The sequence below is a fragment of the Dama dama genome, chromosome 27 (genome assembly GCF_033118175.1).
Source record: "Dama dama isolate Ldn47 chromosome 27, ASM3311817v1, whole genome shotgun sequence".
In the NCBI taxonomy this organism is placed as follows: domain Eukaryota; kingdom Metazoa; phylum Chordata; class Mammalia; order Artiodactyla; family Cervidae; genus Dama; species Dama dama.
The window spans coordinates 46,953,634-47,220,000 of record NC_083707.1 but is presented as its reverse complement, the minus strand read 5'-3'; the positions used below and the strand labels follow the sequence as shown (position 1 = coordinate 47,220,000).

General features: G+C 40.8%; 5 protein-coding genes and 1 non-coding gene across 11 annotated transcripts in view; 5 read left to right on the top strand and 1 right to left on the bottom strand.

Moving 5' to 3' along the window:
- SKOR2 (SKI family transcriptional corepressor 2) overlaps positions 1–27,987 on the top strand; it is a 34,007-nt gene extending 6,020 nt beyond the window's left edge. The window contains exons 4-7 of the mRNA XM_061130657.1: positions 10,397–10,462; positions 10,841–10,939; positions 20,169–20,236; positions 27,925–27,987. Of these exons, the coding sequence (XP_060986640.1) occupies positions 10,397–10,462; positions 10,841–10,939; positions 20,169–20,236; positions 27,925–27,987 (296 nt within the window). The remainder of the gene's footprint in view (positions 1–10,396; positions 10,463–10,840; positions 10,940–20,168; positions 20,237–27,924) is intronic.
- Positions 27,988–65,121: 37,134 nt separating this feature from the next.
- On the top strand, positions 65,122–80,761 carry IER3IP1 (immediate early response 3 interacting protein 1). The gene is made up of 3 exons (XM_061130945.1): positions 65,122–65,308; positions 78,225–78,326; positions 79,564–80,761. The coding sequence occupies exons 1-3, from the start codon at positions 65,218–65,220 to the stop codon at positions 79,617–79,619; spliced, it is 249 nt and encodes an 82-aa protein (XP_060986928.1). The 5' UTR covers positions 65,122–65,217; the 3' UTR covers positions 79,620–80,761.
- A 6,694-nt stretch (positions 80,762–87,455) lies between these two features.
- HDHD2 (haloacid dehalogenase like hydrolase domain containing 2) lies at positions 87,456–131,714 on the top strand. 6 transcript variants are annotated; one of them, XM_061130939.1, is made up of 8 exons: positions 87,456–87,593; positions 95,950–96,024; positions 98,667–98,777; positions 103,215–103,423; positions 108,811–108,895; positions 120,401–120,617; positions 124,110–124,173; positions 128,429–131,714. In XM_061130939.1, the coding sequence occupies exons 3-8, from the start codon at positions 98,677–98,679 to the stop codon at positions 128,530–128,532; spliced, it is 780 nt and encodes a 259-aa protein (XP_060986922.1). In that variant the 5' UTR covers positions 87,456–87,593; positions 95,950–96,024; positions 98,667–98,676; the 3' UTR covers positions 128,533–131,714. The 6 variants fall into 6 exon arrangements, with proteins under 6 accessions (XP_060986922.1, XP_060986921.1, XP_060986923.1 ...); XM_061130941.1 differs by lacking the exon at positions 87,456–87,593 and adding an exon at positions 87,829–87,961; XM_061130942.1 differs by lacking the exon at positions 87,456–87,593 and adding an exon at positions 94,862–94,880.
- A 4,074-nt stretch (positions 131,715–135,788) lies between these two features.
- KATNAL2 (katanin catalytic subunit A1 like 2) lies at positions 135,789–235,479 on the bottom strand. The gene is made up of 16 exons (XM_061130665.1): positions 235,358–235,479; positions 191,848–191,918; positions 182,541–182,707; positions 180,960–181,002; positions 179,042–179,159; positions 177,912–178,010; positions 175,663–175,761; positions 175,376–175,453; positions 171,154–171,252; positions 167,750–167,813; positions 167,433–167,551; positions 159,719–159,810; positions 157,543–157,653; positions 137,790–137,952; positions 136,869–136,971; positions 135,789–136,358 (listed from the first exon to the last, which is right to left on the bottom strand). Exons 1-16 carry the CDS (start codon positions 235,406–235,408, stop codon positions 136,219–136,221), a joined length of 1,617 nt encoding a protein of 538 aa, XP_060986648.1. The 5' UTR covers positions 235,409–235,479; the 3' UTR covers positions 135,789–136,218.
- LOC133047433 (elongin-A-like) lies at positions 219,198–221,138 on the top strand. Its single transcript, XM_061130636.1, has one exon. It carries the CDS (start codon positions 219,198–219,200, stop codon positions 221,136–221,138), a length of 1,941 nt encoding a protein of 646 aa, XP_060986619.1.
- Positions 235,480–247,831: 12,352 nt separating the features above from the next.
- On the top strand, positions 247,832–247,938 carry LOC133047846 (U6 spliceosomal RNA). The gene has a single exon (XR_009690858.1). It is a non-coding gene; the product is annotated as a U6 spliceosomal RNA (small nuclear RNA).
- The last annotated feature ends 18,429 nt before the right edge of the window (positions 247,939–266,367 follow it).

The window sequence follows — 266,367 nt, the reverse complement described above, 5'->3', positions numbered from 1 at the left end:
TATTTTTAAAATAATGTATAACCCACTCAGAGACAGGATGGGGATCCCACTTTTCATTTACTTAAGACAAGTTTTAATTTCATGTTGCTTGTTAAAATTAGTACTTTGTAATGTATATGCTTAATTTTAATGTTGTTTTTCCTAAGTTTGGAGGTTTTTATTTTGGCTATTGGTGATATTAAAGTTCAAATTATACTATATATGTATTTAATATAAAATAACACATTTAGGGAATAATTCACATGAGACTTCATTTCGCTAAAGCATAACTCATTAGAAGTCTCTCTGCATCTAAGCTCTAACTCTGGGTGCAAGTTTTAAAGAAAATAAAAATAAAATTTTATAAATATTCTATAAAAGATTTAAAATGTACATAGTTTTTAAAGAGGTATCAATAATTTGTACAAAATTGTGGTATAATTTGATGTTTAAACTGTTAAAATAGTTTTCGTAGATTTAATGAGAAGATCCAAGTTTCACAATCTGAAATCATCTTTTTGGAACTTTAATTTCCTACCTTGTCCTTAATAGCCAGTATTCATAATTCTTATAAAAATTTTAAGTCAACATTTCAACAAATGTGTATACCCATTAGAAATCTAAATGTATTAGAACATATTGATTTCTTTACTGAATTACCTCTTCTTGATTCTGTATACATGAATAGTCTCTGTAGATTTGTTAAAAACTGAATTTCTCTTCTTTGTCTTCCTCCAATTTTCATAACTGGGCTGGTTCCATTTGAATATGAGTTCCTCCTGGCCTTGGAAGGGGTGAACCAAGGGTGATAGCAAGAGTGGATCAAAACCACAGACTAGACTGCTGTTTGATGTTCAGATGGAAATACGAATGCCAAAAGGAAGGAAGTAAAAGTACAGTCAGGATCTGTGTTCACATAAAAATTCCTCAGTGCCTGGAACTCAGGGTGGTAGAGTCAATAGTTATGTTGGTAATAACACCTCGTCATACTATTGATCTGTTACTAGTCCCTCCCTCACAATAATTAATTTGATACAGATTCCCAGAGAAACTTGTTTGACATTGATTTTCCATATTACAATTTCATCCTCACATTATTCAGGGAAGCATGTAGGTAGTAGGTTATATCATATTATTATTATCCTGTATTGAATGGGAGACAGGTGGGACGTGAAAGGGATGAAAATATATTATTGAAATGAACAAATGTTTGAGTGAAGAATATATTTTTTAAAATTTATCTTGGAATCTTGGGGTCACAAGAATTTCATCCTCATGGTTCCTTTGCCGAGCCTGTAGAAATGATGTTTTAAACACCAGAAAGTGTTAGGGAGTTTGGGCTTTTGTAGGACTTGCTCTACTTTTGGCTGTACATGCTTGTAGGGAAGATCAATTCATGGTCTTCACAATGCAATGCACATTGGAGAAAATCCAAAAATGGTCACTCAATTGACCTATGCGTGCATGCTCATTCGCTCAGTCATGTCCAACTCTGCAACCCCATGGACTGCAGCTCACCATGCTCCTCTGACCATAAAATTTTTCAGGCAAGATATACTGGAGCGGGTTGCCATTTCCTCCTCCAAGGGATCTTCCTGACCCAGGGATCAAGCCTGCGTCTCTTGCATCTCCTGCATTGGCAGGCAGATTCTTTACCACTGAGCCACTTGGGAGGCCCCAGTTGGTCTGTTTTGGTATTAAGGTACTTGCTTAAGATCAAACTCCAAGAATCCATTCATTTAGCAAAGTGTCAAAAATCCAGATGAACCAAAAAAATTATGAAGCCTTGTGATGAAGTGCTTTGGAGTGGTAGCAATAGACTGCTTTATCCAGAACACCTTGCTGGTGAGTGGAGTTATTTTTCCCCATGTAACAACTGTTAACTTCCACATGTACATGATAGCATTCATTTGTTTATTTACTCAATTACTCCACAAATATTTCAGAACACGCTCAGTCGTATCTGACTTTTGTGACCCCCATGGACTGCAGCACGCCAGGCTTCCCTGTCCATCACCAACTCCCGGAGCTTACTCAAACTCAGGTGCATTGAGTCAGTGATGCCATCCAACCATCTCATCCTCTGTCATCCCCTTCTCTTCCCAACTTCAGTCTTTGCCAGCATCAAAGTCTTTTCAGAGGAGACAGTTCTTCGCATCAGGTGGCCAATGTATTGGAGTTTCAGCTTCAATATCAGTCCTTCCAATGAATATTCAGGACTGATTTCCTTTAGGATGGACTGGTTGGATCTCCTTGCAGTCCAAGGGACTCTGAGGAGTCTTCTCCAATACCACAGTTCAAAAGCATCAATTCTTCGATGCTCAGTTTTCTTTATAGTCCAACTCTCACATCCATACGTGACTGCCAGAAATACCATAGCTTTGACTAGACGAACTTTTGTTGGAAAAACAATGTCTCTGCTTTTTAATAAGCTGTCTGGGTTGGTCATAACTTTTCTTCCAAGGAGCAAGTGTCCTTTAACACCTACTGTATGCTAGCTACTTCTCCAGGCTCTAGAGATTCAGAGGTAGAATCAATACCAGTCCCTGTTCTCAAGTTACTTTCAATAAAAAAGAGGAAATGTATGAGCTATAAGACAGTATGAATACTGTAGTAATCTAAAACAATACAACATCCAATAAGATTTATATAGCCATATGTCTCTTTAGCCAGTGTTTAATTCAATCATCATTATTGGATAATATCAGTATTTTATTTCTGTGCATATACAGTATAATATAGAATAAGGAAATGTCTTTATAAACTACCTAATAAGTCGGTATGCAGTTTTTTATTTTTACATGAATTTTTCACTCCCATGACAATCATAATTATAGTTTATCAGGAGATTTCTGACCTTTTTCTAAACATAAAGATAAAGCCTTGCTTCAATTTGTCCCTAATACAGATTTAGCAACAGTATTTAGTTCCAGTTCATTTTTTTAGTTCACTATTTTAATTAAGTTTGGCCTTTGCTCCACCTTTCAGCCCTGTTGGTAACTGTTGAGTGAAAGTGAGTGTCAGTTGCTCAGTTGTGTCCTATTCTTTGCGATCCCATGGACTGTAGCCCACCAGGCTTCTCTGTCCATGGAATTCTCCAGGCAAGAATACTGGAGTGGGTTACCATTCCCTTCTCCAGGGGATCTTCCCAACCAAGGGATCAAACCTTGGTCTCCTGCATTGCAGGTGGATTCTTTACCAGCTGAGCCACCAGGGAAGCCCCTAGTAACTGTTATGTTTCAGCAATTTCAAAGAAATTACATTTTTAAATGATTTTTTAAAATCCTTCCTATTAGTGGTCATTAACCTTACTCATAGCAGATATTATACTTCTTTGTAATTAGAGGGACCAAACAAAGTTTTAAGCAGCCAAAATCACCCAGAATCCAGAACCTTTCTCTATAGGTCTCTTTAAAATAAGACCCATGGCTTTAAAGCCAAATAATATACGATTAGGGGAATGCCAGTTTGGTCAAAATATTACCTACTCAAAAGTTTAAATGACAGCATTTTGCTTGCAATCCCAGAGTCAAGTTTTGCATATCCTTTTTGAATAACTTCAGTGAAGTTAAGTGATTTGAAATTGAATGCAGCGGGGTAAGCCAGTGAGACAGCTGAAAGCTATTGCAGGTCAAGGAAATCACGTGAAGTAGAGTCATCCTCGATTTCAATCCCTTTCATTGTGTAGAAACGCGAGCACAATTGGACTCTCAATGTGGCTGCATCTTGTTATATGTATAGAAGTTTTAAAATCAATTTGATTTTCATTGGTATGATTCTCTAGTGTACTTAATATGCTATGGACGGATTCCTGAGAATAGAAAGAAGCAGTTACACTTCTCATGAATATATAGCAGATGAGGCACTCGGATTTATTATTCCATTCTATTTTAAAACACACTTATGAATTTTTTTTTAAATAAAAGAAGAAAAAAATGTCTAAAAAGCATAGACTGGTAGATCTGAGTTTTAATTTTCTCACCTACTAGGTGACTTTGACTGCTTTGGGTCTCATTATACACCTCTAAATTACTACCAACGTTTTTATGAACAATGACTTGATGTATTTAAATATATGTATTTGAAGTGAACCAATCCTCATATTTCAGATATAAATTTCTTTTTATTTATGGAAACATTTTCTTTTTGTGGCTTTTAATAAGGTATATGAACTCAAGGAGACAGAGAAGGACAATTTAAAACTCTCCAGAAAAAAAAATTAAAAATAGCATTAATTGACAAGTTCTAGAACTCAAGAGAATTCTAAATAAATTCACAATTCACTAATCAAAAAAATTTCATATGCTGATTCAAGAAGCAATGTGTATGCAGCTCACGATAAATTTTGATCACAAACTATAAACCCACCGATATTAATCTTGCTCTTGTTCATTCTTTTTGGTTAATGGAGTTAATATTTAGTTAGCTCATTTTGTAGCATACCCTCTCCAGTGGTATTGATTTTCTTTTCTCTTCTGTTCTGTGACCTCACTACAGTGCCAAAAGTCACAGGGGAGGAGTTTAATGTAGACTTTAACACCAAGAAATTAACACAAGTCCACGTCCCACTGATAGAGGAGAAAATTACTTAACCTAGCTTTCTGTGTAATTGATTTTTTAATGCCTTAATGCAAAATGTTCTTAAAAACCTCTCTAAACCATACATTGGGCTAAATCTTGATTATTGTTCAAAGTACCAGTTATATAAATTGTAGATTAACTTTGACCCCATCCAAATTGTACCTCTAAGGTAGATTGTTAGGGGAACAAAAAATTAACTTCCAGAAGTCTTAACGTCAGATTATAAAACTAAGATTAATTATGAAAATTCAGTTTTCTTCACAAGTAAAACATACATAAGAGTCTCTCAATCAACAGATGCCAGGCCTGCCTGTGCTGGGGCTGCTGGGAGGCAGAGTGCAGGACCTCAGCCCAGCCCGGAGGGCGTGACAGGACCCCGGGAACTGTGTGCAGACAAGAAGCTTTGCGTACACATCTTGCCTTCTCTTCTAGGGTCCACTCCTCTGCACCAAAACACCTATGGTAGCACATGAGTCCCCATGAATGACAAAAACATGTGGATGAAATTTTTTATTCCTCATCCAAATGTTAGAATGCATGTGTATCTCATGTATAGACACAGCCCCAAACCACAATAGTTTCATTGACTAAATTTACCCTTCAGTGTGCATTTTCTGAAATGTATTTTCTCCAAATGTTTTTCATCAATTGTTGTCAACAACCATCCTGGGGGAACAGAAGGACCTTTCAAAGACAAGCAACTTGCTAACCCCTGGGGCTGCTGGCTGGGGCAAAGCCATAGAGTGCTTGTTGCAGGCTCAGAGGAGACTTTAAAAAGGAGACAGCCAAGATAAGGAGTAGGAAGCAGAGTGGGATTGAAAGGAGAAGGAAGGAGGATGTATTTCCATAGGAGGGCTAGGCAAATGCCAACAATTTTACTCTTCATCCAAATGTCAGGCATTTTATATTGTACCCTCTGTACTTAGATGCCCTGTATACATACAGGATACAGGACTTAAATGAGCTTATTTATTGAATTTAAGTTTAGCTTGAGAACATAATATCTATTTAATCAACTTTTCCTCCCATCTCACAGCCACCAACAAACAGAACAGGTTATCTGACCTACTCATTTGGCTCTTCAAATTAAATGAGCTCTAAAAAATGTAAGATTTTTTTTTTGCAGTTGGAGGCCACAGCAGACGTGTATGTGAATTAGCATTTTCATGTCTTGGTTAACATTCAGTGCTATAGTTTTGTTTGTCCCTGGAAGAAATTTTCCAAATGTCAGATAGAAACAAAAATTGAAATAATCACAAACTTCTCCAGTAAACTGAAAATATAGAGTAAATCTTAGACTGTACAATGGATCAAAGTATGCTTTTTTGGTCTGTAGGAATGAGTTAGTACTTGAAAAACATTATGATAATTGGAGTTTCACAATAACATTAATTTGTATTTCTTTCGCAAAGCAGATTGGATTAAATGAAGTACAAGCATTTGTGGAATGTATCTGTACCCTTCCCTAGAGCAGAGGCATTGGGGGTTACCTGTAGAGCAGGATTCCTCTGCCTTCAGAAAGCAGATTTTCTAGCTGAGGAAGACCAAACTAGTGTAGGGAATAGTCAGTGGCACTTGGGGGACTTCTGGTTTTGGATGGACTAGTGGGGGTGCAACTTAGGGAAGAGAAACCACCTAAAACAGAGCCAGCAGATGTCTGCCTTGGGGAAAGGGTTTTTGCTTAGTGACAGAGAAATTCAGGTTGGTGGAGCTGGATGGGACAGGGTTACTGGAGAACCTGGAGTGGATCATGCAGTGTAGACCACAGGGGACCACTGCAGGGTCTCGAGCAGAGGTGTGCCATGACGTTTAACAGAAAGTCATTACCATTGTGCCTTGAAATGTAGCACTGGTCAATCTATTGGCTTTTTTAAGGTTTTTTCCCCCCTTTGGATATTCCAGTTTCACCCTTCATCTGCTATTTACTGCTCGTGCCTGCTTTGGCGTGGCGAATGCTCACATCTGTCTCTCTTGTACTTCCAGTCTCTAATGACTGTGTGCGTGAGGGCAGAACCAGGGGTCGGGTGGAGATGTGGGACTGCCTGGTCCCAGAGGACCCTGGAGAGACCAGGGAAGCAGGAACCATGTGGCTCCAGGCTCTCTGGGCTCCGCTGCACTCAGCAGAAGTGTAGTTTCTCTGATGTGCGATCGTGCTGTCTCTACCCTCTTGGGGCGAGCAGGCTTCACAAGCAACGCCACGAATGTGCATTTGTGTAGACTCATCCCGAGCTGTGGCTCTTTTATGCATTTTATGCCCAAATTATCCATCATTCTCCAAGTTTAAGCTATTTCAACCATTTTCTTTATCATTAAGATCTTATGCCCCCCTCCACCCTGGCCTTTGTGTAACTTTTTTTTTTTTTTTAAGGGAGAATATAATGGGAAGATAGTAAGCATTTTCATTTTGGGATGTCTCCAAACCCATTCATTAATTTTGGAAAAGTAAAATGCATTTAACCTGATGGAATATTTATAAAAATGGGAAGTTCATTGTCAACTAAATCTCATTTATTTAATCTACTATTAGACTGCTTTCTTTCCTTTTAGCCAGATGGAAAACATTAGCAGTAGTAGTGAACAAACATATCCAGGCTCCCAGAGGTCATTTTTAACCACCATTAACAATCTGGTTTTCACAGATTAGTAATATACAAAAGGCAACGGTCCAGTAAAGGATATACAAAAGGCAACTGAAGCTTCTATGCTCCTTATTTACCTAACATTGACCCAATTTTTAAAACCCTTTGTAAGTGAGACCTCTGAACCTTCTGAACTCAAAATTGGCAGATTTTCCTGAGAAGCTGTAGCAAAATATCTGTTTAAAATAGACGCTGATGTAAAATATTATTAAAACCTCTACAAAGTAGATGAAAACTTTGTTATGTTACCAGTAGATTTGCCTGTTATTTATATAGTTTTCATTTACTCCCTATTTGTTTAATGCTTCATAGATATGTAAACTTACTAACTGTGAAGTGGAAAAGATATGCATTTTTACATATCATATATTAATTTTTGAAATTAATTATCTAGTTGAAATGTAATATAAGGTAAATAGTCCACAAAATACATTAATAGATCAAAAAGAAACTGGTCTATAATGTGATAAGTAAATGGCTTCTAGAGTTGCTTATTCAGAAACTGTCTCATTTAAATCATGTGTTGAGTGGTTGGGGAAGTTGTAGAATGATGAAATCTCACTATGCTCTGTAGATAGGTACAGAAATGTGTGCATGCTCATTTCATATCTTGTTCAGCCTCAACATGTAGATATGAAACATCTATGAGTTTAACTGGTTAGTTGACTCTAAAGTAAACAAAGGCAAAGCTGCACATAATATGAATTTACCTTCATTTTTAAATACCATTTTTCTTGGTTTATGGGGCTTCCCAGGTGGCACTAGTGGCCAATACAGGAAATGTAAGAGACGTGGGTTCGATCCCAGGGTGGGGAAGTTCCCCTGGAGGAGAACATTGCAACTCACTCCAGTATTCTTGCCTGGAGATCTCCATGGACAGAGGAGCCTGGTAAGCAACAGTCCATAGGTTACAAAGAGTCAGACATGACTGAAGCAACTTAGCACACACGCACGCATTCCTGATTTATGTATGTATGATTTGTGGTCAACCTTCAGGTTACTCTTCTTTTAGTGTTAGTGCTTGGTTATGTCCGACTCTTTGTGACCTGGTGGACTGTAGCCCACCAGGCTTCCTCTATCCATGGAATTCTCCAGGCAAGAATACTGGAGTGGATTGCCATTTCCTTCTCCACGGGATCTTCCTGACTCAGGGATCAAACCTGGGTCTCCTGCACTGCAGACAGATTCTTTACCACTTGAGCCACCAGGGAAGCCTTTCTTTTAGATAATAGTAATTTATAGGAATTACATTGAGATCTGTATGTAAAATGTTTTGCAGATATTTTCTCATTATTTTACTATATGGAGAAGAAAGCCAAAGTATTAATATTCAAAGGTCTGTAGAGAGAGGCAATGTCCCAGATGAGAGTGAGAATGAGTTTGTGCAAATATGATCTAGATGGTACAGAAAATGGCTGCCATTAAAGAATTCAGGTATGCCCTGGATATTATTAACAATGGGGAGCCAGGGGAAGCGCCTTCCCATAACTCTGCACATACTTGTGAATATTTGTGTATTTGTATTTACATCTGCACACATATGCACACATGCTCATCTGTACACACATACTCCTGACAGTCATCAGGTAAGCTACAGAATCGCTGTTTATAATATCATGTGGAAGATTTCTCTGTCTGTCCTTGATACCATAGGCTGCTGCTTTGGGAAGAAATTCTTCTTTCCTCTTTGCAGAAATTTTTACCTTCACGGTAAAGTTTTCCAGTATTCCTGCAGGTGCCCAGGACCACTTCCATTCTGTTTCTTGCTGAGGAAGGAAAATTAAAACACAATGAAAAGAGAACTGAAATGATCTATCTGATCTGTGTTGTAATTTAGAATTCATGACTGCCCAGGTCCCTTTCAGTGACAGTTGGAAAGACTTTATTGAATACCTAGCATGTGTCTAGCACTGTAATAGGCACTGGCCATACAGAAAAGACAGAGCACCTGCTTCCAAATAGTACGCTGCCTCCTAGGTGCCGAAGGCTGCGCGGGAACAGCACCAGGGACACAGAAGAGCTAACCCGAGGGAGAGAGGAGGGGCATTCAGGAAACCTCCTCAGAGCACACTTGCTGGACGACCACATCGCTTTAGATGAAAATGGAAAGCTTAATTAAATGATTTGGATAATTGCAGATAGCAAGTTGAGATTTTAAAAATTCTGATAGTTGAATGATTACATTTCTTTGCTTATGTTTTCTGGATTATATAGACTGAATTTATGACTTAGCTATACACTTTCTTGGCTTGCTGTCATTCTAGTTAGCACCTGCAAAATAGTTAAGAACAACAATCTAAGCTCTATGCATAATATGGTTTGTATGGTTGAAGACGAGTAATTAAGAAATTATCATAGTTAAGAAATTATCATCAGTAAGCATGTGATTGTTACAAAGTTACATGACTTATTTCACACCGCTCACTTAGGTTGATTTCTTCTTAAACAACCTATCAATTATTAGGAAACCACTTCCCTGGTGGCTCAGAGGGTAAAGAATCTGCCTGCAATTTGCTTTGATCCCTGGGTTGGGAAGATCCCCTGGAGGAGGGCATGGCAACCCACTCCAGTATTCTTGCCTGGAGAACCCCATGGACAGAGTAGCCTAGTGGGCTACAGTCCATGGGGTCACACAGAGTCGGACACGACTGAATCGACTTAGCACGCACACACACACACAGCAGTCTCATATATTCTCTCCCAGGGACAGCTAAAGCCTCCTCCCACTTCTTCTTCACTGCCCATTTTGGTGACCCAAGAAGACTGAAGGCTTCTTCTTCTGGTCCTGGGGGCCTTCTAATTAACAGCAGGCTTCTTCGCTTCTAGAAACAGAGGGACTCTGATCAGACTTCTACCAGAAATGTCGACTGTTCAACCTCCTCTTTTGCTGTTCTAACAGTTAGCATCGTGGTAAAGACTGGGTGGTGATGGGGGCTGGGATGCAGTGACATCGAGAGTGTGCTTTCGTGGAGCCACCATCGTGGTGTAGGTGGACTCTGACCTCAGTTCTGTCCCTCCAGTCCCGCCCCGCCGTGGTTTAGGGGAAGGATACAGGAGCAAATGAGGACAACATCTGGCTCTGAGGACTTCCACTTTGAAGTTATATTAAATGCACTCTTTTGTAGATAGAAAGTGAAAGTAAAAACTTGCAGAAAATAGTCTACACAAAACTAATATTTTTTCCTCCTTTTTACAAGGTGAACACACACAGGAGACGAATTCGCCTCATTCACTCAAAAAGGATGTAGAAAATATGGGGAAAGGTAAAGAAAAGTTTTAATTCTGTGGAACTTCTCTTAGCTTTAAAAGACTAAAGAGATAATAGGAGGATATTTTTGCTCTACACCATATTTTAAGCTTGACAAGCAACATATGAATAATATATGGACCATTGGGTGGATATAATTGAGATTAATGCATACATATCAATCAATACATGACACTGTAATATAATACTTTAAAATAATATATTACATTGATTTATATTCATGGATTTCTGCACAAAATCTATCCTATGTCTATGCAACACTTTTTAAACTAGTAAAATATTTTGTCTTATAATAATAAATTGCCATATATAACAGTTCTCTGGAGAGTTATTTGTAAAGATTAGTAAAATGACTCTTTTTTTTCTTTATTAGAAGAACTTCAGAAGGTTTTATTTGAACAAATAGATTTACGGAGACGACTCGAACAAGAATTCCAAGTGTTAAAAGGAAATACATCTTTCCCAGTATTCAGTAAGAAATCACTTTTATTTCATTGCATTATGATATTTGATAACATGTTTATTAGTCAGTGTAAGTACATGATCTTCCTGTGATCTCTTTAGTATTTGGAAATTTTAGCCTGTTATTTTATCAGCTCACAGATAAAATTTCTTATAAGAACCTTTTGGTATTAATTGTATTGGTAGATATGTGTTTGTGCATATATATATTGTGTACATTTAAAACATGTATGCAAATATACCTTTAAATATATAGATACATTTAAATAAATATATTAATATTTTTAAAACAAAAGAACTACTCAAGTATTTTTTTCTCTAAGGTAGGAAAAACAAAAGAATAGTTAATTCCTTTTCTCAGATAGTGCTAGAGAGCTGCCTGGTACTTGAAATATGAAGATTTAAAATTTAACAATTCAATATACCTATATTTTATTAATTAAAATGTGTATAATTTTAGTAGTTTGAGGTTCTCCATCCATATTTAGCATTAAAATTTCATTCCAGATTTATTGGCAAAAGAAATTATGGCATAAAAACTGTTGGTTCTGCTTGCAGAGTCCTAGAATTTCAGAAAGACCTATGATAGGTGTCCAGATTTCTTAAATTCTCCAGTCATGTTCTGAATCACTCTTAGATAAGTACTGGGTTGACCAAAAAGTTCATCCATGACCAAGTAAATCACAGTAGTGTTTTTCAAACTTTTTGAAGTTTCATTTAGTCATATTCCTTTCTCCAGAGAGAGGAAAGTGGGAAATAAAATAATATGTAAATATATTTAATTTTTTTCTGGGACACTTTGAGCATGTCAGTACCCTTTGTTTATTAAACCAGAAATCAGAAAACTCATGTTGATAATTCCTGGGCAAGAGTCACAGGCAAATATCTGGAAAAAGACTTTTCAGTAATTGTGGCAATTTTAATAGTAGGAACACAAAGATCTGCCAGAGCTTCTCAAATGTAATCGTCTGCACAACTGAAAGACTTGCCCTCTTGGGTAGCAGTTTTGAACAGTACTGGGTTCCTGGTAACATGTCAGACTAATTTGCACCAGAATGTTTAGCAGGGATAAAAATGAAGAGGACTCATGATGGAAGAGAGTTCTAGTCACAAGAAACAACAGAGTTGGCCAAGTTTGGGCTCTGTCAGTATCCACATGGGAGGTTTGGAGCTCATGATGATACTTGAGTATTTTGAATTTGGAGAATGCTTGCTGTGGCTTAGAATAAGATCAAAGGGAAGAGAATGACCAACAGCTCTAGATAGTGTGTTAGGATCATGATATTTGTAGTGCTAAGAAAAAGAGGAACATAGTAAAAATATCTTTGAGACCTTAAAAAACAGGTGCTTCCAAAGAATCCAGGATCCTCCAGTTTCTAAAAAAAATGTACCTTAAAAACGACTGTACAGATCCTTGCAGCAGTGAGTAGACACTGAGTGATTTGTGTCCCCTCTAAGCTGATGTTTATCTAATTGTTGAGTTTGCGGATCCAGCAGACTGGATCCAGACCCCAGTGAGTCCCCAGAGTGTCTGCCTAACTCCCTGTGAAGCCAGGATAGCCATAATTTTTCCCACTAATAAAAGTTGATCAACTGTTTTAAGGAATTGAGACTCCCCTGGCAGCACAGTGGTTAAGACTCTGTGCTTCCACTGCATGGGGCATGAGTTCAATCCCTGGTCAGGGAACTAAGACCCTACATGCCATGGCACAGCCAAGAAAAAACAAAGTCATTTTAAGAAATTAAGTAATGTACACATTTCTTACTAATTATCATAAAACATATAGATGTTTCTGTTTTTTCAAAAGTTGGGATCCCAGTTTCCATTCAGACCCATCACTCATCCTTTTGTTGTGAATTAAGATGACTCCTCTGTGTTGCCATGTATATGAAACACTTCGATTAAACAACAACAGAAAAGTTTTACTCTTTTTTATCTGCAGTGTACTCCACTGACCAAGGAAGTGGTGTGGGTACCCAAGTTTGAATAATGCGTGGTTTAGACCCACCACAAAGAGGCAGTTAATTTCACACCAGTGAAAATAGCAAATGCCCATTATGTGCTTGTTAACTAAACGTGAGAGTTTGTGAGGCTGGCGGACAGATTTAGATTCGCTCAGGTGGAGAGGGGAGGACGGAACTTTGTAAAGCCACATCAGAAGGAAGCAGAGAGGAAACCCAGCCAGAGCATTTCACCAGGAGGTGGATTCAGTCAGGACAGTTCAAATCTAATTCCCTTAGAACACTGGGGACATAGGCTATTATCACCTGTGACTTAATGATTCCAGGCTCAAAATCCCCTGAGCTACTTTGTGGCTCTGCCACCTCCGGTTATAGGACCTCGGAAACTGTAACATGGGCCAGATAATCCCAGTCTCATAGAAAGATGAGGACTATATGAGAGGATCCACATGAAAGTCCGAGAACATCCCTAGCATAGGATAAGTGCTTGATCGCATCAGCAGTGACAGTGATGGTGATGAAGAAGCAGGAGGAGGAAGAGGAGATTATTCATTAGCATTGAGTTCTTGAAAAGCATTTGTAGAATACAGAGCATGGTGGTTAGTAGCTGGTCTCCAGGTTTGGACCCCGACTTCCCCACAGAGTGACCTTAGACAGATTTTTTACCTGACCTCCTTTTCAACTGTGGAACAATACTAGCACCCACTTTGTGGCATTGCAGAGAGGATTAAAATGTATAAAGTGTTTAGCATAGTGACTGATCCATAGTAATGTGAGTCGTTACTATCACCATTTTAAGTGTAATACTTATGTTCCTAAAAGGGCTTTATGGTAAAGCAGCTGATATTAGAAAGCAGAACTTCTAGAGCTTTATCGGGCTGTAGTTATAGAGGATGGGACAGGCAGCGAACCTGGTTTTGATAGAAGACAATTCCATTTAGTTGTCCAACTGAGCAGACAAGCAAAGAGAAGTCAGGAGGGGATCCTCAGGAAAGGTGGGAGAAATGTAATCTAGAATTGGGTAGAAATAAGAGTTGGAGGAAATGGATGAGGAGGAGCTTCACCTCTGTCAAGGTCATTGAGGTGATAGTGGCACAGCTGGTCCCACGTCCTGCAGTGACATCCTGTGTTTAATTGGACAGGAGTAAATGGTCAGAGGCCCTGCCACCAGCATGCCACGAGGCTTTCCCACTGAGGACCGGTCTGATCATTGTTGCAGCTGCAAATCCAGTCATCATTTTGTCATGACACTGTATCTGCTTTTCCTAGTGAATCTCTCCTTCCTCCCTTCTCCAGCACCTGGCACCTTCCTTTATGACAGCATTCAGGCCTTTGCTGTAGCTTTTCAGTCATTTTACTGTCTTGCCACTAGCCATCAGTGTAACCTCAGAGCCTAGCCCTGACCTGGGACCTGCCAAAAGGTTGCTGGATGAGGTCACCAGTGGAGAAGGCCCTCACCCCCGCTCCCCTCTCTCTCATGTCACTGCTGCAGGGGGTAACCCTAGGTCCTCACCTCTCTTCCCCACTCCAGCTCTTTCTGCTTGCTGCCATTAGCCCAGCCTTCCTAAAATTCTACTTTGGTGCCACATCTTCCACCCTCTATAGTGATTCTCTGTTGCTGATCATATTGCAACTAATCTGACTCCTGACTCGCTTTTAAAACCCTCCATAATCACCCCATCCACCCTGCTTATTTCCACTTCTCCCCCTGTTCAGCTCCTTACCCCATGGACAGCCCTCATCCCTCATTTTCCACCTCTGCACCTCTTGTTTCTCTAGTCCAAAAACCTCCCTCGTCTAGGTGCTCCTCATCACTTGGAACATTGCTCAAGTTCCGCCACCTCCAAGAAGCCTTCTCGCTCTTGCAGTATGCACTGTTTGCTGAAGTCCTAGTTCCACTGGTGATATGTGTTAGCTTCTCACTGATTTTTTCACCCTCCGCCTGACAGTATTGTAAATAAGTTGAGGAAAGAGTCTTTGTTGCTGTCCACCTAGCAAATTGTGGGCATATAGTGTACTCTCAATCAATGGTTGATATAAGTTTTGGTGTCATATTCAAAGAGATTAAAGCTCATAATGAAGATGAGATTGGATCACTGATAAAGGAGACTAGTGAGGACTCATGAATTGAGTCCTTGGATTTGCAGATATGATAACAAATTCATGGCACTGAGAGAACCAAGTAGAAAGGCCAGTAGTTTACAACAAGGAAGCGCTAATGACTGAGGCTTTGTGAAAAACTTAGCTGGTAGGTGTTAATCATGTCATCGTTTTAGATTTTTATTTAAAAATCTGTTTCCCGAGTTCCTTTTAAGATTACTTCTTAGAAGACCCAACTACATTTCATCTATCCAAATATGGTCATCCCATCTTTCACCTGTGACTGTTACTAAATTCATTCTAAGATCAGTAGAATCATAGAATTCTTCTTTGCTCACTCTTTGTATAGTGCCCTCTGGAGAAGGAGGGAAGGGAGTTTCTAAAGCATGGTACGGATCAAAAGTCTCTATTATCCTTTAAAAGCAGTGACAACAAAATGAAGGCTGTGTAAATGAAATAAGCCCCCAAGCTTATTGCTTCATAAGTAGGCTCTACTGGGGGAATTAGATCTACCGTATGAGTCCTCTTATTTCTGGTGCCAGGAAGGTAGGCTGGGTACTTCTTGTTGCTATTTGAAAGATTGTTTGGCTTTTCAGACTGTCCGTGTTTGCAGAACACAGGTGTTGCCTCTGTGTTTGGCTGGCAGACTGCCTTTGGTGCTTTTTCTGCCACCTCCTTTTATGCTGTCATCTTCCCAAAATAGTTGGGCTTTAAGTAAATCTCATTAGAGAAATCAGCTTACTGCTTTTTCCATCTCCAGTTAAATTGTGCCTTCATTGCCTTAGAACATAGCAAACTTTTTAGTTTTTTTCTTTTGCCAGTTAGCAATCTTCATATCTCCCAAGTTATGCTTGTTGTAGAAGAGTTTAAGTATGCAGAAATATAAAAGAAAGAAAGTAAAAAATCACCCATAATCTTGTCACCTAGAGAAAACCAATGTCAACATTTTGGAGTTTCAGCCTTTCTAATGCATATTAAATCATTTTTTAAACAAAATAAAATATTACACACACTATTTTTTTAACCTTCCTTTTTTCCGCTTAATGTGAACTTCTTTTCTTGACTTCCCAGCAGTCTATAAATGTAGTCTTATATTGGACATTAAAGTTTATCCAAGTTTTAGACATCATTGTTACTAAATCTTTGCACAAATCCATGATCATTTTCTTAGGATAAACTCCTAAAAGAATTGCTGTGTCAAAGATATGATCTTTTCAAAGCTCTTGCAAAATTTTATGTTGCTTTCTCAAAAGGTTGTACTAATTCATATTCCCATCCTTGAAACACCACATATCATCTTTTCTTTAGATCTTTGGTAACTTAAGTGGAAAAAGTGGTCCCTCATATTATTTCCTTTTCTTTCATTGCTGAGGATATTGAACACTTTGCCTGTATCTGCCATCCCTTTGTACATGTTGTGAATGCCCATTATATTCTTTTCTCATATTTCTTTTGATGTGTTCATTTTCTTATGGTTTGTGTGAACTCTTTACATACTAAAGTATTAATTCTGTATCATGTTGCAAATTTTTTTTTGCTTCAATTCATTTTAAAATGTTGACTTTGGTGTTTTATGTTCACATTTGTCACATCAAAGCTTTAAATTTTTTTCTAATCAAATCTATCAGTCTTTCTGGCTTGCTTTTTGTCTTTGACACCCTTCCTCACTCCAATTTTATAAAAATATTCACCGTTTTTCTATCACTTTAATGGCCGTTTTTTTTTTTTTTTCATTTTAATTTAAAGAATTGTACTGTATGCCATCAGAGAGCCATGAGCGTGAATTAAGTAAGGGCTAGTTACCATCATTCCACTCTAAATTGCCCTTAGCTCTTTCCTCCTCCAAAATCAAACTCTCCTGGGATTCCAGGGAGGTGGCACAGCCAGCTTCAGGCACGCTTCATTCCCACCCACCTCAGTTCCCACACTGATCAGAGGCACTGCGGAGCTCAAGAGGGACAGAGGAAGCTGCCAAGGCTCAGAGGGCAGGTCTCGTCTTCACAGATGGATGCCTGCTTGGGATGACTCTGGCCTCTGGAAAGCACATTGATCTTCTGAAGGTGTCTGGCCCAGGCTTGGGGCCACGGATGCTGGTGGAATGCTGGTTCCTATTGCCTTGTGCCCAGTCTGTGGGCTTTGACCCACCTCCAGAGCATCCTGAGGTGGCGGGTGGATGTCAGCCCCTCATACAGTCCCTGACTCCTAATTGTTATCAATGCAAGTCAGAATTACCCACTCCCCATCTACCAGCACAGGAAAGAGAACTGGGTGTCTGAAGCCCAACCAAGTCAACTCACCTTGTCATCAAATCTTAAAGCACTAGAGCAGGAAAGGGCCTTACAGAGCACATGGTTCTGTACCCTTGTTTGTTCGGATAAGGGTCTGAGCCTGCAGAGCCGGGTAACTGTCATTCAAGGCAGATCCAGACCTTCTGGTGGATATTTCAGTGCTCTTTTCATTCCTCATTCATTAACCAGCCCCTGCCATGTGTCAAGCACTGTGGTGGGGCTTTGGAAGTTTTAGAAGTGTCTAAAATATATCTGCCTGCCCTCACTGTTTCACTCAGAGACACGTGTATAACAGCTAATCATAGTATAAACTGTGGATGCATTAACAAAGGTATGTGTAGAGTACTGGAGGAGTAGAAGAGAAGAATGACCGATTCTGGCAGGAGAGGGCAGGAGAATCGGAGAACACTGTGGGAGATATAACATTCACGCTTAAAGAAACGGGAGAGGTTTGCTGGAAGGGCAAGGCCACACCAGCGGCGATCACACGGTGGCTGGGAGTACAGTGCATGTGTGAAGACGAGCGTGGTTCGGCGGGTGACGGGACGCAAGGAGCTTCCTCCACCCCCTTTGCTGTAGTCAGCTGTTCCCCACTGTTCCCCACTCAGCCTCCACGTTTTAGCGGAGTGCTGATCACATCTCCGCCCCCTTCCCTCGCCCTTCACCCTCCATGGGAATCAGGCCTCCTCCTTTAACCAACCCTTGCACAGTACTACAGACTTACCTCTACTAGAGCAACTTTCCCATCAAGTTCTGAGATGAGAATAGGAAATGGGTCTTTTAAAAAATATATGTTATAAAAGGCAAGACTGTGGAGACGATAGAAAGATCAGGTCTGCAAGAGATGGAGTGGAGGGAAACAGTGAATAAGTAGAGCATGGAGGATTTCAGGGCAGTGAGAATATTCTGCCCAATATTGTGAGGACAGAGACACGTCACTATATACTTGTCCAAACACATAGACTGTACAACACCAAGAGTGAATCCTAGGATAAACTATGGACTTCAGGTGATAATGGCATGTCAGTGTAGGTTCATTCTTGGTGGTCGGTTCTGATGAGTGATGTTGGTCATGGGGGAGTATGTATAGGAAATCTCTGTAGCTTCTTCTTAATTTTCTTGGGAACCTAAAACTGCTCTGTTGTTTTTAAAGTCTCTTAAAATTAAAATAATTAAATTTAAATGTCTTAAAAATTATTAAAAATACATGCTTGAGGTTGGGAAATGAATTCAAATATTATAGAAAGATTTGTTGTTCAGTTGCTCAGTCCTGCGTGACTCTTTGCAAGCCCATGGACTGCAGCATGCTAGGCTTCACTGTCCTTCACTATCTCCCAGAGTTTGTTCAAACTCATGTCCATTGAATCGATGATGCCAACCCTCTCTCCTCTGTCACACACTTCTCTTCCTGCCTTCAGTCTTTGCCAGTATCAGGGTCTTTCCCAGTGAGTCGGCTCTTCGCATCAGGTGGCCAAAGTATTGGAGTTTCACCTTCAGCATGAGTACTTCCAATGAATATTTAGGACTGATTTCCTTTAGGATTGATTGGTTTTATCTCCTTGCAGTCCAAGGGACTCTCAAGAGTCTTCTCCAGTACCATAGTTCAAAAGCATCAGTTCTTCGGTGCTCAGCCTTCTTTATAGTCCAACTCTCATATCCGTACATGAATCCTGGAAAAACCATAGCTTTGACTAGATGGACCTTTGTCAGCAAAGTGATATCTCTGCTTTTTAATATGTTGTCTAGGTTTATCATAGCTTTTCTTTCTTCCAAGGAGTAAGTATCCTTGATAGAAGTCAAAAAATAAAAAGAACAGTGTTTTTAGTTTCTAAGTATCTAGAATCTCATGAATGGTAAAGGGTTTATCACCTTGAAAGTGATGGGAAACCATCACGGACTTTTAAGCAGGAGAGTGAAAGGGATTTGAAGAGGAAGGAGGTGGAGGCCAGATGGTTGGTTGGGAAATTTTTCAGGGAAGAGGTGTCTGCATTTGGGAGGTAACAATGACAAAGACAGGAGAGGATGGAGGTGGAATATACAGGACTCAACACCAGCTGGGTGCCGAGATGAAAGGAAGAGAAGAAAAGATGATGACAAAGTTTCTGGTTTCTTCAAGGCCCTTCCCTGGCCATCCACCACAGATTCATATGAGATCAGGTCAATTTCTCAATTAAAGCTGGAAAAGCTGAAGTTAGCCAAGTCCCCATTTTAAAAAGATCACATGGAAAAGATGAAACAGCAAGATACACATTAAGAAGTCATTCCTTTCTGGAAATATGATAAAAATGTCAATATGTAGAATGGCAAAGATATTTTGCACAATACCTCTTAAAGATCCTTCCTTCCTTCTCTGATTGAGGCATATGTGTATGCATGGTAAGTCGCTTCAGTCATGTCCAACTCTTTGCAACTCTCTGGACTGTAGCCCACCAGTCCCACCAGAATCCCATGGACAAAAGAGCCTGGGAGGCTAGATGGGGTCACAAAGAATGGGACGTGACTGAGTGACTAATACGCTCTCAGAATTTACTATTTATTCTGATTAAACCACAGTCTTGGAGAAAATATGTCTTCAAATAACCATGGCACAGAGAGCTCACCCAGGTGCTCCGTGATGACCTAGACGGGTGGGCTGGTGGGGAGTAGGGTTTGGAGGGAGGGTCAAGAGGAAAGGGATAAATATATATTCTTATGGCTGATTCACATTGTTGTACGGCAGAAATCAACATATTGTAAAGCAATTATCCTCCAATTAAAAAATTTTTTTAAAAAAGGGAGAGTGTTTCTATGGGACTGTCAGTAGTGTACTATACCATCAATATGCTAAATATACCAAAAGTAGATTTTGCACTTTAATTAATTTCTTTCTCTGTTTCTCGCTCCTTCCAGATAATTTCCAGGATCAAATGAAAAGGGAACTAGCCTACAGAGAAGAAATGGTGCAACAGTTACAAATTGTAAGATGCATTTCTACTTAAAAAAATAAATGCAAGGTGATGGGTTTGTTTTCACAACCACCTGATGTGTATGAAGCTGCTCTTGTATTTTGCCTTGAAATCCTTTGGTCCACTTACCTCTCCGCTGGTTTAGATGCTAATTGCCAAGAGATTTACTTAGATGCAGGATAAACAGATGTGTCAGTATGTTTCCTCTAACTGTAACTACCTACCATGTGTTAATAGACAGATGTGTACATCGTCTCTGAGAGTGAACCAGAGGTACCTGCATCATCTTCCACTGTGCAAACCTCCAAACATAGTGCTGGGCTGCGCCAGAGGCCCAGGGAAGGGCCATTGTCTTTGTCTTCCCCCTCCTTCCACCACCCAGACCTGAGCCAGGCCCACCACTGTCAATAGAACTTAGTATAAACACAATTCATCAATTAAATTCCCTTGAAGGATGATGAAAAGAAACGAATTATTTCCAAATGAAGTATGTTACTCACTCTATCCTAATCGTGTCTGAAAGTGGACACTGACTAAGATCTATTGATACAGAATCAGGAAAACAGGAAAACATCTACTAATTAATGGTGTGAGTTTTTTGTTTTTGTTTTTCTTTTTAGAGTTGTTTTTTTTCTTTTTTCTGTTTTCCTCACCCTTTTTCCGCATGCAGACACATCTGGTATTATTTATTAGTGCTTTGAAAGCCATCTCCCAAGCTTCCTCATTTTCATGAGTACAATGGGGAAATAATTTCTGCTCAGTTTTTGTAAGATATTTTTAATCACTTGGGTAAAGACATAACACTGATTCTTAATGTTATTCACAGCATGGTTGTTATAATTTGGGTTGTTTGGCATTTCTGAGCTGGTCCCCACTATCCTTCTACCATGAAATGTTTGTCTACACAGACTCGCCTCTCTTGTCTAGAGAGCCAGGCATCTAGCTCTCTGTCAAGATTATTTAAGAAAGATGGTTATTGATGTTTCCTTTCTGCGTGGGAGAAAATCGTGCTTGCTTTAATGGAGATTGCCGAGAGTCATTTTGAAAGCATCCTTGTATTTCACGATGTTTTCCCCCATTCTGAGGGCTCTATTAAAAGTGCTGCTAACTCTAACCCTCCTTCTGAGGTTTTCCTGGATCTCAAGTGCTGGTTAACAACTCTCAGTTCTGAAAACCACCTCAACCTAAGATCCTCTTAAACAGGATCTTTCTTCTTGTTTGGGTTTTGGTCGTGTTAGTTTCACTGGGGAACAGAAGCATTTTCTTAATCAATTGACCACTAAACCCCCCCCCCAACAAAAGTTTAAAAAAGAAAAATATCTACTGTTCTTAGCTTTTGATACCTAGATAATAAGAGCTGCTCATTAGTTGCTGTGAATTTATGTATTGCTTAATTTGCCCAAAGAAAGACTATAAAAATAGACTCAGAGGTTCAAGGATATAAAATTTTAAGACTTTACTTATTTTACATAGGATACAGTTTTCAGACTCTTAAAACAAAACTTGCCATACATGCAATCAAAAATCTGTGACTCCTGGGTGGTGATGAACATAGCAAAATGGGTATTAGGAAAGGAAACGAAATAATTATTTTAGTGCTAGTTATTAAGGCCAGTTATGCAACTTTAGTGTCTTAATTTTCTTTGACATTTGGTTTCACTGGTAAAAGAGGACGTGATATTGCATCCATGTAATAAGCAGACAATATTAATAAAGGAAAAAATGTCTCATGTCTTTTGAGATATTTGGTATGTGGGATGGTACAAACTGGTATTACAAAATATCTTTATTATATTGTATTATGAAATATTCTATCATCATGTAGTCATTTATCTAGATAAGTGTTATTAATTCATGTTTCTCTAGATAGTAAATTTTCCTGATTGCACATTAAATTCTTTGGGAGGAGCTGGAATGTTTCCCCCCGACCCTTGTAGGTCCCATGTAATTCCTGAAATCCACAAAAGCACATCTACACTGCCAACATGAAAACTGGTGAAATAGGCATGATTTGTTCCTTCTGCTCTTTCCCCTCCTTTTGTGTCCCCTATCCTGAAATGTCCAGGTCTTAATGTTGCCTTCAACACCAAGCATGGTGTCTAATATCAAATAGCTATCAGTAGACACTGCTGAATTAATCACCACCCATGGATGCCCCTGACCCTGATAATCTTATGTGGCCATCCTCTTAATTCTTTTCCAGATTTTCCTGACTTGGTCCTGATTTCCCCAAATATTTTTTTGTGCTGGGTAACTACTACCAAAACTATTAAAAGAAGGTTTACTAGAGAATTGTGCATGCGTGCTCAGTCATATTCGACTCTGGACGGTAGCCCACCAGGCTGCTCTGTTCATGGAATTTTCCAGCAAAATACTGGAGCGGGTTGCCGTTTCCTACTCAAGGGGATGTTCCCCACCCAGGGATCAAACCTGAGTCTCTTGCATCTCCTGCACTGGCAGCGGATTCTTTACCACTGCACCACCTGGGAAGCCCCACTAGTGAGCTTATGTATTTACTGCACTGTCCTTGTGACTAAGAGATACAAGCTTTAAGGTCTGCAAACTCGAGTTCGAGATTCATCCTCTATAGTTCATTGTATCAGTTTCTAAACCAAAGAGACCTCCTGAAGGGCCAGCCTAGTATCTTGATAGGTATATGATAAGGCACAAGTGCTTTAATAAGCATGAAATGCAGCTGTAAATCATAAAATGCTATGCCAGTATGAATAATCAATTTAATGGCATGCTCTTTCCCAAAGTAGTACCTCTGTTAGTGGAACTATTGGCTAAAAATACATTTGTGCAAGAAGGACTTGTGTTCACACTATACCATCTGCTTTAGAATTGAGGCAGTGGACTCGAGATTTCTTGAATGGAAACTTATCCTGTCCCTTATTCAGCTTGTATTTGCTAGAGTACCTGGAGAAAAATGTCTTTAGAATTATATCTAAATCAAGAAGTTGCCAGGTATCACAATTATTGACTTTCTCAATATTTTTAGTGTAGTGCTCTAATTCATTACTAAATGTGGATACATACTTTGTTCCTTGAGAACAGAACAATTCACCAAAATTATTTTATTCATTTATGCTTAAATTATTTTATATTTAAAGTGTATAGAGCATATGTTACAGAATAGTCATTTACCTGCAAAATAGGCTTCTTTTCCTTTAAATGAGATGAAAACCTACTGTATCCTGCAGTCATAGAAAATTCAAATATATTAAAACCATCATATTTTGTAACAATTCCCATAGACCCACAATGCATTTATCCTATGCTGTTACACAGTGTTCTTATTCAAGATTATATTGAAAGCATCTTGGGTATCATTGCCATAGAAAGAAAACTTATGAATTTCTTTGGTGCCTGCATTTTTAGATTCTCTGCTGACTGTAATTTCTATACCATTGCTTCCTTTTCCAGTTCGTTAAATGCAAAGTTGTGGTGACTATAGATTCAAATGATTGGTTCTCTTTGTACATTTTTTTAAAATTTTTTCCTCTTTGTACATTTATAAATGAATATGCATTATTTCAATGTGAGATTTAAAGCATATGCAGTTTATTTAACATACCTGGGCCACAAGCTAATTTTTTTTTTTACAAGTAGCTTAAAATTAGAGTTTTACAGTTCTTAACACAGTTTATGTTATAGTCCCCCACCTCTGCCTTGGGTTTTCAAATGCTTAAAATGTTTTCGTTACCAAACTAGATTTATTCATACAAACAAAGAAATATGTTCCTCTCGGTATGAATCAAAAATGTTTTTAGAATTAGCAAGTTCATGAAGATGTTTATTACATTAAATATAATAAAGAGCAAAAGATTTCTCATTCACAGGTGAATTATGATTCTAGGGAAAAAGTATTCAATTTGTAAACCAAAACCATCATCCTTTAGGATTAAGAAGAAAGTGAAAAAACCATTACAATGTTATATGTAGTTTTTTTAAAAATTTAAAGAAGGAAATGAAGGTATTTTACTAAGCGTATGACATTGTTTTAAAGATTTTTACTAGTGTATGGTTGATTTACAATATTGTATTATTTTCAGCTGTATGGCAAAGTAAATCAGTTATACATATACATATAGCCACTCCTTCTTAGATTCTTCTCCAATATAGCCCATTACAGAGTACTAAGTAGACTTCCCTGTGCTATACAATAGGATAAAAGCATTTTTAGTTATCCCTATTAGTTACCTATTTTATATATAGTAGTGTGTATATATCAATCTCAATCTCCCAATTTATCCCTCCCCATTTTTAACCCCTGGTAAGCATAAGTTTCTTTCTACATCTATAACAGTTTATAACCTTTTGATTAAAGTTTTTCCAAGTACTAGAATATAATATAATTTACAACATGAGCCGAATTACTATGTCTTGATAACCTTTTTTTTTTTTTTTTATTGCTAATTTGGAAACATGTTTTTTTAAGCAAGTACATATATGTAGAGACTACTACCCTTAGGTTTGTTCAAGGCATGTCATAGTTGAAGGCATAGTTGTTGAAGACATTAGTCATAGTTCTTGAAGTACATTGTGAAGCTGCAACAGAAAACACACAATAAATGGCTAGACTCAGATTCACATCCTTTGAACTTGCTGGATCGCTACTAAGAGGCGCATAGATTAAGGAAAGAAAAAAAAAAAATTTAAAATATGCTGGTCTTTAGGTGCCCTCTACTGTTTCTCCAGAATGCTACAGTCACACACACAGCCAAGGGGAACCGGTCTCAAAGATCTTCATTCAAAGCCTCAATTAATGTCATGTTAGTCCACTAGATTTAGTACTAATGTTTCGTTCACTGTGGACTTGTAAAAAAGCAGTTTACAACTCTCTGATGGTGTGAGTGCCTTGCTTCCTTGCAGGGAAAGGAGCAGTGACAGGTCTTTATCGTTGCTCTAGGAGTGTTCCCTCTTTGGCAAGGACACAGCTCTTCAGAGCTATATACGGTCTTTCCTTGGAGGTGCTCCAGGATTGACTAGGATGGGAACTTGCCGAGATTTCTACTCTCTGAACCTGCAGAGTTTTTTAAAATATGTTTTACATATTTTTAAAAGGTAGACCAAACACTTTATTTTTAGAAAATATCTCTGGGTCCCTAGAGGATTTTGATTTTGTGACTACATGTGTAACACATCAGAGGACTTGAGCTAAGTCTGAACGTCTGTGGAAGAAGATTCTCCAGGAGATAGGCTTTGACTAAAGTGGGTCCTCTTCCAATTATTGATCTATTGCCTTGCATCTTGACAATGCAGTCACTTATTTCTAAGTTATAAATCCTTTTTCACCTCTTTCTCTTTTTGAGATGTAGATCCACTTTAATGTCTGAGCTCAGGCTAACTCTCTCTTGGCACAAAGTAGGAAATTATCCTTTTTGGCAAAATCTTGATACTTTTGATATGCTAGAACCAACTAGGTAATTTAGAAGTCACATAATAACTTTCAGAGGATTTTGTCCATGCCAATCTTGGTGATTTCCAAGCTGATCAAGATGAAACGAAAGCTTTTATGAATTCTAATATGTGAGGTTTACATGGCCTAATTATCTTAAATGGAGCCTCTAAGGTCATGAGCTTCCCAAGTTGGGGAATACAGAACCTGATGCACCACCAATCATAAAAATGCCCATTATTTGATGTATCATAAGAAAGGAAAGCTTCTAGCTATTATTCTAAGATGCCATCAATTATAGTACAGCCAATTTCAGAAATGTTAAAATGTGAGGGAGAGAAGTGTATCTTAGAATCAATGAAATAGGGTAGTTTCCATGAGCAATTGGGCTGTGTGCTAAATATATTCTTTATTTATCATTCATGATTGGAATTAATAATTCTCAGCTCACAACGTAGGATTAACAATTCTTCACACAGATCTAAATTTCAGTCTGGAGATTTGAGGATCAAATGTTATTTGAAAATATCGTTTTTTATCCTGAGTCCTCTTAAAGAATTTCCTTATCAGCTTCCCGTCTTAATGAAATGCTGCATTGCTGTTTCTGAAAAAAAGAGAAAGAGAAAGGCATTCCAACTTAGATGTGAAAGTGGTGCCCTTCAGGCAGTTTCTTTAGGTTAGGGTGAGTAGTTTACTGGCTTTGATGAGATGGCTCATGGTGATATTAACTTATCTCATGTAGTGACTGGTACAAAAGATACTTACTAAATCTTTGTGGCATCTAACCTTGATGTTGAGAATGCTTTCTAAATGCAAGAGTGACCCAAATGCATTTTATTAGGTAATTCTCTATACCCCAAGGTTTACATCTTTTCCACTTGTTATCCTAAATAATAGAATTCCATTCAAGGCTCTCTGATAGCATTCATCTAAAAAGAAAGGTGATCCATGTATTTTGGCATATTGTTTCATACACCATAGTGGAAAATCAGGGTTCAAGTATGTCTCTGTTAATAGCAGGTATAGCGTAACACAGAGTGAAAAGGAGAGGTAACTAGAGTAGGTCCCTGTGTGACTGTTCTTGTCATAGTTACCAAGCTGACCTTAGCTCTTGTCCTAAAATATGAGATTAGGACACTGAACTTTTTATGGTCCTATATGAAGCAACTTCAGTGCTGCTATTATGCCCTTTATCAGATATGTTTCTGTCGTATACACCCATGTTGTCGTTGTGTATCTAGACACTGAGACAGTTATTTTAGTTTTCTCTCTCTTTTTCATTAAAAAGACTATTTGCTTTGACAAACCGGTTATTATGGCAAACTGGTCCAGTTAATCTTAGTCACTAGCATCATTGTAGATGTGTAGCTCCTTCCCATTAATAAAGGTTCATATTTATGCACTGGTAGATCAGGAGAGCAAAACATAAATACACTGGGAATGTGAGGAATGTATAAAACAAGATACAAAATATTGCTTAATTGAGTGACTATAATTTTATTTCCTTCTCTGCTTTTACATAATATCAGCCATAGTTCATGTTATGTTCTAGAAGGCTGAGTGTTTCTTTAAATGTAAAGTAGACTTATATCACTAGATTCTAAATTTAACCTTGTAATAATGAAGGTAAGTAACATAACTAGATTTAATGGAGAGGCAAATCTAAATAATATTATACATGTAGTCCGATTTCAGTTATTTGAATTTTCTAGCATATCAAGTGTGATGGACTTTCATTCAAAGCCCCAGTATTGAAAAGTATTTTTCAAGTTTATTCAGGTAGAATTCTCAAGGGTCATATTTTCCATTCAGTGCAATTATTTCTGATGCTTCTTAGTAGTTATTTGGAAATTACCCAGAGTAATAGTTTGTATTTAGTTAGTTAATCTTATTTGTGATTTATAATGAGATATTTGATCACTCTAGTTAAATGAAAAGTTACATTGAACTAGCTTGTAATCACAGTCTTGTTTGTGACCTTGGACATAAGAATACCATATTATTAAATGCAAGTTTTTTTTAAACTTCTTAAGTCAAATGTCACATAGGTACCTCAGAGACTAGCTGTAGCAACAATCTCATGTGATCACCTGTTCTGTCCTGATATGCTTTCTAATGGGCCTTAGGAATGCTGTATCCCAGAAGCACCACACTGCTGGGGAGAATGGAGACCTTTTCTCCTCAGGGCAGATCCACTGGCATTCAAATCGCTAGGCGCAGTGAAGGGTAAGGGTCTCCATTACACATCTGTCTCCAAATTTAGCTCACCTGGAGAGTTTTGCTTGTTTTTATCTTACAGATTCCCTATGCAGCAAGCTTGATCAGGAAAGAAAAGCTCGGCGCCCATCTCAGCAAAAGCTAAAAGGTGAGCTCAGCAGAGAAAACAGACAGCTCTCTGAATTGCTCGGTTGTGTTCCTCACTGATGTACTTGAGATAACCCAGGGGCTGAGTGGTGCTGCAACCTGTGTTTAAGCCGATAACACTGTTGAACTTCATTCTGGGCCTGGGACTTCCTTAATAAAAAGCTAAGTGCATCTTACAAATTCTGTGGAAATTTTTTAAAGCTAAGGAAATTCTCAACTCAGTCTTGCACATGTGATCTTCATTACTGTTTTGAGGTTTTCTGCTCCTCCTGGTCCCTCCTAACACCCCGATTCCCGGTATGCTGAAGGAAATCAGAATGTCTAAAGCCATGCTTATTAGGTTTCCTCTTCTTTACTCTCTTCTTTGCTCAAATTCTTGTTGAAATCCAGCTTTCAGTGAGTCACTGGCAGATGGTGCCGTGAATAACTGCAGGCGACACAGACCTTCGAGAACTGCAGGTTTAGCTGTTTGTTCTTTTATAAAACAGTCCTTGTTTCTCTGCAGATGAAGCCAGATCCAACGTCACATATCTGGCAACAATTTAAAAGACAAGAATTCTGGACACCTAGGGGAAAGAAGACAGTAAAAATTCAATGACTGTATATCAGTTCAGTTCAGTTCAGTCACTCAGTCGTGTCCGACTCTTTGCAACCCCATGAACTGCAGCACGCCAGGCCTCCCTGTCCATCACCAACTCCCAGAGTCCACCCAAACTGAACGTCCATCAGGTCGGTGATGCCATCCAACCATCTCATCCTCTGTCGTCCCCTTCTCCTCCTGCCTTCAATCTTTCCCAGCATCAGGGTCTTTTCAAATGAGTCAGCTCTTCGCATCAGGTGGCCAAAGTATTGGAATTTCAGCTTCAGCATCAGTCCTTCCAGTGAACACCCAGGACTGATCTCCTTTAGGATGGACTGGTTGGATCTCCTTGCTGTCCAAGGGACTCTCAAGAGTCTTCTCCAACACCACAGTTCAAAATATTCAGAGTATATCTAAACATTTCAAAAACAACTTTTTAAGATTTAGAAGAAGATATATATAATTATTAGAATGGAAGGAATGCAAAGCTAGGACACTGTTGTTTTTGTAGCAATACATTAAGATGACCTAGCAGCTAGAACAGTTAAATCAGGGGAAAACTCAGATGTCAGAGGTGGTGTTTGTGCGTACTCATGGCCAATTAGGACTGTGGTCCTTTGTCAATTTTATTCATTCCCATCAGAATGATTCTACCCACTCCTTCCCTCTGGAACCTATTTTCAACTCAGAATTTAAGGCAAAAAAAATTCTATGCAATGCAGGTTCATGGTTCCTTTTCTTCACTTCATGTTTCTCTTCTGTCTATCTCAAGCTTCCTCTACTATGTACATATGACAGTTCTACTTCTTGCCATCATCTTATTAGTGGTGCATGCATGCATGCTAAGTGGCTTCAGTCGGGTCCAACTCTTTGTGACCTTGTGGACTGTAGCAGACCAGGCTATTCTGTCCAGGAGATTCTCCAGGCAAGAATACTGGAGTGGGTTGCCATGCACTCCTCCAGGGGATCTTCCTGACCCAGGGATCGAACCCACATCTCTTACATCTCTTGCATTGGCAGGTGGGTTCTTTACCACTAGCACCATTTGGGAAGCCCCTTATTAGTGATAATCTTCAGTATTTGTCTTAAACAATTGTATGTATGTCACATTTCATTAGGAGCTCAAAATTCTTTCCAAGACAGTCTCTCATTCATATCCTTTCCCTTAGTTTTATGCACAGGGAACCGAGATATGGTGAAGAGAGATATGATGTTTTATGTCTCTGTTGCAAAACCAGGAAGAGATTCTAGGCCTCCTGACTTTAAGTGCGGTATCTGCTTAGTCCTTATACAGTGACTTCTGTGAGCACATGTTTAGCAACAGAGTTGCTCAGTCATTCTGTTTTGAGACATTCAGATATTGTCGTTCTGTTTCCGTCTCCATGAAGTCATACACTTACACAAATGCACTTGTGAGTTTGGCTTCATTCTGTACATTCAGTTATTTTTCTTATGTCTGAAGTTGATTTGAGGTGCTTTCTTTCTCACTTTTATAGACCAGGTTTGTCCCAGCAGTGTGAAATAAATACTTTTAGGACATTAAGTCTAGTAAATCTTAATGCAGGATATCAAGGTAATCAGAGCAAGAATCATCCAAATGAATACTGATAAACCCATATGTATAAAATTTTGAAAATGTCAGATGACTTTTCTTTCAAATCAAAGAGTAAATACTGGAATGTGCTTTTTAATTAACCTTTTCATTGAAGTATAGCACATTCACCAAAGCCTATAAATCACCAAGTTATACAAGTCATGAAGTCAAGAATTCAAAACTCAGTGAACTCACTTTGGTTGTCCCATCTTGTGCCTCTTTCCAGTTACTCCCCTGGCCCCAGAAGACTGGTTTTGCTTGTTTTTGAACTTTAGTAAAGGACATTATAGAGAACATTCTCTTGTATCTGGCTTTTTTCACTCCACCTTTGTGATGCATCCATTAGACTAGACTGTACTTTGATTTATACTTAGGGACTTCAATAAACTCTTTTTACCCATCCACTTCCCCAACTCATCTTCTCTACTTGTTGCACATGAGCTGCTCTCCACCTGCAAAATGAAGACTTACCACCCAGAAACCACGCCTTTGATGGTGGCATAGTGTACAGCGAGGTGGAAAAAAAAAAAAGATTGATTTGTGTTTAGTAAGTAATGCTTCCTCCATGCTGATTTTGTTTCCATCCTTGCAGACAACAGGGATTTCTCTAAGTAGACCCTGGTGCTTTCAGAAGATTAGTGGTTACTTAAATGCTGAGCTAAATCAGCCAAGCAGAGAATCACAACCATATTGTTAGAGGCAGTATTTGATTCTCAACATGCCAAGCCTGCAAGGAATTACCCCAGGAGAGATGACAAAATAAAAATCATTACACCAAGGGAGAGAGACAAATTCTGTCTTGCTGAGTGACCACAGGTTTCCAAATTAGGGACTGATGCATTAATGTCTTATGCAAGAGTGACCCTTAAGGTAGTGAGCTGTGTTCTTGCCACCCAGTGGATTCCAGTGTGACTATTAAGAGGAGGAAGCTTTTCAAAACCACAGGCAGTCCACTTAATAAGCTGAGCAAGTACTGCCACATATCCCTGCTCTACAAATCTTGTTTGTCCTGCATTAGGACACCAGAAATTCCATGTCAAATCAAAAGAAAAGTCCACCCATACCAAGGGACCAACTGTGCCGTTCCATTAGAAGAGCCAAATTGCTGTTTTTGACAATACCAACCTCAAAACTGAGGGGTATACGCTGAATAACTCTTAATTTTCCCTTGGTAACTCCTTACAGATCCATTATCCATGGATTCATCAAAACCTTTCTTCAACCTAGGCATAGCCCCCTTTGGGGCAATGAATTCTATTTGTTTAGCTACCAGCTGTGTAAACTGTAGTTTATTTTATTTATCTTTAAACTACCTCCTAAAACAAGCCCTTGTAGATTAGACATTGCACTGTTCTGTGCATTCGCTTATCGTGAGCTCCTAAGTACAATGGAAGTGATTTGAAAAATATTGCAACATGTTGTGCATATTATCCTTTCATCTGGAACTGTTTTTAACACTGGAATTATTCCTGATGGTCTTCCTTACCTTCAGTCCTTAATGTGCCCCAGTTCCTACACAGACCTTACAGTGTAATGTGTGTGAAATCTACACCGCAAATAAAAATGTCGTGATGTTAACACCAATTTAATATTACTTTACATTCTTTTTTCCCAAACTCCCTTTAACATTATGCAAATATCATCCTTGTGAGTCAGTGAAACACTTTTGTCTTTCACAGAGAACAGGATCATTTTTTACAAGTAAAAAGTGAATCATAGGTATGGCTTATTCATAGTCATACAGAAACTTGCTGAACAAGCTGGAAATAATAATAACTGGCATTCACTGAGCACTAACCGTGCCAGATACTTGGTCAAATTCTTTGCCACATTTTCTCTTTTGATCCTTACAACTCTTTACGGTTGATCCTATTACTGTCTCCATTTCATACATGAGATCACAGAGGTTCAGTGAGGTCACTTAGCTAGAAAGTGACAAAGCCAGAATTCAGTACAGATCTGTTTGACACTACGCCCCTTCTCTGTTTTTCCAGGATCATTGGGCTGGTTTTGAAAGAGTCCGGCTTCTAAATCTGACACTGCTCCTCTATGTCATCTTAAGTAATTTCATTTACTATCTTTGAGGCTCATTCTTATCTATGAAATGTGGATGGCCAAACTTGATCAAAACTTGCATTAGTTCTAAATGTTGACTATCACTCTTAAATGTCAGTCTTCTGCCAAATTCTCTCTTCTTTCCCACAAATGAGCTGCTTTTATTAAAGTCTGTTCAAAACCCTAGACAATACCCAAGGGTATAACCCACCTACTTTTGGCTTTCTGTCTGCATTTTTCTTCATCACTGATTGCTTCTTTACTTCCTTCTAGAGAGTTTGAAAATATGATTTTTTTTCCCTATGCTAACAACATCTAGCTCTTTGGTAAACTCCTGTCATTTTTACTGCACTTCTGGGATAACTGCTATTAAAAAATGGCAAGAAAAAGGCCTTAAAAGGGTGTGGAGGAATTGTAATTGAACACTTCGTGTTTTCCTTTTGTAACAATAAAAAATAAAGGGTGGGGGCTGGGTAGCATGTCTATTTCTCTCCTCTGATGTCAAACAAAAGAGTCCCCATTGAGAATGAGAGTGTGCTACCATATTTCTCTGTGTGTGTGTGTGTGTGTGTGTGTGTGTGTGTGCGCGCGCGCGCGCACGTGCGTGCTTAGTAGCTTGGTTGTGTCTAAGTGCTTTACATCAACTGTTTTATCTTCAAAACAACCTATTGAGAGAAGTACTGCTACTCTCCTCATTCTACAGCTGAGCAGACCGACATGCAGAGATGAGTCAGTTGTGTGGTCTCACTGCTAACAAGCGGCAGGATTTGAACCAGGTTGCCCACACTTCATCCACTCTCCTCTGACTTGTAACCTGAAATCATGGCTTAATTCACATCTTCCATTATCAGTTATAAATACCTGGTTAATAAACTGATCCAGTGGCCTCATTGATGTTGAATGGCAAAATCTCCAGTCATACCTCTAGAGCTGCCCTAACACCCAGGACAAGAAAAACAGATATAACTTGGACCATCCAGCCAAAGCCAGCAGGGCACCAGTGCCTGTAACTGTCTGCCCCTTACCACAGGCTATCTGTCTTATAACAGATAGCCTGTTTTCTATCACAACAAATCACAACAAATTTGCTCACAACAAATCAGAGCCTCTGGAACCCAGCAAAATGATCTTACTGTGAAGTAAGGGTAGCAAACCGGCACGCTCTGATGTAATAGTTCTAGTTTGGCTCAGTGTCAGCAGATATGCATAATCTAAGGTAGCAGGCAAACACATGGGCAAAGGAAGATGCTTTCATGGTCACTGTTTAAACATTTTTATCTAAACTGTACTAAAAATGTCTCCTAGTAAGGATGTACTAAATATTACTTTAAATGTTTTAAAATTATCTGATTATATCACACTGAGGTTGTCAGTCTGTGCTTTTTGTCTTATTCCAGGTGCACAAAACCACTTCCTCTTGTGCTCTTGTAAGATACAGCCTGCCCCTGAGCACTTCGGACCCGCACAGAGACTGCAAATGGAAAGGGCTTGGGAATCAGATACAAAATCAGGTTCGGGAGAACCCAAGGACAAGTGACCTCAAAGCAGCGTGGACAACCATGTAAAATAGACTGTAGCGGCCATTCACTAGTGGGGGGAGGGGGGAGCCAACCAGAGCAGTCAATGCTTGTCTCATCTTTTGGTGGAACCAAAGTTCGAGTCTGTGTTTTTAAAGGCCAACCGAACCCAGAGCGTGGGAGTGCTGTTAGCCGACCAGGGTGGGAAACCCATGGACAGTCCCGGGGGATCTCAGGGCTGCACACTTGGAGAGAGCAGCTCTGCAAGACTGCCTTTTACATCTGAAAAAGTGATTCTTGGTGAAAAGACATGAGACCTGTCCTAGGAGCGGGGATCACGTTTCAACAGCTAGGATGTCATCAGCCGTATGAACCTGCTTTTCCTAGCAAACTGGACAGATTTGTGTGTGGCCCCTTCCTCTCTGGTACTTTGCCTGCTGTATGAATGAAGATTGTATTCCTCTGGAAATATTTTACAGTCTAATATTGAGTGTAATTAAGAATATAATCATGTTATCAAAAATGGTATTTAACTCTGTTGTAGTTTCTTTAACATTCATGTGGATAAAAAGTCTATAATAAAAAAACTATGAAGTAAAGGTTGTGTTCATGTAGTTAAATAAACATCTGCTTAGGGGCAACACTAATACTTTTTAGAATTATTTTGCCTTAAAATGTTTGAATACATTATTTTTGGAAATGGAATTTCTTCAGAAATGTTTATTAAAGCCTAAGTTAGCCTTTGGCCATTTTCAGCAGCTGGAGTCCTCCCCATCATGATGGTATCTTTGTATGGATAAGGAAAGGTTCTAAATTTTGGCTATGTCTTCTACAGTATTGGTGAGGGAGTCAGTAGTGTGCCTTTCTCCTTACTGTGATGTTGAATCAAAGTCCGTGAGATCATTTTATGCCTGCCTCTCAGATGAAAGAGATAGGCCAAAATGGTGACCCTCTGGAACCAAGATTTCTAAAGTAATTCTGAGTTGAATGGAAGTCTACTGTGGATGCTCTCCTGCCCTGGAATTGCTAAAGACCATCCTAACTGAAGAGGCATCTCACCAGTGGCATCCCTTGACAGATTTCAGATCAAGTTGAAAATGCATTGCCATGATATTTAATACTTATCCCCCACCGTCTTCATTATCATGAACTATCAATACAAGCTTCACAATTAGCCCACCCTTGAGATAAATTTTCTTATCCTTAGCTGCCACATTCAGAAACCAAAGGAGGGATACTCATTAGTGACTTTCTTCCCAGCCCATGAAGGATGGGAGGCTGGATCAGAGAAGGGATATAAACAAAGTCCCGAGGTCTGAGGACAGGTCCCCAGTGACACTCGCAAAAAACAACGTGAAGAGGCTGCAGCTGACCACAGAGAGGAGGATGTTCTTCCAGGAGCCGCGGCATGGGGCTCACAGAGCCTTTTGGAAATGACACATTTCTGAAACTAACACCCATGCTTGGCACGAGGAGAGAAGCTGGTCAGTCAAGTTGATGGAGAATTTTCTCCTACAGAATCTTTAGATTACACGTAGGGATGGAAGCCTAGCATCCTTAGCTTTGTACTCTAAGCCAGTAACACCGGAAGTATAGAAAATTACCAGGAAAGGCACAGACCCGGCTTCATGACCAGCCACAGGGGCAGCGGAGGTCATCTTCTGCAGAAACTACGGAACCAGATAACTGAAGGGTAAGGGCAGAAGCTCCAGAGGAGAAATAACTAAAGATTTGCAGATGAATTTAAAGTCTTTTTCTTAAGCTGCCATGTAAACAAGGCGGGCCACAGTATATAGGGTCGCAAAGAGTCGGATATGACTGAAGCGACTTAGCATGCACGCAAGCAAGCCTGAAATGTCATTTTTTTCTTTCCAATTGCAGCTTTATTTGTCTTAGAGTTATTAGTGCTAAAATATCAGCAAATGGTCTTGCAGCAAAAGAAAAATTAGAACCAGATAGCTTAAAATATGTCTGAGAGCCTAGACAAGTTATTCATGGCATAGCCCTGAATTGAGTTAATGGTCAAGCTCAGAGTGGGAGACCATTGACCTCTGCTGCTAGAGTGCTGAAACTACATTAGTGCCTTGTGGATCTCCAGTTAAATTCCAGGTTCCATGGAAACCCAGCTCTGCGTCTTTCCTTGAGGGCTGGAGACTCCTGTTTCCTTTTTCTCGTGGCCTCAGAGTTCCCCCATCTTCCAAGGGTTTTTGGGTTTTTTTAAATCAGACTGAGTCTGTTCCTCACAAACACTGGCGCTTATCAATCCTCCGTGCAACTCTGAAGTTATGCACCAAAATCTTCAAAAGGAAATCCAGCATATAATATGGAAACATTATTAACCCATTTATTTTCTCGTTGAGCAGAGTAAATGCCTCCTGTCTGTTCTAGCACTGTATCCTAGCAATGCTTGATGATTCTAAGTTGGAACAAAAAGAATTTGTCCCTAAAACTGGATGTGATTGTTATCTGAGCTGCCTTGTGGAAACAGACAGAACATCCATCTAGAACACCACATGGGGCTAAAAATAAAGCTACCCTCCAGAAGGACAAATAAAATCCTTGGCTCCATGAAATGACAGCCAAAAAACACTGTATTCTTTACTTCAACTATTTTATCATTCCAAGGTTAGCCCAGATATTAGTGAATGTAGAATATGAACATTGCAAATAAAAGTTCTGTTTTAATTCCAAATGAAATTATAAGATCAGAAAGGGCAATGGCAAATCAAAGCAGAGGTCCCAGCCCATTCTATTGGGATAGACTAGACAGCTCAGACTGATGATGCTTTTGATCCTCAGAATGCCTGAGAATTGCTCATCTATTTGCCACAGGCAAGGAGAATGGGACATCATATCCCAATTTCCTTAAATTGTGCAAGAAGTATAGCCTCAGCTCTTTGGAAAATAGACAAGAATTCTCTCCTAGCTACAGGGGATATAAATGAGCAGAGAGGAACACTTTGATTTACAGGTAAGAGTTTAAAGCAGCGTTGGTCAGCAGTAAGGAAGGTCAGAGAAGAGGAAAACCATAGCCATTCTAAGGACAGGTAACCACGTCATTCACTGGGGTGAAAGTGAAAGTGTTCGTTGCTCAGTCATGTCCGACTTTTTGCGATCCCATGGGTTGCAGCCTTCCAGGCTCCTCTGTTCATGGAATTCCCCAGGCAGGAATACTGGAGTAGGTAGTCATGCTCTTCTCCAGGGGATCTTCCCCACCTAGGGATCAAACCTGGGTCTCCCGCACTCCAGGTACTTCCAGCCAATTTCAGGCCTGATGAAGAGAGCTCCTTTGTCTCGCTCTACAAAGTTGAGTGCACAAAGCTCAAGTGTGACCATCTTACAAGATTCCCCATACACAACTTACATCACAGTTTGCAATTATACACTCTTTCTGGGGAGGTATACACTGCAAACTATATAAGGGCAAGGAAGGTTTGTTTCAGCTCACTACCATCTCCCTAGTACTGAGAATAGTCTCTGGCATGCAGTAGCGACACAAAACATTCTTTGCTGAACAAGTTGAGTGAATCTCATTTATTTTATTTGGGCCACTCATAAGAGCCACTCATTTTACTGTTACTACTTTAAACTCAAAGAATTTTGACATTTTATTTGGTTTCAGGTGCCTCTATGTGGCAAACTGCCAGTTGCTCTCCAACAGACTATTCTCAGATGGCAATACACCTCGATAAAAGAATACCTTTCCCAACTTACATGCTGTCAGATGTGGCCAAGACGATGGAGATAGAAATATGTGGAACTTTCAGGAGGGTCCCTTCCAAAGAGTTTGATTAGTTAGGCAGTGTTTCTCTTTCCTGATGTATGTAATATGGAGGAAGCCTCGGAAGTCTTCTTGGACCATGAAGGTGATTTTTGAGACAGAAGCTATATGCCAATGTGGCACGGAAGGATAATAGAAGCTTGGGTCCCTAACAACTACTGAGCCCCCATTCCAACTTCCAAGATTCTTTTGTATTGGAGAGAAATGAGGTTCTATCTTGTTTAACCACTGCTATTTTAGATGTTCTGTTAACTCTAACTGATTACAAAACCCTTTTCACTATTTGGGCGCTCTGATCAGCCAACAGTAACACAACTTCCTGTTTGTGTGACAACTTTCCAATACATATTTATTCTGGTTATATCATTTTACCTTCTCATTAGCCCGTTGATTTAGCTAAAGGAAGACACAGGGTTTTGAAGTCCAATTAGTTGCTGTCTCAAACCCAGTTCCATGGACAGCTTTTCCTACTCAATCTCTTGGCTCCATCATCACAGCTGAGCAGGTTTACAACCTGTCTGGTATCTCTGACTGCAATATAGACAGGTAAAGATTAGAGGGCCCTGATGCTGGGAAAGACTGAAAGCAAAAGGAGAAGGGAGCAGCAGAGGGTGAGATGGCTGGATAGCATCACTGACTCAATGGACATGAATGTGAGCAAACTCAAATTGATAGTGAAGGACAGAGGAGCCTGGTGTGCTGCAGTCCATGGGGTCACAGAGTCAGACATGACTTAGTGACTGAACAACAACAAAGATGGGGGAAGGGGCTGGACCTGAACCTGATCTGCTCCCCAGAGTAGCAGCGAAACTGGGTTGGGAAGGTACACTGTCGGAAAGGCAAGTAAAGCCGTGGCCAGGTATGTAGCCGGGACCCCACAAGGGAATAGAGCTCCACAGCACAGGCGTCTCTGAAGCAGGAGGCTACTGATCATCATTACCCGTGATCGCAGGCCCCTGCTGCTGACTTGGCCTTCGTGGGCAGATTTCAGCCTCAGGGAAACACACCACTGAGAACAAACAGCATGGTGAGGAGCAAGCTTACTCCTTGGCTCTGGGATGTGCCAGGCGGAGAGGGATTTGGTTCAGGGACCCATACGGACACTGGTTCTCCTACTCAGAGGGCAGCGAGGTAAGCTTGGGATCAGATGGTAGCCCTGGGACTCCAGAATTGGGCCACCACACAAGACTAGAAGAGAGCTAAAGCTTTCCAAGTGCCTCTTGACTCCAGGCTCTGAAGCAGTATTACGGCTTTGGGAGGGGGCATAGAAAGAGGGCTGGTTTGGAGTTGAGAAGGGATGGGAAGAACAACAAGAGCTGAAAATATTTTCTGCAAATTTCCAGACCAGGCCTAGTATACATGTAATTTAGAGGTAATAAACTCAAGTTACCTAAAGTAAATAATCATTCTGAAAATTCATAACTCGGTCCTAAATTAAGAACTTCCCTGAAAGCGTTGGTAATAGCTGGAGTTTTCAAATAATAAAATTCATTCTTCTCATCCAACTTTTATATCATCTCACTATTAAGGACAGTGGCTTCCTGGATGATTGTTAATGATGGCTTTCTTTATTATATTTTAGACCATTTAGCAAAGTTTATTGATTTATACTTCCTTGTAATTAGTTGTAGTGATTAAAATAGCTTTTATGGCCCTCTAGAGATTGACTTTATAAAGAATCAACATTTCCCCCAAATCATGTGCTTTAAAAACATGGTTAAATACTCTTTGAATTCAATACTAAACCATCATTGGTGAAACTGTGATTTTATATGTAGTTGCTTTCTCATCCTCTACTTATATGGCACTATCGCCCAATTACTTGGCAGCCAGTAATAATAAAAGCAGCCAACTTTCAAGGAGTGATGACAATAAGCGGAACATTGTACTAAGTGTCTTAAAGCATTATTTCATTTAATCTTCTCAACAACCCTCTGAGGCAGAGACTACAGTTCTTAACTATTTAATTGAAACTGGAAGGAGTTAAGTCACTCAGCTGATAAGTGGAAAATCGGAAATTTGAACCTTTCACCACTGTGACATTAACCTCTGCTTTTAACCACTAAACTCCCCTCCTTGCTGCCGAGCAAGCCAAGCAAGACGCCCTGTGCACGTGAGTAAATTGGGAGTCCCCTGACTGACATAATCTGAAGGGTGCTAGAGACCTCTCATAAACAAAAATATCTCCCCTCACCAACTTCACTTGAAGCTCAAATTCCACCAGTGAGCATGATTCTTTTGACTTAGGTATTATACGTTCCTAGAAAGATAAATACTCTAAGACCATGCTACTTGAAGTACAGTCTGTCACAGAGCTAGAACAATAAAAATGAAAATACAGAAATAAATCCTAGTGACCTTGGGTTAGGCAATGGCTCCTTAATTATAATACTTAAAGCAGAAGAGACAAAAGAAAAATAGGTAAATTGGACTTCATCAAAATTACAAACTTTGGTGATACAGACGATACCATCAAAAAAGCAAAAAGAGCTTAGAGAAAACGTTTGCAAAACATGTACCTGACAAGGGATTATCCAGAACATGTAACGAACTCTTGGGAACTCCCTGGCGGTCCAATGGTTAGGTGCTTTCACTGCCGAGGCCCAGGTTCAATCCCTGGTCAGGGAAATAAGGTCCCACAAGTCTCACGGAGCAGAAAAAAAAAACTCTTACAACTAGATAATAAAAAGATAAATAACCCAAATAAGAAGTGAGAAAAAGATTTGAACAGACATTTCTCCAGAAAAGATATACAGACACCCAATAAACACACGAAAAGACACACAGCATCATGAGTCACCAGGCAAAGGCAAATCAAAACCACAATGAACTCACTTCAACTCATTTCACCTCAAAATTCATTTCACATACAGTCACTGTGAAAACAGCTTGGCAGTTCCTCAAAAAATTAAACATAGAATTACCATATCACTCAGCAATTCCACTTATAGGTGTAAACCCAAAGGTATTGAAAACAACTATTTAAATATTTGTATACAAGTGTGGTAAATAGCAGCACTATTTACAATAGTCAAACTGTAGGAACAACCCAAATGCCCATCAACATATGAATGGATAAACAAAATGGGGTGTATACATACAATGAAATATTATTCAGCTGTAAGAAGAAATGAAATACTGACACGTGCAACAACATGGATGAGCCTTGAAACCATGCAAAATGAAAGAAACCAGGCATTAAAGGTCACAGAAAGCCAGATTCCATTTATATGAAATACCTGAAATAGGCAAATCCATAGCAACAAAAATTGGATTGGTGTTTCCCAGAGCCATAGGGAAGGGAGAATTGGTAGAGACTGCTTAATAGATACAGGGTTTTCTTTTGAGCCATGAAAGTGGGAACCAAATAGAAAGTGTCTGTTCACAAAATTGTGAGAGTAACGAAATATCACCAAAATGTCACTTTAAAACAGTCAATTTCACATTAAGTGAATTTCACTTCATATGAAAAAAACTTAAGAATAACTGTATCAAAAGATATGCAAAATCTTCACACTGAAAACCTCAAAACATTGCTGAGAAAAATTTTAAGAATTTAAAATGCTTTGAAAATATACTACGTATGTGGTTTGGAAGATTCATTATTATTAAGATGTCAATTCTCCCCCAAAGAATTTATAAACTCAATATGATTTCAATCAAATTCCCAGAAGGACTTTTGGGAGAAACTGGCAAGATGACTCTATAAATAAATACAAATGTAAAAGACCTAGGATGCCCAAGCAATTATGAAAAAGAAAAGCAAGATTTCAGGAATTTATATTATCTAATTTCAAAACTTACTTTACTATAGCAGTCATAACAATGTATGGCAGAACTGGCAAAAACACCAGTGTAACTGAATAGAGATCTCAAAAACAGGCCACACTTACATGATCTTTGGATTTTTGACAAAGGTATCAACACAATGGGGGGAAATGTCTTTTCAACAAAATAGTACTAGAACAATTATGTATCTGGAAATGAAAAAAAAGGAGAACTTTGACCCCTACTTTATACCATATGCAAAATATAATATGAGACAGGTGATTGACCTAAATGTAAAACCTGAAATCATAAGCATTTCAGAGCAAAACAGGAGTATATCTTTATTAATATGAGCCAGGCAAATATTTCTTAGACATAGGAAGCCGCAGACACCAAAAGACCAAATAACAACAACAACAACAAAAAAAAAAAACAACCCTGATAAATTGGACTTCATCAAAATTTAAAACTTATGCCCATCATAACACCAATAAGAAGATGAACATGCAAGCCACAGAGAAAATATTTGCAAACATATATCTAACAAAGAACTTAGATTAAGGGTAAATAAATAATTCCTTCAACTTAATAAAAATGAAAAGCAACCAAATTCAGTTAAGCAAAGGAACTGAATGGACATCTCGCAAAAGAAATATACTAATCATTAATAAACATATGAAGAAGTGACCAACACCATTAACCATCAAGATATGCAAATTAAAATGACAAGATACCACTACGCATTCATCAGAATGACTAAAATTTTAAAAGACTGACAACATCAAATGTTAATAAAGTTGTGGAGCAGCTAGAACTCTCATATATTGTCGATATGAATATGAAATGATATAAGCTCTTTAGGAAAAGATGTGGCAGTTTTTCTTATATTTATTTATTCATTTACTTATTTTTCTTTGCCTGTGCTGGGTCTTCATTGCTGGGCTTTTTCTAGTTGCAGTGAGGGGAGCTATTCTTTGTTTCCATGTGAAGGTTTCTCATTGCCATGACTTCTTTTGTTTCACAGCACAAGCTCTAGGCTGACAGGCTTCAGTAGCTGTTGTGCTGGGGCTTAGTCACCCTACAGTGTGTAGGATCTTCAGGACCAGGGATCAAATCCACATGTCTCTCATTGGCCAGTGGATTCTTAACTGCTGATCACCAGGGAAGTCCTCTGGAAGTTTCTTATAAGACTACTCTATGACATAGCACTTCCACTCATAGGTATTCATCCAAAAGAAATGAAAATATATGTACACAAAGACTGGTACGAGAGTGTTCATAGCAACTTGATTCTTAATAACCAAGAACTGAAAACAGCCAAAGTATCCATCAATAAGAAAATGAATTTTTAAATTGTGGTGTATTCATATGATGAAATATTAGAGTTATAAAGGAGTGAATTAATGGTATATGCAATAACATGGGTAAATTTCAAAAGCATTTTGCTGAGTGAAAGAAGTCCTACATAATAAGCTCTGTTCAGTTCAGTCTCTCAGTTGTGTCCAACTCTTTGCGACCCCATGAACTGCAGCACACCAGGCGTCCCTGTCCATCACCAACTCCCAGAGTTTACCCAAACTCACGTGCATTGAGTTGGTGATGCCATCCAACCATCTCATCCTCTGTCATCCCCTTCTCCTCCTGCCCTCAATCTTTCCCAGCATCAGGGTTTTTTCCAATGAGTCAGCTCTTCACATTAGGTGGCCAAAGTATTGGAGTTTCAGCTTCAACATCAGTCCTTCCAATGAACACCCAGGACTGATCTTCTTTAGGCTGGACTGGTTGGCTCTGCTTGCAGTCCAAGGGACTCTCAAGAGTCTTCTCCAACACCACAGTTCAAAAACATCAATTCTTCAGCACTCAGTTTTCTTTATAGTCCAACTCTCACATCCATACATGACTACTGGAAAAACCATAGCCTTGACTAGACCGAGGTTTGTTGACAAACTAATGCCTCTGCTTTTAAATATGCTGTCTAGGTTGATTATAACTTTCCTTCCAAGGTTCAGCTCAGTTCAGTTCAGTCACTCAGTCATGTCTGACTCTTTGCGACCCAATGAACCCCAGCACGCCAGGCCTCCCTTTCTATCACCAACTCCCGGAGTCCACCCAAACCCATGTCCATCAAGTCGGTGATGCCATCAAACCATCTCATCCTCTGTCATCCTCTTCTCCTCCTGCCCTCAATCTTTCCCAGCATCAGGGTCTTTTCAAATGAGTCAGCTCTTCGCATCAGGTGGCCGAAGTGCTCCTCCCAAAGAGCAAGCGTCTTTTAATTTCATGGCTGCAGTCACCATCTGCAGTGATTTTGGAGCCCAAAAAAACAAAGGCAGCCACTGTTTCCACAGTTTCCCCATCTATTTTCCATGAAGTGATGGGACCAGATGCCATGATCTTAGTTTTCTGAATGTTGAGCTTTAAGCCAACTTTTTCACTCTCTTCTTTCACTTTCATCAAAGCTCTTTAGTTCTTCACCTTCTGCCATAAGGGTGGTGTCATCTGCATATCTAAGTTATTGATATTCCTCCTGGCAATCTTGATTCCAGCTTGTGCTAGTATAATCCTTTCAACCAATCATGTGTAAAAATCACAACAGTGGTCATCTCTGAGAGAGTGGAGGTAAGGATTAATTGGGAAAAGACAAGAGAGAACTTCTGGGATGATGGCAATGACCCATATCTTATTTGGGTTACATTTATTTGTAGTCCTCTTGATGCTTATTTTTAGCTGTATGCCCAGGTCAGTGGCTCCAAATATTCACCACACATTGGAATCACCTGGGAAGTTTTCACCACCAGAGACTAACTTGATTAGCCTGGAGTGCAGCCTGGGCATCAGAATTGCTCTAAGCTCCCTAGGGGTTTTTTCGGTGCTGCTGCAGTTGAGAACAAATACTCAGATCTTCTCCAGGCCCATCATCCCCTTCTAAAGGTGCACCAATGTAAGAGCAGACAATATCTCAGTTGCAGACACACAATCACATCATTTGCACATCATTTTGCAGTACCCTTCTCAAAAATGCCCAGCATCTAGCCAACTAGTCAATTTTTCTCCCCCCGCTGCCTCCTTTGCCTTTCTCCTTCCTCTTTGTCCCCCAACTCCAGTTCTTTCTCTTCTTCACCTGAAAGATTGAGGCTAATCCATTCAGGAAAGAGACATTCTGCTTCTCAATTCATCTTCTCATTTCATAAAGGATAACTAAGAGCCCCTCATCCTATCAGCTCAGTCCTTGTACCTTTCTACCTCACAGATGACCTCACGGTGATGGCTTCTCCCTCTGAGGGTACAGGTTGTCCTGCCTTTCACTGCATTTCATCTCCATTTCCCTACATTCCCCCATGGTAACATCATGTGACGTGGGCTGTTAGAACCAGCAAAAGCAAACTGGTTAAGCTGTCCATTTTTCTAGCTGTGAGAGCCCAGAATGGAACACCTGTAGAGAATAGTTATTGAGCTGCAGAGAGGAAGCCCTTCCCCAAAACAGGAAGAAGAAATCCAGGTAAATGTCTCTAAAAAAATCACCTCTTCAACCAATGACAAATTCAGGCTTGTTATTATTCATGCATTAGGAAGGACTTCCCATGAGATGGATTCTGAAACTTAGCCATCTTGCCAAGAATCCTCTCAGATGCTTAAGACAGCTCTGCAGGATGGCATGAATGTGGTTCTGCTCAGAGCCATGGTGCAGGGAAAGAACAATCAGCCAAGATGGCAGTGGTCAGGCTCTCTCCTCCCACGTTCTGTAAACAATGACTTTGCATGGTCATGTAACAGCTGAGATCATTTATAACACTGCACATGCGCATCATGCCTATACAAGCAGCAGCATCAACCACTAGAGAATAAAGCAGGTCTGCAGCTTGCTGTGGCAAAAAGACTCCCTGAAGTTCCTATGGCTCCTTGCGTCTTCTTCCAGCGTCTTCTTATCTGCTTCCTAGCTGATGCCTTGTCTACCCTGGGTTCAGCGAACAGCAAGACACATGGAATAGACAGGTCTCCCCCTAAATTCTTCTAGGAAGACAGTTGAATCTAGCCAGCCCTTCACTTATTTTTTCATTGTTCAGTTCAGTCACTCAGTCATGTCTGACTCTTTGCAACCCCGTGGACTAGCACGCCAGTCTTCCCTGTCCATCACCAACTCCCTGAGCTTGCTCAGACTCATGTCCTTCTAATCGGTTCATTACTAATAATAACCATGTTTTACTAAGAACTGCCGTGTGCCAAGTACTAAGTGCTTTATCATAAAGTACAACAACCCTTATGAGGTAGGGGTTCTTGGGATCATTTCACAGATTCAGGAAACTGGCTCTTAGAGGGTTTATGGGCTATGTCTAGCTAGTAGATAACCCAGCTGGGATTTGAACCCAAGACTCTGATTCCCAAAACCCATGCTCTGAACTACTAAACCAGACATCTGGTAAGTGCTATGGGAGTGAGAAATCAGTATGGGGTGACAAGACTTTGTGGAGGAGGTGAGATTTAAGCTGCACCATCAAGACATAGATGAGCAAGGAGAAGGGGAAAGGCATTGATGAGCAATCATCTCTATATGAAAACACTCTATATGAGTGTTTTCTTGGGTATGATTAGTGTGGTTATGTTCATGTTATATTATCAACAGAGTTAGTTCTCTGTAAGTGAAGAAGCAGGGTTTCATTTGAAGGATAAAATATTATTTCATCCCTTCAACAAATACATGAATGTTTCAGACACAGTGCAAGGCACTGGGGGGTAGGATATCCCTGCTCTCAAAATACTGCAGTTCAGTGAAGGATACAGACATTTATGGTCTTCCCAAGTGGCTCAGTGGTAAAGAATCCACCAGTCAATGCTGGAGCCACAGGCGATTTGAGTTTGATCCCTGGATCAGGAAGAACGCCTAGAGGAGGAAATGGCAACCCATTCCAGTATTCTTGCTGGGATAATCCCATGACAGAGGAGCCTGGAGAGCTGCAGTCCATGGGGTCGCAACGAGTTGGACACGACTGAACACACACACAGAGACATATATAATGGGGGTAGAAGGGCTATGGTGGGCACACACAGGATATCTTGAGAACATAAAGAACATCTGACTTAGACTATTTGAGGCTGAGAAGTCACTTCTAATGTCTCACTTGCATCCTTATTGATACAGTTTGGTAGGAGGAGATGACACTGAACTGAGCCTTAAAAAATAAGAAGTTGGCCAAATGAAGAATGACTGCAAGGGAGTGGAATGCAAGGATGGAGGAAGAATGTTCTAGGCAGAGGAAGTAATACCCCACTATGGCACCCCTGGAGAGTATCATTTAGCCATTGCTAAAATAAATCAGTCTAAAACTTAGTGGCTTAAAATAATGATTTATCATATCCTGTGAGTCTGTAGGCTGATTGACCAGTTCAGCTACTGTTCTCCCCTGGGCTCACTCCTGTGGCTGCAGACAGGTACAAGAGGTAAGGATGGGCTGAGACAGCTGGGCTCTCAGGACCTTTCATTCTCTCATCCTGGGCTTTTTCATGCCATTACAGTCCTAAGGCAAGTGTTCCAAGAAGGAAAAGGCAGACACCGTTAGGCCTATTGTGGCCTAGGTTCCAGAACTTGCACTATATCACTTCTACATTCTACTGATCAAAGTTAAGTCCAAAGGCCAGCTCAGATTCAGAGTGGAAAGAGGAGCAGCAAAGAAGTCGTGACCAGAGTTAATCGACAGCATGTGCCACACTATTGGCATCACCTCTGGAATCTGGTTCTTATCATTCAAATGTCCTACTCTGTAACCTCAACCACCCCTTCTTTCTTTCCAAATTTGTATCAGCTTCTTCAAGACTTCTAGTCCCTGACTTCCCAACTTCTCAGCCTCTTCCTAACCCTTTCTTCTCTCTCAGCCCAAGAGGTTCATCTCCTGAGCTCTCCTCTCACCTGCCCCCAACATTTCTACTCAGAGGGTGGAGGGGTTGGGCAAGGCAGAAATCATGCAATCAAGAAGAAATCATACAACCCAGAGGCATTGGCCGATTTGACTTGCCTACTCTCAGAATCTCAGCTCTCAGCTTCACTCCTCAATGTTTTCACTTGTATCTGCCCTGTTCCTCTCCCATCACTCCCTAAAGCTAGTCCAGCTCTCCACTGCTTTATAAGCTCTTGATGCAAACCCTCTTCCTCACTCTCAGCAGACAGTGATCATACTCCAGTAAGGAGACATAAGTTATCAGATATGACCTCTCTCAACTTCTTGTTCTCGCCTACTGAAGTATCTACCTCACCTTTTCCCTTCAGTCTCAAAGGATGATGTTTCCCCTCATCCAATTCAAATCTCAACTTCTCAGACTTCCCTCGTGGTCCAGTGGTTAAGAATCCACCTGCCAATGCAAGGGACATGGGTTCAATCCCTGGTCCGGGAAGATTCCACATGCTGTGTCCTGCAACTACTGAGCCTGCATGCCTAGAGCCCATGCTCTGCAACAGAAGAAGCCACCACAATGAGAAGCCCACACACCCCCAGGAAGAGTCGCTTCCATTTGCTGCAACTAGAGAAAGACCAGGTGCAGCAACGAAGACCCAGGGCAACTACAAATAAATCAGATCTCAACTTCTGCCTGTGCCCTTGACCCTGGACTTGCATTTGGCTTCACAGAATCCAAATTGAAGGCATACAGAGTGAGTGGCTCGTGGCAAGGGACAGAAGTCAAAATACTTAACAGAGAGAAAAAAAAATCAATAAGCAGAAGTCATGGAGCAGTAAGAGTAATTAATAAGCAGCAGCTAAGAGGAAGCAGAGGCTTTGAGTAATCAGAAGCAATAAGGCAAAGAAAAAACAGAGTTGAGAGGAGGTTGCTGTGAGAGGCGGGAGCAGCAGAGGCAGCAAAAACCAAAGTCAATTCATTTTTTTTAAAAAATAATTTTATTTATTTATTTTTGGCTGTGCTAGGTCTTCATTGCTAGGTGGGCTTTTCTCTAGTTGCAGTTATCAGGCTTCTCACTGCAGTGATTTCTCTTATTGAGGAGCACGGGCTCTAGGGTGCACGGGCTTTAGTAGTTGTGATTCCCTGACTCTAGAGCACAGGCTTAATAGTTGTGGCACGTGGGCTTAGTTGCTCTGAAACATGTGAGATCTTCCTGGATCAGGGATTGAACCCGTGTCTCCTGCATTGGCAAACAGATTCTCTACCACTAAGCCAAAAGGGAAGCTCCTAGTGTCAACCTTATAGTAATTAAATGAGGAGGCAAGTAGACTGGTGTGGCTCTGATAGCTTGGTAGCCTATGTAATCAAGCCAAACCTAAGCCAGAGTCAATGCACTTGAGCCCAACAGTGTGAAACTTAAGAACAGCCAATCACAAACAGCCAACTAGGCTTCCTGCAAATAAGGCTTAAACTATAGCCAGTCAAATAATTGCTTTGCTCTGCTTCAGTATCTTCTCTGTAAAAAACCTGGGCCCTGTCTGGAGTGCTCCTCACCATCTAACTTTGACACTGCTGCTGAGCTGCTTCAGTCGTGTCCGACTCTGTGCGACCCCATAGACGGCAGCCCACCAGGCTCCTCTGCCCCTGGGATTCTCCAGGCAAGAATACAGGAGTGGATTGCCATTTCCTTCCCCAAGGCATGCATGCATGCTAAGTCGCTTCAGTCGTGTCTGACTCTGTGCGACCCCATGGACTGTGGCCCACCAGGCTCCTCTGTCCACAGGATTCTCTAGGCAAGAATATTGGAGTGGGTTGCCGTTTCCTTCTCTGAGCTTTGACACTGCCCTATTCAAATCAATGTCTGATCAAATAAACTCTTGAAACAACAAATTTTAATCTGCCTCAGTTTACCTTTTAACAACATAACAGCCAATCATGAAAAGAGGGAACTACAGACCCTGTCCTGGGCTTGAACGTCAGTATCCAGATCACTTCCCAAGTTCCATCCCTGTCTTTGTGAACTCAGTTGTATGGCACTCCTGGGTCCTTGTGAGGCCTGGATGCACAGTCAAGAGTCCCGTTTTCAGAAATATACTGGGTTGGCCAAAAAGTTCGTTTGAGTTTTCCATGACAGTGTATGGAAAACCTGAATGAACTTTTTGGCCAACCCAATAGATGTTTTCAGAAAAGTCCAATTGCATGAAGTTACTTGAATAGACCTCTACAGGTAAAACACACAAACAAGTTCTAAACCCAGTATCTGTGTTGCTTTATCATAGTCCTCATTTTATCTACATTTATGTCTAAAGATGTAAGAGGAAAGACATTTTCTGTGTTCCGCACTCAAGGAAAGTATGTTGGCAGTAAACCATGTGGTTTTCCTATTACTTAGAAAAAGGAAAAATATTCCATTGTGTAACAGGTTTTCAGAGCCCTCACAGCCCCCAAATTGTTTCTAACATCTGCAGGCATCCTTCTTGATATACTTCAGTTTCCCTTCCCCCAATTCCATCTTTCCTGAGTGTATGAGATTGATTTAACAAAGATTAATAAGGTAATCTTTGGAAAGAGAGCTCTTTTCTTTAATAAGCTATGTAAATAACAACAGACATAGGAAAATCCCTTGGGAGATATTAATTAATCCTCAGAACTCCTAAGAGGTTTCCTTCCCTTTAACATTAAGTAACAAAGAAGGAAAAATCCTGGCAACAACAGATGGGTGTTCCATCTTCTGGAACAGAATTTTTTATTCTTAACTCTCAACAAGCCTAGGCTAATTGATCCTTGTAGCTACTCCAGAACCAAAATGATTTGATATCATGGTCTCAGATATCTGAAGACTTAAAAACTAATCATTTTGAGGTGCCACAAACATGCAGTATAAGAAGGCAAACTAAATAGATGAATGTTGCGAGTCTTCTGACTGCTCCTCTGACTAGTCATTCTCCCAACTCTCTCCCTCTCCTTGGGCCTTTCTATTCCCTGAGACACAGCAACATTGAAATGAAGCCAATTAATAAGTCTATAATGGCCTCTAAGTATTGACATAAAAGAAAGAGTTGCACATCTCTCATTTTCAAATCAAAAGCCAGCGATGAAGTTTATTGAAGAAGGCATGCGAAAGTGGAGATAGGCTGGAAGTTAGGCCTCTTGTGCCAGACAGTTAGCTACACTGTAAATACAAAGGAAAAGTTCTTGAAGGAAATTCAAAGTGCCACTCCAGTGAACACATGTATTATAAGAAACCAAAACAGGCTTATTGCTGATATGGAGAAAGTTTTAGTGGTCTGAATAGAACATCAAGCCAACCACAACATTCCCTTAAGCCAAAACTTGATCTACAGCAAGCTCCTAACTCTCTTCAATTCTATGAAGCCTGAAAGAGAAGAGGCTTCAGAAGAAAAGTTTGAAGATAGCAAAGGTTGGTTTGAAGTTTAAGGAAAGAAATTGTCTTTATAACATCAAAGAGCAATGTGAAACCACAACTGCTGATGTAGAAGCTGAAGCAAATTATCTAAAAGATCTAGCTAAGATAACTAATGCAAAAGTCTGCACTGAACAGCAGACACTCACTGTAGATGAAACAGTCTTCTACTGAAAGAAGATGCCATCTAGGGCTTTCAAAGCTAGAGAGAAGTCAATTCCTGGCTTCAGAGCTTCAAAGGACGGGCTGAATCTCTGGTGAGGCGCTACTGAAGCTGGTGACTTGAAGTCAAGGCATGTGTGCGTGCTAAGTAGCATCAGTCTTGTCTGACTCTTTGCAACCCTGTGAACTGTTGGACAGGCTCCTCTGTCCATGGGATTCTCCAGGCAAGAATACTGAAGTGGACTGCCATGCACTCCTCCAGGGGATCTTCCTGACCCAGGGATTGAAACCAGGTCTCTTAAATCTCCTGCATTGGCAGGCAGGTTCTTTACCACTAGTGCCACCTGGGAAGCCCTGTTGAAGCCAATGCTTATCTACTGTTCTGAAAATCCTAGGGCTCTTAAGAATTATGTTAAATCTACTCTACCTGTGCTCTATAAATGGAACAACAAAGCCTGGATGACAGCATATAGCTTCACAACATGGTTTACTGACTATTTGAACTGTATCACTGTTGAGATCTACTGAAAAAAAAAATTCAAAATATTACTGGTCATTGTCAATCACCTGATCATCCAAGAGTTCTGATGGAGATGTATAAAATTAATATTGTTTTCATGCCTGCTAATACAAAATCCATTCTGGGGCCTACAGATCAAAAAGTCATTTCCACTTTCAAATCTTTTTATTATATTTCATAAGGCTATAGGTCCCATGGATCATGGTTCCTCCAATGGATCTGGGCAAAGTAAATTGAAAAACTCTGGAAAGGACTCGCCATTCTAAATGTCATTAAGAAAATTTGTATTTTCGAGAAAGAAATATTTCTTCTTTCTTCTTCTTTCAGGAAAGAATATTTCAGAAATATTCACCAATATTCACAGGAGTTTAGAATAAATTGACTCCAACCCTTATGAATGACTTTGAGGGGTTCAAGATTTCAATGCAGGAACTAACTGCAGATGTGGTAGAAATAGCAAGAGAACTAGAGTTAGAAGTAGAGCCTGAGGATGTCACTGAATGGCTGGCATCTCATGATAAGGCTTTCACAGATGAGAAGCTGCTTCTTATGGATGAGGAAAGAAAGTGGTTCCTTGAGATAGAAACTACTTCTGGTGAAGATGCTGTATAAGATTGCTGAAATGACAAGAAAGGATTTAGAATATGACATAAACCTGGTTGATAAATCAGCAGTAGGATCTGAAGGATTGACTCCAATTTTGAAAAAAGTTATACTATGGGTAAATTGCATGCTACAGAGAAATCATTCATGAAAGGAAGAAAATCAGTATGGCAAACTTCACTGCTGTCTTATTTTGAGAAATTGCAGTACCCTTCCCAACCTTCAGCAGCCACCACCCTGAACAGTTAGGAGTCATCAACACTAATGCAAAACCCTCTACCAGAAAAAAGGTTCTGATTTGCTGAAGACTCAAATGATGGCTGGCATTTTTAAGCACTGGAGCATTTTTTAATTAAGGTATATCCCATGGACAGAGAAGCCTGGCAGGGTACAGTCCATAGTGTAATAAAAGAGTTGGGCATGACTTAGGGACTAAGCAACAACAAATATACATTTTTTAGACATAATGCTATTGCATACTTAATAGACCACAGTATGGTATAAGCATAACTTTTGTATGCACTAAAACCAAAAAACTTTGTGTTTATTACAGTGATCTGGAACCAAACCCACAATATCTCTGAGCTATGACTGTAATTTGGACTCAACCTACATTTGCCATCTTGTAGCCAGACTCTTTTCCTACACTGGTCGCCAGTTTCAACCTTATTGCCTTTGCTGACACCATTTCTCCACTTGAAAAACCCTTCTTCCTTCCTTTCTTCTTGTCTAAACTCTGTCTAATCCATAAGATTCAGCAGCTTAAGCCCACCCCAGCTCTGGCTCTAAATCTTCAGGTTTTCTCCTTCCTCTAAAAACTTTAAGGGTAGTTAGTTTTCTGCACCAGTCACTTGGCCTTTCTTCTGTACTGCTCTGAGTTTCTTATTACTCTATCTTATGTATGCCAATGAGACTATAAACTCCTGCCCTAAAGGGGCAGGAACAAATTGTCCTGGTCCTACAATGCATTCCTCTTGGCTGGATAAACACAGCTGCTCCATAAAGTGTTTCCTAAAAGAATTGGATGTCTTAAATTATCTAAACTTGTATACAGGTTTGTAGAGAACTATCAAAACTTGTGGAAGACTCAGCACACAGAAAAGTGGCCAACCTAGCCATCTTCTCTCTGGGCCATACTCCATTCATTATTACCACTCCTTTCTCCCTCCCCACTTTTTCTCTTCACAGTCGCTATCTGTCCTTTGCTTATATTACACAGAAAAATGCTTCTTGACTTGCAAACTTCCATCTGTTACGTAGTTTTGTCCAGGTCTAAAGTAGGTAAACTCCACCAACGCCAACAAATGACTCTGGAGGTAGTTTGTTCAGTCTCATGGACTTAAGAATAAATGAACCTACCACAGTTCTTGAGGGCTTCTCTGATGGCTCAGTGGGTAAGAATCTGCCTTCAATGCCTTAGGCACAGGAGTCCCAGGTTCAATCCCTAGGTCAGGAAGCTCCCCTGGAGGAGGGCATGGCAATCCACTCCAGTATTCTTGCCTGGAGAATCCCATGGACAGAGGAGCCTGGCAGGCTACAGTCCATAGGGTTGCAAAGAGTCAGACATGACTGAGCGACTGAGCTTGCACCACAGTTCTTGAACTCTGCCTTTTCCTCAAGCTTCTGCCTGCCTTCTCCTTCCTGTCACTGCCAACTCCTTTTTAATTCATTGTAGATTTATTTGCTCCTGGGAACTCAGCTACGGTCCCCACAGATGGCCACATTCAACTTGACATTCTGAGTTTGTTGGTCTGCATTTTATTTTCCTGGGTCCTGATTATATTTCTTGGTGTGCTGCAGTCCACGGGGTCGCAAAGAGTTGGACATGACTGAGCGACTGAACTGACTGACTGACTATATTTCTCATTGAAACAAAAGGGTGCCTTTTCTTTCTTCCTTCCTTTCTTTCCTTCTTTCTTCCTTTCTCTCCCTCCTCCACTTCCTCCTCTTACTTATCTTCTTCCTTTTCCTCCTCTTCTCTTCACTATATTTTTAGTTAAGCTAGATGAAGAAATGCTGCACTAACAAATAAAACTGAAATCTCACTCAATTGGTGGGTTAATATTATAAAAGTTTATTTCTTGATCATATCACAGTCCACAGTGGATCAAGAGAAAGTTGCTGTAACTCTAACAACCCTGAGATCTTTGCAGCTCTCCACTGGTTTCACTCCATCCATCCAGCTACCAAAGGGGAATAAATATTAAACAGAAAATCCACTATTTATTAACTGCCTTGACCTGAAAATGAAATTCAGTTCCATTGGCTAGAACTCAATTACACAGTCTTACCTAACCGTAGGGAACATTGAGACATGTAGACACGTTGTATACCCGTGCTCAGTTGCCGAGTTGTGTCCGACTCTTTGCAACCTCATGGACTGCAGCCCACCAGGCTCAGACTCTGTCCATGGGACTTCCCAGTCAAGAATACTGGAGTGGGTTGCCATAGGAAGGATCAAACTGGGTGTTGCTGAACGCTAGTGATCCACACCATACCTGATCAATTCTACCTTCCAGTTGAATCTCATTTTATCTATTATTGGGGCTTCCCTGATAGCTCAGTTGGTAAAGAATCCACAAACAATGCGGGAGACCTGGGTTCGATCCTTGGGTTGGGAAGATCCCCTGGAGATGGGAAAGGCTATCCACTCCAGTATTCTGGCCTAGAGAAATCCATGGACAGTCCATGGGGTCACAAAGAGTCGGACACTACTGAACGACTTTCACTTTCACTTTTGTCTATTATATGGAATTTATTTTTAGAATTTATCAATGCTTTTTAAGACTATGGCATACTGGAGAAGAAAATGGCAACAACTCACTCCAGTATTCTTGCCTGGAAAACTCCATGGACAGAGGAGCCTGGCGGGCTACAGTACATGGTGTTGCAGAGTTGGACTTGACTGAGCACCCACGCACTTACACACATACATATATATCTTTCATCCTAGATTTTTTTCTGTTGACTGCTTGGTTTAATTTGGTCAATTCTTATAGCCTTTTGTTTTTCACCAATTATTGCCAGAGTACATCCTCAAATGACTTTCTCCAAAAGAATTCTAGAAACTTATCTATATATCAGTTTCTTGAGGAAAAAGTCTCAAAAGGTCATGTTTATCATTGTATGTCTGTTGCCTAAAATAATGCCAAAATAGATAATAAATATTTGTCAAATGACTAGGCAAAGGCTTTGAGTCTTTTGTACATTTAAAAGATTTTTGTTCAGAAAATATTAGTTTTGCCTTTGCTTTTAAACTCTTTATTTTCCCCTCACCATTAATAGATAATTTGATTGACTATAGAATATTAGACTCTAAATTATGTTCTTTCAATACCTTGAAAGAAGTACATGATTGTCTTCTACATTTAGTGCTAATCAGTTTCTTATTTCTTTATAGATAACATTCTCCCTCTCTTAAATGTTTTAGAACCTTCTTTTAATAGGATTTAAATTTTATGACTTAATAAGCTTTGAAATTTTATGATGGTTAGTCCAGGTTTGTCTTAAGCATTTAAACTATGAAGTATCCCATAAGTCTTCTCTCTTTGAATACTCATATACTTTTCATCTCTGAAAATTTTAATTTTTCTTATTGTTTCCTGTCCTGCATTTCTGTCCTTATGAAACTCACTTTTCCTATGTTTTCTTTCTTTTCCTCATATTTTCTGTCTTTATGTTTTTTCTATATTCTTGAATATTCTTTCAACTTTATCTTCCCCTTTTGGAGGACTATTATGTTTTAAATTTAAGAATTCTTTCTTTTTCTCTGATAATTCCTTTTGCATAGAAATTTCTGTGTATGTGGAGGGGGAGGCAGGGAACTCTTTAAATGCATTTTAAATCACGTTCATTATCACTAATTGGCCTTTATCCCCCTGAATTAGCTCTCTTTTCTCCTGAAGTCAGTTTTCATCTTTATCATTCCTCTCCATGTTGCTGATTTTCATCATGTGTCCTGCTTGCCTGTTTATATTTAATAATAATGAACTAGAATGACTATTTGTATAATAATGTGGGGAGAAATATCTAACTGAAAGCTCTATGTATGCTGAAAAGTATGTAATCAGCAGCTGTAGACCCAGCTAGTAGGAAATAAGTCGTCAAGTTAACAGCCTCCCCAATTTCAAAATAAGAATGTCCCTGTCTTAGAGCAGCACTGTGCACATTAGAAGACTTGGCTCTCCTCAGTTGGTTTAATTTCCTAATAGGAAAGTACTTTCAGTCTTTCCCAGGGGCAAATGCAGACTGTTCACTATACTGTCCAAGTAGTTTGGGAGTCAGGGCTGGGAAAGTTGACTATTTCATAAATAGATCATCAGTCAACCCACATGTTTTCAGCTCCAATTTTCCTTCTGGATCTCTGGTATACCTCTGAATCAAGAGCTCTCATGAAATTCTTCAAGACAATGACTTCTACTTCCATGCAACCCTTTCATGGTTCATTCTTGGCTACAGCTTTATCTATTAAGTGTTGTTCATTGCTATGCTTTCTTCGATTGTTTCGTCTTCCAGAGATTGTTTAAATTTCTTATGTTCTTCTGTATCTTTACTGTTAGCAATGTATCTCACCCTTTTATTCCTTCATAATTTAATGGAGTTTAGGAAATAGGCAGAAGAAATACATGTACATGATATGCCATCTTGAGCTAGTAGAAAAGCACATACATTTAAAAGCTCCCAGGTGATTCTGATGATCTGCTAAGTTTGGAAGACATTGTTCAAAACTATCTTTTATTCTCACTTTCTTTATTTTAAGCACTAAGCATTTAAGCATTTAATGCTTTGTAATTCCTTGCCTTCTATGGCTCATTTTTCTTACTAGTTGATAATTTTCATCAGAGCAGGATATCTGATTACTATTTGTGATTAGCCTACTGCATCTTACCCAACCCCTTGTACAATGTAAAGCACCTTGCAGAAATTCAATAAATCCTCCTTGAGAAAAAGAATGAACAAATGAGTAAGTAAGGGAAGGAAAGATATGCATTTGAGTAACTAGTTTCCCTAGTCTTTTTATTCTGCTGGTATTTACTCCAAGTTTTTTAACTGTACATAGCCATTCAGGATTAATTTCCTTTAAAAATAGATACAGTGACTTATCTCCATTTTTTAAAGTAACTTTCTATTTCCAAGAGCCCTATTTCCAGAAATGCTTCATAACGTACAAGCTTTCACCTTGCAAATGGTTTCATTTGAGTCTCATACCAGGAATAGCTTGTTTGAATCTATAAACATGAATGAGGCTCATCTTGTGGGATTTTCCTATTTTAGCCCAATGTTTACCTCAAATAGAATCCATTTGGGTGAATTTAAACCCATTTAAATTCAAGGTAGCCATTGTAAATAGCAAGATTAAAAGCAAACATACCTCAATCATCATTGATTCATATCTCAGACATAAACAATAAAATAGATATGTCTATTAAAATACATTAGGATAAAATGTTACAAACCAATAATCCATTTTTATTCTTTATGGTGACTCTAAATATTTAATAAATAACATGTCTAATCCTTATCTTAATGAGCTCTTTTTTAATGAATGCAGAAATAGAAATGCTGAAATTTAAAAATAGGCATAGAAAGAGAGCAGCTAACACATTTATTGAATTATTCTAAGATCTGACTTATGAAATCACACACCTGATATTTTTCATTGAGTTAATAAAAGGTTTTAGCCAGCTTAAATGTTAACTATTTTCTTCAATCAGTAAGTGTTTCTATTTCTCACTGGTGATTTGGGTACTGTTCATAGCATGTAAGTCATCCAGGACAATCAGCAAAACCCAGAATGTGGAAAGTTCCACAGGACAGATGACCCCATTTTCTCAACAAATAAATTGTTTTTCTTGATTGGTTTTAGAAGAAGTACTTGGACCACCCTGGGAAGAATAAACTGTAGAGAAGCAGAGGTAGAAACACAGATACTAGTTAAGAGCTATGGCACTACTCTATCCAAGAAATGATAGTGAGTTGGATCAGAGTTTTAGTGGTAGAAAAGGTAAGTAGTCAGATTTGAATATACTGTATGTTGATGTTCAAGTCAAAAGAATGTGCCAATGGACTGTTACAGAGTGTGAGAGAAAAAGCTACAAGAATGGAGTTGCCATTAGCTGAAATGTGGTGCAAAAGAAATAGGTTTTAGAGGGAAATCAGAAGTTCAGTTTGGGGTAAGTTTGAGATATGTATTAGACATCTAAGTGGTGGTCAGCTTGAAATAATGACTAAGAATTCATGGGTGAGTTCTAGGTAGGAGATACAAATTTGAGGATCTGCAGAGTATATAAATGTTTTCAAGCTATCAGAATAAGTTAGATCACCAAGGGAGTAGGTAGAGATCTCTTCCTTCAAAAATACTGTGAAATGAACAACCCCAGCATTTAGTAACTTAAAAACAATTATCATTTATTCTCATGGATCTCTAGTTGGATGAGGGTTTGCTGATCTAGGCTGGCCTTGACTAGGGTGATTTGGTTCTGCTCCAAGTGGCTCTTCTCGCAGAACTAGGGGACTAACTCAGGCATTATTTTTTCATGGCAGTGTCAGAAGCGCAAGAAGGAAAGGAGAAATATATAAGGCCTTGTGAGGTCTAGGGGCAGAGCTGGATCAGCATTACCTCCATCTCATTCTATTGGCCAAAGCAAGACATAGCTGAACTCAAAGTCAAGGACCAGCAGAATGGGAAGGCAAAGGCACTGATACACAGAAGGGTAAAGATTCGAGTTCATTAATACAGTCTCTCATGAGTCCAAGGACTGACTCCATCCTGGGTCATTTTAACTTTGAAAGAGAAGTTTGAATTCTACATCTATGTTGTTTCCCGCATCAAATTAGGGGCTAAATGTATTACCCTAGACATAATCTTAATCATTGCAGTCTCTTGCCTAAAGAAATTTTATTGAAGGCAACCATTCTTTGACATTTGTCAAAGTAATAAAAACATTAACTCCATATTACCAGTTACAAAGAAAGTCTGTAGCAAGATAATCCAAGATGCCAAAGTGTGCCATCTTACAGTCTGAAGAGAAAAAAAGCAAAGCAAATCTTGAAGAAGCAAATGTGTCTAAGCCTGGAAAAGCAGTTTCATCCTCAACAGTATTGTCCAATAAGGTATCTAACATGAATGCATGAAATGTTATATAGACATAAACCGAGCACCAAGCAGCAAGCTCTAATTTTAGATTAGCAATAGCCAGACATTATTTTTCCAGCTACTAATAGAATACTTTATGCATTTTACCCAGTTTTTCATTTGGCGATAGATTTCTCTTTTATTGAGACAACTTTTTTTTTTTTTTTGCTACAAAATCTTTATTGTTTCCATTTAGTCCAAGGCTTGGGCAAGGGTTCCAGGTTGGTTGAAAAATAAGAAAGCCTTCTTAAATGAACAATGCAAAGAAATAGAGGAAAATGATAGCATGGAAAACAATAAAGATCTCTTCAAGAAAATTGGAGATATCAAAGGAACATTTCATGCAAAGATGAGCACAATAAAAATAAGAAATAGTTAAGGACCTAACAGAAGCAGAAGAGATTAAGAAGAGGTGCCAAGAATACACAGAAGAACTATACAAAAAAGGTCTTAATGATCCAGATAACCATGATGGTGTGGTCACTCACCTAGAGCCAGATATCCTAGAGTGTGAAGTCAAGTGGTACTTAGGAAGCATTACTGGAAACAAAGGTAGTGGAGATGATAGAATTTCATAACTCCAGCTGAGCTATTTCAAATCCTAAAATATGATACTGTTAAAGTGCTGCATTCAGTATTTCAGCAAATTTGGAAAACTTAGCAGTGGCCCCAGGACTAGGAAAGGTCAGTTTTCATTCCAATCCCAAAGAAGGGCAATGCCAAAGAATGTTCAAGCTACCACACAATTTTTCTCATTTCACATGCTAGCAAGGTAATGCTCAAAATCCTTCAAGCTATGCTTCAATAGTATGTGAACCAAGAACTTCCAAATGTACAAATTGAATTTAGAAAAGGCAGGGAACCAGAGATCAAATTGCCGACATCCATTGGATCATAGAAAAAGCAAGGGAATTCCAGAAAAACATCTACTTCTGCTTCGTTGACTATGCCAAAGCCTTTGACTGTGTGAATCACAACAAACTGTGGAAAATTTTAAAGAGATGGGAATACCAAACCACCTTACTGTCTCCAGAGAAACCTGTATACAGGTCAAGAAGCACCAGTTTAAAAAAAAAAAAAAAAAAGAAGCAAGAGTTAGAACCCTACATGGAAAAACAGACTAGTTCAAAACTGGGAAAGGAGTATGTCAAGGAGGTATATCGTCACTCCGCTTATTTAACATCTCTGCAGAGTGTGCGCACTCAGTTGCTTCAGTCATGTCTGACTCTTTGCAACTCTGTGGACTGTAGCCTGCTAAGCTCTTCCATCCAGGGATTCTCCAAGCAAGAATACTGGAGCGGATTACCATGCCCTCCTCCATAAAATCTTCCTGATCTCAGAATTGAACCCACGTCTCCTGCATCTACTGCATTCCAGGCAGATTTTTTACCCACTGAGCGCCCTGGGAAGCCCTCTATGCAGAGTATATCATGCGAAATGTTGGCCTGGATGAGTCACAAGCTGGAATCAAGATTGCCAGGAGAAACATCAACTTTGGATATGCAGATGATACCACTCTAATAGCAGAAAGTTTAGAGGAACCAAACAGCCTCTTGATGAGGGTGAAAGAGGAGTGAAAAAGCTGCCTTGAAACTCAATATCAAAAAACTAAGATGGTGGCATCTGGTCCCATTACTTCATGGCAAACAGAAGCGGAAAAGTAGAAACAGTGACAGATTTTATTTTCTTGTGCTCCAAAATCACTGCAGATGGTGACTGCAGCCATGAAATTAGAAGACGCTTGCTCCTTGGAAGAAAAGCTATGACAAACCTAGACAGCATACTAAAATACAGGGACATCACTTTGCCAACAGAAGTCCATATAGTCAAAGTTATGGTTTTTCCAGTAGTCATTTACTAATGTGAGAGTTGGACCATGAAGAAGAATGTGAAGAACATTAAGTTCTTTGAATGTCAAAGAATTGATGCTTTCGAATTGTGGTGCTGGAGAAGACTCTTGAGAGTCCCTTGGACAGCAAGGAGATCAAACCAGTCAATCCTATAGGAAATCAAGCCTGAATATTCATTGGAAGGACTGATGCTGAAGCTGACACTCCACTAGTTTGGCCACCTGATGCAAAGAATTGACTTACTGGAAAAAAAAAAAAACCCTGATGCTGGGAAAGATTGAGTACAGGAGAAGAAGGGGACAACAGAGAATGAGATGGTTGGATGGCATCATCGACTCAATGGACATGAGCTTGAGCAAACTTCAGGAGATAGTGAAGGACAGGGAAGCCTGGCAGGCTGCATTTCATGGGGTTGCAAAGAGTTAGACATGACTTAGCAACTGAACAACAACAAGGGGCACAGAGAAGGGCTTCAGACAGAAGCCCTGACATTAGGGGGGTTCCTCAAAGGCCGCTGGGCTCCAGAGACTCCTAGTCATGCTTGAGGGTGAGCCTTTTGAAGAGATATTCACCCAACCCAGCCTGGGGACCAGCCAGCCTGCAGAGGGTGGTTAGGCCGTCTCCTATCTTCTAGGAAGTGTCTCTCCAGGAAGTCACAGAGATGGGCGTCTGTGAGGGCAGAACCCAGGCCATGCAGATCCAGAAGGGCTAGGTCAGGTTCTTCTCCTTGAGAGAGGTGGCTTCCATAACATCCTGGGTTTTCCTGACTCATCTTGAGATGGCTTCTGCATGTCCTAGAAAAGGGCACAGCTGCAATGCTGGCTTTGCATTTTCAAGAGACGCTGGGCCCTCTTTTGCTTCACAGAAGTGGCCCATGTCCTCCAGAGCCACATCATTGTGGTCAGTATAGAAGCCCAGGGAGAGGTAGGTGTAGGAGGCCGGCAGATGTGTGTTGACCAGGCAGATGACGGTGGCCTCCACCTCAGTGGAATAATTCTGACGATTCTGGGAGCTTATGGTTGATCAGTAATAAGAAACCACGCTCAAAAAAGGATGTTCGCTGGTCTTGGTGATTGGGGAGAGCTGAGTGGCTGATTCCAAGGGTTGTGACTGAAAAAAGATTGGAGGGTGGGGGCGGGGGGTACCTGGGTCTATTCCATCCAAACATTGTCAAAGCAAGAGATGCATTTATGGGACTGCTGAGCGCAGTGCCGAGACAACTATTTTATAAACACATTTTTAAAATCCCAGAATTTGAATGTTTTTGGAAGTAAGGAGATCAGAGGAACAGTTCTTTTTAAGGATATAATCTGCTGTTATCAGCTTAGTCTACAAGCCTGGATTTTTGAAAAGTGATGAATCAGATAAACTGGTACAAATACTTGTACAATATATTTTAAGCTGCTTTTGCTAGATCTAGAGATTTTGAGGACTGAAGGAGCCCTAGAGATCATAATCGCCTAATTTTATAGGTGATATAACAAAGGCCCAGAGAGGTTAACCTGATTCTTTTGACAATAAAAAAATCAGATCATGTGAGTTGTAACGCAGTGGTGGGGACAGAGTGAGGTGACTGTGAGATGCTTTTCTCTTCAGCCATCCCCTAATCTCCAGTCATCTCTCTTTCCCCTCTCTTCAGTAACCAATAATCTAGTAAAAAAACTGTGAGTGGTGAGCAAGTCACCACTCAACCAAAGCTTCCAGACAAGGCCCCCATGTTCCCCTCCTGCCCAGCCCAGGATAGAAAACCTGGAGTGGTCACTCTCCACTTACAAGAATGACCTTCTATCTCTATCATTAGTGTCTAGAGCTTTGTGAACTTTGAAAAACTGGGGGATTTGTTGGCATCCTGTTGTTTCTTTTATTCCCTTTACTTTATCTTCCTGTGTTTGTCCCTACCTGGTTTGCACTTAGGGCCGATTTTGGAGATAGTGCTTATGTATATCTGTGGGAAACAGTACATCTCTTCTTCCCTGTAGGCACTAACTGGTTGGCCTATTTAAGCTTAATTTCTTCTTGGGAGTTTAACTAATTATTCGTGTTTTTGGCTAGAATCTCTTCCAGCAGCTGCAACACACGGGTTTCCAAAATCCTTTCTGGGTCTAATGTGCTGCTTTTCCCTTTTTAAAGGGGAAACTGAGAAGTTCAGGAAATGAGTACTTTGCACGTGTGTGCTGTGTGCTGAGTCCCTTCAGCTGTGTCCGATTCTGGCGGTCAGTGTGAATGCTGATTGGGCCAGCTGTGTCTATTAGCCAAAATGATCAAAATTAGAATTCTTCCTTCATACAGAGACTGGGAGAGAGAGGGCCTATCGTTCCTGGTGATTGCATTTTATTTTATTTCTCATTTAATTTTATTTTTTAAAGGTCAATTTCTTATTTTTTTACCTTCAGTTAGTTTTGGCTGCACTGGGTCCTCATTTCTGGGCACAGGCTTTCTCTTTCTTTTTCTCTTTCACTTTCACAACTGAAGTGAGCAGCGGCTACTCATCACTTCCGTGTGCCGCCTTCTCACTGGGATGGCTTCGCTTGCTGTGGAGAGCGGATTCTAGGCAGAGGAGCTCAGCAGTTGTGAAGTCCAGACTTAGCTGTTGCATGGCACGTTGAATCTTCCCTGACCAGGGATGGACTGGTGTGCCCTACACTGGCAGGTGGATTCTTAACCACTGGACTACCAGGGAAGTCCTAGTGATTACATTTTAAAGGAGTGGCTTTCAGGTCCTTGAGTCAGACACCCTTGAACAGTAGGAGATACATATATATCTCAAAGGGATAGAGGAAGGACTCACAATCATAAATCCACTTTCATAAGTGCTCTAAGAAGGTATGGTCAGGGGCCTATTTTCAGGTGTGGGCTAGAACAAACAGTACATTTTGGAGGGAGCCTTGAGCTTTCTCAGGCAGACACTTAAAGGGGGGGGGGGGCAGGGACTTCCATGGTGGCTCTGCCTGCCAATGCAGGAGATGCGGGTTTGATCCCTAGTTTGAGAAGATCCCCTGAGGAAGGAAATGGCAACCACTCCAGTATTCTTGCCTGGGAAATCCCATGGACAGAGGAGCCTGGTAGGCTACAGTCCATGGGGTCACAAAAGAGTTGGACACAGCTTAGCAACTAAAGAATAACAAGGGTCTTCCTAGGGATGAATTGAGCTGTTAGAAACTAAGTCTTTTAATATGTGGCTAGGGGATTGGATGAAATCATTTGTGTTGAGAATCTATAGTTTTTATAGGCCAAGGTTGAGTCTGATCAAGAGGAGAATGTTTCTCATCCAGGAATTTTAAGACCTGTTGTAAGGTCAGACCACCCAAGATGGCTATTCTCTATCTCTCTGTAACCCTCTGCTCCACCAGGACCTGCTTCACCCACGCCCTACACTCACAACTGACCCAACCACACACTTACCCCAACCCCAGCCAGTGACTGTTCTTGTTGAAGGGACAGTGAAGGACATGCCCCTCTGCTGGTTTCCCTGGTAAGCCTGGTAACCAATCAGCCAAGGTGACAGCCGATTGCTCTGCAACTGGTAATCCCCCCATCCCCACCCACCAACCCCACCATTCCCCAGGAATGAAGATTGCTGCCATATCTTGCCCACCTTGGGGTGTCACTCCAGGGCCTTGCTTCTGACAATAAGATTCCTGCTCCTGCCCCCTCATCCATTAAATCATTATTTCTGTTGCGGACTCCTGCGTTTTCCTTTGGTCTTGAACTCGGGCAAGCACAGGCCTTGGAGGCCTGTGGGGTGCAACTCAACCCATATTATTTCAGTTAAATTTTTATAAAAACTTTTATTTGACTTTTTCATCTGTAAAATAGGAATTACCTATTAACATCTCATACAGCCCTTGGGAGCATCTAGTACAGCGCTGTCCAAGGAAGTATTGGACAAGCCCCCATATCATTATCAATAACCTCATTGCCACATTTAAAAAAAAATAGAAATAAACCATAAAAATGAATGTTTGCATTTTATTTACCTAGTATAATCAACACATTTCAACATGTAATCAATATTTTTAAACTATTGGGAGATTTTACGTTCTGTTTTCGTTCTGTGTATTTTACAACACCTCCGTTACGGCCAGGCACAATTCAAAAGTTCGGTAGTTACTTCCAAGTTGCCGCATTGGATAGCGCGGGTCTACACAGCTCAGCAGACATGCCGTGCAGAGGTGAGCGTAGGGCGGGTCTTAGCCAGACGGGGCGGAGCTTCTCAGGGCGCGTTGGGGGGGGCGGAGCGTCTGAGGGCGCGTTTTGGGCCTCGCCGGCTGCCGTAGGAAGCGCCGGACGTGGCGGCGCCACGTCCCCTGCCGCCTAGGGAGAGGAGTCAGTTGGGCCTCCGGGTGCGTGGCCATGGCCTTTACGTTGTACTCGCTGCTGCAGGCGGCCCTTCTCTGCGTTAATGCCATCGCCGTGCTTCACGAGGAGCGCTTCCTCAAGAACAGTGAGTGGGGCCGGCGGGCCGGACTGAGGGGGCGGCGGCGGAGCTCGGGGGTCGCGGACCACCGGGCAGAGACGGACGGGCGGCCGAGGGCTCGCCTCTTTGGGGGCCTTTCCTTGGGTGGGGAAGCCGAGCCACTCTCGTCTCACAGGGGAGTGAAGATTGTTCCACAGACGCTCGCTGGGTGCCAGCCCTGAGGGGTCGGGAAGCGGAGATGGGGAGTAGAGCCGGCAACGCCCTTGCCCGCGACTAGTTTAGGTTAGGAATTTAGTACACGTTTCCAGGGCTGCTTTTAATTGTCAAAAATCTGAGGTGTGGGTTTTCAGTGAAAGAGGGAGGGGCGTGGCTCATTTTGGAGCGTGGGTAGTTCGAAGAAGGAACTGATGGAGAGTCATAGGGGTTCCTGGACTTTGGAGATAAGAGGAAAGGAAGCCTGTTGGGATTATCACAACATCCAGCCACACGCATTCCAAGAAAAGTTTATGCAGCACAGTTTACCGGGTGCCTGTGATGCGCCAGCCTAGAATCTGAGCGTACAGGGAAGACAGAAGTTATGCCTATCGGGATCTCGCAATCCAGCGAGCTCCATGCCACTTGGGCAGGCTGCTTTTTTTCTGTCTGAGGCACAGTTATGGCAGGATACTGCATGATGGTACATCATTTCTCACAGCATGCGGAACATGTCAGTGTAGATCACTGAAACTCAAACCCATGAGCAAGATTGATTCGTTTCATTTATTCCTTTAGGAGAGATTTATTGAGCACAAATATGTGCCAGGCCCATGTAATAGGAGCTGAGGTTACAACAGTTATCTTACCCTTCTAATGGAAATTACTCTAAGTAAAAACTGAAGAAGTACCAATAACAAGTATGCAGACTGTTACAAAAGAGATGTGTCGGGACATACTAACTTGTGAGTCTTTGAAATCTTGGAGGAAATATATCTAACCGGAAACGTGAACTGTATCAGTAAACATTAGGTGAAGGGTCAGGAAGTGAGGAGGAAAAAGATGGTGTGAAAATTGGAAAGCAGGGCCCTAAGCAGGGCAGTGATGTGACCAGATCTGTGTTATTTGCAAGATCTTTCTGGTTACTTTATGGAGAACAGATCAGAAGTGTAGAAGAGTGGATGTGGAAAGCACCATTTCAAATAGGGCAAGTAGATATTGTGACTATAATACACGTTGAATGGGTATAATAGCAGTAATGATACCTAATGCTTAACACTGCCGTGTGCCAGGATCTGTATCCAGTGCTTTACACATGCTAACTTCTGTAACCCTTACAAGAAACCTGTGAGACAGGTACTGTTTTCATCCCTGCTTTAAACTAAGTTGGAAATGAAGAAATGGTAGCTGGAAGGGAATACGGGGGATATGTTTTGTGGTGGTTTTATTTTTAGGTGTCAGCAGCAACAGTGAGAACTAGTCAGGTTCTTTTGTTAAGTCAGTGCCATGAAAAATGTGGGGAGAAAGTGAACACTGAAGCAAATATACAAATACAAAAAAGACAGAGGAGATGTAAGGAGATATTCATATGCAGCATGTGGACCTTGGTTGACTTCTACTTAACACATCAACTGTAAAAAATCATTTTGGGGGCATTTTGAAGATTCTAGTATGGACTAGATACTGGATGATATTAAGAATCACTGTACATCTTGTTAGTGTGATAAAGATGCATACTGAAATATTTAGGAGTGAAATATTATAGTACCAGTAATTTAGTTTTAAAGAAATCAAGCAGAGAAAAAGATGAAGCACATAAGGCAAAAAAAAAAAAAAAATCAATAATTTAAAAAATTATTTATCTATTTAATTTTGGCTATGCTCGGTCTTGGTTGTTGCTCGGGCTCTCTCTAGTTGTGGTGTGCAGGCTTCTCAGTGCAGTGGCTTCTGTTGCAAAGCTCGGGTTCTAGAGGTATGGGCTTCAATAGTTATGGCTCCCAGCCTTAAGAGCACAGGTGCGGTAGTTGTGGTGCCCGGGCTTACTTGCTCCATGGCATCTGGCTGCTTTCCAAATCAGGGATTGAGCCTGTGTCTCCTGCATTGGCAGACGGATTCTTAACCACTTGGGGCAAGTCCCCCAAGTCAACAATTACTACACAACACTGTCAATCAACTATACTCCAATATAAAATAAAATGTTTAAAAAATCAGCAGTTGTTAAATCTGAGTGATAAATATGTTTTAAAACTTGCATAATTAAAGATTAGAAAAAAGAATTGCTAACAGAAAGGAAATAGTAATGAGAGAAAAATAAAAGATACAAGAGAGAAATGAGGTAATTGATAGCTCAAGGATTCTGAGAAGGTGGGTGGAGATGGGACCCAAGGTACACATGGAGGAGATGGCATAACTGGGAGGTGGGATACTTTCTTTATTGAAAAAGGAGGAAAAGTTAGCTGGAGAAGCAGGAGGTTCCTAGATTTGGTGGCAGGAAGTTTTTCTCCATTCCTTACAACAAATAGGCCAATCACTGTGAGCAGGGTGGAAAGATGTAGCAGCAAGCATGACACAGTGTCTTTGTTCTCAGAGAGGTAAAACAGATAAATAATTATACAGATAGTTGAGTCTAGGATAAAGGCTTTGAAGGAAGAGAACTAGGTAAGAACCATGGGAATATGACCTCCTGGTTGAATCAGAACAGTGTTAGTTCCTAAGGAAATAGCATTTAAAGCTAAGTCCTAGAAAAGGAATGGGAATTAGTGTATTTTTGGTTACCTTTCAGACTTCTAAGTGGAGATGTCATGTAGGCATTTGTGTATACAGTTCTGGTGCCCAAAAGGGAGGTTTGGGGAGGATTTACACATGGGGATTTTTACTGTTGGCTGGTAATTTCAAATCGTTGGAATGAAGGCTATTTCTCAGAGAGGTTCAAGGATTGAGTCCTGAAATTATTTATTCCTGTCAGGGTTCTTGGTTGCAAGCAGCAGAAGCTGATTCTGGCTAATTAAGGAGAAGGAAATTTAATAAAAGTTTGTTGGACAATAGAACAATGGAGCAGAGTGGAGAATCCAAATATAGACACATATTTATATGGACACTTAACTTAATAAAGGTAACAGCAGAATGTGATAGGAAGGTCCTTCAATAAATGATTCTGGGTTAACTGGATATTCAAAAAGAAGTAAATGAATCTTGACCCTCTGCTTCATGTTAAACACGAAAGTCAATTGCAAGAACATTGTAGATCTAAGTGGGAAAGGTAAAAATAAAGTTGGAAGAAAACAATTTTTTTTTCTGAAAGGGCCATATTAAAAATATATAGCAGGCTTTTGCAGGCCAGGAGACAGAATTGAGGTTATTAAGTGGGAATTAGTCGTTTATAAATGTAATACATCATTCTTTTTTCCCTGGCTTTGAGATTTAATTGACATATAACATTGTGTAAGTGTAAGACATATTTGTGATGATTTGGTACACATATATATTGCAGAATGCTTACCACAGTAAGGTTGGTTAACACATCCTTCACCTTACATAATTATCATTTTGTTGTAGATATTGTTTCGGTGAGAACATTTAAGATTTACTTTCAGAGCAGCTTTCAAGTAAACAGTGCAGTGTTGTTAACTATGGTCGCCATGCTGTACAATAATCCCCAAAATTTGCTCATCTAATAACTGAGAGTACCTTTTGACCAATCTCCTGATTTCCCCCACCACTTTGCTCCTGGCAACCACCATACTACTGTCTCTTTGAGTTGAATGGTTTTAGATTCCACATATAAGTGAGATAGTACAATAGTAGTCTTCCTCTGAGTTATTTCAGTTAGCACAGTGTCTTCAGGGTCCATCTTTGTTGTCACACATGTCAAGTTTTCCTTATTTGTGGCTGAATAATATTTCATTGTAACTGTACACTACATTTTCTTTATTCATTCATTTGTCAGTGGACACAGATTGTTTTCATGTCTTGGCAATTGTGAATAGTGCTGCAATGAACATAGGAGTGCAAATATCTCTTCAAGATAATGATTTCATCTCTTTTGGATAAATACCCAGAAATGGGACTACTAAATGTGTTTCTGTTTTAAATTTTTTGAGGAACCTTCATCCTATTTTCTGTATCAGCTGTACAAATTTACATTCCTGTGGACAGTGCACAAAGGTTCCCTTTTTTCTACATCCTTGCCAGCATTTATTGTCTCTCGGTTTTTTTGGTAATAGCCGTTCTAACAAGTGTGAGGTGATATTTCATTGTGGCTTTGACTTGCATTTCTCTGATGAATAGTGATGTTGAGTACATTTTCATGTACTTGTTGGCCATTTTTATGTCTTTGGAAAAATATCTATTCAAGTCCTCTGCCCATTTTTAACCAGATTATTTGGAAATACAATTATTAATGGAGAGCACTTCCAAAATGTTGGTATGAGAACCTCCACTGGAACCTCTTTTCTATGAAACCACTATAACTAGTGAATATTATTTAAAAAACAAACATTCAGAGTCACCGGGAATTGTCATAAGAGTATACAACATACAGAGAAACTTTTTTTTCTGCCAAGAAAATCTGCTAAAGCTCAGTAAGAGCAGTGAGACTCTCTTCCTTTTGAGCCACATCCAGTTCTCCCCCCTCCCCCACTGGGGGGGGCGGGAAGGAAATAATAAAGATTACAGTGAAAATTAATGAAATACAGAGCAGAAAAACAATAAAGAGAATTAACAAAACTAAAGCTAGTTCTCTCAGAAGATCAACAAAATTGGCAAACATTTACTTCGACTGAGAAAAAAGAAGACCTCAGATTACTAAAGTCAGTGATGAAAGGAGACATCACTACCTTAGAGAATGAAAAGGATTTTAAGGGAATGGTGTGAACAACTGTATGCCAACAAATTAGATGATTTAGATGAAATGGACAAATTTCTAGAAAGACCACAAACTATTGAACTGACTGATTAGACCTATAACACGTAAAGAGATTGAGTTAGTAGTTTAAAAACTTTGAACAAAGGAAAACCCAGGCTTCAATGCTGGATTCTGCCAAACATTTAAAGAAAATACCTAAATAGAGAGGAGAAAGGACATCCCAACTCATGCCTTGAGACCAGTATTAACCTGGTGTGAAAACCAGTCACAGCACAAGAAAAGAAATCCCAGACCAGTATCTCTGATGAATAGAAACACAAAAATTCTCTGCAGAACACTGGCAAACTAAACCAGGTGGGATTTACCCCAGGAGTGCAGAGTTGATTTAACCTTTTAAAATCAGTTTAATTCATCATATTAGTAAAATTAAAATCACATGATTATAATAGATGCAGAAAAAAATGTGACAAAACTCCATACCCTTTCATGATAAAACATTCAAGAAACTAGGAATAGGAAAGAAGTTTCTCAGTTTGATAAAGAACATCTATGAAAACCCCCCAGTGAGGGTTGTGTGAGCCTAAATAATAGAGAAGTTCCTAAAGGAGGTAGATCTTAAACAGTAAATCAGGAGACTCCCATGGTGGTCCAGTGGCTAAGATGCCATGCTCCCAATGCAGGGGGCCTGGGTTCAGTCCCTGGTCTAAAGATCCCATGTGCTGCAACCCAGACCCAATGCAGCTGAATAAGCAAATATTAAAAAACAAAAACAAAAAACTAGTAAGTCAGATTTGCATCAATGTACAGAGAAATGAGGGCTTCTCTGGTGGCTTAGCGGTAAAGAATCTGCCTGTAGTACAGGAGACACGGGTTCAATCCCTGGGTCAGAAAATCCCCCTGGAGAAGGAAATGGCAACCCACTCCAGTATTCTTGCCTGGGTAATCCCATGGACAGAGCAGTCTGTGAGGCTACAATGTATGGGGTCTCAAGAGTCAGACATGGCTCAGCAACTAATCCACCACCACAGAGAAATGAACAAGGTATTCCATAGGCCTTCCATATGATAGACATAGATGAGCATGGCAGTTTATAAATCATTGAAGAAACTCTATCGATATATGTTTCTATTTATATATTACTGAAAAGCATTTGTTTAATTTTGTCAAGGATTAAATGGAAATTATTGTGTTGAATTGGGAATTATATTGAACCAAGCGAGATTAGTCTAAGTATACTAGGTCTTTCACTTTAGCAGTGCTCTTTTTGATCAAGGCAATTTTTTCAAACTTATATTAGTAGAGTTCTTTGTGTGGTTTATTAGGTACTTTTACATTTATGATAGTGCTGCAAACTTGGTGACACAAAATAAAGCACATTCATTTTTCTTCATAGAAATGGAAACTGATCTCAAAGAAGCTGATGTTTGCCAGTGTCTTCAAAACTGTAGTTAATACATTTTCTTCAAAATGTATCTAGCTGAGGATTGTTGACTGAACCTGGATGGATTGCCCTTTTGTGTGTGATTTTTTGAAGTCTGGGCAGGGGAAGAACATTATGTGGTGTTTACAATTAGTAACTTTTTCTATTTAAGTTCATTCCTGAGATTGGCAGCAACAGCTGCTGGCTGGTCTTATCATTTGTTTTCTGCTGGGCCCTCCAGCTATGGACAAGAAAGCTGCAGGGTTCAGTCTTTATCCTTAAAAAAAAAAGCAAAACTCTTTAAAGCTTTGGCCAGGTTCCTTAGAAAAACAACTGACACTCTTAAGTAGCAGTTGGAGAGAAAACTATTTGTTACAGTAAAAGGTAATCCCTGGCAGATGCTCTTTCGCTGGTCAACTTTGTATTTGTCTGTGGAATATCGAGACAAATGTCTTCCTCACTCTCCCCCAAAATTCTGTTTTCTTTTTCATTCTAGACTAGAATACCATTCTATTCATAAGAATAGAGAAGCTAACATTAGCTGATAATTTACTATTTTTAAAAAATTACTTAAGTGCTGATGCTTAAATCATGGTATTTTCTACATTGTAGAGTTTTATCCTGTTTTGTTGACGAGCAAGCAGTTGGAAGATACATTTTTTTCTGGGATCACTCCTCATTATGTGCACGATCCACAAAGTACTTTAAAAAGTTCTTTTTTACCATCTAAGAGACTGTGGCCCTGAATGGAAAGGATTGATAGTTTTAGCAATGATAAATTTCTAAAAAGCAGGTAAAGGAAATGAAACCAGCAACCGTCTAAAGGCAGTTGTAAAGCAATTTAAATATTCAGAGTGACTTGTGGTTGAAGCCCCTCCACTTCTGGAACCTGTCCCTGCCCGCAGTTTGTTCATGCTCTGAATTCCAGAGGGATTTCTCCAATAGAGGAGTAGCTTTACAGGTTTTCTTTTTAAATGTCATTTTTTCTTTTTTATCAAAGCAATGTATGTGTGTGGTTTTTAAGGTCAAAAAAGCCCTTCAACCTATAAAGAAAAATGGAAGCCTCCTGCTCCATCTCTCAACCTCCTCTATTCTTCTAAAGCAATTATTTTCAACTCTTTCAAGTTTTAAGTCATTGACCTACTATTGTGGAAGGGCTTAGCACAGTTGTACCATCAGTGGCACACTCATTCTTATGTAAGCACAAATACACGTACTTCCCTTCTCCATCTCTCACGTCTCCAGCCAATTATTGGTAATAGCAGTATTCCATATTTAATATGACCATGCATGTTACAGCTGAACAGTAAAAAAAAAAAAAAAATCATAATTTTATTCTTCTAGTTGATTTGTGGTTCGGTGTAGAATTCTAGATTGGAACCACTTTTTTCTAGTTTTGAGGACATTATTCCATTTAATTTTCTCATTTCCTGTATTGATGTTAAGTCTAATGCCATTCTGATTCCTGACTCTTAGTAGGTAGAAACCCTTTAGGGTATTCTCTTATCTTTGCATGCACAGTCACTTCAGTCATGTCTGACTCTTTGCGACCCTATGTTCTGTAGCCCACCAGGCTCCTCTGTTCATGGGATTCTCCAGGCAAGAATACTGGAGTGGGTTGCTGTGCCCTCCTCCAGGGGATCTTCCCAACCCGGGAGGCGAACCCCCGTCTCTTACATCTCCTGCATTGGCAGGAGGGTTCTTTACCACTAGCATTACCTGGGAAGCCCTTTTATCTTTAGAGGTCTGAAATTTTACAATAATGTGGCAGTCTGTGGGTCTCCTTTTCATTCATTGGGCTGTACCCTGATTGGGCCCATTTGTCCTAAAGGCTCATGTCCCTCAGTTCTGGGATATCATCTCTTAATATGTGTTTGATAAGTCTTTTAAAAACTTTCACTGGAGTGTAGTTGATTTACAGCGTCTGTGTTAGTTTCGGGGGTACAGCAAAGTGAATCAGTTATATCCTTTCTTTTTTTTAGATTCCTTTCCCATATAGGCCATTACAGAGTGTTGAGTAGAGTTCCCTGTGCTATACAGCAGGTTCTTATTATCTTTTTTTTTTTAATATAGTAGTGTGTATATGTTAATCCTAATATTTCCCAGATTATCCCTCCCCCATCCCTTGGTAATGATAAATTTATTTTGTACATCCATGACTGTATTTCTGTTTTGTAAATAAGTTCATTTGTATCCTCCCCCCTTTTTTTGACTCCACATATAAGTGATATCTTAATGATATGTCTTTCTGACTTCACTCAGTATAACAAACAGTCTCTAGGTCCATCCTTGTTGCTGCAAATGGCATTATTTTGTTCTTTTTTATGGCTGAATAGTATTCCATTATATATATTCACCGTGTCATCTTTATCCATTCCTCTCTTGATGGACATTTATGTTGCTTCCATGTCCTGGCTATTGAACATTGGGGTGCATGTATCTTTTTGAATTATGTTTTTCTCTGGGTATATGCCTAAAAGTGGGATTGCTGGATCATATGGTAATTCTATTTTTAGTTTTTAAGAAACCCCCATACTGTTCTCCATAGTGGCCTAGTGACTCTATCGGTTTACATTCCCACCAATAGTGTAAGAGGGTCCCCTTTTCTTCACACCCTCTCCAGCATTTATTGTTTGTAGATTTTTTGATGATGGCCATTCTGACCGGTGTCAGTTAATCCCTTTTTGTAGTTTTGACTTCATTTTCTCTGATAATTAGTGATGTTGAATATCTTTCCATGTGCTTTTGGCCACCTCATTAGATAATTTTTTCCTGTTTTTCCTTTGCTTTCTGGAACTCCAGTTATTGTGACATGTTGATACTCCTTTTTTAACTTTTTTCTTGTCTTGTAGGTGTCTTAGTGTGTCAGCCTCTTTTGAACTTTTTATGCTGATAGAGCAAGAACAAGTGCTCCTTTTTTACGTTCCCTTTTTCATGGCATCTTGTTCTCTGAGTTTTGTAGCTACAATAGTTTTTCTCTAAGGATGTTCATTTCCTTAAAAAATGAACTTCTTGCATTCTCTTCCTCAGAGCCTTCTTTTCTGGCTTTACTCTATCCTACCATGTTCAGAATCATTCCCTCTTGACTGTCAGTTCATTCTAAAGAGTAAACCCTGAGAGGCTCTTTGGAAGCTCTGTGTATATGGTTGGGATTTACTCACCAGTGGGCATCCCAGTTGAATTTTCCGTTTCATTAAAGCCCCCTGTATGTCACTAACTGAAGTCTTCCCGGGCAGCTGGTCAATTTCCAGAGTAATTGTACAACTTCCTGTCTGCAGAATGCAAGTATTCTTATGTTCCAGACTTAACGTGATACACCAGGAGGGAAAGCGGGCAGGAGTCTGCCACTTAGGTGTGTAGACCTTAATTCAGTCCACCTTCCCTAGATGTCCCCAGGTCTGGAGCTTCCCTGCTTCAGTCTGCACTGAGAGTAAACCTGTCTCCTGAGAGGGTAAGAGAGAGCCACTGTTCCCATCAGTTCAGTCTAGGGAAGGGGAGAAGGGGATGAGCGGTGCTATCTGCTCCTGTGGGGACTTGCAGTTAGTCCTCCTGTGTTTCCAAAACTGTGGCACCCTCACTGGCATTGTGAAGTTTCTCTTGTTTTCAGGATCCTCAGCACGGTTCGCCTCTGTTTTTTGTTGTGTGCTCCCCAGAGGTGTAGGCTTCCGTTTTCTCTGCTAAGTCAGTTATTGTTCCGTCTGTCTGTTGTTGTTGTTTGGATTAACTTCTCTTGCCTGGGGACTTCTTTCTTATTACTCTTGTAAGCTCAGTGGGAAGAGGATTCACTTGCCAGTGCAGGAGACACAGAAGATGCGGGTTGGATGCCTGGGTTGGGAGAGTCCCCTGGAGTAGGAAATGGCAACCCACTCCAGTATTCTTGCCTAGAAAATTCCACGGACAGAGGAGCTACAGTCCATGGGGTCGCCAAGAGTTGGACATACACTAATGTCATTATTAGTGGATTTCGGGAGAAGTCTCAGTTAAAAGTGTGTGTCCATTGATCGGGTTCAGGACGTGCTGCCCCCAAGTAAGTCACTGTGGTGTTGGACATCGTAAGCTGAAGGAGTTAGAGAAAACACCAGAAGCAGAGCGGTCATCCCACCCTCCTCCCTCCATGCCCCTTCTTTCCTGAAAGCAGGAGATAAGTTTCTCATGTGAAAGGTGTCCTCCCCATACCAGAAGGAAGGAGACATTCTTACCACCAGAGGCAGGGAACTGAACACCAGACAGACTGTATTACTTTATTACATTACCCATAGCCCAAACCCCTTTTCTTGTTAGTTCTTCACAAATTTATTCCCTTGTCTAAAAGGTAGAAAAGTTTCCTGTTCTGCTCACGTTTTCAGGTCTTCATTTTCTCGTGAAGACTCCCAGGTACATGTAAAACCTTAATAAACTTTGTATGCTTTTCTCCTGTCAATGTCTTTGTCAGTTTAATTTTCAGACATAACCAAGGACCCTAAGCGGGTCAAGGAAACATTCTTCCTTACAGTAACTGTTATGTTTAACTGAAACCAGGCTGCTTTCTTATGACGCAGAGTTGTTAAGTAGGTTTATATGAGTAAGACTAAACTGGTTTGGAAAATAATACACCTGTGGTGGTGGCCATTTTGTGTTTTATGTCTTTTCAAGACACTATTATGAAATAATTTTCACCACATTATAAGTAGTTAAAGGCTGGTACTACACCTTTGAACTTAGATGACAAAAAGAGAATTGCCATTTAGTGGAGAATGCTGATTTTGAGCTACCTGGGAAAGCGAGACCAGATATGTGGGAGAAAGAAATTATAGTAGAACTTGTTATATAGTAAAAGTAAATGTTGGAGAAACAGCATAAATATTTTCACTTGCCAGAGATCCAGAAGTAGGAAGCAAGCAAAATGCAGGTTTGAGATTGTTTTTAACTTGGAGAGATGTGTGCATTTAATATTGGAGGATTTCTTCCTCCCTTCCTCCAAGCTACAACTGAAATGATTGGTTTGTGTTATGTTTTGTGTCTTAAAAATAAAGAAACATGGTTCTTTGGAAGTTTTATCTACGATGCTAGGGTTTACCATACCTTTCTTTATCCAAAGTTAACTCGGTTTGCTATAAATTAATCCCACAAATGTATATTAAGTACTTGCTCTGGGGTGGGGGACAAGGGAAAGGTAAAGAAAGACTAAATTTAGTTCTAGGAATTTATAATATGACTTACAATCAGTAGTTACTGTTTGGGTAAGACAAGGTTTATTATGACATAGAGGGGAATTAGGAAAGACCTTGACTTTAAAGTCAGACAGACCTGGATTCAGAAGCTGCCTTTAACATGTACAGCAGTTAGTGGGAATTGAGTGTGAATAGCAATACTTGGAGGGTTGTGGTTGATACAGGGCTAGCACGTTAATTTAAGGAGCTTCTGACTTCAGTCAGTAGACGATGGAAATCATCACACATTGTGAGTTAGAAAGATCTGGCCCTTTAAGGGAGAAAGAGGTTGAGATGAAATTGCAGAGGCATCTATTGAGAGTCTGGCCAAAGATGGTAGAGGCTGTGATATTAACCACTGTGATGGAGGTTGAGCTCTGGGAGCTCGAAACGAGTAACACTCTGTGGACTAGGAAGGCTGTGAGCACAGGTGAGCTAGGCCTCGAAGGGTGAGCGGGAGTCAAAACATACCTACTCTATTGTGAACCTGAATTTTATATTAGTTTTATACCATAGCATATCTCAGTGTTGATGTGACCAAAAAAGCAACCATTATTTAACCTTTATTTCAACCAAGTAAAAGTTGATTAAGCAATATGAAATCTTGTTACCTGATACTTGCTTCTTTGATGTATAAAATAAAAACTTCTTCTCCATCTTCAGGTTAAAGGGTTAGCGTGTCAGGAATTAATTAAGCCCTGTAGTCATAGGAGATTAAAAAATTACCTAGTCATATGAGATATGAAAAGTGGACCTGAAATAAGGACAAGAGAAGGACATTGCAGAAATGAGGGTGTGTGAGCCTCTAGAAGAATGTGTAAGGCAATTAAAAAAAAAAAGAACAAATAAAGGTAAAGAAGTAATGATTTATATTATCAGCAAAATGACAGAAGGAGATAAAAGACCCATTTACTGAAAATAAGTGGGATTAGAGTTAGATAGTAGGCTAAATTCCTCACTTCAAAATTGAGAAATGAAGAAGAATGGTCAAGTTAAAAAGATATACCTCTGTTGGCATGCTATGAAGGCCTATCCAAGCTGTGAACAGGTTTGTATTAACATTTCACCAGGTGAACACATGGTGAAACTTAGATGCAACACCTTTATACTAATAATTACAGTGGGTTTTATGAATTCTGAGTTGAACCAATTTGTTATTCAATTTGACAATATGCTTTGGTTTTCAGTTCTGACCTGAAAAATGTTTTGTTTAAAAAAGGAGAAAGAAAAGAGTTAGGTTGTCACAGCAGTCATCTTTACTGAATTCAGTGCCATGGAATAATTTACTAGGCTGTAGTTTATTTTATAAAATTAAAAGGGAAATTAAATGTGCTGCTTATCAAAAGTAAAAAATACACTCTAAAATTTTTAAATCATATGACTATATTTTATGTCTTTAACAGAGACTCCAAGTTATGTTTTAGAAGGTGACTAATGAGGGAGCAAGGCAAGTGCATAATAAATTTTAACACAGCTAATCATCTTTATATTATGCAGTTGGCTGGGGAACAGACCAGGGAATTGGAGGATTTGGAGAAGAGCCAGGAATTAAATCTCAGCTAATGAACCTTATTCGATCTGTAAGAACCGTGATGAGAGGTAAGAAGCAAAACTAGTAGAATACGCTTTCATTTTAATTTTGTGGTTTAAGTAGCAAAACTTCCAAGCAAAACTGTCACTTTTGTAGTGGGAACTTTTTTCTATTTGACTTGGCTTTACTGCTTAAAAAGTTACTGGTTTCTTTCCTCACTTGCCTTTTCTTTCTGTTTAAGTCAACTGATGCAGATGGAATGTTCAGTGATGTGATGTTTCTTTGCTACCTGTATGTCACCTCTCGGGGTTGAAAGACAATAGTGTTCTTGCCTTTTAGAAATTCTTTTTGCTTCTAAGTAGAAAATTAACTAGGGTCCTTTAAGACTTTCAAGAGAAAAATACAGGCCCCATGTCTGTTATTTTACTAGAAAATATTTTTGAACAACTCAGGAGTTCAAAACCTTTTCTTTAAAACTATTAAAATTAGGGTCTCTTGCTATTTCTACCTCTGTCTCTCTGTTAGCTGCTTTCATCACAGCTTTGGGTAGGATGATAAATAAGTTCATTCTTGGAGAAGGAAACGGCAACCCACTCCAATATTCTTGCCTGGAAAATCCCATGGACGGAGGAGCCTGGCAGGCTACAGTCCATGGAGTCGCAAGAGTCAGACACGACTTAGCGACAAAACCACCAAGAAGACATAGTACTCAGTTCCATTTATTTGGTTGGGGAGTGGTTATCTTTAAAAGTTACTCAAAGTGAAGTAATCACCTTGAGTTTTTGATCTCTGAAACCATGGTCCTTATAATAATTTAGTTCTCTGCAAACAGTATCTAGTCAACGGAGCACTGACAAAAGGTTTAAAAATGTACACATCAATAATTTAATATGAATAAAGTATGAATGCCTTACAAAAAAAAAAAAATAAGCTCATTCTTCATTTAGTGATGAAGCTACAGAATCTTCTTTGCACTGTGTTTCTAATGTCAGATGTCGCTGCCAACCATGTGGGTCTACTTCTGCCTGGGTCCAGTTTGCTTGTGTTCCCAGGGCTGCTCCAGCACTATCCCCAGATTACTTTGTATTGATCTAGTTGTGCCAGTGTGACCCTTACCTCAGTCACACAAGCCCTCTTTCAGATAAGTTTTGGATTTTATGATCCAATGCATGTTTGAATGTTGCTATGTGATAAGGATTTGCAATGTGATTCTGATGACATACTGTATTTCTACCTTCCTGATGCTAGTAACTATGACTTAGTTTTTTCCTGATTTAATAATTAAATTTGTTTTTTTCTTTGCAGTGCCATTGATAATAGTAAACTCAATTGCAATTGTATTACTTTTACTATTTGGGTGAAGATCAGTGGGGGAAATGGAGACTCCGAAGAAGAGCTGTCAGCAGAAGTTATTACTTCAGTCTTTATTGAAGTATACATATCTTAGCTGGCTGTCCTTGGACTTGACAAAAATGTAAACCTGACAATAAAACCAGAGTCTCTATTTATCTGATTATTTAAAATGTTGCACTTAACAGTTTTATTGTAAAAAGATCAGATCATCAGAGGCCATAACTATCGAGGATTGGAATACATTTGATTGCTGACTGCTGATAAAAGTTCATGCTATGGAAAAGATTGTTAAAAGGGTGCAGGAATGTCACTTCTGTGTTTTTAGAGATTTCTCTCTTTGACTTCTCAGGGATGAATTTTTTTTCAAAGTTCTTGTAACTTAGTTATGATGTGAGAACGATTATCCTCCTAGATAAAATTTAAAGGATTTTTAAAATATAAAATATTAGGTAATTTGGATTGTTTTATCTTGAACTCGTTGGTTAAGTATTTTGTCTGTATACTGTCTCAGCTATGAAAAATTCAAATACATAGTAACTATTGAGGAGCAATATTCTGATTTCTGGGAGAGTTCTAATTTTGTTAAGTCGGATAGTCACATGTTGATTGTGGTTTTGTCTTAAGTTTCATTTTAAGTTGGATTCATGCATTTGTTATTTTATTAATTGGCCTGAATGATGAGACCAGATCAGTATCTACATATATCCAAAGGTTAAAGAAAAATCTGTATAGAAAAGTCTATGCCCTTTGTAACAATGATGACTTATTTTAAAAAATCAGCATAAATAGTATCCTGCAAGAGCAATCCTAAACAATCACCATTAAACCATACTATGTAAGAAGACTTTATTGTGAAGCATTTACCTCCTCAAATTATCACGTTTCTTGGAGTAGCACATTAAGGGGTGTGATTGGTGATTCTTTGTCAGTCACTAGAGCATTCATGGTGGATAAATTGTCTTTTGTTTTGTTTTTATGTCTTAGACCACCCCATATTTGTTTACCCCATAATACTGTTTTATGCAGAAAGATTAAGACAGTGTAAATGGTTTTTCTGGAAATTATTAGTTAATAATGCTTTAAAAGGGGTGGAATGGCATCTGTGTTTAAAAGAGAACATTTGTAAATAAAATTCAATTTCCAAGTCAAACACTTGTTTTTGTACCTTAGTATATACCTGTCAGTGTTAATCTTATTTTGTGTGTAATACTCACTCTGTATGTTCTTTGCTCTAAAATCATTGAGCACAGATTTAATGAGTTTTTTTTTTCTTCAATGAATCAACAGCATTGCTGACATATATCAGGACAACTCATGAACAATTCTGATTCTGTGACTTATGGGCAGATATTAGATGCCTGTTGGCCATGCCTGAGCTGGAGATGGAAGATCTCTGAGCAGGGGGGCCTTACAGCTGAACCAAAGAAGTTTATGAGGGATCCTTAGTTGATTAGTTGGCTAATGGGAGTAACTAACATATTTTGCACTTTAAGGCAGTTTAAGAATCTGACGCATGAATTTGAGTTTAAACTGTTGAACAGGTTCAAAAGAATTAATTAATTGGGGGCACTCCTGTTTCTCCACAGGCAATGAGCCATATAGAATTTTAAAGAGAAAGAAGAGACCTTGGCCTGATAGCATTTTAATGAAGACGTTACAACACTTTTATACTCATTTAATGTTGAGATACTGTCCAAGTTCACCTTTCAGTGGAGAGCAGTCACAGCAGGGCAGGATCAGAGTATTCTGTAGCAAAGTGGTTCTGAGCAAAGTGCAACATGGGCATCAAAGTATTTCCTCTATAAGAGTTTCCCTGGTGGTCCAGTGCTTAAGAATCTGCCTTCCAATGCAAGGGACACAGGTTTGATCCCAGGTAAGGTTGCATCCTACATGCCATGGAGTAACTAAGTCTATGTGCCACAGCGACTGAGCCTGTGCTCTAGACTCCACATGCTGAAATTACAGAAGCCTGCTGGCCTAGAACCTGTTCTCCACAACAAGAGAAGCTACTGCAAAAAGAAACCAGCACACCAAAACTAGGGAATAGTCCCCACTCTCTGCAACTAGAGAAAGCCTGCTCACAGCAACGAAGACCCACCACAGCCAAATAAGAAGTCTTAAAAAGATGAAAGAAAAAAAAAGTTTTCTCCCTAAAGGCCTCTTACACAGTTCTAGCTCTACTGTGCCTGAAAAGAGGTCTGTAAACTTTCACAGGTTAACCCTGGTTTCCCCAGGAAAGCTGTGACTCATTAACGATAGCGTCTTGTTTTAGTAGACAGTAACTTAAGTGCCTACCTGCCTGCCAACCTCTTCCCACTTAGCCATTCTTAGAATTAACAATTTGTGATTATTTTGGACTCCGAATACCTGTAGTGTTAGTGGTCTTGTGTTCTGACCCTGTGTCTATATGTCTATGACCTGGGATGAAGGATCTTGACTGTAGTCTGTTCATACTCAAATTCATAGCCTATTCCTTAATCAAGTGGTTTTCAAACTTCGATTGTTAACAGCAGAACTGGATTTTCAAAAGAATAATAATTTAGAAGTGTAATCCTCTAGTGTCTCCTCTAGTATCCTAAACAGATGGCAGACTTCCCTGGTGGTCCTGTAGTTAAGAGTCTGCCTTGCAATGCAGGGGATGCAGGTTTGACCCTTGGCCGGGGAACTAAGATCCCGCAGGCTTTCAGGGCACCTAAGCCCATGCACCACAGCGAAGAGCCCACGGGCTGTACCGAACACCCAGGACAGCCAGAAATAAACAGATGGGAGCAGGTCCATTTTTGTATATCAGTTGAAGCAGGAATGGGACCCATAGGCCCACTGTTCAGTGTCCACTCTTAACAAGCTTCCTAATCCGCTTCTATCAAACCCTAAGCTTTCAAAACTATGGTTATAAAGTATTTAAAAAAAAAAAAATCCTGCTTTATGTAGAGTAGGCATGGTCATCTGTGCCCTGTAGATACTTGTAATCACTTGTGTGTATGTATGTGTGTACTCATGAAGTGACCCGAGACAAGGCAATATATTAGAGTAAAATAGGAGGCAGGGTATTGCTAGTATGCCAGCCACAACCATTTATCATATGGCTTAAATGAACTTCCTAAGACCTCAGTTTTGGTGGCTTCATCTGTAAAATTGGTCAATAATTGTTTCAGACCAGATGTCTCTTACAGATTTCATATATATATATATATATATATATATATATAGAGAGAGAGAGAGAGAGAGTCATCTTTACCAGGTCACTAACCTTTGATCCTAGATCAAAAAGATGTTCTCCTGAAATGTTTTTTTTGTGTGTGTGTGAAATAAATTACTTTCTTACTGACTTGTAACCAAAGTTATTACCAATAATAAAATTTTGATACAAAGCATAATGGAAATTTTTTGCTAAAATTTTCCTTGGCCCCTGATTGGTCATTAGATGTCAGATATTGTAAAAACATTTTGTGCCAGGACCTGGGACACATACTAGGCAATGTCCACAGACACTCATGATCAAGGTAAGTTAGACACTCATGATGAATTTAAGTTTAGGAATTCTACTCCTTTTGTTCTAGTTCTGATATTGTCTTATATACATCTCCACTCCTCTGGGATTTTGTCCCATTTTTTCTTTTGAGGTCCCATCCCATTTTTACTCATCTTGCCCTTTGGCAGGCAAAGCCATTTGAATCTTTTGTGAGGAGGAAGCCATTAGTCATGGTCTATTATTCCACATCTCAGTGAAAGACACCATACCACCCAATTGCCCAAACCCAGGAACCTAGTAATTACCTTGAAGCCTTCCTCTCCCTTTCCCTTAATCTAATTTTCCACCATTTCTGACTCTTACCTCCTAAAGATTTCTTGAATTTGTTTGCTTTGTTTTCACACAGTTTAAGCATCTCTCTTGTAGCACTGCAATAGATTCTTATCCGGTTTCACATACATTTCAGCACCTCTCCCATCTGTTCCATATTGCAGCCAGAGTAAACATTTACAAAAATACATGCCTTAATATTCAGTTCAGTTCAGTCGCTCAGTTGTGTCCGACTCTTTGCAACCCCATGAATCGCAGCACGCCAGGCCTCCCTGTCCATCACCAACTCCCAGAGTTTACTCAAACTCATGTCCATCAGTCGGTGATGCCATCCAGCCATCTCATCCTCTGTCATCCCCTTCTCCTGCCCTGAATCCCTCCCAGCATCAGGGTCTTTTCCAATGAGTCGACTCTTTGCATGAGGTGGCCAAAGTATTGGAGTTTCAGCTTCAGCATCAGTCCTTCCAATGAACACCCAGGACTGATCTCCTTTAGGATGGACTAGTTGGATCTCCTTGCAGTCCAAAAGACTCTCAAGAGTCTTCTCCAACACCACAGTTCAAAAGCATCAATTTTTCGGCACTCAGTTTTCTTCATCGTCCAACTCTCACATCCATACATGACCCCTGGAAAAACCACAGCCTTGACTAGACGGACCTTTGTTGGCAAAGTAATGTCTCTGCTTTTTAAAATGCTATCTAGGTTGGTCATAACTTTCCTTCCAAGGAGTAGGTGTCTTTTAATTTCATGGCTGCAGTCACCATCTGCAGTGATTTTGGAGCCCAAAACCTAAAGTCTGACACTGTTTCCACTGTTACCCCATCTATTTGCCATGAAGTGATGGGACCAGATGCCATGATCTTTGTTTTCTGAATGTTGAGCTTTAAACCATTTTTTTCACTCTCCTCTTTCACTTTCATCAAGAGGCTTCTTAGTTCCTCTTCACTTTCTGCCATAAGGGTGGTGTCATCTGCATATCTGAGGTTATTGATATTTCTCCCGGCAATCTTGATTTCAGCTTGTGCTTCTTCCAGCCAGCCCAGCGTTTCTCTTGATGTACTCTGCATATAAGTTAAATAAGCAGGGTGACAATATACAGCCTTGACATCCTCCTTTTCCTACTTGGAACCAGTCTGTTGGTCCATGTCCAGTTCTAACTGTTGCTTCCTGACCTGCATATAGGTTTCTCAAGAGGCAGGTCAGGTGGTCTGGTGTTCCCATCTCTTTCAAAATTTTCCACAGTTTTTTGTGATCTACACAGTCAAAGTCTTTGGCATAGTCAATAAAGCAGAAATAGATGTTTTTCTGGAACTCTTGTTTTTTCAATGATCCAACGGATGTTGGCAATTTGATCTCTGATTCCTCTGCCTTTTCTAAAACCAGCTTGAACATCTGGAAGTTCACGTATTGCTGAAGCCTGGCTTGGAGAATATTGAGCATTACTTTACTAGCGTGTGAGATGAGTGCAATTGTGTGGTAGTTTGAGCATTCTTTGGGATTGCCTTTGGGATTAGAATGAAAACTGACCTTTTCTGGTCCTGTGGCCACTGCTGAGTTTTCCAAATTTGCTGGCAGCACTTTCACAGCATCATCTTTCAGGATTTGAAATAGCTCAACTGGAATTCCATCACCTCCCCTAGCTTTGTTCATAGTGATGCTAAGGCCCACTTGACTTTACATTCCAGGATGTCTGGCTCTAGGTGAGTGATCACACCACTGTGATTACCTGGGTCGTGAAGATCTTTTTTGTACAGTTCTTCTGTGTATTCTTGCCACCTCTTCTTAATATCTTCTGCTTCTGTTAGGTCCATACCATTTCTGTCCTTTATCGAACTCATCTTTGCATGAAAATTTCCCTTGGTATCTCTAATGTTCTTGAAGCGATCTCTAGCCTTTCCCATTCTGTTGTTTTCCTCTATTTCTTTTCATTGCTCGCTGAGAAAGGCTTTCTTATCTCTCCTTGCTATTCTTTGGAACTCTGCATTCAAATGGGAATATCTTTCCCTTTCTCCTTTGCTTTTCACTTCTCTTCTTTTCACAGCTATTTGTAAGGCCTCCTCAGACAACCATTTTGCCTTTTTGCATTTCTTTTCCATGAGGATGGTATTGATCCCTGCCTCCTGTACAATGTCATGAACTTCCGTCCATAGTTCATCAGGCTCTCTGTCTATCAGATCTAGTCCCTTAAATCTATTTCTCACTTCCACTGTATAGTCATAAGGGATTTTATTTAGGTCATACCTGAGTGGTCTAGTGGTTTTCCCTACTTTCTTCACTTTAAGCCTGAATTTGGCAATAGGGAGTTCATGATCTGAGCCACAGTCAGCTCCAGGTCTTGTTTTTGCTGACTGTATAGAGCTTCTCCATCTTTGGCTGCAAAGAATATAATCAATCTGATTTTGATGTTGACCATCTGGTGGTCAACAGTATGAGAAGTATGAAAAGTACGAACAGTATGAAAAGGCCTTAATATTACCCACTCAAAATCCTTTGGTGGTGTTTTAATTTAATCAAACACACACAGCTCCTAGTTCTGAAGGGGAAACTAGGAATAGTTGACATTTCCTTCTACTGGCCCTCCAGCGGAAAACTTGTACTTAACAAACATAAGATGAATGCACCTGCAGTCCCAGTGAGGAAGAAAAGCAGAGGGTCCCTAGTCCAGGGAACAGAAAGGGTTATAGCTTACACCATGGCTGACTGCAGCAGTGGGCAGAGGGGATGTGGGTGTTCTAGCAGTAAACGAGTCCCCAGTCAAGAGTAGAGCAGCAGTTTTGTCAAGGGGTTCCATACGTGTAAGTTGATGTCAGATAGCTCTTAAAGGCTTTTCATTTAGTCATTTTCATATAGAATGCCTAGGATGACTAAATCTGCACTCAACGGGTTTAGTTAGATCAAAGGGAGTGGAGACTCCCAACGTGTATGGAAAGGGAGCAGTGAGTGAAGTGGTTCTACATATCCCAAGATATTGCTCCCCTAGGGATAACAGGCAAGACCTGTCCCATCTGTCCCATCTGTTCCTCAGAGAGGCAGGGCAGGAAAGTTGCCAGCATAAAGTTTTGGAGTAAGTTTATGCTGGAAAAGAGGGACATTTCTGTCAGTGGTAGTGGTTAATAAAAGACAGCAATGAGTGCCAGATGCTATTCAAGTAGTAAAGCAGGAAGCTGCTTCAGAGACTGGGTGTTTCAAGGGCAGTATCAAGGAGATGACTTCCGAGGTAAGTCCTTGAGAATGGGTGAGAAGTGTGACGGGAAAAAAGCTAACTCCATGTTGGATCTGTTCTTTTAATCTTTAGCCTTTGTGCTCCGTTGTCTGTCCTTGGTCATGTTGACTCTGAACCTTTGTAAAGGATTGTTGCCCACAGCCTCAAATATATAGTCCATTCTCAAAGGTTCCGCCTCCCGGGCTTGCCCTTTCAAGGTATATAGAGATGAAAGGTTGCCTAACAGAGAATAACATTTGTCTCAAACGTTGGAGGTTTACAGGAACATGACGACCTGACCGAAACAACAAAGGATTATAGCATCCCCATTCGGGGTCTCCCGAGGCACCAATAAATTCCCCCAAACCGGCCACACCCCCTCTCCTTTCAGATTAAAATAAGCCTGAATTCTAATTCTGGTAAGACAGTTCTTTGGGACACCAGTCGGCCACCTTCTCGGCCTGCTGGCATTCCAAGTAAAGTCACGACCCCTTCCCCCAACACCTCTTTTTGGCCTGTTGTGAAGGCTGTCTCACTGAGGTGGCAGAGTAAGCGACGGTGGCGCAAAGAAAGGTAATAATAACTTGGTTTGACAACACTGCTGTGGAACGAGAAATTGCCTACCGGGCAAAAGCAGTTTTTGTTTTTACTGCTGAATTCAAGCCCAGCAGGCGCGCCCCGCCCCGCCGCTTACAGGGATTAGATCTCGATAACCACTTTCTCTGTTACAGGGTAACGAGGTAGCACTAGACCTGTTAGCTAGCAAAGGAAACGAGAAAATAACCCAGGGCGGACGGGGCGGAGACATTTGCGGGGAGGCGCCACTTCCGGCGCAGCCCGGGTCCCCGTTTCCGGCGTCGTCAGGCTGCTGCCTGCACTCTGAACGCCCCCGGCCAGGACGCCGAGGAGGGGCACGGCTGTGCAGACTTCTCCGCTAGCCGAGCCTTCGCCTTTGCTGAGAACGGCTCTGCGAGCTTGGTGAGGAGCCGCTGGGGACGGGCAAGGGCCCGCCCGTCTCGGGGCTTCCTTTCATGGTGAGGAAGCGGAGGACATAAGCGGTGGCATCTCTAGGCCGCCGCCCTCCTGGCACCCGCACCAACCCGCGCGCTCACTGGGTGAGGCTCGCCCAGCCCTCTCGGCGGGGATGGCCCTCGGCGCGGCGCCGCGGCGCGTGCGCGGAGCGGACCAGCCGCGGTTCCGCCCGGCCTGCTCGCGCTGGGCTTGCGGCGGCTCATGGGGGTTGGTCGATCCTTGAAACTTGCCCCTGGACTGTATTTCGAAGCCGGCGTCCCTTCCCGTCGGTCTGGCGTTTGCCAGGCGCTGAATGAACCTCGCCCTGGCGGAGGGTGCGTGACCTGTCCTCCTCAGGAGAAGGAGGAGGGGATTGTGGTTGAGTTAATGCAGAAAGAGCCCTGTTCGTGGAATCGTTCCAGTTGTAAGAGCTAGAAATAGGAAGATGATTCCAAGCAAAGAGGGCATAAAGTTGTTGATATAGTCTAGATGAGAGATGATGATTTCAAAAGGTAAGATAGTTCGGATAACAATGAAAGGAAGTGAGTGGATTTAAGACTGTACAGCAGGTAGCAATGATATGATTTGGCCTTTGACTGATTGGGAGGAAGGCTTGAGACAGTCTGGTGGTTACATCTACGTTGATGATGCTGCCATTCACGCATAAGGGTCGCAGGATGAAGAGTAGCTTCTGGAGGATAATAAGGACTTGGATTGAGAAGTCCCAGGGATATTCAGGGGGAGATATTCTCTGAAGTATCTTGAAGAGTTCTTTTGGGGATGAGAGAGAATTTTTACCTTTCTTCTTTGCATTGAATATGTACCAGTATCAGTTGATTATGATTCTTGTAAAGTATCTCTCACATGACTTGTTCAAGCCATGGGAGGTGGTGGGACATGGATTTCATATGAAGAAACAAGGACCACCTTTGAAGCCTTTGCAGTTTTCTGGAGTGATACTAATATCTTGCAGTTTATCAAGTACTAATTTGTAGTTCGGATTTGTTGTTCAGTCGCTAAGTCGTGTGGAACTCTGTGACCCCATGAACTGTATAGCATGCCAGACTCCTCTGTCCTCCCAGTGTTTTCTGAAATTCATGTCCATTGAGTTGGTGATGCTATCTAACCATCTTATCCTCTGCCACCCGCTTCTCCTTTTGTCTTCAATCTTTCCCAGCCTAAGGGTCTTTTCCAATGATTCGGCTCTTTGCTCCAGGTGGCCAAAGTATTGGAGCTTCAGCTACAGTCCTACCAATGAATATTCAGGGTTGATTTACCATCGCCTTACCTTTAGTGATGCAGTGTATTTTAAAGAATCCTTTAACAGTCACACATCTAAATAGAGTCACTTGGAACAATCTAGTCTTTTGCCTAACAAGCTGCTTCACTTCTCAGGCAGGTTTATAGTTGGTGCTATTATTGATGTAATGCTCCCTTTCAAGATAACAATAAAGGTCAGAAATAGAATAACATAAGAGTTGGACAGGACTGAGCGACTGAACTGAACTGATGAGGACTGTTATGAAAGAAGGGATTTTGCAGTGGAATCTTGATTAATCAGAGCTCATAATATCTTTTATTACCTCTGCACTCTCCCCCTTAACCACCCCTCCCCTTGCAGATTCATTATGAAAGACAGATAGAACCAGAGGTTTATTTTAAAATCAAAATACTTGATGAGGGCTGTTATACTGATATACATTAATTGGAAAAATTTAGTTTTTTATGACTAGTAAATGTATAAGAAATGACTAAAACATAGCAAGACTAGTTTTTATTGTCAAATATGTCATCTACACAAGAGTACGCAAAACACGTCAGTTTTAAATAATTTAAAAACACTGTGTACTCACTGTCTAGGTCAAGAAGACCTTAGAGGCACCCTTGTGCTCCTCCTGATTTGCATCTCCTGCCCAGCCCCTGCAAGAGTCACTGTCTGTCGGTCACTCTTGCCTTAATCATGCCCTCCTTTTTGTACTTTTATCACGTACGTATGCTGTAATATGGCATGTATTGTTTTGTGACTTGCTCCTTTCAGTCTGTGGAAGATTTTGGAGAGTTACCTAGGATGATGTAATTGTAGTCATTCATTTCCACCTCCTTTTGCATTCTGTGTTTGAATACACCACAATTTATTTGTCCATTCTGCTATTGATAGACATTTGTATTGTTTCCAGTACCTGGTTATACAGACAGTGCTGCTTTGGACATTTCTGTTTGTATCTAAAGGTAGAGCATGAAAAAGTCTCTAGGATTTGATACCTGGGTGTGGAACTGCTGGGTCATAGAGTATGGTGAAGCCAAATGGCTTCTAAGTGAGTGTTCTGGTTTATTCTCTTACTTAGCAGTATAAGGGAGTTGCTTTTGAAAACGTTTGATGTTTTCTGACTTAAATTGTGCCAGTCTTTGTGTTGTTGCAGTGATCTCTTCTGCTTTAAATTTGCATATGTGCTCTTTTATAAAGGGTATGTTGATGATTATTCAGTTCAGTTCAGTCGCTCAGTCATGTCCGAGTCTTTGCGACCCCATGGACTGCAGCACACCAGGCCTCCCTGTCCATCACCAACTCCCAGAGTTTACTCAGACTCATGTCCATTAAGCCAGTGATGCCATCCAATCATCTCATCCTCTGTTGTCCCCTTCTCCTCCTGCCTTCAATCTTTCCCAGCTTCGGGGTCTTTTCAAATGAGTCAGTTCTTTGTGTCAGGTGGCCAAAGTATTGAAGCTTCAGCATCAGTCCTTCCATTGAATATTCAGGACGGATTTCCTTTAGGATGGACTGATTGGATCTCCTTGCAGTCCAAGGGACTCTCAAGAGCCTTCTCCAACAATATAGTTCAAAAGCATCAATTCTTCGGCGCTCATCTTTCTTTATAGTCCAACTTTCACATTCATACATGACTACTGGAAAAACCGTAGCTTTGACTAGATGGACCTTTGTTGGTAAAGTAATGTCTCTGCTTTTTAATATGCTGTCTAGGTTCATCATAACTTTGCATCCAAGGAGTAAGCGTCTTTTAATTTCATGGCTGCAATCACCATCTGCAGTGATTTTGGAGCCCAAGAAAATAAAGTCAGCCACTGTTTCCACTGTTTCCCCATCTATTTTCCATGAAGATGGCATGATCTTAGTTTTCTGAATGTTGAGTTTTAAGCCATCTTTTTCACTCTGCTCTTTCACTTTTATCAAGAGGCTCTTTAGTTCTTCGCTCTCTGCCATAAGGATGGTGTCATCTGCATATCTGAGGTTATTGATATTTCTCCCGGCAATCTTGATTCCAGCTTGTGCTTCCTCCAGCCCAATGTTTCTCATGATGTACTCTGCATATAAGTTAAATAAGCAGGGTGACAAGATACAGCCTTGACGTACTCCTTTCCCAATTTGGAACCAGTCTGTTGTTCCAAGTCCAGTTCTAACTGTTGCTTCCTGACCTGCATACAGATTTCTCAGGAGGCAGGTCAGGTGGTCTGGTATTCCCATCTGTTTAAGAGTTTTCCAGAGTTTGTTGTGGTCCACACAGTCAAAGGCTTTGGTATAGTCAGTAAAGAAGAAGTAGATGTTTTTCTGGAACTCTCTTGCTTTTTCGATGACCCAACGGATGTTGGCAATTTGATCTCTGGTTCCTCTGCCTTTTCTGAATCCAGCTTGAACATCTGGAAGTTCACGGTTCACATACTGTTGAAGCCTGGCTTGGAGAATTTTGAGCATTACTTTGCTAGCGTGTGAGATGAGTGCAGTTGTGCGGTAGTTTGAGCATTCTTTGGCATTGCCTTTGTTTGGGATCAAAATGAAAACTGACCTTTTCCAGTCCTGTGGCCACTGTTTTCCAAATTTGCTGGCATATTGAGTGCAGCACTTTCACAGCATCATCTTTTAGGATTTGAAATAGCTCTGGAATTCCATCACCTCCACTAGCTTTGTTCATAGTGATGCTTCCTAAGGCCCACTTGACTTCGCATCCCAGGATATCTGGCTCTAGGCTGGTGATCACACCATTGTGGTTATCTGGGTCATGAAGATCTCTTTTGTATTCTTGCCACCTCTTCTTAATATCTTCTGCTTCTGTTAGGTCCATACCATTTCTGTCCTTTATCGAACTCATCTTTGCATGAAAAGTTCCCTTGGTATCTCTAATTTTCTTGAAGAGATCTCTTGACTTTCCCATTCTATTGTTTTCCTCTGTTTCTTTGCATTGATTTCCTGTTTCATTTGCTGAGAAGGGCTTTCTTATCTCTCCTTGCTATTCTTTGGAACTCTGCATTCAAATGGGTATATCTTTCCTTTTCTCCTTTGCGTTTGCTTCTCTTCTATTCATAGCTATTTGTAAGGCCTCATCAGACAACCATTTTGCCTTTTTGCATTTCTTTTTCTTGGGGATGGTCTTGATCCCTGCCTTCTGTACAATGTCATGAACCTCCGTCCATAGTTCTTCGGGCACTCTGCTTATCAGATCAAATCCCTTGAATCTATTTGTCACTTCCACTGTATAATTCGTTTCAGATTTGCTGTTTTGTAAAGGGTATATTTTTTCTAGTGGTCATGTATGGATGTGAGAGTTGGTCTGTGAAGAAAGCTGAGCACTGAAGAATTGATGCTTTTGAACTGTGGTGTTGGAGAAGACTCTTGAAAGTCCTTTGAACTGCAAGCAGATCCAACCAGTCCATCCTAAAGGAGATCAGTCCTGGGTGTTCATTGGAAGGACTGATGCTGAAGCTGAAACTCCAGTACTTTGGCCACCTGATGCGAAGAGTTGACTCATTGGAAGAGACCCTGATGCTGGGAGGGATTAGGGGTAGGAGGAGAAGGGGACGACAGAGGATGAGATGGCTGGATGGCATCACCGACTCGATGGACATGAGTTTGAGTAAACTCTGGGAGTTGGTGATGGATAGGGAGGCCTGGCGTGCTGCGATTCATGGGGTCACAAAGAGTCGGACACGACTGAGTGACTGAACTGAACTGAAAGGGTATATTGAGATCTTATGCCATTTTTCTATTAAATTGTTTATCTTTTTCTTAATATTTATAGTTTATATTTCCTGGACTCTGATCCTTTCTGACATGTGTTGCGAATCTATTTTTCACTCTATATATTTCTATTCTCTTTCTCTTTTCATGGTACTGTTGAAATATCTGTCTTTTCCTTTATTCCTGTATGCTTTTTATATCTTAAGAAAGCCATTCCTACCCTCAGAGCATGAAGATACTCTCCTATCTAAAAGTTTTACAGTTTTCCCTTAAACATGTGGTTGTTTAATCTTGGGGGGGAAATGTGTCTGTAGTATGATGCGTGCATGCTCAGTTGCTAAGTTGTGTCCTACTGTTTGTGATCCCATGGGCTGTAGCCCTTCAGTCTTCTCCATGGAATTTTCCAGACAAGAATACTGAATTGGGTTGCCATTTCCTTCTTCAGGGGATCTTCCCAACCAGGGCTCAAACCCGAGTCTCTAGCAGCATCTCCTGCATTGGCAGCCGTATCCTTTACTACTGAGCCACTTGGGAGGCATGTGTAGTGTGATATGGGAGTCTGACTTCATTTTTTTTCTGCTATAGATAGTCATTTTTCTTTCTTCACTGATCTGAAACACCATCTCTGTCATATAGCAAGCTTCCACACTGGTTGGGGTTAGGACCCAAAAAGGGTCGTTTCTTGGGTTCTCTATTCTGTTCCATTGATCAGTTTGTCTCTTCATGTGCTAATACCACAACATCTTAATTAGTTACAAAACCTGATTAATTGTCTGGATATTAGGAAAAGCAAGACTCCCATCTTCTTTCTCTTCAATCTTGGCTGAAGTATCTTGGCTATTTGTACTAGTGTGTGTTTTAGAATCAGCTTATCAAGTTCCACAGAACGCTTTGTGGGGTTTTGATTGGAATTGCTTTAAATCTCCTGGTCATTAAAAAGGAAAGCTTACATAATGTTGGGTCCTTTAAAAGATCTGTCTATATATTTAAGTCTTCTTTGTGTCTTTCACTGAGGTTTTATAATTTTACCTTGGAAGTGACTTTTGTTAGACTTTCTGGTAACTGTATTTTCTGATACTACTGTAAGTGGTACCTTTTTTAAAAGTAGTTTTCTAATTGTTTGTGACATAGTGATTTTCCGATATTAATTGCTATACTTTTTCACTTTGTTTTACACTCCTGAATTTTTGTATATACAATCAAATCATCATGAATAATGTTAGTTTTGTTTCTTCTTTCCAATCCTTATACCTTTTTCTTGTACTGCATTAGCTGAGGTATCATTTGCAATGTTAAATAGAAGTGGTGGAAGTAACATCCTGTGTCTTTCCCTGTCTCATTGTTTTTAGTTTATTACTGATACATGATATCATAGTATGAAGTGTAAGTTATATACTTATAAATATATTTCTGATAAGTCTAATGTTGGCTACATATAGGCTTTTGTAGATACTCTTTTATCATCTTAAAGAAGTTCCATGGCTCAATATAGTAGGGATTTCAGTTCTTTCAATACTGCTTTATAGATCCAGTGCAGTTCTAGTCAGAATCCCAATGGGGAGATTTGGTGTTTGTTTTGATGAAAATGACAGGCATCAATGTGGATCAATTTCAGAAATACAATGTTGAGCAAAATGTGAAAGCTGCAAAATTATGATCTCATTTTTATAGAGTTAAAAGACATTAATTTAAAGCTGTGTGACAGTAAAAATATTAAGAAAAGCAAGAAAATGATATCACAAAATTCATTATGTTAATTGCTTCTGGGAGGTAGGAAGGGAATGTAACTAAAGGGGCTCATATAGAAGGCTCAGCAGTATTAGCAGTGTTCTAATCTTAAGCTAGGGGCTAGCTAAACATACAAGTTTCATTTTTATATTACGATTATTATTAAATATGAAAATATCTTTCTTGTGCCTTCAGCCCATTTTTAAAAGAGATCTTTTTAAAATTTGTTTTCTTCCAAAAATTGGAAATTTGTAAAAAATAGTGCAATGAAAGCCATATACCTTTCACCACAATTTACTAATTGTTAATATTTTGCTCTATTTGTTTTATGTCTCTCTCATGCATTGCACTTATTTGTCATGTCTCTCCACATATCTTTAATTTGAAACAGTTCCCCAGCCTCTTCTTTGTCTTTTATGATATTGATTTTTTTTTTTTTTTGAGACGTTCAAGCCAGTTTTATAGAATTTGGAATTGCCATGATTGATTTGTGTTAAACATTTTTGGCAGAAGTTCTGCAATGGCAGGACTACTACAAAAGTCTTCCCAGGAAGCAGGTAATGTTAGTTTCTCCTATTATTAAGGGTGTTAATTTAATCATTTGGTTAAGGGATTATTTGGCCATTTTCTCTACTGTAAAAGTATCTGGAAAGTATCTCGTTTTAGTTAATGGAGAACCTTAATTTGTGGGTGATTATTTGAGCCTGAGTGATTAAACATTTGATCCTTGAACAGTGTGGGTTTGAACTGTGTGGGTCCATATAATTGGATATTTTTCAGTAGTAGATATTACCATGCTAGACAGTTGGTGGTTGGTTGAATCCAAGGATGTGGTGGAACCCTGGATGTGGAGGGTGAACTGTAAGTTATACATAAATTAACCCCTGCATTGTTCAAGGGTTAACTGCTATTCCCTAACAACTTTTCACTCAGTGATTCTATTATGTGTTACTCATTTCTGTTATTTTTTTCTTTTTGGTGCTCAAACTGCCCCAGGTTTGGTCAGTTGAATCCCCTGGTTCCCTTGTCCTTTTTGTCCCCCTGTGATCTGGTAAAACATTATGTTCCAGATTTATCTTGTATTTTGGCTGCCCCAGCCCTGCTCTGTTTAGTACACATTAGCTGCGGTCATAACTATTGGAGTCTTGTTGCTTCTTGTTCCCTTTAGTGGAGAGTGCTAAGAAATATATAAATATTTTTAAATCACGAATTCATAGTGACACCTCTAATTCTAAACCACACAACAGGGTTCTTCCTGTCCATGTTTATAGCTCTTTTCTTCTATTTGAGAACCCTGATTTTTTCCTAAACATCAACAACACGTACTGATTTACTCAATTGTACAACGCACACGGAATTATTTTGGAACTCATAGCACTACCATTACCAACAACAAGCCTGCTAAATTAAGTTCAAGATTTTCTTGCAGTTCTCTGTCCTTTGAGTATATCCTGTGGCAGGGCTAGAGTCAGCAGTCTACTGTAGCTGTTGTCGGTAGTTTGTTTGCATTTCATTTTAGGGCCGGCTTAATTTAAATTTGAATACATAAACCATTAGCATGATTCAAAGTCAAAACTAAGCTTGAGCAAGTTAGTAACTTCTCAGTGTCTCAATTTCTCCCTCTAGGATCGCTGAGAACTTGCAATGATGTAGTAAAGACTACAGAGCATTTATTAGAGTGCAGATCATCTACAGCATCCGGTAAATGGGAGCTCTTCTTTCTTTCTCTGTGAATTCCTCCCACTCAGTTCTCTTGCTTCTTACTTTTCCTGGTCTGCGACCCCAGGCCATGCATGAGGTGGGGTGGGCAGGCAGGTGGGGGGAGGTGGTACCTGCTAGGCAGCGGTGAGTGGGAAGGAACAGGACACGTGGATTATGTTCCTACTCTGTGCTTATCACTGCCAGGCATTCCCCTTAACTCAGTGAACCCTCACAGCCCCGCAGGGTCTTCACAAGTGTGTTTCCCCTTACATAGATGAGGAGGCTTGAGATGATGAATGCGCTTGCCCAAGGGTAGGCAGCTACTCCCGAACCCTGGACCTACCTCACTGTTACGCCTGGCGCTGCTTTCCCTGCCTTCTGCATCTCCCTCACTTGGGACCCAAGTTCCAGCTCACTGAGGGAAGCCCTGCCCAGGTTTGGGAAGGAACAGGGCAGGCGAGGAGCCATCCTGGCTGATGGGTCCGTGGGCCCAGCCTGCACACCATCTCTGTGCCTTCCTCCCTCTGAGTCCGTCTCGGGTCCGGACACGCTGACAGCTGGCCACGTGGGAAATGCAGTGTTCTCCAGTTGGCCCGGTGGCAGTCCTCAGGGCTCCCTGAGCAGCGGCTGCCACTGACCAGCAATTGACTTCAGTTCTGGGCTCACTCGGGGGTTATTTTTATATTTATTCCTTGTGTGCAGAGATGGCTGACATGGAGTAGGAGGGGTCTGGGAAATAAGAGGAGCAAAGGAGCTAGTATCTAGAAGCTGGAGGGAATTCAGGCAGGGGTCATCTTTGCTATCCCTCTGCCTGCTGACAGCACTGCACCTAAGGGGGAGCAACATTTAAAAGGGTAACGCTGCACAGGCTGGCGCACTCCTGGCAGCGTTGGGAGACGGACCCAGCGGGGATTAGCAGGCTGGTGTTAAAGAAGAGGAAATCGGGGTAGAGGACTGCATGTGTGACACATTCATGCCTTCATCCCACATTGCCCAGCTGTAGGCAGTAAAGATTGAGGCTTCCTCTTGCCTCCCTGCCCAGAGAAGGCACGTGGCCAAGGTACACAGTGAGTTTGAGGCAGACCCAGGACCAACACCCAGGCCTGGGGACCCAAGCTCTCAAGTGCATCTCGGAGGGAGCTAGCTCGGAGAGAGAGAGGTCTGCCCCCCGTCCACCTGTGTCCCAGGGATGCAGTCAACCCCCTGAGAGCTCTTCCTTGACTACTTGTATTGTCCCCGGGTTCTTTCCCTCTTTCCCTTCTGCTTCTCACTTTAAAGAAGATGGCTCTTCCAGCTCTGCTGTCACTTTAGGGCCTGACACAGTAAGTGTTCAGTACACACTCGCTGTTTGAAGACACAAGGAACGGGCAGCTTGGCGACATCCTGTGAGGGTGAAATGAGCACACACCCTCAGACCCAGCAAGACCTCAGAGATGTTCGCACACGTGGCCACCAGGAGCCATGCACAAGGATGTTCACAGAGGCGCCCTTCACTGTATTAAGACGTGCAGAGCTGCCTCAACCTTCATGGTCAGGAGAAGAGAAGGATAAATTGTGTTTTCACACAATAGAATGATACCATGCAGCAGTGAAAATAACCTATATCCACGTGTGTTAACATGTCCTCCTCTCACAAACAATGTGGAATGGTAAAGCAAGTCATGAAGTGTACATGGAAGAACAGTGATACCAAGCTGTCAGCACTTCACAATCCGGAAAGGAGTAACCTTGGGGCAGGGAAGACGTGTAATCAGATCAGAGAGGGTACACAGAGGGCTCCCACTCCATCGATGAGGTTCTATTTCTGAAGTTGAATGATAGATAAAAGGGATTGTATTATTCTTGATACCTTTTGTATGTCTGAAATATTTTATTACAAAAACAAAAAAAAAAAATGGAAAAAAAGAGTAAGTTTAAAAAACTAAAAATACAGGCAGTCCTATCCTGTCTTTAGCTTCCATACAATTCTACCACTCCCTTATTATCTTCAAACTGTTATCTTTATACTTAAACTTTGTATTCCCATTATCTTTATACTCGACTGTCTATATGATATAACTCACAATAAACATTTTAAAGGAAATATATGCAAAAAGGAAATTGGACATTATAGCGTAAGGAAACTATTTCCTGACTTAAAATTACTATATAACTTGAAATATCCTCCTCACTGATCTACAAATACTAGTAGCTCTTTGGCCATATATGCCACTTCAGGATAAAACAGTGAAGACTGGCGATTAGAACATTTTCGTGGTACATAGCCAGAGCGGAAAAAGATTTTGCCAGTGATTTAGGGCTTCCTTCCATCCACCCATTCTTCAGAGTACATTTTCTCACACATAAAAATAGATGAATGAATTGCTCCACAAAGAATTATTTCAAGAAATCTGAAGTAAATGTAACCCCTCTTTTAACATTTCCCTTAAGACTTAAAAAAAGAAAAAGTTTTATGGGTGAAATTTGGATTTTTAAAAAACGTTTCTTTTTTTACAAGAGAAACAGCTTTTAAAAAAAAGAGAGAAGCAGCTTAACATTAAGCAGTATCTTTCTAGATGCGAGTGATATTTTGAAGTCTTACCAGGTTTTAATTGTCCATTGTTTCCTAAACTGTATTTTTAATTTCATTTGCTCTCTCCTAGGGAATGAAGGATGGCAGCACGCCGTGCATTAAAAGCTGTTTTGGTCGATCTCAGTGGCACACTTCACATTGAAGATGCAGCTGTGCCAGGCGCTCAGGAAGCTCTTAAAAGGCAAGCTCCCCTCCACGTTCAGCTGACAAATATGTTTGTGAGTGCCATTTTACCAGGGCAGATCATTAGCTGAATGGATGGCCTTAAGATGGCATTTCACCGATTTACCGCAGATACAGGAGCTGCCTTGGGCTTAGCTGGAAAATGTATGCATTGTTGTGTCTTCCAAACATTGTTCTCCAAGCCTTTTGTTAGGTTCGGCCTTTTGGTCTGTATTTCCTCTTCATGTGTGTCTTTTTTCTGAGTAATGTAAATTTGGGAATGAAAGCTCGAAATTTGAAAATGTGGAATAAGTAGCAATGGAAAAATCGCAGATGAATCCTGGAATCACAAAATGAAACACACACATACACCAAGACATAGTTCTGCCCACTCCTTCAGCTAAGATCTAGCACTGGGTGTGCAGCTGCTCAAATAAAATTTAATTAAGGGACTTGAAATTTTAGAATTATCTCCATTAACTAAATTTTTGAAGGTTGAAGATTGTTTTATATTTCTGATGCATCGCTTACCAAAAGTCTAGATTAAAAAATGTATATTATAGAAAAGTGTGTGAACTGAACTGAATGTGAATATTTGTTTCTGAGTATCCTGGAAAGAATACTCCTCAGCAGAGGAGAACTGGGACTTCCTTGGTGGCTCGGTGATAAAGAATCCATCTGCCAGTGCAGGAGACACAGGAGGTGTGGGTTTGATTCCTCTGTCGATCCCCGCGGAAAGAAATGGCAACGCACTCCAGTATTCTTGCCTGGAACCTTCCGTGGACCAAGGAGCCTGGTGGGCTGCAGTCCGTATGGTCAGACAGAGTCGGACACAGCTGAGCACGCATGCATAACAGAACTAGTAATGTTATTTAGCATCTTACCTTAAAATAATTTAGAGGAGGTTTTAAAGTCAGCAGTACTTAGCATGTAGTGCTTTAGCATTCTACACCTTCCAGCATTCATAGTCTGCTCTTGTTCAGGGAGTCTCGTGACTAGTAACAGTGCAGGTGGTGTGGCAAGAGGGCAACACCGACTTGGCATTCTCTCCACGAGGGGCATCAGCAAGTGTGAGGAGGTTTTAGACCCGGTAGGCGTCAGTGGGAAGCTGGTGATGCAGCTGGGAGTCATGATGTTCTTTTTCAGGCGGACAGCAACATGTTGTTGAAGGCTCAAATTAGATCAGTTGGAGAGTGGGCCTTTCTCTTGGCTCCTTGCCGTGGTCTCTCTCAGGCTTTCTAGGGAAAAGGATACCTGTTTATCAGTCTGCTCTCCTGTTGGACAAGTGCTGTACTGCTTCGGAGATGAGCTTTCTGCTCTGGATGGATAGAAAAGTCTTATTTCTGGTGAATAATGAATGACACTCTAAGTACATCTGTAACCTGTGAGCCTGCCATTCTGGAGGGGCCAGAGACTACAGATTGTCCTCTCACTGGCACAGGCGGGGCTCCGTCCCAGAGAGATCCTATACTGTCACTGCCAGTTCTGGTTTCTGTGGAAACGAATAGCTTAAGGGAAGTTGAGCAGCTAGCAAAAAGAAGGGTTTTTTTTTTAAGTTCTTGTTAGAAATATGATCATTTCAGTACTTACACTTGTTCATTTTTCGGATAATAGTTATAATAAGGTATTCAATTTCTTTTGAGAGATTTTAAGCACATAAAACAAATTTAATGTGTTTTTAGGCAAAGCCACCACACAGGTATTATAGAGATAATCATGATTATAATGAACTATTTAATCATATAAAGGTATTGAATGCTCTTTGAGTAAATGCTTAAGAATCTCTTTTATGTTTTATTTTCCTGCTTATTTTAAATTATGGACAGTGCTTTTATGCCTTGTATCTGTTTGGGGCAGGCATAAAATATAAGGTGTATGTGGCGGGCATGAGTGCTCAGTCGTGTCCAACTCTTTGCATCCTCGTAGACTGTAGCCCGCCAGGCTCCTCTGTCCATGGAATTTCCCAGGCAAGAATACTGGACTGAGTTTCCATTTCCTACTCCAGGGGACCTTCCCAACCCAAGGATGGGACCCACGTATCTTGCATCTCCTGCATTGGCAGATGGATTCTTTACCACTGTGCCACCTGGGAAGTCCAACAGGGTACTAATATAAAAATTTTAATTGTAGGTAAATTAAAATTAGTTTTAGATTAAAACACTGTTGTTGTTCAGTCGGTAAGTCGTCTCTGACTCTGCAAATCCCATGGACTGCAGCATACCTGTCCTTCACCATCTCCCGGAGTTTGCTCAAATTCATGTCCATTGAGTCTGTGATGCCATTCAACCATCTTATCCTCTGTGGCCCGCTTTCCCCCCCTGCCCTCAGTCTTTCCCCACATCAGTCTTTTCTAGTGAGTCAGCTCTTCACATCAGGTGGCCAAAGTATTGGAACTTCAGTTTTAGCATTAGTCCTTCAATGAATATTCAGGGTTGATTTCTTATAGGATTGGCTGGTTTGATCTCCTTGCTATCCAAGGGACTTTCAAGAGTCTTCTCTAGCACCAAAATTCAAGAACATCGATTTTTTGACATTCAGCCTTCTTTCTGGTCCAACTCTCACATCCATACATGACTACTGGAAAATACCATAGCTTTGACTCTATGGAGTCTCTGCTTTTTAATATGCTGTCTAGGTTTGTCACTGCTTTTCTCCCAAGAAGCAAGTGTCTTTTAATTTCATGGCTGCAGTCACCATCTGCAGTGATTTTGGAGCCCAAGAAAAGAAAATCTGCCACTGTTTCTGCTTTTTCCCCATCTATTTGCCATGAAGTGACAGGACCAGGTGCCATGATCTTATTTTTTCGAAAAAGCTATCTTTTTCATTTTCCTCTTTCACCCTCATAAAGCAGTTCTGTAGTTGCTCTTCACTTTCTGCCATTAGGGTGGTATCATATGCATATGTGAGATTGTTGATATTTCTCCTGGCACTCTTGATTCCAGCTTGTCATTTATCCAGCCCAGCATTTCGCATGATGTACAAATTAAATAAGCAGGGTGACAATATACAGCCTTGTTGTACTCCTTTCCCAATTTTGAACCAGTTTGTTGTTCCATGTCTGGTTCTAAATGTTGCTTCTTTTTTAAAAAAAAAAAACAAAAAAAAGGTGCTTCCTCACCTGCATACAGATTTCTCAAGAGGCAGGTCAGGTGGTCTGGTATTCCCATCTCTTTAAGAATGTTTCACAGTTTTTTGTGATCCACACATTCAAAGGCTTTAGTGTAGTCCATGAAGCTGAAGTAGATGTTTTTGCTTTCTCTATGATCCAGTGAATGTTGGCAATTTGACCCCTGGTTCCTCTGCCTTTTCTGAATATAGTTTATACATCTGGAAGTTCTCAGTTCACATACTGTTGAAGCCTAGCTTGAAGGATTTTGAGCATTATCTTGCTAGCATGTGAAATGAGCACAGTTGTGTGGTAGTTGAACTTTCTTTGGCATTGCCCTTCTTTGGGATTGGAATGAAAACTGACCTTTTCCAGTCGTGTGGCCACTGCTGAGTTTTCCAAATTTGCTGAAATACTGAATGCAGCACTTTAACAGTGTCATATTTTAGGACTTGAAATAGCTCAGCTGGAATTCCATAACCTCCACTAGCTTTGTTCATAGTGATGCTTCCTGAGGCCCACTTGACTTCACACTCCAGGATATCTGGCTCTAGGTGAGTGACCACATCATTGTGTAGGACCAAGAAAATGGTTTTTTTGAAGGAAAGCTGGACTATTATGAATACTTCCTCTGATACCTGATTGCCAGTTTAGGTTCCAAGAAGCAGATTATGAAATTTTGTATGAAATTTTACATACAGAATCCCATATGTAAGTAATTAAAGGGGAATGCACATTCCAGTCTGTAAAAATGACATGTTTCTTTCTCCAAGTAGTTTCTGTTTGTAAACTTAGTAGCACATTAGGGCTTAACCAGTGTCTAATTGGCTCAGAAGAAAGAAGAACTCTTGAGGTATCCTCTGTCTCTTAGTATAGGGGATCAGACCCTGTCCAGAATGCAGGCCAGAGTTCTTGTCTCAGCTCTATAGCTGCCCAGCTGTGTACAGCTGAGCCCAGTCATTAATCCTGTAGGCCTGAGTTTTCTCACCTTCAGAAGGTTACACTAGGTAGATAATCTCAAGGTAACTTTCACCTCATTCTGTGAGTACAGTGGTTACTCAGCTTTGGGTCTTTGTTTTCACTTCTTTGCTTAACCTGGTAGTGAAATTCAGTTAGAAGTATAGAAGGCCCTTGAAAAGGTAGCCTATAAGCCTTTGTAGGTGAAGCGGTCCACAGGATATGGGTAAGCTGTAAGCAGTTTTGGATAGGTTATAAAACCTATTGGCCATAAAAACACATACTCAGTGACTTACCTTTCATTTTTTGACCTTTGGCAAGTGCTACCAAATTAGGTTTTATGGGGCTAGAATGTAGAAGCTGCCTATTGACACCTGAATTACACTTTTCCAGGTTACGTGCTACTTCTGTAATGGTTAGGTTTGTTACCAATACGACCAAAGAGAGCAAGCAAGACCTCTTGGAAAGATTGAAAAAGCTGGAGTTCGATATCTCTGAAGATGAAATATTCACGTCTCTGACTGCAGCCAGAAACTTGGTAGAGCAGAAGCAAGTCCGACCCATGCTGCTGGTTGATGACCGGGCCCTACCTGATTTTAAAGGTAGGAGGCATGCGGAAAGATTTAAAAGTTAGGTCTTCATATCTGCTTGTAAGTCACTCTTAAAACTGGATGTTTGGAAGCATTTATTCAGATTTCCTCTTATTGAAATAGTCAACAGATACGGTGTTTCTTGAACCTGTTTTGACTGTGCCCCACAGTCAGTGAAACACATTATGTAGAAATTCAGGACATGTGTGTGTACTTGTACATGTTAAATAATACTTACTCTTATTCTGTGACATGTACTCTGTTTTCTATTTGGTTTGAAAAGTGAAAGTGTTCGTCACTCAGGACTCTGCAAGCACGTGGACTAGCCTACCAGGCTCCTCTGTCCACGAAATTCTCCAGACAAGAATACTGGAATTGGTAGCCATTCCCTTCTCCAGGGGATCTTTGCAACCCAGGGATCGAACCCAGGTCTCCTGCATTTCAGGCAAATTCTTTACCATCTGAGCCACTAGGGAAGCCCATCTTCTGCTTGGTTTACTTGTGTGATTTTCATGCTGCTTGGAGTCATCCGGATTAGTTTCACAATTTACTGATGGATCATGGCCCACGGTTTGAAAAAACACAAGTCAAGATTTCTATGAGCATTACAGTCCTCATTCTTGGAGCCACTGTATTAATTTGACTAGATAAGATAAACCAGTATCAACATGTTTAAAGATAGGTGTCATTCTGTATAGTGTGAAGCTTTTGCAATGACCATGAAATATTTTCAACCAAGGAAAAATAAAACTTTTCTCTTGGAAAAAACTTAAGAACTCTGGAAAAATATCCTAGTGTTATGAAGCTTTGCCACATTGCTTCTTTTTATAGGTGATACTCAGAGTGAAGTACACAATATTGAAAAAATGAGTATAAATTATAAATTTATCATTATAAAGCCATGTTATAGCTTTGTAAATAATAATTTGAAAGCTTTTGCATGGATAAATGCAGAACCTCAAAACTTACACTATCAGAAATATAACTGGATATCAATCAGAATTATTATTGCAAGAAACAGAAAACAGCTTTGGCTGAATTATACAGAAAATAAATTTATTAAAAGATCTGATGGGATATAAAATGGCACAACTCCTGTGGAGAGGAATTTGGCAGTGGCTCTCAAAATTGCATGTGAAGCAGTACTCCCTTTTGTAGGACTGTATCTGCAAGATGTAGTGACAAATATGTATAAGGGCTTATGAATAAGGTTGTTCATTATGACCTTATTTGGACCTCATTATGACCTTAGAAGATTAGAAACAACCCAAATGTTCATTAAAAGAAACTGATTAAAACTAGGATATGTCCACAAAATGAAAGGAATGCTTTGTAGCTGAAAGGTAAGTAATGACAGATTCTGTCTCCTGATAAGAGTGATCTTCATAGGATATAGTAAGTGAAGAAAGTAAGGTATAGAAAACCTTACACATTTTCTGTGTAAGAAGATGAGAGGGAAATGGCTATGAATGTATTTGTCTTATATTCTTTTTTTTTAATTTATTTATTTTTCATTTATTCTTATTAGTTGGAGGCTAATTACTTTACAATATTGTAGTGGTTTTTGCCATACATTTACATGAATCAGCCATGGATTTACATGAGTATGTCTTATATTTGTGAAAGGAAGCTGAAGGAAGATAAATGAAAAACTAGTAAAAATGGTTATCTAAAGGGGGAGGGCAGGAAGAGGAGACGTGATCTCTCTAAATAAAAGTACATTATTATCTAGTTTTGACATTGGAATCAGGTGAATATTTTATATATTTAAAAGACAATTAAAAAGTTAAAAACAAGCCAATCCCTAAAAAACAAAAACAGATCGAAACAAATGAACTGTATATAAAGTTGATGACAACCCACTCAAAGAATTACTTTACATGACTTTAAAATACAGTATTCTGATAGTTCATTCATAGGGGATAAATTGAAGGATAAAAGAATTGCAAAGGAACCTAAAACTGCTTTCAGTAGTCTTAGTGTTTATTAGTAGTACTGATATTATTTTATAATTATAGATACATTATAGGATAAAGTGATAGTTATACTAGTATTATTAGTACTCCAGACTTTAAGTGTAAGTGAAAAGAGGCACAAATATAAAAATCAAATAAGGTGGGTGTTAATTTTGAATTAAAAATATTATGATCAACTCCCTTGTTTTTTTCAAAAATACATACTGTCTAGATCTTTTACTCAAAAGGTGTAGAAGCAATGAAACCCTGTGGTCAAACGGTAGTGTCGACTATGGTTTCCTACTTTAGTTCTGTGAAGAAATGGGAGATTCTAGATCTGCAGGGATTGTATGAGTCTGGGATAGCTCATTTTTAGCAAGGAAATTATTGAAAACTAATAAAGTCATGCCTAAAGGACACTGAAGCCAATTTGAAGGATAATTCAAATAGAATAAAAAAGAATAATGATTGCAATAGATTGCAACACATCTTATACACAAAATGATCAAAATGATACTCAGCCCCACAAAACTCATTGGTCACTATTGGATGTTGTTAGGGCAGTAACTCATTCTGAAAATGGACAAATGAAACTAGGATTTATCCTGCCTTTCCTATTTTAACTGTATTTTAGAGTAACTAAATATTTGATGAGAGTAAGTTCTTTATAGAAGAGTTCTAACTAGTAAATGCAGAAGCAATGGCAGAATTAGAAAATCACATTTGCCAAACCCTAGTGAAATAGGCAATAGTGTCAATAGATTTTAAACACAGTAGGTGAAGAATTGATGAGGAGGTTCAGAATGCAGGGATTATGCTGACACCACTTGAACCAGCTAATCAGTCTTAGCACCACTAGACGAGGAACAGCCAGATCCCTTGTGCTTCATGATGTGGTACAATAGAAAGTTCATAGCATTGCCTGTGAAAAACCTTGCTTAGTAATTGAATGTGAACTTACGAAACCTCTAGATCGAGTTACTGGTTTATATGAAATAACAAGAGTAAAGGAATAAGTTAAATAATAATCATAAGCAGTCAGCCGAATCCAGAAAGTAGGACTTGGTTACCAAGATCTAGGTGCTTTAGTAGATAAGATTGACAGAAGACTGCTGCTGTAGAATGAGAAGTAAAGGATAACAATGAAATACCAAGTATGGACCTTTCAGGTGTCAATTACATATCAGATATAAAAAGACGTTTTTGAGACATTTGGAGAGATTCAAATGTGGACTAGGTATTGAGTGACTAATAAGAATTATGACTGGGCTTCCCTAGTAGCTCAGTGGTAAAGAATCCACCCGCCAGTGCAGGAGACACAGGTTCAATCCCTGCTCCAGGAAGATCCCACATGCCATGGAGCAACTAAGCCTGTGGGCCACAGCTGTTGAGCCTGTGCTCTAGATCCCGGGAACAGCAACTAGTGAAGCCCACGCGCCCCAGAGCCCGTGCTTCCCAACGAGAGAAGCCACCTCAATAAGAACACAGCACAACTAGAGCAGCCCCTGCTCTCTACAGCTGCAGAAAAGCCCACACACAGCAGTGAAGACCCAGTGCAGCCAAAAATAAATAAATAAAACTATCATTAACTCTGATGGTATAATAATGTTAAAGTGGGTTTTTTTTTTAGGTCTTTATCAGTTAAAGATATATACTGAAATATGAAGGGGTGAGATGATGGATATCTGGGATTTACTTTTCAAAGACTTTAGAAAATGTAGAGAATCATAGATACAATTGACAAAATGTTGGTGACAGCTAAAGCTGGGTGATAGGTACATCAGGGCTCATTATGAGCTAGTCTTTCCATTTTTTATTATCTTTTATATGTCTGCGACAAAAAAAAAAGACTGAGTAGCCTATAGAACTAACTGCCCAGTGGGGGCTGGGGGTTAGGTCTCCAGGCTTGTGCCCCAAGGAGCGGTATGCAACACCTCGCATGCAGAACTGATCGGGTATCCCGTGTGCCTCTGCATGCTGACCTCTGCAGCTGGCCTGTTGACCCCAGTGGCACTGGAGACTGGAAGTTCCAGCTTGCCCTCCTGCCTCAGAATTTCCAGTGGCATTCTCCCAGTTGCTTCAATGTTCCTAGCTTCTGTTGTAGAGCCTGGGGTAGGCGCTTTTGATTGGCAGAACCTCCGTCTCAGGCCAGTACCCACAGCTGCAGAGAGGCTGGGAATACAAGTATGCAGTGCTCACCCTCTCGAGAGGGTGAGCTCTGCTCCTCACCAGGCCTTATGAGCTAGTGGGTTCCGTGGTTATGAAAACGATATTCAGAAACTGGGCTGCCAAAAATAATGACACATACATTCTGTGATTAGTGTATTTATATTTCTGGGCCAGCTGAAGTACTGCAAAACAGTTTTTTATCCAGACCTGTTACTTTATTTGAAGAAAGATTCTGGTTGTGCAGCAGTGAGCTGGAGTTGGCACATGTAAGCAGAACCCCTGGTCTGGAAGAAATCTTTGTTATTTAGTTTAAGACTGAACTTGCAACATGGAAATACCCAGAGTTGATGGGGTTTTTAAGGGAATGGAAATATCTTGGCTAATGTTGAATATCTTAGCTAGTGGTAGATGGAGAAAATAAAAAGAATACAAAAATCTCAGCTTTTAACTATAGCCATTGATTTTATTTTCTCCCTTCAACAAGCTTCAGCCAGTTACTCAGTACTCATGTATGCTGGTGAGGCGGGAGTTGAAAATCTTGAATATCTGCTCTTTCTACTTCTCACATTTTGGTAGAATTGATAATGAGACTGCTTAAAAGCAGGCAGTAAGAGAGGCAAATAGGAATCAGCATATGAATAATACACAGACCCTTCAATCAGAGTTTTAATAACTGTGATGGTGAATACCCTGTTTTGGTTCTTGTAACTAAAGTCTCATCATCAGATACCAAGACCTTAAAACATGTTTTCATTATAGAATGATATTTGTGAAACTAATGTGGATTAGGTATCATGTAGAAAGCTATAGGACCTACAGTGCATTCCATGTTTATCATGACAGTGTGTGCCTCAGCTATGTGGCTCAGAAAGTCTAATTTTCTTTGCCTCTTAGCTTTCCAGTCCCTCATCAGTTGCTATTGATCTGATAGCTCATAGAGAACTGTGGCTGTTCTGGTTGATTTTAATCAGTAAAGCTTTTTGAAGTTACAAACTGTTAATTGTTTGAGAACATCAGGTTACACTTTAGTTCATATCTTCTAGTTACTCAGTAGCTGTAAGACTGCAAAAGTAATATACAAAAATACTAGGAGACCTTTTTTTTCTCTTTTAAATATAGCTCATATTTCCAAAGTATACTGGGCAGGATAATCTCTTAAGCTTCAGATTATTGCTACAACAAAAATGTGGATTTGGTTGACTAAAGCCGCTTTATTATAAATTGTGACATTACTGTTAATTTCATTTTTCAGTAATTTTTTCTTTTTATTTTCAGGAATACAGACAAGTGATCCTAATGCTGTGGTCATAGGATTGGCACCAGAACATTTTCATTATCAAATTCTGAATCAAGCTTTCCGGTGAGTCTCTAGCTATTTATTTTTCATGTGATCATATACTCACTTCTTCTCTTCTTCATTTTTTCTTTAAATGATTTTATTCATATATTTCTCTATTTTGGGCTGTGCTGGGTCTTCATTGCTGTGTCAGCTTTCTCTAGTTGTGGTGAGCAGGGGCTCCCCTCTGGTTCTGGTGAGAGGGCTTCATTGTGGTGGCTTCTCTCGTGGAGCACAGGCCCTGTGGCACACGGACTTCAGTCGTTGGGGCTCCTGGGCTCTGCTGCACGGGCTTAGGTGCTCCGAGGCACGTGAGATCTTCCCCGTCATGGATCGAACCTGTGTCTCCTGCATTGGAAGACAAATTCTTTACCACTGAGCCACCAGGGAAGCCCCCCTTCTTCTCAAGTCTTTGTCATGTAAGGTTACATATGTTTTACTTTCTGGCCATCTAGATTGTACATGAGAACAAATATCTTAAAGACCACTTCAAGATCAGTGTTAAACAATATTTATTACTGTCTTAGTTTTTTTTTTAATAATCAATATGTTAAAACACAGTGATCACTGTGGTTTTTCTGGTTTATAGGATCAATATTCTGGGGCAGAAAATCATAGATTGCAGCTCTTAAGCTAAGAGTTTTATTTTTTATTGTCACTCCTGTGATTCTTCACTAACTGTGATCTCTGAAGGAAAATAATATCCAGGCTGATTCACCCAAAATAGTAAATGTGATTCTCCCTCCAGCAAGAATCCAGGCTATCAAAAAAAGTTGTCAGGTTTGACCATACTTTTCAAAGAAAGTATTTGATGAGTGATAGTGGTAGTCTGATCTGGGGTTTTTGGCAGTAGGGAAGAAGAAAATTAGGTTCTGGTAGTGTCAACATGACTTGATGGACAGTTGGGTCAGGGGTGAAATAGAACAGTGAGTTGGGGAGGACGTCGAGATGTCTTAAGTGCGTGTGATGGAGAACGTGCCCTGTGTGGGCTCAGGAGGTGATATGTTTGGGGTGAGGTCCTTTGAACTGTGGGCATCTAAGTGGGGGTGTTCCAGTGGCTGTTAGTAGAAATTGGAGAACTGTAGCCTACAGGTAAACTGTTATAAATCTTCACTGTGTGTTTTACCTGTAGGAACTTCTCACTGCTGTTTCCAAAAGGCAAGCTGCACACTGGTTCTCCTACTTCCTGAAATAAATTGAATAAAAATTTATTTGCAGATCTGCCCTAGAGTGAGACTGATTTTATTTTTCCTCTTGGATTTTTCATTTTTATAGATTTTTCATTTTTATAAACTTTTCATTTTTCATCTTGCCTTTTACTTCTTGTTGGATATTAAGCAGTGTGATTTGCCGTTAAATTTATGACAAGTTAAGTAGTCCTACACATTGCATAGAGGTACTTTAACTTAAAAAAGATATCTTTAACAGCTTAGTAAATTTTTGGAATTTAACATCATTTTCTTACCAGTGCAAAGGTATTCAATAATCATTCTAACTTATACTTGATGTAGAATTCACTTCTTGATATAAATATATGTCCTAGAATCAGAATGTTAAAACTTGTTACAAGGTTCACACATCTAGGCACATTATTTGATCTTGAAGATGGCTATCCTCATGTACAATCTGTGTGGCCAGAAATACTACTACTGAATGCACTTTCAGTTACTGTGATAGTCAAGCCTTCGTTTAAATAAAAACAAATTCACTTTTTATAATTGCTCAGTAGACATTATTTCCCAGAGATCCATTGCTATGCCAGGTAACTTGAGTACTAAAATTTCCTTCCTTCACCTACTTCAGTTTTCTGTTCTAGCTTCTTTGGGGATAGAGGTACAGGGGATTATCTCACCTGCTCCTTAAATAAGGTTTGTAACTATACCAAAACCAGTTTTCATTTGAAATAGAGAATTTGCTATTATTTCTTACTTCTGAGTTTACCCCCTACTACATTTTTATTCATTTCTTGAACCACAGAATTCAAGGAGAAGGTATTGATTGATTTTAGCTGGTAATTTGGGAAGGACATATTTAATAGGAAGTTGGGAGGTCTCTGTCTTAGATAAATACTAGACTCAGGGTAATAAAAATGTATGTTGACATAATACTGACTTTGTAATTGCTCGGATGCTGTCTTAATTAGTACACTTCCCTAACCATATTGATTTTTTTAAACACTACATTTTAAGCATTATAGTGCACTTATAAGTCAACTCTAATTTCACAAATGCACTTAACAGCTGGGTGGAAAGTTAACAGAAGGATTTTAGGTCTTGCCCGTCTTTGCATATTGATGTCTCCACAGAGACTGTGCCTTCCAACCCATGACTACAGCTGTTTGGATTCTGAGTGGCAAATATAGACATCTCAAATGAACCACCAATTAGTTAAATTACTATTCAGGCTTATAATGCAAATAAACATTGGATTTTAAATCCTGTTGCATTGAATACTAGCTTTAGAGGCATATTACCTGCAGGCAAATACATCAGCCTTCCATGTTACACAAATATGTCTAAAATGTCTGAATAAAATTGAGAGCACTGAATTTTAAAGGATTAATTTTAGGGAAGGATAGGAACCACCAGTAAGAATAAAGGTGATTTGGGTTTGGATTCTATGAGACATTCAAATCCTAAAAGCCATTGCTGTCTTTTTTCCTTTTGCCTAGTACTAAAAGGTAAAAAGTATAATATAATAAATACCCGTATGTCTATCAACCAATTTAAGAAATACAAGTTATTGACATGTTTGCTATCTCATATGTATCCCTCCTCAATTTTGTTAGCCAAAGCCCAAAAGTAATCAGGATTGTGAATTTTGTGTTTGTCATTGCATTTCTTTATACTTGTAACACATACATAAGTATTTCTGGACAACATAAACACATACATAAAGTATTATCTTGCATGTTTTATACTTGATATGTTCATCAGTTTGCTTTCTTCTCTAGAAATAATGTATGATTCATCAATATGAATACCTGTAGGTCCAGTTCATTCATTTTCTCAGTTGTCTTATACCACCCTGTAGGAAGGTCTTTTTTTATCTTCTGACCTATGAGGGAAAAAAAACTTCAGCATTTTAGTAATGGACCAATTTTAATTAAATTTGATGTTATCTATTAGGAGAAACACTACCTGGGCAAGCAGATCACTTAATCTAAATGAACTTAGCGTTAACAAGCCTAAAAAGTAAGTAATACATCATTGTGGAAATTTTGAAATGCTCAAAAAAGAGTGAATAAACAAAATTACCCATGATTCTCCACCTAAAAGATCTACAGTTAATATTTTAACATATGACTAGTTTGTTTCCAGGCACATATATATAGCCAAAACTGAGAACGTTATGTATGCTATGTGGTAACTTGCCTTTTAAGTTTTTCTATATGCTTAAATATTCTTCTAAAACATACTTGATTCCCAGAGCATATTCCACTTTAAAAAGTGTCATATATTTCTGATTGTTGCTTATTTCCAGGTTTTATGAGTTGATTTTTTTAAGAAACTTCTGAACATGTTTGTTAAGCAATGGTTATGTTTCTGTAACATGTTTTCTCAGAAGTATAGTTGTGGGACCCCAGGAATTTTGGGAAAAAACTACATGGAATTGCTTAACCTAAGAAAAGTTCACAGAAAAAAATATTTTTCTAAATTAAGAGCAGCTGTTCTCCAGCTTCTTGAGGAGCTTATTAAAATGTTGTTACAACTAAAGATAAGTGACATCACAGCTTTCACATTTAAATGCAGAGGTGAAGGCTGCTTTAAAAAAAGAAAAAGTTTTATGTTTTGAACACTTTGTTAATGACTTCTTTCCTATAATTGTTACAAGGTATGAGAATCCTTCAGAAGTCTTAGAGGTATGCAGAAATCAGTTTCTCCTGTGTTTTGGGAAGAGATTCTTATCCCCATAAATGGTTTCTGTTGAATGTTGGATTGCTTTCCTATCCCCTTCTCATTAAGAAAAATAAAAAGTTTTATATTTAACATATTCAGTTCCTTAGAAAGGGAAAAAGAGAAGGGGAGGGGAGAAAACAACAGAAATCAGTTTCTGCCTTTGTACAGCAACTCCTGAATCTTGTCTTAAGAGCCCTGGCTTAAGGAATTCTAGAATAGTGTGGCAGCAGGGCTTAAATTAGAAATATTTCTATGGGCTTTTTCCATTTTGAAAGAGCTGACTGCTCTGCAGTCTTTTTAATTAAAGTCCAGACTATAAAAATAAAACACTCTGGAGATGAGAAATTGTTGAAGACTTAAGAACTTGAGTTATTTAAAGCATTCCATTAGTACATGCTGAAGAAAACTTTATATGCCAATTTGAAGATCACGGAATACAGAATTGAGTTTAATGTCGTCACTACTCATTTTTTAATTAACTGGGGAGATTCTTTTATGATCAAGGCAACTCTTGCCACTCTAAGTAAAAGGTTTAGGTGAGTACACTACATAAATACAATGTTACTGATCTTTTAAAATTTGATGTGTAATATTACTCATTGGAAGGAAAGTTATGACCAACCTAGACAGCATATTAAAAAGCAGAGACATTACTTTGCCAGCAAAGGTCTGTCTAGTCAAGGCTATGGTTTTTCCAGTGGTCATGTATGGATGCGAGAGTTGGACTATAAAGAAAGCTGAGCCCCGAAGAATTGATGCTTTTGAACTGTGGTGTTGGAGAAGACTCTTGAGAGTCCGTTGGACTGCAAGGAGATCCAAGCAGTCCATCCTAAAGGAGATCAGTCCTGGGTGTTCATTGGAAGGACTGATGTTGAAGCTGAAACTCCAAGAGTTTGGCCACCTTGATGTGAAGAGCTGACTCATTTGAAAAACCCTGATGCTGGGAAAGATTTAAGGGCAGGAGGAGAAGGGGACGACAGAGGCTGAGATGGTTGGATGGCGTCACTGACTCAATGGACATGGGTTTGGGTGGACTCTGGGAGTTGGTGATGGACAGGGAGGCCTGGTGTGCTGCAGTACATGGGGTCTCAAAGAGTCGGACACGCCTGAGCTACTGAACTGACCTGACTGAACTGATATACAGTAAAGTATACAGATTGTCAGTGTACAACTCAGTAAAAATTGACACATAGATACAGCAGCGTAACCCCCACTCTGATCAAGATACAAAACATTTCCAGCACCCTAAAAGGTTCTCTGTTCTAGTCAGTACCATACCTTCCTCAGGGAAACCATTACTCTGACTTCTGTCAGTATTGCAAGTTTTCAATCTTCATATGATTGAAATCATACAGTTGTAGCATTTTTTTTTTTTTTTTTGGTCTGCTTTTGAGATTTATCCAGGCTGTTGCATGTAGCAGTACTTTGTTTTTGCTTTGTTTGTTCTTTATTTTTGTTGTATTGTAGTCTATTGTATGGCAGTTCCACAATTTATTCAATCAGTAATGGACATTTGGATTTTTCCATTTTTGGCTCTTAAGAAAGCTGCTATGAACATTTGTCTACATGTTTTTTGGGGACATACCCATTTATTTCTTCTGGGTCTGTGTCTGGAAGTGAAATTACTGGATAATAGACAAGTGCCTGCTTAGCTTTAGTCCACATGGCTAAGTTATTTTCCACAGTGATTTTATGGAGTCATACGTTCCCACCAGCTATGAACCAGAGTTCCACCAGTCTCTCCTCAGTCTGTGTCACTGTGGCTGTTTTTTCTGGTGTGTTTAGTAGTCTCTTACTGGGTTTCAATGTGTATTTCCCTACTGAGTAGTGTTGTTGAAGCCTTTTCACATACTTACTGGCCATTGGATAACTTGTTTTGTGATCTCCCCATTCAAGTCTTTTCTCCTTTCTGAGGGTTATAGTTTCCTTAGAGGTTTGTTGGAGCCCTGTGTGTGCTATGTATACAAGTCTTTGGTTGGATATATGTCCTAGAGATAGGTTACTGTCGGTGGTTTGCATTCTTTTAACATTATGAGAACAGGACGTTTTTAATTTTGAGGGAGTCTTAATTTGTTTGTATTTTCTTCTGTTGTGTTTAAGAAACTTTCGCCCACCTCAGGGTCATGAAAATATTCTCCGTATGTTTTCTTCTGCAAGCTTTATTGTTCTACCTTTAGCAGTTAGGTCTAGGGCCTGTTTTGAATGGACTTTTATGAATTGTGTGAAGTAAATTTCACTTTTTTCCTTACAGATATCCCGTTATTTCTGCAACATTTACTGTGTTAGATCCATTCTTTAAAGAGCCTCACAGAATTGCAGTGATGCTTTAGTGCTTTGACATAAATCAAGTGACTATATAAGTGTGGCTCTGTTTCATATTTGTGCAGTTTCACACTGTCTTGAATACTATAGCTTTACAATAAATTTTAATGTCTGGTAGCATACATTCTTTAACTCAGTCCTTTTTAAGATTCTACATCCTTTCCATGTAAATTTTGGAATCAACTTCTCTGTTTCTACTGAAAAAATAGGCTCACTAGGAGTTTGATTGGTCCTTCATTAAATCTACAGATTTGGGTAGAACTTACTGAATAATAATGTGCTGCCAGTGTATGAAAATGGAATAGATCTCCATTTATTTTGGTTTTATTTTTACATTTTTCATCAGTGTTTTGCAATTTCTAGAGTATAGGTTAGTTGTTTTGTTAAGTTAATCCTTCTGTTTCCTGCTTGATGTGATTTTAAGTAGTAGTTTGTTAAATTTTGTTTTTAATTGTTCATTGCTAATATTTAGAAATATAATTGAGATTTTGTATGTTAACCTTGTGTTTACTCATTGACCTTACATTCACTTGCTAATTCTAATAATTTATTTGTAAAATCTTTTGAATTGAATTGTCTACATAGATAATTGTGTCAACCACAAATAATGATAATTTTACTTCTCCCCTACCAGTCTTTGTATTTTCATTTCTTTTTCTTTATTATACTCTCTGGGACCCCAACTACAATACCAAACAGAAGTGGTGATAGTTGGTAGCCTACTATAAGTGAGAAAATTGCTGTGTTAGTATGACATTGGAGATATTCTCGGGGTTTCAATTAAGTGTTGATGGGATTCTCTCTTGATATATTTAATGATTTGCTGTTGTTTTGATTTGAACTTTTGGTAGTTTGTGTTTGTCAGATTGATTGGTGTTCGTTTTAACTGTATTGAGCGTCCAGTTTTTTGGTGGTGGTTCTGGTTTTTTGAGGGGTGTGTGCAGGGTCTTCGTGGCCGCCTGCTGGCTTCCTCTGGTTGTGGCAAGTGGGGGCTCTCTCGCCGTGGTGCACAGGCTTCTCATTACCGTGGCTTCTCTCGTTGCAGAGCATGGGCCCAGGGCACGGGCTCTGTAGTTGCGGGGCACAGGCTTAGCTGCCTCACCGCAGGTGGAGTCTTCCCAGACCAGGGATCAAACCCGTGTCCCCTGCGTCGACAGGCAGATTTTTAACCACTGGACTACCAGGGAAGTCCATGAAGGTCAAGACTTTGGCATCCTCTAGTTGTTGTTCTCAACTCTGGACATTTTTGCTCCCAGGAGGACATTTGCCAATGTCTGGAGACACTCTTGGTTGTCACAACTGGGGGGAAAGAGTACATCTGACATCTAGTGGGTAGAGGCCATAGATGCTGCCAAACATCCAACAGGGTATAGTACAGCCTCCTCTCACAATAAAGCATTTTTCAGTAAAAAATGTCAAAGGTGTTGAGGTTGAAAGACCTAATCTGATTCAGTTCCTTCATTTGATAAGAAACCAAGACCCCCCAAAAAAAAAAAGAAAGAAACCAAGACCCAAAAATGTGAAGTGATTTGCTGTTACCTATTTTAAGTAGCACAGACACTACCCTCCCCATATTTATGAATAAAATAATTATCATTACTGTCAAATATTATGAAAAAGTTTACATATATAATCTTTATTCCCCAAAAAGGTAAGCATTATTCTCCATGTTATAGATCAGGATAAGGATACTGAGGCATACAGTGCTTCATCCATTAATGAATTTATTCAGTAAGTGTCTAGTGAAAGGTCCCAGAGTTTATTTGGGCTTTTTTTTTTTTTTTTAATAATTTTATTTATTTGTTTTATTTTTTGGCTGTGCTAGGTATTCATTGCTTTGTGTGGGCTTTTCTCTAGTGGGGGCCAGTGGGGGCTACTTTCTAGTTGTGATGTGCGGGCTTTTTATCGTGGTGGCTTCTCTTGTTGCAGAGCACAGGCTTGAGAGTGCGTGGGCTTCAGTAGCCGTGGTGTGTGTGCTCAGTAGTTGCAGTTGCTGGACTCTAGAGCCCAGACTCAGTAGTTGTGGCCTATGAGCTTAGTTGCTCCGCGGCATGTGGGATCCTCCCAACCCAGGGATTGAACTCATGTCTCCTGCATTGACAGGTGGATTCCTTACCACTGAGCCCCTGGAGAAGTGCCCCACGGCTTGATTTTTATTTTGATTTTTTTTTTTTTTTTTGAAGTAAGAAACACAGTGATGAGCAAAACTGATGGGCATAGTGGAGATTATATGCTAGCGAGGAAGACAAACCAAACTCAGCTGAGTAAGAATTATCAACTATGGAAAGTTGATAGAAAGGAAAAAAGATGAGATGGAGCTGAACTGTGAGGAGGAAGTCCACTTTGTAGGAAGATTGGCAATGGCGGCTTCTGTGTGCTGACTTCAAGCTGAGATCTGACAGGTGAGCAGAAGAAAGTCGTGTGCAAAGCATGGGGCAGTGTTTCAGGAGGAGGGAACACCGTGCGGGGGGGCTGAAGCAGGAAAGAGTTTGACCTTTTTGGTATGTAGTCAACAATAGGGAAGGTGTCTTGAGATTGGAGATATAAACGGTGGCCAGATGAAGCCAGGCCTCACCGGCTGCAGAGAGGACTTTGGATTTTATACTCTTTGCAGTAAGAGGTTATTTTCTTTAAGCTGAGCAGAGACATACATGATCTCGCCTGTACTTTTAAAACTCTTTCTATTGCCTGTACGATGGGTTGGTATAATAGGGCAACAGCAGAAAGCAGGAAGACGGGTTGACTATTGCAGAGGTTCAGCTGAGAAAGTAAGACTGGAGACGTTTTTATTTTTCTTTTGGACTTGGAAGTTATTGGATATGCTAATAAAGGGATATGGAAGGGTGAGGGAAAGTAAAAAATCAAGGATCACTGCTGGGTTTCTGGCTTGAGCAATGGGGTGGATTTACTAAGTTGAGAAAGATTGGGGGAGAGTCGTTTGGGGGAGTGGGAAGAAAAGGACTCACTAGTTTGACGTTGGGCAAATGGGAAGCTTCTGGCAGTTGCTTAAGCTGCCATGTAATTCATTCCCACATGCTCCATCTTGAGCAGAAATGGTAAAAAGTTGCTCTTGTTTTTTTTTTTTTCCCCTAGAGAAGTGGTTTTCTGGAGTTCTGGGTTCCTGCTCTCCTTGGTCTCAGCTGGCATTGCCGGATGATCTTGTAAAATGGAGTGTGCTGGACTTGGTGTTCTTTACCATCCCTTTCAATAATGTGCTCCCTGGCTAGGTCTTTTTTATAGTTTTTTCCCTTGGCCTACATGGAATTTATAGCCAAGGTTTTCTGCATGAGGCCTTCTTGATGCCTTTTTTTCTTGCTTCTTGTACCTCAATGGACTTATAGTCAAATAGAGATAGAAAATCCTCAGATTTCTTGCTGACGTGTTACTTCTGATAACAAAGAAATCAATTGCCCTGCCTAGGAAATGTACAAACACCTCTAAGTAGTATGGTGTCTATTTTCTCTTATTTTTGGAAGTGTTAACTATTTAAAAAAAAAAAAAAAAAACTTTTAATCTGTGTCCTAGAAAATAATTTACCTTTCAGTCTACCCTGAACATGCCTTGGCTCTTGCTAAGATTCAGTAAATCTCCTGCTATACAGAGAAGAATGACAGAAGCAGGAACCACTTCCCTGAGAGATGCCTGTCTTCTCCAGGCCCATGTGGAACCAGTTCCCATTTAGAGAAATGCAGAGGAACCCACAGCTTCAGCCCTTCCAGGGAAGGCTCTAAAGCACTGCCTGGGAATTAAGTACACACATCCATCAAGCTGATAAGTCTTATACCCAGTTAATACATAATAAAATATTAACAAAGCTAAATCAAGTGAGTTTTTAGTTTAGCTGTGTAAGTGAAAAGCAATTTTGAGGTCTGTTGCATAAAGAATTCCAGTTCCGTGGTAGAGTAGCAAATAAAAGGGATTGGGGGCAGGGTGACAAGAGGGGAGATAGATAAATCTCTCATTATTCTCTCGTTTCGATCAGCTGTGGTTCTTTAGGGCCAGCATAGTGGCCTTATCAGGTTTCCTAACCATTGGATTTTAAGATCTGCTTAAGAAATAAATTTGTATTAATATTAGAGAATAAATTTGAAGGATCCGTCCTGTGCTGTGAGCAATTCATAGTAACTAACAATAAGACCCTGTAATAGGCCAGTATTGGTTTTTACTTAATAAAATATTTAATCATAAATGTCTGAATCCTGCATCTCCCACAGGAAGGCATTTCCATGCCCACTGACAAGAATAATTTAGCAGTTTCATAGTTGAGCGCTTAATTACTCATAATTGTGAAGGGTAAGATGTGATGAATTCTGCCTCAATGGACATACTAAATATTTTAACTAAGTAGATGACTTAAAGTAAATTAAGCTAGTGAGATCATTTATTCCATTGGTTAAAAGCAGCTTAGGAAGACTGTCATGTCCCGTATATGACTCGATGATAATGGGTGTGTGACTCTTTGCTGTGTGACTGTGTGTAGGCTGCAGTGTTGGGATGGAAGGCAGATTATTTGTGGATGGGATTGTGGGGCTTGGGGGATTTCTTTTGTTATGTTTTGCCTGAGTCACTATCACTAATGAGGATCTTTAACTGTATGCAGTTTGGTTCTCTAACGAGAAAACTCTTCATGCCCTTTCAGTTGGTGTGAGAGTGTCCTACATCAGGAAAAAGGAAGGGACTTGACATTTCCCCTTAAGCCTTACTGCTTTGTCCTTCAGTGAAAATGGCCTGATTTTCAGAGTAACAGCAGAAGCAGTCAAAGGGTAAAATGAAGAGGGGATGATACAAGCAGAAAATATTTGTAAAATGCTCTATGAAATTTCTGAATTAGAATCTTACATTTTGGAGTAGAGAAAAGAGGGAGCCAGGTATTTTAGGAGTTAGCTAAACGTGTCACGGCACAGCAGTTGAGTCATATTATAACAGGCTCAGGAGCCTCCTGCTTACCATTAGGGAGGTTGAAACAACTTGTCTCATTAAGTTAAGCTTCTTCCCTCGAGTGTCTTATTTAGCTTTACTTCTCTTAATTCTCTTTCCCTGATGATTTGGGTAAAGTGTCTGAAACCACTAAAGGTAAAAGGTTGAAGCAATCCCAAATTTAATAATCTATCACCTTTCTTTAGTGTATCTGAGTGTAATTCCCAGCAGTCCTAGCAAATTCATTAGAAGACAGCAAGTCATTAAAAGTTAATATGAAACTATTTGTTTCTGTGAGTGAATAAAACCACTTTGTTGTAAGTCTGACATTCTTTTCCACTCATAAAAAAGCCTTGCTTTTAGCCAATTACCATTGTCTCTGTCTCTCTAGGTTACTCCTGGATGGAGCGCCTCTGATAGCAATCCACAAAGCCAGGTATTACAAGAGGAAAGATGGCTTAGCCCTGGGGCCTGGACCATTTGTAACTGCTTTAGAGTATGCCACAGATACCAAAGCCACGGTCGTGGGGAAACCAGAGAAAACGTTCTTTCTGGAGGCGTTGCGGGGCACTGGCTGTGAACCCGAGGAGACCGTGATGATTGGAGATGTAAGTAGAAAAGCCCAGGAAGTGCCCTGGGCTCACCTGTCCTGCTGGAAGGAGCCAGCTTCAGAGCACTGCTTCGAAACACAAGCAGACCCGTTACTGGTGATTGTCAGATGGTAATAAGAGGCCGCCCATAAAGCAGGCTTTCCAGTAGTTTACTGGTATTCTAAAGAACTGAAATGTTGATTATTTCTGACAATCTGCATAGTGTGATGAGATGTATACAATTCAAAAGACCATCAGATACAAGACATTTAAATGCTTTATATGTATTTTTGAAGAAAACTTAAATTTTTTTTTTGACTGTTCGTTAATGCAGAGACCACCTGTACCTAAAGAGTTCTCTCACTATTGATTTTTTTTTCCTAGTATATGCTTTATGGAAGAACTTCCCAATTTGCCACAGATAGCTAAAGATAGTGATTGCCCAGGCCTTTGAGTGGCAGGGCTGGCCCTGGTGACCAGATGTCCTAGCCAGTGACCTTTGGCTATGAGCACATTGTCAGTTTACCCTGGTAAGAAAGGCAATACCAAAGAATGTTCAAACTGCTGCACAACTGCACTCATCTCACACACTAGCAAAGTAATGCTCAAAATTCTCTAAGCCAGGCTTCAACTGTACGTGAACCGGGAACTTCCAGATGTTCAAACTGGATTTAGAAAAGGCAGAGGAACCAGTGATCAAATTGTCAACATCCATTGGATCATCAAAAAAGCAAGAGAGTTCCAGAAAAACATCTATTTCTGCTTTACTGACTATGCCAAAGCCTTTGACTGTGTGGATCACAATAAACTGTGGAAAATTCTTCAAGAGATGGGAATACCAGACCACCTGATCTGCCTCCTGAGAAATCTGTATGCAGGTCAAGAAGCAAAAGTTAGAACCGGACATGGAACAACGGACTGGTTCCAAATTGGGAAAGGAGTACGTCAAGGCTGTATATTGTCACCCTGCTTATTTAACTTATATGCAGAGTACATCATGAGAAACATTGGGCTGGAGGAAGCACAAGCTGGAATCAAGATTGCCGGGAGAAATATTAATAACCTCAGATATGCAGATGACATCACCCTTATGGCAGAAAGTGAAGAAGAACTAAAGAGCCTCTTGATGAAAGTGAAAGAGAAGAGTGAAAAAGTTGTCTTAAAGCTCAATATTCAGAAAACTAAGATAATGGCATCCGGTCCCATCACTCCGTGGCAAATAGATGGGGAAACAATGGAAACAGTGAGAGACCTTATTTTGAGGGGCTCCAAAATCACTGCAGATGGTAATTGCAGCCATGAAATTAAAAGACGCTTGCTCCTTGGAAGAAAAGCTGTGACAAACCTAGATAGCATATTAAAAAGTAGAGACATTACTTTGCCAACAAAGATCCATCTAGTCAAAGCTATGGTTTTTCTAGTAGTCATGAATGGATGTGAAAGTTGGACTGTATAGAAAGTTGAGTACTGAACATTGATGGTTTGAACTGTGGTGTTGGAGAAGACTCTTGAGAGTCCTTTGGACTGCAAGCATATCCATCCAGTCCATCCTAAAGGAAATCAGTCCTGGGTGTTCATTGGAAGGACTGATACTGAAGCTCCAATACTTTGGCCACCTGATGGGAAGAACTGACTCATTTGAAAAGACCCTGATGCTGGGAAAGATTAAAGGCAGGGGGAGAAGGGGACGACAGAGGATGAGACGGTTGGATGGCATCCCTGACCCGATGGACATGAGTTTGAGTAATCTCCGGGAGTTGGTGATGGACAGGGAAACCTGGCGTGCTGCAATCCATGGGGTCACAAAGAGTCGGAGATGACTGAGCGACTGAACTTACTGGGAAAACATTATTTTCTGTGTGTGCTGTGAGGGAAAAGCACTGGAAAGCACACTACCTTGTGGTCAGTAGGTGGCGAGGATTATGTTTCAATTTTAAATAATAATGCCTTAGGCTGGAAGGGCCCATCGAGATTGTCTGGTCCAAACCTCCTCACTTTACAAGCTGAGAAACCTTAGCCCAGAGAGGTAGGCCTCATGACGGAAGTCCCAGGGCTGCTGAGTGGCATGGCTGGAAGTAGGGCCCGAGGCCCCAGGCTCCAGAAGCAACTGTAGGTCCCCGCTGTGTTGAACTGTGCTGCTGCTCAGGGACCACAGTCCTCCTGACTGCCCCCTTCTACTGCTAGGTTCCTGCACCAACACCCACCAGATATCACTGGACTCAGTCCTGCTTTGAAAAACCATCTTTTCAGTAACAACTTGTCCCTCTGGCAGGCGTTTAGCTGACTTTTCTAGGCAAATGTGTATTCAAGAAAGTGGTTACCTTAGCCTGGAGATTTCAGAATTCTTTGTCCCTGGAGACCCTGCTATTGGCACAACATGGAAGGTAGGAAGGGCATGCGATAGCAGAATTCAGCTGCACGGAGGGTTGTTGTCTGAGAGAGGGGTAGCTTTCCCTCCCTTTTCATGTCTACATTTTCCCACCTCCTTCTTCCTTTCCCTCTCCCCCATCTTGCCTGCTTCAACAAGGCAGGTTTAGATGCAACAGAAAAGGTTTTAAGTTAGACCTTGAGTGAAGATTTTGACAGAAATTCTGAGACTCATTTCCAAGGGTGGTTGTTAAATTACATGAATGATTTTAAGGGAAAAGTTTTTCTTTGAGCATGATCTGAATAAGTTCTGCTTCTAGACATGAGACGAGGATTGATTTTATTGATGTTTCTCCCAGTTCTTGAATTTTTATTGCCTTGCGTTTATCACAATTAGCTGAGCATATTCACCCCTATCTTGAGTAAGAATTGAAAAACAAGAGCTTCCCTTTTAAACTGGTCTGTTATTCCTAAGTGTGAAGACAGTCTCAGAATCTGTTGAAGTATACGATCTGACTTGCTTCCTCCTATTACTGACAGTTGGATGAAAAGTAAGGATAATGTCTTGCGTGGGCAGCATGAGAGCTGTCTTCTGAACCTAGTTCACTCACTGCCCTGCAGTTGGATCATTTGCCTTAAGAGTTGCCAAATGATAAAATATCTTTTTTCCATGATCTGCTTTAAAAGGAGATAGATGGGAACTTCCCTGGTGGTCCAGTGGTTGAGACTCTGCTCCCAGTGCAGGAGACCCAGGTTTGATCCCTTGTCGGTGAACTAAATCCCACATGCTGCAACTAAGACCTGGTGCAAACGAGTAAATAAAAATAAAAAATATTTTAAAAAAAGAAATAAGATGGACATGTGGCAAAACATGAAGGCTTGTCAGTGCCCTTTTCATGTTTGGTTACCAGGGTTACTACTCTGTTTTCTACCTCTGCCTCCGTGATGCTTTCCTTTCCAGTTGGTGTGCTCCCTCAGACTATTACACATGGGTTTATCCTTTTTTATACCTCCCTCGCTCTCGTTTTAAGAAAAAACATGGGATTGCAGTTGGCCATCCCAGCCTAATAAATAGCTGGTAGGTTGGTTGGTTGGCGAGCTCATTGAAGACACTGGACTAAACGCTTCGTCACGCTTTTCTAGGACTGCAGAGATGATGTTGGTGGGGCTCAGAATGCCGGCATGCGGGGCATCTTAGTCAAGACGGGTACGTATCTTCTGTACAAGCTTTCTCTGAAACAGAATGGTAGAATACACCATTCTTAAAGAATAGTCTTTGAAAAAATGGCAAAGCCCACTGGGTACTTTAATTCTTTTTCTGCCACAAAGCAAAAATAAAGTGGGCGTAGGATTGCAGGGAAGAAAGATGATGTGAGCTAGGAAGATCAGATCTGAGTTCAGAGGTGTTTTCACACTTTCTCAGAGATAGTCATACACAAGACAGTTAGCCTTTATATGATTTTATGGATATACAAATCACCAGTTGACCAAAAACCCATTGATTGTGGGGCTCTGTAAAAATATCCTTTCTTTTTGCACTAGGTATAAAATGATGATGTTGACCTCTTTGGGGACTGACTAGCTAAGTGATAACTTTGTGTTAATGTTGTTTTAAAAACACATAAAAAAACTTTTTTCTTGTCTTTTCATGTACTGTTTCAGTAACAATTTCCTATATCAAAATTAAGTAAACTGGGTGTGGTCCCTCAAGTATATTTAAGGAAAGGGAAAGAACTTAATGGGGAAGCCTCAGCTGATGCAGTATCATGATGACAGCAAACCAGTTAGGTGTCTTGGGTCTAGGTCTCAGCTCTACACTGACTCTGAGATTCTGTCAGAACCCTTCATCTCTTGAGGCTATTTATAGATGATGGGCCTGGACTGCTCCCTTGTAGCTCTGTGCCATTTTCCAGTGTGGAGTGTGATGAATAAAATCCTCTCAAGGTAAGGAAAGCTGACAGCTTTCCTGACAGCTGACACTGACAGCTGTGGGTGGGCGTGTACTTTTGTGCTGAGAACGTGATCAGCCTTTCCAGATAAAGTGAACAGGTCTCCCCCACACCTGCTGCCAGAGGGTACCTACTGAGCTTAGAACTAATAGCACATGTTTGAGGATGACACAGCCAGGGGTCCGTTCCAAGAATTGTCATCAGACTCTGATCAATTAAATAGCAGATAAGGGTTTCTCTGGGCTTCCCTGGTGGCCCAGCAGTTAAGAATCTGCCTGCGGGAAAAAAAAAAGAATCTGCCTGCATATGCAGGAGATGCGGGTTCAGTCCCTGGGTTGGGAAATCCCTGGAGAAGGAAATGGCAACCCACTCCAGTATTCTCGTCTAGAAAATCCCATGGACAGAGGAGCCTGGTGGGCTGCAGTCCATGGGGAGAGTCAGAGTAGTGACTGAACAGTAACAGCAGAAGATTCCATAAATGGCTCTTTGAGTTCATATGCCTGGCTTCATACAGGTTGTCCAGAAAAGGGAGGATTTATACAGTCATAGAAGACCTGCCACCAGGAAATTTTTAGAAAAACGTATATTTACTCATGACTGTGATGTTTGTTCAAGAAAATGTGGTTGCATGAAAGCTATTTTGAATTTAAAAACAAACAAACAAACATGAGATGCTTCTATAATTGAATAAGAGGTACTTCCCAGGCCCTGTGTGTGGGGCTGGCTTCCCAGGCGGCACTAGTGGTAAAGAATCTGCTTGCCAGTGCAGGAGATGCAAGAGACTCAGGTTTGATCCTTGGTTCAGGAAGATCCCTTGGAGTAGGTAATGGCAACACACTTCAGTTTTCTTGCCTGGAGAATCCCATGGACAGAGAAGCCTGGTGGGCTGCCGTCCATGGGGTTGCAAAAGAGTCAGACACAACTGTGCAGCTGAACACACACAGTGTGAACGAAGAGGGAAACAGTCTTCTCATGCAGGAGGTGTAGGGGTGAACCAGTGGAACCTTGCAGATGGTGACTCTAGTCACTTTAGAACTAACAGTGTTTTTGCACATTTCTCATTCAAAATGATCACTGCTTTCCCTGGAACATCACTGTGCTTTGATGGAAGTGAAGAGGATGATGGGACATATCAGGGAATCAAGAAAAACAGGCGCACTCATCATCTTTCCTTGTGTGTGAATTTTCAGATTCCTGACATTCACCATTTTATGATCCGGTCATTGAGGAAATCTACAGATAACTATTTCTACTCTTGCGTTCCCGTGAACATTTCCTTTCTTAGCTCACATAATTAAGGATTTACACCAAGTATTAAAACTGCTGTTCTACCAGTGTCTTGTGGGCCCAGCTCCCCCGAGCTGGTCGCCATGGTTCTGCCTTCTTTTCTGACTGGCCGTTGGCTGTGGTCAGCCCATCACAGAGGGCTTAGAGAAGCCAGCAGCTCCACACAGTCACATCTAAAATGTCTAACTTAGTTATGTAGCTAAGTTCAGCTCATGAAAACAGGCCCATTTGTACTGTCCATCTTTGGTCAGGGGAAAAAAAAAAATCCCAAGTAAGGCCACTGTTCTGCAAGCGTACAGAGCTGCTGGTTCCACTGATGGATTTGAACTGAATGCAGTGGACAAGTGCTCGGCTTCCCAGTGTTGAAAATTACCATGGAAATTTTCACTTATTCAGTGGTCTTGAGTAATTTGTTTCTCAGTAACACAAGTTAAATGCTCAGTATACATTTGCTCCATGATTTGTTAATAAAGACTTTTGACTAGCCCTGACCAGAATCTAATTCTGTTTAGCATGTAAAACAGTGACCTAGGAGAGATAGGATCACCCTTTGTCCAATGTTGTCAACATGGCTTCCAGCGTTCTGCCTCCGTTTACATTTATTCATCCAGGAGAGTACAGACTGCCGTGCTGAGTCAGGCGTGAGTGACGGTGGCCTGCTCCACTCACTCGGCCAGCACTGTTGAGCACCTGCCACATGCCAGACACAGTGCAGGTTGCTAAAACTTGCACACATACGTAAGCCGCTGTGTCAGTTTGTACTTTGTAGAAGCCCCAGGGCCAGACCAAGCAGAAGCATGCTGCAAGCCCTTCTCTCCATGGCTAAGAACCCTGACTTTCACACATCGGTCCTTAGACAACTAGATCCAAGAAGTGGGTGGTATAGTAAAAAGTAGTCATTAACTTACCTGTGAGACCAAGCAGAAACCTTGCAAAGGATAACTCAATGGGATTTAAGCTTAAGTAGAAATGAGCAGGAGAGTTTGCTGTGTGGACCATGCTGTGGACAGGTGCCTTGAGGATGCTAGGGAAGTTTACCTTTGTGCGTTTGATGCTGGCTCCTTTCCTGTAGGAATTCACAAGTCAGCAAGGCAGGACAGGGGCAATGTCACCACCACAGTGCCACGTTGTGGGCTGGGGGTTTTCAGGCTTCGTGTTTGCTGCACAAAACCTCTTAGGTAGTTGTAGAAAACAAAAGGGACTGTATTGTAGAAAATGGTGAGCCTATTGTTTGGAAGCCTAGATTTAGGCAGAGAATACTGGAAATTGCAGAAAAATAGAGGCTCACAGAAAGGGGGATGAGAGAGCATGCAGAAAGGGCAAGTGCAGAGGCCGCAGGGCAGACGGCCTCATCCCCAGGGCCTTGATGGAAGCAGTGTTCCGCGCCCCCCCCCCCCCCCCACCGGCACCTCCATCCCTTCTTTCCTTCCTTCTTTCTTTCTTTTAACAAGTGCTACAGAATGCCTACCGTGTGAGGGGTGCTGAGTTGGGTGACTGAGGGCCTGGTAGGCAACAAGACATTTGGGGCTCCTTCTGAAGAGCACTGGGACACATTAAGGGTGTCTAAATGGGGGTCATGCACGGCCTGGCGTACATGTGTCAGATCAGCTCTGTGACCCTGTGTGAGCACTTCCTCTGCTGTGCTGGGCTGTTCATTTGTGGGTCTTGAATTCCTTAGTGCCCTGCCAGGCAGCCTGTCCGTCCGGCCAGCCTGCACGTGAGCACCGTGACCATCCGTCTCTCCCTGCCCCGGCGCGCTCATTTGCCCGTTTACAGGCTTCCTGCTGGGCAGCAGCACATGCAGTCCCAGTCACCCGTGAGCTGACGAGGCCTCTGTCCTGTGGGGTCTGGGTCTCATGTAAAAGCACTGATTTAATCACTGTCCGTATCTTTAGGGCTGGTGGGGGAGGAAAATGAATTTCACCAGGTGAGGAGATTTGAGGGCACCCTTAACTGTCAGGTGACCCAGTACCTGGGATCCGGCGTCCGTTGCTGAGAGACCAGAGGGCCTGGGAAATGCTGAACACATCCGGCTCTGGATTGCCTCGTGGCATCCTGCAGCCTGGATGGAAGGTGTTTTGGGGGCTCTGGAGCCCCCGATTCTCTCGGCACTGTCAGGGCGGCCTGTGGAGGCCCGGTTGCTCACGGGCCGTGATTACTCTGGCGTCCTGATTACTCTGGCGTCCTGACAGTAGCCTTTGTTCACGGGCTTTACTTTCATTTCAGGGAAATATCGAGCAGCAGACGAAGACAAAATTAACCCAGCTCCTTACTTAACCTGTGAGAGCTTCCCGCATGCCGTGGACCACATTCTGCAGCATCTGCTGTGAACCATCTGAAGCAACTTGAAATGCAGCTTTTCATCGACTGGAATGAATCCCTCAACACACTCAGCGCCGGCCTAGACAGACCACTCAGCGCTGCTCACCGGTTAACCCTCTTTTATTGTGCAGTAATTAGAAAGAAAGGTATTGAATTGCAGCCAGCCACTCAGCCTGGCTAATCCCTTTTATTTTGTAAAAGAAGATGAGATCCAAAGAAAGGGAAAGCTGAGATTGAGTGTTCTTTTAAAATATTCATCAGGTTAGCGGGGCTGGAGGAGAGTCTGCCGCAGGGAGCCTCGCGGTCTCTGCCCTCTCCTCACTGGTAAATTGGTGGGGTTCAGGCTGACTAAAGTTGAATGGTATCTTTTTAAGTTATAAAGTACTGTACTAAAGGGTGCATTAGGCTGTAGTTTTAACACTGAGTTCAGCTGTGAAATCTGTCAGAAGGGCCGAGTGGAGAGTACAGGCCAGAAGCAGCAAAATAAATTGTCCTCTAGCCCAAGTGATGGAGTGGATATGCTTTCACCGATGTTGAAAACTAGATTAGCTACTGTATTATTCCCAGCCTGGGTGACTTCTTTTTCTCTTCATTAACCAGAGATGACTAATTTAAATTTAGAACCTGATTTTAATTTAAAATAATATTTCCATTAATAACCTATTCATTGCAGATACCTATTATACTGTGTAACAGTTGTTTTGGAAATTTTATGTAAAATTAAAACTATCAGTATTTCACAGATGTTTTAATTAGACATTGTTATTAACAGGAACAGTGCAGAAACTAAAATCAAGCCTTTAATGTCTTACAGACCATGCATTTTTGAGGTTAGTGTCCACCCGGGCCCCATTAACTGTACGTTTGCAAGATTTCATTATTTTTGCCTCTGACACTGTGGGAAAAATCCTTCAGAAGCTATTGGGACAGATTCAAGCTTTTATGTACTTGGTTACCACAACTGTAAAATGAAATCTCGCCTTGTAACATGGATGATTCTTCTCATGTTAAACCCACCAAAATGAAGGGGACTGAGTAGGTAATGACTTCCCTTGTACATTTGCATACGCTGATGATCCTGGGCCTTTGCTGGGCTCTTGGGCCCTGGATTATCAGCATGTAATTGTCCATCATCTTGGTGCTCCCCCTACTGAAGCACACAGCGGCGTTGATGAGCTTCGGGTTTTGATGCTTGTTTAGAGATCAGCTTGGTCTTAGGTGGGAGGGGGCGAAGCTGAATGGCCACTCCCCCTCCTCCTGGCTGTCTGCTGAACGCTGTTCTTACTGTGCAGATGCCCGGACTTAGTCCTTGCACGTGCCAGAGTGCAAAAGACAGGAGTGCCGGGACACCACCTGGATGGGGAGGAGGGCTGTGGCAGGGGCACAGAGCCCGGCCAGCACTTCCAGCCCGCCCCTTCCGTGACCCTAGCCACTCCCCAGCCTCTCCTGCCTCCTCTCCCCTCTCGGTAGAGTAACCATATGGTGCCTGCCACGCAGGCGTGTTGTGAGAGTTAAACGCACAGCACACATATTAAGGGCTTTGAATAGAATCAGGCAGATGATAAGTGTCCACGTTTGCGATGATGACATGCAGATATAGGAGTGTCTGCATTTAACCATCTGGGAAAGTTTGGCAGAGTTCATCTCTATAGTCAGTTCAGTGGGGAAGGTCTTCCTGAGAATTTAAAAAAGAGACATTCTACGATGTTTGAACTCCTTCAGACCAGAGCTGCAAAGAGGGAGCCCCGCGTGCAAGCAGAGGCTGCTGGTATGTTCACCTGTGGCCTGTTCCCCAGCACCTGGGACAGCGATTTCTTGGCCCAGGCGTTCTCAAGTGTTTGCTCGCTGCTGTGTGTGAAGTGCCTGCTAGGAAATAAGTGTATAAGAGAAGGATCTGGCCTGGAGGGCCAAGGAGGATGCCCAAGGCAGTGTGAAGATCCTGTGTCCCTGTCCTGTGACATGGTCCTGCCTGCAGAATGGAGGAAGTGTCCCCTCCTTCATGCCGAGCGCTTGATTACACTTGGACCTTCACGCGTCTCCTCTCCCCACCAGACAGGACTGTGTCTGCTACAGCACGGAACAGGCACTCAGGCAGTCAGTCACCGGACCAATCAAACTTAGCTGTAAATATTACAAGAATTTAATGCTACAACGTGTCGCTGGTGGGTAGGGAGAAGAAAATAAGTTTCATTTTAGACTTGCTGTCCATAGAAGAGGCCCATTAGACACTTAAGTAATGGCTCTGACAGTCTGGGGACAGGTTAGAGCTAAAGCCACACAGTAGACATGACTGATAGGTGAGTGGCCCGAGAGGGTAAGATGCCGTGTGCACCCAGCCCCGCCAAGAGAAATGGCTGCTCCACTTTCCTCCACTCTCACGTGGCCCTGGAGGCCATTCAAACCCTAGTTTACCGTTTTATTTAACAGACGTTATAGAGGGCTTTCTAACTGACCTGTCCACAGTGTGAAGTCTGTGAGGATAAATAGAAATCTTGGTTTAGGTTGAAATTACTAGAAACATTCCCAGCTCAGCCTGTTGGTCTGTGTTGGGCCTCATGGAGGAGATTTAATAACCAAGGTATGTAAAGGACTTTATTTTCCAGCCATTACACTTCAAGGACTGTCTTTTGGTACTGACCCCAAGGATAGTGTTTGTATCAGCTTTACTGTAATCCTGTCCTAGCCCCAGAAAGGGACCAAGTGACCCCTTAGGACTAGAAGGGGCATTAGAGAACATCCACTGTCGGGAGGTGGTTATTGCACATCTGCCGTGAGCCAGGTGCGTGCTTGGTGTGATGGGCGAACTGTGATGTCTCCTGGAGGAGACAACAGTTGTGCCCACTTCACACTCACCATCCAGAATCAGCTCGTTCTGCAATGACTCTGCGTACCCACCATTCCACCCCTCCCAGAGCAGATCATGATGCCCCGAAAAAAGGGGACTTGCCCACCTCCTTCAGCAATGGCTCCATCAAACACCTATGGCTGTGGATGTCACAGACTCCCCTGGAGTGACAGTTGTCGTCCCCTAACCCTAATCCCACATTGAAAAATTACAGGAGTGAATTGTACAGGAAAGTCAGATCACACCTGTGTTGATGATGTTCAGTTGGTGTTGGATCACTGGTGGTTCATGTAGGATGAAACTCAAGTCCTTGGGTACCTATAATAAAGAATTTTTAAAACTGCACTAATGTGTTTCATTAAAACATTTGCCTTGGGTGGCAGAGTCCCTTTGTCCTGTTAGCAGTTATCTGCATGGAGCCAAGTTTGTTTTAGAGAGTTTTCTTTGACATAAATCACAAAATTCTTGCCCAGAATAAATGCACAAGGCCTTTGCTAACTTTGTGTTACACCGGCCACCTGCTACCCAAAGTATGCTGCTGTCTTTGAGAGGCGAGATGCCCAAGTACCAGAAATCATTTATCGTAATTCAAACGGCATCTATTAAAATGAAACAGATTTCAGTATCTTTTTCTAGTATTTAATGTCATACACATCTCAGTGCCTGCTTGTTTCAATGGCTCCTGTGCCTGAGGAAATCAAAGTATTTCTTAAATGCCCACTGGGAGTAAAGCACCAAGGAAGACTGAGCAGACTGTAGCTCTGACTCCTAGATACAGATCTTTTAGTTGGGAAATAAAAGCATGTGAACAGTGTACCTAAAGATCCACAGAGCTCTGGCAAGTTCAAGGTGGTGGTGTAAGTGCCCCAGAGAAGAGCTGATGTGCAGTGAGCGGAAGGCTTCGGAACAGTAACAGCGTCCAGCCTCTGAAGCACATACAGTGCTCAGTCTGTGGTCTGTGTCATTTCATCCATTCAGCAGCAGTGGCAGAAAGTACCACAGCTGTGGTCTAACATTCAGGTGGGGTAAACAATCAACCGTACACACAGCTGTGTAATGCAGGGGAGCTACTGACAAGTGATGAAGAACAGAGCCAGTAAGCATGAGGTTGCTGTTCCTTTAGATAACTAGTCCATCAGGGAAGGCCTCTGATGGCCAGAACGAGTGCTGTGGGTGAATCGGGTGAAGAACCTGAACTGCCAGTGTCTGAACTATCAGGCGATGGCAAATGCAAATCCATGGCTGGTTTTCTTGGAAAGGTCAGAAGGTCTGTATTTCCGTGTTCAGTTGGACCCGGGTCACTGCTGTGTCCTCCAGACAGTTCTGGCCTCTGCAGTTGGCCACATCCCCACCTCTACTTCCCTTACCTTACCCATGTGTTACTATGCTCAAAGTTCTATAGGCATTTCAGTTTTGACCTCTGCTTTAGAAGAAAGTATCACATGTGGAATTAAGTTAAAATTTCCATCAACAACTAACAGGTTGGTCTCCTATAACCCTATAAACTTAGATATACTTTTAGTCTACTTTTAAAAAAATAACCAGAGACTCTAAACAGATTAATCATGTATTAGTCGATATCTCAAAGCCCCACTCGAGAGGAATAAAGTTGGAATAAACCCACAAGAGTGGTAGAGGAGACATCGGTGGATGAGAGAGTACAGTAATCTAGGATCTGTGAAGAGGTTGGAGCGTTTGCTAAAATCAATGCAAAGAAAAAAAACAGAATTCATCCTGTAAGACGACCTCAAAGACTCAAGGCTTGGAGACACTGAGCAGAGAGGCAGTGAGGTGTGGGGCAAGTCTGAGAAGCAAGGAATTGGTTCAAAGCTGGGAAAGTGGCTGGAAGCCCAGAAACCCTCCCCACCCTGAGCAGCCAGATGAGCATCCTCAGCGAGGCAGGAGAGGAGGTTTACTCTGGGAGAGTGGACCTGTGAACATCAAGGCCTTGGAGACTGTGGGGCTGAGGGTGGGCGAGGGTGAGATGCAGGGCTGAAAACAGGATTAGGTAAATCTCTGCTTACGCTGCACTGGTGTTCTGGTCCCCTTCCCCTTCCCTCCAGGACCAGAATGCATGGGAATGGACTTGAAGGTTTATATGATGTATTTGGCCATTTAGAAGAGAACACTGATGAAAGTGAAAGTCGCTCAGTCATGTCCGACTCTGCTACAGTCCATGGAATTCTCCAGGCTAGAATACTGGAGTGGGTAGCACTTCCCTTATCCCAGGGACCTTCCCAACCCAGGGATGGAACCCAGGGCTCCCCCTCTTTGCAGGTATATTCTTCACCAGCTGAGCCATAAGGGAAGCCCAAGAATGCTGGAGTGGGTAGCCTATCCCTTCTCCAGTGGATCTTCCCAACCAAAGAATCAAACCGGGCTCTCCTGCATTGCAGGGTGATTCTTTACCAACTGAGCTATCAGGGAAGCCCTCAACACTGATGGGCATCTAACAAATCTCAGAATTTGCCAAGAAAACTAAGAATAAATACTTAGAAAATTAAGCAAATGAAAAAAAGGAGACAGACAAAACCCATCAAGAAAGGAAATGTAACCTGATTGATTCTTGCCTCTGGGGTGAACAATGTACAATGAACAAAGTCATAAAAATATGATTATTGAGTTAACCTAAAACTGTAATAAAACTATTTGAGGACAATAGGGAAAGACATATGTGTGTGGTATGGATGGGGCAAAGGAATGAAAAAGCTACATTTCATTTCATCCAAAGCAGGAAGTCATTAGATAATGTATAAAACTGATGAAGAAGCCACTAAAATAAAGGCCTAAGAACAGTCATGCATGATCTAAGAACAGTCATGCACGATCATTTGTAGACAAACTTTCCAAGGAATGGGGAAAGGAGAATGTGATTGAATGTAGGTGGAAGTGTTACAAAGATGAATTTAGAGTCTCAAAAGAAAAGGAGGAAGGATGTGAGGGTGGGTTTTGGAAATGGAAGGTTACATTTATTTGCGGGAAGGATGGTCAAAACCTGAACAGAGTCAGAAACCCTGGGACAGTAAGCTAAGTGGCTCAACCCTGTTGTCACAAAGCATGCTGCCCACAGGAGCCCTCCTCCGCTCCTTTGCCTGTAAGTACACGTACAGTACATGTTAAGTACCATACATCTTAAGTACGGTATATCTTAAGTACACGTACAGTACATCTGCTTTCCAAGTAGAGGTTCCATCCACTTGAGATTTTATGAAATCAGAAAGGATGGCAAAGGCCACAAGCAAATGCCCTAAAAGCTGTAAGAAATGTCAGCTGACAGCCGGACAAAGAAAAGAACCCCAAAAGCACAGAAGGCAGCTCTTGGAAATTGAGCAGGACAGCAGTGGGGCCGTTGAACCTGGAGACCTCCATATCCTGGCTGTCGGCAGCGCTGCTCAGGGCCATACCGAGTGACCATGAAGAAGTTTCACTTGTGCTTCAGCTAGGATGAAATATCTTCTAGTTTCTTTTAAACTTGTTTTATAAGGGTATATTTTCAATTTGATTACATTTTCCATGAAATGATGTTTTAAGAGGCATTTGAGAATATTCTATTCAAAATGATCAATACCCCAACGTGTTGTTTTTTTTTTAAAGGGTGAAATCCTTTGGACTATTTAGCCAAAATGTCCTATTTTCCTGGAAGTGTTTTCTGGTTGAGTCTGGCTAACAGGGATGAAGAAAATAAGGCAAGGGAGACAACAGAAGGTGACTACCATGGGAAAGTTCTAGGTGGGGGAAGCAACAGCATTACTTAGTGAAAGTCTTCAGAATGTACCAGGATCTGCACGTGGATGCCTCAGATTGTGGGTTTCTAAATGAGATGTTTCCAGCTGTTTCCAACCCCATAAGGAGACTAAGGAGGACCCTAAGAGCAAGGACGACTATTCCAGGAGCTCAGGTATCCCATCCTAAGCTTTGGATCCAACGAGGAGCCGTGGCAATGGAAAGAGAAGGGCTGAACACACAGGGTGTGAGATGTGAAGATGTTAACGGGGGCCAGAACTCAAAACACTGCAACTGGTGGGTGGGGAGAGTGGTTGCTTGTCCCCACTAATATCAGCTCATCTCCAGAGATGGGCTTCCCTGGTGGCTCAGCTGGTAAAGAATCTGCCTGCAATGTGGGAGACCTGGGTTCGATCCCTGGATTGTGAAGATCTCCTGGAGAAAGGGACGGCTACCCACTCCAGTATTCTGACCTGGAGAATCCCATGGACTGAATAGTCCATGGGGTCGCAAAGAGTCAGACACGACTGAGTGACTTTCACTCAGAGATGGGCCAGTGACATTCCTGAGTGGGGCTAGTCTGAGTTGGCTCTGCTGATAGAATGGCTGGAGTCAGAATCAGGGAGAGCTGATGAGATTCAGAATATTGTCAGAAGAAGGAAGCAAACCGCTTCCTTCCATGCTGTTACCCTTATCTGCCCTTGAACTGTCCACTGGTCAGATGGTCTGTCAAGCTTTGCTTCTGATTGGCTCCCCAACTCAGAACCACCCTGTGCATCCCAACACAACTTTCCTAACCACACCTTTTTCAAAATAAAAATGCCAGTTCACAAAGGAAGAACACTACAAGAAATTACTCATTGAAATTGTATGGGGTCTCACTGTGAGAAGTCTCCACTGCATGACCTCAGAGCATACATACCTGTAATTAGAATCTTCAGTATTTTGCTGACATTAACCATGAAAATATCTATTTCCAAAGCAGTACAGTTGTCCAAATTAATCCAATATTCAAGGTAATTTTCTGTTTTCTATTCCAATTTTCTGTTCTTCCTGTAAACTTAACACTAATCAATGAGGAGGCCTTTGTGGTTTTCTTTGCAGCCAAGTCAGGGTAAATGTGACCTCACACAGACTCGAACTCACTTTGCCAGGCTGCGTATCTCTGAGTCAGACTTTTTGCTGAAGGCTTGGTATGGGCGAGCACATCCAAAAAGTCAGCAGTGGTCACTGTATCCAGCTGGATCCCAGGTAAATTGCTGCTCTCTAGATGGAAACACAAGAATAACGGCTCAACAATCGACCTAATGGTGATCAATGCTCTTGAAACGCTAATAGACCTTCTCTCAAGACAATGCATAATGCAGCATTCTTAATGGTTAATGCAGCAACAGGCAAGGCTAAAGAAGGTTGGGGGGAAACATCTTTAATGTGCAACTCAGCCCCTGAAGCCCATACACAAAATCTGACTTAAATGTATCGTTACAAAGTATTATTTAATATTTATATAGTAACGCAAATGGATCCAGCCCCACATAGTGTACCAGAAAAATAAAAGCCTGAGCCCTAAGGAGTTTATCATCTGGGGGCAAAGTTGATCCAAAACAGAACTGAAGAGGAGAAAGGAGTTGGGTGCAGAAGGAAGATTTCCACCAAAGAACGAGTGCCAGTGTAGGCAGCCAGGAGGCACAGAGGCGAGGCGCCACCTGCTGGTGGAAGCTAAATTCTTAAACAGTTTTCTCTCCCAGAGCCCCTTGGCTGCCATCCCCACCGTACCTGACTGGTGATTTTCAAGGGCGTTGAAGATCTTCCTCACAGGCCGCATGGCTGCTTCCCTGCAGACTAGCTTAATGTCCGAGCCAGAGTAGCCTTCGGTCTCCTGAAACACCCGCAGACCAAGCCATCAGGCACCAGGCAGAACGCTGGCTGTGGTTACATCCTTACAGGTAAGACCAGGTGTCAGAGCCCGTTTGGATTCCGTGTCTGTCACCCATGGACACTATACAAAGATTCCCGGATAAACAGTGTTTGGGGGGAGGGAGGCTGCTAGTTTGGATAAGCTAAGAAACTGGGCGACGAACGGCTTCCTAATACCATCCAAACAAAGGTGGTGAGATGCTGGTGAAGGACTGGCCCGCCCAAGTCAGCCTAATGGGACCCTAGTGCCCAGATCCCAGGATGATCAAATTTGGGGGACATTTTTATTCTTGTAAATAAGATGATAACCTGTCTCTGGGGAACCTCAGAGAATACCACGTTCAAGTGTCCTTTCGAGAAAGCAATGATACCGTGGCCGTGGGGGTAACAGACAGGTGACCTAAAGCTTTACTGTCTGTGAAAGACGTGCACTTAATCATCACAGTAACCCTCTGTGGCCTGTTACCCCTTTCACAGATGAAGAAGCTGAGGCTCAGAGAGGATGTGATGTCCACAAGGGCACACAGCTAATATTAGCGGCAAGGCCAGGATCTGACCGGAGGCCCTCTGAGTCTAAGCCCTATGCTATTTCCACTTCCTCACATCCCTTTCTGCTGGAATGCTTGCAAGGGGCAAAGGGCTCACTCTTTCATGAAGGAGAGGCCTGTCGGGTTGTTGGGGGTAGTTTGGATCTTTCCTAGGTGACTCCAGCCTCCGAACAGCTCACGAGATGACCCTGCCGAGAAGAGGGTCTCGGAGCGGCCTCCCCAGGCGGCTCACCCGGCTCAGCAGGCTGTAGTCCAGGTCCGCGCGCAGCTCGAGGGCGCTGCTGCTGCTCACGGGGGGCAGCCAGTGGTGGATCATGGCCTCCCGGGCCTCCTGGCTCGGCAGGTCCACCAGAATCCTCTTCTCCAGGCGGCGCAACATGGCGCAGTCCAGCTCCCTGAATCACGTCCGAAAGAGAGGAACTGGTTTGAGGCAGTAAACTCACTTCCTAAGTGACAGCTGTATCTGGAGAACAAATTAGCAGGTGACAAGCCCGCATCCTCCCTGTGACGCTACGTCTGTGCCCGAGTGGACGACACCACCACTTCATGTTGTTTGGGAGAAAGAAATAGTTAAAAAAGAAGGAAAAAAGAGAGAAAGGGAGAGAGGAAAGGAATAAGGAAGGAGAATAAGAGAAAGAAAAAAAAAAAAGACATCCCCCAAAGAATTCATGTGAAGGAGGTAATTTTAAGTGACTTAATTTGAGGGGAAATAAAGCCAGCTAACAACAACCAACCATGTGAGCATTCCCACTGCAGTTGTAACATCAATTGTTCAATCTGATCCTGCCAGTGAGTACATTATTCCTGACAATAATGTGGGCACTCTGGGAAGGACACTAATTTTTCCAAAATTCACATACATTCTGGAGCGAATGACAATCTCACTCCATTGTGAGTGAAGGTGAATGCTCCTTCCTGGGTGCCCAGTGCAAATGTGGCCCTTTGAAACACTGACCCCTGCTCCTCTCAAAATGCTATTAGGCCAGGTTTGTGCAATTTGGCATCTGCAGGCCATTTCCTTACATTTCTTAATATATTGGTAAAAATTTCAAGCAAGTAGAAAAATAGAATAAAACAACAAATATCCACATACCCTCCATCTTGATTTAACAGTTAACATTTGCCATATCTGCTTCATATCTATGTATCTATTCTTGTTAGATTATTTCAATATAAATTCCATCATAAAATCCCACCCCCAAATGCTTCAGTGTGTATTTCCCCCAAAAAGGACTTTTTATATAACTACAATGTCATTATGACACTAACAGAATCATTACATAACATGTCTAATGGTTATTCCATATTAAAATCTCTCCAATCATCCCCCAAATATCTTTTACAGTTTTTTTCAACCAAAATTCAATCAAAGATTATGTACCACATATGACTATATCTCTTAGATCTCTTGTAATCTAAAGCGGTCTCCTTGCCTTGGCCTCTTTGAAAAGATAACGCTAGTTGTACAATGCCCTACATTCTGTATTCACCTGTTTTCCTCATGCTATCCCCTCCAAGATGGAAGTGAGATCTCAAAACTTAATCAGACTTGAGACAAACAGTTCTGTCAAGTGTATTTCATAGATGATACGTTTTCGTATTAATTACATTGGAATCCGCATGTTGGTGTATCTCACTTTAATGATGTGATGTTTAATTACTGAGATTATCTGCTGACCACAGCTCTCTGCATTGGATAAGATCTCTTGCAAGGAGTAGGTATTCTATGTAGACTACTTTGGCAACATGTGAATACCCCTTTCCCCATGCCATTTCAACTAGTGTTTTTAGCATCTGTTGATGATCTTTGAATAAATTGTTTCATGAGAGCGATGCAAAATGGTGATTTAAAAAATCTTTTCCATTCCAAATGTATTATTTGGAATTATTATGTAAAGTGGAACTTTCCCTCATTGACTGCGACTCTGGTTACCTTGAGTTCCTATCAAAAACATATCATTCTGAGTATAAGTTTGTGAACTCTTTGTATATTAAAATTTCAATCTTCTAGATGGGAAGGAAATCTCTGTTTGATTTTCCAGTGTAAGAAATTAGGAAATGCCTGTGTGTTGGTTTGGCTGAGCCACTAATAAAGAGTGACAGTGAATACATGGTCACCAAATTTTCTGCCCGAAAGATACCAACACTTTGCAAAGCATCTTCTTTCTGTTACTCTCATTCTGAATCTATGTCATGATTATTTCCTTTTAAGTTGAAAAGGAAACAAATCTGACTCTAAATTGGAGGGACCAGATTTCTTAAAAGACTATGTTTTTTCTTTACCTATTACTCCTCTGAGCTAAGAATTCAGCCCAGGGCGTTTTCCTGGCAATAACAATTAACTATTTCTTTTTCACATTTGCTTTATCAACTTCACCCTGTTGAAACTCATCTCATCAGAAACTCAGCCACTTGCACAACCACGCCCCCTCTCAGGGCCAACGTTTATATTCCAGACACAGGGTCAAGGGAACTTTGCAGGCATCTCAGTGAGAGAGTGAAAGTCGTGTCTGACTCTTTGCGACCCCATGGTCTATACAGTCCACGGAATTCTCCATAACACTGGTGTGGGTAGCCTTTCCCTTCTCCAGGGGATCTTCCCAACCCAGGGATCGAACCCAGGTCTCCCGCATTGCAGGTGGATTCTTTACCAGCTGAGCCACAAGGGAAGCCCTCTAGGAGATTATTTTTTACATTTGAAATAATAATAAAAACTAACGCTTAAATAGCACTCACCAACTGGCAGGTACTGTTTCAAGCACTTTTCAGATATTAATTTTCAGAACCACCCTATGAGGTAGGTACTACCATCTCCATTAAAGATGAGGAAACAGGTACAAAGAAGTGTAGCTTGCCTGAGGTCAAAGCGAGTGACTGGAAGCCCTAGACTTGAACCCAAACAGTGAGGCTCCGGAGCCTGTGCCTCAGTCACTGGACTGACACCAGTGCAGGAGCAGCAAAGACCACAAGTCACATTAAGGTGAGATCTCAGAACCCTGAGAACCAAGAGAGGATCGTAAATGTTTCCAGAGAGGAAAAACGGATTGTATCCAATGCATGGAGAATAAGATTTCTCATCAGCAAAGTGAGATAATAAAAAAATAGGGTGGTGCCTTCAAACTTCTGAGGGAAATAATTTCCAATGTAGAAATCAATATCTTGATCAAACCAATATGCAGAGCCTAAAAAAATATCACCTCCCATGTACCCTTGATCAGGAAAGTACTGGAGGACCCAAGGAGGAGCCGAACCAAAGGGCCATGTGGGCTCCAAGAAACAGAGGGTCTGACAGAGAGAGAGATGACGTGGGGGCCCGGGGTGCAGAGGACAGCCACTCAGTTTGGAGCTGGTAAGAAGGCTCTGGAAGGTGTGCCTCCAAGAAGACGAGACGGACTGAACACCTGGTAAGTCTGAGTGAATCATTAGCAGCAGGAGGCGGTGGGGGGGCGTGCGGTGAGGGGCGACGAAAGGAGGGGGTCAGGGAGATCTAACAGAGAAGAAAAACCATTAGACTCGCATTTGGGAATTCAGTCCAGCAATGTTCCCCTCCTGTCAAGAGTTTTGTCAACTGCAGAGTCTTCAGTACACAGAAATGAATGTGATAAACTCCCTACTTCTTGTAAATGGGCGTCCCTTGTGGCTCAGCTGGTAAAGAATCCGCCTGCAATGTGGGAGACCTGGGTTCGATCCCTGGGTTGGGAAGATCCCCTGGAGAGGGGGAAAAACTATCCACTCCATATTCTGGCCTGGTCCATGGGGTCGCAAAGAGTTGGACATGACTGAGCAACTTTCACTTTCACTTTCTAAGTAAATAATAGGCTATAATAACAGGGAGGCCTGGACCTTGGACTGAAGGAATGTTAGGCCCCATAAACTTAAAGATAAAACAAGACCTGAGCCCCTGAAAACCAAGAAGGAAGACAGAATAAGCTGGAGAAACAGCAGCGCTGGGGTGGTGGGCAGTCGCCATATTTCCCCCAAGACCTTCCCTTGGGCCAGCTGTCCCTCCGGAAAGGGCAGGGGCTGCGGAAGGCTCTTTGGTGGGAGCACCTCTGGTCTCTCCATCCCAGGGGAAGGGACTTCTTAGTGAGAGGAAGACCAGATCCCCAAATGCCCCAGGAAAATGGAGGTAGCAGAGGGAGGTGGGAAAAACAATCCTTCACGACAGATGGTCTTATTGATCAGCTAATGCCCTAAAGCAAGAGATTTACCTCAAAACTGCTTGTGGGCACAAAATAAGTGCAAGTCGCTGACAGCCGGGCCTGATGAATGCACTTTTAATGACATCAATAATAATATAATCATACAAGAGAGGAAACAAAGGACAAATGGAATGTACCCAGGAATCATTCTTTCTGCCAATATATTCATGTGAAAAAATTTAACCTGCAGCAACCAGAAAATACTCCCTTTAGCTGCTATACTTTGACTTTTAGACCTAAATTATTCTGTTTTCACATCTCCTTTATCTTGGTCATTTCATAGTTCCATCACCTCGAAGGTCAAAAGCAACCAGCAGGAGAGACTGTGACTCAGCGAAGGCTTACAGATCTCATAGCCTGACCACTGGACTGGTGCCCACTGCGAGAGACAAGGTGGCAATGTCCACTGACCATCTAGACAGTTTACATGGGCCACGAGACCTCACACCTGAGCACCTGGGCTCCTGTGCCGAACTGCCAGGGCCCTTCCTCAGCCCTTGATCTGTGTCCCCTGTTAAACCGTGTTGTTCCTGGGAAAATGATCATTCCAAAGTTAACAGAACTTGGAAATTAAACATAATTCTAGTTTGCTCATTCCATCATGAAAACGTTAACTTCAAGCCATCTCAGTGTGGCAAGAGGAAAGCAACCTTCAGTTTGTTAGGCGAAGTCTTTGCAGAATGTCCATAACCAACGTGAAATGAGAGATCATGGCAATCCTTGAAGAGCAGATTCCAGAACTGTCGTGGGCTTTGGCAGATGACAACCAACGAGCAAAGCTTTGAAGGCTACCTCGTCCACTGCACTGAGCTCTGCAGGAGCTGGCTCCTGCCTACACTTCCCACTTGAACCAAACTCCTCTGTCTGCTTTTGTCTGAATTTACCTTTTGCCATTCTAGTGGAGAGTGTATTCAGACCATTGTCTTTACTGGGAACTTCCACTTTGTCTACCGTGAGCCAGGTACATTTTATAGGCCCACTTCAAGTGCCCTCTACCCCCTTTTCTTTTAAGTACCTGTCATCAGAAATGGCCTCTTCCTTATACAATTTTATCCTGTGTGTTGTCTGTACCAGCCATATGGCTGGCTATAGCCTTACTTCCTAGTTATTTGTTTATATCTTATCCACTGTCCCATCAGACAGCCAGCCTCTGGACCATATATCTTGGGTTCCTCCTTCCATCACACAGAACACTTACAATAGGTATTCAATAGATACTACTTTGGGTAAGTAAAGAAGCTTTCAGTTCAAGGCTACTGGCTTCAAGTAAAATGATCGACTTCCTTAAAGCCCAGTCTTTATTCATGAAGGTAAATCTGCTTTGTTGAAAACTAGCACTTTATAATCATCATTAGCTAGAATTAACAGAGAAAACCAACATAGGAATAAAACATTTTGTTTTCATCTTTAGTAAAAAAAAAATAATGGAAATGATGATTGTAGAGAATGATTCATTCAACTCATTCGGCTGGGCAATGCTTTTGAAGATAAGGTGAAAGATGGAATCTCCACATGGGGTCTCTCATCTCCAGAGACTGTACTTCTCATTCTGAGGATAAGCTCACAAGCATTAGACAAGGGGATCCAGCAGGAGAGCCATCAGTTCAGTCCACGTCCTACTGATGTTGGGGTTGAGAGCATCACTCATTTATAACAAAGGATAGAAACTACTGCAAATTACTACAATCCCAACAAAGAAAATATATTCCCGTTACTCTTGCCAGAAAATATATGACCAATAATTGAGAAAAGAAATGGGACGCTTCTTTTTCCAACAAGATGATCAGCTAGATATTCAGATATCTTGTGATATAAAGTCCCTTAAAAAGCTTGCTCGGACACATTTTTTGGAATACACAACAAAAGTGTCTGCAAGGAAGTGGCACCAAAATTCTCAAGCCCTAAAAATGAAGAGGAAGCCAAAACTCAAGACTGGGCAGGTGAAATTGAAGTTGTGGTTGATTCAGGAGTGTTTACCTTAGTTACCAAAAAAGTTTGAATTTTAAAGTCCACATGTGGGATAGCATAGAAGGCCTTGGACCCATTCAAGATGGTAGGTGGAAACAAAGTCCATCACATTAAACAAACAAACAAAAACTAGATGGCACATCCTTAATCACAGGGTGGGTTAGAAAAATCTCCTCACTGGAAGTGGAAGGGAATTTGTCTGTCTTGTACTTTGGGGGAGGGGGAATCTTCACTGAAAATCTTCACTACTCACCCTCACAGGCATGGCTGAAGAAACCCTATGCTGAGAAATTGGCTTACAGTGGTCCACAGCCTGACCTAGTCAGGCATAAATTTTCTGTGGAGGCATGCGTACAAGATTCCCCTTATTAAATGGAAGCTCACCATCCAAAATTATGAAACATAAGGAACCACCAAGAATGAGAGTCTGCAGAAGAAACTGAGAACAGAACTAGACTCCAGTGACACAGACTATAAAATAACTGCGTTTAAGACTTATAAAGAGATAGGGAGTCAAATATATGAGTGAGAGGCTTTGCTTCTGGTCAAGACAGAGAAGACCGTCCCTCTCCAGTCCACGCTCTGCAACCAAATCTTGTTCAGGAGTGTTTACCTCTTATCAAAGTCCAAATCCCTGCAGCATCTAAACCTAGGAAGACTCTGGAAAGGAGGGTGAGGGGGGCTGAGGGGCACGCGGAATGACAGGGCAGTGTTCTAGGGGTTCCCTTCTTGCCTCCCATAGACCTCCCACATGGTGCGCTGGAGAAACCTGCTGACAAACTGCTGACAGGCGCAGACAAAAGCCCCAAGAAAATCTCCTCCCTAACAAAGGACTGGAAAAGTCAGGTCCATCAGGACGCAAAGCCGTTTTGATAATACCTCCGCTGCTTCAGCCAGACACCAAAGGGAAAACAGCCCCCCACCTCGAGCGTCCGTGCAGGGAGCCATGGCGGAAGGAGCTTGGTGTGATGGGCTGGTGCCATATTAAAACCCCCAAGAAGAAGAAGTGGGAGATGAATTGCTGGTGGGAAGCTGCTGTAGCACGGGAGCTCGGCTCGGTGCTCTGTGACGACCTAGAGGGGTGGGATGGGCTGGGGGAGGCCCAGGAGGGACGGGATGTGTGCATACTTACAGCTGATACATGCTGTTGTACAACAGAGGCTAACACAACGTCGTAAAGCAATTATCCTCCAATTTAAAAATTCAAGAATCAATTTAAAAAACAAATTACAGCTCACTCACACAGTGGGATTCTATACTGAAATAGGTAGAATTTTCAAAGTTGTCCACAATATATTAAGTGAAAGAAAAAAAAAAAAAAACAGGCCATAAAACAAAATAATATGTAACATTTTTGTTTCTGGGGGTGGTGGTGTCTGTGTGTACAATTATAGGGGGCTGTTCACTTTCAAGCAATACCAAAACATGTAAAATATGATTTTTATGATGAACATGTATTCTTTTTGTAAACATCTAAAATTATAAAAACGACTTCGATTTCAGGGAAATAAATTACCACAGAAGGATACACCAGCAGCAAATTATAACAAATAACCAAAACACTGCCACCATTAGGATGTATACAAAGATGATAATACTTAAATCACAGTGTTGAAATTATGAGTGAGTTTTATTTTAGCTCTCAAATTTTCTATAAAATGGTTATGTTAATTTTATATTTTTTAAAATGTGGTCTTAGAATTATAGTTCACATGTCACCCTGCACCCTAAGAAGAAAAAGTAATGCCATAGGAGGCCAGGCTGAAATCAATTTACGTCTGAGGAAACCAAACAGACTGAGAAGCTGTGGGTGGGGCAAGACCAAGGGTACTTGTAGTAACCTGCTGCCGGGTCAGTCCTGTGTCTGCCCCGCTGCACCCACCAAATCCTGCTCCTCACGCTTCCTTCCTGGTTGTGTCAGAATCACCCAACAAGTCACATGTGGAGAATCAAAAACCCAACAGGACTGCATGGGTTTGTGAAGCTCTGTATGGAGAGAAGCAACTTCAAGCAAAACAATTTGACCACTAGTAGACATGGCCATACTATTGTTAAAAAACAAAATTCAAATGAGTAAATTTAAAGATCTGACTTCTCTTGTTCAATGACTCAGGGATCCACGAGCATCTCACCTAGCAAATAGAAAGGAACGCTGAAGAGCTGCATAAAATGGGAGACTTTCGTAAGCAGTAGGAGACACAACAAGAAAGCCAAGAGCAGAGAGTGGACTGTTTTAGGGAAGGTCACCTTCCTTTGGGGAACAGCAGAGTCCACCTGGTGGATTACCTCACCAGTACTGACCAGGTAATTCCAGACTGACTGGATAAGATTACATTCCTGGAAGAGGTTGAAATTAGGTTACGTATGAACAAACTGTGGAGAATTCTTCAAGAGATGGGAATACCAGACCACCTGACCTGCCTCCTGAGAAATCTGTATGCAGGTCAAGAAGCAACAGTTAGAACCGGACATGGAACAATGAACTGGTTCCAAATTGGGAAAGGAGTACGTCTAGGCAGTATATTGTCACCCTGCTTATTTAACTTCTTCTATGCAGAGTACATCATTTGAAATGCCAGGCTGGATGAAGCACAAGCTGGAATCAAGATTGCCGGGAGAAATATCAATAACCTCAGATATGCATATGACACCACCCTTATGGCAGAAAGTGAAGAGAAATTAAACAGCCTCTTGATGAAAGAGAAGAGTGAAAAAGCTGGCTTAAAACTCAACATTCAAAAAATGAAGATCATGGCACCCAGTTCCATCACTTCATGGCAAATAGATGGGGAAACAATGGAAACAGTGACAGACTTTATTTTGGGGGGTTCCAAAATCACTGCAGATAGTGATTGCAGCCATGAAATTAAAAGACGCTTGCTCCTTAGAAGAAAAGTTATGACCAACCTAGACAGCATATTAAAAAGCAGAGATATTATTTTGCCAACAAAGTTTCATCTAAGTCAAAACTACAGTTGTTCCAGTAGTCATGTATGGATGTGAGAGTTGGACCATAAAGAAGGCTGCACACAGAAGAATTGATGCTTTTGAACCGTGGTGTTGGAAAAGACTCTTCAGAGTCCCTTGGACTGCAAGGAGACCCAACCAGTCCATCCTAAAGGAAATCAGTCCTGAATATTCATTGGAAGGACTGATGCTGAAGCTGAAACTCCAATACTTTGGCCACCTGATGCGAAGAACTGACTCATTTGAAAAGACCCTGATGCTGGGAAAGATTGAAGGCAGGAGGAGAAGGGGACGACAGAGGATGAGATGTTGGATGGCATCACTGACTCGATGGACATGAGTTTGAGCAAGCTCTGGGATTTGGTGATGGACAGCGAAGCCTGGCGTACTGCAATCCATGGGGTCACAAAGAATCAGATAACGACTCAGTAACTGAACTGAACTGATTGAGTCTTGGTCTAATGACAAGGGCTTAGAATGAGTGACTTCATTTTGGGCCTGTTGTCACTTTTTTAAAAACAAAAGATTTTAAAAGCCTACAAGCAGGATTGAATGCCATTGCAATGAAAGATGCAATTATCGGATCAGAATGAATTAATGCAAACCACTATTTGCAAAAAGTTTTCAAATAGAACAATGGTCTTATGAGATGCTCTTTAAGGTAAAGGATTCTGGGATCAAATAAATATAGAAGGCATTGCTTTCTCATAGCTTTTCTTAGAGTCAGAACACACAAGAGCATCTTGAAGGCACTTACAAGTCCTGCCATGGGGAAATCAGTTGAACTGTGTTTAACTCAGTATCTCTGAGTTAAATTAGATCCCATGAGATCCCATTTTGGGGGATCTGACCCTGTGGGAAACCATTCTTGGAGAAATGTTGATCTAGAGGGTGATGACAGTCAAGACATGAGGCTGAAAGGTAGGACCTCAGAGAGCACAGTTTCCACCTGGAGCCCAGCAGATGCATGGAGTTACTGTGGAAAAGCCCAGGGTTATGTCTGCTGACCTCTTTGATCACATGTGTACACTTCTGTAGAGATCTCATGCCAGACAGGAGAGAGCCCACATGGGAAGAAGTCAGTTTACATCGGTACATTTTTGCACATTCCCAGTGTACAAACCCATCCAAACCTTTCAGATTTTATGCTTTCTTCTACATTTTAGGATTAAAAAAAAAATCTAGAGTGTGGTCATACCAGGTGGGTGATTTTTAAGAGGAAAAGTGAAATGTCTAGCCCTTTCGCAAATACTGGATTTGCCAAAAAGTTCACTAGGGTTTAACAAAGAAAAGATGAGTTTCAACATGCTTCACACATACAATTTTTGTACCTTCTTCATGCCAACTACCATCAAGTTAAATAGACATCTAAAGATGGCATTTACTTTAATAGCCCTGTTCAGTATTTTGTTTCCCTCTGGACTCCCAGGCCTGAGTTTTTGAGTACTCAATAGTTGAGGCGGGTCAAATTAGCCCGAATTGTGTTTGTTAAACACTTCTTCCATGGCTATTACCTTAAGTAATTATATTAAAGATGCAGCATTTGTTATTCCTCTCATTGCTAATTTATACATCAAATAACACAGATGAACTGCTATTTCTTGCTTCTTTCTTGTCCTCTCTGTGATGTTATAGATCAAAGAAGGGGCTCCTTGGAGGAGAAGCGCTGAATAAACAAAGATGCTGCACGCCATCTCACTGTGAGAAGGGAGAAAATGATGGCCCTTTGAGACAGAACGGATCTGTCTAAGGAAAGTGATAAGTTAACAAGCAGCAGACGATGGCCTAGCGCTCTGCAAGATGTTGTGGATAAGAAACACCACTAATCAACCAGGAAGGATTTCTTTGGGGATTTTATGACTGGGTCTTTACATACTTTGGTGTGATTTAGTTATTCCCCCAAGAAGGGCAGACTGCTTTTACTAGATAAGTTTATTCCCTCATCTAAAGCCAAAATAAAGCTATGTCCCAATATTCTTGATAAAAATTTTTGTTGTTGTTCAGTCACTAAGTCATGTCCAATTCTTGGCAATCCAGTGGACTGCAGCATGCCAGGCTTCCCTGTTCTTCACTGTCTCAGGGAATTTGCTCAGATTTATATCCTTAAGTCGGTAATACTAGCCAACAATTTCATCCTCTGCCTCCCCCTTCTCCTTTTGCCTTCAATCTTTCCCAGCATCAGGGTCTTTTGCACAGAGTCGGCTCATCGCATCAGGTGCCAAAATATCAGAGCTTCAGCTTCAGCATCAGTTCTTCCAATGAATATTCAGGGTTGATTTCCTTTAGGATTGACAGGTTTGATTTCCTTGTAGTCCAAGAGACTCTCAAGAGTCTTCTTCAACACCACAGTTTGAAAGCATCAATTCTTTGGCACTCAGCCATCTTTATGGTCCAGTTCTTACATTCGTATCTGACTACTGGAAAAACCATAACTTTGACTAGAGAGACCTTTGTTGGCAAAGTGATGTCTCTGCTTTTTAATACACTGTCTAGCTTTGTCATAGCTTTCCTTCTAAGGAGCAAGTGTCTTTTAATTTTACGGCTGCAGTCAACATCCACAGTGATTTTGGAGCCCAAGAAAAGAAAATCTGTCACTGTTTCCACTTTTTCCCCATCTATTTTCCATGAAATGATGGGTCCAGATGCCATGATTTTAGTTTTTCAAATGTTGAGTTTCAAGCCAGCTTCTTCATTCTTCTCTTTCACCTTCATCAAGAGTCTGTTTAGTTCCTCTCCGCTTTCTGCCATTAGACTGGTATCACCTGCATATATAGTTTGTTGATATTTCTCCCAGCAATCTTGATTCTAGTTTGTGCTTCATCCAGCCCAGCATCTGACATAATGTATTCTGCATATATGTTAAATAAGCAGGGTGACAATATACAGCCTTGACACACATTCCTCTCCCAATTTTGGACCAGTTTGCTATTCCACATCCTGTTCTAACTGTTGTCTCTTGACCCACATACAAGTTTCTCAGGAGACAGGTAAAGTGGTCAGATAAAAATCCTATTTCCTAATTTAAGAACTTGGGCAACTAGTAACAAAGGACTTTTAAAAAATCTATACCCCTTGATACACCAATCCTACTTCAAGAAATCTCTCCTCAAGAAATAACTAGATTTTGGTCAAAGATTTTTATTCAAGGAAGTTCATTTCAGTGTTTTTTATAATAGAGAAAGTTGGGAGCATCATTTATGTTCAACAGGAAAGGAATGATCAACTAAATTATAGTATATTCACATGTGGGAATTTTGGGCAGTCATCACAAAATCCAATTTCCAAGGATTATTTAAAGACATTGGAAATGTTCTTACTATAATGTTAAGTAATGAAAGCAGGACACTGGTGGGAATACAAAATGCACAACCTCTATGGAGGGAAGTTTGGCAATCTCGACTATAACTTCATGCACATTAACCCTTTGACCCAGCAATTCTACTTCCAGGAACCTTCCCCAAAGAAACACTGAAAAACCCACCAAGTGATATAGGGGCCTACCATTCCTCACTGCAACATTATTTATAATAGCAAAGAGTAGGAATAGCCATCAGTAGGTGAGTGGGATAAATTATCATATGAACAAGATGGAACACATGCAGCTACAATGAGAAGAAGAACTTTCTGTACTTATTTGGAAAGATCTCCAACATTTTGTTATGGAAAAAATCAAAATACAGAACAATTTCTATAACATGCCACCTTTCATGTAAGTAAACCAAATTCAGTTATTTTACGGTTTTCTTAAAAAAAAAAAAAAAAAAAAAAAACAACTCAAGAGCTTATTTGTGGAGGACGTGACAGTTTGTGTCTATGCAATTAATGTCTGTCATCCCTTCCATTAATCCAGTGAGTCTCAACTAGAGACGACTTTGCTCCCCAGGGAACACCCGGCAAATTCTATGGACGTATTTTGGTTGTCACAACTGGGGGTGACGCTCCTAGCGTCTGGTGGGGAGAGACCAAGGATACTGCTCAGCATGGCAAAGTGCATAGGAGGCCCCAGAGCAGGGCTGTCTGGCCCCAAATGGCAAGGGCGCTGAAGATGAGAAATCTCAAATTAGCTCTTCATCTTAGTTATGTCAGGTCCATACCGTTTTCTTCATAAAAATACTACTGTTATGATAGTACTGATAATATTACTGAAAATTCTGTTATAGACACAAATATTAAATATATCTACATATTAGGATAAAGTGAATAGTAATTATACCGTTGTCAAGAACTAAAATTTTCATAGAGAAAAGACTCAGATATAAAATCAACTAATTTAACTAAAAACCTTGTAATCTTAAATTTGAATGGGAAATACTAGTACGAACTCATTATTTGCCCCCTTTGACACTAGGTATGTATTTCCTAGCTCTACCCAATCAAAAGGCTACGAATCAATGATAATCCAGTAGCAAGGAACACCCTTAACTGTGGGACTATGATCTTTAAACAGTACTTTTCAGTGAAGGGAACCAGGGCTCTGTGAATCAATTGTTGATTCCAAGTCTGTAGCAGAATATTAAAATTGAGCCTGGGTCATCTTGTGCAAATGACAAAGAAACTTGGCTTTGCCATACCTAATAGCAGGGAAGACTGAAAAACAGAATCCAGAAATTGGGGCTCTATTATTATGTTAGAAGGATGAAGTAAATATTGGGAGGCAGGTATCAATCTCTGGCACAGAGGTATGGGACTGACAAATTACCCTTGGATTTGCACTGTCCAGTATAGTAGCTACCAACCATGTGTGGCTATTGGGCACTTGAAATGTGGCTAGTCCAAACTGGAACAGGCCATAAATGTAAAGTGTACACTGGATTTCAAAGATTTAGCAAAAAACAAAAAAGAATGTAAAATATCACAATAATTTTATATTGATTATATATGGAAATATTAATATTTTAGATATACTGGGTTAAATAAAACATGTTAACAAAATTGTATTTTATCTGTTTCTTTTGCTATTTTTTAATGTGGCTACTAGACATTTTAAGTCTGTATGCCTCACACTATATTTCTATTAGACTGCCAAAAAAACAGTCATAGTGTCTTCTGAAAGACTTGGGGCTTAGGAAATGGGATAGCCATGGGAAGTTTAGCAAGGGCATGAAGAGATAGAGAGGAACAAAAAAAATTAAGAGATGGAAGGAGGCAGGGAAGGCAGACTAGTGGCCAAAGAATGGAGAAAATATCTACAAATCACATATCTGATACACGACAAAGCAAATCTTATAACTCAATAACTTAAAAATGGACAGAGGATTTGAAAATACATCTCACCAAAGAAGACATGCAATTAGCCAATGAGTACATGAAAAGATGCTCAATATAAATGTTCTCAGTCACCACGGAAAAGCGAAGCAGAGAGAGGAGACAGCACTTCTCATCACTAGGATAACTACCATCAAAATGACAAGCAATAACATGTTGATGAGGATGTGGTGAAACTGGAAGCTTAGTGCATGACTAGCAGGAGTGTAAAACGGTGCAGCCACTTTTGAAAACAGATTGGTCATTCCTCAATTAAACATGCGTGTGTGTAGTTAGTCACTCAGTCGTGTCAGCCTCTTAGCGACCCCATGGACTGTAGCCCATCAGGCTCCTCTGTCCATGGGATTCTCCGGGCAAGAATACTGGAATGGGTTGCCATGCCCTCCTCCAGGGGATCCTCTCAACCCTGGGATCGAACCCAGATCTCCTGCACTGCAAGCGGATTCTTTACCAGCTGAGCTACTCGGGAAGCCCAATTAAACATAGAGTTACCATAATAATTCCACTCATATTAGTAGGTATAAAAACAGGCAAATCTACAGAAACAGAAAATAAATTAGGTGGTTGGTTAGTGCTGGGAGTGGGAGATGGGGATGATTGCTAATGGGTATAAGTTTCTTTGGGGGTAAAGAAAAATGTTCTAAAATTGATTGCAGTGATAGTTGTACAACCATATAAATATAAATACAGCTAAAACCATTGAGTTGTACACATTAAATGGGTAAAGTGTATGGTATGTGAGTTATATATCAATAAAACTTAAAAAAAACAAACGATGCTATACCAAACAAGGCATGAGATCATAGAGAGAGAGACAGGGAGACAGGACTCATCAGTTACTTGGAGGTTGCCAGGGCACAACACATGACTCTAAATATTAAAGAGAAAGAATTCCGCTTTTTTAGGATGAACGACATTTCAGGGTAATCAAATAACCCTATTGGATAGGGGAAAGTTCTATCATAGAGAATAATTCCAGCTATCAATCAGAAGGCATGACAGAATCACACTTCTAGTGAAATAGCGATTCAGGCAAAGATATCAATGGATGCTTCAACCATTGATGGGAACTACACAGTAGAGGAACCTGGCTGACACTCCTGAACCCACGGATCAACCTTGGTATAACCAAAGGTGAGACAACAGGGCATTATATACATCTGCATACGTTGCAATGTGATAGTCATTACCTATGAAGTATGTTCACCCCAAAATTCCACTGGTCCTGAATCAAATCTAATCAGTCTAACCTTTGGTCTAGAGTAATTTTAAGGGTAAGAAGAACTAGCTAAAGAGTACTAGCTAAACAGTAACAGGATACAATGAGCCACATCCAGAAAGTTTAGGCTCTGCAGGACAACCTCTCTAGCAATCAAGTCAATAGCAAGTGGGGAAGGGGTGGGGGAAGAAAGAGTCTGTTCTAGATTAAAAGATACTTAAGAGAACAGCCAATTACAAAATGCAAATTTTGTTTGGTTACCAGTTCAGTAAACCAACTGTACAAAGATATTTTTGGAATAGTACGGGAAATCTGAATATAAACTGGGTATTAGATGATATTGAGCAATTATTGTTAATTTTGTTGGGGTTGATAATGACATTGTATTAATGTAAGACAATGTCCTTATTTTTTTAAGATGTATGCTAAAGTATACATATGTGAGCAATAACATGAGAATCTGGGATATAGTTTAAGATATTGCAGCAAAACAAGAGAGGAGGTAGGAATAGATTAAAATCAATTGGGCCAGATGCTAGTTACTGAAACTGAAAATGGTGAGTTCTTTGTACTGTCATCTTTAGTGTTTTGTCAAGAATTTTTCACATAAAAGGTTTCTTAAACCCAGCAACGTTCAAGAATGGGTAGGACAGTCCCCAGGTATTCTATAGGGTTGCAATCTGTGATGTCAAGGAATTCAAGCTTAAAAACATATGTATTTGCCATGTGACATGATGGACTTTCACCTTTTTTTTCATGATGAGAGGTAATTCTTTCAGAAAAGCCCTTCTGAGCTTCTTTATTTGTGATTGCTTGCCAGCTTTTTATTTTTCCTCTCTGTACCATTTTATCTGAGTTTACCAAAGACTGATCGCCCAAGGGAAACTGTGGCAGCACCATAACCTCCCAGAGAATTCCTAGGCTTCGCTGGGAGTGAAGGCTCTCCACTGCTTCCTGGCAGGCACAGCCCTTTCCAGAGGCGTGTACGAAGCTGTCCAGTTTTCACCCACCCTCCTCAGCGGGCTCCCACAGTCCCTCCAGGACATAAGTAAAGACATTATGATCAACCCTGTTTCAAACAGGTGAAGGAATGGAGATTCTCTCTCTAAAGGATTCTCCATGCCTAAATGATGGCTCTCTGATTTCAACTTCAACATTGTGCACAAAAACCTTTCTCCTCACAATGTAAAATGCTGATCACCTTAGCACATCAGAAAAGTCTTATAAATTTGAGGATTGGTGAAGTTGGGTTGAAACTATTAACATAGTTAAAATAACAGACTCCACATGAATGTCATTATCTTTCTCCAGTGACTTCTTTGGGAGCCTAGATGATCAGCGTGCACAAACAGAAGCATTTCATCTTTGAATGTAGAAACAGAAATGGACGAGGTAGGGGAAGGGGGAGGGTGTGGCAAGTTCAAGCTCTGTTGCAAACTGGCTGTTGACTTTGGGTGGATTGACCTCCCTTGACCTTGGCCTCCTCTGCAAATGGCAAGAGCAGCCTTTCCTTACCCGCCTGGAGTCTCACCTGTAGCTCAAAAGAAACAATGTGAACATATTCTTAGAAACTATAAAGGGATTATAATTATTTTTTAAAATATTCTAAGTCGAAATTATTTTTCTCTAGTCAACATCTCTTATTTCCCAATTCTACTTCTAGAATTGTTCTTATTTCACTCTGGGATACAGCTTGAATCACAGACTCTCTGAGTAGATTATACTTTCAATTAGAGATTATTTAGCTTCCTATTTACTGCACAATATTAAAGATTTGCCTCCTAACTCAAAAAAAGTTTAAACTTAACACTGTTAAAATCCAAACATATTATTTCTGGAATATTCTTGAGTCCTGGAGATTTTAGTATTTTATGGCTCTCTGCCAAAGCCCTGTTTAAACACAGTAAATAATTTGGCTCAGAATGTCTATTTTAAATAGTCAGTGGTACTACTATTCAACATAGTGTTGGAAGTTTTGGCCACAGCAATCAGAGCAGAAAAAGAAGTAAAAGGAATCCAGATAGGAAAAGAAGAAGTGAAACTCTCACTGTTTGCAGATGACATGATCCTCTACATAGAAAACCCTAAAGACTCTACCAGAAAATTACTAGAGCTAATCAATGAATATAGTAAAGTTGCAGGATATAAAATTAACACACAGAAATCCCTTGCATTCCTATATACTAACAATGAAAAAACAGAAAGAGAAATTAAGGAAACAATACCATTCACCACTGCAACAAAAAGAATAAAATACTTAGGAGTATATCTACCTAAAGAAACAAAAGACCTATACATAGAAAACTATAAAACACTGATGAAAGAAATCAAAGAGGACACAAACAGATGGAGAAACATACCGTGTTCATGGATTGGAAGAATCAATATTGTCAAAATGGCTATTCTACCCAAAGCAATCTATAGATTCAATGCAATCCCTATCAAGCTACCAACGGTATTTTTCACAGAACTAGAACAAATAATTTCACAATTTGTATGGAAATACAAAAAACCTCGAATAGCCAAAGTAATCTTGAGAAAGAAGAATGGAACTGGAGGAATCAACCTGCCTGACTTCAGACTCTACTACAAAGCCACAGTCATCAAGACAGTATGGTACTGGCACAAAGATAGAAATATAGATCAATGGAACAGAATAGAAAGCCCAGAGATAAATCCACGAACCTATGGACACCTTATCTTTGACAAAGGAGGCAAGGATATACAATGGAAAAAAGACAACCTCTTTAACAAGTGCTGCTGGGAAAACTGGTCAACCACTTGTAAAAGAATGAAACTAGAACACTTTCTAACACCATACACAAAAATAAACTCAAAATAGATTAAAGATCTAAATGTAAGACCAGAAACTATAAAACTCCTAGAGGAGAACATAGGCAAAACACTCTCCAACATAAATCACAGCAAGATCCTCTATGACCCACCTCCCAGAATATTGGAAATAAAAGCAAAACTAAACAAATGGGACCTAATGAAACTTAAAAGCTTTTGCACTACAAAGGAAACTATAAGTAAGGTGAAAAGACAGCCCTCAGATTGGGAGAAAATAATAGCAAATGAAGAAACAGACAAAGGATTAATCTCAAAAATATACAAGCAACTCCTGCAGCTCAATTCCAGAAAAATAAATGGCCCAATCAAAAAATGGGCCAAAGAACTAAACAGACATTTCTCCAAAGAAGACATACAGATGGCTAACAAACACATGAAAAGATGCTCAACATCACTCATTATTAGAGAAATGCAAATCAAAACCACAATGAGGTACCATTACACGCCAGTCAGGATGGCTGCTATCCAAAAGTCTACAAGCAATAAATGCTGGAGAGGGTGTGGAGAAAAGGGAACCCTCTTACACTGTTGGTGGGAATGCAAACTAGTACAGCCACTATGGAAAACAGTGTGGAGATTTCTTAAAAACCTGGAAATAGAACTGCCATATGACCCAGCACTCCCACTTCTGGGCATACACACTGAGGAAACCAGATCTGAAAGAGACACGTGCACCCCAATGTTCATCGCAGCACTGTTTATAATAGCCAGGACATGGAAGCAACCTAGATGCCCATCAGCAGATGAATGGATAAGGAAGCTGTGGTACATATACACCATGGAATATTACTCAGCCATTAAAAAGAATTCATTTGAACCAGTCCTAATGAGATGGATGAAACTGGAGCCCATTATACAGAGTGAAGTAAGCCAGAAAGATAAAGAACATTACAGCATACTAACATATATATATGGAATTTAGAAAGATGGTAATGATAACCCTATATGCAAAACAGAAAAAGAGACACAGAAATACAGAACAGACTTTTGAACTCTGTGGGAGAAGGCGAGGGTGGGATGTTTTGAAAGAACAGCATGTATATTATCTGTGGTGAAACAGATCACCAGCCCAGGTTGGATGCATGAGACAAGTGCTCGGGCCTGGTGCACTGGGAAGACCCAGAGGAATCGGGTGGAGAGGGAGGTGGGAGGGGGGATCGGGATGGGGAATACGTGTAAATCTATGGCTGATTCATATCAGTGTATGACAAAACCCACTGAAATGTTGTGAAGTAATTAGCCTCCAACTAATAAAAAAAAAAAAATAAATTAAAAATAAATAAATAAATAAATAGTCAGTGGTAGCCCTGACCAATGTTCCTTAGGTTCAGGCAAACTCTTTCACAATCCAAGTAGCAAGGATTGAGGACTTGGTCCAGGAAATCCTTCAGCTTAACCTTGCAGGGCTGGAACCAAACAAGGAGACTTTGCCTAAAGTGATCAATATGAAATCTGCATCAGCACAGTGGCTCCTGAAAATGCATTCAGAATGTACTCTCTGGATCTCTTACCATGGCAGGTTGGAGGCTGCTAAGACAAATACGAGATCCTCGGAACGAGCCAGCCCATCCATCTGCACCAGAAGCTCCGTCTTCATCCTCAGGCTGCCTTCATGCTCTCCCCTAGAGAAAGACGAGGAGGTGAGATGCTCCCAAGAGGCAGAGTCTTTGCTTCTGAGACCACAGTGACCCTCACAGTAAGCACGCGGTGACTGCAGACCGAGTTCCCCTTGGACAAGTAACCCCTGCCCTGCCACGTTCTCAGGAGATGTTCACCCCAAGGTTGGAGGAAATGAGCAACTGGAACTCTTTTCAAACAGTACCAGAAAGGAAGTAAATGAATATAATGATGATACCGAAAAGAAAACCAAAGGTTGGCAATGAACGGGAAAATAACAGAGGGGGAGACCGTGGCACTAGTAGATTTTAAAAGGCCGCCCGGCTGTACCAATCTGCAGTATCATTTACCCTTAAAAAAATGGCTTCATTGAGAATAATCGTTTTCATTTATACAGCAGGTATGAGAATATTTTACACACATTATTTTTTAGTGTAATCTATGGATATAAACTGTCCAAGAAGAGAGATGAGCTACAACACAATCTATTTCCTTCTCTTCTAATGACAGACGAGAACTAGGCTTTCCACCCACAGCAAGGAAAACGGATTAGAGGTCGTTTTCTGTGCAAATTCACCCTCCAGTTTCCCCACTGCCTGAGGCCATCCTCAGGACACCAGAGGACCTGCACAATCGAAACCTGCTCTAAGCCCCGAGCGCCTCAAGCAAGCTCTCATGTAGATCAAGTTAAAGGACAATAAAAGGCCTTTCTTGCACAACACAACACTCAGGGTCTCAACTCTGCACGTACAGGCTGGCAGCCCAAATTAGGCTTCTGGGATTTTTTTAGGAACTGTGCCCCTTTCTACCTCAGAGAAAAGTCAGTCTCACACTAGAGTTATATATTTATCTAGTATTAACACATAATTACTACTCTTTTAACATAATATGACCCCCAAAGTCTTCAGAGCACGATCCTTTGAAGCCTCCAGTTTTAGTGTTTAACTTCCAGAGGAGGAAACGGACATGCTCAAGGCTAACAGAGGAAGAGTTTCCAAATCAGCTCAGTCATGTGGGGAACTATGGGGATGGAGGCGGACAGACTGCATGTAAGCATGAGACTCCTGCAGTAAGGCAGGCTGCGTGCATGGGGCTTTGCAGAGGGAATAACACTAGGGCACTCCGGTGGGTTCCCCGCTAGGCCCCGCTGCAGCTGCCTCTCCCATCAGGCCCCTTTTGGAGGGACAGAGCACCCAGTCCAGGGCTGACTAGCACCCATTAAGTCATAGAAATAGTCACATTTCAATCAACAACATGAATCCCAAGCATCCTGGGTACATCTTGACGGCTGTTTCTCTCTGCTGGGGAAATGGTTCTTCATAAGTAAAATTTCATAAATTAAATTCTAGTTATACTTCCAACAAGATAATTATTTGCTTTTTATTACTATCAATTTTGTCTTGATGACAGACAGGAGGCCATCAATAAATGCAGCTGTGTTGAGATTTCCCTGAGACCTGTTTTTTCAAGCCAGGGATACCAAGTTTAGTAAAATGTTTCAAAGAAAAGCAACTCTTAAAACACACACAGACACACACACACCGAGGGAGAGCCTCATTATAGTCTGAGATGTGGGCTTTCTGGCTGGGGCCATTAGTGGACACTTAATCTTTAGAGATAATGTGTGCGACATGTTCACAATCGGTCAGGCTGAGCCGCAGTCTGTGTCACACACCTTATCGAGGGCCTCCTCTAGAGACTCGGCCCTGGGCAGGCCCGCTCCCCACAGGCAGCCCCTCCGGCTCCAGCAGAGGCGCTTACAGGCAGCTATTTTGAGCTAGCAGGACAGTTACGGCAGCCTGGGATCAGAGGCTGGGTGATCTTTGGGCCTGAAAACCACTCTGTGGGGAAGGGGGGAAGGGAGGAGGACATTTCCTCCGGTTATAAAAACTACTTAAATCAGCTATTCAGTTAACAGGATCTAATTTAAAGACCTTTCCGTGTGTCTGCAGAAAATTTGTGGGCTTATTAATAGGCTCATTCTGCTGGTAAATGTCGATGGGCTTCCGACCATCAAACACACTTACAGGAGGGGAAAAGTGAGGACCAAAAAAAACCCCTGTCTGTTACCCAGGAGCCGTGCCTCTTTGGCTCATCACTGACTCCAGCTCGTCCAGGAAGATGGTGGAGGGGGCGTGATAGCGGGCAAGTTCAAATAACACCTGGGTGGGAGAAAACCAACATGTTCAAATCCACACACTTAAAGTTCTCAGATGCCCACAGAGATTAAAAGATTAGGATGGCTGTAATATTAAGCATCTATGCTGCACTTTATCTCCCAACAAATTTATAATCATTAGTTATTTCTCCCTAGCACTACCCCATGGGGTTGGATGGTCCAATTATTCCCATCTATCACCTGATGAAATGAGAGCCAGAGAGAATAAGTGGTGAGCTCAAGGTTACTATTCATAAGTGGGAGAGCTTAAGATAAAACTCAGTTCCTGAACTTCCAGTTGGTTAGTTAACCCTTGAGACCCCCTGCCAATGACATGTTCTGTATGGACACAAAAGCCGTAGAAGATGTAAAATCATTTAACAATTTTTTTCACTTAACACTTAGGGACGATAAGAAGGTTATTCTCGGAAGAAAGGACTGCAGAAAAAGAATAGAGTTCCAGCTGTGAGTAACAAGGCTGAGGAATTCTGCCCTTTTCTGCTCCCCAAATTACTCCCCAGGCCCCCCAACACTGCTGTTTGGTAGGCTCAGGTACTTCGAGGCAATTCCCGATTGAGTAAAATGTTCCATTGCAGAGTAAAATATTATAGACTGAACAGGAACAGGAAAGCAACCAGCAAAAGAACAGACATATAAAAACAAACTCAAGAGCTCTAGAGGGAGATGTGGTGGTGATGAAAAGAGTATAAGAAACTATACCTTTTAAAAAAAAACAGCCCTGAAACTGATTGCTTGAGCACCGTATACAGTTTTTCCCTGGTTGCTCAGAGAAAGCATTAGAGATTTAGAAAAGAATAGATGTTCTTAAATAGGCATAGGGGATTTATTCTCCATGTCACTTAGCACTAGCAAAGCATCACAGAGTAAAGAAGAGGGGAAGGGCTCAGAAAAGGCCAGATTGTGGTTTTCGTAGCAGCAGCCAGTCATCTTTCACAGGCCTCGCTGTCACTGGATGGCAACAGCCTCCCCCTCACCCCTGCTGTGCGTGTGGTCCCTGCATGTTCACGTGTGTGCGTGCCAAGTGCTTCAGTGATGTCCAACTCTTTGCAACCCTAGGGACCAGAGCCTGCCGCACTCCTCTGTCCATGGGATTCTCCAGGAAAGAACACTGGAGTGGGCTGTCATGCCCTTCTCCAGGGGATCTTCCCAACCCAGGGATCGAACCCACGTCTCTTATGTCTCCTTCACGGGCAGGTGGGTTCTTTACCACTAGTGCCCCTTCCATGCTCATATGCAAGTGTTTTCCTTTCACAGAATCCTATTTTATGTGGCCAGAACAACTGGCTCAGCCCAAGGAGCTTACGAGAACAGTGTCAATACTGGGACACTCATCAGGAATGCTCTTTAAGATAGAGACCACCTCATTAGAAGCAGGAAATCTCTCTTCCGGTCACAAACAGAAAAGTTCAAATAGACCTGATGATAAGGATGATTAAAAATGGCACACTCGAACTCTTTCGGAACCATACACATTTTAAGGACTCCCCAAATTGCAGAGAGGCCAACAGGCTCAATAAGACCAAACAACCCGGTGGAAGGAGAACCACATCTGAAGTCCACGTCTCCACGTGGACCACTGCTCTCCCACAGCCAGAGAACATACGGAATCCTGGGTAAGCACTTGGGAATCATTCATCTAAAATTTTCAGAAGTACTTGGAGGAAGTTAAATCATGCAATTGCGGGGGGGTGGGGGGCGGTGGCAGTGAAATGTTGAAAGATGTAAGCACCAACAGGTGTGTGCATTTGCTAAAGAGACCACTCAACTACTCAATAGCATCAACTCCTAAGAGGCATGAACATTAGGAGGGGAGGAAGAAACAAAAGGGTTCCCTATAAATAACTCCTTAATTGGAGTAGAAAGAGAAGCAAATGATAGGAAAGCATCTCTGCTTTAGGTGAAGGTCTTTAAGGGCTTTCTTTATCTGAAAGCTTCACAATAAGAATCTTGAGAGCATGACCAAGATTTTCCAGGTGTGGCTCTTTCCAGAAGCTCAGAAAATAGAGTAATTTCAGAAAGCATAGAAGATAGGTTCCTTCCAGGTTGCGTGATTGTGTGCGCACCTAGTTGTTCGGTCATGTCTGACTCTGTAACCCTATGGCCTATAGCCCGCCAGGCTCCTCTGTCCAAGAAATTTTCCAGGCAAGAATACTGCAGTGTGTAGCCATTTCCTTCTCCATGATCTTCTCCACCCAGGGATCAAACCAGGGTCTCTTGCATCTCTTGCACTATAAGCTGACTCTGTTTTCCTTTTGAATTATTTTTAATATCCAAAATAAAAATGTATTTCACAGAAAGAAATATGACTATCTTATAAACCTATAAAAAGATGTTCAAATTCATTCAGAATGAAAGAAATGTAAATCTGAGCACTGAAATATGACTTTCACTATCAGACTGGCAAAGATTTTCAAATTTGGGCGCTACCTGGTATTGGCTGGGGAAACACACACACACATTGATGGGCGTGTAAGGTGGTGCAACCCTGCGGGCAGGGAATGTGTCAATCAGTTTTCCTTCCTTCTGATCCAGTGACCCTACCTCAAAGAAACTGTCCTACACTACACTATGTGCAGACAGGCGCGTAGAAAGCTTTCTTCATAATAGCAAGAGACTGGAAACAACCTAAATGTCCATTATGAAAAGACTGGTTAAACACGTTTTGTGTTTAATCATGCAATGAAATGGTATGAAGATACATGAAAACCATGTTAGTTCTGTCTGTAAAACTGCAGAACAATATCCAAGTTACATTGTTAAGTGTGAAAAAAAATCACAAGGTACAGAAGAGTATGTGCACTATGTTCCTACGTGTGTTTTAAAAGGAAGGGAAAATAGAGAGATGGTTGTTGAGGTTAATGTAAATATAAATAAATGCTCTGGAAAGCTGAACCACTAGCAACTGTTATGGTTTCCTCTGGAAAGATAGCTCGGGGTCTTTTTTGCTATTAATATTGTTTTAAAGACAATTTTTAAAATATTTGGTAAAGGAAAGGGGAGAAACTGGGGGTGGAATTGTTTCCTCATTCTCAGAAGTCATCCTGAAGCAGAGGAAAATTGGAGTTAAATAAAACGCTCCCACAGAATGGAGCATTCAAGTTAAAGGACTTTTCTGGCTGCTCAACATTGAACAAGAAAATCCATATTCATAAACATCTGAATTTCTTCTTCTGCTTAGGTGAGTCCTGGCCAAGGAATCTGATGGAATCTGTCTCTGAGCACCTTACAGTGTTTTTTGCCCACTGGTTCGAAGCTGATTCTGAGGGTACCTTTTAAGTTTTGCTGTTCCTCAGCCCAGAGAAATGCAATGTTAAAAAGAAGTCTTCAGGCTGATAAGAATTCTAGTTAGTTGGATTTAAGCTAATTGAAATCTAGCTAACTAGAATCAAATGAAACCCATAAATTTAGGAGCATTAAATTTAAATCCCATCTGGCACTGAGTTAGACTCAAGATGAAGAACAATGAAACAGAAGATGTCAATATAGATTTCCATAAATTACAATCTGATAGGGGTGATAAAAATTTATAAAAATACCCACTTTTGAAGTAACTTGAGGACAATCACAAAGCAATAAATAGGTTATTTTAGGTATTTTAGGTAAATCAATCTTTTAAAAATATTTTATGATCACTTTCAAATAATCCATAATATTTTGAAAATGAGTCTCTCCAAGGAAATGTAACTTAAGTGTAATATTTTAAAGAAATTTCTTTTCAGAAAATATATTTACATTCACTTTATATTGATTACTTACCAGTCACCTGACAGAGTGCAACAGTTTAACAGGATTTCTGAGCAGGACCCGCCTTACGTTGAGGCATAAGTCAAAACAAGTATTTTCTTAAGGTGACTGGAAGGTATAATAAAATTTTATAATATAAAATATATAATATACTATGGTAAATGGGATTGATTCCTTAATTTCTCTTTCTGATTTGTCATTGTTAGTATATAGGAATGCAAGTGATTTCTGTATATTGATTCTGTATCCTGCATCTTTACTAAATTCACTGATTACTTCTAATAATTTTCTGATAGTATTTTTAGGGTTTTTATGTATAGTATCATGTCATCAGCAAACAGAGTTTTACTTCTTCCTTTCGGTTCTGGATTCCTTTTATTTCTTTCTCGTCTCTGACTGCTATAACTGGACTTCCAAAACTATGTTGAATAATAGTGGTGACAGTGGACATCCTGACCTCAGAGGGAATGCCTTCAGTTACTCACCACTGAGAATATTTGCTGTGCATTTATTGTATATGGCCTTTATTATGTTAAGGTAGGGTCCTTTTATGCCCATTTTTTGAAGAGTTTTTACCATAAATGGGTGCTGAATTTTGTCAAAAGCTTTTTCTGCATCTATTGAGATTATCATGTGGTTTTTATTTTCCAATTTGTTAATATGATATATCACATTAATTGATTTGTGTATATTGAAGAATCCTTGCATCCCTGGGATAAACCTGACTTGATCATGGTGTATGATCTTTTTAATGTGTTGTTGAATCTGCTTGCTAGAGTTTTGCTGAAGACTTTTGCATCTGTATTCATCAGTGATATTGGCCTGTAACCTTCTTTTTTCATGATATCTTTGTCTGGTTTTGGTATCAGTGTGATGGTGGCCTCACAGAATGAGTTTAGAAGTGTCCCTTCCTCTGCAATTTTTGGGAAGACTTTCAGAAGGACAGGCATTAGCTTTTCTCTAAATGTTTGACAGAATTCCCCTGTGAAGCCACCTGGCCCTGGGTTTTTGTTTTTTGGGAGATTTCGAGCACGGTTTCGATTTCAGTGTTTCTAATCAGCTTGTTCACCCTTTCTATTTCTTCCTGGTTCAGTCTTGGAAGCTTGAACTTTTCTAAGAATCTGTCCATTTCCTCTAGGTTGTCCATTTCATTAGTATATAGTTGCTCATAATATTCTCTTACAATCCTTTGTATTTCTGTGTTGTCTGTTGTAACCTCTCCTTTTTCATTTCTAATTTTGCTCATCTGACTTTTCTCCACTTTTTTCTTGATGAGTCTGGCTAATGGTTTGTCAATTTTGTTTATCTTCTCAAAGGACCAGCTTTTAGTTTTATTAATCTTTAATACTGTTTCTTTCCCTCTCTCTCTCTCTTTTTTTTTTTTTCATTTATTTCTGCTGTGATCTTTATGATTTCTTTCCTTCTTCTGACTTTGGGATTTTTTTGTTCTTCTTTTTCCAGCTGCTTTAGATGTAGAGTTAGATTATCTATTCAATGGTTTTCTTGAGGTAGGATTGTACTACTATAAACTTCCCTCTTAGAACTGCTTTTTCTGCATCCCATTGGTTTTGGGTCATCCTGTTTTTGTTGTCATAAAGGAGGCAAGAAGATACAATGGGAAAAAGATAGTCTCTTCAATAAATGGTGCTGGAAGAACTGGACAACTATCTGCAAAAGAATTAAATTAAAATACTTCCTAACACCATACACAAACATAAACTTGAAATATATTAAAGATCTAAATGTAAGACCAGAAACTATAAAACTCTTAGATGAAAACATAAGCAGAACACTGTATGACACAAATAATAGCAAGATCATTTATGACCCACCTCCTAGAATGAAAATAAAAACAAAAATAAATAAATAATGGGACATAATTAAACTTAAAAGCTTTTACACAGCAAAAGAAACTATAAACAAGATCAAAAGACAAACCTCAGAATGGAAGAAAATAATAGCAAATGAAAGAACAGAGAATTCATTTCCAAAATATACAAGCAACTTATACAACTCAATACCAGAAAAACAAACAACTCAGTCAAAAAGTGGGCAAAAGACCTAAACAGATATTTCTCCAAAGAAGACATACAGATGGCTAATAAACATATAAAGAGATGCTCAACATCACTCATTATTAGAGAAATGCAAATCAGAACTACAATGAGATATCACTTCATCCCAGACAGAATGGCCATAATCAAAAACTTCACAAACAACAAGTGCTGGAGAGGGTGTGGAGAAAAGGGAACCCTCCCACACTGCTGGTGGGAATGTAAATTGATACAGCCACTATGGAAGACAGTATGGAGATTCCTTTAAAAACTAGGAATAAAGTCACCATATGATCCAGCAATACCACTTCTAGGCATTACCCTGAGGAAACCAAAACTGAAAAAGACACATGTAACCCAATGTTAATTGCAGCACTACTTACAATAGCCAAGACTTGGAAGTAACCTAGACATCTACCAACAGATGAATGGATAAAGAAGCTGTGGTACATATATGCAATGGAATATTACTCAGCCATAAAAAGGAACACATTTGAGTCAGTTCTAATGAGGTGGGTGAACCTAGTGCCTATTATACAGAGTGAAGTAAGTCAGAAAGAGAAAAAGAAATATCATGTATTAACGCATATATATGTCATCTAGAAGGATGGGACTGATAAATCTGTTCATAGAACAGCAATTTAGACACAGACATAGAGAAAAGACTTATGGACAAGGGTGGGGGAGAAGAGGGTGATATAAATGGAAAGAGTAGCATGGATGCATATACACTAACATATGTAAATAGATAGCCAACGGGAATTTGCTATAGGACTCAGGGAACTCAAACTGGGGCTCTGTAATAACCTAGAGGGGTGGGAATGGGTGAGAGGTGGGATGGAGATTCAAGAGGGAGGGGACATATGTACACCTATTGGCTTCCCTGATAGCTCAGTTGGTAAAGAATCTGCCTGCAATGCAGGAGACCCCGGTTCGATCCCTAGGTCAGGAAGATGCACTGGTGAAGGGATAGATTACCCACTCTAGTACTTTTGGGCTTCCCGTGTGGCTCAGCTGTAAAGAGTCTGCCTGCGATGTGGGAGACCTGGGTTTGATCCCTGGGTTGGGAAGATCCCATGGAGAAGGGAAAGGCTACCCACTACAGTATTCTGGCCTGGAGAATTCCATGGACAGAGAAGCCTGGTGGGCTACAGTCCACGGGCTTTCACTTTCATGGTTAATTCATGTAGATGTACGACAGAAATCAAACCAATATTGTAAACCAATCATCAACCAATTAAAATAAATAAATATTTTAAAATATATATACCATGTACTCTTAGCAATGATATATTATAAAGATAAAAACAATCTCCTAAGGGAATAAAAAAAAACGTCCCTACAGCCTGTGGCACTGTGGAGGAAAGCCGCTTGGAGCATCTGAAAGAGTAAGTTTTAAGTTTCTTGATTCTTCCTTAGAGTATCTGGTATAAGGACAAGCATACTGCAGTAGCCACTCAGTAAATCTTAACTGAATATACTGAACATGCTTAATAATAAATGTGTCTTGAATAAAAGAAAAATAGACCACTACAGAGACAATTTTTTATGTTTCTATTCCTATGTCACATGAATCGAAAAGGGGCTGTTGGCCAAATTCCCAAAAGAAGGGAGATCATGTTTGCTGATGGGGGCACCACTAGCAGCTACATAGTAGTCAATCGACCTCCCAGACTTTTGGTCATTAAGATCCAGGATAAATTTGAACATTTAAATCACTTAAGAACAAATAAGACCACTGTCATCATTTTGTACCACTGTCTTCTGCCAGAATTCGTTCTAAAGAAACAAAATCAAGAAACCCTACCCGAACAAGCTTTTCTGAGTCCCCTCTCCATTTGCTGACAATGGTAGATGCAGAAATATTAAAGAAGGTGGTTTTGCATTCTGTAGCCACAGCTTTGGCCAGTAAAGTCTTTCCTGTACCTGGAGACACACGGGGGTAAAACATGAGCGACCCTCAAACTGCATCCCTCTGCTGACAGACAGAGGACAGTCACACAAGCAACACAGGAGCGGGGTACACAGCGCGCGCAGCCCCAGTCCTGAAGGGAAGACAGATGGGGCAACTCATCCCCTGCACACTCGCTTCACACCAAGATCATAGCAGGAAGATTCCCTTACCTGGAGGTCCGTAGAGCAGCAGTCCTTTCCAGGGGGAAAGAATTCCTGTAAACAGCTGTGGGTACTATGGAAGCAAGGAACAGTGATGAGGTTTGGCGCCTGCTGGGCAGCCTGCACACCCTCAGCTTAGGCGAGCTCGGGGAGCCAGGGTGAGACACATGCAGCTCCGGGCCAGCCCCTCCTTTAAGACTGGCTTTCTCTCTCTGTATACACACACATACACACACACACACGAGCATCTTAATTTATCCCAATTTGACTTTCACTCTTGATGGGATACATGGCCGAATTTTTTTTGCTTTTTAAAAGAGCAGTTATTTTAAGGAGAAGAACAGCATGTATAGGTACTATCCCCTCCATTGCAGTAGTCACTTCTCACATGCTAAACGTTATCTCCCCCAGAGTTCGAGCGGTCTTTTGAATGTTGTGGAGCAGGTACACTCTTTAAGATGCCAACTTTTTAAAACCAATATAGAAAGGTGTATGTGAGTAAAGTTCAACATTATGGTGAAGCCTGATTTGGAAGTTGAGAACGTGCAATGCACAATATGTAACGAGACACTGACTCCAAACAGGACACACATGGACTTCGGTGAATCTCTCCTGTTCAAATTCAAACCATCTGGAGTTGGTAAAGGACAAGAGAGAAGGAAAAGGAACAGTAAAATTATAACTAGCTATTAGCTTCTTGCTGACACTAATTCAAAATCTTGACATCACATGGAACTTCAAATACCATGGCGACAACACATCCAGAGAGTCTCGATGAATGCTCTATCCTTTTGCACAAGAGGACTTGGACAATGGAGCCACTCAGAGGAAACAGGGAATATCTTTCTTCTTACTCTGACCACCACTGTAGTTCCTCCCCGACATGTCTGAACACAGGAAGGAAGAAAGGAAAGACAGTCCCAACTGACTGATTTTGTCTCATTCGAATAGAAGCATCCAAAAATCAGGGGCTGCAAGGGCTCAGGGCTAAGAATAAATAGGTTATTCAAGAAAGTAAATTTGTAATCCTGACTTCAGGAGATCACCAAAAATGGCCACTAATTAATTGCAGCTCCTTACATCAAGAGGCAAAGGATATTTCTCCACCACTCGAATCTGGACTTGGCCTCATGAATTTGGCCAGTGCGGCATTAGCAAGTAGAAGAAGAGACTTGAAAATATAAGGTATATGAAGAGACATGGGAAAGGCTCAGCAATTGGGCCCTTTCTTGCTTCTGTCTGGGAACTCACTGACACCACGTGAACAAGACTGGGCTCTCCTGCTGGAGGATGAGAGGCAGAGAGAGGCCTCAGGGGCCCTGGTGACCCCAGCTTTCCCAGCCTCTCCATCTTCTCTAGCCAGACTGGCTGATATCCCAGACATGTGAGTGAGCACAACCAACATCACACAGAAAAGCGCAAGCTGGCCCTGCCGAGCCCAGCCCCAAATGCCCACCCACAGAACCGCTGCAGTCAAGGAAACGACTGTGGTTCAAGGCACTAAGTGTTGGGTGTTCTGTTACACAGCAAAAGCCGTATGGTACGCTGATCTCACCGCCACTGCTGTAAACCAAACATGTAGTATTGCTTTCTATTTTTCTTCCTGTTTAGTATCAAACCAGTCAATCCCAAAGGAAATCAACCCTGAATATTCATTAGAAGGACTGATGCTGAAGCTGAAACACCCAATATTTTGGTCACCTGATGCGAAGCACCAACTCATTGGAAAAGACCCTGATGTTGGGAAAGATTGAAGGCAGGAGGAGAATGAGGAGACAGAAGATGAGATGGTTGGATGGCATCATCGACTCAGTGGACATGAGTTTGAGCAAACTCCGGGAGATAGTGAAGGACAGCGAAGCCTGGCGTGCTGCAGTCCATGGGGTCGCAAAGTCATACGTGACTTAGTGACTGGACAACAACACTGACCTCATCGCCACTGGTGTAAACCAAACACGGCGTCTCATTTTTCTATTTTTCTTCCTGTTTAGTGAAACACTCTGCACAACGATTTGTCAGGAATAAGCAAAGAGCACAATTCAATGGCTCTACCAGCTGCTGCCCTGGAAGGGGCTGTCTAGTCTTTACAACCAGCCAAAAGCAGAGCCCCCAGTGATGGGAGTACTGGGGGCTAGGTGGGGGGAAATCCATGCAAACACAGTCAGATGCTCTCTCCTATGGCAGGTATTTTTACTATAATAAGCATATTTAGGGAGGCAGGCTGATAGTAACTGACTAATCCTATATACTACGGAGTCTTAGATCTTAAATTACCTCTTAGAGAAGACACCTGCCTTCAACCAATATGTAACATGATTTCAAATGGCCTAGAATGGACAGAGCCTTGGTGCTCCTGTGTTGACAAAATATTGTGACATAGGCAAAAAGTTAATGTATGGCCAGTAAACACATGAAAAGATGCTCAACATCACTAATTATTAGAGAAATGCAAATCAAAAGTATAATGAGGTATCACCTCACACCAGGCAGAATGGCCATCATCAAAAACTCTACAAACAATAAATGCTGGACAAGATGAGGAGAAAAGGGAACTATTGGTGGGAATGTAAAATGAGAATGGATACAGCCATTATGGAGAACAGTATGGAGATTCCTTAAAAAACTAGGAATAAATCTACCATATGACCCAGCAATGCCACAACTGGGTATAAACCATCCGAAAACCATAATCGAAAAAGAGCCAGTACTCCAATGTTCACAGCAGCAGTATTTACAATAGCCAGGACAAGGAAGCAGCCTGGATGCCCTTCGGGAGATGAATGGATAAAGAAGATGTGGTATATACATACAACGGAATATTACTTAGTTGTAAAGAGAATGAATGTGAGTCAGTTCTAGTGAGGTAGATGAACCTAGAGCTTCTTATACAGAGTGAAGTAAGTCAGAAAGAGAAACACAAAACATAGGGTATTAACGCATTTATACGGAATCAAAAAATGGTACTGAAGAATCTATTTGTAGGGAAGGAATGGAGATGCAGATGTAGAGAATGGACTTGTGGACACAGTGGGGGAGGGAGAGTGGAACAAATGGAGAAAGTAGCATCAACATACATACGCTATCAGGTGCAAGATGGATAGCTGGTGAGAAGTTGCCGTGGGGCACAGGGAGCCCAGTCTCATGCTCTGTGATGACCTGGAGGGATGGGATGGGGGGAAGGAAGGGAAACTCGGGAGGGAGGGGATGTATGTGTAATTATGGCCGATTCACACTGTTGTACGGCAGAAACCAACACAACATTGTAAAAAAACATTTTAATATATTTAAATTTAAAAAAAGAAAAAAAAAGTCAACTTGTGAACAGAAAATCACCCTTTCTCTTCCTGATAGGTGAGTTTGCCCCATGAATAATGAACAGAAATTGGGCCTCCCAAGAGGCCTCCCATCCTTACCCTTATAGGATACACAACAGCTTCTTTGACTAACTGCTTGGCTGCATCAAGTCCAATAATGTCATTCCACTTTATATTTGGATTATGGAGATAAATGTCCTGCAATGCACATTTGATCATTCTGTTAAAACTAATGTTCTCCTTCACAGCTGTAATAAACACAGGAGCAGCAGAATACTTGACTTGCAATAGGACATAGAGTGCTTGTGATAAAAAAAAAACTTTTCATATTAGATACATATGTATATGTATATACATACTGCAATTTGAGGTTAGTTCACCAAAGGGATGCCATGAAAATATTTAGTGATTTTCCCTGAAGATATTCATAATATAATATTGTACTTTTAGGGTTAAAAAAATTTTTTTCCTAGGGACTTCTCTGGGGGTCTAGTGGTTAAGATTCTGGGCTTCCAAAGCAGGGGCCCAGGTTCAATCCCTGGTCAGGGAACTAGAGCCCACATGCCACAATTAAGCCCTGGCACAGCCAAATTAAATATATATGAATGTATGTATACACGTGTGTGCTACGTTGCTTCATTTGTGTCTGACTCTCTGCGGCCCTGTGGATTGTAGCCCACCAGGCTCCTCTGTCCATGGGATCTCCCGGGCAAGAATACTGGAGTAGGCTGCCATTTACTTCTCCATGGGTGTGTATATATACACATTTTTAAAAGGCTCTGTATACATACATATACATATATGGGCTTCCCAGGTGGCTCTAGCTATAAAGGCCCCATCTACCACTGAAGGAGACATAAGAGATGCAGGTTCAATCCCTGGGTCGGGAAGATCCCCTGGAGGAGGGCATGGCAACCCACTCCAGTATTCTTGCCTGGAGAATCTCATGAGCAGAGGAGTCTGGTGGAATACAGTCCTCAGGGTCACAAAGAGTCGATTTAGCATGCATGCATGCACATATACATATATATGTATACAAAATATGTATATATACAAATATTAGCTATACGTACAAAATATATATGTATGTATGTGTATATATATGTACATATATATATATATGAAAGGGAAAGTGTTAGTCACTCAGTCATATCTGACTCTTTGCAACCCCATGGACTGTAGCCTGCCAGGCTCCTCTGTCAATGGAATTCTCCAGGCAAGAACATTGGAGTGGGTTGCCATTTCCTTCTCGAAATATACACACACACACAAAATAAAGGGCTTTCCAGGTGGCTCAGTGAAGAATCCGACTGCCAATGCAGGAGATGTGGGTTCAATCCCTAAGTTTGATCCCTGAGGTCAGGAAGATCCCCTGGAGAAGGAAATGGCAACCCACTCCAGTATTCTTGCCTGGAAAATCCCATGGACAGAAGAGCCTGGCGGGCTACAGTCCATGGAGTTGCAAAAGAGTAGGACATGACTTAGCGACTAAGCAACAACAACAACACAAAGTAAAATTTACCAAAAAGAAAAAAATCTCTGAACAATGGACTATACCTGTCTTCAGTCAATAACAAACCATGCTGATTTACGACCCCAATCAAAGAAGCTACAGAACATGCCTACAAATTACATTAGCTTTTAATCCGAAATATCGTTCCTAGCTGGTGCCTGGCCTCTCTGCTGCTCCTTGATCTCAACACTTTCTAATTTGCTACATAAAAGAGATAATGCTCCTCTGAAACCAATTTCTCTTTTTTCCCTAGTGATTGCTCCCTACTTCCATCAGGAGCAATTGCTTCTACAAAATCCAAGGAAGCCACCAACCAGGTGAAAGTACAGTCTTCCCACCACAGAGTAGAGCCCCATAGCAACCACGGAGGGTAATCAATTAAGGTAGCTTTTACTGATAACTAACTTGCAGTCTCCAAACTTCAATTTCACAAGATGCTCAGAACAGTCACTCAGGGGCTTTTCTCAGTGGATGTGTACTGGGCAAACTGAATGTCTAGAGTGTTACAGCAAAAAAAAAAAAAAAAAAAAAACCACCTCCCTTCCATAGTCATTCTGAGTGACTACAGAACAATCTGGAAATTAATCTTATATTTATTTAATTTTTTAAAAAGTGATATATGCACAAGATTCAAAAACATAAAACCATGGACTTCCTTGGTGGTCTAGTGGTTAAGAATCACCCTCTCAATGCAGGGGACGTGGGTTTGATCCCTGGTCTGGGACTGAGATCCCATGTGCCAAAGGGCAACTAAGCCCAAGTACCAACTAAGCCCAAATGTCGCAACTGCTGAGCCCTCACACTGCAACAAAAGCTCCCTCATGATGCAGTGAAGATCCTGTGTGCTGCAACTGAGACCTGGTGCAACCTAATAAATAAATACATATATAATATGTAAAAGCATATTTTTTAAATGCTGGTGAGATGTTATGCCCCGGCTCGGTCCTCCATCCTCCCAGGTCCCTCCACAAGGGGTGACAACGTTTCTTAAAGAAACTCTTTACGAAGGTGTTTTGATACTGCATGACGTGTAGGATCCATTCCTGGGTGAGATGACAAAAGTCTCAGTCTTCCCAAATCTTGGGAGAACCACTCCGTCTTGAAAGGACCAGCCACTCATTCTTATTACCACACTTTCTTAGGAAAAGCTTTGCACACAATGGGCATTCATTGGAGTTCAAGGCATCCATCGGTAACAGCAGTATTTCTTGCCCCCATCAGGCACTGACACTGAATTCCACCTGGTAGTGTTTATAATTTCCCAATAGGAAGTTCCTCCTTATCTCAATCAAAAGTTATCAGAACTCAGTAGAACTGCCTCAGCAGATTGTGAGCTCCCTGTCCCTGTCGGCTTTCAAGCAGAGTCCATATGACTACCTCTTACAGTACTGTAGAAAAGAATTCCAGGTGGAATCATTTCAGGCCACTTCTACTCCACAACTTTATCATCACTAGTCATAGTATGCTTTTGCAAAGACAAAACAAGCCTTGATTTGGGGGTATAACAATATTTTCTCTGCTCTCTTACGCATCCTAGTTACCGTAGCCTGGCTCAACTCCTCATCCTCTCACTGATAATAACTTCTGAGCTGGTTTTCCGATCTCCATTTCTTTGATGGCCTTCCACACTGTCATTAGGACAAGCTGTCTAAAAGCCCATTTGATTATCCCATTCTCCTGACGGACGCCTTTCAGAGATTCTCCATCTCCTGGAGACGGAGCACCGTCTCTAGCTTCGGTTACCGTCCACAGCGCCCTTACACGCAGGAACCCTGGCCTCACTCCAGTCCCTTCCCCCACCCTTTCTCATGGTGTTTCAGCTGGTTCCCCAGAGACACTGCAGCATAAGTACTACAACTCACTTGTCTGTGCCTCCGCCCAGAACGCCTGCCCCACCCCCTGCCCTCTTCTACTCTTTCTCACGGGCTATTTCCTGTGTCTCTTCTTCCCTAAGGAGATACAGATCCTTTCCAGCTACCGTTCACCTTTGTGTTTCCAGCCGCCAGCACATGCCTGACACATCAGAGGCATGCAGGGGACACCCTGCTGGGCTAAATGGAGACCTGGGGGACCTTAATGACCTCAGAGCAGCTGTGCAATTTTTGCATCATTTTAAACATCCAGGAAAGAGCCTGCCTAGGTTTCAGTCTTTCATTAAATATGAGATCACTGGAGATTAGAAAAATCTCCTGTAACTCAGGAATCTATTCTCTTACCAAGGAACTTGCCCCAAGTCACAGAGTGAGAAGAGGAGGATCTAGAAATCAAATCCAGGTCAATCTATTCCTGAGCTTGTGTCATCAACCACTAGATTTCACTGCCTTTAGGTCCTGGGGGACCAAGCTTGAAAAAAATCAGTCGTGTGGATGGTAAGATCTCCCCTACTAATCTGTTTCTTCATGAAAATTTCCAATTATGAAACCAGACTCCCAACATCTCTATTTCTAGGCTTAGACTGTTTAAACAAAACACAAACGTGCCCTCTCCTTCTCTAAGAGGCTTTCTTTCCTTAACTCTTGGCTTAGCTCTAAAACCTTTCACCTGTCCCTTCCTTCCTAAGTCCTTTTCTCTTTGGGTTTTCTTGGCCTCTATAGTGAGATGGTGGGCTTTTTGTATTGTAATTTTATGATTCTATAATTTATTCATCATGCATTATTGTGCCTCTAAACAATATGAGTGCCTTCGCAAGTGGGGGCACTTTATAAATAAATGATCATATTTATTGTTATTAATAAAAGAAGCAGCCCACAATGCTCCTGGAGCCCCAGTCTGCCTCCGTAAATTTGTGAATTGAATATCAGATCTTACCCGGCTCACCACGGCTGCCAATTCTCGCATCTCACTGTTCATGCCAATAAATGCACTCAGAGGTTTCAACAGTCGTTCCTGATGATGATAGCAGAAAGCCTCACGTTACAATATTGCTTCATCACTTAGGAAGGAAAACAGGGCACAGAGCTCCATGACACAAATGGTGGCAGATCACTGTGACCTTTAACTGGATCTCAAGGCTCCTCTGGACTCAAAATTATATTCCAGAATTTCATCTGGGTTTTGGCAGTTTGCAAGATGAATGTCCCATCCTAGCCACTTACAGAGGGGTCTGGGTTACAGTCGAAGCTGTTCAAGCCAAGTTCACTGGTTTCTCCTTTGATGGCATCTGTGAGCAGCCCTCGGAAGTCAATGATTGGGCCCTGAAAGGGAGTAATAGTTATTGCAGTGGCCATTAAAACAGGAGGGGAGACTATCCTTAATAGCTCAGCTTCATTAAATCAAGACACATTTATGTACCATGGTCTGCAGCGCAAACTGAAAGTGAAGCTTTAAGAGGAAGCTATACTAATAATGATCAAAATGATTTCCTCAGGTTGGGGCACTCCAGGAAAAAAAAAAAACAAAACATGTTATAAATAAATTTTTCACAATGAAGTTGGCTTGAATAAAATTCCCGAGCATTTTTCAATTCCTGACACACCATCAGTTTCCTACGTGTCCACTTCCCCTGTATCATCTTCCTTTTAAAATATTCCACACATGGGAAGAACTCATTGGCACAAGAATAATGATAGTTCCTATTTACTGACTATACTGTACCTTCACTCAGGAGAGTGCCTGGCACAAATCAGGTGTGTGAGGCACCTACTGTGGATTACTGCCAATTCTTGTAACACTTCTGCTAGTCGGGAGTGGCATCCTACTTTCACAGATGTGGAGGTAAGCCTAGAGAAGCGAAATGATCTACGCAGGGTCCCACAGCTAACAAGGGACTTAAGACCAGGATTCAAACCCAGACATCTGTCTGCCATACCCAGATTCCTTCTGACGCCACTGTCCCCCCAGAGGAAGAAGGAAAAAGCAAGGATACATGTCAAAATTAAATAACAATAACAGTAGCCAACACTTACTGAGTGTTTATCATGTGTTCTCCATTCATTATGACATTGGAGGTGGACACTATGATTATTTCCATTTCACGGATGAGAGAAATGAGGCTTGGAGAGATCTAAAAACTTGCCCAAGAAGCACAGTCAGGAAGGTGAGATGTGGGATTTGAACCTAAGCAGGCTGACTTCAAAGCTGGTGCCTTGAGAACAACACACCTAGTAAATTTGCAGGGGTACTTGGGTATCATGAGCTTTGGAGGCTCTGAGATTGGGCACCTCTGAGATGGCAATGAAACACCCATTTTTGGAGATGGGCCCCTGACTATAAGCCCTTATGCAGCTCATGAAATGCTAGGGAGAAACTCCACGGTTTAACCTGAGGGCACTTCTGCTGCAAACAGAATTTATAGCCAGATTCTTTCAAAGGTTAAGTGTTGGATTAAATAACCCCTTCCTTGACCTGATCAGAAATATCCATGCATATCAACATGAGATGTTCATAAGAACAACTAATGCTGCAACACTGCTGGGCACAAAAGTGATCGGAAAATGTGATGAAGGTAGTAACGATGAGCACGGAAGTACTTTTTTGTGGGTGGCACTGATTGGAATGTGTCACCTCCAGCCATCACCCATATAATTGAGGCCCTAAAAGGAACCAGTTCCCCTTGATTTCCAGGGAGATGCTCCCCATTTTCCTCCAGACACACACACCCAGAGTTTAATTTGCCTGAGAAGAGCTGGCTAGAGGTGAGTCAGCAGTCCCATACAATCAAAGAAAGAAAGGTAACTGAACGGAATTCAGTCCTCAAAGTTACAGTCAAGAGCAACACACTGGTGTTGATGCTGCTTTTTATTTCCAAGTGACGCATTTTTACCTACCTTTAGCCTACAGCTACCCAAACTGGGTCTTTTCTGTTTCAGAGACTATTACGTACGAATCAGGACGTGAAGCTCATTAGGAAAGCAGTAGAAATAGGTATTGAGGACAACATCAGCCTTATATCAACTGAGGTTCACATGAAATTACATTCAAATCTGGAGCCGTATCTCCAAGGAGAAAGGGACACTGCTAGTCAGCTCCCACTGACAGGGCAGAAAGGAATGAATGTGAGGCCACAACTCCTTAAATAATGCAGGACGGTCTATCACTGTAATCACAGGATTTTTAAGCTGAAAGGAACCAAGCCACCTCTCCCAAACTCCGCAATTTACAAATGGGAAACTGAGCCCCTTGGAGATGGAGCCACTCATTCAAGTCCATCCATCCAGAAGGGAGACCCAGCCCAGGACCTCAGGGTTTCATCCTCAGCCCATCTCTTCCCAGTTCACCCCATAGCCAACCTTTGATCATCACATATTACCCTACCTGTTTGACAAATGTGACACTCAAAATTTTTCATTTTCAAAAAGAAAAGGGAAATTCCCCATTCAGTGTTCGGTTCATGAGTCCCACTTACTTTTTGTGGACGGACGTTTACTTCTCCGCTGCCTTTGTTGATTCCAGAGATACTTAAGCCGAAGTCAGCACTCTCCTTGTGAGTGTGATTGACAACCTCCTGGAGAAAGAGGAAGACAGTGAGAAGTCAGTGACAGAAAGCAACTTTGAGATGCTGGCTGCAGCTGCCTGTCCTGTCGTCCCAAATCCTTCTGCAAATGGGGACCTCCATGTGTGATTCCACCACTTTTGTGCAGATCCAATAAGACGAATAAATTCTGCTTGTACTGGGTGGAAGGAGCTGTCCCAGGAAGTCACGGGCTCTGAACCCCACAAACAGTGGAAGAAATGGCTGGGCCTCCAGCCATCTCCACTCACAGACCTGTCTTTTTTCCGGGGATCAGAGGTGTTTGTGGCCAGGGGTGGCTGAGTTTGGAAACGCAGCCTCCTGTGGGATGCATCTTGCCCCCTCCCGCTTTACCTAGCGTCCACCTGAGCCCGTCCACAATGGCCAAGATTACACAACCCCCTTGAAGATGAGAGATTCCCTCTGACCAACTGAGTTGTGAGATAATGACTTTCTATCCCCCCGACAGCTTTGACATGCATTCTTCCCATTCCTCTTCTCCATTTCCATTGGTTCTCTTTCCTTTAAACCTGGTTGGTATGTTGTGGTCCTGAACCAAAGGTTCTCAGCATGGGTTTCACTCACCTGCCGGGCTCTCTCTCCTCTTGCCTGCCCATCTCTCCCCCCAGAAAGCCCAGTGTGGAGGTCTGGGTTAGCGACCCATCATGTGTGCCCAGCCACACCAAGACTACCCTGACCTACACCTCGGATCCCAGGGACACCCCGTGGGACAGGAAGAGCTGGCCCCTCCAGCTTCCTCAAGGGGAAGACTGAGTCTCGTGGGAACCAGGCCCTCCTGCTCTGACTGGGCCTAGGAGTCACCCCTCAAGGCCTGTCTGTCGCCCAGCACTCAGACCAGCCGAAAGTTCGTGGGGAGGAAGGAGTCCTCCTTCCAAGTGCTGGAAGAAACTCTGTAACTGAACAAAATCAAACTGTCCTCCATGAACAAATAAATGTGACTATTTCCTTGGGGCTGTATCTCAGCCACCTGCAATGGTACAAGCGCCAAGCAAAGCCATCCTGACCTGTTTAGGAAGCTCCGTGTGGAGGGGCCTGGTGTCCCCGGGCTTTCCCATCGTGGTTCTGGATCGCGGCCTCTGCTGGTTGATCTTGGGAAGATTCTGACAACTGTCGGTCATCACCCTAGGGCAGGGAACAAAGACCTTGGAGGAAATCCTGTTAACTGAACCTAAGATCTCAAACACCTCACACAGTGCATTTATTTTATTATTATTATTTTTTTTCACACAGTGCATTGAAAGAGAGTTCTGGAAAGATCTGCAGGCACAAATCCATCTGGACCATCCTCCCACCCAGTCCAGCCTGGCCCTGTCCATCATCAGTCTACCCCCCAGGTCTAAGGCAGGGCTAGAGGGTCCACTGCCTTCTCTCATGACACAACCTCTCATTTCAATAACTACTTAGAGTATAAGACTATTCACAAATGCCATGCATCACTTTTCTAGTCATCTTCCTTGACGCCAACAATTTGCCACCCAACCTCGATGGTTGCCGTGTATAAACAGCTACCCAGAGAGGAGCTGAAGAAACCCCCGGCTGCCCCGTGCCACCCTGCTCCAGGCCTAAAGGAGCAAGGCGCTCCCAGATATTCGCTCCCAGAGCATTCTGCCAGATACGGAGTGCTGAGGAAGTTCCAGGGATGACCCTGTGGCTGAAAAGCAATCAGGTTTCCTTACGCATTCCAAAGCCGCCTCTTAAAATGCTCCGCACTGTGTCTGTTCACAAGTAGTTATCATTTATTACCGGAGTCTGACTAGCTTTATGGAAACTATAAAGGAAAGAACACTTGGGTGAAAACAAAGAGACTGTTCGGAAAGAACTGCACGAAAGCAAAGGTAGCCTCGGGCTGAGGGTCCCCGTGACTGTCATAGTGAAGTAGGCTTGGGTCTGCCGCTCTTCTTTAAACGAAGCCAAAGGTCTTCACTTATAAAAGATGAGGCAGGCGTCTTAGTCCCTTCCTTCTCAGGCTGTGGACAAGGGACTTAGATCACAGAGCAGGGAGCCCAGTGGTGCTCACAAAAGCTCTCAAGGGTCCAATGAGTTACCTACGATCACAGTCTAAGTTTTCTTCTTTTAATTGTGTCCTAAGATTTTTTTTTTTTTAATTTGCTCACAGCCTGAGTGATTGTGTGGTCTCTACTGGAAGCCCACTGCCACTTTCCCCTGAGGTCTGGGCTTTCCTGTAATAGCAAAGAGCCACAGGCCTTGATGCCCCGTAGCTATGCGGTCCTGGGCACTTTGTGAACAGGCTCTGCTGACAGGCGTGTGGCCCGGAGTAGGATGAGAGGAACGTGGGGAACACTGAGGCAAGTGAGGCTGACCCTCTTCTGTGTCAACCCAGAAGAGTCAGGAGACAGAGGGGCTCCAGTCAGATACCACAACTCCCAAATGAGACTGGGATTTGAGAAGCTGGAGAAAGAAATGTAAGGTGAGTGTGAGAAAAAGAGAGGAAGAGAAAGACCTGATTCCCTCCAGACTGTCAGGACATGTGATCTGGGGTACACAGAGAAATGACCTTTATGATTTGAAAAGGAAAAATATTTCTGGGGAGGTGCTTACTATGTTCTGGCAACTCACTATGTGTCAGACTGTTGCATCAAGCTTATAAGTGGCAGAGCCAGGAATTGAACCTGGATCTTTTGGTCTCTTAAGGTCTATACTTTTCATACCACCTAGCCTAGGAAGACAAAGCATCAGTGGATGCAAATCTTGGTGGTAAAAGCAGACAGCCGACAGACATTGGTCCACATCCTGGCCGTCTGTAACATGAGGGGAGCCCATGGCTGGACCCCCAGCGTCACAGGACCATGATTTGATATTGCTGGTCTGCCGACACGGAGCTGCACTGGGGAATCTTCCGGAAACGGATCCCACAAACTCTTAAGGATTGAGTTGGTCAAGACGAATTACCATTTACTTTACCTTCTGGTCTTCCCTCCACTTCTTTGAGGTAAATTGTTTTCTGCTGTGGCAAAACAAACATCAAAAGGAGAAGGAAATTTAAGTTTTTAAGAGAAAGTGATTTTTCAGGTATGTCTGTCCTTTTACATTGTTCTTAAAATTTGTGCTACTTGCAGAAACTGTAAGCTATTCTCATCTAGAGAGGAATGGAATTACCAGCAAAAAGAAAGAAGCCCATGCTTCCCAAGCATTTCCACACAAAGACCCCCAAAGGCCTCAGAAGATATCAAATGTATTGGGAGACCACAGACTCGGTGGCAGCTCCAGTGTGGGCTGCTTTATAGTTACCATTTCATTAAGTTTTCATGAACTTGACACTATTTCGCTGTGGTCCCTGGGACATGGCTTGGACAGTAAAGAATCTGCCTGCAGTGCAGGAGACCCGGGTTCAATCCTTGGGTTAGGAAGATCCCTGGAGAAGGGAATGGCCATCACTCCAGTATTCTTGCCTGGAGAATTCCATGGACAGAGGAGCCTGACGGGCTATACAGTCCATGGGGTCGCAAAGAATTGGACACAACTGAGCAACCAACACGTTCACTTTCACTTTCTGGGACACCAGAATGGAACACTTATCAGTCAAATCCTGCCCATTTACCTTAAACTAAAGACATTGTGTTCAATATCCCAGGAGAGTGTGGTTCCAAGCTAGAACTAGCATTAAAATCAAGTCATGTCAGTAACAATCCTGGTGGCCCAGTGGTTAGGAGTCTCTGCTTTTTTCTGCCAAAACTCAGATCCAATAACCAGTCAAGGATGTAGAGCTATGAACATGGTACTGGAACAGAGCACAGATTAAATCTCTCTCTCAGACCCCTTCCAGCTCTGTGATTCAGCCCTGGCTATTTTTAATTGACGTTCCTTTTGGTTTCCTGGTCCCTACATGAAATGTTAAAGTCTGTGGCTTAACAAGTTCCTTGTAAACAGGACAATGATCTCCCTTGGTTTATAATTACTTCCCCCACTTACAGACTTCTAAGTCAATGTCACTACAAAACACAGGGCCCTAACTTTAGATCTTTCCTCCAGCCAGCCTCCTTGACTGCTAACCTATACAGGGTCTTTGCATTATATTGATCATTATCTGGATTGATGGCTTTCAAAAGCATTTCATTATCTATACATGAGCTATTAGCCTCACCAATACTCATTTTCATGTTATTTTCAAGATAGATAATAGGTCTTCCCAACAAGAAAAAAAAGTCTTCTGTCATTTATTGTCTTCCAACAGCTCTTTCCATCTCTGAAGAAATGAAAGTAATGTTGATCTTCTAAAAAGTACCTGTGACACGCTGGAGTTTTGTTTTCATTGCCCTAAATCATATAGTCCTCAAGCAAATGCCAACATGACAAAAAGGGACATCAGTGTCCAGACGATCATGTTTAAATTGTCTGCACTGGATCTAAAAGAGGCTACAGAATCCTTCTGGTGTATTCTTTCAGTGTAGGGTGGGGGACATCCTCTATCTGGGAATAAAATGAGGAAGACACACAGAACTTAAAGATGAGATAGCGCCTTACTTCTAGAAAATAGCCATGTACCTGTGTCTGATGCCTTTTTGACAATTTTGGGGTATTTCTGAAATTTTACAAAATAATAGCTCTCATATTCCATCAAAATAGTTTCAAGATCAACGTTGTCACAAACTTGAAAGCGTCGTAACCCCATTTTAGTTTCTTGCTCCAAAGCATTGGCTGCATCAACATATCTGGCCATTTCACAAAAGAAAGAAAAAAATTAACTCTAGGTAAAAAGAATAAAGGCAAAATCCAAAGAAACTCAATACAAACAGTAAGCGTATATTAAAGAGTACATTAAACAAAAACTAGAATATACGAGGTTTGCCTATATAGTAAGGAGCTCCACCACATAGGTTAAGTATATCCAAATACTGTCTTTCAAAACATTTTGGGGACTTCCCTAGTGGTCCAGCAGCTAAGACTCTGCACTCCCAATGCAGGGGGCCTGGATTTGATCCCTGGTCGGGGAACTAGATCCCACATGCTGCAGCTAAGAGTTCACATGCCACAACTAAAGATCCCATATGCCTCAACGCAGATGGAGGATTCCAGGTGTCAAAACTAAGACGTAGCATGGCCAAGTAAATATATAAATAAAAAGTAAGAAGACATTTTGGAAGTACTTAAAAGTCAAATAAGGAAATCAACTAAGAAAATGTCTTGTAATTTACTTTTATTCATGTTTAGCCAAAGACAGTTATTTGCCCAACTTGCTTACTTCTTTATTTACTAGTATTCGTTTTAGGTAACATTTTATGACAATTGATAAAAACCCCAGTTTAACCACAACAGGTAAGGTTTACCATCATTGAAGTAACTCAAAAGAATATGTCATGTATGTGCTCTGAAGGGGATTCCAAAAATCTGTTGATCGACATCACTAAGGAAATTTAGTATAAGAAAATGGCATCAACTTGGATGTATTATTTCTGATAATTTCTTCATTGATCACAGATTACACCACCAGGTTCCTCTGTATGCATGTAGTGTGATCACCATGGGGCCCTCACTCATTGTAACCTGCTCAGTCATAAGGCTGTCTGAGTTAAGTGGTCTCAGCAATAAAAGCAAGCTCCTTGTCTCACAATCCTCCGAAAGTGGAAAAACTCTCTGGTTTTCATCTGAGTCCTCAGCCTCTTTTAAAACCAAAAACTCTCTCCTGAAAAACATGCAAATATGTACAAATTAGCATATAATTTCAGGAACTCATCCAAGGACCTCAGATTAAGGACCCCAGTTAGAGTTATTTCTCTTTGATTTCAAACCTGGGAACATATAGAGAAGAAAACTTTCTTTTTTTATTATGCTTCCTTCTGTGTTCCAGATTCAGATCAGTCAGAGGACTAAACTTTCTTAAAAGAGGTTGCCATGACTATTTCCAGTACCTTGCTTATTTTAAAGAATTTGCAAACGTCAATTGATCAGGTCGGTCAGCTTCTATTCTTATTAATGGCTCATCAGGCTTCTATCCTATGTCTTAATCTCCATTTTACATAGAAAAAAACTAAATCCATTTTTATTAATAATTTTTTGTTTAGTATGCTTTAATACACGCTCATTTAAGAAAAAATTAGAAAATATAGAAAAGCCAAAAGAAAATTGCACTACTCAGAGACAATGTTAACAGTTTCTCTCTTTCCAAACATTTTAAAATGACAAAATAAAATATACTTACAAATATGCACTCGTTTAAAAAAAAAGAAAAGATGGGAACATACATTAGAGATTGCCTATATATAAACATTGCTTTCCTGACATCACATTCTGAACACTTTCCAGGATCATAGTCTGGCTTAAAAATGATAACAATAGATGATGGCAGGCCTCATATTTCCTAAACTAATTGATCAGAGAAATAGGATTTTTTTTTTTTTTTTTTTTTTGCCATTCCATGGGGCATGTGGGATCACAGTTCCCCCACCAGGGATCGAACCTGTACCCCCTGCACTGGGAGTGCAAGGTCTTAACCACTGGACCACCAGGGAAGTCCCCAGAGCTATGTCTATGTGTTCCTATTCCACTATTTGGGCTTGAACAAGGTCTGAATTTAACAGAGTTGGTAGGAGAAGCTACTGGAAGTTCTCAACCAACAGAGTGACAGGACAGGACTTTAAAAAGAGGTGTGAGCAGTAAGGAGAAAGACACAGTAAGAAAGATGAGAGGCTGGTAAAGGCAGGCCAGCGGAGATGCACGTGCAGAGCTAGAGGAACCGCAGCCATGACCCCTCACGGCCTGCTCTCCCTAACTCTCCCTCATGCATTTGAACTCTGCTCTTTGCTTACCCACTGGTTCACTTATGCCCTGCCCCTTCTGGCTCTGTGGCCCTGTCTAAAACGTCCTTGTCCATCACAGCTGTCTATCCACATTCTATTCATCTTTCAAGACAAGCTCATATCACCTTCCCTACAAAGCTTTCTCTAACTATTTAATATACAAAAATCAATCCTCTCAGTTTTTCATTAAAGGCAGGTCTACTTTTGTGACACTAATATGTCCTTAAACATTTTTCAACTTGATAATTCATTCATTTCTCCCTTTCCCAGCAGGTCTCTGGAAATGATCAACTTTAGCATAACTTTTATCAATTACAGATGCCAGAGGCCATCTCGTGGCAGAAAGGGGAAATGCATGCTTTGTAAACAGTCAATTCTTGAGGCCGTAATAGCACCTGCAGGAAAAAGGATAGCTATGTGACTTCTGTCTTTTTGTTTTTACAGTTCTCCTTTTTGATACAGTTTCTAGAATACAAAAAAATAAATAAATAAATAAAACCTACTAATTACCTGTGTGCCTGGCTGTGTCTTTCTTTCCAATTATTTCACCCATCTACCTGCTAGTAAGTTCCTCAATGGCTGTTCGAATAACACTTATCAAGCATCTATTAATACAATGCTCATGATGTTGGGGTCTTATAAGGTGAGTTCAGGTTTCTCATGATGTTGGGGTCTTATAAAGTGAGTTCAGGTTTATAAGAGTCAGTGAATCTGTGAAGGCAGCATTTCTCAGAGTGTTCCATGAAAAACTAGTCTCTAGTTCCTTGGCCAAATTGGTTTGCAAAGCCCTGAATACTGTGACTTTAGCACAGACATTCCCAATTTATGTAAATTAGAAGACCTGAGAAGTCAGGAAATAAAGGAGCCTGTTTAACCCAGTTTAAGCCAAAGCCTTTGACTGTGTGGATCACAATACACTGTGGAAAATGAAAGAGATGGGAATACCAGACAACCTGACCTGCCTCTTAAGAAATCTGTATGCAGGTCAGGAAGCAACAGTTAAAACTGGTCATGGAACAACAGACTGATTCCAAATAGGAAAAGGAGTATGTCACGGCTGTATCTTGTCACCCTGCTTATTTAACTTAAATGCAAAGTACATCATGAGAAACGCTGGGCTGGAGGAAGCACAAGCTGGAATCAAGATTTCCGGGAGAAGTATCAATAACCTCAAATATGCAGATGACACCACCCTTATGGCAGAAAGTGAAGAAGAACTAAAGAGCCTCTTGATGAAAGTGAAAGAGGAGAGTGAAAAAGTTGGCTTAAAGCTCAACATTCAGAAAACTAAGATCATGGCATCCAGTCCCATCACTTCATGGCAAATAAACGGGGAAACAATGGAAACAGTGTGGCTGACTTTATTTTTTTGGGCTCCCAAATCACTGCAGATGGTGACTGCAGCCATGAAATTAAAAGACGCTTACTCCTTGGAAGAAAAGTTATGACCAACCTAGACAGCATATTAAAAAGCAGAGACATTACTTTGCCAACAAAGGTCCGTCTAGTCAATGCTGTGGTTTTTCCAGTGGTCATGTATGGATGTGAGAGTTGGACTCTAAAGAAAGCTGAGTGCCAAAAAATTGATGCTTTTGAACTGTGGTGTTGGAGAAGATTCTTGAGAGTCCCTTGGACTGCAAGGAGATCCAACCAGTCCATTCTAAAGGAGATCAGTCCTGGGTGTTCATTGGAAGGACTGATGTTGAAGCTGAAACTCCAGTACTTTGGGCACCTGATGCGAAGAGCTGACTCATTGGAAAAGACCCTGATGCTGGGAAAGACTGAAGGGAAGAGGAGAAGGGGATGACAGAGGATGAGATGGTTGGATGGCATCACTGACTCAATGGATATGGGTTTGGGTGGACTCCGGGAGTTGGTGATGGACAGGGAAGCCTGATGTGCTGTGGTTCATGGGGTCGCAAAGAGTCGGACACGACTGAGCGACTGAACTGAACCCAATGTTTGCCAGGCTTACTTGACCATAAAGCTCATTTGAAGTCATATCAATTAACATCCTGCAGAATGACTGCTGCAGAGTTCCAGGCACTTAGAAAACACTGTCTTAAGGTAATTTAGCTCAGAATTTTTTGAATGGAGCTGAGATTTTTATCAAAAGATAATGAAAAATGGGCCAAACCCACATTTTTAACTGCTTTAAGTCCTTCACTGAACCAGCCTGTGTATTAGAATAAAATCCAGCTCATACCTACTCCACAGTAAAAGTAAGAAAGACTCAAATATGCTCACTTGGTGTCAGGCACTACTCTAAGTATGTCATATATTTAATCCTCATAATAAAAACATGTGCCTGACACACATCATCTTCCATTACTCCATTTTACAAGCAAGGGAACTGAGGGACAAAGAAAGTAAGTAAATTGACCAAGGTCACTGATTAGCAAAGAGTAGAGTGGGCATTTGAACCAAGGCAGACTGGCTCCTCCATCAAGGCAAAGCCTCTTGATGAAAGTAAAAGAGGAGAGTAAAAAAGCTGGCTTAAAAGTCAGCATTCAAAAAACCAAGATCATGTCATCCGCTCCCATCACTTCATGGCAAATAAATGGGGAAAAAGTGGAAACAGTGGCATATTTTATTTTCTTGGGCTCCAAAATCACTGCAGATAGTAGCTAAAGTCATGAAATTTAAAAAAAAAAGCTTGCTCCTTGGAAGAAAAGCTATGACAAACCGAGACAGAGTATTAAAAAGCAAATATCGCTTTGCCAACAAAGGTCTTATAGTCAGAGCCATGGTTTTTTCAGTCGTCATGTGAGAGCTGGATCATAAAGAAGGCCGAGCACTGAAGAACTGATACTTTCGAATTGTGGTGCTGGAGAAGGTTCTTGAGAGTCCCTTGGGCAGCAAGGAGATCAAACAAGTCAATCCAGTCAATCCTAAAGGAAACATACCCTGAATATTCATTGGAAGGACTGATGCTGAAGCTGAAGCTCCAATACTCTGTCCACCTCATGCGAAGAGCTGACTCATTGGAAAAGACCCTGACGCTGGGAAAGATTGAGAGCATCAGGAGAAGGGAGTGACAGAGGATGAGATGGTTGGATAGCATCACTGACTCAGTGGACATGAGTTTGAGCAAACTCCAGAGATAGTGAAGGACAGGGAAGTCTGGCATGCTGCAGCCCATAGGTGACAAAGAGTCAGACATGACCTAGTGACTGAACAACAATAATGCTGGCTCCTGAGTCTGTGTTTCTACCCTGCAAGCCCTTCTTACCACACCAACCCGCCAACCCTGGTTTTAGAGCAGACACTTGGCACTATGCTGCTCTTGGAAGTGCTTTCCATCAATGAATGGTGAAAAGTGCAGAGCAAACCACTGCCCACATGCAGACTGCCTGGCTCGTCAGTTGCCCTTCTCCGGCTCTGGTGTTCACTCCCTTGCTACATGGGGACAGAGATTTAGTAGTTGAGCATCACCTGATTGGTCTGCCTACCAACTAGGCGTGGGGGCCAGGGATTCATTTCTCTGGCCAGAGACTGGTGATGATGTGGAAAGAATGAGCCATTTTCTCAATAAAATTTAAACCCCCAACACCAAAAAGAGAAGTGTCTGATAAAACTGTGTGTTTCAAAGTAAGTGGACTGAGAAATGTTTGTTGATGCAGTTCATCATGTTTCAGTTCAGTCGCTTAGTCGTGTCCGACTCTTTGTGACCCCATGGACCGCAGCATGCCAGGCCTCCCTGTCCATCACCAGCTCCTGGAGTTTACTCAAACTCATGTCCATCACCTAGTCAGTGATGCCATCCAACCATCTCATCCTCTGTCATCCCCTTCTCCTCCAGCCTTCAATCTTTCCCAGCATCAGGGTCTTTTCAAATGAGTTGGTTCTTCCCATCAGGTGGCCAAAGTATTGGAGTTTCAGCTTCAACATCAGTCCTTCCAATGAACACCCAGGACTGATCTCCTTTAGGATGGACTGGTTGGATCTCCTTGCAGTCCAAAGAACTCTCAAGAGTCTTCAACACCACAGTTCAAAAGCATCAATTCTTCAGCACTCAGCTTTCTTTACAGTCCAGCTCTCACATCCATACATGACTACTGGAAAACCCAAAGCTTTGACTAAGTGGATCTTTGTTGGCAAAGTAATGTCTCTGCTTTTTAATATGCTGTCTAGGTTGGTCATAATTTTCCTTCCAAGGAGTAAGCATCTTTTAATTTCATGGCTGCAGTCACCATCTGCAGTGATGTTTACCATGTTCATCCTGTTTACCATGAGAAAAAAGGCCATTTCCAAAATTGTGAAGTTAAGGTTTTATGAGAAAGGCCACATTTTGTCATTAAAGATCTAACATGGTCAATCCAGGGGAGAAATCATATTATTCAGTAACAAAGTTTGTTCAAAGTGCTGTTAAAAAGAAAAAAATTGTTGGGACTTCCCTGGTGGCACAGTGGGATAAGAATCTGCCTGCCAATGCAGGGGACTCAGGTTTGATCCCTGATCTGGGAAGATTTCACGTTCCATGGAGCAACAAAACCCATGCTCCACAACTACTGAGCCCGTGTACTGCAACAACTGAAGCCTCCTCTGCAACAAGAGAAGCCACCTTCATGAAAAGCCCAAGCACCGTAACAAAGAGTATCCCCTGCTTGCTGCAACTAGAGAAAGCCCTCCCAAAGCAATGAAGACCCAATGCAGCCAAAAGTAAATAAGTAAATAAACAAAATGAATTTTTAAATCCTGTGTTAACTTAGTGAACAAACTTATGGTTGCTAGGTGGAAGGGCGGGGAGGGATAATTTGGGACTTTGGGATGGACATGTACACACTGCTATATTTAAAATGGAAACCAACAAGGAACTACTGTATGGCACACGGAACTCCACTCAGTGTTATGTGGCAGCCTGGAGGGGAGAGGAGTTTGGGGAGATTGGAGATATGTATAACATAGGGCTGAGTCCCTTTCGATGTTCACCTAAAACTATCACAACTTTGTTAATCGGCTATACTCCAATATAAGATTAAAAGTTTTTTTAAAATGCTGTGTTATAATCCATCACCAAAAAGGATGCCTTTGAAATTTTGGCCAAAAAAAAAAAACTCCCATGATAAAAATTCAAATCTTTCAATAACAAAAGAATCCTTCAATACATTTGCAGAGATTTCATTTTCTGACTCTTAAAAGCCATTAAAAAAAAAAAACCTCAAAAAATATGCCCCACATACATTTTTATTTTCCTGAGGTAATCCTCAAACAAAAACAAGTCCTCCACACCAGAGCAGAGCAATCAGACCCTGAATGACTTTGGGGGTGAGACAGGCCTGCAAAGTGCCCCCACTTAGAGCTAGGAGACTTCCAGCAAGCTCCTAGACGCCCCTAAGCCTCAGTTTCTTCAAATGTAAAAGGGGGACCCTAATACTACTTCCCTTAGAGCTTAAAAGAAAAATCCCTGAAGGTCTCTAGAACGGTCATTCCCCTTGGGAGGGCGCTAGATTTATTTAAAACAGCTGCTGCTGGCACAGATCAGAGAAACAAGCATCAACTCTCACTTCCATCCCAGCCACCACCTACCCTCTTCAGCTTGCTTTCCTACCTCAACACTAGGGTTATGAGACTCTCAGCTACAGTAGATCTCCTATTTCACGGACAGCTATGATGTTTATCGGAGGAAGAGATGCTCATTCAGTCTTCTGGGAAAATACCAGCAGCCGGCTGGTTCTTTGTGCTCTAAGGAAAGGTTTCTCCATTGGGGCGTGATTGACATTTGCGGCTGTCCTGTGCATCTGAAGGGCGTTCAGCAGCATCCCGGCCTCTTCCCAGCGGATGTCAGTACAACACTCAGAAGGACTCCAGACGTCGTCAGATATTCTCTTAGCAGTTCTCCAGGTTGAGAACCACTGCTTAAACTCAAAAGTGTTCAGCTCTAACCCTGAAACCTGAATATTTTCTTCCAGGCTGAAAATTAAAAGGAAATGAAACTCTAAAGTGTAGCCTTCAGGGACTTCCCTGGTGGACCTGTGGTTAAGACTCCGAATTTCCAATGCAGGGGGTGAGGGTTTGACCCCTTATTGGGGAACTAATATCCCACATGCCGCGCAGTGCACCAGTCAAAATAAAAAATAAATGGAAAACGGATACTTTGTAGTCTCTCTTCCTCTCCCAACACCCAGCATATCAGCAGTCGTCATTGTAAGCGCACACACATTTTTTTTCTAGTCGCACAGTCGTGTGACCCCATGGACTGTAACCCGCCAGTCTCCTCTGTCCATGGAATTCTCCAGGCGGGAGTACTGGAGTGGGTTGCCATTTCCTTCTCCAATGCTCGCACATTTTCAAATGAGGTAAATGGCCAAACTCAAATGCTTCCCAATTACCTCAGGAAAGACAGTTGAGTACAAGTCATCCAGGTAAATGCAAAACCTTTATCTTGAGGGAAGGAAAACTGAGGAGTGAGAATGTTATCTTTGTGTGCCAGCAGTGGGACTTCAGAAATCTTATTAAAAGGCCTACACCATCTTCAAACCTGAAGGGGAAAGGGCAAGTATCCCATGAACTGGGTAGCTTGGTTAATAAACTTTTTTTAAATGCACAATGTGAAAAACATCTAGCTAAATGAGACAATAGAAGTATATGTCTAGGTTGCTGGAGGTGGGATGGGGGCATTGATGGGTAGGGCACAAGAGATTTTTAGAGCAGAGAAGCTATTCTGTACGATACTACAACGGTGGATATGTGACATCATGCCTTTGTCAAAACTCATAGAACTACACAACACAAGAGTGAACTCTGACGTAAACTACAGACTTTAATAATAATAATATATCAATATCAACTCATCAAGTGCAACAAACACACCATACCAGTGTAAGCTGTAACAGGGGACAGTAGGCAGGGTGGGGGATTGCTGATATATGGGACTTCTCGCACATATACCAGAAATTTCTGCTCAATTTTTTCAGTAAATAGAAAACTGCTCTAAAAAATAAAGTTATTAATTGCTTAAAAAATAAAGTTATTAATTGCTTTTAAAAGTGTGTATCTGGAAGAGGTCAGAAAAGAGAGGAATCATCTCTGTAAATATCTGTAATGTAACATACCCTTCTTGTGTTAAGTAATGCAAAATCAAAATCAGAAGATTTTTTCGTCGTGCTTCTGTCCTCATCTCACACTGTGAACAAAAAAGAAAATGCAGATGGGATGACAATGAAATACAATACTCCTTGTATAGCAGTAAACCCTTGAAGGTAATTGTAACCTGTCAAAAGCAAGAAGCATAACTTAAAGGCTGCAAGGCAGTTTAGGGTCTCTAAGGATATATAAAGTTGTTATTTTCTTCTCAGAGCTGCCTTCTCAATTGTAAACTGAAGGTACAATGATCTCAATTGGGATTGCACTTGACTAGTTCACTTCTTACTGCCAAACTAATTGGCATTTTATTGCTTATCACTAAAGGAACAAATACACACACATTTATTTGGACCAGGTGAAGGAAAGTGATGTTAAAAAATAAACTCTCTTGCAACCCTATGGACTGTAGTTTGCCAGGCTCCTATGTCCATGAGATTTCCCAGGCAAAAATACTGGAGTGGGTTGCTACTTCCTTCTCTAGGGGATATTTGAGACTCAGGGATCAAACCTGCATCTCCTGCATTGGCAGGCAGATTCTTTACCACTGAGCCACCAGGGAAGCCCTTAAATTCACCCAGAATCCCACCCAGACCCTTCACAAATATGGAGGTGATGTTTGGTAGAAACCAACACAATATTGTAAAGCAATTACAATCCTTCAATTAAAAATAAATAAATTTTTTTAAAATGTGGAGATAAGTTCCAACAAACCACTCAGGAGAACCCCACCCGGGCATTTAGAATATCCTCGAGTAGCAGGGACCATAAAGAGGACATCCCCAAATAACAATGTCCTTATTCAAACTGAAGGAAGCTATATTTTTATTCATAGTATTAATGTGCATTATCAGTATTAATTACATTACCTGGTATCTCACATTCTCTTAAAATGTATTCATAAAATATTTACCTTCACTAATACTTCCCTTATTTGAAAATGCTTACCTTTATCTAAAGAGAACACAGGTAAGAACTGGATAAAAGGAAGAAAGGCCTGAGTGGCCCAAATTATATCATAAAATCTAGGCACAAACATGATGATGACACATGGAAACTTTTCAGGCATTCATCCAAACTTTCTAAAAATTAATGTAATAAAATTGAAACATGCATTGTTGTTGTTCAGTTGCCCAATCATGTCTGACTCTTTGCAACGCCATGGACTGCAGCACGCCAGGCCTCACCATCTCCCAGAGTTTGCCCAAGTTCATGTTCACTGCATCAGTGATGCCGTCCAGCCATCTCATCCACCGACACTCTCTTCTCCTTCTGCCTTCAATCTTTCTAGCATCAGGTACATTCCCAGTGAGTCATTTGTTCACATCAGATGACCAAAATACTGGAGCTTCAGCTTCAGCATCAGTCCTCCCAGTGAATATTTAGCATTGATCTCCCTTAAGATTGACTGGTTTGATCCCCTTGCTGTCCAAGGGACTTTCAGGAGTCTTCTCCAGCACCACAGTTCAAAGGCATCAATTCTTTGGCATTCTCCCTTCTTTATGGTCCAGCTCTCACAACCGTACATGACCACTGGGAAGACCATGGCCTTGACTATACGGATCTTTGTTGGCAGAGTAATGTCTCTGCTTTTCAACACACTATCTAGGTTTGTCATCGCTTTCCTGCCAAGAAGCAATCGTCTTCTGATTTCATGGCTGCAGTCATCAACCCCAGTGATTTTTGGAACCCAAGAAGAGGAAATCTCTCACTACTTCCACCTTTCCACCTAGTACTTTCACTACTTCCACCTTGTATTTGCCATGCAGTAATGTGGCCAGATGTCATGATCTTAGTTTTTTAATATTTAGTCTTTAGCCAACTCTTTTGAAAAAGGAACAGAGAATAAGAACAAGCTCTTGGAAGTTAAAAATATTATCATCTAAATAAATTCTGTAGAATGGTTTAAAGACAAGGCCAAGAAAACTGCCCAGAAAATATTTTAAAAAAGAGAGAGAGAGAGACCAAAAAATGGGACACTATAGGGGAAAAAAATCTTTAAAAAATTAATCCAGGTTAAAATAAACTGGAGAAAGCATAGGGAAATAATTTATCAATGAAAGAATAAATGACATTTTATTTTAGAATGGAAGCATGAGAATGTCTGGTTTGACAACGGCAAGCACAGTGAATGGAAAAGGCTGGCATGAACAAAGTTGTGTAATTTCAGAACACCGAAGTTAAAAAGATGCTAAAAGTTCCTGGGAAGAAAAGATCTTTACCTTCAAAGGAACAAGAATAAGAAGGTTCAGTTCAGTCCAGTCGCTCAGTTGTGTCCGACTCTGCGACCCCATGAATCGCAGCACGCCAGGCCTCCCTGTCATCACCAAATCCCGGAGTTTACTCAAACTCATGTCCATCGAGTCAGTGATGCCATCCAGCCATCTCATCCTCTGTCGTCCCCTTCTCCTCCTGCCCCCAATCCCTCCCAGCATCAGGGTCTTTTCCAATGAGTCAACTCTTCACAAGAGGTGGCCAAAGTATTGGAGTTTCAGCTTCAACATCAGTCCTTCCAATGAACACCCAGGACTGATCTCCTTTAGGATGGACTGGTTGGATCTCCTTGCAGTCCAAGGGACTCTCAAGAGTCTTCTCCAACACCACAGTTCAAAAGCATCAATTCTTCGGCGCTCAGCTTTCTTCACAGTCCAACTCTCACATCCATACATGACCACTGGAAAAACCATAGCCTTGACTAGACGGACCTTTGTTAACAAAGTAATGTCTTTGCTTTTTAATATGCTGTCTAGGTTGGTTATAACTTTGCTTCTAAGAAGGTTACACCCTTTCAAACAATCACATTTTTTAAGAACAAAGACACTTTCAGCCATGCAAATTCTCAGTCACATCTTCATGTACCTATGCTTTCCTGGTGCTCCAGTGGTTAAGAATCCGCCTGCCAATGCAGGGGACATGGGCTCATCCCTTGGTCTGAGAAGATCCCACATGCCCAGGGACAACTAAACCTTTGCACCACAACTATTCAGCCTATGCTCTAGAGCCCACAACCTGAAACTACTGAAACATGTGGTCTGCAACAGCGGAGGCCACTGCAGTGAGAAGCCTACACACCTCAACAAAAAGTAGCCCCCACCTGCTGCAACTGAAGAAAGCTCACATATAGCAATGAAGACCCAGTACTGCCAAAAATAAACAAATAAATAAACCTTTAAAAAACAGTTTAAAATGGTAAAATTTATGTAATATGTATTTTATCACAATGAAAAAGAAACTTAAAAAGGGATAAAATATAGTACTATTTGATGTTTAAGTACCTGTATGCATGCAGTCCTGGGTGTTCATTGGAAGGACTGATGCTGAGGCTGAAACTCCAGTACTTTGACCACCTCTTGCGAAGAGTTGACTCATTGGAAAAGACCCTGATGCTGGGAGGGATTGGGGGCAGGAGGAGAAGGGGCCGGCAGAGGATGAGATAGCTGGATGGCATCACCGACTCGATGGACATGAGTTTGAGTAAACTCAAGGAGTTGGTGATGGACAGGGAGGCCTGGCATGCTGCGATTCATGGGGTCGCCAAGAGTCGGACACAACTGAATGACTGAACTGAACTGAACTGAATGCAGGTTTTACAAGATTTTTTTTTCCCTATGCATGTCCTGTTTTTTGGTCTCCTTTTTTTCTATTTTCTGGGCAACTTTCTTGGCCTTGTCTTTAAATCATTCTACAGAATTTATTTGGCCGATAATATTTTTAACTTCCAAGAGCTTGTTCTTATGCTCTGATCGTTCCTTTTTCAAAACATGTCATTCTTGTTCTTTGAATACACTGTTCTATTATGATTCAAAGTCAGTTATGTTCAATATTTGATGTTTATGTAGGCAAGTAAAACACTATTTTATAAAGATATCCACCTAAAATGATTCAAATCAAGTTTTGTTGCTTAAGGTGATAAGTTTTTATTCAGATTGCCAGAAAATACAGAAAATGAAGCAACTTGTATTTCTAAGACCTTGTGAAGGAATCATAGTAAGTACCACCTTTTCAACCAAAATGTGTTTTCTGCCATTCAGATAATTATTGCTTTTTAAAAAAATTAATTTGCATTTTATCACCCAGTTTATACACATTTTGTTGCTATTTAGTTAAACTTTTTTCTTTGAATTCAGGCTAAAATAAATAAAGCAAAAGTCCCCAGAAGTCTAAAAGAAAAGGAGATTAAAGGAAAATTATAATCCTTAAAGTAATAAAATATTTAACACAAAAAGTAGTGATTTAAACTGGGAGAAAATATTTACAAATGACACATCTGATAAAGATCTATATGAGGGAACACATGTAAATCCATGGCTGATTCATGTTTGGCAATGTATGGCAAAAACCACTACAATATTGTAAAGTAATTAGCTTTCAACTAATAAAAATAAATGAAAAAATAAAAAAATAAAAAGTTTTACTATTCAAAAAAAAAGATCCATATGAAAAATATACAAAGAGCTCCTAAAATTCAACAATAATAAAACAAAAAATACAATTGAAAATGGGCAAAAGAAATGAACAAACACCTCACATAAGAAGATATATGGATGGTCTAAACAAATATATGAAAAGATGCTCAACAACGTATGTCATCAAGGAGTGGCAAATTAAAACAAGATAGCACTGCACAGCTATTAAAATGGTGAAAATCCAAAACACTAACACCACCACATACTGATGAAGACGAAGAGCAATGGGAACTCTCATTCACTGATGATGGGAATGAAGAATGGTACAGCCGCTTTGGAAAACAGTTTGTTGGTTTCTTACAAAACTAAACATACTCTTACCATATGATCCAGCTGTCACGCTCCTTGGTATTTACTCCAAAGAGTTAAAAACACATCTATACACAAACTTTCACTCTGAAGTTGCTGATGAATTTTTATTCATAATTGCCAGAAACAATCAAAATACCCTTTCAGTATGTGAATCAATAAAGTGCAGCACATCTACACAATGGAATATCAGACAGTACTAAAAAAAAATCAAGCCATAAGAAGGCATGAAGGAAACATGCATATTACTAAGTGAAAGAAGCTAATCTGAAAAGGTAACAGTGGAAGAGACTTTCAAATACTGAGTTATGGAGAAGTCATTCTGACTAACACATGATTTGGCTTAGTCTAGAATAGACAGTCTGTAGCCTATCAAATATAAATTGTACATCTGCTTTAACCATTAAAGAAAAGAATCAAAATCTTTTAAAAATCAAAATGGAGTAACTGTGGTTCAAGCATCCAAAATGGAGCCTGGTGGCCATTGTGAATGTGGTTTCAGACAGGTTCTACATTACTAAGAACTTGAATTTCTAAACAGTATCAGACTCAAGGACACCACTGCTGCTGCTGCTGCTAAGTTGCTTCAGTCTAGCTATCCTCAAACCAGTATCTGCTAGCAGCTGCAACCATTTGGACCCCAACCAATCCTTATTCAACAAGCACACTTACTTCTTGCCAGCTCCAGTTATAATTCTTGATAAACAGCTCATATAACTAGTTGTAACCTTCCAGTTTTTGCCTTTAAAAGCCTGTCGCATTTTTATCCTGGAGAACATAATTCAAATGCTTCTTGAATCTGTGTCTCCCAGCCTATAGTCCTTGGTTTGGCTCAAACAAAACTTCTCTACTCTTATTATGGGACTGGCCAGGTGGCTCAGACAGTAAAGAATCTGCCTGCAATGCAGGAGACCAAGATTCGTTCCCTGAGTTGGAAAGATTCCCTGGAGAAGGAAATGGCAATCCACTCCAGTATTCTTGCCTAGAAAATCCCATGGACAGAGAAGCCTGGAGGGCTACAGTCCATGGGGTCGCAAAGAGTCGGACACGAGCAAGTGTTAGTGAGCAACTAACACTTTCATTTCATTCCTATTATAGATTGTTTATTGATTATTTATATCAACAGTTTCATACTGTATGATTTCACCTATGTGACATTCTGGGAAAAAAGCAAAACTATGAAGACAATAAGAAGATCAGTGGTGGGAAGAGAGAGGGAGGCAGAACACAGAGGATTTCAGAGCAGTGAACTATTCTACATGATATTTATAGTAGCCACATTGTCAAAATCTATAAAGTGAAGTGAAGTTGCTCAGTTGTGTCTGACTCTTTACGACCCCATGGACTGTAGCCTACCAGGAACCTCAATCCATGGGATTTTCCAGGCAAGAACACTGGAGTGAGTTGCCATTTCCTTCTCCAGGGAAAATCTATAAAGTGTGCACCAAAAGTGACTTTTAATTCAATGCAAACTATGTACTTTGAGTGATAAAGACGTGTCAATATAGATTCATCTGATGCAAGATATTGATAATACAGGAGTTGTGGACATGTGAGGTGGGAAATATATGGGAATTCTCTGAACTTTCCACTCAGTTTTGCTGTGAACCCAAAACTGCTCTTTAAAAAAAAAAAAATTTTTTAATATGAATTGATTTTTAAACAAATATATCAGATCTAATATTGGGTTGGCCAAAAAGTTCACTCTTCTTTTTTTTCTGTAAAATGAATCTAAATAGCACTCAGTTGTCTTTAACTTCATTGGAAACAATTTTGTCAGATTATGTTTTAACAGCAGTCATATCAGTGTGCAATTTTTTAAAAAAAAGCATCAAAACTGGTGAATTTTTGTGTAGTCATTTTAATATTGAAGATGGAAGAAAAAAGCAACATTTTTGACATGTTATGCTTTATTATTTTGAGAAAGGTAAAAAAACTCAACTGAAACACACAGAAAAAAGATTTTTGAAGTGTTTGGAGAAGGTGAAAAAAACATGTCAAAAGTGCTTTGTAGAGTTTTTTGCTAAACAACGCTCCACAGTCGAGTAGACCAGTTGAAGTTGATAGAGATCAAATCAAGACATTAATTGGGAACAATCAATGTTATATCACGCAGGAGACAGCTGATATACTCAAAATATCCAAATCAAGCATGGAAAATGATTTGCACCAGCTTGGTTATTTTAATCACTTTAATGACTGGGTTCCACATAAGTCAAGTGGAAAAAAATTGTCTAGACCATATTTCTGCATGTAACTCTCTACTTAAATGTAATGAAAACTGTCCATTTTAAAAAACAAACTGTGACGGGCAATGAAAAGTGGATACTGTACAATAATGTAGAACGGAAGAGATCATGGGGGAAGTGAAATGAACCACCCTCTTCCATACCAAAGGCCAATCTTCAACCAAAGAAGTGCTGTTGTGTATATGGTGGGATTGGAAGGGAGTCCTTTATTAAGAGCTCCTTGCCAAAAACCTAACAATTAACTGCAACAAGTACTGCTCCCAATTAGTCCGGCTGAAAGCAGCACTCAACAAGAAGCGTCCGGCATCAGTCAGCAGAAAACACACAATCTTCCATCAGGATAACAAAAGACCACATGTTTCTCTCATGACCAGGCAAAAACTATTACAACTTGGCTGGGAAGTTCTGATTCATCCAATGTATTCACCAGACATTGTACCTTTGGATTTCCAATTATTTTGGTCTTTACAAAATTCTCTTAATGGAAAAAAATTTAATTCCCTAGAACTGTAAAAAAAAAAAAAAAAAAAAAAACTCCTAGAAGAGTTCTTTGCTCAAAAAGAGAAAAGTTTTGGGAATATGGAATTATGAAGTTGCCTGAAAAACGGCAGAAGGTAGTGGAAGAAAACAGTGAGTACATTGTTCAATAAAGTTCCTGGTGAAAATGAAAAATACGTCTTTTATTTTTACTTTAAAATTGAAGGAAATTTTTGGGTAATTCAATATATTTAAACAGAGTCACCCTTCAAAATAGTCACCTTAATAGGTCATGCTTTTATTCCATTGCTCAAAACATTTCTGAAATTCTTCTTTTAAAATCATCTTCAATATAGATTCATCCCTGTTAGCTCAGATGGTAAAGCATCTGCCTGCAATTCAGGAGACCTGGGTTTGATCCCTGGGTCGGGAAGATCCCCTGGGGAGAAGGAAATGACAACTCACTCCAGTATTCTTGCCTGGAAAATCCCAAGGATGGAGGAACCTGGTAGGCTTCAGTCCATGGGGTCGCAAGGAGTCAGACATGACTGAGTGACTTCATTTCACTTCATTCTCCCCTAGCCCACATTTACAAAAATAATATGTGGCCCTGTAGAAAACTGGAACAATGCATAAATGCACAAGAAAAAAAATAAGATATTTTGCTTACACTCTTTCCATCTTCTTACAAAATAGGCTTCTCATGTGTTTTGATAAGCTGCGTTTTTTCCCTTAAAAATACTTTGTAAATATTTTTTCAAGTTACTAAAAGTTTTAATGACCGCACAGAAAGCGTCATGACTTGATGCTTTGGAGAGTCCTCAGCTGTTGGAGAGTCCTCTTATTTGAAGCTGGGCCTCATCAAATTTAAGAACACGCTTTATTAGCAGCTTTGACTGTTTCTAAAATCCAAATTTTCCCCCAGGGACAGATCTGATAACATTAAGAGAGTTTTAAAAGTGGATGACAGGCCATCCTTAAAAAATGACCCTGGGTACATCTCCCCCTCTGTCCTTGAAGAAATCCATAGTATCAGGGCGAGTTAAAAAACTGGAAAGCAACTTACCAAGGCGAGATAAAGAATCACGAAGGGAATTACGATAATCTTTGCTATGTTTTTACCTGTTATTATGAAATATATAATTCATATAGAAGAGTATAAAACATCCATTCCTTTTTAATAATAATAACAATAATAGGCTTCACCCTGATTGAAGCCCAGAGCACATTATGTGTCTTAGAAACCCCCCACTATTCCTTTCAGACGTTTCCCCTCCTCCCACCAGAGGTAACTTCCATCCCAATTTTTATGCTCAGTATTCCCTTTTTCTTTATGGTTTTACCAACTATGTGGAAGTGAAGGTCGCTCAGTCGTGTCTGACTCTTTGCGACCCCATGGGCTATACAGTCCATGGAATTCTCCGGGCCAGAATACTGGAGTGGGCAGCCTTTCCCTTCTCCAGGGGATCTTCCTGACCCAGGAATCGAACTGGGGTCTCCTGCATTGCAGGCGAATTCTTTACCAACTGAGCTATCAGGGAAGCCTACAATACATCCTTAAAAAAACACTGTAGATAGTTTTCACATTTTTTAACATTCAAAAATATTTACTCATGATCACATTTTAACAAACTGAAGAGTCTATTACTAAGAGAATGAATAAACATTGTGTGATACATTCTTTTTTTAACTTAACTTTTTTGTGTGTGTTAGTCCCTCAGTCCTGTCCGACTCTATGCAACCCCACGAACTAACCTGCCAGGCTTCTCTGTCCATGGAATTCTCCAGGCAAGAACACTGGAGTGGATTGCCATACCCTTTTCCAGAGGATCTTCCTGACCCAGGGATCAAACCCTGGTCTCCTGCATCGCAGGCAGATTCTTTACCATTTGAGCTACAGGGAAGTCCTTTAAATCTATACAGCCTCCCTGTCAGGGAATTGAACTCCCATCTCCCACATGACAGGTGCAGATAGATACTCACCACTATACTAACGAGGAAGGGCTTTTTTATTGGAAGATAATTGCTTTTATTGGAGGATAATTCACTTTTTTATTGGAGGAGAATTGCTTTACAATTTTGTGGAGGTTGCTGCCGTACATCAATATGAATCAGTCATAATTTTATACATACCCCCCCTCTCTAAAGCCTCTCTCTCCCCATTCCACCCCTCGAGGTCATCACAGAGCACCAGGCGGGGCTCTCTGTGTTACATAGCAGCTTCCTGCTAGTTATCTATTTCACAGATGACAGTGAATGTGTATCAATGTTACTTTCTCAATTTCTCCTAGCCTTTCCGTCCCCAGCTATGCCCACAAGTCCATTCTCTAGGTCTGCGTCTCCATTTCTTCCCTGTAGATGGGTTCATCTGTACTGTTTTTGTAGAGTATATCATATAGATATCCTATATATATATAGTATATATAAGCATTCCATATATATATATGATATTTGTTTTTCTCTTTATTTCACTCTGTATAACAGACTCTAGGTTTACATTTTCACATTTTTGAACATTACGTGAATGGAATATATATTTATTTCTTGTGACTACTTTTATTTCACAGTATGTAATTTCTCCCCCCAAAAAAGTTCGCATCAAAGTAAGAGCTTAGGTATAATCCAGCTATTTCCTAATATCATCATTCAATTATCTGCTTCCACTGCTTTCTAGTCTGTGGGCATAATTTCAGTGTCTTAGAGGGTTTCTATCTTAAGGCTCCTCAAGGTAACTCTTCTGTTTCCCAGAAAATAAAAGTATGCCTATAGTGCTAAGCATTTCCTAATTTACCAAAATTAGCCTTGGTTATCCAAGTCTCTTTTTTGGTAAATCGATTTGCCTCACCTATAGTGCCATCTAGTGTATAAGAAGGGGAAGCACTTCATGAATTTTGCTCTTTAGTCACTAAGTCGTGTTGGACTCTTCGTGAACCCACAGACTAGAGCACGCCAGGCTTCCTCGTCCTTCACTATCTTCCACTGTTCACTCAGACTTATGTCCACTAAGTCAGTGATGCTATCCAACCATTTCATCCTCTCTCCCCTCCTTCTCTTCCTGCCCTTGATCTTTCCCAGCACTGGGGTCCTTTCATGAAATTTGGGTAGTTCTGAAGGACTGTTTACATAATAAAGATGATCAGCATAAAATTCAATTCAAATCAAGCTTGCAAAATAAAAAATAAAACTGCATATTAAACAAGCAAAATTGATGTAATATGTTTCTAAATGTCCACATTCTCAAACTCACACTTGAGGGTTTGACTCAGAGCCTAGGTCTCCGGCTCCCAAGCCAATGACCTTCCCTCCATCAATTCCTCGCCTGCATTAACCCCTACTCATCAATGTCCATTCCCACCCCTGCACATTCACGAGACCAAAGGGAAGTTGCTGTTTTAATTTGTCAAAAATGGTGTGCCAAATTTGCCAAAATCAAACGTGGTTACCAGTAATTCTTAGCTGACCTCACATTAGTAACAAATGGTGTCCCTTACAGTCCTCAAACTTAATCTCACAATTTTAGTGACCATTTCAGAGCAACTACTGGCCAGGCCTCAGTTAATTAGTCACTCTGCTGCACCAGGAGAAGTGTATCTCACAGGGGATCATGCCTTTAACTCCAGAAAAGTCACAGTCCTGCTGTACCTGAAGCTCATCTGTTTCATTTGTAAGCAAAGGTTTTTGAGAACAAAAGGATCTGAATTAAAAAGCCAGGAAAGCCACGCGCATCCCCAGAGGGACTGCACTGAACACCGTCTGTGACCACTTCTACCTGGGCAGTGTTTTCTAAAACTGTGGGTGTTCTGCCAGCATCAGGGTCAGTGTTTGGTGGGCGCTCAACAGCCATTGGTTACTTTGTGCATAGAGTTCAGAGTCCCTCCACGCTACACTCTGGAAGTATGTGCTTCTTCCTAATCTAAACACGCACTCGTGTTCTCTTATGACTGAGATGCTTAGAAAAGACAGTCAGGGGTGTCTTGCTTGTGCCCCTTAGTATGACACGCACTGCGCTGGCTTTGGCTGGGAGCCCTGAGTTTCCCCTTAAAGGTGCTCACCTGGGTAGAGCTCAGGTTTATTTACAGATTTATACCTCGATCACCATAATAATCTTAAAATACCTTCATTAATCCCAAAAGAAACTCTGCATCCCTTAACCGTCACCCTCTGTCCTTAAAAGCCATAGACCTGTACATTTTAAATGGGTGAGTTGCATGATATGTGAACTATATCTCAATAAAGCTGTCTTAAAATACATAAAAACAGGAAGAGGTAGTGAGAAAATGGCTTAAATGATGTAAATAATGAGTAACTTTTGAATAATATAAAATAAATGATATGACTGGAAATACAAATGATTTCATGTAATATTCTGAAGTTATTCAAAATGGAAATGGGGGGCTGCTTATCATCCACACGCTGTGAGGGTCTCCTTTCTGCCCTGATGGCAGAGCCGGGTCATATCTTAAGAATGTGGCAACGATGCTCCTTTACTTGTTCTGATGAATTGGCTGTAAAAAACTTGCTGAGTCAATGTGACCACAGGATAGAGTCCCCAGAGAGAAAAGAACACACAAAATCATCTAAACAGATATTCCCTTCATATGTTTTCTTTTTGGTTGTATCAAAAAGCTTGCCATGCACAGAAAATTGAAGAAACCACCTTAAGTATTGTTAGTATTTCTTCAGTGCATTTGGACAAAAATATCAGCTTCTTTTGAAAAGAATCTCAAAATTTTTTAATGCAGAAATTTTTAAGATTTTACCCAGCTAATATTCAGAGCAGGCAAGGTATGAAAGAATATGTACTCAGATACAACTGGTGGGAATATAAACTAGTACAACATTTTTATAGAGCGAAATGAAACACATGCCCCACTGACTCACAATTCCACACTTCACCATTTATACAAGATCATTTACACTGTATTATAGAAATGGTTCACACGTGCAAAATAATTAATGTTCAAGGATATTTAATAAAGCATTATGCATAGTCTCCTCTGAAATTAGAAATATCTAAAACGCTAGTGGTAAAAAATCCACCTGCCAATGCAGAAGATACAAAAGATTCAGGTTCAAGACCTGGGTCAGGAAGAGCCCCTGGAGTAGGAAATGGCAACTTGCTACAGTCTTCTTGCCTAGAAAATTCCATGGGCAGAGGAGCCTGGCAAGTTACAGTCCATGGGGTCACAAAGACTCGGACATGATGGAGCACACACACACACACACACACACACACACACGCATACACACAGAGAAAATGTCCATTAGAGGTTAAATAAATCAAAATACAGGCTTACCACGGATCACTACGCCCCAATACAAAGAACAAAGTAGATCTATATACACTGACAAGGAAAGATTTTGAAGACATCCGGTTTTCTCACCACCCACGTACTGTCTGTCCACTCCCAAGTAGAAGGAAAGTTTGAATTAAAGGTAGTGTTTGGACTTCCCCGGTGGTACAGAGGTTAAGAATCTGCCTGCCAACTCAGGGCACACAGGTTCCATCCCTGGTCCAGGAAGATTCCACATACTGTGGGACACCACAACTACTGAAGCCCGTGCCCTAGAGCCTGTGCTCTGCAACAAGAGAAAGTGAAATGAGAAGCCCTCTCACCTCAGCGAAGAGTAGTCCCCACTCGCCTCAACTAGAGAAAGCTTTCATGTAGCAATGAGGACTCAGTGCAGCCAAAAATAAATAAGTAACTTTTTAAAATATAAAGGTAAAGTTTAAACTGGACAAAGAAAAACTTCAATTAATACAAAAAAAGTTTAAAAAGAAACGTTTAGCTTTCTACCTATCCACTATTGGTAATTTCTCATGTAATTGTTCTGAAAGGGGCCTATGAATATACATACATACATACATACATACATATATATATATATATATATATGCACAAACTCTTTTAAATTTGCAAAAATGGAATCATTTTGTGTATACTGTTTGGCATCTTGCCTTTTTCCCCCATTTAATAATATGTCTTGAACATCTCTGTATGTAAGCAAATGCAGATCTACCTAATTCTAAGACATATGTAGTGAAAGCGAAAGTGAAGTCACTCAGTCGTGTCTGACTTTTTGCAACCTCATGGACTGTAGCTTATTTTCCAGGCAAGAGTACTGGAGTGGGTTACCATTTCCTTCTCCAGGGTCTCTTCCTGACCCAGGGATCGAACCTGGGTCTTCCACATTGCAGGCTGACGTTTACCGTCTGAGCTACCAGGGAAGCCGAAGACATATGTAAGGTGAAAAGGTATCTACATATCTAATTTTTTATTCCTTTCTTTTTCTATGATTGAAAGAGTATGGATGTGTATTTCTGTGATTTGGTGAAAAACTTAGATATGTAGTACCTCTGGGTAGAGGAATGGGATGGGGGTACAGCAACTCCATTTTTTTCTTTTTTTATCCAGAGGCTTCTGAATTGTTTAATACTTTGGCAAGTACAAAGCAAAGAAACCCAATAGGCTGGATTCCACTGTTCACAGATTAAAAAATTTCTAGGCTAAGGAATTCCATCATCACCTTGGCAGATGAGCCACTCTTATATCAGGCTTCCCTCCCCTCTTCTGCATCAGTAGGTACAGGGGTAGGAAATGTCCTGACACTGATGCTGGCCTCGGGTGTTCCATTCACTAGGAGGGAAAGATCCAGACAAAGGTACCCAAAGGCATTTCCTCCTCCATACTACACTTCCTACTCCCATGTCCCCCTGACCTCGCATGCCTATACACTGAATATACATATGCCCTTCATGTACATATACACTAAGGCAGAGAAATCTAGGAATCCAGTTATCCACACACATATGGAGAGCCTTAGGTTTCACAGCTGCCCTCGCCAAACGAGCTGGAGGATTTGTTAGAATAATTTCCCTCAAATTCCTTTTAGAATCCCTGCAGAGTCACTTAATCAGTGAATCACTGATCTAGTGAAATCCTGGTATACCAAGATGAATAGGAAGGCAAAGCTTTAACTCTTGGAATGGAGGGACTTCCGGATCCTGAGCTGATCTGAGCAATGTTGACCATATTCTTGAAAGGCTATAAACGACCTGTCAGAGGTGCCTGTGCAAAGTTTTATTACATTCCTGGAAAACAGTAGCTGTCTCAACTCCAGTCAAGAGTATTTCTAGGGTATTACGGCTGGGATCACAAAGTCTGGCAAGTAGTCTTGCTCTCTACAGCAGATAATGGGGACAGAAGGACACGCTGTGGCTCAGTAACTTAGAATTCTTTGATCATGGGGTTGCTTCAAAAATAGCTTTCTTTCTATGCAGATTGTGAAACAGCTTATACTTGAGGTGCCCAGGCCTTAAAATAAAATCACTAATTTTTCTTTGAAATAAGTTTGATGGAAATTCAGAATTTGTTAACAGCAGAAAAGAGAAGTAAGAAAACTCTATGCAAATACAAAGTGTTAACTACTTAAGATAGGTAATTACTTGAAACACAGAATGTCATCTTATAAATTTGTTAATTAAAAGTATAAAGTTTGCCAGATCTGTAACATTTTCTACTCATGTCACTCAAATGAACATAGAAAACCATCTTCTGGACTGAAAGACTAAGAATAGGCCACCACCAATGGTCAATTTAAACTGTAAAAAATAATGTGCCCCTGAAATGGACACAATTAGATGCTCAATTAATTTCTGTCTACCAAAGAAAGAAAGCCCAGAACTGAGCATCTAACCGAGGCGTCTCATTTGTCTCTGCTTCAATAATCTGGCTGTTTTCTACTTCCTTCATTTCCTTTGTGGGCTATTGTGCAACAAAAGTGCCTCCATTATCAGATTCAAAATTGAATCCTATGATACTGTAGCCTGAGGAAAAGGAAGCATTGAATATCATTCCTAGCTTTAGACCCAGAAGATATTTAGGAAATGTTACTGTATATACACTACAAGCAGCATTAGTGCTTTTAATTTCTTTTTTACGGGTGCAATGGAGATTAATTTGCATGAGCTCGTTTCAATTTCTGTAATAAGATCCAAATTTTGCATTAAGCTTTCCATCTCAAAAACAAACAGTTAAAAAGGACACATTTCTTCTTTCAAATGTTTTTATTATAGTTCTCTTTTACAGTCTTTGCATCTAAAATTCACTTAAAAGCTTGAATATATATACCCATAAGTTCTAATTTGTTTTTTGTTTGTTTCCTGATTACCTCCTGTTTCTACCAGGAAACTTCCCAACTTTCAAATGCTGCTCAACTTGATAAAGCACTAGAACTACCAAAAGTGGTGTCTACAGATCCAAGAAAGGCATTTACTATACTTAATAAAAAATCAGAACCGGTCAATTATGCTCAGGAACAGCGCTGCATAAAGGGAGGCATGTACAGTCAATCTTGAGTACAAATTGGTTATAAAATTGGGTATTTCAGGGAAGTATAACACCTACTGAAATACAGAGGACTTTCTGTGCCATGCCATTGTTATAAACACAGAACCAGATTATGGAATCACTAGGTTTATGTTCTTTTCAAAAGCTCATGCTCAGACAGACTACTCTCTAGTTGAAACATAGCTGCATGAAGGAAAGATTAGACTGCCATCCTGGTAAGGTGACATCACAGTCTGACCAGGCATAGATCAGCAGGTGAAACCTCAAGGAAACAATCAGACAACTATAGAAAGGGAGATGTTCTGCAGGATAATTGACATAGCTTCTTGAACAAGTCAGAGTCATTAAAAATAAAGGAGAATGGCCAAAATGGTGGATTAGGAAAACCCTGCACCCACCCACCCTCCCATGGGCATACCAAAATTACAACTACGTACAGAACAACTATTGATAAGACCAGAAGAAGAGCCTGAAATGTCTTCTATAACTAAAGATAGAAAAGAAGGAACCACAATGAGACAGGCTGGAGGAGTAGAGATGCTGTATAGTCAAGACCCATATTCATGGGTGGGCAGCCCACAAATGGGGAGATAATTACAACTGCTGTGGTTTTCCACAAGGAGTAAGGGGTTCAAGCTCCACAACATGATCTTTCGCCTGGGAGTCCTGCACCAAGAAGATGAGCCCTTAGAATGTTTGACTTTGAAGGCCAATGGGGCTTACTTTCAAGAGAGCCAGAGGGTTGTGGAAAATAGAGGCTTCACCTCTAATTTTTTTTCTTTGTGCACACAAAATCCCATATGTGCTGGGATCCAGGGCAGAAGCAATAATTTGAAAGAAGCCTGGGTCAGACCTCCTTGGTGATCTTTGAGAGCCTTCTGGTGAGGCAGGAGGGCATGGGAGCTCACCTTATGGACACAGACGCTGGGTAGCAGCCATTATTGGAGGCTCATTCTATCACAAGGACACTGTTGCTGACTAGTGCCATTTTAGAATCCTCCCTGCAGCTTGTTAGCATTGACACTGGGACCAGTACTGAGCATCAGTTCTGGGACACCTCAGGCCAAGCAGCTAGATAGGTGGGGATAAAACCCTATCCACCTTGCCCCCAGAACCCTCACACCAGTGAACCTGCACTAGCCCCAGGACTCCAAGGGCCTCAGTCCCACCCATGGCAGGCTAGCACTAGCCCTGGGAAACCCCTGGCCCTGGGCCCATCCACCATCAGGCCAACACCAGCCCTAGGACCCCCAAGCCTCAGGATTCAGCCCCACTCTCCAGCAAGCCAACACCTGTTTTTGGACACCCTGGACTCCACAGATAGCTGTGTCAGGAACAGGCCCCACACCAGCAGGCCATCTAACAGATTCAAGACACCCAGCCCTGCAACCACCCATTCTAGGACCTGGCTCCACCCATCAATGGACTAGCACTAGCCCCAGAACCCCTCAGGCCTTTGTACCCAGCTGCTTTGGAACCCAGTCTCACCCACCAGTGGCTAGCAGCTTCAGCACAGGCAACAAACCAATATGGTTTATAGCTATTTATATTGCTATATATAGGGTTGCCATTTCCTTCTCCAGGGCATCTTCCTGATTCAGGGTTCAAACCTGGGTCTCCTGCATTCTAGGTAGACTCTTTACCATCTAAGCCACCAGGGAAGCTCTATATATAAACCACCCAGGCCTACCAGACAACCCACAGTAGTCAGCCTGTCACAACAGAAGGACCCACACAGCCCACACACAGGATAACCCTAAAGCATACAGCTCTTGCAACCAGAGGGAAGTGCACTGCTGGGAAACACAGGACATCTCCTACAAAAGTCCACGTCTCCAAGGTCAGGAAATATAGCCAACCTACCAAATACACAGAAATAAAAGGAGCAAATTAGGCAAAATGAAGTGACACAGGAATATGTTCCAAATGAGGGAACATGATAAAACCCCAGAAAGATGAACTAAATGAGGTGGAGATAATCAATCAACCCAATAAAGAGCTCAAGGTTATAACTGTAAAGATGCTCAAAGAACTCAGGAGACGATTAGGTGAGCAGAGTAAGAAGTTGAAAGTTATTAATAAGGAGTTAGAAAACATAAAGAAGAACCAAAGAAAGATAAAAACTACAATTAGTGAAATGTTAAAGTATACTAGAGGTAATTAATAGTAGATTAGATGATACTGAGGAAAATGAATCAGTGAGCTGGAAAACAGAGTAGTAGAAATCACCCAAGTTGAACAGAAAAAAAGAAAAAAAATTTAATGAAGAGAGCTTAAGAGAACTCTGGGACAACATCAAGGTACTAACATTTGCATTATAGGGTCTCAGAAATAGAAGAGAGAGAGAGAGAGTGGCAGATAACTTATCTGAGGAAATAATAGCAGAAAACTTCCCTGTGTAAAGAAATGGAATCACAGCGATCTCCAAACATGATCAACCCAAAGAGGACCACACCAATGCAAATTGTAATAAAAGTAGCAAAAATTAAAGATAAAGAGAAAGATTAAAAGAGAGAAAAACGAAAAGTTAAGTACAAGAACACTCCCATAAGGCTATCAACTGACTTTTCAGCAAAAACTTTGCAGGCCAGAAAGGAGTGGCACAATATATTTAAAGAGATGAAAGGGAAAAACCTATAACCCAGAATACTCTCTCAGGCAATGCTTTCATTCAGATTTGATAGAATGAGCAAAAGGTTTATAGACAAGCAAAAGCTAAAGGAGCTCAGCACTCCCAAAACAGCTTTACAAGAAATGTTCAAGACACTTCTTTAAGTGAAAAAGAAAAGACTGCTACTGGAAATAGGAAAATTCTGAAAGGAAAAACCTCACTGGTAAAGGCACATAGACAATAAAGGTAGTGAATCCACCACGTGTAAAACTAGTAGGAAGGTTAAAAGACAAGGGTTGAGTTTTCCTGGTGGTCTAGTGGTTAAGAATCTGCCTGCCCATGCAGGGGAAAGGAGTTTAACCCGTGGATCAGGAAGACTGCACATGCTGCGCGGGGCAACTAAGCCCATGCACCACAACTGCTGAGCTCACGTACCACAAGCACAGAAGCCTGTGCGCCCTGGAGCTCAGGGTCCCCTAGGGAAACCACCATGAGGGGCCCGTGCACCACCACAAGTGCAACTAGACAAAGCCCGTATGTGGCAACAAAGACCAACGCAGCCAAAAGTTAATAAATACACAAATGAGGTCAAAAGCAATAAACATGGGAAAATAAAAATCCAGGATTGTTAAAATGCATTTGAATTTAAAAGATCAGCATCTTAATATATATATTTTTATATATAAACTTCATGATGACCACAAACCAAAAATCTACAATAAATACACACACATGCAAAAAGAGAAAGAATTCAAATATAATAAAGATGGTCATCAAATCACAAGGGAAGAGAGCAAAAGAAGAAGAACAAAAGAAAAAGAAGTACAATAGCAACCACAAAACAATTAACAAAATTGCAATAAATAAATATATATACATATAATTACTCTAAATGTAAATGAACTAAATGTTGTAATCAAAATACACAGAGTGGCTGAATGCACGCAAAAACAAGACCCATATATACAATGCCCACAAGAAACTCACTTTAGATATAAAGACACACATGGACTGAAAATGAAGGGATGGAAAAGGGTATTCCATGCAGACTAAAATGAAAAATAAAAGCCAGGGTAGCAATACTCATATCAGATGAAAGACTTTAAAACAAAGACTGTAACAGACAAAGAAGACATTACCTAACAATCAAGAGATCAATCCAAGAAGACAGTTATAAATATATATGCATCCCATATAAGAGCACTTAAATACATAAAGCAAACATTAACAGATAGAAATGGAGAAGTTGACAGTATTACAATGATAGTAAGGGACTTTAACACCCTCACTTACATCAATGGCAGAGCATCCAGAGAGAAAATTAATAAGGCAACACTGACCTTAAAAGACACATTAGGCCAAATGGATCACATTCATATAAATGAAACATTACATCTGAAAGCAGTAGAATACACATTCTCTTCAGGTGCACATGGAACATTCTCCAGGATAGAGCACATGCTAGGCCACAAAACAAGTTTCAATAAATTTAAGAAAACTGAAATCATATCAAGCATCTTTTCCAGTCACAATGCTATGGGACTAGAAATCAACTACAAGAAAAAAATGCAAAATGCAAACATGTATAGGCTAAACAATATGTTCCTAAACAACCAAGGAGTTGTTGAAAAAATCAAATGCAAAATTTTAAAAACATGGAGAAAATGAAAACAAAAACACACTATTGAAAATCTATGAGACAAAGCAAAAGTAATTCTAACAGGGAAGTTTATAGCAATACAACCTTACTTCAGGAAACAAGAAAACTCTCAAACAACCTAACCTCACACCTAAAGGAACTAGAGAAAGAAAAAAACCACCAAGTTAGTAAAAGGAAAGAAATCATAAAGATCAGAGCAGAAATAAATGAAATAAAGACTAAAAAATGAAATAGAAACGACCAATGAAACTAAGAGTTGGTTGTTTGAAAAGATACACAAAATTGATAAACCTTTAGCCAGACTCATCAAAAGGGGGGGGGGGGGCAAATCAATTTAAGTCAGAAATGAAATAGGAGAATTTATAACCAATGCCACTGAAATACACAGGATCATAAGAGATTACTACAATTATATGCCAATAAAATAGACAACCTAGAAGAAATGGATAAATTCATAGAAATGTACAATCTCTCAAGACTGAATCAAGAAATAGAAAATATGAACAGAACAATTACCAGTAATGAAACAGAATCAGTTACAACAACAAAGAAAACTTTCCAACAAACAAAAGTCCATGACTAGATGGCTATACAGGTAATTTACACCAAACATTTAGAAGAGTTAAACCCATCCTTCACAAACTATTTCAAAAACATGCAGAAGGACAAACACTTCCAAACATATTCTTCCAAACATGAGGCCAGCAGTACCCTGATGCCAAATCAGACAAAGACATTATACAAAAAATTACAGGTCAGTATCACTTACGGGCATAGATGCAAAAATCCTCAACAAAATATTAGCAAACTGAATTCACTAGTACATTAAAAGGATCATACACAATAATCAATGGGGATTTATCTCCAGGGAGGCAAGGATGGTTCAATATCTGCAAATCAATCAATGTGATATGCCACATGAACGAATTGAAGACTAAAAACCATATAATCATCTCAACAGATGCAGATAAAGCTTTTGACAAAATTAAACATCCATTTATGATTAAAAAAAAAAACTCTCAACAAAGTAGGCACAAAAGGAACATAATAAAGGCTATATATGACAAGCCTACAACCAACATCAAACTTAATGGTGAAAAGCTATAAGCATTTCATGTGAGATCAGGAGCAATACAAGGATGCCCACACTCACCATTTTTATTCAATGTAGCACTGTAAATCCTAGGCACTACAATCAGAGAAAAAGAATAAAAGGAATCCAATTGGAAAGAAAAAAATAAAACTGTCACTGTTTGCAGATGACTATACTATACATAAAAATTCTAAGGATGCCACCAAAATCTACTAGAACTCACCAGTGAATTTGGTAAAGTTGCAGGATACAAAATTAATATATAGAAATCTGTTGCATTTCTGTATACTAACAATGAATTATCAGAAAGAGAAATTAAGAAAAAATTCCATATATCATCAAATTAAAAATAATAAAATACTGAGGAACAAATCTAACTAAGGAGATACAAGGTCTGTACTTGGAAAACTATAAGACCCTGATTAAAGAAACTGAAAATGACACAAACAGATAGAACAACATACCATGTTCATAGATGGGAAGAAGGAAAATTATTAAAATGACCATGTTATCCAAAGCAATCTACAAATTCAGTGTAATCCCTATTGAAGTACTAAAGGCATTTTTCACAAAACTAGAACAAAAAATTCTGAAATTTGTATGAAACCACAAAACAAGCAGCCAAAACACTCTTGAGAAAGAACAAAGCTGAAGGTACCTGATTTCAAACTATACTACAAAGCTATAGTCATCAAAAGAGTATAGTACTGGCACAAAAATAAGACACATAGATCAATGGAACAGAATAGAGAACCCAGAGATGAAACCACACTTACATATGGTAGTTAATCTACAACAAGGGAGGCTAGAATATACAATGCGGAAAAGACAACCTCTTTAATAAATAATGTTGGGAAAACTGTATGTGAAGTGAAGTCGTTCAGTCGTGTCCAACTCTTTGCAACCACATGGACTGTAGCCTACCAGGCTCCTCCGTCCATGGGATTTTACAGCAAGAATGCTGGAGTGGGTTGCCATTTCCTTCTCCAGGGGATCTTTCTGATCCAGGGATCAAACCTGGGTCTCCCGCATTGTAGGTAGATGCTTTACTGTCTGAACCACCAGGGAAAACTGTACAGCACATTCAAAAGTATCAAACTGGAATACTCTCACATCATGATCAAAAATAAATTAAAAATAGATTAAAGACTTAAATGCAAGACCTCAATCTATAAAACTTCTAGAAGAAAACATAAGCAATATGCTCTTTGACATTTGTCTTTGTAATATTTTTTGAATATGCTTTCTCAGGTAAGGGAAACAAAAGCAAGAAATCAACAAATAGGATTACATCAAAGTAAAAGACTTGCACAGCCAAGGAAACCATCAACAAAATGAAAAGGCCACATACTAAATGGGAGACTATATTTGCAAACAGTATATCCAACAAAGGGTTAATATCCAAAATATACAAAGAACTCACACAACTCAACATCAAAAAGCAACCAGATTAAAAAAGAGGGAGAGAATCTGAATAGATATTTTTCAAGAGACATACAGATGGCCAAGAGGCAGATAAAAAGATATCCAACATCACTAATCATTAGGGTAATGCAAGTCAAAACCACAATGAGATATCACCTCATATCTATCACAATGTGTGTTATGTTGTGTGTTTAGTCACTCAGTTGTGTCCCACTCTCTGTGACCCTTTGGACTACAACTCATCAGGCTCCTCTGTCCACGGGATTTTTCAGGCAAGACCTGTCACAATGGCTATTATCAAAAAGATAACAAATATCAAGTGTTGCTGAGGATGTGCAGAAAAGAGAATCCTCTAACACCATTGATGGGAACATAAATTGGTATAGACACTATGAAAAACAGTATGGAGATTCCTCAAAAATTAAAAATAGAACTACCATATGATCCAGTAATTCTACTCCTGAGTATTTATCCAGAGAAAATGAAAACACTAATTAGAAAAGATCTATGCACCTCTATGTTCACTGAAGTATTACAACAGTCAAGACATGGAAGCAACCTAATTGCCCAACAATAGGTGAATGGATAAAGAAGATGTGGCATATATATACAACTGAATATTACATAACCATAGAAAGAATAAAATATTGCCATTTACAATGACATGGATGGACCTAGAGGGTATTATGCTAAGGGAAATAAATCCAACTGAGAAGGACGAATGCCATATGGTTTCACATACATGTGGAATCTAAAAAACAAAACAAATTAGCAAAACAGAAAAAGAATGAAAAATACAGAGACCAAACAGGTGATTTGCCAGAGGGGAGTGAGAGGAAGGAAAGAAATAGGTGAGGGAGATTAAGGGGTACAAACTTCTGGTTGCAAAATAAATGTACAATATGGAGAAAATAATCAATAACCATGTAATATCCCTGTATGATGACAGATCAAAACTAACTTATTGTGTTCATCATTTTGAAATTATATAAATCAAATGTATACCAAATCACTATGTCATAAAACAGGAACTAACATAGTGTGGTAAGTGAATTATACTTCAAAAACAAACAAACTCATAAAAAAAAGACAGATCAGATTTGAGGCTACCAGAGGCGGTAGGTGGAAGAAGGAGGAATTAGATGAAGGTGGTCAAAAAGTACAAACTCCCAGTTAAAAGGTAAATAAGTACTAGGGATATAATATATAACATGATAAACATAATCAATACTGCTGTATGTTATATATGAAAGTAGTTAAGAGAGCAAATTCCAAGAGTTCTTATTACAAGGAAAAAAATTTTTTTATCTCTTTGTAACTACACGAGATGCTAGATGTTCACTAAACTTATAATAATCATTTCACAATGTATTAAGTTAGATCATTATGCTATATACCTTAAACTTATATAGTACTATATGTCAATTATATCTCAATAAAACTAGAAAAGTAAGTAAATAAAATAGAAATAGAGAAAGTAGGGATGAGGGGAGCTATGAAAATTCAGAGATATTTAGGGGATACAATGAGGTACAGTGAATGACCCTGTTTTAGACCTAGGTTACAGAACTAGTTGGTTAAAGACTAACATGTACTGTACAATTTCATTCTGATAAAACATACGTTTTTGTGCATGTATGTGTATACACACATATGCGAAAAGATCTGGAAAGATATATGGATATATACCAAGGTTCACCATTTGGTAATACATTAGTATATCTGGGCTGTGGGAACATTTTGGTTTTACTTATTTATTCTGTATGCTACCTATTATTTAAGTTTGACTTATTATTATGTAAGTAACCATTAGAACTGCCAATTTATACTACTGAGAACTTTGAAAACAAAATAAACAAAACTGTAAAGTAATTAGCCTCCAACTAATAAAAATAAAGGAAAAAAAGAAAAAAAAACTGTCAGGAATTCTTAAGGTTAATAAATTCTAAGACTTCAGGAGTTGGTGATGGATAGGGAGGCCTGGCATGCTGCAATCCATGGGGTTGCAAAGAGTCGGACACGACTAAGTGACTGGACTGAACTGAACCGAAGACCTGGGAAATCTTTAAAACCTAGAATGATGGGAGAAATATAGATTACTCATTGTTAAAGACGACTGAAGGAAAAATTTAAAGCTGAGCCATAGCTCACAATGAATAATTGTTCAAGAGATTTAAAAAAAAATTTTTTTTTCAGCTGTTTTTTTTTTTCCATTTATTTTTATTAGTTGGAGGCTAATTACTTTACAATATTGTAGTGGGTTTTGTCATACATTGACATGAATCAGCCATGAATTTACATGTATTCCCCATCCCAATCCCCCCTCCCACCTCCCTCTCTACCTGATCCCTCTGGGTCTTCCCAGTGCACCAGGCCTGAGCACTTGTCTCATGCATCCAACCTGGGCTGGTGATCTGTTTCACTATAGATAATATACATGTTTCAATGCTATTCTCTCGAAACATCCCACCCTCGCCTTCTCCCACAGAGTCCAAAAGTCTGTTCTGTATTTCTGTGTCTCTTTTTCTGTTTTGCATATAGGGTTATCATTACCATCTTTCTAAATCCCATATATATGTGTTAGTATGCTGTAATGTTCTTTATCTTTCTGGCTTACTTCACTCTGTATAATGGGCTCCAGTTTCATCCAGCTCATTAGAACTGATTCAAATGAATTCTTTTTAATGGCTGAGTAATATTCCATGGTGTATATGTACCACAGCTTCCTTATCCATTCGTCTGCTGATGGGCATCTAGGTTGCTTCCATGTCCTGGCTATTATAAACAGTGCTGCGATGAACATTGGGGTGCACGTGTCTCTTTCAGATCTGCTTTCCTAGGTGTGTATGCCCAGAAGTGGTATTGCTGGGTCATATGGCAGTTCTATTTCCAGTTTTTTAAGAAAGAGAGATTAAAAAAAATTTTAATGTGAAAAACAAAAACAGCAATCACTGGTCTCTCTTGATTTGGGCAAGAGGTCAGGCCAGGTGCATTCTTAACAGTTCTTGTTGTTCAGTCACTAAGTCATGTCTGACTCTTTGTGACCCCATAGGCTGCAGCATGCCAGGAGAAAGTTACTATAGAGAGGAAATTTGGCACAGAATCTTGGTCCTCTTCTGACCCTAGTATCCCAACCACTTGGGCTCATTGAAGACACAAAAATCTTTCTGTTCTTGTCAATGACAGGATCCTGCTTTCAGATCCAAAGTCTGGTTGGCAAGGAGGAGGTCACTTCTCTGCTTACAAAGGGAAGAAGATAACATCAGTGACTTGGAATTTCTTTAAGTCCAAGACCGATGAGGAGACCAAAGGTAATCAGATAGTCTTGGGCTATCTAAGGGAGGAACCAAGCTTTTCGAAGAGCCTGGCATCTACACCAAAGTTGTTGTTGTTCAGTTGCTAAGTCATGTCCCACTCTTTGCGACCCTATAGGCTGCAGCACTGTTCTTCACTATCTCCAGGAGTTTGCTCAAATTCATGTCCCCTAGTCGATGACACTATTCAATCATTTTATCCTCTGCCCCCCTCTTCTCCTTTTGCCTTCAATCTTTCCCAGCATCAGGGTCTTTTCCAATGAGTGGGTTCTTTATTAGAGTTCTAGCTAGAATCTAATAATCTATTAAGATCTGATCTAATCAAGTAATATGTAATCAATGATGACATTTTAAGTCTATATAGTTGTGCCTTTTAGTAGTAATAATCTCAACAATAAATTTTGGCCTTCCAAGATGAGGGTTTGTTCCCTCGAGCACACTTGGGTCTAAGGCACCGTCTGGAACTGATCCGACTCAGGCCTTACTGCTGACGTTTTGTGATCAGAGCAAACGGCATTCAATCCTCTCAGAATTATTGATACCTTTGTTATATATTGCTTGAGGGCCAACCAGACACAGGGACTATTATTGCCCTCGTGGGGTTAAGCTGGCGGATTTTAGGCAAATCCCTTTCTCTCGGTAGGCCTCAGGTCCTCGACGTGTTCAGAGCTGTGACTCTGGACCTCAGCTACTTCCCGTCAAAGTGCGGCTGCACCTCTTTCTGTTTCGTCATCACAGGCAAGTTACTTTGTTCTCTCTAAGCCTCACCCATAAAACGGGGATAATAGAACTCTTCTTTGGTTCTTACAGGCTGGAATTAGTCAATGGCAAGCGTCCAGCGCTAGGGTGGTCGTCGCTGTTGCTGCTCTGGGGACGGGAGCGGGGCGAGGTGGCCCAGGGGTTCCTGGCCGGTGGTGATGTAATGTGGGCACCGCCCGCAGCCCCCGCAGGAAGGGGGCGCTGGGGTTTCCTCGCGTCCCGGATGCAGCGCAGGTAGTGGTTCCCCCGGGCGCGCTGCGCTCTGAGCGCCGGAGGCGGGGTCGCGCGCCGCGTGCACCAGCGGGAGCTCGAGGCAGAGCCGGGCGCGGCGGCGTCCGGGCAGCAGGTTGCTGAGGAGCCGCGGGCCCTGGCCACCCCCATCCCCACACCAAGGAGGCCGTGGAGAGACGAGAAGTACCCTCGGTCTCGCCCGGCCCCGTGGCGGTTCTCGTGGAGAGCCGGGTCTGCCCGACGGCAGTGGCGGGCGCAAACGCCATCGCGTCGGAAGCTTGGCCGGGACCTAGAGGCGCAGTGGAGGAGGCTGGCTCTGGGGGACTGAAACCCTGAGAGGAACCTCCCCCAGAGACGCTTCTCGGGAGGAGGAGGCGATGGAGGGAGACGGCCGCGCACACCTCGCAGACCGCAGCGGTCGCTCGCATGGCCGCGAGGACAGACGGCAGCGACACAGACTCCCCTCAGAGCACGCGAGGCCCCACCGTGGGTCCCGCGATCGGGAGAGGGACGAAGACAGAAGGCAGTGCCGCAGGGGTTCCCCAGCTTATTCCTCAGAGCGGGGATACTGTGGTTACAGCCGGTCCCCCCCACCGGCTACACGTCCTCTTCTGATGTCCGGGGACCGTCACAGACGCCCCTCGGAGGCCTACATTGTACAGTGGGGGCCTGGAGAAGGCCCCTATGATGCTCCTCGGGCTATACTGGGGTTCAGTCAAGAGCACCGCCTGAGTGCCCCCCACGGGAGGGAGGCTGGGAGTCTAAGCTGGGGACACCAGCCTCCCCACAAGGATAAACGCCCTTTGGGTGCCAAAGAATACGAGAAGTCTTCTACTTTGACCAGCCAAAAAGCAGTCCTGGCCTCCTCCACAGAGAAAAGCCCGAGGTCTGTCCCCAGGGACAAAGCAAAGGAGAATCCGCCTTCTACTGGCATCAAAGAGAAGGAAAGAAGACGCTGTGGGATCCAGTTTTCGCCTTCCGTGGGGCACCCTTCAGTCTTGAATTTTAAAAAGCAAAAGCAGGAAGACTCGGAGAAAACCAAAGCGGACAAAAACAAGCAAATTCTCAACCACTTGGACATAGCAGAGGGGACAAGAGGCCTGTTACCCAAGGTGAAAGAGAAGGCAACCAATAACCAAAAGATTCAGGAAGGGAAAGTAAGACCTCCCCATTTGGATGGAAAGCCAGATGGCTCCCTCCCTGAAGTTGAGGAGACAGATATGGATAATGAATTCAAGCCGCCTACCATGTCTTTTCATTCATTCCTCAACCAGGACCAGCCTAAGGAGAAAAAGAAAATGATTATGAAAACTTCAGCCACTGCTCTTGAAGAGAAAGAACCTAAAAAAAATGACTCAAGTCAAAACTTGGACTTGGTTCAGGAACTGCCTGAGGTGAATGAAAATAGATCAGAGAAGCTGCAACCATCTGGAAATGTCTGGGCCAAGCTGGAAAAGGTCCCCACTGATGCACCAGTGTGGCCAGATCTTCCATTACCAAGGATCTCGGCCAAGTACCATCCACTTCCTGCCTCTAGATTGATCCGACCAAAGCAAAAAGCACTGTCTTCACCCCAGGAAGAGGAAAAAGTTGGATTTACTGGATGCAGAATGAATTCTAAGATGCAAGTGTTTTCTGGCTCTAAGTGTGCCTACCTCGCCAAAATGATGACCCTGCGCCAACAGTGCATCTGGGTACTTAAAAACAACATCAATTCCATCTTTAAAGTGGGAGGAGTCCCATATTCAGTTCTTGAACCCATCTTGAAGAGCTGTGCACCTGATCAGCTGTATCGCATAGAGAAATACAATCATGCACTAGTTCAAGAAACAGATCAACTATGGAAAATTCACTGTCACCAAAACTTTAGGAAAGAAAGGCCACAAGAGCATGAGTCATGGCGAGAGATGTACATGCGGCTTCAGGATGCCCAAGAGCAGCGGCTTCGAGCACTGACAGTGAACATCCAGTCTGCACATGCCAATAAACCCAAAGGCCGACAAGCAAAAATGATCCTACTCAACTCTCTGGCCCGGCCACCTTCTGACGTCCAAAGGAGGCAGCAGTTTGAAACAGGAGAAGCAGCTGTCCCTGAAAAAGTCAAGATCAAGCCAGCCCCGTCCCCCACAGAAACCAGCCATACTCCCTCCAGCATCAACAGCCTTAACCTTATCCATGAGAAGCCGGCCCACACATGCTCAAGCGCTACCAGTACCCACTTGCCACAGGTGGGCAGTGGCAGGAAACGTGTGAAGAAGATCGCCCCCATGATGGCCAAGACAATTAAAGATTTCAAGAACAGATTCTCCCGACGATAAATTGAGGCCCTGCCTTGGAGGTGGAATTCAGGGGGAGAAATACAAGGGCAGTGGGGGTTATGGAATGGGACTTTCAAAGGAGACCAGAAACTTTTGCTTTGTAGAAACTTTTGGGCTCTAACGCCTTTTTTTTCTTTTTTCTTTTTTTGGACTCTGACTCCTATAGTTTTCAAGTGTTGTACCTGTAAGCCTGCACACCAAGCCCCTGCCTCCCTGCCTGGAGAACACTTCAGAATTCTGAAGATGAGAAGCCTCGTTCTCACTGACAATTTTAAGATCCATTATACCTTTGTTCTTAACTAACCTCTTTGTAAACAGTAAGACATAGTCTTAATTAACATATATTATCTTCAGGTTGTATTTATATAAATAAATAAAAATACGTAAACATGGGATTTTTTTTTTAATCTCAGAGTAGATGAGGCCTTTTTGAACACAAACCCAGAAGCCATTAATGTAAAAGGCTGATATATTTGACCACATAAAAAATTTTAAATATATAAAAAAGGTCAAGAGACAATAACTGGGAAAGATATTTACAACTCAGTTAACATTCAAAAGGCCAGTTTCCTTTATATATAAGTGCCCACAAAGCAAAGAAACAAGATCAATAATTTACTATAAAAATGGGCAAGCATAGGAAAAGATGGTTCACACAAAAAGAAACACAAATGACTCTTAAATATATGACGAGATGCTCAATCCTGAAACATAATACAAATTTCCATGTATCAGTTGAGTAAAATTCAAAAAATTAATAGCCTGCTATGTTGGAGCAGATGATCATACATTACTAGTAAGATGATAAGTTGATACAACTTCTACTGAAGTTAAAAGGCAAATTTATATACATTCTTTGGTACTACAGTATCACTTAAGATGAGAAATTGAATATATAAATGGATAATGGCCAGACCCGCATAAGCTCAGGAAGCCAAACCACAACCTCTGTAAGCAGCCATCTCAGAAAACCAAATCACAGACCCTATAGCAATCTGTCCAAGAAACTAAATCACAACCTCCGTAGCAACTGGCCCACAATGGTCGAGATTCGCTCAACAACTGCCAGCCTCCCTATTTTGCTCTTAGCCCCCAAGTCAGGACCAACCAAGAAAGCCAAATATGATCTCCAAATCAATCACGTAAGATGCCCTACTTCTAGGTAGTCCAACTCCAGATTTCCCAAGTCAACAGCCTCCAATCATAAAATATTAAAATCTTCCCAATTTTTTTCCACTATAAAGCTTTCCCACTCCCCTGCCTGCCAAATGCAAGTGATGATAGTTGACTTTCTTACTATAGCAAGCTCTCAGTAAATAGCCTGTTTCCTCAATATGGTTGATTTTTATTTATTTCCACAGAATTGCATTCTTCAGATGCACACATGTCAAATATACACATATACAAACTGATATAGCAATTTCACCAATAGGGTTTTATTCTACAGACACAGCTATATGTGTATGTGTGTGTATTTAGTTAATACAAAGGCATGACCCTGGTATGTGAATCCACTTTTCTCTAGAACATCTGCCTGCCTCTAAAAGGCTAAGATGCTGAGTAGTATATTTGACAACCTCAAAGTACTAAGGTGCAAAGGTTCTAAACCAAGACCCATGAAGATAAGGGACCCTGGCAAAACCAATGAATATTCAGTCCTTATTCCGTTCTAGGAATGAGACAAAAGATAAGGTAAGCTGCCCATGTTCTGTATGGCCCAAAAAAATCTCAGTCCCTAAATTTGGATTGAATCCCTAACTTTCAATCCCTAAAATTCCCCAGGCCAGAATACTGGAGTGGGTAGCTGTTCCCTTCTCCAGGGAATCTTCCCAACCCAGGGATTGAACCCAGGTCTCCCACGTGGTAGGAAGATTCTTTACCAGCTGAGCCACTGGGGAAGCCCAAGAACACTGGAGTGGGTAGCCTATCCTTTCTCCAGCAGATCTTCCTGACCCAGGAATCGAATGGGAGTCTCCTACATTGCAGATGGATTCTTTAGCAGCTGAGCTACTAGGGAAACCCCAGAAAAGTCTCAGTCCCTAAATTTGGATTGAGACGTTCCTGGATTGCTAGTTCCTCCCACCAGGCACAAGACAGAAACAAGCCTAAATTACCTTTACAGGAAGATATCATCATCCTTCATCACAAATTATTTCTAAAAACAAATCAACTACACTGCCATGCACAGTCTAAGAGAAAAGCAACATAAATGAAAAACATTAGGAATAACAGAAAATTGAAACAGATCCACATGGACCTCAAGATATTAGAAGTATCAGACACAGGCTTGAGGAAAACTATTTCAATCAATATAATTTACAATAGTCTATAAAAATCAAGTGGGAACAAATTTAAAAAAAGATGTTGCAGATTTCTTTTGTGGGCTGAATGGTATCCCCTTCTCCCCAAATTCATACACTGAAGCCCTAACCCTGAATAACTCAGAATATGACTGTATTTAAAGACAGAGCCTTTAGAAGGTTAATAAATTAAAATGAGACCATTAGGGTGGGCCCTAATCCAATCTGATTGGTGTCCTTGGAAGAAGAGGAAATTTGGACATGTGAAGTGATGCCAGAGATGATTCTCTAATATAGGAAATACCATGTTGAAGACACAGCAAAAAGTTGGCCACTTGCAAGCCAAGGAGAAAGGCCTCAGGATAAATCAAACCTGCCAACACCTTTTTCTTGGACTTCTAGCCTCCAGAACTTCGAGAAAATGAACTTTTGCTGTTTAAGACACCCAATCTGTGATATTTTGTTATGGCCGTCCTAGCAAAATAATGCAACCTCTATGCTGAAAATGACAAAATAGGGCTAAGAGATACTTAAAAAGTTATAATGTTTAAGAATTGAGAAAATAAATTTTTTAAGATGTTCTCCTGAAAACTGATGTATAAACTGAATGCAATCTCATCAAAAGCTCAGTGAACTTTTTTGTATAAATTGAAAATCTGATTCTGACATTTATGTGGAAATTTAGAACCAAAATGGCATTGAAAAATAGCTAGGTCAGAGAATTTATACTACCAGTTTTTAAGGCTTAGTATTCAGTTCAATTCAGTCCAGTTCAGTCACTCAGTCGTGTCTGACTCTTTGCGACCCCATGAATCGCAGCACGCCAGGACTCCCTGTCCATCACCAACTCCCAGAGTTCACCCAAACTCATGTCCATCGAGTCGGTGATGCCATCCAGCCATCTCATCCTCTGTCACCACAGTAATTAAGACAGTTTGATACTGGCATGGAGACAGATAAATCTATCAATCAAAAAGAACAGAGAGTTCAAAAATAAACCCACAAATATATGGTAATGTGATTTTTCACAAAGTTGTCACAGTAATTCAAAAAATTTTTTAAAGGTGCTTGAGCAACTGAATAACCAAATAGGAAAAAAAAAAGAAACTTTACCCCTATCTCACATCAAACACACAAATTAATTGAAGATAACAATTCTATATGTTTAGGTACCTAATAACATAACATCAGATAAAGCAAAAATTGACAAAATCAAAAGGAGAAATAGGCAAAAAATTCAATTACAGTGAGAGATACTTCTATGCCTTCGAACAGAAAGAAAAAAATCTGTAAGACAGAAAAGATTTGAACAACACAGTTAAGAAACTTAACCATACATTGAGCCATAAAACAATTCTCAACAAATGTCAGAGGACTGAAATCCTGTAGAATGTTGCTAGTAAATACAACACAACTAAACTAGAAAACAATGTCCAAAAGGTATCAACAGACTTCCCATATGTAAATAATACACTTCTAAATACTTATGAGTTAGGGAAAAATCATAATACATATAAGAAAACATTTGGAACTGAATGAAAAAAGCAAAAGTTGCTCAGTTGTGTCCGACTCTTTGCGCCCCCATGGACTATACAGTCCATGGAATTCTCCAGGCCAGAATACTGGAATGGGTAGCCTTTCCCTTCTCCAGGGGATCTTCCCAACCCAGGGATCAAACCCAGGTCTCCTGCATTGCAGGTGGATTCTTTACCAGCTGAGCCACAAGGGAATGAAAAGGAAAAATTAAAATGCTACATATTAAAACATATGAAATAAATAAATAAAATATATGGAAGCAGGCAAAGCAGTGATTGAAGGAAAATTTAAATCTTTAAATGCATCTGTTAAAAGAGAGAAAAGGTAAATATTAATAAATTAAGCTAATATATTAAGAAATTATAAAAATAATAAACCCAAGGAAAGTATAAGAAAGAAAATAACCATTTTTACACTTTTTTTTATTCTTTTGAATTTTTTATTTTGTATTAGGGTATAACTGATTAACAATGTTATGACAGTTTCAGGTAAATAGTGAAGGGACTCAGTCATACATATACATGTATCCATTTCCCCCCAACCCCCCTCCCATCCAGGTTGCCACATAACATTGACCGGACTTCCATGTGCTATACAGTAGGTCTTTGTTGGTTATCCGTTTTAAATATAGCAGTATGTACATGTCCATCCCAAAACTCCCTAACTATCCCTCCCATCCCCAGCAACCTAAGTTTTTTTTCTAAATCTGCAAATGTCTTACTGTTTTATAAGTTCATTTGTATCATTTCTTTTTAGATTTCACATATAAGGGATGTCATATGATATTTCTCCTCTTGTCTGACTTACTTCATTCAGTATGACACTCTTTAGGTCCATCCATGTTACTGCAAATGGCATTATTTCTTCCTTTTTAATGACTGAGTAATAGTCCATTGTATATATGTAACACATCTTCTTTATCCATTCCTCTATGGACATTTAGACTACTTCCATACCTTGGTTATTATAAACAGTGCTGCAACGAACACTGGAGTGTATGTATCCTTTCAGATTATGTTTTTCTCTGGATATATGCCCAGGAGTGGGATTGTAGGGTCATATGGTAGCTCTGTTTTTAGTTTTTTTAAGAACCTCCATACTGTTCTTCACAGTGACTGTACCAATTTATATTCCCACCAACAGAGTAGGAGGGTTCCCTTCTCTCCACATCTTTTCCAGCGTTTATTGTTTGTAGATTTTTTTGATGCTAGCCATTCTGGCTGGTATGAGGTGATAGCTCATTGTTGTTTTGATTTGCAAAGAAATAATAATTTTAAGACTGCAAAAGTAAAGAAATAGAAATCAAACAGACCACAGACAGGATCAACAAAACTTGGTTCTTTGAAAAAACTAACAAAATTGATAAAACTTTGGTAAAACTAATGAAGAAAAATAAGAGAAGGCACGAAAAAAAAATGTAAGAATAAAAAAAGAAGATGGTTACAGATTCCATATATATTTAATTTTTTAAGAAAGGATATTATGAATGATTATGCCAATAAACTTGAAAATTTAGATGAGATAAATAAATTCTAAGAAAACATAACGTACCAAAACGACAGCAAAAAGAAATTTTAAAGTACCAACAGTTTTGATGAAAATAATCTGAATTTGTTAAACACCAACCAATAAACAAACAAAAAACAAAGCAAAACACTTTCTATGGGAAATCCATTCTCAGATTTCTTTCAAGGCAAATTCTACCAAACATTCAATGAAAACACAATGGCAATCTTCATAATTTCTTCTACTGAATGAAGAAGATGGAATATTTCTCAATTTTTATGAGGACAACATATTTTTCATACTAAAACCTGACACAAACACTCAAAAGAGGAAAACAATAGACCAGTATCACTCATTAATATAGATGGAAAAAGTCTAAGCAAACTATTAGCAAATTGAATCAGCATTACACCAAACTTCAGCGTATCCCAGGAATGAGGTAAGACTGTTTAATATTAGAGAATCAAACAACATAGCTAAAGCACCACATTACAAAATAAAGAGAAATATTATAATCACTTCAACCAATGTATAAAAGTATTTGGTAAAAATCAACATACTTCTCTGATTAAAAGAACTCTGAGCACACTATTTTATATTGCTAAAATAAGATCAACATACAAAATCAATTGCATTTCTACATGTCAGTAATAAATATAAAATTAAAATTTAAAAACCAAGAAACCATTTACAATGATATGAAAATCATTTAGAATAGTATCAAGAACTAAAAATATTTCTAACAAAAATGGGCAAGTTTTCTGTGCAGAAAACTCTAAACTGCTACTGAAAAAAATTAAGGAAGCCAGAATAAAAAGAGAAATGATACTCTTCGATTGGAGAATTCTTCGTAATTCTCATTATTTTTAAGTCATCAGTTCTACTCAAATTTATTCTTCCAACTCAATGCCATCTCAATAAAAATTCAGCAACCTTTGTGGAATTTGACAAGTTGATTCTAAAATATGTATACACATGTCAATAACAGTGTGACCATTTGACAAAAAAGAACAAGTAGAAGTCTTTGCTCTAGAGGATATCAAGAATGGATTGTTGTTTAGTCACTAAACAAGTGTCTGACTCTTTTGCAGCCCCATAGACTGTAGCTGCCAGACTCCTCTGGCGATTTCCTAGGCAAGAATATTGGAGTGGGTTGCCATTTCCTTCTCCAAGGGATCTTTCCGACCCAGGGATCAATCCTGTGTTTCCCACATTGGCAGGCAGATTCTTTACCACTGAGCCACCTGGGAAGCCCAGGAAGAATGGATATAACTAAAAAAATGAAAAAAAAAAAAAAAAGAAGAATGGATACAACTATATTACTAAGACAGCATTGCATTGGCACAGGAAATAAACAAAAAGACCAATGGAACAGACTTGAGGACCCAAAAACAATTTTGCCTATTTTTCAAGTATGTAAGTTTTATTTTCTTGTATCTTCTGTTTTTCTCCTTTTTATAATCATGTTTTTCTTAAATGTTTAAACATATTTATAACAACTGTTTTTAAAGACCCCCCATCTGCTAATTCTGTCTTTTGTTGTATTCCTGAGTCTTCTGTTGACAGATTTTTGTCCTCGTTTTGGCACATTTTCCTGTATTTTATGACTGCTAGTCGTTTTTTCCTTGGATGCCAGTCCTGCAAATCTCCAGATTATATTACCTTCTTTTAAGTATGTTGAAGGTTTGGGGGAAGCAGATCGTTCAGTTATTTGCAGGTAATTCTGATCCTATCAAGCTTTGTTAGGAAAGAGGTTATGTAAAGTCATGTTTATTCTAAGACTAGTTTTGTGCCAAGTCTCTTCAGTCATGTCTGACTCTGCGACCCCATGGACTGTAGCCTGCCAGGCTCCTCTGTCCATGGGATTCTCCAGGCAAGAATACTGGAGTGGGTTGCCATGCCCTCCTCCAGGGGATCTTCCCTCATGCACTGCCTTCCTAGAATCTCTAGTAAATGCTCCACTGTTCCACAAGAGGTCTCCACTCAGGTTGTTTGGACTTCAAACATAGTGTTACATGAGCACTGGTAGCTGTTCCTCTTACAGTTCCCTGATAATTGGCTTTTCCCCAGCTTCAAACATTTCCACTCTGTGTATGCAAGCTTAGTATTCAGCCCAAAACTCAGAAGCATGGAGCAGTTTCTTTGCCAAGCAGCCTCCTCTCTGGTCCTCTTCCCTCCCAGTTCTAACCCCTGAGGTCTTCCCAAACTCAGCTCCCTGTCTCATCTCTGCAAAACTGCTGGTGCTATTTGCTCTATCACATTTGAAAGTAGGAAGCTGTATCAATTTTTAAAAATGTACACAAGACTGATCTGAATGGAGAGATATATATACTTTTTGTACTTAAAAATAAAATATATTAAAGTTAACGTGGTTTTTTTTTTACAGAAGAAAGAAAGGATGATAACACAAAACACCAAACATACAAATTCACATCTGTATATTCTCAGTTATGTGGTTAAAAGTGGGGGAATAAAGAAAAAAAAAAAAAAAGTGGGGGAATAAAGAAAAACAAAAACACATCTCCAAGAGTATCAGTGTGACATTAGCAAAATGTTCCAGGTTATCTGATCAGTCTCCCTTTCTTGGTCCAGGTACAGAAAAAATGTGGTTCAACATCAGCCACAGCATTTTAAAAGATCCCCATAAAGGCTACACCGGTGGTCAGCAGTGAAGTAGTTAATCTTCCTTAAGTAAGAGCAGAGCTGAGCACTTAAAACATAAGAGTTACTTAAAATTCAGCTTAGCTTATGGTGATTTAGAGCTCATTTAATTAGTATTTAGAACTGCACATTGTTTATAGCTATTGGTATTTCAATAGATGCTTAAATGTTTGAACATTTAAAGTTTAATAAGCCTTAGTTCTCTGAAGAAAAACATTGATGTAATTAAATTTTCAATTACCCTAGTTTGTTTTTTTTTAGGGGACCATGCAATTAATAAAAGCCAAGGCATTTAACAACACTAATTTAAAAACTAATCTGCCACCTCATTAATTAGTTAACACTTATAGTAGGTATTTTTTTTAATTTATTTTTTTAGGTTTTTTTTTTTTAATATAAAAGTTTCACACAAGCAAAGTCACAACTTTCGAAAAGTACATGTAATGACACGTGAGAATAAATAAAAGTAACTTTGCATCAGATTATTTTGCACATGAATGTGTGGCTCAATTATGGCTTTCTAAAAACCATTCTTCTGCATTGATACCAATTACTGTTTGTTTGGTTTAAATTCTGTGGTCAAATTAAAAACACTGAAGCAATTGCTCCTCAGAGTCCCTTTCCCCCAGGATCTTACCTTCAAGTAGGAAAAAAAAAAAAAAAAAACAGTGGCAGAGGTTTACAAATTGGACATAGCCTTATTTTAATTAAACACTAAATTTAAAATGGAATAGGAGAAAATTCTCCACTCACACATCTTTGCTACCCACAGATCATTACCGTGCCACAGGAGGTCATGAAGCACACCCAGAACTACTGGATCACAACTTGAATGTTCAAAACATCCCAGGTGTTTAGTATGCATGCTAAAGACTCAGAAGCCCTTCCGAAGCATGATCAGTTTACCAGTCAGGAAAGAAACTTACCAGAGTTCTTGCCCTCAAGGAGCTTATAGTCTACTGGGGTCAGGGGAAGGAATCGACAAGGAAAAATCCAGTTATAATTTACTGGGCTAAAGGTGGCATGGTGACGTCTACTCTTTGCATCAAGGAGGGGCACTTTGTCAAGTTTGGAAAGCAGGCTGACCAAGAGATCCTAAAGAACAAAAATGTAAGGAGCAGAGAAAGATAAGGGCATTTAAGAGGCCAAGAAGGAAAACAGAACTCTAGGAGACTGTAGTATCATGAAAACCAAGAGGCGTTTCCTAAGGCTAATGAGCAGTGTCAATGCCCAAAACATCATGGGTATCTCAAAACACCATGTTTTTATACATAGTAGTCACTAACTAAGTGTTCACTGTAGGAGCTAATGAATAAATGTATATTTACACCTCAGTGTTAAGTAAAAACCAGTATATGAATTCAAAAGTATCTAACTCCCATTCTAAGCTCAGCCACCAACCCCTATCATATGCAAATAACCATATTGAAAAGTAAATTTTAACATACAAACATGTATGACAAATGCCTGACTTGAAACCCACAATAAGAAAATAAAGCTATCCTTTAGATACGAATCATATATTAGTTGATTTTTTAAAAATTCACCTCCTGCAAAAGCAACTAGTGCGAGTCTCTGTGCCCAGTAGACAATACATATCTGTAAAACAAAATCTGTTCTAGAGATTGTTTCTCTCTGTCTCCTCAAATCACATTAAAATGATAGTAAAGGAATTTTTTTAAAAAAGGAAAGAGTAATTAAGTATAAATTTTGCACTGAACAATGAAGAGAAACCACCCACCCCCCAAACAACTGCCTTTCCCTGTTTAATTCCAACAGTGGTGGGAAGCATGCTTGTTTTGCCCTCATTCCCTGTAGGAAAGTGAAGAGGATTTCTTGGAGAAACTGAAAACCTCAGAGCAAATATCTACAGAAACTGGCTTCTGCGGATGCCCCAGTAAAAAGGCTCTGCCTACCTGGATCATCCAACAGAAAAACCCATCCTTATTTGAGGAGCCTCTTCTAAAGCTCACAGATTCTAATTAGCTTTTAGGTGTCTTACCTCAGGCAAGGTTCACTAGACTTCTGAGCAAAACCTACATGAAAGACAGGGCACCAGGGGTAAAAAGCAAAGAAAAACTTGAGGGGAAACAGACATAATACTAGGAGCAAAAGACAAAGAGGGAAGGGGCTGGGGCAGGGAGAGAGAGGGAGAGAAAACCTTCAGAGTTAAAAGGAGCCATGAAAAGGAACATTGAGACAATAAGAAAGTATCTGGAAATAAAAATATGAAAGCAGAAATTTAAAACTCAACAAAATGGGATAAAAAGTTGAGGAGGTTTCTTAATAAGAAAAAACAAGAGTAAGCAGCGTAAAATAACAGAAAACAGCATGTTACAGCTTCCATTTGGAAGTCAAACACTCAATGAATAGTACTTCCAGGAAAGGAAAACAGGAAAAAGGAATGAAGGGAGGGAGGGAAGAAGGACAAGAGAGAAAGAAAGGAAGAGCAAGAGATGGGGGGAAAAAAAAGAGACAGAGAGAAATTATCTAAAGAAATAACACAAGAATATTTTCCAGAATTGAGGGCATGAATTCCCTGATCTAAATGGCCCATAACTTCATACCAACACTGGGAATGAAAAATGATTCTCAACAAATGATATCTTCATAAAAATTCAAAAACTAGAGATGGGAAGGAGAAGATTCTAAAAGGATTCAGAGAATGAATAACATCAGACTTGTCGCTACTCCATTGGAAGCTAAAAAATAATGGAGAAATGCCTCCTCAAATGACACAAAATCAATTCCAACCTAGAGTATCAATCTCAGCCAAACCATCAACAAGGTGAGAGAAGAACAAAGTTGCACACATAGAGTGCATGCATGCTAAGTCGCTTCAGTCATCTCCTGCATTTGGCAGGCAGGTTCTTTACTAGCACCACCTGGAAAGCCACTTCGTACATTGCTGCTTTGTATGGACGTATGTAGATACATACTTCCAAAACTTTGCCTCCCATGTGCCCTTTCTCTGGCAGCCATAGGTTGATGTGTTTTGCTAAACAGGGATATAAGGCAAGAAGGAGGAAAAAGAAGAACTTCCCTGGTGGTCCAGAGGTTGAGAATCTGCCTGCCAATGCAGAGGACATGGGTTCCATCTCTGGTCTGAGACGATCCCACGTGCCTCAGGGCAACAAAGCCATTGGGCCACAACTACTGAGCTGGGAGCAGTAACTATTGAAGCCCTACGTGCCCTGAGCCTGCGCTCTGCATCAAGAGGAGCCACCACAATGAGAAGACTGCACATTGCGGCTAGAGAGGAGCCCCCGATCTCTGCAACTTAGAGAAAGCCCGCACAGCAACCAAGATCCAGCACAACCAAAAATGAATAAATTGTTTAAGTCACTCTTCTAAACCAAAGGGAAGATGGAAAAGAAAAAAACCTGAACATTTTCTTGGTGAGCTTCACCACATGGAGAGGAGGTTTACAATTTCTTTGGAATATTTAGGAAGAAAGTAGTATCAAATATACAGAAAAGTAAGCCTAAGAATAAGGCAGAGTTAAGCTATGATTGAATCCTATCCCACAGTTAAATAAAAAATAAAATACAACCACAGTTTACCATATGGCTCAGCTGTGAATAATGGTTTCATGGTCGGATTAATATACACAATTATACTGAATATGTATTTAACCAAAAATTGTGATAAAACGATCTTGGGAGAATGGAGAAAGGGAAGTATGGACTAGAGAGAGAGGATGGGGAAGGAACGAGGTAGGATAGAAAAAAAGCCAAATGCTCATTTTCCATCAAAGTAAGTAGAATTTACATCTGAGAATGGAAAACCAAAATTCAGAAGTTTTAACTTGTTATTTTGAAGAAGCTGCTAAGAAGGGCAAAAGCAGTTGCTTCTGGGGAGCAATACTTGAGGGTGTGAAAGGAAACAGGAAACTTTCTTCTTAAGTTCTGTAGGACTATTAAATTTTTTAAAACTGAGTGCTGACATTACATGATTTAAAACAAAAAATCCAATTGAAATATATATATATATATGAGAACATATATATTTAAAATTTGAAACAACAATAAAAATTAACCAAATAAAGAGGAAGCATTCTTGAAATCCAATACAGTAGACAACATAGATGATCAAAGTTCCTGTGGACATACATCAAACTCACTGATTATCTTCCCCACCTCAATCTATCCCCTCCACAGACCCCTAATCAGTACAATTCCTTGCATTTAGACCCCAGGAGTTTAAGACATCAATGAGCATACCTAAATATGGCTCTCCCTAGTGCCATCTTGGGAATAGAACAAAAAAACAAGATTGGGCCTCTGTCTTCAAGTCACATGAATTCTGTCTGAGAGGCAATATCACATACAGGAAATAGGTAATAACATAAATTAATCACAATTAAATAATAACCTACATGGTACAAACTATATGGAGTTCAGAAACATGTCAGATTTGAGAGAATGTGCCTGGAGCAGTGGGAGGCAAAGGGGAAGTTGGGCCACAACATTACCAGGCTCTATAGATCACGTCAAGGTGGTACTTTTATCCTGAGTATAATGGAAAGCCATTAAAAGGATCCTAGCCAGGGGGTGACACAATTTTAGGATCACTCTGATCGTTGGAGGAAGAACTGACTGAAAGGAGGTAAAACCAAAAGGGGGAATAGTTAAGAGGCTATTGAAATGGTTCAAGTGGTAGATTATGGTGGCTTGTACCCAGATAAAGGCTGTAGAAATATTTATTATTAAAGACCCACTATATAAAGAGAACCTGTAAGATTTGCTGATGCCTTCCTTAAGCAGGAGTTAGCAGGAAGAAGGAGCTAAGGATGACTCTCAGAATTCTGATTTGAGCCACTGGGTGGATGGTGGTTTCACATTCCCAGATGTAGAAAGACTGGGAAAGCTACAAGTTTTAGAGAGGAAGGTTAAGAGTTAGGGGTTGAACAAGTTAACATGCAGATACTTGATTCTCCACTGGATTTGTCAAGTAGTCAATTGATTTATCATCCTCTCTGTGTTCCATATTCTAGGATATCACATGGGTTTGGGGCTCAGCAAAGAAGTCCAGTCTATAGTCAGTTTAGGGGAGCTGCTGGCATTGGAAGTCATGAAAATGTATGAGACTATCTAGGGCAGTGGTTTTCAAACCTGGAGTCTGAATTTAAGATGCACGTTTCAAGATCCTCATCCCAGAGAGCTTCTGATTCTGTAATTCTCAGTGAGGTCCAGAAATCTGCTTTATTAAAAGCCATCCCCAAATGTTTTGATGCAGGGGTTCAGGCTCAGGTTGGAAGGGCTTAAGCACAATCCAGAGGTGACCAAGTGGAAACAGCTAGTGTAGCCAATCCTTTCCAGAAGCTGGAAAGAAACTGGAGAAGTTGGAGAGACACTGCTAGGTAGAGGGAGTGTAAGGCCAAAGGGTTACCTTTCATTGTGTATTATTAGCTTCTTTTTAAAGGTGGGAAACAGTAGATTGGTGGTTCATAATCTTGGCTACACACTGCAATCTAGATTGAGATCACAATTGAGGTTTTTAAAACTATCAGTGCACAGGATACACCAAAACCAGTAAATCAGAATCTCTGCTGGTGGAGCTTAAATATCAGTATTTTCAACTAAAAAAAAAAAAAAAAAAATGTTTGTAATCATTTTCCCCTTGAAGTACTGTTATATCCTCGGTGCCTGGCATATAATACAGCTTCAATTCACGTTTTTTTTGTTGTGGAAAACAGTGTTGAGCCAGTTAGCCAAAGACACAGACGATAGGAAACACTATGTATTGTAAAATTTATGTAATCTTTGTGTGAAAGGATTATAGTCCAATTACCTTACTTTCTACTGCAGGAACGTAAGCCTGAGAGGGGAATTAAATTCCTAAGGTCTCTCAGCCTTGGTAGTAGTGAATCAGGACCAGAACCCCGTATTCCAGCTCCCAGGCCAGTGTTATCCTGCGTTTCAACACTTTCATTTTGACCATACCCTAAATCCGCTCACTCATCAAGACTCAGCCTGCCTGATAATAACACCTGCCCCTCAACACCTCATCTCCTCAGTCACAGACTCTGCCGTCTCTTTCATCACAGTAGTCGAGCCCAAACCCGACTCTTTCCCGCAACCCCGCTTCAACCCTAGTCCCCAGACTTTGCGCTTGCGCCACAAGAGCAGTGGCCTCTGTCGCCATAGCAACTGGACACAGGAATCGGCCCGCAGCAAGAGGAAAGGAGTTCCTGACAGTATATGCTTTCCTTACCGCTTCCCGAGCCTGATGGGTGAATCTGAGGGTCTGGTAAGATAGCTCCATCAGGACGCTGCGTTAGGAACCGAGAGAAGGAAGAAAAGGAGCCAGTTACTAGGCTGACCAGTACAGCCACCGAGGCCGTTCAGGGAAACCTGACACTTAACCAGCCCGCCCCCTTCAGGATTGGCCAGAGCCTAGACATGCTGGCCAATCACTGAACAAAGATGGATTCTTTCCTCATGCCAATCAACGTTAAAATAATCCGGAGTTTTTGCACCGCACTGGCCAATCGAGAGACACAAAGGGGATGATTGGCAGTTCAGTTCAGTTCAGTCGCTCAGTCGTGTTCAACTCTTTCCGACCCCGTGGATTGAAGTACGCCAGGCCTCCCTGTCTTCACCAACTCCCGGAGATTACTCAAACTCATATCCGTTGAGTCGGTGATGCCATCCAACCATCTCATCCTCTGTCGTCCCCTTCTCCTCCTGCCTTCAATCTTTCCCAGCATCAGGGTTTTTTCCAATGAGTCGGTTCTTCGCATCTGGTGGCCAAAGTATTGGAGCTTCAGCTTCAGCATTCAGTCCTTCCAATGAATATTCAAGACTGATTGCCTTTAAGATTGACTGGTTGGATCTCCTTGCAGTCCAAGGGACTCTCAAGAGTCTTCAACACCACAGTTCAAAAGCATCACTATTTCGGCCCTCAGCTTTCTTTATAGTCCAACTGTCACATCCATACGTGACTACTGGAAAAACCATAGCTTTGACCAGACGGAATTTTGTTGGTAAAGTAATGTCTCTGTTTTTTAATATGCTGTCTAGGTTGGTCATAGATTTTCTTCCAAGGAGCAAACGTCTTTTAATTTCATGGCTGCAGTCACCATCTGCAGTGATTTTGGAGCCCAAGAAAATAAAGTCTGCCACTGTTTCCACTGTTTCTCCATATATTTGCCATGAATTGATGGGACCAGATGCCATGATCTTAGTTTTCGGAATGTTGAGTTTTAAGCCAACTTAAAGTTTGTGTTTCATCCAGCCCGGCATTTCACATGACGTACGCTGCATATAAGTTAAATAAGCATGGTAACAATATACAGCCTTAACGTACTCCTTTCCCGACTTGGAACCAGTCTGTTGTTCCATGTCCAGTTCTAACTGTTGCTTCTTGACCTGCACACAGATTTCTCAGGAGGCAGGTCAGGTGGTCTGGCATTCACATCTCTTTCAAAATTTTCCACAGTTTGTTATGCTCCACACAGACAAAAGCTTTGGCGTGGTCAATAAAGCAGAGGTAGATGTTTTTCTGGAACTCTCTTGCTTTTTTGATGATCCAACAGATGTTGGCAATTTGATCTCTGGTGTCTCTGCCTTTTCTAAATCTAGCTTGAACATCTGGAAGTTCACGGTTCACATACTGTTGAAGCCTGGCTTGGAGAATTTTGAGCATTACTTTGCTAGCATGTGAGATGAGTGCAATTGTGGTAGTCTGAGCATTCTTTGGCATTGCCTTTCTTTGGGATTGGAATGAAAACTGACCTTTTCCAGTCCTGTGGCCACTGCTGAGTTTTCCAAATTTGCTGATGTATTGAGTGCAGCACTTTCACAGCATCATCTTTTAGGATTTGAAATAGCTCAACTGGAAATCCATCACCTCCACTAGCTTTGTTCATAGTGATGCTTCCTAAGGCCCACTTTGACTTCGCATTCCAGGATGTCTGGCTCTAGGTGAGTGATCACACCATTGAGAGAGTTAATTCCTAGGCAGGTTGAAAAGAAGTCAGGGGCGAGGGGCGGGGGGAGTCTCTGAGGAGACAGGAGTTTAGGGTTCTCACGGAGGAGATAGGGGTCTGGAATTCTCAAGGAGGAGGAAAGGACAAACTTTTTTTTTTTTTCTACATTCCTTAGTTTTAGTCACACAAAACGTTTTTTTAAGCCCTGATGATTACAGGAACTGATGCTTACACAACAAACAACTCTAATTTAAACTCTGTACTAGGGATTACACAACAACATATCCTGCTTGAGGACAGTTTCTCCTACCTGAAAACCTTCTGACTAATTCTGATATCTTAGAATGTAAATTATGGGAGTTGGTCTAGTAGGATCTTTCTATTCTTAAGTTCTAATTCTGTTATCCTAAAATGTAAACTGTGGGAGTGGATCTGGTAAAATTTTCACAAACTTGAGACATTCTTTTGATTTATTGTAATAACTAATTAAAAAGTATATAATTCCCTTGCTGAAGACTAGCGAGTAGGGCACTCTCCACCCCCTTCTGAAGTCTATATCAGAAGTTTTCTCTGTCCCTTTTCCCTGTAATAAAAATTCTGCCACACAAGAGCCCTGAGCAGTCAAGCTGGTCTCTGGTCCCGAAACTGAATCTTCAGAGATCACGAACCTGACACATTTCACCGTAAACTATCACCATCGTACTTATCTGGGTCTTGAAGATCTTTTTTTGTATAGTTCTTCTGTGTATTCTTGCCACTGCTTCTGAATATCTTCTGCTTCTGTTAGGTCCATACCATTTCTGTCCTTTATTGTGCTCACCTTTCAGTGAAATGTTCCCTTCATATCTCTAATTTTCTTGACCAGATCTCTAGTCTTTCCCATTCTATTGTTTTCTTCTGTTTCTTTGCACTGATCGCTGAGGATCAGCTTTCTTATCTCTCCTTGCTATTCCTTGGAACTCTGCATTCAAATGGGTATATCTTTCTTTTTCTCCTTTGCTTTTTGCTTCTCTTCACAGCTATTTGTAAGGCCTCCTCATACAATCATTTTGCTTTTTTGCATTTCTTTTTCTTGGGGATTATCTTGATCCCTGTCTCCTGTACAATGTCACGAACCTCCATCCATAGTTCATCAGACACTCTGTCTATAAGATCTAGTCCCTTAAATCTATTTGTCACTTCCACTGTATAATTGTTAGGGATTTGATTTAGGTCCTATCTAAATGGTCTAGTGGTTTTCCCTACTTTCTTCAATTTAAATCTGAACTTAGCAGTAAGAAGTTCATGATTGGAGTCACAGTCAGCTCCTGGTCTTGCTTTTGCTGACTGTATAGAGCTTCTCCATCTTTGACTGCAAAAAGTATAATCAGTCTGATTTTGGTGTTGACCATCTGGTGATGTCCATGTGTAGAGTCTTCTCTTGTGTTGTTGGAAGACAGTGTTTGCTATGACCAGTGCGTTCCCTTGGCAAAACTCTATTAGCCTTTGACTTGCTTCATTCTGTACTCCAAGGTCAAATTTGCCTGTTACTCCAAGTGTTTCTTGACTTCCCACTTTTGCATTCCAGTCCCCTATAATGAAGACAACATTTTTTTGGGTGTTAGTTCTAGAATCTCTTGTAGGCCTTCATAGAACCGTTCAACTTCAGCTTCTTCAGCATTACTGGTTGGGGCTTAGACTTGGAGTACTCTGATATTGAATGGTTTTCCTTGAAAACGAACAGACATCATTCTGTCGTTTTTGAGACTGCATCCAAGTACTGCATTTCGGACTCTTTTGTTGACTATGAGGGCCACTCCATTTCTCCTCAGGGATTCTTGTCCACAGTGTTATAATGGTCATCTGAGTTAAATGCACCCATTCCAGTCCATTTTAGTTTGCTGATTCCTGAAATGTCTACGTTCACTCTTGCCATCTCCTGTTTGACCGTTTCCAATGTGCCTTGATTCATGGACCTAACATTCCAGATTCCTATGCAATATTGCACTTTACAGCATCAGACCTTCCTTCCATCACCAGTCACATCCACAACTGGGTGTTGTTTTTGTTTTGGCTCTGTCTGTTCATTCTTTCTGGAGTTATTTCCCCACTCTTTACCAGTAGCATATTGGGCACCTACCGATCTGGGGGAGTTCATCTTTCAGTGTCATACCTTTTTCCCTTTTCATACTGTTCATGGGGTTCTCAAGGCAAGAATACTGAAGTGGTTTGCCATTCCCTTCTCCAGTGGACCACGTTTTGTCAGAACTGTCTGCCATGACCCATCCGTCTTGGGTGGCCCTACACAGCTTGGCTCATAGTTTCATTGAGCTAGACAAGACTGTGGTCCATGTGATCAGTTTGATTAGTTTTCTGTGATTATGGTTTTCATTCTGTCTGCCCTCTGATGGAGAAGGATGAGAGGCTTATGGAAGCTTCCTGTTGGAAGAGACTGACTGAGGGGGAAACTGGGTCTTGTTCTGATCAGTTCAGTTCAGTTCAGTTCAGTCACTCAGTCGTGTCCAGCTCTTTGTGACCCCATGGACTGCAGCACACCAGGCCTCCCTGTCCATCACCAAGTCCGGGAGTTTACTCAAACTTGTATCCATTGAGTCGGTGATGTCATCCAACCATCTCATCCTCTGTTGTCCCCTTCTGCTCCTGCCTTCAATCTTTCCCAACATCAGGGTCTTTTCAAATGAGTCACTTCTTCATCAGGTGGCCAAAGTTCTGATGGGCAGGGCCATGTTCAGTAAATCTTTAATCCAATTTTCTGTTGATGGGTGGGGCTGTGTTCCCTCATTTTGCTTGACCTGAGGCCAAACTATGGTGGAGGTGATGAAGATAAGGGTCCTTCAAAGGTCCCATGTATGCACTGCTGCACTCAGTGCCCCTGACCCTGCAGCAGGCCACCGCCAACCCACGCCTCCACCGGAGACTCCTGGACACTCACAGACTAGTCTGGGTCAGTCTCTTGTGGGGTCACTGCTCCTTTCTCCTGGGTTTTGGTGCGCCCAAGGTTCTGTTTGTGCCCTCCAAGAGTCTGTTTCCCCAGTCCTGTGTAAGTTCTGGAGGTTCTATGGTGGGGTTAGTGGTGACCTCCTCCAAGAGGGCTTATGCAATATCCAGGTCTGCTGCACCCAGAGCCCCTGCCTCTGTGGCAGGCCACTGCTGACCCATACCTCCACAGGAGACACTCAGACACAGTTCTGGCTCAGTCTCTGTGGGTTGGGTGTGCATTTTGTGCCCTTTCCAGGTCTGATCAGCTCAGGTGACCAGGTGCTTGGTGAGTGCACTGTCTCAGGTGGACCATGCATCTTAATCACCTCCCCTTCCTGGCCACTTGGTGTCCCGGGTGTGCTGCAAAAGCACCGTCTCAAGCATGCTGTGTATCTCCTCTGTAGAGCTAATCTCAGGCTGCAACCCTCCTGGCTGCTGTCAAGCATCCAGGATCTCAGGAAGATGTGGTTAGCAGCTGGGAGCCTGCTCACAGTTTGGTAGAACATTCCATCTCTGAGGCTGATATTGCAGCAGCCCCTTGCCTTCCGGCTCTGGCTGTCGCAAGCCTCTCTGCCTCTGGATGGGGAGGGGCAGGTCCGCAGCCGGCTAGCTCTCCTTTGGTATTTGACCAGTGCTTTGTTCTGTGAGTGGACTAGGTTGCATGTTAGCTTGTTAGGTTAGAATCTTCGGAGGGAAAGTTCTCTTTTCTGCATTTGAGGTTAGACATGTATTCTGTGGGTTTTTTGTTTTTTTTTTTTTTTTTCCGGATATGTTGCCTTCTGAGATTCCAAAACTCCCCACAGACCCACCTGTGAGAGGGTTTCCTACTATATGGAAACTTCTCCTCCTTCACGACTCCCTTCTCAGGACAGGTCTCCACCCCTACCTCTTTTATCTCCCTTTTTATCTTTTGTATTATGTCCATATTCTTTCGAAGAGAATGGGCTGCCTTTCTGGGTGCCTGGTGTCCTCTGTCAGTGTTCAGAAGTTGTTTTGTGGAAGTTGCTCAGCATTCAAACGATCTTTTGATGAATTTGTGGGGGAGCAACTGTCTATTTCTCTTAATTCTGTCTCTAAAATTTATGCATCATAGTATTTGTCCTTGATTTCGGCAGATGTTCAGTCATTTGTGAGCTGATGCTTACGCTCCCAAGACTGTATTTTGGCATCCTGTCTACTCTAGGCTCCCCCTCCCTCCCAATTCAAGAAAACGTTTGGAAATTCCAATTTTCACTTTACTTTGAAATTGTCTGTACTTGGTCCATTTAGACTGATAGAATCTACTGTGGACTTTGGTTGTCAGAGACTACTGGATTCAAGTGACAGTGGAAAGTGGAAGTCGCTCAGTTGTGTCCGACTCTTTGCGACCCCATGGACTACAGTCCATGGAATTCTCCCGACCAGAATACTGGAGTGGGTAGCCATTCCCTTCTCCAGGGGATCTTCCCAAATCAGATCTCCCGCATTGCAGGTGGGTTCTGACTGCATTAAATTTTCCATTCTCCTCCACTTTCCACTGCATGAGACCTACTCATTATGAGTGGACAAACATGAACTTTACATTTTCCTCCGCTTTATTTTCTTCATGTATTAAACTACTCTTGTGTCTTCAATGTCCTTCCCTTCTGTCTCTCTTGCTATGAATCTTATTCTAAACCATCTCCTCTTCATTCTTTGGCTTTCTTCATCCATTTTCTCCCCTCAGGATACAAAAATATTCAAGTCACCTCAATCTAAAAAAGTTCCTATAATTATGAAATTGAATCACCTCTCTGACCCTCTCTCCAAGCTTTCTGAAAGGACTGACTATCTTCTTCACTTCCTCACCTCCCATTCATTTCTCAAAACTTTCTGTCTCTACTCTGTTGAAACTGTTCCTGTCAGAGTTGCCAGTAACTTCCTTATGGTTGTTGCTGTTTAGTTGCTAAGTCATGTTTGACTCTTTTGGGACCCCATGAACTCTAGCCTGCCAGGCTCCTCTGTCCATGGGATTTCCCAGGCAAGAAGACTGGAGTGGATTGCCATTTCCTTCTTCAAGAGAACTTCCCAACCCAGGAATCAGACCGTGTCTCCTGTATTGGCAGGCGGATTCTCTACCATTGAACCACCAGGGAAGCCCAACTTCCTAATTAGAAATTTTAATTACAGATTATTTTACACTTTAATATATTTAAACTTGGCACCATTTTAAATTGTTCACCACTCTCTCATCAGTAATAATAGCTGTAATTTATTGAACATTTAAGGCAGGACACCAGGCAATGTACTATGTGATTCATGTGGTTATCTAATTTACTCCTAATACCCTGAGGAAAGTTATTAATACTCCCAATTTACAGTTGTGGAAACAGGCTCAAAGAGCTGAGTTAACTAATTTTAGGTTATCCAAGAGGATGCAGTTAGGATGCACACTCAGGTCTCCTGACTGAAGCCAGTGTTTCTTTCCACTACACTCAGTTGCTGAAGGAACTCCTTGCAATGCTTGTGAACCAATCCTGAGCAGTTGCTTTTGCTTGGAGGATCAGGCCTACCTCAGTTGTCTAATAAAAGCCCATTTTGCCTACTAAGAGTCAGTTCAGGAATCACTTTCTAGGACAGTTCAGTCAGTGGTGTTCGTTAGATCACCACACTTACTCCAGGCAGAGCTTAGGTGGAGAGAACACTAGTTCTTGATTCCGTTGAAAGTGAAAATTAAGGTCGCTCAGTCGTGTCCAACTCTTTGTGATCCCATGGACTATCCAGTCCATGGAATTCTCCAAGCCAGAATCTTGGAGTGAGTAGCTGTTCCCTTCTGCAGGGGATCTTCCCAACCCAGGGATCGAACCCAGTTCTCCTGCATTGCAGGAGGATTCTTTACCAGCTGAGCTACCAGGGAAGCCTTGATTCCACTAGTCACGCTTTTACACTACACTTATCACATTGTTTTGTTGACATGATTTTCAAAAAGTTAAAAATATGATTCTCTTTGATATGAATAGACATATGTCAAAGATCTTTGTCTAACTAACTGAGGAAGCCAATAAGATGGTGAAGCTGGTTTAAAGAGCATTTTGATGAACTGGGTATTTATAGGCATTTTGAGAAAAAAAGTTAAAATGAGATTTCTAGGTTAGATACAAAAGTAGTTAATAGTCTATGGAGCAATAAAATCTTGACGTTTTCTTTTCTAAAGGACATAGAAACATTCCTCTAGTGTTGGTTATTTACATTTGTATATTAACTAATTAAAATTAAAGTTAAACATTTAGTTTCTCAGTCAGGCTAGTGACATTTCAAGTATTCAATGGTCATATGTAACTAATGACAAATATATTGGACTGCATAGATATAGAATATTTCCATCATCACAAAAAGTCCTTTTGAAAAACAGTTGGGCCTCTTAAATATTGCTATGGCATGATATTGACAGGACATGCCATATTCTCTTTTGCCTTATTTCAAAAGGTAATATAATTTTTTTCGAAAGCGTTTTCTCCACATGACCACTGGCTTTCAAGTATTTCTGAGGTCCACATTAAGAAATACATCTTTGGTCAACTAATATTTGACAAGGAAGCCAGAATACTCAGTGAGGAAAGGATAGTCTCTTCAATAAATGATGTTGGGAAAATGATATTCTTATGCAAAAAAAATGAAATTGGATTCCTATCTTGCATCATTTGCATTCCATTTTTGCATCACGAAAACTAACTTGAACTAAGGACTTAAGTGTAAGACCTGAAACCATAAAACTCTCAGAAGAAAACATAAGAGGAAAGCTCCTTAACATTGGTCTTGACAATGATTTTTTTTCTATATGACACCCAAAGCACAAATGACCAAAGTAAAAATCAACATGTGGGATTCAGTTCAGTTCAGTTCAGTCGCTTAGTCGCGTCTGACTCCTTGTGACCCCATGAACCACAGCATGCCAGGCTTCCTTGTCCATCACCAACTCCCAAAGTTTACTCAAACTCACGCCCATCCAGTTGGTGATGCCATCCAACCATCTCATCCTCTGTCATCCTTTTCTCCTCCTGCCCTCAATCTTTCCCAGCATCAGGGTCTTTTCAAATGAGTCAGTTCTTGGCATCAGGTGGCCAAAGTATTGGAGTTTCAGCTTCAACATCAGTCCTTCCAGTGAACACCCAGGACTGATCTCCTTTAGGATGAACTGGTTGGATCTCCTTGCAGTCCAAAGGACTCTCAAGAGTCTTCTCCAACACCACAGTTCAAAAGCATCAATTCTTTGGCGCTCAGCTTTCCTCACAGTCCAACTCTCACATCCATACATGACTACTGGAAAAACAATAGCCTTGATTAGACAGACCTTTGTTGACAAAGTAATGTCTCTGCTTTTTAACATGCTGTCTAGGTTAGTCATAGCTTTTCTTCTAAGGAGCAAGCGTCTTTTAATTTCATGGCTGCAGTCACCATCTGCAGTGATTTTGGAGCCCCCCAAAATAAAGTCTGCCACTGTTTCCACTGTTCCCTCATCTATTTGCCACGAAGTGATGATACCAGATGCCATGTTCTTAGTTTTCTGAATGTTGAGTTTTAAACCAACTTTTTCAATCTCCTCTTTCACTTTCATCAAGAGCCTCTTTAGTTCTTCACTTTCTGCCATAAGGGTGGTGTCATCTGCATATCTGAGGTTATTGATATTTCTCCTGGCAATCCTACATCAAACTAAAAAGATTTTGCACAACAAAGGAAATGATCCAACCTACAGAATGAAAGAAAATATTTGCCATCTTTCTGATAAGGGGTTAAAATACAAAAACATATAAGGAACTCATGCAATACAATAACAAAAAATACCCTAAACAATCTGATTTTAAAATTGCCAGTGGACTTGAAATAGACATTTTTCTAAAGAACATATGCAAATGGGCGATAAGTACATAGAAAAGTGCTCAACCTCATTAATCATAAAGGAAATGCAAATAAAAACCACAGTATCACATCTCACACCTATTAGCATGACTATTATTAAAAATACAACAGGTGAGGCTGTGGAGAAAAGGCAATAGCACTCTCGGTGAGAAAGTAAACTAGTATGACTACTCTGGAAAACAGTATGGGGGGTTTACAGAAAAATTAAAAATAGAACTATCATATGATATGACAATTCCATTTCTGGATACACACCCAAAGGAAATGAAATGACTTACTTGAAGAGATATCTGCACACCCATGCTCACTGCACCATTATTTACAATGGCAAAGACACAGAAACAACCTAGGAGTGCAGATGATTATAGAAACACATCTCTAAAGTGCTGAAAGAAAACAAAATGCTGTCAACTTGATTCTATATCCAGTGAAAATATTCTCCAGAAATTAGTGACTTTGAAAAAGTGACCCTTAGCCTCATATAGGACTTGAACCCAAACAGCAATAGACATCTTGGAGGAAGAGAGTGACACTCCGACCTCCCTTTCTTTTGCAACTCCAGGGACTGCTAAGGCATCAGGTGACCTGTCCCCACTGCTGCTGCTGCTGCTGCTGAGTCACTTCAGTCATGTCTGACTCTGTGCAACCCTATGGACGGCAGCCCACCAGGCTCCCCCGTCCCTGGGATTCTCCGGGCAAGGACACCAGAGTGAATTGCCATTCCCTTCTCCAGCCCGCACTGCTAGAACCATTTTAAAAAATATATCCATTCATTGCTTCCTAAATTGTGGTGTTGGAGAAGACTCTTGAGAGTCCCTTAGACTGCAAAGAGATTCAACCAGTCCATCCTAAAGGAGATCAGTCCTGGGTGTTCATTGGAAGGACTGATGCTGAACCGGAAACCCCAATACTTGGCCACCTCATGGGAAGAGTTGACTCATTGGAAAAGGCCCTGATGCTGGGAGGGATTGGGGGCAGGAGGAGAAGGGGACAACAGAAGATGAGATGGTCGGATGGCATCACCGACTTGATGCACATGAGTTTGAGTAAACTCCGGGAGTTGGTGATGGACAGGGAGGCCTGGCGTACTGCGATTCATGGCGTCACAAAGAATCGGACACGACTGAGCAACTGAACTGACTGACTGACTGAAACTGTTCATACCTACAGAGAAAAGAAAAACTGTCCTCTTTCTAAGGAAATTTTATTTTCCTCTCCTTTTATAAAACATTCAATAAATTGCCAATCCTTGAGTTTTGAAACATTGTTTCAGTAATCATCAAAGTATTAAAATTGTTTCAGGTGTGCACATTAGTTCATGGGGCTCTCACAAAGGTTGGTAGCTGCCCAATATGCTACTGGAGAAGAGTGGAGAAATAACTTGAGAAAGAATGAAGAGACGAAGACAAAGCAAAAACAACACCCAGTTGTGGATGAGACTGGTGATGGAAGGAAGGTCTGATGCTGTAAAGTGCAATATTGCATAGGAATCTGGAATGTTAGGTCCATGAATCAAGGCACATTGGAAACGGTCAAACAGGAGATGGCAAGAGTGAACGTAGACATTTCAGGAATCAGCAAACTAAAATGGACTGGAATGGGTGCATTTAACTCAGATGACCATTATAACACTGTGGACAAGAATCCCTTAGGAGAAATGGAGTAGCCCTCATAGTCAACAAAAGAGTCCGAAATGCAGTACTTGGATGCAGTCTCAAAAACGACAGAATGATGTCTGTTCGTTTTCAAGGAAAACCATTCAATATCAGAGTACTCCAAGTCTAAGCCCCAACCAGTAATGCTGAAGAAGCTGAAGTTGAACGGTTCTATGAAGGCCTACAAGAGATTCTAGAACTAACACCCAAAAAGATGTTGTCTTCATTATAGGGGACTGGAATGCAAAAGTGGGAAGTCAAGAAACACTTGGAGTAACAGGCAAATTTGACCTTGGAGTACAGAATGAAGCAGGTCAAAGGCTAATAAAGAGTTTTGCCAAGGGAACACACTGATCATAGCAAACACTGTCTTCCAACAACACAAGAGAAGACTCTACACATGGACATCACCAGATGGTCAACACCAAAATCAGATTGATTATATTCTTTGCAGTCAAAGATGGAGAAGCTCTATACAGTCAGCAAAAGCAAAACTGGGAGCTGACTGTGGCTCAGATCATGAACTCCTTATTGCCAAATTCAGATTTAAATTGAAGAAAGTAGGGAAAACCACTAGACCATTTAGATAGGACCTAAATCAAATCCCTAACAATTATACAGTGGAAGTGACAAATAGATTTAAGGGACTAGATCTTATAGACAGAGTGTCTGATGAACTATGGACGGAGGTTCTTGACACTGTACAGGAGACAGGGATAAAGACCATCCCCAAGAAAAAGAAATGCAAAAAAGCAAAATGATTGTATGAGGAGGCCTTACAAATAGCTGTGAAGAGAAGCAAAAAGCAAAGGAGAAAAAGAAAGATATACCCATTTGAATGCAGAGTTCCAAGGAATAGCAAGGAGAGATAAGAAAGCTGATCCTCAGCGATCAGTGCAAAGAAACAGAAGAAAACAATAGAATGGGAAAGACTAGAGATCTCTTCAAGAAAACCTGAAAGAAAAAAAAGAGAGAGAGGAAAAAAAAAAAGAGAAAAAAAAGAAAACTAGAGATGCCAAGGGAACATTTCTTGCAAAGATGGTCTCAGTAAAGGACGGAAATATTTTGGACTTAACAGAAGCAGAAGATATTAAGAAGAGGTGGCAAGAATATACAGAAGAACTGTACAAAAAAGATCTTAACGACCCAGATAATCACGATGGTTGATCACTCACCTAGAGCCAGACATCCTGGAAGTCAAGTGGTCCTTAGGAAGCATCACTGCAAACAAATCTAGTGAAGGTGATGATGCTCGCTTCGGCAGCACATATACTAAAACTGGAACAATACAGAGAAGATTAGCATGGCCCCTGTGCAAGGATGACACACAAATTAGTGGAGGTGATGGAATTACAGTTGAGCTATTTCAAATCCTGAAAGATGATGCTGAGAAAGTGCTGCACTCAATATGCCAGCAAATTTGGAAAACTCAGCAGTGGCCACAGGACTGGAAAAGGTCAGTTTTCATTCCAATCCCAAAGAAAGGCAATGCCAAAGAATGCTCAAACTACAGCACAATTGCACTCATCTCACACGCTAGCAAAGTAATGCTCAAAATTCTCCAAGCCAGGCTTCAACAGTATGTGAACCGTGAACTTCCAGTTGTTCAAGCTTGTTTTAGAAAAGGCAGAGGAACCAGAGATCAAATTGCCAACATCCAATGGATTATCAAAAAAGCAAGAAAGTTCCAGAAAAACAACTATTTCTGCTTTATTGGCTATGCCAAAGCCTTTGACTGTGTGGATCACAGTAAACTGTGGAAAATTCTGAAAGAGATGTGAATACCAGACCACCTGACCTGCCTCTTGAGAAATCTGTATGCAAATCAGGAAGCAACAGTTAGAACTGGACATGGAACAACAGACTGGTTCCAAATTGGGAAAGGAGTACGTCAAGGCTGTATATGGTCACCCTGCTTATTTCAGAGTACATCATGAGAAACGCTGGGCTGGATGAAGCACAAGCTGGAATCAAGATTGCCAGCAGAAATATCAATAACCTCAGATATGCAGATGACACCACCCTTATGGCAGAAAGTGAAGAAGAACTAAAGAGGCTCTTGATGAATGTGAAAGAGGAGAGTGAAAAAGTTGGCTTAAAGGTCAACATTCAGTGAACTAAGATCATGGCATCCAGTCCCATCATTTCATGGCAATAAATGGGGAAACAGTGGAAACAGTGGCAGACTTTATTTTTTCAGGCTCCAAAATCACTGCAGATGGTGACTGCAGCCATGAAATTAAAAGACGCTTGCTCCTTGGAAGAAAAGTTATGACCAACCTAGACAGCATATTAAAAAGCAGAGACAATAGCACTGAAACAAGTGCACTATCAAGTGTGAAACAGATTGCCAGCCCAGGTTGGATGCATGAGACAAGTGCTCAGGGCTGGTGCACTGGGAAGACCCAGAGGATGGGATGGGGAGAGAGGGGGGAGGGGGGATCAGGATGGGGGACACATGTAAATCCATGGCTGATTCATGTCAATCTATGGCAAAAACCACTACAATATTGTAAAGTAATTAGCCTCCAACTAATAAAAATAAATGAAAATAAATAAATAAATAAAATCCTAAAGTGAAAGGAGCTAAAAAAAAATTTAAAAAAAAAAGGAGAGACATTACTTTGCCAACAAAGGTCCATCTAATCAAGGCTATGGTTTTTCCAGTAGTCATGTATGGATGTGAGATTTGGACTATAAAGAAAGCTGAGTGCCGAAGGATTGATGCTTTTGAACTGTGCTGTTGGAGAAGGCTCTTGAGAGTCCCTTGGACTGCAAAGAGATCCAACCAGTCCGTCCTGAAGGAGATCAGTCCTGGGTATTCACTGGAAGGACTGATGTTGAAGCTGAAACTCCAATACTTTGGCCACCTGATGCGAAGAGCTGACTCATTTGAAAAGACCCTGATGCTGGGAAAGATTGAGGGCAGGAGGAGAAAAGGATGACAGAGGATGAGATGGTTGGATGGCATCACCAACTGGATGGGCGTGAGTCTGAGTAAACTTTGGGAGTTGGTGATGGACAGGGAGGCCTGGCATGCTGCAGTCCATGGGGTCGCAAACAGTCGGACATGACTGAGCAACTGAACTGAACTGAACTGTGCACATTAGTGACGTTTCCAAGTTTTGTCCTTTGATGTATACAAAACAGAATCAAAGCTTACCGCTTATTTCTCAAGGGATATTGGTTCTTTTCTTTAAAGTCATATTATTTCTAAAATATTGAAAACAGTCCAACTTCAGTTGGAGAAAAGTATTCCACTTCTTCTTTCTCTTATAGCTTAAGATGTTCTATAGGGCGAATTGTGAGTGTATTTTATTCATAAACCTTTTTGTTTTAATTGACTATGTTCTTCAAAGTGTGTGTGAATCCAACAAGGCCTCTCCCCTTCTCTCCACTAGCCCCTCCCCACACAAACACCTTGGAACCTGTATTCACAACCTCACTTACATCAAACTGCCTTCCACAGAGCTTCTAATTGGGCAGGCAAGGATGAAGGAGAGTTTTCAAGAATGAAAAGAAAGATGCCTGCCTAACAGATAACTCATCTCTAAATATATATTGTTAAAACTCCATTTTTTTCTTTCAGCAAGGGTTTATTGGGGCCCATGTTGCAGGAGGGGGAGCAAGAACAAGTAACAGGTTCCCTTGCTTGATGTCTCCCTGAGGCAGGTCAAGCTTGTTCCTTACATGGGGTGAAGGTAGCTGTGTGTCCAGGGTTCTGGCTGGGCGGGTGGCTTAGGTGGTTTGCCCACCCCTCTGGTGGTGGTGAGTTCAGGGGGGCATGCTTAGTACCCTGCTTTTGTTCCTGACACCCTATTTTTGTTCCAGGCTCTTCAAAAGTGGCAGTTGGGATTTTTGGTCTCTTTCTATCTTTTGTCCAGCATTTGCTCCAACTGTCTATGGATGCATTGATTTTTAGTCCTATATAGTTTCTTTCTTTTTGTTGCTCACATGGTGTTATTTTTAGTCCTATATAGTTTCTTTCTTTTTGTTGCTCACAAGGTGTTGTTTTTAGTCCTATATAGTTTCTTTCTTTTTGTTGCTCACATGCAGTTATTTTTAGTCCTATATAGTTTCTTTGTATTTTGTTGCTGGAGGAGAGGTGTGTCCAGGTGCAAGCATTATAGCACTGCAGCAAACATCCCAGGCCCTCGCCTGTCCCATTCCCCTCTGAGAGACTCCACACCCTGAGTTTTAAGGGGTAAGGGGCCAAAGGCTCTTCTTCTGAAACTTTTTCCTGTTGGACAGGGGCCACAGACCGTAGCCTATCCTAGAGGTGTAGAAGTCCTTCGCTGACTGAATTGTCCCTACTGAATTGTAGGGACCTGGGCCACCCTCCGTTGGAATGGGCTGAATTCCTTGAGCCATCATGAGTCTTATTTCAAAATATTGGGGTCTAAAAAACACAAACTTAACCAAAAGTTAAGCTAACAAGGGTTAAAAAGGAGGTAAACTACAATGACCATGAAAAGGTCTAGAAAGAGAAGGAACCAGGTGAACTTTGGGAGGCCTTCCTTAGGTGTTGGCCAGACCGGGAGTGATATTGCCCCTGCCAAGAAGCCATTCTGCTTGGGTGTATATTTTTGTTAATCTCCAGGTTAAAGTTTACCATGTTTCTCTAATTTTAGAATAGAAGTTTTCAACCTGTTGGTACCAGATCTCCTTCTTGGACCAAAAGGTATTAGACACAGGTTTACCACAGTAAAGAAGACAAAGGAACCCTAGACAAAACATAGCATCAATCAGTATGACTGGAAAGAAAAGGGTTATAAGAAAGTGAAAACCTCCTGTTAGAAAATCTTTTATACCTTTTAGGATCCAAGAGAACAAACTAGAGTCAATTTTCAATTTCCCCACCCATATTGCATAGCAAGGATTGGTTGTTCATTGTTTGCTAAAGTCAAGTGGCCTGTTGTCGAATTTTCTCAATATCGGGTTCTCCCTGGTATGGGCATCAGGGCTACTTTCTTTTCCTCCCAATCTGCCCTGTTGTTCCTGTAGGTAATTTTAGAATTACCTTTTGGTGCCCATGGCAGTGAATGACTGCTACTCGTTTCGGTTTTTGAGTCACTTCTATGAGATGTAAAATCTCAGCCCCATATTTTTTTTTAACTTATTTTGAATTGGAGGATAGTTGCTTTACAATATTGTGTTGGTTTCTGCCATACAACAACGTGAATCCACCATAAGTATATATATGTCCCCTCATTTTTGAACTTCCCCCCACTCCCCCCCAGTTCATCCCACCCTTCTAGGTTGCCACAGAGCACCAGGTTGAACTCCCTGTGTTATACAAGAACTTCTCATTAGCTATCTATTTTTATGTATGGTAATGTATATGTTTCAGTGCTACTCTCTCAATTCATCCCATCCTCTTCTTCCCCTGCTGTGTCCAAAGTCTGTTCTCTACGTCTGTGTCTCTATTCCTTCCCTCCAAATAGGTTCATCAGTACCATTTTTCTAGACTTCATATATACGTGTGTGTTAATATACAAAATCTGTTTTTCTCTTTCTAACTTCACTCTGTATAATAGGCTCTAGATTCATCTACCTTACTAGAACTGACTCAAACGTGTCCCTTTTATGGTTGAGTAATATTGTATATACATAGCACAACTTCTTTATCCATTCATCTATCAATGGACACCTAGGTTGCTTCCATGTCCAAACTATTGTAAATAGTTCAGCCCCATGTTTAACAGGGGAATTTTGCACATTTAAATTTTTTGCATTTAAGGATTGGGATGTATAGGGACCCTGCCTCATTTACTGCTCTATGTCTTATACCATTCAACATTCCCCATTTGGCCTAATATAATAATTGGCAGAATAGGGGTATTGCATGGAAACTGACACGGCACTAAGAGGCCATGTTTTCAAAATTTATCTTTGAGGAATTGCAAACCTATTTTTGCTTCCAGCTTTATGGGGTACTGTCTCTTGTTAGGATAAGCAACTTCTGGCTTAAGGCTAATTTTTACAGGTTGGACATTTATAGCCTTCTCAAGGATTCCTTTGTCCCAAACTGCAGGGTTTGCTGTGTGTAGAATATGGCAGGGAATAGGCGCTTGTTCCTCTGGCTGATTTGTTTTTGTCAGAGTCAAGAAAAGAGGCTGCTCAGGGTCCCCTAATCATAGTATGTCTCCAAGGGAGCTCAGAGGGCCTCTTCCCAGTAGTGGGGTAAAACACTCAGGCACACCCGAAAAAGCATGTGAGACTAAATGCTATTCAAGTTGGCAAATGAGAGGCCCAGTGAAGCAACTGATGTGTATGGAGATTCCATCAACACCAGTCACAGTTCAGCTTTTGGAGGAAATAGGCCCAGGGTGAGAGATCAGGATAGAGTTAAATGGCTCCTGTATCAGTTTAAAAGTTGATTTTTCTTTCCTGCCACATCAAGGATCACCCAGGGCTCCTCAATAGAGATAGAAATCTCTTGCGGGGAGAGCTGCCAGAATCCCCAGGCCGCCCCAGTCATCCAGTGTGGCCATCTCCAGAGTGGGAGCTGTCCCCTCCCCTTCAGGATTGAGGGCAGTCCCACTTCCAATGACCTGTTTGTTTGCAGACTGGACATGGACCAGGGGGTTGCTTTTGACATTCTCAGGCCCAGTGACTGGTTGACTTACATTTGAAGCATTCCCCCTTGCTGGTTTTACCTCCAGGCAGATGGCTCAACTTCCTTGGGATCCCTTGGGTTGTCCTGAGGTTGCAAGGCATGGCTAACATCTGTGGCCTCAGTTTAGCTTGAGCCCTAGGCTGCCTGTTTTCACGTCAGCTTCTCTCTTCCTCCTCAGCTTGATCTCAGTTATCAAGTATCCCGAAGGCCACCTCTAGGAGTTGGGGGATCAGGCTTTGTGGCCTAATTGTGCCTCTACTGGGGAGGACTGACAGAGAAAATGTTGTCCCAAGTAGGGACTGGCCCTCGGGAATGGAAGGTTCAATGTTAGTAAATGTTCTAAAAACCCTCACAAGCTGTCCCTCAAAGAGGGCTGGATTTTCTTTTTCTTCTTGGATCAGTCCTTTAATGTTTTCATAAAGCCAGTTAACTGGCTTTTTTATATACTTCCTCATCCCTTCTACTCCACATTGGATCATGTGCTACCTGGTTTCTGTTCCCTCCTGGGAATTATAACTCCAGCAGGGCTCCTGATTTGGGAGAGGCAGTCATATCTCCACCCATAACAAAACATTCAGGTTGGTCCCTGGCAAGGTAGTCAGTACACCCCCTCAGTTCAGTTCAGTTGAGCTGCTCAGTCGTGTCTGACTATTTGTGACCCCATGGACTGCAGCACACCAGGACTCCCTGTCCATCACCAACTGCCGGAGTTTACTCAAACTCATGTCCATTGAATCGGTGATGCCATCCAACCATCTCATCCTCCGTCGTCCCCTTCTCCTCCTGCCTTCAATTTTTCCCAGCATCAGGGTCTTTTCAAATGAGTCAGCTCTTTGCATCAGGTGGCCAAAGTATTGGAGTTTCAGCTTTAACATCAGTCCTTCCAATGAATATTCAGGACTGATTTCCTTTAGGATAGACTGGTTGGATCTCCCTGCAGTCCAAGGGACTCTCAAGAGCCTTCTCCAACACCACAGTTTGAAAGCATCAATCCTTCAGTGCTCAGCTTTCTTTATAGTTCAATTCTCACATCCATACATGACTACTGAAAAAACCATAGCCTTGACTGGACGGAACTTTGTTGGCAAAGTAATGTCTCTGCTTTTTAATATGCCATCTAGGTTGGTCATAACTTTTCTTCCAAGGAGTGTCTTTTAATTTCATGGCTTCAGTCACCATCTGCAGTGATTTTGGAGCCCAAAAAATCAGAGCACCCCTTTCCTGCTGCCCAAATTCTCTGCTTTTCCTCAGGGGTACACAAGTACATAGGACTATTTGGATATCCCTCCAAGTTAAATGAAAGGTCAGAGTCAGGGTCTGAAACCCTGCAGCCAACTTATTGGGTTCTTAAGTAAACAATCTCAGTCTCTGTTTGTGGTGGTGTAGTCACTAAGTCGCATTCGACTCTTGCAATCCAATGGACTGTAACCTGCCAAGCTCCTCTGTCCATGGGATTCTCCAGGCAAGAATACTAGATTGGGTTGTCGTTTTCTTCTCCAGAGAATCTTCCCGACCCAGGAATCGAACCCTGGTCTTCTGAATTGCAGGCAGATTATTTACCTACTGAGCTATGAGGGAAGCCCTCTGTTTGCATTGGTCTAAGTTGGTTAAAGAGAAGAGCACATGTTCTCTGATTGTCCCTTCACCATTTGCCTCTTCCCTAAAGGGGGCATACTTTTCCTGATCTTAGGTGATAGCAATTTCCACTGCAGGTTACCCCAGAGGGATTAGTCTCTCCTTCCTAGGGTAATGGAATATAAATGAACATAGGGAGGTGGAGTGTGGGATTGGTCAGAGGTATCTGGTAGATGCCTCTGAGGAAGTAGGGGGCTCTGGAGAAGAAGGGGAAATTTGGTTTCACCCTGAGAATGAGGAAGGTTAAAAGAGAATTATCTAAAATGTTGGGAGTATTTTCTGATTGCCCAGGCCAGGAGCACGGTTTTGGTAAAGGACTGTGGGTACTTGGCCATATGGAACTTCAGTCCATTTTCCCATCTTGTGATGGTAAAGATCCAATTGCAAGGTGGTATTGTAATTTAGAGACCCATTTTCAGGTCGTATTTCTCCATCCCACCAACTTATATAAAGACCAGGCAGTGTTATGGCAGAGTTTAAGTTTTCCCCTCTTCAGCACATTTATTTATTTTTTTTAACTTCCAGTTTTTTAAGGATATATTCCAGAGGTGTTTCTTCTGGCTTAGAAGAGGATTCTCCCATGCTGAGTAACCTGCAACTGAGAGAACTCCTGGAAATGACATGCAGAGACATTTACTAGGACCTTTCTGTCGAAGGGGGATCAGAGTGTCCTCTGAATTTCCCTCTTACCCAGTGGGATTCTGGGCGTCCTCTGCTCTCCCGCTGATTCCTGTCCAGATGCCTCTGGTTGATCCAGCCCCTCGTGCCAAGTGTCCTCAATAGGGGATGTTTGAACCAGCGCCAGAGTGTTGCCAGGGCTTTCCTTGAGGGAGATCTGTTGTCTATAAAGCTTATGTCCGATAACAATTTTCCCTATGTTGGGCTATTTTCCTTGACATTGAGCACTATAAAGCAAAGGACATGCACTGCTTAGAAGTGGCCAGCCCAATAGGTAGTCTGTAACAAAGTATGAGGCTGCCAAGGCGTGGAGTGAAGGGGGTCTTAGAGCTGCAAAACGGAACTCCTGGAGGAGCTGGAGTTGGATGCAATGGAAAATGCCTTGGGGGTCAGGACCTGAGGCACTAGAGCTGGGAGTATTCCCATAGGGGATTTTTCTGGACATAGAGTAAGGTGAGAGACTAGAGAGCAGAAAATCCCCAAACCCTCTCCCCTATCCGTTTGGTGACTGTGATAAAACTGGGGAGAGCCTGATGATTCTTTCTGACATAGGCAACAGTTTGGACAACATTTCCCATGTCATTTAACATACCAGTACACTTCGTTTAGAATCTCTCTTTGGGATGCTCTAGTAGCACTTTGAAGGACCCCCTCAAAATAGCTGGAGATTAAAAGAACTTTAAAGAATTTGCTATTTGGGAAGTCTGTCAAAACTTTCGAAAAGCTTTAAAACACCCAGTCTGATAGATTCAAAGGCCACTGTGCAACAATTATCCCTTGAGTTAGGTGAAAAAAAAAAAAAGATTTCAAAAACAATTACAGGACTTCCCTGGTCCAGGGGTTAAGAATCTGCCTGCCAGTGCAGGGAACATGGGTTTGATCCCTGGTTCAGGAAGATCCCACATGCCGTGGAGCAACTGAACCCATGTGCTGCAACAACTGAGCCCATGTGCCTGGAGCCCATGCTACACAAGAGAAGCCATCACAGTAAGAAACTTGCGCACGGCAACAAAGAGTAGCTCCCACTCACTGCAACTAGAAAAAACCCATGCAGCAGTGAAGATTCAGTGCAGCCAAAAATAAATAAATAAAATTGGGGGGAAAAAAAAAACAGATCACTTAAAGGCACAGAAACTCACATAATCTGATATCAAAGGCAGCATTCCAGGAAAACTTTGTTCTCTTATGAAAGAGAGAAACCAAATCCAGTCTTGCATCAGCTTGCTCTTAACAAAATCCATTCACCTAATTAAATTTAATCCAAGCTTAGAAAATCCTGAACACATACAAAATTCTTTTCTCAGTGTTCCTCTTCTGCAGACCTTATGCAACTTTCTGTAGTCATACTTTGTCCCTTATTCTTCCCATTTAGAAATAACTGGCTTTAGGACAAAAATCACCGTTTTTCCTTTAACAAAATACATTTCCATTCCTCATACCTTCTTTTCTAAAAACACACATCCTACTTTACTTAAGCAACCATGAACTATCTTTACATTAGCATTCTATAGATTGGGAGAGAACATCTCAAAGTGGCACCAAAGAGCTTTAGTTTCTCTCTCAAAAGAAGACAAAAGTAGGTAAATTTTAGACCTGTTTAGAAACGTAACCTTCGCTCCCTGGCCAGGGAATGAACCTGCACCCCTTGCATTGGAAGGTGAAGTCTTGATCACTGGGCTGCCAGGGAAGTAAAAAAAAAAGAAAAAAAAAAAAAAGAAACGTAACCTTCCCAATAGTTTATATTTTTTGAAATGGCCTGGATACTCAATTAATTCTTATCATTTAACTTAATTTTAACTTACCAAGATTTGGAGAGACTGTTTCCGATGGACGTTTCTAAAACATAATTATTTCTGTAGAGTTTGCCAAAAATTTCTTATCCCGGTTATATTTACTTGAAAATTCAATCATATCAGGTTATTTTTCCTGTTGACAAATTTCATAATAAAAACAAATGTACTTATTGACTTCCAGGAACCCTAGGGAAAATTAATGTATTATACTTAATTCTGATGATTCTAAAGACAGGTTTGTATTAATTAAATCCATAAGCTTAAGCTAGTTCCAAAAAAAAAAAGAGCTAGTTCCAAGATCAGATATTAATTAAATATTGAATATTTCCCAGATCACATGAACACAAGTTGTATTCTGGTGAGCCTCCTTTATATTTCCAAGAATGTATGTAAGAACCCAATTTCCTTTAAGCCATTAAATACAGTTCATTTACAAGTTAATTTTTACATAAAGACAGACAGAACCAGAGAGTTCATAGTTTTCCCACTTGATTTTAAAATGGTCCCTTGGGACTTCCCTGGTGGTCCAGTGGCTAAGATTCCATGCTCAGAGAGCAGGGGCTGCCTAGGTTCAATTCCTGTTCAGGGAACTAGATCCCACATGCTGTAACTAAGACCCGGTACAGCTAAGCAAATAAATATTAAAAAATAAAATAAAATAAAATGGTCCCCGCCCCCCCCCCCCCAGTCTGGGGCACCTCAGAAGAGTCAGATAATTCCTGAGAGCCCAGGCAGAATAGTTACACTGCAAAGCTGAGAACAGAGATGCAAGCCCCATTGAGCTCAGGCAGAAAGAATAGTTACATTGCAAAGGCAGAGAGGAGAGAAATGCAAGCTCCTCAGAGCCCAGGTAGAACAGTTACATTGCAAAAGCAGAAGAGGGAAAAATACAAACTCCTTTCTTTTCCTTTTGCTCTTTAAAATCCCACAAAGTAACTCAAGGCTGGAGTCTCAGGCAATGAGGCCTGCAGTTGTATTTCAAGATTTAAATGCTTCACCATGCCCACAATTTTGGCAGAGACTTGCAGGGGCAGTTGGGCAGACAAAACTACATAAACAGACCAATGACAAAAACTTAAAGATACAAGAAGTTTTCAGGATAGAGGGGATGGGAGTGCAGATATAAGGATCAAGAAAGAGGAAAAGGAAGGAGGGACAGAAAAGACTGAAAAAAGAAAAAGAGACAACAGCAAAATAAAGATGAGATTACTAGAAAGATAGGACTACACAATATGAGATCTAAACCTCTATCACTGCTGTCAGGGAGAGCCTGCTGAGCCACGGTCTGTGTAAGACACCCTTCTCCCACTTCTGCTCGTCACCAGTCAAGGTGAGCCATTGCCAGCCGGAGGGGGCAGGTCTCACAAGCTGAAAAGTGATGCTGTAGCTGCCCTAAGTCTACTCTCTCAAAAGGATGCAACAGAGAGAGCAGAGGCAGAGAGAAGTAACAGAGGTTCAGAGGTTTCAGAAGAAGGAAAAGGACAAGTTGGAGGGGAAAGCATTGCCTGAATGAGGTTACTAAAGCCCCCAAAGGCCAGGAAGGCAGACTTCCCAACCTTGATGACGCTGAAACAAGATGGTCAGGTAGCCACTTGTCACCCATGGGGAAGCTGCATCCAGTGGTCCATGCCAAGAACCTCTCCCCAGAAGGGGACAACTATCCTACATTGGGAGCCCTGAAGCTGATAATGGCCAGTGTTCCTGGCCTTCCTCAATCAATAGAAATTGACTAGAGGTCAGACAGGAAATTCAGGCAAGGCTTTATTGGGGCCCTTGCTGCAGCAAGTGGGAAAGAGATAAAACAACAATTTCCCTTGCCCATTTGCTCCCCCAAAACTCTATTTTTTATGTTGCTTAAAAAGAACGTATCCTTAAAAAAAAAAAAGTACATCTTGTCATTCTTTTAAAACTGTCAACTCTGTCAGTGGAAAGAGAAAAAGTTTTAATCATACAGACATTCTGTGTTGGTGTAAATGTCTCTTTGCCAACAGTTGTTGAAATATAAGAATAGAGAGGTTATACTGGATCTTATCCAAAAATAGAATGAAATCTGGTTTTTACTCTGTCTCTGTTATCAATGCCACTTTCTAATTTACCCTAAATGATATCAAAATGTTTGCCCCGTCTTCCTAACTTGATCTGTGAACAGGTTTCCTGCTTCCATTCTTGCAGGCACATTCAGCCACATAGACCAGGATAGGACTCTTGCCCCATTCTTTACTGCTCTGTGATTTTAGGAAAGGTATCGGACATGTTCAAGCCTCATCTCCTCATCTGTAAAGTGGGAACAGTAATACCTTCTCAGAATGAAATGAGACCATGTGTGGGAAAGATTGCCCTAGTCAAGTTTCCTTGATTAAGAAATTATTAGTTTTGTTTGTTTCTAAGAGAATGAATAATTAACAAAACAAAGTAACCTACCCCTATTAGTTTTAAAAATGAAGGCAGTGGATTTTTCTGGAAGAATAGTGGGGTAATTTATGTCATTAAGCCAAAGAAACACTGAACAACAAGGTTCAGAAAGGATAGATATCGGTGCAGCTTCAGGGACCTCGGAAGCTGTTCCTTTCGCTCAAAAATGTCCTGCCATTAACATGACTCATCTTTAAACTTTTTTAGCCTACACGTCACTCAGCACAGATTTTCAAGAAAAAGAAAGCGATCACTTCCCTCTGGCTAACAGATGGGTTTTTCTCAGTCCCCTCTCCTCCATATCCAATCAGCTGTGGCTAGGGAGGAGGTTCCCATATATCAAATAGGTTCGCAGGGCCTAGGAGGAAAGCAAGGTTCATATGTACCCCACAATGTATGTGGTTCCAGTGCTTAGAAATGCACATAATGAGTGCTTAATGAGTATTGGCAATTTTTGTTGCTATTGAGAGTGTAACCTGTCATTTTCAGACTCCATGCGTTTCATTATATCATTTTTAACCACTGAAGTATTATTCTTCCTCTATTTGAATGAAAATGAAATCATTCACTTATTCTTTCCTCCAGAAAATATTTATTTCATGCTTCATATGAATCAAATGATGTTCTTGGCAATGGGGATGCAGTGAAGAACAAGGTCCCTGCCTTCAAGGAACTTATATTCTAGTGAGAATATTCTGGGACGAACTGTACCTGTAAACCATGAATTAATATAATGTGAGGTAGTGAGAAGTCCCACAGTTTGAGGGAATAAATAATGATAGTGGATAGTGGAGGAAGAAGAAGGGCTAAATGTGAGAGATAAATAGGGTCTGTGGGCTGTGGTAAGGAGTTTAATTTTCATTTCTAGAGTGCTGTAAACCTGCTAAAAGATTGTGAATAGGGAGGTGGTTAGATCAGAGTTATATTTATAAAAAGTCATCCTGGCTATTATATGAAGAATGATTGAAGTGGAACAAGATAAAAAGCAAGATTGAAAGACAGTAGGCAACTGTGGTCATCCAGGACAACGGGGGCAGAAGCCGTGAAGTAGTTAAGAATGATCAGATTTAGGATATATTATGTGTTTTGTTTCATTATGAAATATCTCAAGCATGCAAGTATAGAGGATAATAGATTGATATACCTAATTCTATCATATCTTAACATTTCTTTCCAATTCTATCATATCTTAACATTTTGCCATATTTGCTTCAGATCTTTTTTAAGAGAGAAAACTTTACAAATATAGTAAAACCCCCAAGACTAGCCTCCAGATCCTAGTCCCTTCTTCTCAGAGGTATTCACTTTCCTGGTTTTGATACTCATCATCTGCATGTATGTTTTTGAACTTCTAGCACGTATTTACATATCCATAACTATACAGCATTATTTTCCCCTTTTGCAGAACTTATATAAAAGGTATATAACTTTTCCAACTTGATTTTTTCACTTAGCATTTTTTAGGGGGTTGTCCATATTCTTATATGCAGTTCTGGCTTATTCATTTCTTTCGTACTCTAAACATAGCATTCTTTTGCAGGAAAACACTACAATACATATAGTCACCCTGTCCTTGACGGACAAGTTATTTTTAATTTTTTGCTGTTACAAACAGTGAAGTAATAAATATTCTTGTACATATCTCCTGGTGCACATGTGCATGTATAAAAGTTTCTCTAAGTTAGTGCTTCCTAACCTTTTTCAGGTCATGCACACAAAGATAATAATAATATTTCTGAGGCATGTTCATAAACTGGAGGGGATCTAGGAATGTCTACATGGAGCTTGGTGAAAAAGCTCATTACTTTTTTCTTATTATAAGAAAAATGGAATACTAAAGTATTATGGAAAATGTAAATCTTAAATTTGTTTAAAACTTCCAAATAGAAAACTTCAAGAGTTTTAATGAAAAGCTTGAGAGAACTTCTAAGGTCAGATTTAATGTTTGAATTGTCTGTATTTCCTGGTCAAGACATTTTAATGACAGTATCTTCAAATTTTTGCAGACACAATTGATAAGCTATTTTGTATTTTTCAATCATTCAAAAGTTGAAATTATATTTAAAAAATCCAGTAGCCAGTCTCTTTCTATCATTGACAAATTTAATTGTGAAATTTTTTTATGATAAATAAAATAGGTTTTAGATTCCAGTAGTGTAGATAGAACACAATTCCCTCCTATATACTCCAGTTTCCTGTATTATTAACATCTTTTAAAAATTTTAACATTTATCTTATATTGGAGTATAGTTGATTTACAATGTTGTGTTAGTTCAGGTGTACACCAAAGTGATTCAGTTTTACACATGCAAACACCCATTCTTTTTCAGATTCTTTACCCATATAGCTTATTACAGAGTATTGAGTAGCATTTCCTGTACTATACAGTGGTTAACATCTTGTATTAATATATGTCTCAACTGGGCTTCCAGGGTGGTGCTAGTGGTAAAGAACCCACCTGCTAATGCAGGAGGCTTAAGAGACAGGCTTTCAACCCCTGGATCGGGAATCCCTTGGAGGAGAGCACGGCAACCCACTCCAGTATTCTTGCCTAGAGAATCCCATGGACAGAAGAGCCTGGCGGGCTACAGTCCATACCGTTGCAAAGAATTGGACATGACTGAAACAACTTGGCACACACACATGCATGCCACAACTAATGAACAAATATTGAATCATTTTTACTAACTAAAGTTCACACTTTATTCAGATTTCCTTAGCTCTTATGCATTATCCTTTTTCTATACCAGGATCCAGCCAGAATACCATATTACAAGGGTCCCCAACACCTGGGACATGGACCAGATGGGCCCATGGCCTGCTAGAAACCAGGCTGCACAGCAGATGAATAGTGGGCAAAGCTCTTTCTTTTGCATTTACAGCCACTTCCCATTGCTCACATTACTGCCTGAGCTCTGCTTCATGTCAGAGCATCATAAAAGTAATGCACTTAAATCATCCCCAAACTATCTCCTCCATCCTATTCATAGAAAAATTATTTTCCATGAAACCAGTCCCTGGTGCCAAAAGGGTTATGAACTGCTTCCACGTTATACTTAGTTGTTGTGTCTCCTCAGACTCTTCTTTGCTATGACAGTTTTTCATTTCCTTATTTTCAATGACCTTGACACTTTTAAAGAATATGGTCAGATGGTTTGTAGAATGCTCCTTCATTGAGATTTGCCTGATAACTTTTCCCATGATTAAACTGGGGTTGTGTGTGTGTGCGTGTGTGTGTGTGTGTGTTTTATGTGTGGGGGGCTTCCCAGGTGATGCTAGTGGTCAAGAACCCACTTGCCAATACAGGAGACCTAATAGATGTGGGTTCTATCCCTGGGTTGGGAAGATCCCCTGGAGGAGGGCATGGCAACCCACTCCAGTATTCTTGCCTGGAAAATCCCATGGACAGAGGAGCCTGTTGGGCTATAGTTCATAGGGTTGCAAAGAGTTGGACATGACTGAAGTGACTTAGCACTCACACACGTGGGTGTTTTGAGAGGAAGATCACAGAGGCAAACTGCCATTCTCATCACATCCTATCAAGGGTACATACAGTCATTACGGCTTTTTTAAAAAACTATTTATTTGGCTGTGTCCAGCCTTAATTGGGGCACTCAGGATCTTCCTTGCATCATGTGGGATCTCTTGCTGGAGCCCATGGACTCTCTAGTTAAGACCTGCAGGCTCAGTTGTTGTGGCACGTGGGCTCTCCAGTTGTGGTGCTCAGGCTCCAGAGTGCTGGGGCTTAGTTGCTCCATGACATGTGGGCTCTTAGTCCCCTGAACAGGGATCAAACCTGAGTCCCCTGCATTGCAAGGAGGATTCTTAACCCACTAAACCACGGGGTAAGTCCCCATCATGGCTTATTATATCTCATCAGAGCCTGAGAGATGATAAAACACTGTTTCAAGACAATCTCTGTCATAGGGAAGTTAAATGAAAGAGACTTGTAGTAGCTTCCAGTCCTTTAAAATTTTGTTGAAACTCAGAAACAAAAAACCCAAATAACCTGATTTAAAAATGAGTGCAAGAATGACTGGCTTCCCAGGTGACCCTAGTGGTAAAGAACACGCCTGCCAATGCAGGAGATGTAAGAGACTGGGTTTGATCCCTGGGTCAGGAAGATCCCCCGGAGGAGGGCATGGCAACTCACTCCAGTATTCTTGCCTGGAGCATCCCATGGACAGAGGAGCCTGGCGGGCTACAGTCCATAGGTCACAAAGAGTTGTACACGACTAAAACGACTTGGCTTCCATGCACAAAGGACTGAATAGACATTTCTCCAAAGAAGTTATACTGAAGGCTAATAAGCGCATGAAAAGATGCTCAGTATCACTAACCATTAGAGAATTGCAATCAAAACAACAAGGAGATATCATCTGACACCTATTATTATGGGTACTATTAAACACCAGAAAATAACAAGGGTGGATGAGGATGTGGAGAAGTTGGAACCACTGCACACTGCTGGCAAGAATGTAAAATGGGCATAGCTGCTTTGGAAAATGTGACAGCTCCTCAAAAAATAAAAATAGAATTACCACATGAGCCAGTAATTTCACTTCTGGGTACATACCCCCAATATTGAAAGCAGGATCTAGGAGAGACATTTGTTCACATTAGTCACAATAAAAGGTGGAAGCAACCTACTATTGACTCAATGTCTGTGTCCCTCAAAAACCCACTTGTTGATGCTTCAATCCCCATTGTGATGCTATTTGGAGGTGGGGCCTCTGGGAAGTAATTACGCTTGGTTGAAGTCATGAGGGTGGAAGCCCTAGGATTGGATTAATGCCCTTATAAGATCAAGAAACCAGAGATCTCTCTCCCCATCATGTATGGAAATAGTAAGAAAGTGGTCAAATGGAAACCAGGAAAGGGAGCCTCATCAGACACCAGATGCTAGCACCTTGATCTTATATGTGTCAGCCTCCAGAACTATGAGAAATAAATGTTAACTGTTTGAGCCACACAGTTTGTGGTATGTCGTTTCAGTAACCCAACCTGATTAAGACACAGCCTAATTGTTCATGGACAGATAAACAGATAAACAAACTATGGTATATACATACAATGGAATATTATTCAGCCTTAAAAGAAAATTTTGCCATATGCTACATTATGGATGAGCCAGTCACAAAAAGACACATAGCATGTAATTCCATTTATATGAGGTACCTAGAGTAAAGTTAGGGAGAAAGCAGAATGGTGGTTGTTAGGGGCTGGGGAGAAGAAGAGAATAGGGAGTTACTATTTAATGAGCATAGAGCTTCAGTTTAGCAAGGTGAAAAGAGTTCAGGAGATGAACGGTGGTGATGGTTGTACAAAATGTGACTATACTTAATGGCACTGTATCGTACACTTGAAAGGGTTTAAGATGGTAAATTTTATGTTGTGCATATTTTATCACAATATTTTAAATTGTTGAGGCTTGCCCTGTCATGATCAACTTTGGTAAATGTTCCATATGTACTTAAAATAATGCATTTTCTGCAAGTCCCGTTCTGGGTCTTCTCACGGCTCTACCTCAGACAAACATGGTTGAGTCTTATCAGAACTGGGACCCGGGGACAAATCAGGGCACCCCACCTGGCAGGGAGCTACTGCAGTGTTTGGACAAGGATTTCTCCTGGTGACTTTACAAAAAAACAGTCACCCGTCTTTTAATCACGTGAAATTCTTCCAATAAAGCTGCACACGAGGCATCTGGCTTACTTGACAGCGAGAAAGGCACATTCTTCTCTGAATCCTTCTTCTCTGAAGAGGGAAAGAAGGGTCTGAGTGTGTGTGCTTTAGTCTTGCCTGGAGAATCCCATGGACAGAGGAGCCGGCGGGTGGGGCGGGGGGCTGTACAGTCCATGGGGTCGGAGAGACTCAGACACGACTGAAGCGACTGAGCATGCACGCACATTATTTGTGGTCACTGAGTCAGATTTGCTAATCATGCAGTTCCAAAAATCTGTATCTTTAATGATTTTGTTTGCTTTTTGTATCAATTACTGAGATAGTATGGTAAAATGCTTGACTATACTTGTGGGTTTTGTTTACTTCTCACTGTAGTTCTGAATGATACATTAAGGACCTGTCATTTAAGTGATACACATTTACAATTGGTGTATTTTGCTGGTGAACCGAACTCATTAAGTCCCTAATATGGTATCTCCATCAGGTCTATAAATGTAGACCATTTATAGTTCTTCCTGGTCCAGAGGCAATTTACTAATCAGAGGTCATTTTTATCATAATCCTCTATTATGTTTCCAGGTGAAAAGAGCTAGAAAATTAACTTAAGGTCAAGTTTTCATGCGGAAAGGAAAAGGGTTTTATTAACCCTTTACCCACAGTGGTTTTTTTTTTTCACTCAGTGTGAAAATCTCCAACTTTATCTTGTCATATATTGCTTCCGCCTCATTTTGGTTTTTTGCCCTTTGAGGACTCCAATCAAACATTTGGTAGACTTTTTCAACATTATCTTCTCTGTCTCAAATTTATGTCTAACATTTTCTTACACATTTTCCATCTTTTTGTTTCCCTTACCTTCATTCTAGCATTCTAACATGTTCCAGTTATTCTCTTAAATTGTGTGTAATATACTATTAAACCTATCCATTGAGTTTTTAAACGTCTCAATTCTAGAGTATCTATAA

What these genes read in the sequence shown, in the direction of transcription:
- IER3IP1 (XM_061130945.1), top strand. Translation starts at nt 65,218, where the DNA reads ATGGCCTTTACGTTGTACTCGCTGCTGCAGGCGGCCCTTCTCTGCGTT. An exon ending in GGAGCGCTTCCTCAAGAACA is followed by an intron (nt 65,309 to 78,224) that starts GTGAGTGGGGCC and finishes TATATTATGCAG; the next exon opens with TTGGCTGGGGAACAGACCAG. An exon ending in TGTAAGAACCGTGATGAGAG is followed by an intron (nt 78,327 to 79,563) that starts GTAAGAAGCAAA and finishes TTTTCTTTGCAG; the next exon opens with TGCCATTGATAATAGTAAAC.
- HDHD2 (XM_061130938.1), top strand. Translation starts at nt 98,677, where the DNA reads ATGGCAGCACGCCGTGCATTAAAAGCTGTTTTGGTCGATCTCAGTGGC. An exon ending in GCTCAGGAAGCTCTTAAAAG is followed by an intron (nt 98,778 to 103,214) that starts GCAAGCTCCCCT and finishes ACACTTTTCCAG; the next exon opens with GTTACGTGCTACTTCTGTAA. An exon ending in AGACCGTGATGATTGGAGAT is followed by an intron (nt 120,618 to 124,109) that starts GTAAGTAGAAAA and finishes ACGCTTTTCTAG; the next exon opens with GACTGCAGAGATGATGTTGG.
- LOC133047433 (XM_061130636.1), top strand. Translation starts at nt 219,198, where the DNA reads ATGGAGGGAGACGGCCGCGCACACCTCGCAGACCGCAGCGGTCGCTCG.
- KATNAL2 (XM_061130665.1), bottom strand. Translation starts at nt 235,408, where the DNA reads ATGGAGCTATCTTACCAGACCCTCAGATTCACCCATCAGGCTCGGGAA. An exon ending in ACTCAGAAAAGCTTGTTCGG is followed by an intron (nt 159,811 to 167,432) that starts GTAGGGTTTCTT and finishes TCTCCCACCCAG; the next exon opens with GTGTTATTTGAACTTGCCCG. An exon ending in GCAGCCTCCAACCTGCCATG is followed by an intron (nt 137,953 to 157,542) that starts GTAAGAGATCCA and finishes GACGTGATTCAG; the next exon opens with GGAGCTGGACTGCGCCATGT.